This window comes from Pezoporus flaviventris, unplaced genomic scaffold (assembly GCF_033815535.1).
Source record: "Pezoporus flaviventris isolate CSIRO_AGI_PZ_B2104156 unplaced genomic scaffold, CSIRO_AGI_Pfla_v1 ptg000085l, whole genome shotgun sequence".
Lineage (NCBI taxonomy): Eukaryota > Metazoa > Chordata > Aves > Psittaciformes > Psittacidae > Pezoporus > Pezoporus flaviventris.
In genome coordinates, this window is record NW_026892633.1 from 7,624 (window position 1) to 295,981 (window position 288,358).

Below are 288,358 nucleotides of genomic sequence, written 5' to 3' on the forward strand. Positions count from 1 at the left end.
CCCAGAGGGATGGAGAGGAGAATCGAAAAGAATGCAACAACTCCCACGGGTTAAGAACAGTTTAGTAACTAAGGTATAACACAAATCACTACTGCTACCACCAATGATAATAATGATAAAGGAAATAACAAGGGAAGAGAATACAACACCTCTCCACCAGCCAACCGATAACTCACCCCCTCAAGCCCGACCAAGCTCTGACCCATACCTCCTCCAACCCCGCAGTCTCCCAGCCCTTCCGGCTAACTCCCAGTTACAACCTGGGCATGACGTGCTGTGGTATGGAATACCTCTTTGGTCAGTTTGGGTCAGGTGTCCTGTCTCTGCTTCCTCCTGGCTTCCCCTCCTCCCTGGCAGAGCATGAGGCTCGCAAAGTCCTTGGCCAAACCAAAACATCACTTTCAGCTCTATTCCCAGGCCGAAAGTCAAAACACTGCACTGCACCAGCTACCACGAAGGAGAAACATGACTGCTACTGCTGAACCCAGGACAAGAGTAAACATTACTTAGCAACAACTAAAAACATCGGTGTTATCAGCGCTGTTCTCAGGCTAAAGTCAAAAACACAGCACTGCACCAGCTACTAAGAAGGAGAAAAATAATTGCTACAGCTGAACCCAGGACAAGTACTGATATTTAAAGGGGTTTTATGATGTTGCAACAATAGGGGAAAACATTTGCTTGTTCAAGAGTAAGCAGCAGGCCACAATTTAACATCTGGATAACACTTTCATCACAAGGAATTTGTTGGAGTCTTCCCTTGATGCCATTTCATTTATGTTACCTGGATGTCAATGACTCTATAGACTAATGATAAGATACCTAATGAATGTTTCATTGTACTGATAACAGAGTTATACTTAGGATCTTGGGAAATTGCCACAAGGCATATATTTTTTAATCTCAGTATCAGTCTTGGAAGCAGACTGGTTTTGTACTACACTGTCATGGGTTCAGCTATAGCAGTCATTTTTGTCCTTCTTAGTAGCTGGTGCAGTACTATGTCTTTCAACTTCAGCCTGAGAACGATACTGATAACACACTGATGTTTTCAGTTGTTGCTGAGTAATGTTTACTCCGATCAAGGACTTCTTCAGCCTCACTCTGCCAGGGAGGAGGGGCATGGGAAACCGGGAGAAAGCAGAGACAGGACACCTGACCCAAACTAGCCAAAGGGGTATTCCATACCACAGCATGTCATGCCCAGTATATAAAATGGGGGGAGTTACCCAGAAGGCCCAGATTGCTGCTTAGGTCAGGCTGGGTATCGGTTGGTGGGTGGTGAGAAATTGTATTCTCTCCCCTTGTTATTTCCCTTACCATTATTATCATTGGTGGTAGAAGTAGTGGTTTTGTATTATACCTTAGTTACTGGACTGTTCTTACCTCAGCCCATGGGAGTTACATTCTTTCGATTCTCCTCCCCATCCCTCCAGGATTGGGGGGAGGAAGAAAGGGGGTGAGTGAGCTAGCGGCTGTGTGGTTTTGAGTTGCCGGTTGGGCTTAAACCATGACACACCCACAAATCCATGGGCCGTGATGGGATACACCCACAGGTGCTGAGGGAGCTGGCAGATGTTGTTGCCCTGACACTCTCCATCACCTTTGAAAAATCATAGAGAACGGGAGAGGTGCCCGATGACTGGAGGAAGGCCAATGTTACTCCCGTGTACAAAAAGGGCAAGAAGGAGGACCTGGGAAACTGGAGGACAGTCAGCCTCACCTCCATCCCTGGAAAGGTGATGGAACAGGTCATTCTGGAGGTCATCACCAAGCATGTAGAAGAGAAGAAGGTCATCAGGAGGAGTCAGCATGGATTCATGAAGGGGAAATCATGCTTGACCAATGCGATAGCATTTTATGATGACATGGCAAGATGGGTTGACAAGGGAAGAACAGTAGCTGTAACCTACCTCGACTTCAGCAAGGCTTTTGACACTGTCTCCCATAACATCCTCATAGGTAAACTTAGGAAATGTGGGTTAGGTGAGTGGACAGAGAGGTGGATTGAAAACTGACTTAATGGCAGAGCTCAGAGGGTCGTGATGAGCAGAGCAGAATCCAGTTGGAGGCTTGTAGTCGGTGGTGTTCCCCAGGGACCAATGCTGGGTCTGGTCTTATTCAACTTGCTTAGCAGTAACCTGGATGAAGGGCTAGAGTGCACCCTCAGCACGTTTGCTGATGATATGAAGCTGGGAGCAGTGGCTGATACACCCGAAGGCTGTGCTCCCATTCAGCAGGACCTTGATAGGCTGGAGAATTGGGCAGAGAGAAACCTGATGAGGTTCAACAAGGGCAAGTGTAGGGTACTGCACCTGGGGAGGAAGAACCCCAAGTATCAGTGCAGAACTCCAGTTCTGTTCATAAAAGTGTTCAGAATAAACTGTCAACAGCACCACATTGTGGTCAAGTTGTTTTATTTTGTTTTCTTTTTAATACTATGCTAATCCAGTTATTAGGTAGGAATGCATACAATGGTATTTAGTGAAATCTGGAACAGCATCAAATCAACTCAGCAACTCTCTTTGGCATAGCAGTAACAGTGCCCAAAATGGATAAAAGTTTGATTGCCTTGATTCCTTTGTGGAATAATGATTGTCTTTATATTTGTGATGACTTTTGGCACAGTTCGGATTGTTGTGACTTTGTACAAATTAGAAGTGATTGCCTGACTTGAGGCAAATTCAACACATTTAAGATAACTTGATATAGAATCGCCGTGGTAACATACTTGAGAATATCAACACTGTGCAGAAAAATAACCTTGCAGAAGTAATAAAAATGGTATTTTGATGTGTAACCCATCTTATTCTGCTGTCTTCTTACAATACCTTGCATTTCCCTGAATCTCCACCATTTCTGCCATATTGTATGCTATGGGGCCTATATTACAGCATTGTGGGGAGGTTGAACTACAGTTCCATTTATTATTTAAATGATTAAGCTATTTTAATTAATACTAACAATAACAGAGGCTGAATCCTGAATATTATATTTTTCTCTGAAAAAGAATCTAATATGACCAAATACTGTCAGTCAGGATAAAGGATGTTTTTTACAGCTCCTTCTCTACCAAGTGTGTGCTGGAACTAAACCCACTCAGTCTCAACAAAAGCACCAGGTAGGACAGGAAGTCTCAGTCTTCAAACCAATTAGGAGGATTTTGTAAACATAAATCTGGCTCGTCATCAGGGTATAAAGATTTATAGTCTTGTCTTCTAGGATTCATTGCAGGAGCCAGTACTGTATTGGTAATAAGCTTTTGGACCTTAGTTGAAATAAACTTTATGAGATAGGCAACTGTGGGATTACAATGCTCATAAACTGAACTTCCCAAACAAAATAAATTCAAGCTCTGGAAGGCAGCTTTACTATCTTTTTTTTTCCAAGCTTTATATGAAATACCTCTTTTGATCCTGATATTACAAGCTCACTTTCATGTTCTAGCATTCTGTTACTTGGTGGGTCTTCCCCAGTTAAAATAGCGTTCTACATTTTTAGATGCAAAACGCACTGTCTGGAACACACATTAGAAATCCATAGGAAATATCGCTTGATATGATAGAGACTTTATTCTTTGTTTTCAGATTAGGTATGCTAAAAGAATTTAATGCTGAAAATATTTTTACAATTTTACCAAAGCAAAATTTGCAGTGCTAGGCTTTGGTGGTCATACATTAACAGCAATGAAGTCCAGATGCCAAAGTCTTCTTGCTCTTAACAACCCTATTTTAGATAACTAAATTTAGAATGGAAAATTATCCTTAATATTTAAATTAACATATATTCTGCAGTAATCGGAAGCAGGAACAACTATTTAATCAAGTTGACACTTCAATTAATAGTCTCTTGCAGTCTGAGAAACACTCAGTTTTCTATTCCTAATACTGCTACATAAATATCAACTGTCTTATTTAAAAAGTAGATGTTGAAATAATTTTTCTTTCAAAATCAATAGCATTACAATCTGAAATATTTAATTAGCTAAACCCCAAAACAATTCAAATGTCAGATGTTTGTAACGAGAAAACAAATTTATTTATTTCAGAAGACAATACACAGTTTTGTTTTGAAAAACACAAGAAAACTAGCCTGAGTTCACGTCTGAAATATTCAGAAAAATCCTACTGTCTTTAGTATGTTCCAGTCCTTATTTTCAAACAACACACTAAATGTTAATATAGGGTTTTATAATTATAAAAGTTTCCTAGTTCATGTACAGGACACAATACAAATTGCCCACCAACTATTATTTAGGTTCTTCTAATTTTGAGAGGACATAAGATACTAAAAGATTTAGCACTTGTCACAAAAAAAAACCCCAAACCTCCCACATCAGGAAATACATATTTACAAAATCAAATACAACATACAAAAAACCTATCAAATTACTCTGTAAAGATGTTTTCCTTAAATAATTAAAAAGTGTGTTCAACTAATTTAAAACCCGCAAAACAGCATTGCATTTTCACATGTACAGTCTACAAAAGAGTTGCTTTCTTAATTTACATAATGTATGAAGTAAAGAGGAAAACAAAAGTTTAATTTCTCTTAGTATTATCACATTTCTTGCCTGTGGGACTGAGTAATGTAATCTGCCACTTACAAAGTGAAATTTAAATGATGGCACTTGAAAAAAAAACACAGTAGAAAATAAATGGAACCAAGTAAGTTTCCTAGAAGGTAAGAAAGCCCTGAGTGATGACAGAATTATTGATTGGCAAGCTTTAGAATTAACCTAATTACAGTTTACCACTTGAAGCAAAATTTCCCAAGTGTTTGAAAGGCACTCAAAGTTTATTCAATAGCCTCATTGGTTATTACTGTAAATCCAAATTTCCAGTTGAGAAACTTGCTTTGGTATGTAAAATTATATTTTTCTGACATTTTAAATTACTTTATTGGGTTACTTTAATATAATTAATGTATTTAATTTTTAAATGCAAAACAATCACTTCAACAATATATTTAGGAACCCTTTAGTATACTTTGTGTCAAAAAAAAACAAAAGCACCCCCCCAAAACTCAAACCCCATCCCCCCACCCCCCCCCCAAAAAAAAACAAACCAAAAAAACAACAAACAAACAACAAGCCAAAAGAAAAAAGGCCTCCTGTTGATATCAGCGAGTCAAAAGATACCGGGTTTGGTTCCTGGTAAACACCAATCAAGGTGACGTCGTCCATTTGCAGTCATAATTCTTTTAAAATATTTACCGTTTTAGAGTAAAGTTCACCCAGTGCTGAAAAGTCTTGCAAGACGTTTGCACCACAATTAAGGAGGCACTCGAAGAGCATTTCCCTGTTTTAAGTGAGGGTCATTTTGATGCTCATAGTCTTGTTATGGACTTTCTTCTCTACAATGAATTTCAGCCTTTATGATCAATTTACAGCAACAATTCTTACCAAAAGTTTAATTACTCAGGGCTTCCAATCCCAACATTTTAATTGCTGGGTTTATTTGATTTTTTCTTTTAAAAAAAAAAAAAAAAAAAGAAGACAAAATCAGAATAAACCAAAAGAGTTTAAACGATCAAACAAATGCCATATTTTCCTCAAACTAAAACTAGGCAGTCACTTTGTAAGTGGCTTTTATTATTTCTTAAGTGAAATGAATATATTAAACTCAGGTCTGCTAGCATATAAAATCACTAGCAGCAATGTCCAAGGCATGCAAACTGGGAAGCATTTACAATAAATTATGGATAAAAATGTTGTTAAATTAAAACCCTTTGAGTATTCCATTTTCATTATTCATGAACTTGCATTAATTGACTAAAAATCTTTACAACTTACTTGCAGTATACTATTGATGTAATTTCACTAACTAGCTAGGACAGTGACAGCAAAGTCCTCAGGTCGTAGGTTTTGTAAGAGTGTCCTTCTCTTAGTTGGAAGACCTTACAAGGCTAGACGAGCTCCATCTGCCTGGGTTTGAAAATAGAAGTTTTCCTTCTCCTATGAGGAAGGCTTGTCTTCACTAACGAAGATTCAGGAGGGGCTTTACCCACGTATTCTGAGCAAGACTGTCATCTCCTGGGTCAGTCTCGAGCAACCGATGACGCAAGAGCACAACATCAAACGTCTAGGCAGGATTCTGACTTAGAGGCGTTCAGTCATAATCCCGCAGCAGTTAAACCTCAGGTGTAAAGGGTGGGGCCAGTTCTGCGTACGCTGCGCCTCACCTAAAAAATCCACTGTGCAGGCTGGAAGGGCTTACTCTCACTTGTCTGTATGGACAGGCGAGGGTCAAAAAGGCAGGTAACAAGGTGCATTGGAAGCTGCAGATCCAACCTTGCATGCGGGCGGACCAGGGTATGGGTCGCTCCAGATTGCCCCAGGAGTTGACAGTCCTGGTTGGACACTTCCTGATTGCCTAAGCATCCTTTTAACCTAATTTGCTTATCCCACATGCCCTTGGTCATCGTGCTTGTAGTAAGCGTGGGTAAAGCCCTTCCCAAATCTTCGCTCAAGAAGCCAAGCCATCAATTTCACTAAACAGTGTAATGAGACTTTTTTTTTCACTCAAGTAGATTTGAATAACTACATCTGTACCTAGTATTGCTCATTGCTACTGCCAGGAACCAGTAGAAAAGCTCAGTATGGTGGTATTTATATCTATAATTTTCAACAACTTGCTTCTGAACTTGTTCCCTTGTTCTGGCAAGTGCTACTTGTAAGAACAAAGGACTTCTTCAACACAGCAGAAGGCATGTGCAATTTCTAGGTGTTTGGGGTTTGTTTTTTTCTTTCTAAATTCTGATAATAAGAGTCATCCGAAGTGCATCCTTGTAGAGGATGCACCTCTGTCGTTCCATTAGATCATATCACAATGACTGAATGTTAAAAGTAATATGAATACAGCAATGTCCTTTTTTTTTGTTGTTTATTTATCAGATAGACTGCAGAAAATTTGATTGCAAACATATCAAAGGTTCGGTAAAATTCATTCTCTTCTTAACTAAGCAGTTTTGGTTTTATTTATTTTTTTCATTTGCAGTATTAGAGTATTTTAATATTGCCCTGAAGAGATTTTCAAAATTGTGCATTTTTTTCCTAAACCTCCATCTTGTAAAGGCATCTAAAGTAAACAGCTTATGTCTGTCAAATATATGATTTCTCCAGATATTTATGCAATTATGAAAACAAAATAGCAGAAGTAGTGTTTTGCACCAGACAGCATGTTGATGGCATTGAGTAATTTAGCCTAAATCTGTTGAGCCTTCTGGAACAAAATATTTTTTCTAGTATGCAAGTATTTGATTTAGAAATTAAAAAAAAAACAAACATCTACAAGACAATCAGTTATTTAAATGTAGAGAATATTTTCAGTGGTCTAATTAAATTACCCAAGAAGTGTATCCTTACAGTGCTCAAAGGGTTGACGTAAGGTATTCCATTAAATTAATTTTCTAATGCTAAAACTAATAATTTTGTGTTTATGCTTCTACTCCTGGTTTGTTTGTTTTGTTTTTTTTTTTGTTTTTGCTTGTTTGTTTTTCTTTTTTGTCACCAAAGTAGCAAAGATACTAGAATAACATTAATTGACCTGTTTTTAAACCACGGACATGATAGTTTTCCAGTTCTACAGACAAGGATGCAATTTTCAGAAATTTACACTGATCTCTCAATTGAATTGTTTAAACTCTGAAATCACTGTTACATGAAGTACCAAAAATACTTACATTATTAAAAAAGTTAAATTTTTACCAATTATTTTTCATTACTATAAAAGGTAATTATTTTGCAAAACCACTCTATGAATGAAGTTAGATTGCAATGTAGCTCTAATATAAATGTTTTTCTAAACAATGCTGATATAATTTGGTGAGAACCACAAATATATCGGGTCAGGTCTTCCCTCATAGAAAATATTTTGAACAGAAGCAGTGTTTCAGACATTTAAAAATACTTCAGTTTAAATTAAAATGTTTTACAGACCTATACATTCCTCAGTGACATTACATCAGCACGTTTTTTTACACATTTGTGAACTAAAGGCAGAAATGCTGTACATCATCATTTTGCAAGTAAGCAATTTGAAGAATATTCTCCAAATATTTTAATGGAACATTAAAAAAAGGAGGTGCACAAAGCATGCTATAGTGCAATAATAAACCACAGAAATAGATAACTGAAAAGAGGTGGTTTGTTTGCTTGTTTTTTAACTGGCTTACAATGAGAAATATGAAAATGTACCAGCAACTTTTCATAACTATAAAACTTGAGAAAATTGGGCCCCGTGTTTTGAAAAAGTAATTCAACAATACCTATTCCGCCACTAATATGGGAATTGTCTCTAAAATAATTATTTTTAATTTCACATCAAGGTCATGTAAAATCCACAAATCATATGAGCCCTTATTATGTCTAGCCAGTAGACGCTTGCTACAGCTCTTTAGAGCTCTAAAAGAGTTAAGCGAGCTTCAGAATAGCAATTCAGCCACATACTACACACTACATAATTTAGACCGAGGTATCCATATTTTTGCTCTTAAATCATTAACAATAATTTACTGATAATATAAAAAGTGTGTAAATTTGTCTCATATGTGTACGTTTGATCAAAATTGCAGTAAATTTAAAAGCAAAGCACAAAAATCTCATACCTGTAAGTATACACATCAGCTTACAGCAACTTAAATTTTTCACATTTTTGCTAAAGTAGAGAAAATATTACTTAAAAATGTGAGAGAATAATTAGTTGATAAGTATAGAAATACAAACTCCAGTTATCTGAATCAGGGATAATTCCAATTTGTTTTGATAACTGCTATTAAAATACATGATATAGCTTCTATCTTTGTATGCGCATATTTTGTTTTCTTTTTGCACTACATGAACAGTGATCAACTATTCAAAATATCAATTGAAAGATATTCAGGTCTCACCTCTTCTTAGCAATCTAGATTTACATGTTACAACCATACTTTCCTCTTAGCAACAACAAATCCAACATTCTACCAAAAACTGGCAATGATAAGAAAGCATTTAAGGTTTGTCATCACAAAATTTGAAACCAGGCAATACAGACCATCAGTACAGCATAGAACACCCTATGTTTAAAATGAAAAATGCTGAATATTTAATTTTAATTTACTTGTTAAAATCTTATAATGCAAAATAAAAGGTAGTAAATATTTATCATAGGGATATTTTTAGGATTTTTGGTGATGGATGCTGATTTCTAAGGGAAAAAAAAGCAAGATGCAGTGATATTTGGGAGAACAAAATCTATGAGGATTCATTGCACAGGTGACTTTAGATATAAATGAGTATAAACCTCATTTGCACTTTTTGCCAAGACAACATCTGCTGACATCAGTAGTAATGTTGCCTACATAGAATGGAGCAGGATGGGTTGGCCTCCAAATTTTGCTAAGTAATTTACAAATAATTTTGTACCTCAAAAAATGTTAGGATGCCTTAGTTGACCTGTAGCCATTCTTGGAGCATCTGAAAGATGTAGCAACAAATTTCTTTGCTAAAAATGCACTTTTCATTTCACATGGTGTTCACCCATTTGGTATATATGACTTAAAAAAAAAAATAATAAATCAGTCCACAGTCGCACTACATAAAAAAAAGAAACTTCCTACATTTCTTTATACAGTCCTTTCTATAAAATCGATTTTTTTTATTCTCTCCTTCACTTTTTTGCTTTTAATTATTTATTTTCACTATTTTAGCTTAGCAAATCCATGTGTCTTCTTTAAAAATAATGAAAAAGCTTGAAAAAATCAGAGATGTTTAATATCAATTAATATGGACTGTGTGAACTACCACTATAAGATGCAATCATTAAAACATAGCGTCAGGCTGACACCCTACCACATACAGAAATTGAAAATATATGCTGCATTATGTACCTGCTCGTTTTAGTGAGACTTCTTAAAATTAAAAGCTGACAAGGGTTTAAAAATACATAGCCATGCTTATGACTAGGGTCCATTTACTTTGTTAACAGCATTTGAAGTTGGTATTAAAGCTAGTTTTGCTTTTCAAGTTCCCAAGCAAATTTTATTTGTAATAAAGTGAAATTCAGCTAGAAACAAAAAAAAAAAATAAATTTCATTATTAATTTTAAGAGGGATATTAAAATCACTTAATAATAAAACCCCTTTTATTTCTTTGAAGACTATGTAACCTGCCCTTAATACTTAGGAAATTTGAAAGTTACAGGCACACCTTGTTGAATAAACTTCAAGAGTTATTAAGAATAACAAAAAATACTAAATCTTAGCTTCAGTTCTATTTAAGGCACCATGTAATAGCCGAGGTACAATGATCCCTGATGTACATTCTTAAATGGCAATGGTCCATCTAGCCACCTATTCAAATTCAATGCAATTGGGAATCAGTACAAGTGAGGTGTGCCAGCTACACTACCTTATTATTTTTGTGTAAAAAAATTAAATTTACTTTAATAATCAGGAAATATATTTTGAAAAGAAAATGATGCAGGTTGCTACATTCCTTACATTCTATAAATTATCATTTATGAAAGCAGCAGATTGAACTAGTAGTAGGAAAAGACCTGGAATAGAAGAAATTCATCCAAAACGAGTTTTTCCTGCATGTCCAGCATAATCAATTCACTTCTTTTCTGGTTCAGTTTCTATCAACTACAGTACCACTCAACAACCAATAGCATCTGTGCAGCGGTCTCAAATATAGGATCAGTACTCTCAAAAAACAGGGGAACTGGCATGCAAATAAAATCTGGAGCTGTTGATTTTAAAGGAAGTTTGGATTGTTTATGTGGTGATCAAATAATTAGGTATGCCTGCAATGTAAAAATTACCACATTGTTACAGTACTATCACTCATTCTGCATTTGTAAATGCAGAGAAAACACTTCCTCCTTAGGGAAAGAAAACAGTAGATCTTCCCAACCCTCCAACAGTATGATAAAAATACCCCCTGGATGCTAACAATTTAATCAAAATAGTGTCTTCTAGTTCTGTTCAATGAAAAGCACCTTTTATAGCAAACTCGATACATCTGCTGTCAAATGAGTATGCCTCCAGTATAAGTCAAAGTATTTATTTTAATATTTCACAGAAGTGCATCTAATTAAAAACCTATGTATATTAAATCATTATGACAAATAGTTAACATCATTAAAATATTTTTAAATTATGAAAAAGAAGTTATTTGATTTTTAGGAGGACAAAAGCATTAACATTACAAGCTTTGCAAAAATCTTCCTTGACACTCAAAACTAGGAAAACTCAATACCAAGTAACCAATGCAGAATTATTTTGCTTAGAAATTTGTTTTAAACATCCGGCAAAATGCATGCACCCATTTCATTTCAGAACTCCAATAAAAGGTAATGTTCAGCACAGCTAAAATTTGATAAGTCAACTTGCAGACCTATTCCCCTCCCCCCTTTAAGTCCAGCATCAACAGTGCTAATGTAATTGGGCGGGCACGTCAATATCACACTGCAGTATATGCATTTCCAGTAGCACTGCACTGTCTGATAGTCTGAGAATTTGTAACAGTGTGCTCATTATGAAGTGGGTTCAGGAGGCTCTGCTCTACTCCACTCTCAAGCACTGGCTGCTGCATAGAGCCCACCTGAAATGCCTGGTTTAGTTCTGTTTTCTCCCTCTTGGCTTGTGGCTCTCCATTTTCATCCAGCTCTTCTTCTATTTCACTTTCAACTTCACTGCCATCATCTGCACAAAAAAAAAAACAAACCCAAACAACAACACCAAAAAGAAAATCAAACAAACAACAAAGCAAAACCAAAACAAGCAAGAAAAAATATCACAAAAGGAAAAATCTAAACACGAACGTCTTCATTTTTCAAATAAAATGAAATGTGAAAACACAAGGAAGTGTAGCAACCTCATAAAATACAAACTGAAAGATCAACTTTTTATTGGGAAAAGTCAATAAATACTACAGATAAATAGGATAATGAACCCTCTCTAATGTTATCCCATTTTACTGAAAATGAAATGAAAGTGAAATGAAGAGAGGTTGACTTGCTCCAAATCATACAACCAGCGTAAGAATGGAGAACAAACTAAGCCTTTAATCTACAAAGAGGACAAAACCTCATTTCTTACTATATCCTTCAGTAACAGTTAGCAAGCTATTTGGTGAGTGCTTGGACACAATTTCGCCATCTTCTCTTCTCAAACTCCTAATTCACTACAAATGTCAATATATGTATATTCTCATCATATCTTTCTTTTTCCAACTGTCCATCCCCTTCAACTCTCTCACCAGGATATACAGCTAAATTCTGGGTGAAATTTTGAAAATTTCTTGTGCAAACAATAAACATTTTAAAAAAGGTTTCCTATTAAGAACCTAGAGTATTTAGTCATTATTGTATGCTATATATCATGTATAGCATATTGTACCCATATAATAGTAATATGCACATAAATCGTGATACAGATTTAGATTCTGCTTTCCTATGTTTTCAAAAAATAAGAACTTATTTTGCTCCAAGAGACACATTAGTTCTACATAAAACTGTACATTTGAGAGATTTGACTGCTTACCTTTATCCATATTTCCAGGGGATATAGAATTTAAATCACCAAACTGCAAAATAAATAATAAAAAGTGTGGACACAGTCCTACACAAACACGACCTTAGATTATCTATGATGAAGCCAGTACTATGCTCCAATGTTTTGTGGCTAGTATGAAAGTACATGCATGTGACTGCAGTCACAACCATAGTATACCAGTTCATTTTCCATCCCATCATATTCATGTTCATATTAAGGAAATTAACATTAAAATAAAAATGCTCAGCAATTAAAACCATGGAATATAAACCTGAGCATATGATTTTGCTTTTTTGGGTGACTTATGTCAAGGCCTTTGTTGCTTTGAGTGAGATATTTCTTATGTAGAATGCTGGAAAATATGACTAGTGTCCATTTTTAAACTGCGATATTTTAATGGAAAGCTCCTTTAAAAGTTCCTCTGAGAAGGTGTCTCACTAAAGGCAGTTATAGTGTAGCAAAACTATATGCAAAGTAAATAAGTGGCACCACTGAAAATAGGGTTTATGGTTATTACAGTGCATTCTAGTTTATTTATACAAATAAAGTGAAAAAATGCTCGCAAGTAAATGCAACCTTCCTTTCTCCCTTTCCTTGTGTGAGTCATCTACTCTTCTCTTCAATGAGAAGCAGCAGAGCATAATTTGATGGGTGAATCTCATACAAAAGGAGTACAATATTTAGATAAATATATTTCTAACCATACTTGATTCAGTCCTTTTCATAAATATGGAAAGATAAAACCTCAGTGAACACTAAACCAGCATAAGTAGCCCTATCCTTCCAGGTTCCCTCACACATACTCCCTTCTCGCCTCCCCATACCCATCCTTTTGCCTTAAGTGTTCACATGGCCATGCAAAGAACCACATGACAGAACTGACCCAAGGAAAACCCCACCATTTTAATGGGGTTATTTTGCACAGGATGAATTCTCTGATCCAGTTAACCACAGGACTGCCTGAGTACTTGTGCCAGCATCAATGTCCAAAGCTAAGGGGACAGGAGAGGAGGAGACAGAGTGCTTTTCTCAGCTGCAAAGCCAGTTTATACTGGCTTCAAGTGTTTGTCAAACTAGCCTTAGTCTTTCCTATTATATTTCATCCACAGTCAGTAAATGCAGAGAAACACAAGAAGCCATGGATTTAATGAATATTTATGTCATCTTCCCTGTTATCCTCTCACCTCTCAAAGCTTTAGATTGCTCTAAGATCATATCCATCTTAAATTTGCCAAAACATTATAGGAAGTCCCACAGTGCACCAAAACCATTACATTTAACCTATACCATATCTGTCAAGAAAAAAAAATCATAGAGATACTACACTTTTGCAATACTTTGCTATAAATGTAATGGCAGTGTTTAATCAAATACCTAATCAGAAACAGTCATTTATTTTTTCTAAAGCATGCCATATCTAACTACAAATTAAGTCAAGACTCCCCATCTCTATGAAAAAGCACATAGAATCGTATGTTCACATCTATCCATTTTCTACCACTTTAAAAGCACTGATCCTTGAAGATAACTCCTAAGATAATGTGAATTCTTAAGCAACTCACACGAAATTACCAGTTAGGTGGGCTACTGTAAAAAAGAGGTCTGACATAAACTTCAGTTTGCAAATACAATGGGCTCATATAAGACACAGAGGTTCTGAATTGAGACTTTTGATCTGTTTATTGAAATATAAGCATGAAAATATGCAATGGCCAATCCTGCAAGTACTTCTGTGCTACTTTCATTTCATGCATGTCGTTGTCTGTTGGCCCTGATTAACACCAAGCACTCATCTAGCCATTCGCTTACTTCCCCACCCCCTGTCCAAAGGGATGGTGGAGCAAATAGGAAGAACTAGAGTGAGAAAGCTCATGGATGAAGATAAAGACAGGGAGATCACTTACCAATTGCTGTCACAGGCAAGAAAACAGGGGGAATTTAATTTATTGCCAATTAAAATAAATATTTAATTGCTGATTTGAGTAGTGGGAAGCAAAAAAGAACAAAACATTTAAACACTTCAGGAAAACATCTTTCTTCCCCCTTTCCCAGGCTCAACTTCACTCCAAGCACCTCTCTTCCCCCTGTGTTACTGTTGCAAGTTACACTCAATCCCTTCAGCGAGGCCTTGTGGTCAGTACATAGCATTTTTTCTCTGTCACTCCTTCCTTCTCACTTTTCCTCTGGTTCTCTACAGGCTGCAGTTCCTTTGGGAATATCCCTCTGTTCTGGAGGTTCTCCACAGGCTGCAGGGAATATCTGCTCCACCATGGATCATCTCCTACTGCTCTGACCTTGATGCTCCCTCTGCTGTTTCTTACTCTCTTTTTGTTCCCTCCTCCTGTGCCTGTCTGGTGTTTACTGCCCTTTCTCAAATGTTTTCACAGAGGTGCCCGAAAGTTTGCTGATTGGATCAGCTTTGGCCTGTGGTGGGTCCATTGCCAAGCTGGCAAGAACTGGCTGTGTCTGGCACAGGGCAGTCCCATACTTCTTCTCACAGAGTCCACCCCTGCAGCCCCTGCCCTGTCCCCACCTCCCCTCTCCACCCCCCAGCCTTGCCACGTACAAGCAATACATGTAAACAGTGCCACTGAAGCAAAAGCAAGTTTTGTATGATTCTATTCCTTTTTTGATTTCATATGAAATATTTAGTTTCCCAGAACTCAAAGAAGGTTTCTACCTAGTAGGTTGATCTAGAGTTTTTTTGTTTGGTTGGTTGGTTTTTGTTGTGTGTTTTTTTTGTTTTTGTTTTTTTTGTAAGAAGTAATTGTGGTTTTAGTACACTGAAAAACAATCAGCCAAGGAAACATGGATTAAGGTATATAACTCAGATTTGAAGATGCCAATGTCTTTGCAACTCAATCTGCAACAGTTACATTACAAAATATCCCATAACTCCACGTAAATGTTAAAAATGTAGATGCATATCCAAACTGATCACCAAATTCACCAATCCATTGTCTTACATATTATCTTACCTCTCCCATAACTGCGATTGGTGTCTCTCCTGTTGCCTGAGCAACACGGTGCTCTACTAAGTAAAACATGTACTCATCATAAAGCAAGCGGATCAGATGAAAAGAGCCAAAGCTAGCAGCACTGCGTAAGGTTAAATCTCGAATCACCATTGAGCTATTTAAACATGGGGGGGGGGGAAAAAAATCACAGTTCTTTATTAATTTATTCATATGGAATATGCACTTCAAGAATAATATTTTTTAAAGTAATGCTATCCACAAACAGCGGATTTATGGTGTCTTCAGAAAGAAATGTCCCGGGAAAACAATTATTTTCTGAAAGCATGGTTGGAGACCACATTATACAACTAGAAGCTAAATTTTCAAAAAAGACAGGAAAGGTTTTGTTTTGACATATTCACGATTACCAATATGTGAGCGCATGTAAAAACTGACCTTAGTGGAAGGAAGTTCTTTGCTAAAATTTTAAATAATAAAATTGTATTAATATTATTTAATTTTAAACAAAGCACTCTTTCAAAATATTGTGTCTGTTATGCTCACATTCCTAGTTCAAGGTTTTTAATTGATATGTTTTTTAAACTTATAAATTTAAATAAGTTTGTGTACACCTTCTAATAGAAAAATGCAAATAGTGGATGAAAACTCTATCCCAGCTGAAACCAGGACAGTATGAAACCCTCAGAAAGTAGGTGCTACTATGTACTATTTTGGAAAGAAAACACTAGCTTTACTATGATAACTGATACAGTAGCAGATGACATGGACTTTTTGTCTTTATGTTCTTTTTACACATTAAACATATTTTTTCCCTACGTAATGCAAATAGAAGCCATGCTATTTTAATAAATAGTATTAAGAGCATTGGCTTTACAACTGTATAGCTTTTCAATATGAAATGTTTCATTGCATGTTTCCAAATCAGGAATCAAATCAAATATACAAGGATCGTTTCATCCTCTGCTGAGTTGCGCATAGCCCTGTGTTTAACACTGACAACACTAATCTTTCGGGGGAAAGGGAGGCTCTTAATTTCTTGGGAACTATTGTCTGATATTAATTTTGTCAACATTATTGAAGCATACAGTTCAGCAACTAATAAAATAGCTAAAATAATTTAGAAGACTATTAAGAACTACCTGTAGAAAGACCATTTTAAAAGAAATTGCCGTGCTGCTTTAGGAAAGCTGGGTCTTCCTTCATACGGTTTCAATGCTTGCATCATTACATTATCAAGCCAGGCAGCCCACTGCTCCAGAGTGCTCTGCTGCTGAAGAGTCACCTTGAAATCTGTTTCTAGTCTTTGAACCATATTGTCATCACACTGACACACCCAGGAAGCCTGCTCCTGTTGCAACACATGGCAAACATGAAAGCAAACCACAAAATGTAAATTATTCTTAAAGACTGAACATTTAAATGAAAAGGATGAAATACACTTATTAGGCAAACTAATGAGTATTTTTATTTTCATGTCCCTTTCAATTTTGTTGGAAGAAAATGAAAGTAAGGAACCCAAAGTATAAAAATGGGCATCAAATAAAGTACATGCGCACAAAAATACAATGGGAAAAAACACAAATACATTGCAATGTTCCATATTAATTTTCATGACAGAATTTTCAAATTCTCTCATAATTTTTCTAGTAAAATTTTCAGGAATTGTCATGCTTGGGACTACAGGAACAAGGAATGGAAAGGGCAGTCAAATGCAAGTTGAGAGAATAAGAAATAGAGTAACCAAGAAGCCAAAGTACCATGGTTCCTATTTATTTGAAAGAGTTAAGACCAAGTACAATTTCTGTGATATTTTTTAATTGCCTTGATTAAAAAGAGCTTTGTTTTCTATGCAAAAAATTATTGTTTTGTTTATCCATAGACTGCAATATATTGCACATTGCTCAATGAGTAATATAAATAGCACATAACTGGACAAACACAGTCCATGTACAATAATCAACAATTCACACTATTAACATCAAATGTAATTATATTAAATTTTAAAGTTTAAATAAGACCAATAGGACACGTCTGTTAAATGGAACTTAGAGAAAACCAATATTGGTTTAATATAGGCCATATTCTTAAACTTCAGCTGTCACATGCCAAGTTAACATCTCAACTTTTATAGACCCTGCATCTTACCACAGAACAGCATTTAATATACCATATATTTGTCACATACTAATCTTAGGTAAATATGCACACCATTATGCTATATAACTATATCTGTGTTAAATTTTATTTATTCAAAGGTCTTTCTCAATAAGCAAAAAGAGCTTAACTGTTGCTAGTGAACTCCTGAACTTCTGTTAAGATAAAATGTGCTAAAAAGTTTGTTCATGAAAGAAGACAAATGTATGACTGCCAGTAATCTGGGCAATGTCAGTTAGCTGAGCAACAGGAGAAAAAAAAATGCTGTTTCTTCTAAGGAGAAGAAAGAGGTAAAGGGCAAATCTTTTTTCTAAACCTAATGAAAAAATACTAAAACTGATGTTTTACAGATAACTGGAAACTACTTCTGACCACTTACTTAGGAAAGGCTGGAAATGTAAACACAAACAATTAAGGAAAGTATACCAATGATATTATCTTTGAAATAAAAATAAATGTAATGAAACAATCTATACTAGAAACAGTACTGTATGATCAATATTTTTTTTAGGGAAGATCAGAAGCTATGCTATTATCGAAGATTTCTTCTTCAGGCATTATTCATGCTGTTCATTCTAAGAACACATGTACTCTTTGCTTTCATCTTCATTAAATAAAAAATGGAAGAATGAATGATGTGAAAGATAAGCCTTCAGAGAAAATGGAAATAGATAATGGTTCAGAGGTTTTATTTTCCTTACAGCCAAAGTGCAAGCTCAAAAGTTTCAACTGAATCACTGCACATATAAAAATCAGCAAAAAGTTCCCACTTTCTTGATGGAATAATAAAAACTAACAACAAAAATCAAAGTTTCTGAGGGGAATATTTTTTTAAAAGTCTGTTTTTTAAAGCCACAGGTACCTGTACGTTGGCAAAATCAACACGGTTGAGATCACTGAGCATCTGGTTGATCTGAGAAGTGTTTTGAAGCACAGCCCGAGCTGCCTGAGCCAGGTGATTAAGAGATGTGTATCTTCTCAAAGTCTGGGCAAAGGCACTTACAGCAGCAACCTATGAAGAAATCCATTCATCCTAACACGTTGTATTATCAGCAGGTCTTCTATTTAATCTATTTTAATATTAAAATTATTCTATTAGTTTATGATCCCTCAGACACTGCAATTCACGTATACTGGAACAAATACAGTTTTTCCTGGTTTTTTCTTGGTTTGTTTTTTTTTTTTTTGCAAACAAAGTTATTTCTAATCCCATGATTCATGTTCGAAGTTCAACCTAAATATGACATTTAGCATAAAAGTTAAAATGCTGCTACTTTTAGATCTTAAATGACATCTAGTGTACAATTACATAAAGTGAAGACTGCAGTAAACTGAAGTAAACTTTGTTTACCTTGGTTTGTATCATTCTCTGTGGAATATTGCTCATGGCACTGGAAAGCCAACCTTCAAGGCTTTTTGCAAAATTGCGAATGGCTTGAGTCAAGGCACCTAAATGTTAAAGAATAAAAATAAAATGAAAAAGATGGCAAGGTATCTCTCTTGAAACCTTTTGCATCCTCAGCATTTAAATATTCTGCATTGAGATCTACTGTATTTATTGGCGAAGAGATGTATCCAGTCCAGGTTTGGATCCCTCTCAATACAAGAAGGATGTTTGTTGATAAACTGGAGCAAGTTCAGTAGAGGACCACGGACATGGTCGGGGGCTGGAGCAAATACCTTATGAGGAGAGGCTGAGGGAACTAGGTGTGTTCAGCCTGGAAAAGAGAAAGTTTAGGGGAGAACTAATAGAAGCCTCTCAATATCTACAAGGTTTCAAGAAGACAGAGTCAGAGTCTTCACAATGATGCATGGCAGGAAGGTAATAGATGCTGGTTATGAACTTGAAAAAGAGAGGTCCTAACTTGATAAATTATTTTCACCTTGAGGACAGTCAAGCAGTGCCAATCATGGCCCCTCATTGGACTCTACAGTGTATCCGTGCCTCTAGGGAACCCAGAACTGGACACAGGACTCTAGGTACACAGTACACAACTGGCGCTGAATAAAGGGGAAGGGTTTACCTACCTGGATCTACTGGCAATGCTTTGCCTAATGCAGCCCAGAATAGCATTAGCCCTCTGTGGCACAGGCACACTGCTGGCTCATGTTAAATTGGTGTCTACCAGGACCCTCAGGTTCTTTTCTGCAAAGCTGTTTTCCAGCTGGCTCACGTCGTCCCTCCCCCCCCGTCCCCCCCCCCCCCGGGCATGTACCGGTGCATGGGATTGTTTGTCCCCAGGGGCATGGCTTGGCACTCCTCCTTGTTGACGTACATGAGGATCCTGTCAGCCCGTTTCTCCATCTTGTCAAGGTCCCTCTGGATGGCAGCGCAACCCTGTGATGTATCAGCCACTCTTCACAGTTTTGTGTCATCAGCCAACTTGCTGAGGATACACTCTGCCCCATCATCCAGATCACTAATGAAGACATTGAACAGTATTGGATCCAGTATTGACCCCTGGGGTACACTGCTATTTACTGGCCTCCGTCTAGATGTTCTGCCACTATGCCCATGGGATCTTCTTTGAGGATGGAGGACTGCTAGGGAGAGACAGGATCCACATGACCTACTGGGGCACAAACAGCTTTGCCAACAGGCTGGATAACCTGGTAAGGAGAGCTTTATGCTAGGAATGATGGGGAAGTGATGAACAACAGTCAAGTGAGAAAGCCATAGACCAAATGGGCAAGCGAAGGATGTGGCATAAGCAGGAGGGTCCTTGTAATCAACAAAACTTCAAGCATATGCATAGGAAGTGTCAGGAGATCAGCATTATAGTAAAGCTTTCATGCCCTTTTGGAGAAATTGGCACGATTGGGTGCTTCTTTGAAGTGTCTGCACACCTATACCCACAACTCGGGGAAAAACAAGAGGAATTAGACATCTGTGAGCATTTGCAGGGCTACGATCTCGGGGATCGGAGAGATATTGTGGGATGTCTCATACAATTGGAGTGCTGCAATGGATGGATACGGAATCTTTAGGGAAAACAAGACAAGAAGATGCTCTATATGAAAGAGGACCTGGAATGCATGGAGCTTTGCCTAGGGATAGATGATAAGCCAGTTGAGAGCTTAAGGGTCCGGGTTAGATGACATACCAACGTGGGGGATGGTGTGAGTATCTGATAGAGACTGGCTGATCAGGAAGAAGTAGATGAAGTCTTGAAGTGGGTTGACCTTGGCTGGCTGCCAGGTGCCCGACAAACTACTCTATCACTCCCCTTTCTCAACAGAACAGGGGAGAAAAACGTGATTAAAAGCTTGCGGGTTGAGATAAGGGAGAACATTCAACAGTTACTGTCGCAGGGAAAACAGACTCGGCTTGGGGAAAATAATTTAATGTATTGCCAAATACAGGATAATGAGGAATAGAAACAAATTTGGAAACACTCTCCCCTCCCCCTCCGACCCCCCCCCCCCCCGCTTCCCTTCTTCCCAGGCTCAAGTTCACTCCCAACTCTTCTACCTCCTCCCTCTGAGTGGTGCAAGGGGACGAGGAATGGGGGTTGCAGTCAGTTCATCACATGTTGTCTTTGCCTCTCCTTCCTCCTCAGGCTCTTCCCCTGCTCTAGTATGAGGCCTCATCCATGCGAGAGTCCTCCACAGACTTCTCCAACGTGGGTCCTTCCCACAGGCTGTACTTCTTCACAAACTGCTCCAGCATAGGTCCTTTCCACAGGGTGCAGTCCTTCAGAACAGACTGCTCCAGTGTGGGTCTCCCCACTGGGTCATAGGTCCTGTCAGAAAACCTGCTCCAGCGTGGGCTCCTCTCCACAGGGCCACGGTTCACGGTTCCTGCCAGGAGCCTACTCTACCATGGTCTCTCCATGGGCTGCAGCTTCCTTCAGGGCACACCCACCTGCTCTCGCAAGAGGTCCTCCATGGGCTGCAGGGCGACAATGTGCTTCGCCATGGGCTGCGCCATCTCTGCTCGGGCACCTGGAGCACATCCTCCCCCTTCTCCTTCCATGACCTTGATGTCTGCATAGGTATCGCTCTCAAATATTCTCACACTTCTCTCAGCGCTGCTTTTTTGCAGCAGTTGTTATCCTTTCCTAAGTATGTTATCACAGAGGCGCTACCAATGTCTCCGATTGACTCAGACTTTGGCCAGCGGCAGGTCCATCTTGGAGCCAGCTGAAACCGGCTCTTTCCAGCATGAGGGCAGCTTCTGGTATCTTCTCATAGAAGCCAGCCCTGCACCCCCCACCTATACCAAAACCTTGCCGTGTAAACCCAATGCAGGTCTTCTTCAGGCAACTGGAATAAACCTCATGTTCACAGGCTCTGATTCTCATGGAAGACTTGAACAGCCCCAATATCTGCTAGATGGACAACAAAGCAGAGCACAAGCAGCCCAGGAGGGCAGTCAAGCAGTGCAACTGGTTGCCCAGAGAGGTTTGTGTAGTTTCTGTCCTTAGATGTTTCCAAGACCCGACTGGGAAAAGCCCTGATCAAACTGTCTGAATTCAGCATCGACCATGCTTTGAGCAGGAGGTTGGACTCGAGACCTCCTGAGGTCCCTTCCAACCCGAATTGTTCTTGGAATTCTATATTACGTAGCAACTATTTAGTTTCTGATTTAACAAACAGATCTGACCACCTATGACCTTTTCAAGAAACTTATGATCAGCAGTGAAAATTCATTTTGGCATTCCTACAGGTACATCAGTAATCTCCTGAAAACTGCCATCATGAATTTTCCACCTTCAATGTAAATGCTTCTGCTTTTAAAGAGCAAAACGCTGCAGGGAATGGCAGTTATCGCAATACCACAGTTTCCTCAAGTAAGCTCAAAGTACCCTGAACCATTGCCAACATGCTGTTTATTTTAGTTCTGAAGAACAAAATGCAATGTGCAGTGTTCAATAAGCAATATATAAGAATGCGTTTAACTAACAGAAGGTAGGACTGCTCTCTGTGCTGCAAAATCCCGGTGGTGGAGATAGAATGCTGCTACAGTAACGAAGGAAGAAAAAACTAGAAAAGAGAAATCATATTATCTTAAAGTGTGGGTTTGTTTTTTTTTAACCTATACCATGTCTGTCAAGAAAAAAAGATCATAGAGATACTACATTTTTGCAATACTTTGCTATAAATGTAATGGAAATGCTTAATCAAATATCTAATAAGTGTGTTTTATTTTTCACAGCATCCTTTTCTTCAAATTTGTAGTGATGCCTAGTTTATGTAACTGCCCCCTAATGCAGATGATCATCTGAAAATTGATTTGGATTTCTAAAACTTCTGTATTAGCTCTGTGGAACAGGCTTTTTTTTCCTTTTTTTTTTTCCTTTTTTTCTTTTTAATGAGGTTTCCAGTCAGAGAACAAACTCTCTTTTGCACTGTCAACCATCTAACCCACTTACCCTTCTACATAAACGTTTTTATATGCACTAACTGAGCATTCACTCATTTTAATTTTTTACCCGCAGAATAAGAAAAAGTCAAAGAATAAGGAATACTGTAAATAATGTGTCAACAATATTTAGTCTTTTGAAGAAAATAGCATATTTTTCTAAAGAAATAATATTCCCTCTTTCTATCTAAACACTGTACTATTAGTGGACAGTGATGTATATAGAGTGATCACAAATTTCTAATGAGCTCTGAAAATGATACATTAAACGAAAAAAAATTGTTGTCCTCTGTCCTGTCCTGTAAATAGTGGTTAACATACCCAGCCGTTACCAAAAGCCTAAGCACCTACATGCTCCAAACATTCTTCAAGTTGATCTGACTGTCACCAAAATTGCCAGAAACCTCTTCCAGAGAATCTTAAGAACAATCCGGTGAGAAAAAAAAAGGCCTAAGTTCATTCTGATAGTTTATAAAGTGCTACTAAACACACGTGAAATGATGTAGCCAAAAAAGTTACAAGGAGAACGTTTATCTTTGTATAAGCATTCAAAAAGCTTGGGTTCTCGTCTGAAATCTCTCTCCTACACAAATCTCACAAACAACAGGATTTTGCAGTCTTTCCAGTACTTGCAATTTCTGAAATACAATGTGAAAAAATATGTTGAACGTAACTTTTCTGCCTGGATTAGGAACTCCCTGGCAAGTTTGTTACTGTCTATCTTGTCACTTGTGAAGAGGTAGAAAGGCCATTCTCAGGGGAAAGGCTCTATTGCCACTAAAACACAGTGGCTCTGTTTTTTTTGCTAGAGTCATTAGATAATAATGAACTTTACTCCCAACTCAAGTATAGTGTTTAACTGCTTTTTAAACAAAGACATTTGGCTTTTTCCTACGCAGTACTTTGTCATTCATTCTGCGGGCACTAAAAAGCTTTCACAAAAATTTCAACTGACCAAATTTTACTTAGAGTTTGTTTTTTTCTGAAAGTTTTTCCTCACTGTTTATTTCTTTGACCTGAGTTCAGCTTTAGCAGTCATTTTTCTCCTTAGTAGCTGGTGCAGTGCTGTGGTTTTGACTTTAGCCTGAGAACAATGCTGATGTTAAACTAAAACACAAGAAGTTACACCTCAACATGAGGAAGAACTTTTTTACATTGAGGGTGGAAGTCAGGATCCTGCGTGGGGGAAGCACAACAGTAAGCAGGACTAGAGCCCTAAACTTCCGGAGAGCTGACTTCAGCCTCTTCAACCACCTACTTAGAGGAATCACTTTGGATAGGGCTCTAGAAGAGAAAGGAGTCCAAGAGAGCAATTTAAGCACCACTTCCTCCAAGCCCAAGACCAGTGTATCCCCACGATGAAGAAATCAGGCAAAGGGGGCAGGAGACCTGCATGGATGAGCAGGGAGCTCCTAGAAAATCTTAAGAAAGAAATTTAAAGGATGTGGAAAAAGGGACAGGCCAAGTGGGATGACTATAGGACTATCGTCAGGGTGTGTAAGGACGTGACAAGGAAGGCCAAGGCCCACCTGGCACTGAGTCTGGCAAAGGACATCAAGGAGAACAAGAAAGGCTTCCACAAGTATATCGGCACCAAAAGGAAGATTAGGGAAAATGTGGAGCCGCTGCTGAATCAGATGAGTGTCCTGGTAAGGGAAGGCACAGAGAAGGAGGAGCTTGAATGCCTTCTTTGCCTCAGTCTTTACTGATGAGGATGGCTCTCAGGAGTCCAAACCTCAGAGGTAAGAGAAGGCCGGAGAAAGGAAGACTTCTCCCTGGTTGTAGAGGGCTGGGCTAGGATAGGCTAGACAGGACATAACACCCACAAATCCATGGGCCGTGATGGGATACACCCACAGGTGCTGAGGGAGCTGGCAGATGTTGTTGCCCTGCCACTCTCACAGAATCACAGAATCCCAGGGGTTGGAAGGGACCTCAAAAGATCATCTAGTCCAAACCCCCTGCAAGAGCAGGGTAACCTAGAGTACATCACACAGGAACTTGTCCAGGCGGGCCTTGAATATCTCCAACGTAGGAGACTCCACAACCCCCCTGGGCAACCCGTTCCAGTGCTCTGTCATTCTCACAGTAAAGAAATTTTTCCTGATGTTCACATGGAACCTCCTATGCTCCAGTTTACACCCATTGCCCCTTGTCCTATCACTGGACATCACTGAAAAAAAACCTAGCTGCATCATCCTGACACTCACCCTTTACATATTTGTAAACACTGATGAGGTCACCCCTCAGTCTCCTCTTCTCCAAGCTAAAGAGACCCAGCTCCCTCAGCCTCTCCTCATAAGGGAGATGTTCCACTCCCTTAATCATCTTTGTGACTCTGCGCTGGACTCTTTCAAGCAATTCCCTGTCCTTCTTGAACTGTGGGGCCCAGAACTGGACACAGTAATCCAGATGCGGCCTCACCAAGTCAGAGTAGAGGGGGAGGAGAGCCTCTCTTGACCTACTAACCACACCCTTTCTAATGCACCCTAGGATGCCATTGGCCTTCTTGGCCACAAGGGCACACTGCTGGCTCATGGCCATCCTCCTATCAACCAAGACCCTCAGGTCCCTTTCCACTTCACTACTGTCCAGCAGGTCAACCCCCAACCTGTACTGGTACATGGGGTTGTTCTTCCCCAGATGCAAGACTCTACACTTGCCCTTGTTGAATTTCATCAAGTTTCTCCCTGCCCAACTCTCCAGCCTGTCCAGGTCTCGCTGAATGGCAACACAGCCTTCTGGTGTGTCAGCCACTCTGCCCAGTTTAGTATCATCAGTGAACTTGCTGAGGGTACACTCGGTTCCCTCATCCAGGTCGTTGATGAAAATATTAAACAGCACTGGTCCCAGCACCGACCCCTGAGGGACTCCACTAGTCACAGACCTCCAGCTAGATTCTGCCCCATTAACCACAACTCTCTGCCTTCTTCCTTTCAACCAGTTCTTGATCCACCTCACTACCTGATCATCAAGCCCACACTTCCTTAGCTTATCTATGAGGATGCTGTGGGAGACAGTATCAAATGCCTTACTGAAATCAAGAAAAACCACATCTACCGCTCTACCATCATCCATCCACCTAGTTACTTCCTCATAGAAGGCTATAAGGTTGATCAAACATGACTTCCCCTTGGTAAAACCATGTTGGCTGCTCTTAATGGCCCCCTCATCCTTGATATGTCTAGAGATGGTGTCAAGAATAAGTTGTTCCATCACCTTTCCAGGGATGGAGGTAAGGCTGACCGGTCTATAATTGCCCGGGTCCTCCTTCTTGCCCTTCTTATAGACTGGCATGACATTTGCCATCCTCCAATCCTCAGGCACCTCTCCTGTTTCCCACGACTTACCAAAGGTGATGGAGAGTGGCCCAGCAATGACCTCCGCCAGCTCCCTCAGCACCCGTGGGTGTATTCCATCCAGACCCATCGATTTATAGATGTCCAGACTGCTTAACTGATCCCTAACCCAATCCTCATCCACCAAAGCAAACTCCTCCTTTATCCTGACTCCTTCTGGGGCTATAGGAATCTGGGTCCCCCAGGGAGAGTCTGCAGGAGTAAAGACAGAGGCAAAGAAGGCATTCAGCACCTCTGCCTTCTTTATATCCTCTGTCTCCAGGGCACCCACCTCGTTCAGCAGTGGGCCTATATTGCCTCTTGTGTTAGTTTTATCCGCTACGTATTTGAAGAAGCCCTTTCTATTGTCCTTAACCAGACTTGCAAGATTAAGTTCCAAGGAGGCCTTAGCTGGCCTAATTGCCTCCCTACATCCTCTAACAACTGTCCTATATTCCTCCCAAGTGGCCAGCCCCTCCTTCCATAATCCATAGATTCTCTTTTTCCGCATGAGTTTGCCCAGCAGTTCCTTGTTTAACCACGCTGGTCTCCTGGCTCCCCCACTTGACTTCCTACCCATTGGGATACTCTGATCCTGATCTTGGAAGAAGTGGTCCTTGAATGCTGACCAACTATCTTGAGCCCCTTTACCACCTGGTCATCCTCCTATCCACCAGGACCCCCAGGTCCCTTTCCCCTTCACTACTGTCCAGCAGGTCAACCCCCAACCTGTACTGGTACATGGGGTTGTTCTTCCCCAGATGCAAGACTCTACACTTGCCCTTGTTGAATTTCATCAAGTCATTCTGGAGGTCATCACCAAGCATGTAGAAGAGAAGAAGGTCATCAGGAGGAGTCAGCATGGATTCATGAAGGGGTAATCATTCTTGACCAATGTGATAGCCTTCTATCATGACATGGCAGGAAAGACAAGGAGCTACTGGAGAGGGTCCAGCGGAGGGCCACAAGGATGATCAGGGGTCTGGAGTGTCTCTTTATGAGGAGAGATTGCGGGAGCTGGGCCTATTTAGTCTAGACAAGAGGAGACTGAGAAGGGATCTCATTAATACATATAAATATCTCAAAGGCGAGTGCCAGAACGATGGTGCCAGACTCTTTCCAGTGGTGTCCAGCGACAGGACAAGGAACAGTGGCCATGAACTAAAACACAAGAAGTTTCACCTCAACATGAGGAAGAACTTCTTTACGTTGAGGGTGGCAGAGCACTGGAATGGGCTTCCCAGGTGGGTTGTGGAGTCTCCATCTCTGGAGACATTCGGAACCCAGCTGGACACGTTCCTGTGTAAACTGTTCTAGGTGGCCCTTTCTGGGGGTGTCATTTACAGTATCAAAAGTACCTTTTTTAGCTATAAAGATAGCTGAGGCTCTATGTTTTAAAATATTCATGCAGCTTTATCAAGTGATTATTGTTTGGTCCACAGAAAGGATATAAATCTTAGTATTTACAAGGATTATACTGCTCATCCCACAGTTGGACAACTTGTCCATAAGGATGCTGTGAGGGGTAATATCAAAAGCCTCACTAAAATCCAGAAAGACCTCCTTTCCTTCATCTACTAGGTGGGTGACCTTATCATAGAAAGATATCAAATTAGTTAGACAGGAATTTCCCTTTGTGAACCCATGTCGACTGTGCCTAATGATTGCATTGTTCTTTAAATGCTTCAGTAGCACCCAGTATGATCTTCTCCGTAATTGTTCCAGGAGCTGAGGTTAGACTAGCTAAAAGGTCTGTAGTTTCCTGGGTCTTCCCTCACACACTTCTTGCAAATTGGAATAACATTGCCTAGCTTCCAGTGAGCAGGGACTTCCCCAGACTCCTTTGGTAGATGGTCAAGAAGGGTCCAGCCGTAACATCCTCTAGTCCTGGTCATAGGATTCTCCATTTACTTCTTGTAGAAGTTTCTTTCCATAGGATCAGGTGTAAGGTCACCCCTTCCACTCTGTCTGGGAAACTGCCCACTGGAGACTGGAGCAACAACTTTCCTGGAAGAAAGTTGTTGTTGGTTTTCCTTGCAATTCACATACCCATCCCTCTAGGGTCAAGGTAGATTTTCTATCCCGCTTCCTGATGTCCTCTCTGTAGTCTTGCAGGTAAAATCACAGGGTGGCCCATGGTGTATACCCACTATATTATCTCTCTTGAGCAAAGGAACGGTTACTCCTAATAGTTGAGATACCAGTCTGTACAAGTGGGGAGAATGACCTATCTTCTTTTTGTTGCCAGTTTCTCCACAGCTGAGACGAGGGCAGAACAGAGACTTTCTTTGTATTGCCGGAGTTGGCCAGTCAAATCACCCACCTTTTGTCCCTCTCCCTCTTTCCAGGCCATTATTGCCATTGAGTTGGCATACAAATTTCTGCCACATGGGTTGCGTGCACATGACTTCATCTGGATCTTTGGATAACTGCTTGTTGTCCAGGTCATCATAAATTACCTGTAGCATGGCTAATTCCCTCAGGTACCAGATACGTCTCTCCACTGCGGTCCATTTGCCCGGGTTACATACAAATTCTTCGTTGAAGGGATACCTTTCCTTCATGCCTGACAGGAGTCACCTTGAGAGGCTGAGGACTTGTGCCCCTTCTCCAGTCAGTTTCTCTATGCCCCCTTCCCTAGAAAGGGATCCCGTCTTTTTTTGCTTCCTTACCCTGTAATCACAGGGTACTGGCGCCATTATCCCAACATTGGAGCAGCCATGTGACAATATATTTTCCTGGACAACAGCTGAAATCTTTTAGCATATCCTGCAGCTCACTCAGGAGCAGGGATTGAGTGGTTAGCATCTCGTTTATGAGTTCTTCCTCTTTTCCTCCTGTTCTTGTGGTGGCCCTGCTTCAGTGTAGTCTGCCTTCTTCACATCTTCCTCCTGCTCTCTCTTAGCTCCCTCTGGATTCTGCACTTGTTCGGGGTGAAGTTCCAAAACATTGGAGGTGCCTACTGGACTAGGTGCCTGTACTATCCCAGACATCCTGCCACTCATAACTATCCGTCCTCAGGAAGATCTCTTGGTGGTATTCTTAAATAGTTGATTAACCATAAACAAGACCTCAAGCATTCAGAAGACATTGCAATAGGACCTTCCTGAGGATATTCAGAGTTCTCAAGAGCTATTCTAATTAGCTTAGAGAAAAGGAAGATGAAAGAAGCTATCTCCCCCATGGATTGGTTCTCAGAGGAGAAAAGGTTAAAGGTGTAATTACTCTGGGATTAATCCCATCAGGCCCCATGGATTTGTGAACGTTCAACTGATACAGCTGGTCCCTTGCAATTTCAGTGTCCCTAAATGGAAAGTCGCTGTTCCTGCACTCATGATCCTCCAACTCAGGGGACCGGGCAGCCCAAGGCCTATCCGTATTATTAAAGACTGATGCAAAAAAAGCATTGAATGCCTCTGCTTTTTCTTCATCAGTAGCTCTCTGAATAGATTAAAGTTTTCTCTCCTGAAGTCCAGCATTGCAACCCTGCTGTCCTTTTTTCTTATTACACTGAAAATTTTCAACTCAACCATTTCATGATCACTGTGGCCAAGACAGCTACCTACCATCACATCTCCCGCCAGTCCTTCTCTATTCACAAATGACAAGTCTAGGAGGGCATCTTTCCTAGTTGGCTCACTGAGTACCTGTGACGTTATCTCCCACAAGCCTCAAGAATTTCCAGGACCTGCTCGTCACAGCAGTATGATATTCCCAGTTGATGTCTGGGAAGTTGGAGTCTCTCATAAGGGCAAGGGCTACCGATTCAGAGATTTCTCCTAATTGCCGATAGACTAACTCATCGGTGCTTGCATTCTGGCTGGGTGCTTGGTAGTAGACACCCACTACAACATCGCCTTCGTTTTCCATCCCTGTAATCCTCACCCAGAGGCTCTCCACCACATCACCGCTAACTGTAAGGGCTGTACAATCAAACCTTTCCCTTAAGTATAGTGCCAGCACTCCAATTGTGGAACTCATTCCACCAAGTCTCACTAACAGCAATGATATAATAGTTCTGGGAACTAACCAGAGCTTCCAGTTCTTCCTGTTTGTTTCTCAGACTGTATGTGCTGGTGTACAAGCGTTTCAGGTATGCTCTGGAGCCCTAAATCTAAATCTGAATCTACCCTCTTTCAGTTTAAAACCGTTGCCCCTTGTCCTGTCACTACAGGCCCTGGTAAAAAGTTTCTCTCTGCCCCCTTTGTATATTGAAAGGCTGCAATAAGGTCTCCTCAGAGCCTTCTCTTCTCCAGGCTGAACAACCCCAACTCTCACAGCCTTTCTTCATAGGAGACGTGCTCCGGCCCTCCGATCGTTGTCATGGACCTTCTCTGGACCTGCTCTAAGAGAACTGGATGTGCCAGAGCTGGAGGCAGTACTCCAGGTGGGGGTCTCACAAGAGTGGAGTAGAGGAGCAGACTTGACCTGCTGGCCACGCTTCCTTCTGTGCAGCCCAGCATGCAATTGGCTTTCTGGGCTACAGGTGCACATTGACAGCTCGTGTCCAATTTTTTGTCCACCAGCAAGTAAGGATGCAAATGCTTCATCAACATCCTCCCCTTGATCAGGAGGCCTGTAGTAAACACCAACCACAAGGTTTCCTTTGTTGGCTGTTCCTTTATTTTTATCGACAAGTTCTCAATCTGTTCATTTTCAACGGCAGCTCTCTGCAGTCAATCCATCCTTTTACACAGATGCCCACCCCCACCCCCCCCAGGCTCTTTCATTGCCTGCCCCTTTTGAATGGTTTATAGTCATCAATTGCAGCACTCCTGGCGTGTGGTTTGTCCCACCACATTTCAGCAATAGCGATTAGATCATAGCTTTCCAGCTGCACAATGGTTTCCAAGCCCTCCTGTTTGTTACCCATGCTGCGTGCATTGTTATAGAGGCACTTTAGTGGGCCTATTGACCATGTAATCTTTTTAGAGGAAGACGCCCTAATTTCTTTGTGGCGTTTCTCAGGCATTTCCCGGTTGATTCCCAATCCATCAGCAGCCCTTGGCTCTTGTCTGGTGCTGAAAACTCCATCCCCTTTTCCCACTAAATCTAGTTTTAAGCCCTCCTTATAAGTCTGGCCAGCTTGTTGGCAAAGACACTCTTGCCCCACTTGGTCCGGTGAACCCCATCACCTCCCAACAGACCTGGCTTCTCAGACAATCACAGAATCGTAGAATCCCAGGTTGGGAGGGACCTCAAGGATCATCTGGTCCAACCATTCTAGGCAAAGCATGATCTAGACTAGATGTCCCAGCATGCTACCCAGCCGAATCTTAAAAGTGTCCCGTGTTGAGGAATCCACTGTTTCCTTGGGGATGCTATTCCAGTGGCTGATTGTTCTCATTGTGAAAAATTATCCTCTAGTGTCCAACCGGAATCTCCACAGGAGTAACTTGTACCCATTACCTCTTGTCTTTTCCATGTGATACCCTGTAAAGAGGGAATCTCTGTCTTCTGTTTATCCCCCTCATGCTGCGGGCTTCCCAGTCCTTTAGTCGTCTTTGTAGCCCTTCTCTGGACCCTCTCCAGCCTGTCCGCATCTTTTTTGCGTAGTGGTGACCCAAACTGAACACATTACTCCAGGTGCAGCGTGACAAGTGCTGAGTAGAGTTGGATAATGACATCTTTATCTCTGCTGGTGATGCCCTTGTTGATGTAACCCGGCATCCTGTTGGCTCTCTTTGCCACAGCAACAGCACACTGTTCACTCATATTGAGCTTGTTGTCCACCAGGACCCTCAGGTCCATTTCCACAGAGCTGCTGCCCAGCCGTGTAGATCCCAGCCTGTGCTGCACTCTTTTATTGTGTTTTCCCAGGTGCAAGACCTTACGCTTGTCTTTGTTGAACTTCATAAAGTTCGTGTTAGCCCACTCTTCCAGCCTCTCCAGGTCATCCTGCAGGGTGGCTCTCCCTTCCAAAGCATCTACTTCCCCACTCTGTGTGGTATCAACAGCAAACTTGGTCAGGATACATTTGAGCCCATCTTCCAGATCATTTATGAAGGTATTAAACAGCGTTGGGTCCAGCATTGATCCCCGGGGGGACCCCACTAGTGACAGGTCGCCAGTCTGAAAAGGAGCTATTTGCCACCACCCTCTGGATGCAGCCTGTCAGCCAGTTCCCCACCCACTGCAGAGACCACTTGTCTATACCATAACGTATCAGATTCTCTAGGAGGAGGCTGTGGGAAACTGGATTGAAAGCCTTAGAGAAATCCAGGTAGACAATGTCCACCACTCCCCCACATCAACCGAGCAGGTCACTTTATCATTGAAGGTGATCAGGTCTGTCAAGCATGATTTGCCCCTGGTGAATTCATGCTGGCTTCTCCCAGTCACATGCTTCATTTGACTTGAGATAGCCCCCAGGAGGATTCGTTCCATAAGCTTCCTGGGGAGTGAAGTAAGACTGATGAGCCTATAATTTTCTGGATCCTCCTCTGAGATCCAATTTCGAGATCCTCCTTCTTGTAGATGGGGGTGACATTAAGCCCTCTGGGACATCCCCCAATCTCCATGACTTCTCAAAGGTTATGGAGAGTGGCCTCGCAATGACATCAGCCAGCTCTCTTAACACCCTCAGGTGGATATTTTCAGGGCCCACCGATTTGTAGGGGTCAAGCTCCTGTAATGGTTCACATACCAACTCTTCCTCCACTGATGGTGGGTCTGTGTTTTCATTAACCTGGATTTTTGTTCCCAAGGCCTGGGGTTCAACAGTGCTGGTAATGACAGAGGTGAACCTGTCATTCATTGCCAACCTCTGCCTTTGCAGCATTGTTGGCGACTAATTTCACTCTCCCCTTAACAGCAGGACAGTATTTTCCTTCTGTTTCTGCTTGTTGTTTATGTACCTGAAGAACCCTTTCTTGTAGTTTTTGACATCTCTGGCCTCTTTCAATTAGAGATGAGCATTTGCTTTTCTAACTGTGCCTCTGTACCCCCTTGTAGCTCTCAATGGTTATCCGTCTGCTTCTCCATCTGTTACACTTCTCTTTTGGTTTTGAGTAGACTCAGAAGCTTGCAGTTAAGCCAAGGGGGTCTCTTGCTCTGCCTACTTCCCTTACCTTTTAAGGGGATGAACTGCTTTTGTGCTTCCAGGAGAGCGTTCTTGAAAATCTCCCAGCACTCACTAGCTCCTTTATCCTGTGTGGAAGCTTCCCACAGATTCCCTCACAACTGAGCTCTGAGTGAGCTGAAGTTTGTTCTTCTGAAATCTAGAACCTCTGTCTCGGTACTAACCTTCAGCATGCTCAGCCGGATCCCAAACTCCACAGTATTGTGATCACTGCAGCCAAGGCTACCACTAACCCAGATATTTACAAAGCAGGTTTTATTGGTTTGTGAGTAGCAAGTCCAGCGTTGCCTCATTCCTGCTTGGCACATCTGACATTTGTATGAGGAAGCAGTCTTCTACGCATTCCAGGAACTTGATGGATGACATAGAATAGAGTCATAGAATAGTTAGATTTGGAAAGGACCTTCAGATCATCACCAAGGTCGGTGATGAAGGAGGGGGAGGAGATTCCCCTGCAGCCTATGGTGAAGCAGGCAGTAACTCTGCAGATCATGAATGACAATGTCGGAGCAGATATCCACACTGCAGCCTTTGGAGGACCCCACATTGGAACATGCTTGTGGCAGGAATGGTGGCCTGTGGGGAACTCACGTTGGCACGGTCTGTTCCTTGTGGACCATACCCAGTGTAATTAACCCATGCTGGAACAGTTATTGAACTGCAGCTCTTGGGAAGGACCCATGCTGAAGCAGGGGAACAGTGTGAGGAGGGAGTAGAAACAGGGATGAAGTGTTATGAACTAACTGCAACCCCCATTCCCCAACCCATCTTCACTGCTCAGTAGTGGAGGAATTAGAAGAGTTGGGAGTGAAGTCTGACATTAATATACTCAGGCTCAGGGCCATAGTGCATTCACAGCTGTCTGGTAGAATAGAGACAGTATGTGAAGGAACCCATTTTTATCTTCAAATTAATAAAAACTTAGAATTTTCAGTGACAAAGGCATATTCCATAGAGAAATATATTCTTAAAACTTCTAGAGACTTTCCGAAATGAAGTGAAATATCCATTCCTCTTTACACACAATGCTTACATCAGCTCCAGCACACCTTCCTACTCAACAGGATTAAGGAAAGATGACACACACTATGTTTACATCCTTCCAAATCATTCCCAAAATGTTATGTGAGGTACAAAAAAAATTGCCACATAAAACAAAACAATAAAACAAAGCAAAACACAACACAGTCTTGTGAAATGATAACTATTTTTAACTTACTAGGAATAGGTCTAAGGACATCAGGAATGAGAATCTCCACCAAAGCCTGGTACATCACATGGTCACAGTTACCCATCCATTTCAGAATAGCCTCATATTTGCACAGAATAATCAGTTTTCCTTTTGGAAGTCGACTTTCTATTTCACTCAGATTGCTGGTGTGAATAAATGCAACAAATGAAAATGCATGATAAGAAAGGTACAATGGATTTTGAAATTGATTATTTAATAAAAACTTAAAAAATGTCTCTGCTACATCCAACTGAAACTCAAACTTCTTCATATGAATCCGGGGAAAAATAGCCTCCAAAGTTCTGCTCCAGTCCATAAATTACACAAAGGTATAATAAAAAAGGCCCTTGCAATTTAAATGAACTGGACAGTATCTTGTGAAAAGATATTTTGATTTTAGTTATCCAATCAAAGTAAAAAATAGATGTATTCACAATCTTTTCAAGGCCGCAGTTTGACATATACTGACAGGCTATATGTCAAATAGCAGACAACATAATTTAACCTGAAAAACTAATGATATCAAAAAAGGTTCTTAGCTTTCTTTGATTTGACTCCTGCTGTTTTATTATGATGGTGAACAGTAAACAAAAAGAGACATTTACTGACCTCAATTCAATAATAGCTGCGTCGCCAGCTGGAGCAGCAGGAGAATAGCGCCAGAAAGTTTGCCACAATTTTTCTATCAGGCTAAACTGAAGATTCACAACAACATCCACTATTGCCTAGAAAAATATAAAACAAGTGCAAATAATTTTCTATCTCACCCCCCCCCCCCCCCCCCCCCCCCCAACCCTTCCCAGGGATATAGCTCCCCCCTGGTCATTTTGCAGAAAAAATAGCAAAAGGTATGCTTATAAATTAACATATAACAACCTTTCCAATAACTTTTTATCAACAAATTTTCCAAACTGTCCATGCTAGTGTGTACAGAGACTCAGATCAGGACACGTGCAAATACAACGAAGCCTCCAAAAAAGAGCCTAAGCACATATATCGGGTGAATTCACCTAACCAGAACTTTCAACACTATTAAAAACACAAAGGAATCTTGCTTTTTCATGAATTTTGCTACTTCACTACATGTTTTAAAACACCTTCAGCAATAATTTAAAAACACTTTAGTCGCTATGAAATGTGTCCATAAGTAAGTACGCTTCTTTAAAACTTGAAGAAAAAAGTGAGCTTATTTTTAATATCATCATTAGAAACAATAATTTAATCTGATTTCAACTCCTATAAACAACTCTCTATATATTTTATCTAAAGTTCAATTTATCTAAAATTCTTAAGTATATTCCAGTATTGGTATTCTATTACATGTTATTTTCTTCTATAAAGAGAGAAATTCCAGAATGTCTTTTTGTAAACGTTCTTTCTGAGGGAATAAGCAAAATATTTGAGGAGCACATCAGATACAAGTGGAATAGCTGTAATGTGTTTTGTGTCAGTCATCCTGTTGTGCTTAATCTCAGTGGAAGACATGAATTTTCAAAGACTGATTTATGTGAAATGCCTCTTTCCTCTTACCTCACAGTGCTCTCTATAAAGACTTTGCAGTGATTTTATGTCCTCAAGGGTAGTACCATCCGGTAGAGAAGATATTTCAACTTCTCCAAACTCTGGAAGTACTCGAGATGCATCTGTTTCCATGAGAACATAACAGAAGAAAGCAATTGTGAATGGTGCCATCTACAGTTTGATTAGAAAACATTTAAGTATGATGTAAAAAAATAAAGTCTAGAAGGTCATAATGCCCAGAGGAATGTCTTTTATACATAATATATTTTAAAGTTGAAACAAAATTGTGAACAAACCAGATAGATAGCTACTTTTTAAGCAATAGGAGATTTTCAGTTATTCTTGACAGCAGATAAAAACTGCTTCACATACATATTGTATCGGTATATAAAAAAAGCTAAGATGCATTTTCTGAATATGACAGGATGAAGAAGAATATTCATGTCAGCATGTCAGAGCCTCATATAATAGGTTTTGTTTTGATCGACTGAACAGTTTTTGCATTGTCATGAATGATAGGGTTTAGTAGATCCAGAAGCATTTTATTTGAAATTTACAAGACTTTCAACTGTAGCCAACATTTGCTTTAACTATTCCTCATAAATATTTCCAAGAAATACACTGTCAACCAGAGGGACAATAGAAGGGAAAATTCAAAAACATGTAAACTGTAGTCTAAGGTTCCCAATGATTTCTATAACAGCAAGTTTAGGCCAAAAGATGTGGTGCTTCAAAATCCTAATAGATGAAACTAAGTGTAAAATTATTGGAATAACACATTTAATAAGCTTTTTTTACATAAGTAAATTACTAAATTGCCACTTGCTTCTACATCTGAGAAATTACTATGCTTAGCTACATCAATGAATGTACAAAATGCACATTCTAAACACAAACCTTGGGTTTCTGTTTTAAACTCTTTGTATCTTTCCATTTATAATGTTGCAGCACAAACTCAATACACCTTGACAATGGTCAACACAACTGCAGAGCAGAAATATAATCCAAATTTATGTGCATATTCAAAAAAAAAAAAAGGGAAGCCAGTGGAAATTGATGAACTCCTAGGGAAAGATTTTCACTATGCATTTCTGTATAAAATGCTTCACTGCAATTGCATTGCAATATATTTTAAATCTACCATGCAAGTAGATTTTTCACAGTTTTTCTTTTATGTCTCTATGATGCATATTAAACAACAATCTAAGACAGCTCTTGAACCTTATTGGACAAATGAGAGTTTAAATACTCATGTTATCATTGCCACCAATTTTGATGATCTGATTGAGGATTTTTATCAAACTATCATAGGTTTAGAGAGCTTCCGCTACTGCAGGGAGGTAAGTCCTGTGGGAACTGAGATCGCCCCTGAGGATATTATTGTAATTAGAAGTGAAGCAGAGGACTTAGAACTAGATGGTCTATTTGATGAACACATTAATCCCTTTGCAAGGTATATTTACATAAGATGTTTACATCTGGGATCCTGTAGAGACGGGAGTCAAAGCACAGAGTGTCATTTTGCGGTACACCTTACACTTGAGAAGTGGAAAACCATTACAGAAGTGGAAGATCATTACAGAAGTGTTACAATACAGAAGATATAGCTTCTATGAGTATCATTTTCTTTTGCTATCATTGAGAGTTTTGAACAGGGCAACATAACTAAAATAATTATTGTATTTATATGACTTGATGTTCAAGGCAATAATGGAGTTTATTTTATTTTTACAACAGTATAAAACATCATACCTAAAAACTGTTGATGATGTTGACTTTGGGCAATTAAAGTTTGCTCAGCAGATGCGCCTGCCTGTTGACCACTTCCTGTGAAACCATCTGTAACTCCATCCACTTTCTGCACAGGCTTGTATCTACAAAATTATCAAATATAAAATTATTCTTTATGTTCACTTTTTTGTAAGTGCGACATCACACTCTGTTCTGCCTGATTTCTATGTCTCGACATACAGTTATGCTAGTTCACAAAAAAGAAAAAAAAATCAGAATAACTGTAGTAAGGAAAGGTAGATCACTAGCAATCCACTGACTGTAGAATGGAAAATATAACTCTATTTTTAAAATGGGAAAAATGTGTCCTGGTTTCAGCTGTAGCAGTTATTTTTTTCCTTCCTAGTAGCTGGTGAAGTGCTGTGTTTCAGATTTAGCCTGAGAACAATGCTGATAACACACCAATGTTTTAGTTATTGCTAAGCAGTGCTTACCCTGATCAAGGACTTTTCATGCTCTCTTGCTCTGCCAGTGAGGAGGGGCACAAGAAGACAGGAGGGAGCAGAGAAAGGACACCTTACCCAAACTAGCCAAAGTTCCATACCACAGCACGTCATGCCCAGTATATAAAATCGGGGGAGTCACCCACAAGACCCAGTTCACTGCTCAGGTCGGGCTGAGTATCAGTCAGCGAGCGGCGAGCAGTTGTATCGTGCATCATAGAATCAGAATAGTTAGGGCTGGATAGGACCTTAAGATCAACTAGTTCCAACCCCCTTGCCATGGGCAGGGACACCACACACTAAACCATATCACCCAAGACTACATCCAAACTGGCCTTGAACACTGCCAGGGATGGAGCATTCACAACTTGCTTGGGCAACCCATTCCAGTGCCTCACCACCCTCACAGTAAAGAATGCCTTCCTTATACCTAACCTGAACTTCCCCGGTTTAAGTCTGACCCCATAACCCCTTGTCCTATCGCTCCAGTCCCTGATGAATAGTCCCTCCCCAGCATCCTTGTAGGCTCCCTTCAGATAATGGAAGGCTGCTATGAGGTCTCCATGCAGCCTTTACTTCTCCAGGCTGTACAGCCCCAACTTTCTCAGCCTGTCATCATACGGGAGGTGCTCCAGTCCCTGACCATCCTCGTGGCCCTCCTCTGGACTTATTCCAACAGTTCCATGTCCTTTTTATGTTGAGGACACCAGAACTGCACACAATACTCCAAGTGAGGTCTCATGAGAGCAGAGCAGAAGAGCAGGATCACCTCCTTTGACTTGCTGGTTATGATTCTTCTGAGGCGGCCCAGGATATGTTTGTCTTTCTGGGCTGCAAGCACAAGGTTTATTGTATTTTTTTTTCCCCTTTTCACTTTTAGTTTTATATTCTCTCCCCTTGTTGTTTCCCTTATCATTATTATTATTAGTAGTAGTAGTAGTTTTCTCTTGTACTTTAGTTATTGGACTGTTCTTATCTCAGTTCATGTGGTTTACATTCTTTAGATTCGCTTTCCCATCCTACCCAAGGGTGGGGAGGAAGGGGGAGTAGGGAGAAAGTGGCTGCGTAGTTCTGAGTTGCTGTCCGGGCTTAAACCACAACAGTCCTTTATGGTGCCCAACCTGGGGCCCAAATGGTTGAGATAATAACAGATCAGATCAGAGTGTGTCAAAACGTATTTCTGATAAGCATTCATTTTTATGGATTAATAGTCACTTGTCACAATGATGATACCCAGAGGATCATGAAGAAGACATGAGAAAGTGGGATGGAAAACCTACTTCAGTAGGTGCGTGAACTGCAAAGAAAAACAATGGTGAATGGGGATCCTCCCAAGAAAACTGCTGCTCCAGGCTCTCGTGGGCAATGAAAGAGCTAATTTTACTTCTACTCCTATGAAAAGGAATTCTACTCCTTTTGTACAAGAAGTAAGTGAAGAATCTTATGATCACTATTAGATGGGCCCTGCCTACAGCCAGGAAAATGGGGACAATCAGGTTTAATGGGCTGTGTGGATAAGATGGCATGGCACATGAGTCCCACAGGAGTATAAGGCTCTAATAGATACCGGTGCACAGTGTAGGCTAATGCCATCAAGTTATCAAGGGGTGGAATCCATTTGTATTTCTGGAGTGACAGGGGGATCTCAGCAGCTGACTGTATTGGAGGCTGAAATCATCCTGACTGGGAAGGAGTGGCAAAAGCACCCCACTGTGACTGGCCAGAGTTTCCGTGCATTCTTGGCATAGACCTTCTAAGGTATTTCAATAACCAAAAGGGTTCCTATGGACTTTTGGTATATCTGCCTTGGAGATGGAGGAAATGAAGCAACTGTCCACTTTGCCTGGTCTCTCAGAGGACCCTTCTGTTGTGAGGCTGCTGAAAGTAGAAGAACCTGTGCCTATGCAGGGGTTTGAGATGCTCCAGAAGTGATTGGCACTGAAGCACAGCTCCTCCTGGCACCCCGGTTGCCTGGGCTGGGCTGTTTAAAGGCAGGGCCTCCTCTTCACATCACGAAAACCAATGCTACATGGAGTAAGTGGGCTGCACTAATTACACAATGAGCTCAAATAGGAAATCCCAGTCATCCAGGAATTTTAGAAGTCATCATGGACTGGCCAAAGGGCAAAGATTTTGGAATGTCACCAGAGGAGGAGGTGATGCATGCTGAAGAGGCCCCATCATATAATAAACTGTCAGAAAGTAAAAATCAATATGCCTTGTTTACTGATGGGTCCTGCCATGTTGTGGAAAAACGTTGGAGATGGAAGGCAGCTGTATTGAGTCCCCTATGACAAGTTGCTGAAACTGCTGAAGGAGAAGTCAACTTGAGTCAGTTTGCAGATGTGAAAACCATTCAGCTGGCCTTGGACATTTCTGAATGAGAAAAATGGCCAGTACTTTATCTCTCTACTGACTCATGGATGGTGGCAAATGCCCTGTGGGGGTGGTTGCAGCAGTGGAAGCAGAGCAACTGGCAATGCAGAGGTACTGTAGAGGGTGATAGAGTTCCTGTGGTGCACATAAAGAATCTGCTGGGGAAGACAGTCTGGGTCATTACTACTTCAGGTAAAGGCAAGCCCACTCCTGGAATTGCTTTTGTTCAAAGACCTGGGTGTACTTGGTAACGCAGGAAGATGGGGAAGTCTGGTGTGTACTTCAACGGGATTTAATTCGGGCTGAAAACAGCCAATGAACTCAGTTATATGCTGTTGACTGCTCTATAACACTCCTATGACAGCTAAATGTCCATTTCCACCACTTTGGACTATGCTGTCATGATCATCATCAGAGAATAAAGTCATGCAGCAGTAGGAGTCTCCCAGGACTGTCTTCAGACCACCATGGACTGAACCCAGCTTCTCTTTGATCATCACACCAAGAAAGAATAAACTTTGATGAAACCAGATGAGCTGAGCAGTGACGTCAGCAGGCAATGATCCAACACCATACACTGAAGGACTGCTATGGTAGATGAAGCCTGAAACCATGGACTGAATGAACTAAGACTTTATAGGGATGGTCCACAGAACAAAGAATGATATCTCTGTGTGTGAGTGTGTATATATATATATATCAAAAGACCAAAAGGTGATGGCATATTGGAAATTGTGGGACCTGACCATGATGTAAATAGTATGGAATAAGGGGTGGATGCTGTCCTGGGTTCAGCTGTAAGTTATTTTTCTTCTTCATGGTGCAGTACTGTGTTTTGGCTTTAGCCTGAGAATAATGCTGATAACACACCAATGGTTTAGTTGCTGCTAAGTAGCACTGTCGTGGTTTAAGCCCAAATGGTAACTCAGAACCATGCAGCCGCTCGCTCACTCCCCCCCACTTCTTCCTCCCCCCACTCCTGGAGGGACTGGGAGGAGAACTGAAAGAATGTAACTCCCTCAGATTGTGATAAGAGCAGTCTGGTAACTAAGGTATAATACAAAACTACTACTACCACCAATAATAATAATGATAAGGGGAATAACAAGGGGAGATAATATAAAACTAAAAGGGGAAAAGGAAAAGAAAGCAGTAAACAGAAGTGATGCACAGTAAAATTGCTCACCACCTGCTGACCAATACCCAGACTGACCCAAGCAGCAATCTGGGCCTTCTGGGTAACTCCCCCCAGTTTATATACTGGGCATGCCATGCTGTGGTATGGAATAACCCTTTGGCTAGCTTGGATCAGGTGTCCTCTTCTCCGCTTCCTCCCAGCTTCCTGTGCCCCTCCTCACTGACAGAGCATGAGACTGAAAAGTCCTTGATTGGAGTAAGCATTACTTACCAACTAAAAACATCAGTGTGTTATCAGCATTGTTCTCAGACTAAAGTCAAAAACACAGCAATACACTGGCTACTAAGGAGGAGAAAAATAACTGCTACAGCTGAACCCAGGATGAGCAATTACCCTAATCAAGGACTTTTCAGTCTGGCATGCTCTGTCAATAAGGAGGGAAGGAGCTGGGAGGGAGCAGAGACAGGACACCTGACCTAAACTAGCCAAAGCAATATTCCATACCATAGCATGCCATGCCCGGTATATAAACTGGGGGGAATTACCCATAAGGGACCAATCGCTGTTTGGGTTGGGCTGGGTAACAGTCAGCCAGTGCTGAGCTGTATTGTGCATCACTTGTGTTTATTGTTTCTTCTCTCCTTCCCTTTCCCCTTTTAGTTTTACATTCTTGTCCTGGGTTCAGCAGTAGCAGTCATTTTTCTCCTTCTTAGTTGCTGGTGCCGTGCTGTGTTTTTGACTTTCAGCCTGGGAACAATGCTGATAACACCCATGTTTTTAGGAATTGCTAAGTAATGTTTACTCTGACCAAGGACTTTCTGAGTCTCATGCTCTGCCAGGGAAGAGGGGAAGTCAGGAGGAAGCAGAGACAGGACACCTGACCCAAACTAAACAAAGGGGTATTCCACACCACAGTGTATCATGCCCAGTATATAAACTGGGGGCAATTACCTGGAAGGGCTAGATTGCTGCTTGAGTTGAGCTGGGTATCGGTCAGCAGGTGGTGAGCAATTGCATTCATGACTGTGAAACATGTGCTGCAATTAAGCAAGCCAAACGGTTAAAGCCTCTTTGGCATGGAGATCAATGGCTGAAGTACAAATATGGGGAGGCCTGGCAGATTGACTACATCACAATCCCACCAAACTACCAAGGCAAGCACCATGTGCTTACCATGGTGGAAGCAACCACCAGATGGCTGGAAACATATGCTGTGCCCCACGCCACTGCCCGGAACACTATTCTGGGCCTTGAGAAACAGATTTTGTGGCGACAAGGCACCCCAGAAAGAACTGAGTCAGACATTGGGACTCATTTCCGGAACAAGCTTATAGACACTTGGGCCAAAGAGCATGGGTATATCACATTCCCTACCATGCACCAGCCTCTGGGAAAATCGAATGGTACAATGGGCTGTTAAAAACTGCACTGAGAGCAATGGGTGGTGGGACTTTCAAACATTGGGATACACATTTAGCAAAAGACACCTGGTTGGTCAACACCAGAGGATCTGCCAACAGGGCTGTCCCAGCCCAATCAGAACTTTTACATACTGTAGAAGAGGACAAAGTTCCTGTGGTGCACATAAAGAAATTGCTGTGGAAGACAGTCTGGGTTATTCCTGCTTCAGGTAAAGGCAAACCCACTCGTGGGATTGCTTTTGCTCAGGAACCCAGATATACTTGGTGGGTAATGCGGGAAGATGGGGAAGTCCAATGTGTACCTCAAGGGGATTTGATTTTAGGGGAAAACAGCCAATGAACTTAATTGTATGCTGTTGCCTGCTGTGTAATACTTTTATAGCCCATCAACTAGATGTCTTCAGGTCACCAGCGACTGGTCCTGCCATCCCCCCAACCATCATTCCAAGTGATTGGATGCAATATAAAGAAATACTTTACAATGAGAGTGCTGACACATTGGAACAGGTTGCCCAGAGAAGCTGTGGATGCCCCCTCCTTGGAAGTGCTCAAGACCAGGTTGTACGGAGCTTTGAGCAACCTGCTCTAGTGACAGTTGTCCCTGCCCATGGCAGGGGGGTTGGAACTAGGTGATCTTTAAGGTCCCTTCCAAACCATTCTATGATTTTATGATTATAAAATTCATAAAGCTGATATCACAGCATAACTACCAATTTCTTGTGAAATTTACTTGAAAAGCTATACCACTAAGGCCTAAAGCTCATTTACAAAAAAACAGAAACAGAGTCTTCTCTTTTCCAAAGGACTTGCTTTCCCAGAAATTAAGTAGCTCAAAAATAAAGTTTAATCACCTTAAGAAGGATCATACATCTGTTTGAAGACAATGTAATCTAAATAATTTAAAAATGTAACAAACTTCTTATGAGCTCAGAAGGTCCGAGAAGGCTTAGATTTAAACTAAGTAGCTGAACCAGGGGAGGTTCAGGCTTGGTATTCAAAGCATTTATTTACGGAGAGAGTGGTCAAACACTGGAATGGGCTTCCTAGAGAGGCAGATACAAATACAGATCTTGGTTTAGACAGTTAGATGTTAAGACCATCACACTGAATGGCTGAATATTCCGACTGTCATTTCCAACAACTGAAAATTAATTCTGCCCCAGCTCTGAAATAGCATTGTAGCCAGAAAAAAAAAAAAAAGAAACCTCAGTGTAGAATGCAATGCATGTGAACTGACATTCAGGACTGAAATTGCACTGTGCAGATTGTAAAGCTTTGTATTAACATTAGAAATGTTAACAAATTCCGCTATGAAAACACTCCTCTTAAGAAGCAGATGAGTAAGCTGTGAGCGTGTTCTCATTTTGACCTTATTAAATAGATAATAGGAATGTCCTATATAACTACTTAGATTTTAGTTTATGAGAAAGCTCCTGTAAGAAGCAAGCATTCAAGATTCTGGTCATTACAGACTTATATTTAACCACTATATAACTATTTTAACATAAGACATGGGATATACAAGAAGTATACTTTTCCAGAGAAGGCCTCTTGGCCCAATTAACATAAAGTATGATAATTTTAGGAATGTTAATACTTGGAAACAAAAACTTCTGTCATCATCTGAATCTCTAGGACTTTTATATGAGTTTGGCTATTGTAAAGTCCCAGAAGAAAAATCCCAGGCCTGCTGAAATCAACAGCACAACTGTAAACACCTTTAAGAAGACTAGAGTTTAAGTTCTAGTATCACAGTAGCATTGAACTCTTATGGGTAAACTTCTCATCACTTGATAGATCTATTAGCAATACAAAAGCCTTCATTCTCATTATAAAAAACTTTACTCTTATTATACTTTATTGTCAAAAATATCTGTCAGAAGATAAATTTCTATAAAAATTTCCAAATCAAAATCAGTATCTGCACATAGTTCTACTAATTTCTAAAAAATATATTATTTCACAAACTTTCCAGCTCTTGAAGTAGAATCCAAAGTGTCATGAATGTGTAAGAGTCTTTTGAGGGCTTTTCATAAAAAAAAAAAAAACACAACAAAACCAACCAACCAACCAAACACCACCACCACCACCACCCCCCCCCCCCCAACCTAATCTGCTGGTGCTATGAGTCAGAATTATCCTACCAATGTGCTTTATGTAAAAAATGTTGGGGAAAAGTCTCAATTCTGGCATTATTACAGGTGGCATCTATAGGAGTGTCGTGGTTTAAACCTGAAAAAAAAAGCTGAAAAAAAACTGAAAAAAAAAAAAACCTGAAAAAAAAAAGCTGAACCCAGGACAAGGAGTCAAACAGTTTCAACAGCATTAGAAAATAACATGCAAAATGCAACTGAGGAATGAAAAAAAGAAACTATTCTTTTTCAGGTATTTCAATAGAAACTTGAGCAGAGTTGTTAATGATTTTAGATTTCCTGTCTTTTATAGACAATAGAGGGTGATGTTTCTGCACCCTAGGTAATGATACACTTCTAGAATTCCTGGCAAAATCCTATTTATACCCAGGTTTCCCTTTGTGGTTTAATTTACAGACAGGGGAACATACAACTGATTTACACAACCGCTTAATGAAAGAATTTAGCTTTTCTAAAATTATCTGAGCCATTTCCTGTTTCAACTCTGATTTTTCTAATTCTTTTTTATTAACTGCTAGGAGAAAAGGCACTAAAAAATAAACAAACTTTCATAAATATAACATATTTTGAAAGATGCTTAGCTTTATGCAGGAAGAATAATTTTATATAGCAAATTGTAAGCACAATAAGAGTTTGGAGTCCTTAGATAACAACAGACAAATTTTTGAAAAGCTATTGATGTCCAACGGAATTTAACCACTGAAATAGGAAGATGAAATTAGTTAATTCAAAAAACAATGCAAAATTATTTGCCATTGATTCCCATAGTCTAACCCTACACACTAATTAAACTGAAAATTTTCCGTGTAAGGGTAAGTTGTTCGACTTCAGGAAGAGAAAACAAAAGAAGTAGTAATTACTTATATGGATTGTTTAAGTGAGGGAAACATCACTGTAGAAAAAAGCATATGGTTGCAGTAACCAAACTTAATAGGATTGGCAAATAAACCCTGCCTCCACACAAAATAACTTTTCATATGTTAAAGTACTGAGTAATTAACTTGGACTGACTGTTAAAATAAATATTCATTAAAAGTCACAGAAAGTGTTTTGATTCCCATCTGAAGAGGGGTAGAGAAAAGTATGACAAGAACTGAAGACATGAGAGGAAGATGACATTCATGTATTAATAAAGGAATTATACAGGAATTTCTAAAACAGTTGTAACTTTTAAAATCCTATGGTCAAAGCTGTATCTTTATTTAGATGCCATTTATTTTGCATACTGAGGTCCCAGTTTCAGTTGGGAGAGTTAATTTTCTTCCCAATAGCTGGTGCAGTGCTGTGTTTTATTTTTACGCTGAGAATAATGTTGATAACACACTGATGTTTTAGTTGTTGCTCAGTGTCACTTACCCTAATCAAGGACTTTTCAGTTTCTCATGCGCTGCCAGCAAGAAGGGTGGAGGGAAACAAGAAGCTGGGAGGGGGCACAGCCAGGACAGCTGACCTAAACTGGCCAAAACCATATTCCATACCACAAAGTTTCATGATCAATATATAAACTGAATTAGCCCAAAGGGATCAATTGCTGCTCGGAACAGGCTGGGTATCGGTCAGAGGGTGGTGAGCAGTTATATTGTGCATAACTTGTGCTTGTTTTCTGAATTCTCATTTCTCTCTTTTTTGTTGTTGTTCCCTATTACTATTACCACTATTTTTATTGTTGGTTTTTTTCTATTGTCATATTTTACTTGATTTCAATTATTAAAATTTTAATCTCAACTGGTGGGTTTTACATTCTTCCAATTCTCTTCCTCATCCCACCTGTGGAGTGTGGGAGGGTGTGGGGAATTGAGCAAGCAGCTGTGTGGTACTTAGTTGTTAGCTGGGTTTAAATCATGACAGCATGTTAAAACAAATTTCTTATAAGCATTAACTGTATTGATTTAATAGTTGCTGGTCACAATGTTATTTTACTGGTTCTCAGAATTGTGTTATGTAACACATTGCTGTATATACTCCCTGTGGTGCTGTTTATTACCTCTGTGAGTTGAATTAATATTATTGCTTTAGCATATTGCGTAGCACTGGCTTGTAGTATGATAAAATTATTGGTTGTGAGACCAGTCTGGGATTTGTACTCAGCATTGCCATCATCTCTATTCTTCAGGAGCCATCAAAAGGACTGGGAAGCCTGCAGCATGAGGAAAGGCTGAGAGAACAGTGTGTGTTCAGCCTGGAGAAAAGAAGGCCGAGGGGAGACGTTATCACTAGTATTTAAAGGGGGGATAAACAGAAGACAGAGATTCCCTTTTTACAGGGTATCACGTGGAAAAGACAAGAGGTAATAGGTACAAGTTACTCCTGTGGGTCTGAGGCCTGCCCTACTCCGGTTAATCTAGAGGGACTGCAGTGCAGTCTAATGAAAGCATTTTTTTTAAAAAGGGGTGGGTGGGGGAGAGGAGAATGTGTCCAGAACCAGTATGGTCATCTAGTAGCACTTTGTTTTCAGAGCTAGAATCAATCCATCTTCTACATTGCAATGTATACAGGCAAGATGGTTTGGAGAAATCTCCTTAGGTGTACCTGATGGATTTTATTAAACTGAGACAACAGTGAATGCCTCCAATGGATGCACAGTCAAGCATCTGCTACCAGACCAGATGTTATATCTTTCTTAGAATCAGGAAATTTAATAAACAGTCCTATTTAATAGAGTGTACTTAAGGAGAGCCTGATGATGGAAACTGAGGGGAAATAGTTCAACAAGTGTCTACCAGGGGGGTGGAACATGGGAATTTCCCCCAAAAGGGGAAAGACAAAAATAGATATTAGTAAGATGAGGAAAAGAAGAAAGGCATGAGATCACTGTTGACAGTAAAAATATCCCTGGCCAGAGGAAATGGTACAAATTATGTCTGCAAGACAAATCTCACTTGAAGAGGTGGAGTCCAAAAGTTAGGCCTTAGAAGCCCAAAGGATTGATGAAAATCCTAGAGAATGCCCTCATTTCTTCAGTTCATTTCTCCCTCTCTTCAGTAGGCTACAACTAACAATACTGAAAAGATTATTACTCTGTCCACCTCACCGGGAGTGCAGACTCCACTTAGATTCCTAACTTTTCCAAAAAGTTTCAAGTTTTAGTCATGTTTCCAAATATCATGATTTTTTCTTCAAAACACATTTTAATTTCATAAAATAGATTAGATGCTAAATTATCTTTTGTCTGATGATGATATGCAGGAAAGATGAAATCTTAGAACTTAATAACGTTTTTAAAAAAAATTCTCTACACATAAAAACTGACCTTGGTTTTTGTACTTGACCCAGGGGTCAGTACTGGGTTCAGTCATGATCAAGATCTTTATTAATGATCTGGATGATGGGGTAGAGTGTACCCTCAGCAACTTTGCAGACAGCACCAAAACTGGGAAGAGTGGCTGATAATCCAGAGGGTTGTGAACTGGGGGTCCTCACGGACAGCAAGTCGAACATGAACCAACAGTGTGCCCTTGCTGCAAAGAAGACCAATGGTATCCTTAGTTGCATTAGGCAAAGCATTGACAACAGGAGGAAAGACATGATCCTTCTGCTTCACTCAACACCAGTGAGGCTACACTTGGTGTACTGTGTCTAGTTCTGGGTCTGGGGTCCCCAGTATAAGAGAAACATGGACATAGAGGAGAGAGTCCAGCAGAGGGCCATGATGATGATTAAGGGATTGGAGCATCTCTCCTATAAAGACAGCCTGAGAGAGCTGGGACTGTTTAGCCTAGAGAAGAGAAAGCTCAGGGGGATTGCGTGATCTCACCATTCTGTGATTTTGTGATTCTGTCAATTCGATTATTTAAACATCCTGGAATTCCCTTCCCGTAAACTATTTAGCAGCAGTATGTCAAAGGCAAACCAGCCTTCCATTTGGAAGTCTGAGACATACAGCAGCTCCAGTTGAAAGGCAGGGCTATTACCTATGGTGGTGGGGTTGCACTGTATGTTAGGGAGCACATCGACTGCCTGGAACTCAGTGTTGTGAGTGAGAAGGTTGAATGTTTGTGGGTGAAGATCAGGGGGAAGGCAAACCAAGCAGATATCCTGGTTGGAGTCCATTATAGACCAAACAACCAGGATGAAGCTATGGATGAATCATTCTTCAAGCAACTGGGAGAAGTTTCATGATTGCTAGCCTTTGTTCTCATGGGGGACTTCAACCTATCAGATGTCTGCTGGAAGTACAATACATCAGAGAGGAAAGAGTCCAGGAGGTTCTTAGAGGGTGTGGAAGATAATTTCCTGACACAGCTGGTGAGTGAACCAACTAGGGGAGATGCCTGGCTAGATTTGCTGCTTGCAAACAGAAGAGGACTGGTGGCTGTCTTGGGCAAAGTGATCATGAAATGACAGAGGTCAGCAAAACCTCCACTTTAGACTTCCGGAGTGCTGACTTTGGCCTGTTTAGGACGCTGGCTGAGAGAATCCCTTGAGAAACAGTACTGAAGTACAAAGGGGTCCAGAAAGGCTGGACACTCTTCAAGAATGAAATCCTCAAGGCGCAGGAGCAGGTAGTCCCTATGTGCTGAAAATTGAACCAGTTGGGAAGAAGACCACCGTGGCTGAACAGGGAGATATTGCTTGAACTCGGGATAAAAAAGAGAATCTATCACCTGTGGAAGAAGGGACTGTCACCCCATGAGGAATACAAGGATGTTGTTAGGTTATGCAGGGAGAAAATTAGAAACGTGAAGGCGCAGCTGGAACTAATTCTCATCACTACCATAAAAGATAATAAAAAATGTTTTTACAGATATATTAACAATAAAAGGAGGGTCAAGGAGAACCTCCATTCTTTACTGGGTACTGGGTGAAACCTAGTGATCAAGGATGAGGAAAAGGGTGAGGTACTTAATGCAGCCTTTGCCTCACTCTTTAATAGTCACTCCAGCCATCCTCAGGGTATTCAGTCTCCTGAGCTGGATGACATAGATGGGGAGCTGATTGAAATATACTCCAGGAGGAAATGGTTAGTGACCTTCTGCTCCACTTGGACATATACAAGTCTATGGGGCTAGATGGGTTCCACCCAAGAGTGCTGAAGGAGCTGGCAGAGGAGATTGCCAAGCCATTCTCCATCATTTATCAGCAGTCCTGGTCTAGTGGGCAGGTCCCAGAGGATTGGAGGTTGGCCAACATGACACCTCTCTACAAAAAGGACAGGAAGGAGGACCCTGGAAATTACAGGCCTGTCAGCCTGACCTCAGTGCTGGGGAAGGTCATAGAGCAGATCATCCTGAGTGCTCTCACACAGCACATGTGGGTTCATGAAGGGCCCGTCCTGCTTGACCAACATGACCTACGACAAGGTGAGCTGCTTAGTGGATGAGGGAAAGGCTGTGAATGTTGTCTACCTGGACTTCAGTAAAGCATTTGACACTGTCTCCCACAGCATTCTACAGGAGAAACTGGCTTCTCATGGCCATTGTTGTATTCTTCGCTGGGTTAAAAACTGGCTGGATGGCAGAGCCCAGAGTGGTGGTAAATGGTGTCACACCTAGTTGGCGACTGGTCACTAGTAGTGTCCCTCAGGGCTCGGTGTTAGGGCCAGTGTTGTTTAATATCTTTATTGATGATCTGGATGAGGGGATTGAGTGCAGCCTCAGTAAATTTCCAGATGACACCAAGTTAGGTTTGAGTGTTGATCTGTTGGAGGATAGGAAGGCTCTGCAGAGGTATCTGAACAGGCTGGATCGATGGGCTGTGGCCAATGTTATTAGGTTCAACAAGTCCAAGTGCCAGGTCCTGTACTTGGGCCACAACAACCCCATGCAATGCTACAGGCTTAGGGGAAAGCAGCTGGAAAGCTGCTCAGCAGAAAAGGACCTGGGGTTGCTGAATGACAGGCAGCTGAACACGATCCAGCAGTGTGCCCCAGGCAGCCAAGAAGGCCAATGGCATCCTGGCCTGTATCAGCAGTAGTGTGGCCAGCAGAACAAGGGAAGTGATTGTGCCCCTGTACTGGGCACTGGTGAGGCTGCATCTCAAATACTGTGTTCAGTTCTGGGCCCCTCACTACAACAGACATATTCAGTTGCTTGAGCAGGTCCAGAGAAGGGCAACAAAGGTGGTGAAAGGTCTGGAGAACAAGTCTTATGAGGAATGGCTGAGGGAACTGGGGTTGTTTACTCTGGAAAACAGAAGGCTCAAGGGGGACCTTATTGCTCTCTACAACTACCTGAAAGGTGAGGTGGGCGTTGGTCTCTTCTCCCAAGTCACAAGTGATAGGACAAGAGGTAACAGCCTCAAGCTGTGCCAGGGGAGGTTTAGATTGGGTATTAGTAAAAATTTCTACACCAAAAAGGTGATCAGGTATTGGAACAGGCTTCCCAGGAAAGTGTTGGAATCACTGTCCCTGGAAGTATTCAGAAAATATGTAGATGATGCCTTTAGTGACATGGTTTAGTGGTGGACTTGGCAGTCTTGGGGTGAAAGTTGGACTTGATTATCTTAAAGGTCTTTTCCAACTTAATTGATTCTATGAGCCAAATCCCTACCTGTGTATTTCTTCAATTCCATTACAAAGGTGCTTTAAATCTCTTGATCAGTGTCTGCTGTGTCGAAACTACTATCTCAGCTGGGAGATTCTCACACTTCTCTGCTCGGCTGCAGTTCCTTCATGAAATATCCAACTGCTCCAGGATGGTCTGTTCCACAAACTGCTAAGTGAATACTCGTTCTTGTCTGACCTTGGTGTTTGTATGTCTGTTTCTCACTCTTTTTTTTCCCCTCCTCTGCATGTCTAGTGTTTTCTACCCTGTCTGAAGTATGTTTTCACAAAGACACCAACAACTTCGTTGACTGACACAGCTTTGGCCTACATTGGGTTGATTGACTAGCCAGCTGGAATCACCTGTGTCCAGCACAGTGTGGCCCCTTACCCCCTGCCAAAACATTGATACTTATAACCAATATAATGTGAAACAAGTAGGAAACTTGCATGACCTTTCAAATTATGAAAGTGATCTGTAGCATAAATTCAGCCTACACTATTTGTCAAGAAGTCGAGAAAAAGAAGTGTCTATCCAATTAGATATGATTGATGAGAAGGTGTAAAATTGATACCGCTGTACAGAAAAAGCTAACATAGTTGACAGCTGATTCTAAAGGATGGAAGATAAATAAAGTTTCCCAATTTGAGTAATCAGAAGGAAGAAGGAAATATTTGTGATTCTTAGTCTTTGCTGTGAATGTCTTCTTAGAAGAGAATTATTGCACAGATATTAAAACATTTTGTTTAGCTTTTAAAATTGATTAGAAAAACCGGAAAAAAAACAACAAAAACCCAACAAAAACCCAAACCTGGAAAAATCACAGAATCACAGAATTATTATGGTTGGAAGGGACCTTTGGAGATGATCTAGTCCAACCCCCCTGCCAAGAAAGGGCCACTGTTTGGCTGAAACCCTCTTGATCATCTACCAAAGGAGTCTAGGAAGGTCCCTGCTAACTGGAAGCTCACCAACGTTATTCCAACTTACAAGAAGTGTGTGAGGGAAGACCCAGTAAACTACAGATGTGTTAGCTAGTCTAACCTGAGCTCCTGGAAAAATGACAGAGAAGATGAACCATTTTCAACTTTACTTTGACTACAGGAAGCATCACACTTGCTGGCTCTGATCCTCCTGAGGCAAGTCAATCACCCTGACACTGGAAATCTCTCTTCCACATCTCTAAGGCCCCTGAACCTCAAGGCAGGGGGGACTGGGGGAATGGAGTCCCTCCCATCAGAGGAGAAGAGCAGGTTCGAGACCCCGGGGATCAACTTAGCTAAGTAGGACTTCACTAATTTGTTTCATGGAAAATTCAAATGGTATAACTTTTAAAAATTAAAGAAGTATAGTTACAACCCTGGGCTTGAGAAGAGTAGATTCTGGCCTGTTCAGGGCATTGCTTGGCAGGATCCCATGGGAAACTGGAGCCCAGAGAAGGGAAAAGGGGCCTAGAAGAACTAACTGATGTTTGAGGACACCCTCCTCAGAAAATAGGGACGGTCCAATCCAATGAGTAGAAAGGCAAGCATAGAATGAGTAGAAAGGCAAGCGTAGAATTATAGAATCATAGAAGAGCCCAGTTTGGAAGGGACCTCGAAAGATAATCTGGTCTAACCTTTTGTGAGAAAGGGAGTCTAGATGAGATTATCTAATATCCTGTCCAATCACAACTTGAAAACCTACAGCAATGAGGGTTCTACCATATCCCTGGGGAGGTTGTTATGGTGATTGATTGCTCTCACTGTAAAAATTGTCTTTCGTGTGTCAAGATAAAATTTCGCCACCTGGCACTTTTACCCATTGCCCATTCTTGTAGGCCTTGGAGACTATTTGACCACCTTTCCATAGCCAGTATGCTTCTTTTCCGCTTTTAAGCATACCCAAAAGCTTTTTGATAAGACAGGGTGGTCTCCTTTTCTGCATTCTTCCTTTCCCTTCATAGGGGATGGACTGTTCTCATGATTCCAGGAGGCGGTTCTTTGAATAACTCCCAGCACTCACAAGCTCCTATGCCCTTTATGGATGCTTCCCATGGGATCCCTCACAGCTGGGCTCTGAGCATGATCAGGTTGGCTCTTCTAAAATCCAGGGTCTTTGTCCTACTGCTGGTCTTCAGTGTGCTCTGCAGGATCTTAAATTCCAAAATGTTGTGATTGTTGTATCCAAGGCTACCATTGGTAGTTATGTTGTCAAGAAAGTCTTGTCAGTTTTTTAGCAGTAAATCCAGCAGTGGCTGTTCCTAGACAGCATGTCCAGCATCTGTACCAGAAAGAAGTCCTCAGTGCATTCCAGGAACATGATGGCCAGCATGAGTCCCCCACGGGCCACCATTCCTGCCACAAGCCTGTTCCAATGTGGGGTCCTCCAAAGGCTGCAGTGTGGATATCTGCTCCGACATTGTCTTTCATGATCTGCAGGGTTACTGCCTGCTTCACCATGGTCTTTACCATAGGCTGCAGGGGAATCTCCTCCCCCTCCTTCATCACCGACCTTGGTGTCTGCACAGTTGTTTCTCTCGCATACTCTCAATCTTCTCTCATATCTGCTGCAAAATGTTCTTACCCTTTCTTAAATATGTGCTAGCAGTGTCACGGATTGGCTCAGCTTTGGCCAGCGGTGGGTCTGTCTTGGGGCTGGCTGGAATTGACTCTGTCCGACGTGGGGGCAGCTCCTGATCTCTTCTCACAGAGGCCATCCCTGCAGCCCCACCACTACTAAAACCTTGCCACATAAACCCAATATAAAAGAATGGAGAGAGGAGAGAGAGACAAGAAAGAAATGAGAGATTAGAGGCAAGAAAAGAGGTGAGAGAGATGACAGAGACTACGGAGATGAAAGAGATATGAAGGAGGTGAGTGAGACATCAGAAACAGGTGAGAGAGATGAGAGAGGCTCAAGAGTTGAGATCACTGGCCTTCCTAGGCACTTCATGGGTCCCCTACTCACTGGCTAGTCCAGACTGACGCTCACTAGCAAACACGCATACTCTTGCCCCCCGGGCACTCCACATTTGCAAGTCCTCCTGGGCATACCAGCAGAGACCCTTGCCTGCCTGATACCCTGGCCCAGACCCGAGGTCCCTGCTACTTGCGATCTAGTCCAGCTTGAAATTTTGATAGTGAATGCACATGCACACCCCCATGTAATGTACACCAGGTTTGGGGAAGATACAGACGCTTGCCTTCCTCCAGCAGCCAGCACCAGCCACACAGACTGTGACCCACGATCCTCCTCCAGCTGCCTACACTGAGCCCCTTGCTCACCTCACTCACACCAGTCTGCCTGCCCAGTAACTGTTTTTTGGGACCCACACTGTTCCCACCACAGTGACTAGAGGTTAAAGACTCCCACTCGCTCCAGTAGCTGACACCACAGGCCAGGGATGTCAGCAACTCTGGTCTGACTCCAGTAGTTGGCACCAAATTCGGTCATGCCCCCAGTAGCTGGCAGTCTGGGCACAAAGTCTGTAGCACCCTCCCTAGATCCTAAAGATTATCATTTGCCCCTACTATTCCAAGTAGGTTCTAATGATACTGTAATGAGGCAATTTAGAACCATCAATAGAGACCATATGTCCCTTGAACCAATGTTAAAAGGATCAGGAGGAGCACAGGCTGGAATCTCCTCTGTCCTCCCAGTCAGAGGAAGCAGTCAAGGAAGGAGTAGGCGAATTGAACAGGTAAATGCCTGGTTCTGTAGCTGGTGCCATACTGAAGGGTTTGGTTTCTATGCTCATGGATCTACCTGAGAGGGGGCCACAACTTGTCAAGAGTAGAGTCTACTATCTATCTACTGCTACTCTTTCATGTGGGCATGAATGACATGGCATGCCAGAACCTGGTCAAAATCAAGGAAGACTAAAAAGCCCTGGGGATGCAAGTGAAAAATATTGCTGCCCAAGTTATCTTCTCCTCCATTTTAACAGTTAGAGGAAGGAGTGCAGCCAGAAATAGGCATATATTGCAAATCAACTACTGGCTTTGTGGCTGGTGCCATCATGAGGATTTTGGCTTTTATGACAGTGGGACATTCTTTGATGATGGTAGCCTGTTAGGGAGGCATGGTATCCACCTGTGTAGAAGAAGCAAGGGAATCCTTGGCAGCAGGCTGGCCAACTTAGTGAGGCAGGCTTTAAACTGGAGGACTTGGGGAGCAGGGTCCAAAGTGTCAATGCTCACGCCATGGCAACCAACTGGGAAATAAGCCAGGCCAACCAGAGCAGTGACAAATGTTCCTTAGCTGCTTCCAAGATGAGAACCAGAAGACCAACCACCTCAAGTGCATGTATGCCAATGCATGCAGCCTGGGAAACAAACAGGAGGAACTGGAGCTCTGTACCCAATCAGAAAGTTATCGGAGTAGCTGAAACATGGTCGGACAACTCACATGACTGGAGGATCACAATGGATGGCTATGGGCTGTTTTGTAAAGACAGGCAGGGTAGAAGAGGAGGAGGAGTCACGCTCTATGTTAAGGAGAACCTTGAATGAATAGAAGTCAACTAGGGCAATTGTGGAGGCCCTATCGAATGCCTCTGGGTCAAGGTCAGAGGGGTTGTCTCCAAGGGGGATCCTACAGTAGCCATCTGCTACGGACCTCCAAACCAAGACAATAAGGACAACAAGGCAATATTTGGGTCACTTAAGCAAGCTTCGGGTCAACAGAACGTGGTTCTTATGGGTGACTTCAACTACCCAGACATTTGCTGGAAGAACGATACAGAAGCTCACATGGGTTCAAACTTAAACAGGGGAGGTTTAGGTTAGATATAAAGAAGAAGTTCTTTACCGTGAGGGTGGTGAGGCACTGGAATGGGTTGCCCAAGGAAGTTGTGAATGCTCCATCCCTGGTAGTGTTCAAGGTCAAGTTGGATGGAGTCTTGGGTGACATGGTTTAGTGTGTGGTGTCCTTGCCCATGGGAGGGGGGTTGGTCCTTTCCAAACCTAACTATTCTATGACTCTATTCTATGTCATCCATCAAGTTCCTGGAATGCGTAGAAGACTGCTTCCTCATACAAATGTCAGATGCGCCAAGCAGGAATGAGGCAACGCTGGACTTGCTACTCACAAACCAATAAAACCTGCTTTGTAAATATCTGGGTTAGTGGTAGCCTTGGCTGCAGTGATCACAATACTGTGGAGTTTGGGATCCGGCTGAGCATGCTGAAGGTTAGTACCGAGACAGAGGTTCTAGATTTCAGAAGAACAAACTTCAGCTCACTCAGAGCTCAGTTGTGAGGGAATCTGTGGGAAGCTTCCACGCAGGATAAAGGAGCTAGTGAGTGCTGGGAGATTTTCAAGAACGCTCTCCTGGAAGCACAAAAGCAGTTCATCCCCTTAAAAGGTAAGGGAAGTAGGCAGAGCAAGAGACCCCCTTGGCTTAACTGCAAGCTTCTGAGTCTACTCAAAACCAAAAGAGAAGTGTAACAGATGGAGAAGCAAACGGATAACCATTGAGATCTACAAGGGGGTACAGAGGCACAGTTAGAAAAGCAAATGCTCATCTCTAATTGAAAGAGGCCAGAGATGTCAAAAACTACAAGAAAGGGTTCTTCAGGTACATAAACAACAAGCAGAAACAGAAGGAAAATACTGTCCTGCTGTTAAGGGGAGAGTGAAATTAGTCGCCAACAATGCTGCAAAGGCAGAGGTTCGCAATGAATGACAGGTTCACCTCTGTCATTACCAGCACTGTTGAACCCCAGGCCTTGGGAACAAAAATCCAGGTTAATGAAAACACAGACCCACCATCAGTGGAGGAAGAGTTGGTATGTGAACCATTACAGGAGCTTGACCCCTACAAATCGGTGGGCCCTGAAAATATCCACCTGAGGGTGTTAAGAGAGCTGGCTGATGTCATTGCGAGGCCACTCTCCATAACCTTTGAGAAGTCATGGAGATTGGGGGATGTCCCAGAGGGCTTAATGTCACCCCCATCTACAAGAAGGAGGATCTCGAAATTGGATCTCAGAGGAGGATCCAGAAAATTATAGGCTCATCAGTCTTACTTCACTCCCCAGGAAGCTTATGGAACGAATCCTCCTGGGGGCTATCTCAAGTCAAATGAAGCATGTGACTGGGAGAAGCCAGCATGAATTCACCAGGGGCAAATCATGCTTGACAGACCTGATCACCTTCTATGATAAAGTAACCTGCTCGGTTGATGTGGGGGAGTGGTGGACATTGTCTACCTGGATTTCTCTAAGGCTTTCAATCCAGTTTCCCACAGCCTCCTCCTAGAGAATCTGATACGTTATGGTATAGACAAGTGGTCTCTGCAGTGGGTGGGGAACTGGCTGACAGGCTGCATCCAGAGGGTGGTGGCAAATAGCTCCTTTTCAGACTGGCGACCTGTCACTAGTGGGGTCCCCCCGGGGATCAATGCTGGACCCAACGCTGTTTAATACCTTCATAAATGATCTGGAAGATGGGCTCAAATGTATCCTGACCAAGTTTGCTGTTGATACCACACAGAGTGGGGAAGTAGATGCTTTGGAAGGGAGAGCCACCCTGCAGGATGACCTGGAGAGGCTGGAAGAGTGGGCTAACACGAACTTTATGAAGTTCAACAAAGACAAGCGTAAGGTCTTGCACCTGGGAAAACACAATAAAAGAGTGCAGCACAGGCTGGGATCTACACGGCTGGGCAGCAGCTCTGTGGAAATGGACCTGAGGGTCCTGGTGGACAACAAGCTCAATATGAGTGAACAGTGTGCTGTTGCTGTGGCAAAGAGAGCCAACAGGATGCCGGGTTACATCAACAAGGGCATCACCAGCAGAGATAAAGATGTCATTATCCAACTCTACTCAGCACTTGTCACGCTGCACCTGGAGTAATGTGTTCAGTTTGGGTCACCACTACGCAAAAAAGATGCGGACAGGCTGGAGAGGGTCCAGAGAAGGGCTACAAAGACGACTAAAGGACTGGGAAGCCCGCAGCATGAGGGGGATAAACAGAAGACAGAGATTCCCTCTTTACAGGGTATCACATGGAAAAGACAAGAGGTAATGGGTACAAGTTACTCCTGTGGAGATTCCGGTTGGACACTAGAGGATAATTTTTCACAATGAGAACAATCAGCCACTGGAATAGCATCCCCAAGGAAACAGTGGATTCCTCAACACGGGACACTTTTAAGATTCGGCTGGGTAGCATGCTGGGACATCTAGTCTAGATCATGCTTTGCCTAGAATGGTTGGACCAGATGATCCTTGAGGTCCCTCCCAACCTGGGATTCTACGATTCTGTGATTGTCTGAGAAGCCAGGTCTGTTGGGAGGTGATGGGGTTCACCGGACCAAGTGGGGCAAGAGTGTCTTTGCCAACAAGCTGGCCAGACTTATAAGGAGGGCTTAAAACTAGATTTAGTGGGAAAAGGGGATGGAGTTTTCAGCACCAGACAAGAGCCAAGGGCTGCTGATGGATTGGGAATCAACCGGGAAATGCCTGAGAAACGCCACAAAGAAATTAGGGCGTCTTCCTCTAAAAAGATTACATGGTCAATAGGCCCACTAAAGTGCCTCTATAACAATGCACGCAGCATGGGTAACAAACAGGAGGGCTTGGAAACCATTGTGCAGCTGGAAAGCTATGATCTAATCGCTATTGCTGAAATGTGGTGGGACAAACCACACGCCAGGAGTGCTGCAATTGATGACTATAAACCATTCAAAAGGGGCAGGCAATGAAAGAGCCTGGGGGGGGTGGGGGTGGGCATCTGTGTAAAAGGATGGATTGACTGCAGAGAGCTGCCGTTGAAAATGAACAGATTGAGAACTTGTCGATAAAAATAAAGGAACAGCCAACAAAGGAAACCTTGTGGTTGGTGTTTACTACAGGCCTCCTGATCAAGGGGAGGATGTTGATGAAGCATTTGCATCCTTACTTGCTGGTGGACAAAAAATTGGACACGAGCTGTCAATGTGCACCTGTAGCCCAGAAAGCCAATTGCATGCTGGGCTGCACAGAAGGAAGCGTGGCCAGCAGGTCAAGTCTGCTCCTCTACTCCACTCTTGTGAGACCCCCACCTGGAGTACTGCCTCCAGCTCTGGCACATCCAGTTCTCTTAGAGCAGGTCCAGAGAAGGTCCATGACAACGATCGGAGGGCCGGAGCACGTCTCCTATGAAGAAAGGCTGTGAGAGTTGGGGTTGTTCAGCCTGGAGAAGAGAAGGCTCTGAGGAGACCTTATTGCAGCCTTTCAATATACAAAGGGGGCAGAGAGAAACTTTTTACCAGGGCCTGTAGTGACAGGACAAGGGGCAACGGTTTTAAACTGAAAGAGGGTAGATTCAGATTTAGATTTAGGGCTCCAGAGCATACCTGAAACGCTTGTACACCAGCACATACAGTCTGAGAAACAAACAGGAAGAACTGGAAGCTCTGGTTAGTTCCCAGAACTATTATATCATTGCTGTTAGTGAGACTTGGTGGAATGAGTTCCACAATTGGAGTGCTGGCACTATACTTAAGGGAAAGGTTTGATTGTACAGCCCTTACAGTTAGCGGTGATGTGGTGGAGAGCCTCTGGGTGAGGATTACAGGGATGGAAAACGAAGGCGATGTTGTAGTGGGTGTCTACTACCAAGCACCCAGCCAGAATGCAAGCACCGATGAGTTAGTCTATCGGCAATTAGGAGAAATCTCTGAATCGGTAGCCCTTGCCCTTATGAGAGACTCCAACTTCCCAGACATCAACTGGGAATATCATACTGCTGTGACGAGCAGGTCCTGGAAATTCTTGAGGCTTGTGGGAGATAACGTCACAGGTACTCAGTGAGCCAACTAGGAAAGATGCCCTCCTAGACTTGTCATTTGTGAATAGAGAAGGACTGGCGGGAGATGTGATGGTAGGTAGCTGTCTTGGCCACAGTGATCATGAAATGGTTGAGTTGAAAATTTTCAGTGTAATAAGAAAAAAGGACAGCAGGGTTGCAATGCTGGACTTCAGGAGAGAAAACTTTAATCTATTCAGAGAGCTACTGATGAAGAAAAAGCAGAGGCATTCAATGCTTTTTTTGCATCAGTCTTTAATAATACGGATAGGCCTTGGGCTGCCCGGTCCCCTGAGTTGGAGGATCATGAGTGCAGGAACAGCGACTTTCCATTTAGGGACACTGAAATTGCAAGGGACCAGCTGTATCAGTTGAACGTTCACAAATCCATGGGGCCTGATGGGATTAATCCCAGAGTAATTACACCTTTAACCTTTTCTCCTCTGAGAACCAATCCATGGGGGAGATAGCTTCTTTCATCTTCCTTTTCTCTAAGCTAATTAGAATAGCTCTTGAGAACTCTGAATATCCTCAGGAAGGTCCTATTGCAATGTCTTCTGAATGCTTGAGGTCTTGTTTATGGTTAATCAACTATTTAAGAATACCACCAAGAGATCTTCCTGAGGACGGATAGTTATGAGTGGCAGGATGTCTGGGATAGTACAGGCACCTAGTCCAGTAGGCACCTCCAATGTTTTGGAACTTCACCCCGAACAAGTGCAGAATCCAGAGGGAGCTAAGAGAGAGCAGGAGGAAGATGTGAAGAAGGCAGACTACACTGAAGCAGGGCCACCACAAGAACAGGAGGAAAAGAGGAAGAACTCATAAACGAGATGCTAACCACTCAATCCCTGCTCCTGAGTGAGCTGCAGGATATGCTAAAAGATTTCAGCTGTTGTCCAGGAAAATATATTGTCACATGGCTGCTCCAATGTTGGGATAATGGCGCCAGTACCCTGTGATTACAGGGTAAGGAAGCAAAAAAAGACGGGATCCCTTTCTAGGGAAGGGGGCATAGAGAAACTGACTGGAGAAGGGGCACAAGTCCTCAGCCTCTCAAGGTGACATAGAGAAACTGACTGGAGAAGGGGCACAAGTCCTCAGCCTCTCAAGGTGACTCCTGTCAGGCATGAAGGAAAGGTATCCCTTCAACGAAGAATTTGTATGTAACCCGGGCAAATGGACCGCAGTGGAGAGACGTATCTGGTACCTGAGGGAATTAGCCATGCTACTGGTAATTTATGATGACCTGGACAACAAGCAGTTATCCAAAGATCCAGATGAAGTCATGTGCACGCAACCCATGTGGCAGAAATTTGTATGCCAACTCAATGGCAATAATGGCCTGGAAAGAGGGAGAGGGACAAAAGGTGGGTGATTTGACTGGCCAACTCCGGCAATACAAAGAAAGTCTCTGTTCTGCCCTCGTCTCAGCTGTGGAGAAACTGGCAACAAAAAGAAGATAGGTCATTCTCCCCACTTGTACAGACTGGTATCTCAACTATTAGGAGTAACCGTTCCTTTGCTCAAGAAAGATAATATAGTGGGTAAAGATGATCTTAGGGTCCTTTCCAATCCTAACTATTCTATGATTCAATTTCTGAATGCTAGAGAACAGGAAAAATGCATTAAACATGCTTGAATAAGAAATACTGGTGTTTTATATTTGTATTAAATCTTGTTTAAAGTTACTTTTATGGTAAACTTATCCCAGTGTAATTAAAATATAAAAACATCTATTCTTGCTTTTAAACCAAGACAAATGTCTATTTTTCCATCAAAAAAAATGAAGTAAAAAACTTCAAAGTTGGCTGGTTTTGCATAGGTAACAGTTGTTTCATGATTTCCCATTTTTTCCAATGAAAATTTCCAAGTTTCCTGTTGGATGAACACCTATTTCCTGAAAAGTGTATTGGCATATCTGATTTTGCATAGAAAAGAGACAGTACTATGTTTTTCACCTTGTAAATATCACACAGTCAAGCTATCTCCCTGCTATCTACATTTAGTCTATTTAGAATCTCCGGTATTTGGAAATGTATTTTACTGAAATCTTTGCACACCTGAACTGATTTGGAGGATGAACAAAGAACTTCAAAACTATTTTATATAAATACTGTTGAGATTGAATAAATAAATCAGATCCACACTATTTTCATTAGTATACAGTGCAAGGCTAAAAGGCTGTGGTCACAAATTGAAATACAGGAAATTGCATTTAAACATAAGAAAATGTTTGGGGGGGTGGGGTGTGTTGTTTGTTTGTTTGTTTTTTGTTTAATATAGAGGTAGTTGAACATTGAATCAGTTTGCCCTGGAAGGTTGTGAAGTCTCCGTATTTAGAGATATTCAAAATGCAACTGTACAAGGTCTTGGGCAACCTGTTCTAGCTGATAATGCTTTGAGCTAGGGGGTTGGACTAGACAGTCTCCAGAGGTGCCTTTCAACTAAATGACATTTCTTGGTTTCCAATTTGTGCCCATTGCCCATCATCCTGCCACTGAGCATTGCTGAGAAGAGTCTGGCTCAGTCTTTTACTCCTTCCCATCAGGTACTTATACATATTGATAAGATCCCTATGTTGTAGGAGTACTGATCTCTAGCTCAGCAACAGCCGTGCCTGTGGCTGGTATGGATCCCACTGATCTGGTCCCCAAGCCATGGATTAGCTTTCTGGCTTGACCTGTCTTGACACTAGGGACCTGCCTAGTGATCAGTGGACTGTGTCTGACCCTCATTAGACCTCAGTCTGATTTGTGGACTGACTTCCTGGTTTGACCTTGGACCCACCTCATCACAAATAATTTGTCTGATGACCTGGACTCCTGTTTGAATCTCACTACCCTTTCCACGTCTGCCCTGCTCACCTCACTTGGATATTATGGGGACTCTGAAAGGGACAGAAGCACTCGTCTGTTGGCCTGACCCAGTCTCAAGGGAGATGCGTTGCCTACCAGGGGCATGGATCAGGGATGTTGCAGAGAGGCTGCCTGCTCTAGTAAGTCCCACGGACTATTACCCACTTCTAGTGATACATGTGGGTGCAAGGGATATAGATAGTAGCAGCCTGGGGAGCATAAAGAAAGACTACAGAGCCCTGGGAGAGGTGGTTAGGGGCTCTGGAGCTCAGATTTTCTTTTCGTCAATACCCCAGGATACAGGGGAGGACCTAAAAAAAGCTAGGAGGATTAGCCAGGTTAATAAATGGTTAAAAGGGTGGTGTCATAGTCAGGGGTTTGGGTGTCTTGAATACGGGACCCAAGTTTGTAGGCCAGGTCTACTGGGGGCTGGTGGAGCTGGTCTAACGAAGGGGAAGAGAAGTTTTGGTAGGAGGCTTGCCAGACTGGTCAAGGAGGCTTTAAACTAGATGTGTTGGGGAAGGGGGGCATCATTCCATACCAACACACCCAGTCAGTTGCCAGCGCCTATAATAAAGGCTCAGAGCAATGTAGATATATTCCAGCTGCTACAGCCAATGAGCCGGCTTCATTTGGAGCTCGGCTCAGATGCCTCTATACAAACGCCCCTAGCATGGGGAACAAACAAGAGGAATTAGAGATGTGTGCATATCTATGGGGGTATGATATAATAGGCATCGTAGAAACATGGTGGGATGGCTCCTATGACTGGAGTGTTGGAATGGAAGGTTACAGGCTTTTTAGAAAAGACAGGCCCGGGAGGCGGGGAGGGGGAGTTGCCCTTTATGTTAGGGATAGGCTTGAGAGTATGGAACTCTGTCTGGGGACAGGTGAGCAGTTAACAAAGAGTTTGTGGGTCAGGGTTAAAGGGAAAACAGCTATGGGAGACATTACTGTGGGGATCTGTTACAGACCGCCTGATCAAGGAGAACCTGCGGATGAAGCACTCTATAGACAGATAGGAAAAGTCTTACGCTCACAGGCCCTTGTTCTCATGGGTGACTTCAACCACCCTGATATCTGTTGGAAAGACGGTAAGACCTGGCACAAGCAATCCAGGAGGTTCCTTGAATGTGTGGAAGACAACTTCCTTCTGCAAGTAATAGAGGAGCCGACAAGGAGAGGTGCCATGCTTGACCTCGTGCTCACCAACGGAAGGGCTGGTTGGAAATGTGACGCTCCAGGGCAGCCTTGGATGCAGCGATCACGAGATGGTCGAATTTGAGATCCTCAGGACAGTGAGAAGGGCAAGCTGACTTCCCTGGATTTCAAAAGAGCAGACTTGGGCCCCCCTGCCCTCTAGGGCTATATCCCATGGAACCTTACTAAGCAGGCTCCTGAAGAGGCCAAAGACACTTGGTTGATATTCAAAGATCACCTGCTACAAGATCAGGAGTGTTGCATCCCAACTAGATGGAAGTGCAGCAGGAGGGCCAGGACACCTCCTTGGATGGATAAGGAGCTGCTGAGGAAAATTCAAAGGAAAAAAGAGGCTTATAAAAAGTGGAAGTAAGGACAGTTGGCCGGGGAAGAGTACAGGGATGTTGTCTGGGAATCTAGGGACCAGGTTAGGAAAGCTAAGGCCCAGTTAGAATTAAACTTGGCTAGGGATGTTCAGGATAACAGGAAGGGATTCTACAGGTACGTAGCAAATAAAAAACAGACTAGGGACAACGTAGGCCCCCTCAGGAAGCTCTCGGGAGAACTAGCTACACAGGATTTGGAGAAGGCTGAAGTTCTGAATAACTTCTTTACCTCGGTCTTCACTGGCAAATGCTCTGACTGCACCACCCAAGTCTTGGAAGGTAGATGCAGGGACTGTGAGAATGAAGACCTTGGGCCCACTGTAGGAGAGGAACTGGTTCAAGACCATCTTAAAAACCTGAATGTGCACAAGTCCATGGGCCCTGATGAAATCCATCTGCGGGTCCTGAAGGAGCTTGCAAATGAAGTTGCTAAGCCCCTGGCCATCATGTTTGAAAAATCATGGCAGTCAGGTGACTGGAAAAAAGAGAAATATAACCCCCATTTTCAAGAAGGGGAAATTATAGACCAGTCAGTCTCACTACAGACCAGAACCCAGGGAATTACAGACCAGTCAGTCTGAACTCTGGGCCTGGCAAAATCTTGGAGCAGATTCGCCTGGAAGGCATGCTAAGGCACATGAAAAAAAACAAGGTGCTTGGTGATAGCCAGCACGGCTTCACTAAGGGGAAATCCTGCCTGACCAATTTGGTGGTCTTCTACGATGAGGCTACAGAACTGATGGGCAGAGGTAGAGCAGCTGATGTCATCTACCCGGACTTGTGCAAAGCGCTCCACACTGTCCCACACAACATCCTTGTCTCTAAACTGGAGAGACATCAATTTGATGGGTGGACCACTCGGTGGATAAAGAACTGGCTGGATGGCCGCACACAGAGTTGTGGTCAATGGCTCAATGTCCAGCTAGAGACCAGTAACAAGTGGTGTCCCTCAGGGATCGGTGTTGGGACCGGTCTTGTTTAACATCTTCGTCGCTGACATGGACAGTGGGATTGAGTGCACCCTCAGCCAATTTGCCGATGGCACCAAGCCTTGTGGTTCAGTTGACACGCTGGAGGGAAGGAATGACATCCAGACGGACCTCAACATGCTTGTGAGGTGGGCTGATGGCCAACCTCATGAAGTTTAACCATGCCCAGTGCAATGTCCTACACCTGGGTGGGAGCAATCCCAGGCACAGCTACAGGTTGGGCAGAGAAGAGATTCAGAGCAGCCCCCCTGTAGAGAAGGACTTGGGGGTGCTGGTCGATGAGAAAATGAACATGAGCCGGCAGTGTGCGCTTGCAGCGCAGAAAGCCAACCATATCCTGGGCTGCATCAAAAGGAGCATGACCAGCAGGTCGAAGGAGGTGATCCTGCCCCTCTACTCTGCTCTTGTGAGACCTCACCTGGAGTATTGCGTACAGTTCTGGTGTCCTCAACATAAAAAGGACACGGAACTGTTGGAACAAGTTCAGAGGAGGGCCACGAGAATGATCAGGGGTCTGGAGCACCTCCCATATGAAGATAGGCTGAGAAATTTGGAGCTGTTCAGCCTGGAGAAGAGAAGGCTGCGTGGAGACCTCATAGCAGCCTTCAGTATCTGAAGGGGCCTATAGGGATGCTGGGGAGGGGCTCTTCATTAGGAACTGTAGTGACAGGACAAGGGGTAATGGGTTAAAACTTAAACAGAGGAAGTTTAGATTGGATATAAGGAGGAAATTCTTTCCTGTTAGGGTGGTGAAGCACTGGAATGGGTTGCCCAGGGAGGTTGTGAATGCTCCATCCCTGGCAGTGTTCAAGACCAGGTGGGACGAGGCCTTGGGTGAGATGGTTTAGTTTGAGGTGTCCCTGCCCACGGCAGGGGGGTTGGAACTAGATGATCTTAAGGTCCTTTCCAACCCTAACGATTCTATGATTCTATGATTCTATGGGACTGGGCACAGGCTGGTGAAGTCCCTGCTGTGCGTATCATGGTGCTTGACTCCCATTTCCTCCTCCCTTAAGGGAGAAGCAAGCCCTCGCTGCCCCCTGACAGGAAGACAGTGTCTACCTGCTGAAGTCAATATAGACAATATCCATTGCTGTCCCCTCACCAACTGAACCAGTCACCACATTGTAGAAGTCTATTGGGTTGTTCAAGCATGATTTCCCCTTTGTAAATCCATGCCAGCAATTCTCAAGCATCTTCTTGTCCTTCATAGGTGGGATGTAGGTTTCTTAACACCATCCCTGCATACTCAGTCTTTCTATATGCCTCCTGCATTTCCTGACGCTGCTTCCACATCTTATATACTTTCTTATGTTTGAGCTTTGTCAGGAGCTCCTTGTTCATCTGTGCAGGCTTCCTGCTATCTTTGCTTGACTTCCTGTATATTGGGATGGAACAATCCTTATCTTCAAGGAGCTGATCCTTGAAAATCCTACCAGCTCTCCTGGACCTCTTTGCCCAGTAGGACTATCTCATATGGGATTATTCCAAGCAGAGCCCAGAAGAGTCCCAAGTCCTGTCTCCTCAAGTCCAGTGTTTTGATACATCAGTTCTTGCCAGGAGTAGAAAATCAACACAAGGTGAACCTAATCACAAGCTCTTCTTTCCTTTTATGTATGTGCTGCTTAAAGTAATGAAAATGAACAACAGAATTTGAAATTCAAAGCTCCCATTGCTTTTTTTTTCCAGATTGTGGGGAAATAACACTGCCAAGAAGTATCTGTTCAGAACTGCATGATATTTTACTTTTATTATCACTTTTTAAAAATTTATGCATTTTTAGGTATATGCTCTCTCACATCTACTGATATCAGACTCCAGTGATCTTAACTGCAGATCTGACAAATCTTTCCTTTTCACAAGAGAAGTTAAAGAATTTACACTTGAGATTCAACTTTGACACATAAATGAGTACAGGTAAGTCTACAAGAACTAGAAATATGAAAAAATAGTTTAATTTAACACTCTACCTCTGTTTCTGCTGCATGGGTTGCTGTCTCATAGCCATATATTGCATGTCCTCTTGTAGCCTATTAAGGGGAGAATCTGGTTTGACACGAATCCCATAATAATGGTATTTGGAGTTCCCCCTTTATGAAAGAACAAAAATAACATTAATTTTATGCATATGCATCATACTTCACAATTCGCCTTGACTGGAAAACTTTGCATAAAAGTTAGGCTTTACTTTCCTCTTGCCCTAGTATAAAACTGGGTTATACCAGTTTCTGCACATCAGTTCACTTAAACTATATTTTCCAGTGCTTTACAGCTGGACTTCATTTAAATAGAATGAGGAAAGTTAAAAACAAATACATTACTTATGCAGTCATTGTGAATAAAACAATTCCATGCTTGTGAGTGAGTGTTTGTGTATGTTTCACTAGTCAACTTCAGTCCTGATAAGCTGGAGAGGAAGAACAGGATTGGGCTATCTGTGTTCATGTTTATGTGAGTGCTATTGGTGTCTATGTGGGTGCTGATAAAGTCACTGCTCTATGTTAACTTGTTTGGTTAGCTGTGTTAGTGCCATGCATGTGTTTATCTGCATCTTTGGAACACATGTTCAGTCTCACTTTCAGCTGGACCTGCAAATGGGAACAGCAGTAGATGCATTCATTGGTCTGAGATGAAAGATATCTGGGTCTTAAGGGTACACAGACTCTAGCTATAGCAGACCAGGTGTTCCTTGTGTCCTGAAGTCCACTGGATTTTGCAACTCCCTTACCAGTAGGGTTTTAAATAGTTTTTGTTTGCTTGCTTGCGTATAGCATACAAAATTCACATTCACAATTACTATCGATATTTTCATTAATGCAAACCTGGTTCCCAGTCTTCTGGTCCGTAATCCCATGAAGATTGACCGTATGAGTTTTCCAAAAGAGGCAGCATTGACTGGATCTAACTTGTGCTCCTGACAATGACGTAAATAATGGTTGTAAAGGGTACTTCTGGGGAGACTCACTCCTTCTGCAGTTTCGTAGTTGTCTAAAAGCCATTGGAGCTATATCAAATATGAAAGAGTGAACATATGTAAATTCAGTATTACTCTACTAAAAAAAAAATCTTAATTGTACAACACAGATCTCATATTTTTTATACCACTCTTAAGGCCTTTTTAATACAGTGACTTTGTTCTTCAATCAAATATAATCTCTGTAAGTCTCTTTCAGTGCTAGATATGCCATGATGTCTTAGTATATTTTAGAATTACAAGGAAATAGCAAAGCTAATTGCATTTGTGACCACAGATAGCTCCACTTATAAAAATTTTTCAGATTCAGTACCATAACAATAACATTTTATGAAGTTATTTGTGCTTTGGAGACAAATTGTTGGAACTCTAAGGAAGTAAAACAATCCATATAATATATACTGATTGCAGGAAAAAAACTAAAAGGGGTAAGTTAATACATTTTTAATTCTGGAATATTATACTATTTATCTTCACCTGAAATTAAAAAAAAAAAAAGCAAATGAAAAAACAAAACAGTACTTCATTTAATGGAATAGGGTTTATTTTCTTCCAAATACAATGACGAAACTAACAAATATAAGGCAACAAGCAATCTAGATGACATGAAAAATAACCATTGCATCTTTAAAATATTATGGGCCAAATCCCTTTGTGTTTTAGACTGTTTGCATTTGACTTCAAAGAGAAACAGAATTAGGTTATTGGGGGGGTTTAACCGTGTAATTTAATGTAGGATTTTCATGAGCAATTTTGAAGCATGTAGACAGTTTCTAATACCTCATTGTACCTTTGTGTGGAATAATTAGAAATTAAACTTATATTTAAAATGTAGCATTATTCAAGGGCTGGATGTTTCCCCCCCCCCCCCCCCCGATGCCTTTGGGTAAAACTTCCACTGTATTAAGTGCTTCCCCAGGTAAATCAAGGGTCTCTATATAGAGTTACTTTTCACTTTTAACTTTTATATTTTAAAGCCAGGCTGTGTTATTCATAACTTTATTGCGCATTTGTATAACTTATTATTTGCACGTGCTTTTGCAGACAGCGTATTTATCACCAGCAATCCATAAGAACCTGTATATGTTGATTTAATAAACTGCACTGTTTAAGTGGCTAATTGTAACAGATTTCTCATTGAATGCAACCAAATCCTTCAGTGTGTCCATGTTAGTTCATGAACACAATTAGACTGAAGGTGCAGTGAGCTATTAGTGCATCCGGAATAGTGATTGTTCAACATATAGAATGTGATCAGACTGAGAGTGGTAAATTGGGCATCACTCAGAATCTAAGACTAGCCTCACCCAGCCCCTCTAATATCTAAGGACCAGCTGGAATGCAAGGGGGCTTATCTTCTGCCAAATTGACTTGCCTTTTAATGCGACACTTTGTATAGAACAAATAGAAACTAAAATACACACAAACCCCAAGAAAAATTATCACTTAAATGACATTTAACAGTATAGAAAAACAACAGAATAAAATGGAAATATTTTTATAGTGGTCGTAAGTAAATTATAAGGTTTCAGATTTTTTTGGATGCTAACTTTTTACTTATCTTTCACCCCCCTGCCCCCATGGTTTCATATCCCTGGAATTTTCCTTTAATTTCAGCTTGAATAATTCCCAAATCTTGTTTTCTGTTTGATATTCATTTAAGTAGCTGGTGAAGGAAGTTGCTAAGCCACTGGCCATCATGTTTGAAAAATCATGGCAGTCAGGTGACTGGAAAAAGGGCAATATAAGCCCCATTTTCAAGAAGGGGAAAATGGATGACACAGGGAACTACAGACCAATCAGTCTCACCTCTGGGCCTGGCAAAATCTTGGAGCAGATTCTCTTGGAAGGCATGCTAAGGCACATGAAAAACAACAAGGTGTTTGGTGGCAGCCAGCATGGCTTCACTAAGGGGAAATCCTGCCTGACCAATTTGGTAGCCTTCTATGATGCGGCTACGGAACTGATGGATAGGGGTAGAGCGGATGACATTATCTACCTGGACTTGTACAAAAGCGTTCAACACTGTCCCCCATGACATCCTTGACTCTAAACTTGAGAGACATCAATTTGATGGATGGACCACTAGGTGGATAAAGAACTGGCTGGATGGCCGCATACAAAGAGTTGTGATCAATGGCTCAATGTCCAGCTAGAGACCAGTAACAAGTGGTGTCCCTCAGGGATCGGTGTTGGGACCAGTCTTGTTTAACATCTTCGTCGCTGACATGGACAGTGGGATTGAGTGCGCCCTCAGCCAGTTTGCCGATGACACCAAGCCTTGTGGTTCGGCTGATATGCTGGAGGGAAGGAATGCCATCCAGAGGGACCTCGACACACTTGTGAGGTGGGCTGATGGCCAACCTCATGAAGTTTAACCATGCCAAGTGCAATGTCCTACACCTGGGTGGGAGAAAACCCAGGCACAGCTACAGGTTGGGCAGAGAAGAGACTCAGAGCAGACCTGTGGAGAAGGACTTAGGGGTGTTGGTCGATGAGAAAATGAACATGAGCCAGCAGCGTGTGCTTGTGACCCTGAAAGCCCACCGTATCCTGGGCTGTATCAAAAGGAGCATGACCAGCAGGTCAAAGGAGGTGATCCTGTCCCTCTACTCTGCTCCTGTGAGACCTCACCTGGAGTATTGTGTACAGTTCTGGTGTCCTCAACATAAAAAGGACATGGAACTGTTGGAACAAGTCCAGAGGAGGGCCACGAGGATGACTGGGGGCTGGAGCATCTCCCATACAAAGTCAGGCTGAGAAAGTTGGGGCTGTTCATCTGGGAGAAGTGAAGGCTGCATGGAGACCTCATAGCAGCCTTCCAGTATCTGAAGGGCGCTATAGGGATGCTGGGGAGGAACTATTCATTATGGACTGTAGTGATAGGACAAGGGGTAACAAGTTAAACGGGGGAAGTTTAGATTAGATATAATTAGATATAGATATTATATAATTTAGATTAGATATAGTTTTTTACTGTGCGGGTGGTGAGGCACTGGAATGAGTTGCCCAAGGAAGTTGTGAATGCTCCATCCCTGGCAGCGTTCAAGGCCAGGTTGGACAGAGCCTTGGTTGACATGGTTTAGTGCGTGGTATCCCTGCCCATGGCAGGGGGGTTGGAACTAGATGATCTTAAGGTCCTTTCCAACCCTAACCTATGATTCTATTCTAAGTACATTTTACTAATGATTTGTATTTGACATATATTCTTTCAGCCGCAGCTTGGTATTAGCCTCAGGGGGAAAGCAAAACTCAATCTAAGTACAAAAATAAGGATTGTTTTCTAGAATGAAGATATTTAGTAATAAAAACTCAAAGTGATTGAATTGAGGTTACAGACTGAAGATTGCCAATAGCTTAATACCATATAAAAAGGTAAATAATATGCAGACATGATAAAGTTATTGCAAACAGCTTCAAATATATTTTTGTATTTGCAGAAATCTAATTCTAAAATTGGAATGTTCATAGTTTGTTTTCTGTCTTGTTTCTTGCTGGTGCAGTGCTGTGTTTTTTACTTTCATCTGGGAACAGTGCTGATAACACACCAATGTTTTAAGTTGTTGCTAAGTAATGCTTACTCTGATCAAGGATTTATTCAGTCTCATGCTCTGCTAGTGAGGAGGGGCACAGGAAGCCAGGAGGAAGCAGAGACAGGACACCTGACCCAAACTAGCCAAAGGGGTATTCCATACCACAGCATGTCATGCCCAGTATATAAACTGGAGAGAGTTACCTGGAAGGCCCAGATCGCTGCTCAGGTCAGGCTGGGTATTGGTCAGCAGGTGGTGAGCAATTGTATTCTCTCCCTTATTGTTATTTCCTTTATCATTATTATTATTATTGGTGGTAGTAGTAGTAGTTTTGTATTATACCTTAGTTACTGGACTGTTCTTATCTGAACCCATGGGATTTACATTCTTTTGATTCTCCTCCCTATCACTCTGGGAGTGGTGGGGGAATAAGGGGGGAGTGAGCGAGCGGCTGCTTTGTTCTGAGTTACCGTCTGGCCTTAAACCATGACATCCAGTTACTACAGGCCCTGGTAAAAATTCTCTCTCCATCTTTCTTAGTTTAAGTATTGTAGGGCCACAACAAGGTTTCCCTGGAGTCTTCTCTTCTCCAGGCTGAACCACCTCACCTCTCCCAACCTTTCTTCTTTCTAGCCCTCTGATCATTTTTTGTGACCCTCCTCTAACCAACTCTATACCACTATCTTCCCTTGTCCACCAGTGCAGTCCCTCCATCATAGAAGGCCACTAGATTAGTCAGGCATGATTTGCCCTTGCTGAAGCCATGTAGGCTGTCTCTAATCACCTCCCTGTCTCCCTTATTTTTTGACTTAGTTTCCAGGAGGATCTGTTTCATTGTCTTTTAACTAGATTATTACACAGGAAATAGGGGAATACAGTTTTCTGATGCAGAAAATCTTGTCCTTTAATTCTTATTGGTTTCAGCGTGAAGATTTTGGACTTCCTTGTAAGATTCAAGGCAGACATCAATTCTTTGTATATCTAAATTTTAAAACTTTTTTTTGGCATTTTGCAAAACAAAATTATCAACCATTTAATTATTATAATATAAATATTTTATCATATTTCTAGGTTGTTTTAACATCCAAACAATTATTTTAAAAACATCCAGAATTAATTTCTTCATATTTTACAGAATTCATCTAATTTTATCATTTTCTGAGAAAAATAAATTCTCTTCCAAGAAATTGTACTGGTTTCTGCTGTCTTTTTCTACCATGATGATAAACTGAGAAAAATTTTGGCTTTTGCTTCCATATTACCACATTCTTGGAGGGGTGGGAAGTGTGTGTCAACAAATCAAAATATACTTATACATTCATATCACAATCAACATTTACATTTCTGTGGTAAAAGAATACAAGAATCTGAAAAAAGTAAGCTTATGTTGTTTAGTAAGGCTGAGAATCAAAAAGGATGCAATAGGTATAGAAATTTAGCAGCATTAAAAAATGCAAAACTATTAATAGAAACCAAAGAAAAAAAAAGTCGTTTATATAACATTTCAAGAAAGACTAGCACTGCTTAAAAATAAACTGAAGATTAAACTTTGAGCCTTTCTCTTTTACCTAATGTTATATTTAATGGCTTTACATTAAAATCTGCAGAGCAGGCACATACGTTAAGCTGTGTTAACACACTACAGAACCTGGAAATGTACTCTACAATATTTCATGACAACATGACAAAATATAGTGACAGAAGATGTAGATTGCAAGCAACTAAAATGGAAAGATTAAAAGCAAAAAGTAGCACTAAATTAAAAGAAACATTTACAGGCAGGCTAAGTATGCAGAACAAGCTTTCATGAAAGTGACAACTTACATGACTGTTGAGAAGAGAGCTCCTGTGAGTGGAAAGACCATCAGACTTTTGTAGTGTCTCAATCGCCATTTCAATCTGATAATAGACGTCATTAAAAATGACTTAAGACAGTAAAAAAGGATGATCAGAAAAATTATAGATTGACTTAAAATCTACAGAAATATCTAGTTCAGTCATGGCTAAAGTATATTTTCTGCTTAAAGGCCTCATCCTGAAGTCTCCATAAGGGCAAACCTCACCAGTGAAGTCAGGGAGGCATTTTGATTGCATATATACTACACGATCCCACTTCCAAAGTCCAATTTAACTTCCTCCCTACTCATGAAATAAGAGAAGTGGATTTACCAGTAAGCTACATCGTAAACAGCAGCAATTACTGAATAATCATTCTTAATAGAAGAAAAAAATAAGTCAGAATAATATCCTAAAAAAGGTCTCAATGTTTCTTCCTCCAAGTATTTGAGAAAAACCTGTGCACACTCTTCAGAGAATGTGAATTAGAATAAAAATTTCTGGTCCCTGTAACCAGGGAGTAAAATCTCAATCATTCAGTAGTTTTCATTGGACAGGATATCACCCCTAAAGCCTGTCAGAGCATTCCTTGAATACCCAGAGCTCTCAAAGCAAATGAAAATTGAAGGTTTACACAGACAGCAAGATCCATCTGTAAAAAAAACCAACCCAACAAAATAAAACACACAACCAAAAAAAACACACAGATGGGTTTAGAATAATACTTTTAAAAGGAAAAGTATTATATACCACTAATATACAGCAGTAGTACTCCTATTACAAATGTGTAGAGACAACCATACCCATTCCCATTGTTTCCCTCCATATTAATGCATCTTTTGATTAATCCAATGACAGCATTAAAAATAAAATTGCAGTCTAACTGTAGTTTAGCTGCAGAGCTAGAATAGCAAAAAAATTGAAAGTGATAGAGACAATAGGATGTGCAGTAAAAGAAGGCACATTAAATGGAATAAAAAACCCAAACAAAACAAACCACAAAAGCAATGGAAAAACATCTGTACATTTTAAACCACATATTCCCACTGTAGACAGTTTTAAAATAAGTCTTCCATATCCTTCTTTAATTATTACAGTATTATCCAAAGTTTATGCTGGTAAATTACACTACTAAAATGAGTTCACTCAATATACAGCACAAAACTAGAAAATAATCCAGACTATATTTCAATTAGTCCAGAAACACAATTTGTTTTCCCTTTTTTATAAGCTAATAAAATAGTGCTTTACTCAGTAGTTCTCAATGAAAAAGGAAGTCTTTCTTACAACTGTCTAATGTTAGAAATATAAGCATTTTTTTTTAAAAGCATACAAGTATCTGATTGGTTTGTAAAAAAATATACTTCGATATTACAAAAATAATGTTTACATCCAGATTTGGATTAAATCCAAATGTCAGCCAGTCTTCAAAAAGGACAAGGAGGAGGACCCTGGGAACTACAGGTCAGTCAGCCTTACTGTAATGTCTTATCCTGGAGGCCATCTTTAAGCATGTGGAAGATGAGAAGGTGATCAGGAGTAGTCAGCATGGATTCACCAAAGGGAAATCATACTTAACCAACCTGATTGCCTTCTATGATGGGATAACTGGCTGGATAGATGAAGGAAGATCAGTTGATGTTATCTACCTGGACTTAACCAAGGCTTTCAATGCTGCCTCTATGACATTATCATAGGCAAGCTCAGGAAATGCAGGCTGAATGAGTGGATGGTGAGATGGATTAAGAACTGGCTGAATTGCAAGTCTCAGAGGGTCGCGATCAGTGGTACAGAGTCTAGTTGGAGACTGGTAACTAGCAGTGTCCTCCAAGGGTCAATACTGAGTCCAGTATTGCTTAATTTGTTCATCAGCAACTTGGATGAAGGGCTAAAGTGCCTCCTCAGCAAGTTTGCTGAAGATATAAAACTGGGAGGAGTGGCTGATACCCCAGAGTGCTGTGCTGTCAGTCAGAAGGATATAGACAGGATGAAGAGATGGGTAGAGACAAACCTTTTGAAATTCAGCAAAGTGCAGGATCCTGCCGCTGTGGAGGAATAACACGATGCACCAGTACAGGCTGGGGGCTCACCTGCTGGACAGTAGCTCTATGGAGAAGGACCTGGGGGCCCTTTGGAGAATCAATGTCTCGCTATGAGCTTTTATATGCTTTTTGCTACAGAAATATGTCAGCACACAGGAACATCACAGTGACTAAGAAACTATCTCCAAAAAAATTAACATAGTTCTGAAGTACTTACTGTAGCTGGGGAGGCCCGCGTTGTATGAGTCAATGAATGACCAGAATTTTCCATTGAATTGCCAATAAGATAGGTCCCTCCTGAGCTGCTAATGAACTGTCCTCCTGCAACACCCATCTGAATCCCTCCGGTGCCCACCATACTATGAGAGGAGACCACTGTAGTTGCCTGTGCAGAGCTTCCTTGAGTATCGAAGTAATTTCCCCCAGTGTTTTGGCTATACATCTGGGTTTCCGTGTAAGGGTAAGTTGTTCGACTTCAGGAAGAGAAAACAAAAGAAGTAGTAATTACTTATATGGATTGTTTAAGTGAGGGAAACATCACTGTAGAAAAAAGCATATGGTTGCAGTAACCAAACTTAATAGGATTGGCAAATAAACCCTGCCTCCACACAAAATAACTTTTCATATGTTAAAGTACTGAGTAATTAACTTGGACTGACTGTTAAAATAAATATTCATTAAAAGTCACAGAAAGTGTTTTGATTCCCATCTGAAGAGGGGTAGAGAAAAGTATGACAAGAACTGAAGACATGAGAGGAAGATGACATTCATGTATTAATAAAGGAATTATACAGGAATTTCTAAAACAGTTGTAACTTTTAAAATCCTATGGTCAAAGCTGTATCTTTATTTAGATGCCATTTATTTTGCATACTGAGGTCCCAGTTTCAGTTGGGAGAGTTAATTTTCTTCCCAATAGCTGGTGCAGTGCTGTGTTTTATTTTTACGCTGAGAATAATGTTGATAACACACTGATGTTTTAGTTGTTGCTCAGTGTCACTTACCCTAATCAAGGACTTTTCAGTTTCTCATGCGCTGCCAGCAAGAAGGGTGGAGGGAAACAAGAAGCTGGGAGGGGGCACAGCCAGGACAGCTGACCTAAACTGGCCAAAACCATATTCCATACCACAAAGTTTCATGATCAATATATAAACTGAATTAGCCCAAAGGGATCAATTGCTGCTCGGAACAGGCTGGGTATCGGTCAGAGGGTGGTGAGCAGTTATATTGTGCATAACTTGTGCTTGTTTTCTGAATTCTCATTTCTCTCTTTTTTGTTGTTGTTCCCTATTACTATTACCACTATTTTTATTGTTGGTTTTTTTCTATTGTCATATTTTACTTGATTTCAATTATTAAAATTTTAATCTCAACTGGTGGGTTTTACATTCTTCCAATTCTCTTCCTCATCCCACCTGTGGAGTGTGGGAGGGTGTGGGGAATTGAGCAAGCAGCTGTGTGGTACTTAGTTGTTAGCTGGGTTTAAATCATGACAGCATGTTAAAACAAATTTCTTATAAGCATTAACTGTATTGATTTAATAGTTGCTGGTCACAATGTTATTTTACTGGTTCTCAGAATTGTGTTATGTAACACATTGCTGTATATACTCCCTGTGGTGCTGTTTATTACCTCTGTGAGTTGAATTAATATTATTGCTTTAGCATATTGCGTAGCACTGGCTTGTAGTATGATAAAATTATTGGTTGTGAGACCAGTCTGGGATTTGTACTCAGCATTGCCATCATCTCTATTCTTCAGGAGCCATCAAAAGGACTGGGAAGCCTGCAGCATGAGGAAAGGCTGAGAGAACAGTGTGTGTTCAGCCTGGAGAAAAGAAGGCCGAGGGGAGACGTTATCACTAGTATTTAAAGGGGGGATAAACAGAAGACAGAGATTCCCTTTTTACAGGGTATCACGTGGAAAAGACAAGAGGTAATAGGTACAAGTTACTCCTGTGGGTCTGAGGCCTGCCCTACTCCGGTTAATCTAGAGGGACTGCAGTGCAGTCTAATGAAAGCATTTTTTTTAAAAAGGGGTGGGTGGGGGAGAGGAGAATGTGTCCAGAACCAGTATGGTCATCTAGTAGCACTTTGTTTTCAGAGCTAGAATCAATCCATCTTCTACATTGCAATGTATACAGGCAAGATGGTTTGGAGAAATCTCCTTAGGTGTACCTGATGGATTTTATTAAACTGAGACAACAGTGAATGCCTCCAATGGATGCACAGTCAAGCATCTGCTACCAGACCAGATGTTATATCTTTCTTAGAATCAGGAAATTTAATAAACAGTCCTATTTAATAGAGTGTACTTAAGGAGAGCCTGATGATGGAAACTGAGGGGAAATAGTTCAACAAGTGTCTACCAGGGGGGTGGAACATGGGAATTTCCCCCAAAAGGGGAAAGACAAAAATAGATATTAGTAAGATGAGGAAAAGAAGAAAGGCATGAGATCACTGTTGACAGTAAAAATATCCCTGGCCAGAGGAAATGGTACAAATTATGTCTGCAAGACAAATCTCACTTGAAGAGGTGGAGTCCAAAAGTTAGGCCTTAGAAGCCCAAAGGATTGATGAAAATCCTAGAGAATGCCCTCATTTCTTCAGTTCATTTCTCCCTCTCTTCAGTAGGCTACAACTAACAATACTGAAAAGATTATTACTCTGTCCACCTCACCGGGAGTGCAGACTCCACTTAGATTCCTAACTTTTCCAAAAAGTTTCAAGTTTTAGTCATGTTTCCAAATATCATGATTTTTTCTTCAAAACACATTTTAATTTCATAAAATAGATTAGATGCTAAATTATCTTTTGTCTGATGATGATATGCAGGAAAGATGAAATCTTAGAACTTAATAACGTTTTTAAAAAAAATTCTCTACACATAAAAACTGACCTTGGTTTTTGTACTTGACCCAGGGGTCAGTACTGGGTTCAGTCATGATCAAGATCTTTATTAATGATCTGGATGATGGGGTAGAGTGTACCCTCAGCAACTTTGCAGACAGCACCAAAACTGGGAAGAGTGGCTGATAATCCAGAGGGTTGTGAACTGGGGGTCCTCACGGACAGCAAGTCGAACATGAACCAACAGTGTGCCCTTGCTGCAAAGAAGACCAATGGTATCCTTAGTTGCATTAGGCAAAGCATTGACAACAGGAGGAAAGACATGATCCTTCTGCTTCACTCAACACCAGTGAGGCTACACTTGGTGTACTGTGTCTAGTTCTGGGTCTGGGGTCCCCAGTATAAGAGAAACATGGACATAGAGGAGAGAGTCCAGCAGAGGGCCATGATGATGATTAAGGGATTGGAGCATCTCTCCTATAAAGACAGCCTGAGAGAGCTGGGACTGTTTAGCCTAGAGAAGAGAAAGCTCAGGGGGATTGCGTGATCTCACCATTCTGTGATTTTGTGATTCTGTCAATTCGATTATTTAAACATCCTGGAATTCCCTTCCCGTAAACTATTTAGCAGCAGTATGTCAAAGGCAAACCAGCCTTCCATTTGGAAGTCTGAGACATACAGCAGCTCCAGTTGAAAGGCAGGGCTATTACCTATGGTGGTGGGGTTGCACTGTATGTTAGGGAGCACATCGACTGCCTGGAACTCAGTGTTGTGAGTGAGAAGGTTGAATGTTTGTGGGTGAAGATCAGGGGGAAGGCAAACCAAGCAGATATCCTGGTTGGAGTCCATTATAGACCAAACAACCAGGATGAAGCTATGGATGAATCATTCTTCAAGCAACTGGAAGAAGTTTCATGATTGCTAGCCTTTGTTCTCATGGGGGACTTCAACCTATCAGATGTCTGCTGGAAGTACAATACATCAGAGAGGAAAGAGTCCAGGAGGTTCTTAGAGGGTGTGGAAGATAATTTCCTGACACAGCTGGTGAGTGAACCAACTAGGGGAGATGCCTGGCTAGATTTGCTGCTTGCAAACAGAAGAGGACTGGTGGCTGTCTTGGGCAAAGTGATCATGAAATGACAGAGGTCAGCAAAACCTCCACTTTAGACTTCCGGAGTGCTGACTTTGGCCTGTTTAGGACGCTGGCTGAGAGAATCCCTTGAGAAACAGTACTGAAGGGCAAAGGGGTCCAGAAAGGCTGGACACTCTTCAAGAATGAAATCCTCAAGGCGCAGGAGCAGGTAGTCCCTATGTGCTGAAAATTGAACCAGTTGGGAAGAAGACCACCGTGGCTGAACAGGGAGATATTGCTTGAACTCGGGATAAAAAAGAGAATCTATCACCTGTGGAAGAAGGGACTGTCACCCCATGAGGAATACAAGGATGTTGTTAGGTTATGCAGGGAGAAAATTAGAAACGTGAAGGCGCAGCTGGAACTAATTCTCATCACTACCATAAAAGATAATAAAAAATGTTTTTACAGATATATTAACAATAAAAGGAGGGTCAAGGAGAACCTCCATTCTTTACTGGGTACTGGGTGAAACCTAGTGATCAAGGATGAGGAAAAGGGTGAGGTACTTAATGCAGCCTTTGCCTCACTCTTTAATAGTCACTCCAGCCATCCTCAGGGTATTCAGTCTCCTGAGCTGGATGACATAGATGGGGAGCTGATTGAAATATACTCCAGGAGGAAATGGTTAGTGACCTTCTGCTCCACTTGGACATATACAAGTCTATGGGGCTAGATGGGTTCCACCCAAGAGTGCTGAAGGAGCTGGCAGAGGAGATTGCCAAGCCATTCTCCATCATTTATCAGCAGTCCTGGTCTAGTGGGCAGGTCCCAGAGGATTGGAGGTTGGCCAACATGACACCTCTCTACAAAAAGGACAGGAAGGAGGACCCTGGAAATTACAGGCCTGTCAGCCTGACCTCAGTGCTGGGGAAGGTCATAGAGCAGATCATCCTGAGTGCTCTCACACAGCACATGTGGGTTCATGAAGGGCCCGTCCTGCTTGACCAACATGACCTACGACAAGGTGAGCTGCTTAGTGGATGAGGGAAAGGCTGTGAATGTTGTCTACCTGGACTTCAGTAAAGCATTTGACACTGTCTCCCACAGCATTCTACAGGAGAAACTGGCTTCTCATGGCCATTGTTGTATTCTTCGCTGGGTTAAAAACTGGCTGGATGGCAGAGCCCAGAGTGGTGGTAAATGGTGTCACACCTAGTTGGCGACTGGTCACTAGTAGTGTCCCTCAGGGCTCGGTGTTAGGGCCAGTGTTGTTTAATATCTTTATTGATGATCTGGATGAGGGGATTGAGTGCAGCCTCAGTAAATTTCCAGATGACACCAAGTTAGGTTTGAGTGTTGATCTGTTGGAGGATAGGAAGGCTCTGCAGAGGTATCTGAACAGGCTGGATCGATGGGCTGTGGCCAATGTTATTAGGTTCAACAAGTCCAAGTGCCAGGTCCTGTACTTGGGCCACAACAACCCCATGCAATGCTACAGGCTTAGGGGAAAGCGGCTGGAAAGCTGCTCAGCAGAAAAGGACCTGGGGTTGCTGAATGACAGGCAGCTGAACACGATCCAGCAGTGTGCCCCAGGCAGCCAAGAAGGCCAATGGCATCCTGGCCTGTATCAGCAGTAGTGTGGCCAGCAGAACAAGGGAAGTGATTGTGCCCCTGTACTGGGCACTGGTGAGGCTGCATCTCAAATACTGTGTTCAGTTCTGGGCCCCTCACTACAACAGACATATTCAGTTGCTTGAGCAGGTCCAGAGAAGGGCAACAAAGGTGGTGAAAGGTCTGGAGAACAAGTCTTATGAGGAATGGCTGAGGGAACTGGGGTTGTTTACTCTGGAAAACAGAAGGCTCAAGGGGGACCTTATTGCTCTCTACAACTACCTGAAAGGTGAGGTGGGCATTGGTCTCTTCTCCCAAGTCACAAGTGATAGGACAAGAGGTAACAGCCTCAAGCTGTGCCAGGGGAGGTTTAGATTGGGTATTAGTAAAAATTTCTACACCAAAAAGGTGATCAGGTATTGGAACAGGCTTCCCAGGAAAGTGTTGGAATCACTGTCCCTGGAAGTATTCAGAAAATATGTAGATGATGCCTTTAGTGACATGGTTTAGTGGTGGACTTGGCAGTCTTGGGGTGAAAGTTGGACTTGATTATCTTAAAGGTCTTTTCCAACTTAATTGATTCTATGAGCCAAATCCCTACCTGTGTATTTCTTCAATTCCATTACAAAGGTGCTTTAAATCTCTTGATCAGTGTCTGCTGTGTCGAAACTACTATCTCAGCTGGGAGATTCTCACACTTCTCTGCTCGGCTGCAGTTCCTTCATGAAATATCCAACTGCTCCAGGATGGTCTGTTCCACAAACTGCTAAGTGAATACTCGTTCTTGTCTGACCTTGGTGTTTGTATGTCTGTTTCTCACTCTTTTTTTTCCCCTCCTCTGCATGTCTAGTGTTTTCTACCCTGTCTGAAGTATGTTTTCACAAAGACACCAACAACTTCGTTGACTGACACAGCTTTGGCCTACATTGGGTTGATTGACTAGCCAGCTGGAATCACCTGTGTCCAGCACAGTGTGGCCCCTTACCCCCTGCCAAAACATTGATACTTATAACCAATATAATGTGAAACAAGTAGGAAACTTGCATGACCTTTCAAATTATGAAAGTGATCTGTAGCATAAATTCAGCCTACACTATTTGTCAAGAAGTCGAGAAAAAGAAGTGTCTATCCAATTAGATATGATTGATGAGAAGGTGTAAAATTGATACCGCTGTACAGAAAAAGCTAACATAGTTGACAGCTGATTCTAAAGGATGGAAGATAAATAAAGTTTCCCAATTTGAGTAATCAGAAGGAAGAAGGAAATATTTGTGATTCTTAGTCTTTGCTGTGAATGTCTTCTTAGAAGAGAATTATTGCACAGATATTAAAACATTTTGTTTAGCTTTTAAAATTGATTAGAAAAACCGGAAAAAAAACAACAAAAACCCAACAAAAACCCAAACCTGGAAAAATCACAGAATCACAGAATTATTATGGTTGGAAGGGACCTTTGGAGATGATCTAGTCCAACCCCCCTGCCAAGAAAGGGCCACTGTTTGGCTGAAACCCTCTTGATCATCTACCAAAGGAGTCTAGGAAGGTCCCTGCTAACTGGAAGCTCACCAACGTTATTCCAACTTACAAGAAGTGTGTGAGGGAAGACCCAGTAAACTACAGATGTGTTAGCTAGTCTAACCTGAGCTCCTGGAAAAATGACAGAGAAGATGAACCATTTTCAACTTTACTTTGACTACAGGAAGCATCACACTTGCTGGCTCTGATCCTCCTGAGGCAAGTCAATCACCCTGACACTGGAAATCTCTCTTCCACATCTCTAAGGCCCCTGAACCTCAAGGCAGGGGGGACTGGGGGAATGGAGTCCCTCCCATCAGAGGAGAAGAGCAGGTTCGAGACCCCGGGGATCAACTTAGCTAAGTAGGACTTCACTAATTTGTTTCATGGAAAATTCAAATGGTATAACTTTTAAAAATTAAAGAAGTATAGTTACAACCCTGGGCTTGAGAAGAGTAGATTCTGGCCTGTTCAGGGCATTGCTTGGCAGGATCCCATGGGAAACTGGAGCCCAGAGAAGGGAAAAGGGGCCTAGAAGAACTAACTGATGTTTGAGGACACCCTCCTCAGAAAATAGGGACGGTCCAATCCAATGAGTAGAAAGGCAAGCATAGAATGAGTAGAAAGGCAAGCGTAGAATTATAGAATCATAGAAGAGCCCAGTTTGGAAGGGACCTCGAAAGATAATCTGGTCTAACCTTTTGTGAGAAAGGGAGTCTAGATGAGATTATCTAATATCCTGTCCAATCACAACTTGAAAACCTACAGCAATGAGGGTTCTACCATATCCCTGGGGAGGTTGTTATGGTGATTGATTGCTCTCACTGTAAAAATTGTCTTTCGTGTGTCAAGATAAAATTTCGCCACCTGGCACTTTTACCCATTGCCCATTCTTGTAGGCCTTGGAGACTATTTGACCACCTTTCCATAGCCAGTATGCTTCTTTTCCGCTTTTAAGCATACCCAAAAGCTTTTTGATAAGACAGGGTGGTCTCCTTTTCTGCATTCTTCCTTTCCCTTCATAGGGGATGGACTGTTCTCATGATTCCAGGAGGCGGTTCTTTGAATAACTCCCAGCACTCACAAGCTCCTATGCCCTTTATGGATGCTTCCCATGGGATCCCTCACAGCTGGGCTCTGAGCATGATCAGGTTGGCTCTTCTAAAATCCAGGGTCTTTGTCCTACTGCTGGTCTTCAGTGTGCTCTGCAGGATCTTAAATTCCAAAATGTTGTGATTGTTGTATCCAAGGCTACCATTGGTAGTTATGTTGTCAAGAAAGTCTTGTCAGTTTTTTAGCAGTAAATCCAGCAGTGGCTGTTCCTAGACAGCATGTCCAGCATCTGTACCAGAAAGAAGTCCTCAGTGCATTCCAGGAACATGATGGCCAGCATGAGTCCCCCACGGGCCACCATTCCTGCCACAAGCCTGTTCCAATGTGGGGTCCTCCAAAGGCTGCAGTGTGGATATCTGCTCCGACATTGTCTTTCATGATCTGCAGGGTTACTGCCTGCTTCACCATGGTCTTTACCATAGGCTGCAGGGGAATCTCCTCCCCCTCCTTCATCACCGACCTTGGTGTCTGCACAGTTGTTTCTCTCGCATACTCTCAATCTTCTCTCATATCTGCTGCAAAATGTTCTTACCCTTTCTTAAATATGTGCTAGCAGTGTCACGGATTGGCTCAGCTTTGGCCAGCGGTGGGTCTGTCTTGGGGCTGGCTGGAATTGACTCTGTCCGACGTGGGGGCAGCTCCTGATCTCTTCTCACAGAGGCCATCCCTGCAGCCCCACCACTACTAAAACCTTGCCACATAAACCCAATATAAAAGAATGGAGAGAGGAGAGAGAGACAAGAAAGAAATGAGAGATTAGAGGCAAGAAAAGAGGTGAGAGAGATGACAGAGACTACGGAGATGAAAGAGATATGAAGGAGGTGAGTGAGACATCAGAAACAGGTGAGAGAGATGAGAGAGGCTCAAGAGTTGAGATCACTGGCCTTCCTAGGCACTTCATGGGTCCCCTACTCACTGGCTAGTCCAGACTGACGCTCACTAGCAAACACGCATACTCTTGCCCCCCGGGCACTCCACATTTGCAAGTCCTCCTGGGCATACCAGCAGAGACCCTTGCCTGCCTGATACCCTGGCCCAGACCCGAGGTCCCTGCTACTTGCGATCTAGTCCAGCTTGAAATTTTGATAGTGAATGCACATGCACACCCCCATGTAATGTACACCAGGTTTGGGGAAGATACAGACGCTTGCCTTCCTCCAGCAGCCAGCACCAGCCACACAGACTGTGACCCACGATCCTCCTCCAGCTGCCTACACTGAGCCCCTTGCTCACCTCACTCACACCAGTCTGCCTGCCCAGTAACTGTTTTTTGGGACCCACACTGTTCCCACCACAGTGACTAGAGGTTAAAGACTCCCACTCGCTCCAGTAGCTGACACCACAGGCCAGGGATGTCAGCAACTCTGGTCTGACTCCAGTAGTTGGCACCAAATTCGGTCATGCCCCCAGTAGCTGGCAGTCTGGGCACAAAGTCTGTAGCACCCTCCCTAGATCCTAAAGATTATCATTTGCCCCTACTATTCCAAGTAGGTTCTAATGATACTGTAATGAGGCAATTTAGAACCATCAATAGAGACCATATGTCCCTTGAACCAATGTTAAAAGGATCAGGAGGAGCACAGGCTGGAATCTCCTCTGTCCTCCCAGTCAGAGGAAGCAGTCAAGGAAGGAGTAGGCGAATTGAACAGGTAAATGCCTGGTTCTGTAGCTGGTGCCATACTGAAGGGTTTGGTTTCTATGCTCATGGATCTACCTGAGAGGGGGCCACAACTTGTCAAGAGTAGAGTCTACTATCTATCTACTGCTACTCTTTCATGTGGGCATGAATGACATGGCATGCCAGAACCTGGTCAAAATCAAGGAAGACTAAAAAGCCCTGGGGATGCAAGTGAAAAATATTGCTGCCCAAGTTATCTTCTCCTCCATTTTAACAGTTAGAGGAAGGAGTGCAGCCAGAAATAGGCATATATTGCAAATCAACTACTGGCTTTGTGGCTGGTGCCATCATGAGGATTTTGGCTTTTATGACAGTGGGACATTCTTTGATGATGGTAGCCTGTTAGGGAGGCATGGTATCCACCTGTGTAGAAGAAGCAAGGGAATCCTTGGCAGCAGGCTGGCCAACTTAGTGAGGCAGGCTTTAAACTGGAGGACTTGGGGAGCAGGGTCCAAAGTGTCAATGCTCACGCCATGGCAACCAACTGGGAAATAAGCCAGGCCAACCAGAGCAGTGACAAATGTTCCTTAGCTGCTTCCAAGATGAGAACCAGAAGACCAACCACCTCAAGTGCATGTATGCCAATGCATGCAGCCTGGGAAACAAACAGGAGGAACTGGAGCTCTGTACCCAATCAGAAAGTTATCGGAGTAGCTGAAACATGGTCGGACAACTCACATGACTGGAGGATCACAATGGATGGCTATGGGCTGTTTTGTAAAGACAGGCAGGGTAGAAGAGGAGGAGGAGTCACGCTCTATGTTAAGGAGAACCTTGAATGAATAGAAGTCAACTAGGGCAATTGTGGAGGCCCTATCGAATGCCTCTGGGTCAAGGTCAGAGGGGTTGTCTCCAAGGGGGATCCTACAGTAGCCATCTGCTACGGACCTCCAAACCAAGACAATAAGGACAACAAGGCAATATTTGGGTCACTTAAGCAAGCTTCGGGTCAACAGAACGTGGTTCTTATGGGTGACTTCAACTACCCAGACATTTGCTGGAAGAACGATACAGAAGCTCACATGGGTTCAAACTTAAACAGGGGAGGTTTAGGTTAGATATAAAGAAGAAGTTCTTTACCGTGAGGGTGGTGAGGCACTGGAATGGGTTGCCCAAGGAAGTTGTGAATGCTCCATCCCTGGTAGTGTTCAAGGTCAAGTTGGATGGAGTCTTGGGTGACATGGTTTAGTGTGTGGTGTCCTTGCCCATGGGAGGGGGGTTGGTCCTTTCCAAACCTAACTATTCTATGACTCTATTCTATGTCATCCATCAAGTTCCTGGAATGCGTAGAAGACTGCTTCCTCATACAAATGTCAGATGCGCCAAGCAGGAATGAGGCAACGCTGGACTTGCTACTCACAAACCAATAAAACCTGCTTTGTAAATATCTGGGTTAGTGGTAGCCTTGGCTGCAGTGATCACAATACTGTGGAGTTTGGGATCCGGCTGAGCATGCTGAAGGTTAGTACCGAGACAGAGGTTCTAGATTTCAGAAGAACAAACTTCAGCTCACTCAGAGCTCAGTTGTGAGGGAATCTGTGGGAAGCTTCCACGCAGGATAAAGGAGCTAGTGAGTGCTGGGAGATTTTCAAGAACGCTCTCCTGGAAGCACAAAAGCAGTTCATCCCCTTAAAAGGTAAGGGAAGTAGGCAGAGCAAGAGACCCCCTTGGCTTAACTGCAAGCTTCTGAGTCTACTCAAAACCAAAAGAGAAGTGTAACAGATGGAGAAGCAAACGGATAACCATTGAGATCTACAAGGGGGTACAGAGGCACAGTTAGAAAAGCAAATGCTCATCTCTAATTGAAAGAGGCCAGAGATGTCAAAAACTACAAGAAAGGGTTCTTCAGGTACATAAACAACAAGCAGAAACAGAAGGAAAATACTGTCCTGCTGTTAAGGGGGAGAGTGAAATTAGTCGCCAACAATGCTGCAAAGGCAGAGGTTCGCAATGAATGACAGGTTCACCTCTGTCATTACCAGCACTGTTGAACCCCAGGCCTTGGGAACAAAAATCCAGGTTAATGAAAACACAGACCCACCATCAGTGGAGGAAGAGTTGGTATGTGAACCATTACAGGAGCTTGACCCCTACAAATCGGTGGGCCCTGAAAATATCCACCTGAGGGTGTTAAGAGAGCTGGCTGATGTCATTGCGAGGCCACTCTCCATAACCTTTGAGAAGTCATGGAGATTGGGGGATGTCCCAGAGGGCTTAATGTCACCCCCATCTACAAGAAGGAGGATCTCGAAATTGGATCTCAGAGGAGGATCCAGAAAATTATAGGCTCATCAGTCTTACTTCACTCCCCAGGAAGCTTATGGAACGAATCCTCCTGGGGGCTATCTCAAGTCAAATGAAGCATGTGACTGGGAGAAGCCAGCATGAATTCACCAGGGGCAAATCATGCTTGACAGACCTGATCACCTTCTATGATAAAGTAACCTGCTCGGTTGATGTGGGGGAGTGGTGGACATTGTCTACCTGGATTTCTCTAAGGCTTTCAATCCAGTTTCCCACAGCCTCCTCCTAGAGAATCTGATACGTTATGGTATAGACAAGTGGTCTCTGCAGTGGGTGGGGAACTGGCTGACAGGCTGCATCCAGAGGGTGGTGGCAAATAGCTCCTTTTCAGACTGGCGACCTGTCACTAGTGGGGTCCCCCCGGGGATCAATGCTGGACCCAACGCTGTTTAATACCTTCATAAATGATCTGGAAGATGGGCTCAAATGTATCCTGACCAAGTTTGCTGTTGATACCACACAGAGTGGGGAAGTAGATGCTTTGGAAGGGAGAGCCACCCTGCAGGATGACCTGGAGAGGCTGGAAGAGTGGGCTAACACGAACTTTATGAAGTTCAACAAAGACAAGCGTAAGGTCTTGCACCTGGGAAAACACAATAAAAGAGTGCAGCACAGGCTGGGATCTACACGGCTGGGCAGCAGCTCTGTGGAAATGGACCTGAGGGTCCTGGTGGACAACGAGCTCAATATGAGTGAACAGTGTGCTGTTGCTGTGGCAAAGAGAGCCAACAGGATGCCGGGTTACATCAACAAGGGCATCACCAGCAGAGATAAAGATGTCATTATCCAACTCTACTCAGCACTTGTCACGCTGCACCTGGAGTAATGTGTTCAGTTTGGGTCACCACTACGCAAAAAAGATGTGGACAGGCTGGAGAGGGTCCAGAGAAGGGCTACAAAGACGACTAAAGGACTGGGAAGCCCGCAGCATGAGGGGGATAAACAGAAGACAGAGATTCCCTCTTTACAGGGTATCACATGGAAAAGACAAGAGGTAATGGGTACAAGTTACTCCTGTGGAGATTCCGGTTGGACACTAGAGGATAATTTTTCACAATGAGAACAATCAGCCACTGGAATAGCATCCCCAAGGAAACAGTGGATTCCTCAACACGGGACACTTTTAAGATTCGGCTGGGTAGCATGCTGGGACATCTAGTCTAGATCATGCTTTGCCTAGAATGGTTGGACCAGATGATCCTTGAGGTCCCTCCCAACCTGGGATTCTACGATTCTGTGATTGTCTGAGAAGCCAGGTCTGTTGGGAGGTGATGGGGTTCACCGGACCAAGTGGGGCAAGAGTGTCTTTGCCAACAAGCTGGCCAGACTTATAAGGAGGGCTTAAAACTAGATTTAGTGGGAAAAGGGGATGGAGTTTTCAGCACCAGACAAGAGCCAAGGGCTGCTGATGGATTGGGAATCAACCGGGAAATGCCTGAGAAACGCCACAAAGAAATTAGGGCGTCTTCCTCTAAAAAGATTACATGGTCAATAGGCCCACTAAAGTGCCTCTATAACAATGCACGCAGCATGGGTAACAAACAGGAGGGCTTGGAAACCATTGTGCAGCTGGAAAGCTATGATCTAATCGCTATTGCTGAAATGTGGTGGGACAAACCACACGCCAGGAGTGCTGCAATTGATGACTATAAACCATTCAAAAGGGGCAGGCAATGAAAGAGCCTGGGGGGGGTGGGGGTGGGCATCTGTGTAAAAGGATGGATTGACTGCAGAGAGCTGCCGTTGAAAATGAACAGATTGAGAACTTGTCGATAAAAATAAAGGAACAGCCAACAAAGGAAACCTTGTGGTTGGTGTTTACTACAGGCCTCCTGATCAAGGGGAGGATGTTGATGAAGCATTTGCATCCTTACTTGCTGGTGGACAAAAAATTGGACACGAGCTGTCAATGTGCACCTGTAGCCCAGAAAGCCAATTGCATGCTGGGCTGCACAGAAGGAAGCGTGGCCAGCAGGTCAAGTCTGCTCCTCTACTCCACTCTTGTGAGACCCCCACCTGGAGTACTGCCTCCAGCTCTGGCACATCCAGTTCTCTTAGAGCAGGTCCAGAGAAGGTCCATGACAACGATCGGAGGGCCGGAGCACGTCTCCTATGAAGAAAGGCTGTGAGAGTTGGGGTTGTTCAGCCTGGAGAAGAGAAGGCTCTGAGGAGACCTTATTGCAGCCTTTCAATATACAAAGGGGGCAGAGAGAAACTTTTTACCAGGGCCTGTAGTGACAGGACAAGGGGCAACGGTTTTAAACTGAAAGAGGGTAGATTCAGATTTAGATTTAGGGCTCCAGAGCATACCTGAAACGCTTGTACACCAGCACATACAGTCTGAGAAACAAACAGGAAGAACTGGAAGCTCTGGTTAGTTCCCAGAACTATTATATCATTGCTGTTAGTGAGACTTGGTGGAATGAGTTCCACAATTGGAGTGCTGGCACTATACTTAAGGGAAAGGTTTGATTGTACAGCCCTTACAGTTAGCGGTGATGTGGTGGAGAGCCTCTGGGTGAGGATTACAGGGATGGAAAACGAAGGCGATGTTGTAGTGGGTGTCTACTACCAAGCACCCAGCCAGAATGCAAGCACCGATGAGTTAGTCTATCGGCAATTAGGAGAAATCTCTGAATCGGTAGCCCTTGCCCTTATGAGAGACTCCAACTTCCCAGACATCAACTGGGAATATCATACTGCTGTGACGAGCAGGTCCTGGAAATTCTTGAGGCTTGTGGGAGATAACGTCACAGGTACTCAGTGAGCCAACTAGGAAAGATGCCCTCCTAGACTTGTCATTTGTGAATAGAGAAGGACTGGCGGGAGATGTGATGGTAGGTAGCTGTCTTGGCCACAGTGATCATGAAATGGTTGAGTTGAAAATTTTCAGTGTAATAAGAAAAAAGGACAGCAGGGTTGCAATGCTGGACTTCAGGAGAGAAAACTTTAATCTATTCAGAGAGCTACTGATGAAGAAAAAGCAGAGGCATTCAATGCTTTTTTTGCATCAGTCTTTAATAATACGGATAGGCCTTGGGCTGCCCGGTCCCCTGAGTTGGAGGATCATGAGTGCAGGAACAGCGACTTTCCATTTAGGGACACTGAAATTGCAAGGGACCAGCTGTATCAGTTGAACGTTCACAAATCCATGGGGCCTGATGGGATTAATCCCAGAGTAATTACACCTTTAACCTTTTCTCCTCTGAGAACCAATCCATGGGGGAGATAGCTTCTTTCATCTTCCTTTTCTCTAAGCTAATTAGAATAGCTCTTGAGAACTCTGAATATCCTCAGGAAGGTCCTATTGCAATGTCTTCTGAATGCTTGAGGTCTTGTTTATGGTTAATCAACTATTTAAGAATACCACCAAGAGATCTTCCTGAGGACGGATAGTTATGAGTGGCAGGATGTCTGGGATAGTACAGGCACCTAGTCCAGTAGGCACCTCCAATGTTTTGGAACTTCACCCCGAACAAGTGCAGAATCCAGAGGGAGCTAAGAGAGAGCAGGAGGAAGATGTGAAGAAGGCAGACTACACTGAAGCAGGGCCACCACAAGAACAGGAGGAAAAGAGGAAGAACTCATAAACGAGATGCTAACCACTCAATCCCTGCTCCTGAGTGAGCTGCAGGATATGCTAAAAGATTTCAGCTGTTGTCCAGGAAAATATATTGTCACATGGCTGCTCCAATGTTGGGATAATGGCGCCAGTACCCTGTGATTACAGGGTAAGGAAGCAAAAAAAGACGGGATCCCTTTCTAGGGAAGGGGGCATAGAGAAACTGACTGGAGAAGGGGCACAAGTCCTCAGCCTCTCAAGGTGACATAGAGAAACTGACTGGAGAAGGGGCACAAGTCCTCAGCCTCTCAAGGTGACTCCTGTCAGGCATGAAGGAAAGGTATCCCTTCAACGAAGAATTTGTATGTAACCCGGGCAAATGGACCGCAGTGGAGAGACGTATCTGGTACCTGAGGGAATTAGCCATGCTACTGGTAATTTATGATGACCTGGACAACAAGCAGTTATCCAAAGATCCAGATGAAGTCATGTGCACGCAACCCATGTGGCAGAAATTTGTATGCCAACTCAATGGCAATAATGGCCTGGAAAGAGGGAGAGGGACAAAAGGTGGGTGATTTGACTGGCCAACTCCGGCAATACAAAGAAAGTCTCTGTTCTGCCCTCGTCTCAGCTGTGGAGAAACTGGCAACAAAAAGAAGATAGGTCATTCTCCCCACTTGTACAGACTGGTATCTCAACTATTAGGAGTAACCGTTCCTTTGCTCAAGAAAGATAATATAGTGGGTAAAGATGATCTTAGGGTCCTTTCCAATCCTAACTATTCTATGATTCAATTTCTGAATGCTAGAGAACAGGAAAAATGCATTAAACATGCTTGAATAAGAAATACTGGTGTTTTATATTTGTATTAAATCTTGTTTAAAGTTACTTTTATGGTAAACTTATCCCAGTGTAATTAAAATATAAAAACATCTATTCTTGCTTTTAAACCAAGACAAATGTCTATTTTTCCATCAAAAAAAATGAAGTAAAAAACTTCAAAGTTGGCTGGTTTTGCATAGGTAACAGTTGTTTCATGATTTCCCATTTTTTCCAATGAAAATTTCCAAGTTTCCTGTTGGATGAACACCTATTTCCTGAAAAGTGTAATGGCATATCTGATTTTGCATAGAAAAGAGACAGTACTATGTTTTTCACCTTGTAAATATCACACAGTCAAGCTATCTCCCTGCTATCTACATTTAGTCTATTTAGAATCTCCGGTATTTGGAAATGTATTTTACTGAAATCTTTGCACACCTGAACTGATTTGGAGGATGAACAAAGAACTTCAAAACTATTTTATATAAATACTGTTGAGATTGAATAAATAAATCAGATCCACACTATTTTCATTAGTATACAGTGCAAGGCTAAAAGGCTGTGGTCACAAATTGAAATACAGGAAATTGCATTTAAACATAAGAAAATGTTTGGGGGGGTGGGGTGTGTTGTTTGTTTGTTTGTTTTTTGTTTAATATAGAGGTAGTTGAACATTGAATCAGTTTGCCCTGGAAGGTTGTGAAGTCTCCGTATTTAGAGATATTCAAAATGCAACTGTACAAGGTCTTGGGCAACCTGTTCTAGCTGATAATGCTTTGAGCTAGGGGGTTGGACTAGACAGTCTCCAGAGGTGCCTTTCAACTAAATGACATTTCTTGGTTTCCAATTTGTGCCCATTGCCCATCATCCTGCCACTGAGCACTGCTGAGAAGAGTCTGGCTCAGTCTTTTACTCCTTCCCATCAGGTACTTATACATATTGATAAGATCCCTATGTTGTAGGAGTACTGATCTCTAGCTCAGCAACAGCCGTGCCTGTGGCTGGTATGGATCCCACTGATCTGGTCCCCAAGCCATGGATTAGCTTTCTGGCTTGACCTGTCTTGACACTAGGGACCTGCCTAGTGATCAGTGGACTGTGTCTGACCCTCATTAGACCTCAGTCTGATTTGTGGACTGACTTCCTGGTTTGACCTTGGACCCACCTCATCACAAATAATTTGTCTGATGACCTGGACTCCTGTTTGAATCTCACTACCCTTTCCACGTCTGCCCTGCTCACCTCACTTGGATATTATGGGGACTCTGAAAGGGACAGAAGCACTCGTCTGTTGGCCTGACCCAGTCTCAAGGGAGATGCGTTGCCTACCAGGGGCATGGATCAGGGATGTTGCAGAGAGGCTGCCTGCTCTAGTAAGTCCCACGGACTATTACCCACTTCTAGTGATACATGTGGGTGCAAGGGATATAGATAGTAGCAGCCTGGGGAGCATAAAGAAAGACTACAGAGCCCTGGGAGAGGTGGTTAGGGGCTCTGGAGCTCAGATTTTCTTTTCGTCAATACCCCAGGATACAGGGGAGGACCTAAAAAAAGCTAGGAGGATTAGCCAGGTTAATAAATGGTTAAAAGGGTGGTGTCATAGTCAGGGGTTTGGGTGTCTTGAATACGGGACCCAAGTTTGTAGGCCAGGTCTACTGGGGGCTGGTGGAGCTGGTCTAACGAAGGGGAAGAGAAGTTTTGGTAGGAGGCTTGCCAGACTGGTCAAGGAGGCTTTAAACTAGATGTGTTGGGGAAGGGGGGCATCATTCCATACCAACACACCCAGTCAGTTGCCAGCGCCTATAATAAAGGCTCAGAGCAATGTAGATATATTCCAGCTGCTACAGCCAATGAGCCGGCTTCATTTGGAGCTCGGCTCAGATGCCTCTATACAAACGCCCCTAGCATGGGGAACAAACAAGAGGAATTAGAGATGTGTGCATATCTATGGGGGTATGATATAATAGGCATCGTAGAAACATGGTGGGATGGCTCCTATGACTGGAGTGTTGGAATGGAAGGTTACAGGCTTTTTAGAAAAGACAGGCCCGGGAGGCGGGGAGGGGGAGTTGCCCTTTATGTTAGGGATAGGCTTGAGAGTATGGAACTCTGTCTGGGGACAGGTGAGCAGTTAACAAAGAGTTTGTGGGTCAGGGTTAAAGGGAAAACAGCTATGGGAGACATTACTGTGGGGATCTGTTACAGACCGCCTGATCAAGGAGAACCTGCGGATGAAGCACTCTATAGACAGATAGGAAAAGTCTTACGCTCACAGGCCCTTGTTCTCATGGGTGACTTCAACCACCCTGATATCTGTTGGAAAGACGGTAAGACCTGGCACAAGCAATCCAGGAGGTTCCTTGAATGTGTGGAAGACAACTTCCTTCTGCAAGTAATAGAGGAGCCGACAAGGAGAGGTGCCATGCTTGACCTCGTGCTCACCAACGGAAGGGCTGGTTGGAAATGTGACGCTCCAGGGCAGCCTTGGATGCAGCGATCACGAGATGGTCGAATTTGAGATCCTCAGGACAGTGAGAAGGGCAAGCTGACTTCCCTGGATTTCAAAAGAGCAGACTTGGGCCCCCCTGCCCTCTAGGGCTATATCCCATGGAACCTTACTAAGCAGGCTCCTGAAGAGGCCAAAGACACTTGGTTGATATTCAAAGATCACCTGCTACAAGATCAGGAGTGTTGCATCCCAACTAGATGGAAGTGCAGCAGGAGGGCCAGGACACCTCCTTGGATGGATAAGGAGCTGCTGAGGAAAATTCAAAGGAAAAAAGAGGCTTATAAAAAGTGGAAGTAAGGACAGTTGGCCGGGGAAGAGTACAGGGATGTTGTCTGGGAATCTAGGGACCAGGTTAGGAAAGCTAAGGCCCAGTTAGAATTAAACTTGGCTAGGGATGTTCAGGATAACAGGAAGGGATTCTACAGGTACGTAGCAAATAAAAAACAGACTAGGGACAACGTAGGCCCCCTCAGGAAGCTCTCGGGAGAACTAGCTACACAGGATTTGGAGAAGGCTGAAGTTCTGAATAACTTCTTTACCTCGGTCTTCACTGGCAAATGCTCTGACTGCACCACCCAAGTCTTGGAAGGTAGATGCAGGGACTGTGAGAATGAAGACCTTGGGCCCACTGTAGGAGAGGAACTGGTTCAAGACCATCTTAAAAACCTGAATGTGCACAAGTCCATGGGCCCTGATGAAATCCATCTGCGGGTCCTGAAGGAGCTTGCAAATGAAGTTGCTAAGCCCCTGGCCATCATGTTTGAAAAATCATGGCAGTCAGGTGACTGGAAAAAAGAGAAATATAACCCCCATTTTCAAGAAGGGGAAATTATAGACCAGTCAGTCTCACTACAGACCAGAACCCAGGGAATTACAGACCAGTCAGTCTGAACTCTGGGCCTGGCAAAATCTTGGAGCAGATTCTCCTGGAAGGCATGCTAAGGCACATGAAAAAAAACAAGGTGCTTGGTGATAGCCAGCACGGCTTCACTAAGGGGAAATCCTGCCTGACCAATTTGGTGGTCTTCTACGATGAGGCTACAGAACTGATGGGCAGAGGTAGAGCAGCTGATGTCATCTACCCGGACTTGTGCAAAGCGCTCCACACTGTCCCACACAACATCCTTGTCTCTAAACTGGAGAGACATCAATTTGATGGGTGGACCACTCGGTGGATAAAGAACTGGCTGGATGGCCGCACACAGAGTTGTGGTCAATGGCTCAATGTCCAGCTAGAGACCAGTAACAAGTGGTGTCCCTCAGGGATCGGTGTTGGGACCGGTCTTGTTTAACATCTTCGTCGCTGACATGGACAGTGGGATTGAGTGCACCCTCAGCCAATTTGCCGATGGCACCAAGCCTTGTGGTTCAGTTGACACGCTGGAGGGAAGGAATGACATCCAGACGGACCTCAACATGCTTGTGAGGTGGGCTGATGGCCAACCTCATGAAGTTTAACCATGCCCAGTGCAATGTCCTACACCTGGGTGGGAGCAATCCCAGGCACAGCTACAGGTTGGGCAGAGAAGAGATTCAGAGCAGCCCCCCTGTAGAGAAGGACTTGGGGGTGCTGGTCGATGAGAAAATGAACATGAGCCGGCAGTGTGCGCTTGCAGCGCAGAAAGCCAACCATATCCTGGGCTGCATCAAAAGGAGCATGACCAGCAGGTCGAAGGAGGTGATCCTGCCCCTCTACTCTGCTCTTGTGAGACCTCACCTGGAGTATTGCGTACAGTTCTGGTGTCCTCAACATAAAAAGGACACGGAACTGTTGGAACAAGTTCAGAGGAGGGCCACGAGAATGATCAGGGGTCTGGAGCACCTCCCATATGAAGATAGGCTGAGAAATTTGGAGCTGTTCAGCCTGGAGAAGAGAAGGCTGCGTGGAGACCTCATAGCAGCCTTCAGTATCTGAAGGGGCCTATAGGGATGCTGGGGAGGGGCTCTTCATTAGGAACTGTAGTGACAGGACAAGGGGTAATGGGTTAAAACTTAAACAGAGGAAGTTTAGATTGGATATAAGGAGGAAATTCTTTCCTGTTAGGGTGGTGAAGCACTGGAATGGGTTGCCCAGGGAGGTTGTGAATGCTCCATCCCTGGCAGTGTTCAAGACCAGGTGGGACGAGGCCTTGGGTGAGATGGTTTAGTTTGAGGTGTCCCTGCCCACGGCAGGGGGGTTGGAACTAGATGATCTTAAGGTCCTTTCCAACCCTAACGATTCTATGATTCTATGATTCTATGGGACTGGGCACAGGCTGGTGAAGTCCCTGCTGTGCGTATCATGGTGCTTGACTCCCATTTCCTCCTCCCTTAAGGGAGAAGCAAGCCCTCGCTGCCCCCTGACAGGAAGACAGTGTCTACCTGCTGAAGTCAATATAGACAATATCCATTGCTGTCCCCTCACCAACTGAACCAGTCACCACATTGTAGAAGTCTATTGGGTTGTTCAAGCATGATTTCCCCTTGGAAAGGGGGCATAGAGAAACTGACTGGAGAAGGGGCACAAGTCCTCAGCCTCTCAAGGTGACTCCTGTCAGGCATGAAGGAAAGGTATCCCTTCAACGAAGATGCTGCATGTAACCCAGGCAAATGGACCACAGTGGAGAGACGTATCTGGTACCTGAGGGAATTAGCCATGCTACAGGTAATTTATGATGACCTGGACAACAAGCAGTTATCCAAAGATCCAGATGAAGTCATGTGCACGCAACCCATGTGGCAAAAATTTGTATGGAGTTCACCATCATTGTATGCCAACTCAATGGCAATAATGGCCTGGAAAGAGGGAGAGGGACAAAAGGTGGGTGATTTGACTGGCCAACTCCGGCAATACAAAGAAAGTCTCTGTTCTGCCCTCGTCTCAGCTGTGGAGAAACTGGCAACAAAAAGAAGATAGGTCATTCTCCCCACTTGTACTGACTGGTATCTTAACCATTAGGAGTAACCGTTCCTTTGCTCAAGAGAGATAATATAGTGGGTATACACCATGGGCCACCCTGTGATTTTACCTGCAAGACTACAGAGAGGACATCAGGAAGCGGGATAGAAAATCTACCTTGACCCTAGAGGGATGGGTATGTGAATTGCAAGGAAAACCAACAACAACTTTCTTCCAGGAAAGTTGTTGCTCCAGTCTCCAGTGGGCAGTTTCCCAGACAGAGTGGAAGGGGTGACCTTACACCTGATCCTATGGAAAGAAACTTCTACAAGAAGTAAATGGAGAATCCTATGACCAGGACTAGAGGGGCCCCGCCTCCAGCCAGATGGAAAAGAGGGACAATCGGGTTTAATGGACTGTGTGGGTCAGATGGCCTGGTACATCAGACCCACAGGAGTATAAGGCTCTAGCAGACACCGGTGCACAGTGTACCCTAATGCCATCAAGGTATGAAGAGGCCGAACCTATTTGTATTTCTGGAGTGACAAGGGCATCCCAACAGCTGACTTCACTGGAGGCTGAAATCAGCCTGACTGGGAATGTGTGGGAAAAGCACCCTATTGTGACTGGTCCAGAGGCTCTGTGCATCCTTGGCATAGACTATCTCAGGAGAGGGTATTTCAAAGACCCAAAAGAGTACCTATGGGCTTTTGGTATAACTGCCTTGGACATATGCGGCATCTGTAAAGAAAAAGGCTAAACACACACACTGCTTTCACAACTAGTTCTACTTTATTCACTCAAGCATGTTAATATATAGTATACAGATACAGGTCTGATCCATGCAGCCAAACAGCAACTACATCATTCTCAGTGACTTGCTTTCACACACTATAAATTCAATTCTATAAACAATCCCTCCCCAGGCTTTTTCCCAGCCTGACCTTGCACCCAAACACTCCCTGGCTTACTCAAGACCCAGGTGCACTATCAGCAATTATTCTTCTTCTTTAATTATCCACATAGAGGGAACAGGACGGCTTGCAGTTCCCACAGAGATGGAGGAAATTTAGCAGCTGTCTACCTTGCCTGGTCTCTCGGAGGATCCTTCTGTTGTGGGGTTGCTGAAGGCCAAAGAACTTGTGCCGATCACTACCACAACAGTGCATCAGGGGCAATATCGCACCCACCGAGACTCCCTGATTCCCACCCATAAGATCATCCATAGACTGGAGTGCCAAGGAGTGATCATCAGGACCTACTCACCCTTTAATAGCCACATATGGCCAGTGCAAAAGTAATGGAGAGTGGAGTCTAACAGTATACTATTGTGGCCTGAATGAAGTCACACCACCACTGAGTACTGCTGTGCCAGACATGCTGGAACTTCAATATGAACTGGAGGCAAAGGCAGCCAAGTGGAATGCCACAACTGATACTGCCAATGCATTTTTCTCAATCCTCCTAGCAACAGAGTGCAGGCCACAGTTTGCTTTTACTTGGCGGGGCATCCATTAGACTTGGAATTGACTGCCCAAGGGTGGAAACACAGCCCTACCATATGTCATGAACTGGTCCAGAGTGCTCTGGAAAAGGGGGAAACTCCTGCAATACATTTGTGACATCATTGTGTGAGGCAATACAGCAGTAGCAGAAGTTTTTGAGAAAGGGAAGCATCCTGGCATCGACTGGGATAGAGTCAATTTTCTTCCCAGTAGCTGGTGCAGTGCTGTGTTTTGGCTTTAGTCTGAGAACAATGCTGATAACACACTGATGTTTTAGTTGTTGCTCAGTGTCACTTACCCTGATCAAGGACTTTTCAGTCTCTCATGATCTGCCAGGGAGGAGGTTCAGAAGAACCTGGGAGGGAGCAGAGACAGGACACCTGACCCAAACTAGCCAAAGACATATTCAATACCTCAGCACATCCTGCTCAGTATATAAACTAGGGGGAGTTAGCTAGAAGGGGCCAATTGCTGCTCAAAGATGAGCTGGGCAACTGTCAGCAGGTGGTGAGCAATTGCATTGTGCATCACTGTGGGTCTTTTTTTTGTTTTGAGGGTTTTTTTTTGGGGGGGGTGTTATTATTTCTCTCTTCCTTTTATTATTATTATTACTGGTTTGTTTATTGTTATATTTTACTTTATTTAAATTATTAAACTCTTAAAGTTCTTTATCTTTTTCTGATTCTCTGCCTCATCCCACTGCGGGGGGGGGGGGGGGGGTGGGCGGGAGAAGCAAGTGGCTCTGCTGTAGATAGTTGCCAGCTGGGCTTAAATCATGACAGAAGAAAACACTCCAAATCCTTCTGAAGGCCATAAAACAAAGCAAAGTCAAGGGATCTGCACAGGAGATCCAGTTTTGGGGGATAAAATAGCAAGATGGATGTAGACAGATCCCCACAGATGTGATCAACAAGATAACAGCAATGTCTCCACCAACTAATAAGAAAGAAACAAAAGCTTTCTTAGGTGCTGTGAGGTTCTGGAGAATGCAGTAGCCCTTGGACCAGTCCGGACCGGGCCAGATATGAAAAATGTCCTCTCCACTGCAGCCAGGGAAAATGGTCCTATCTGGAGCATGTGGCAGATAGCTCCAGGGGAGACTCGAGGTCGACCCCTCAGCTTTTGGAGTCAGGGATGCAGAGGGTCTGAGGCCTGCCCTACTCCGGTTAATCTAGAGGGACTGCAGTGCAGTCTAATGAAAGCATTTTTTTTAAAAAGGGGTGGGTGGGGGAGAGGAGAATGTGTCCAGAACCAGTATGGTCATCTAGTAGCACTTTGTTTTCAGAGCTAGAATCAATCCATCTTCTACATTGCAATGTATACAGGCAAGATGGTTTGGAGAAATCTCCTTAGGTGTACCTGATGGATTTTATTAAACTGAGACAACAGTGAATGCCTCCAATGGATGCACAGTCAAGCATCTGCTACCAGACCAGATGTTATATCTTTCTTAGAATCAGGAAATTTAATAAACAGTCCTATTTAATAGAGTGTACTTAAGGAGAGCCTGATGATGGAAACTGAGGGGAAATAGTTCAACAAGTGTCTACCAGGGGGGTGGAACATGGGAATTTCCCCCAAAAGGGGAAAGACAAAAATAGATATTAGTAAGATGAGGAAAAGAAGAAAGGCATGAGATCACTGTTGACAGTAAAAATATCCCTGGCCAGAGGAAATGGTACAAATTATGTCTGCAAGACAAATCTCACTTGAAGAGGTGGAGTCCAAAAGTTAGGCCTTAGAAGCCCAAAGGATTGATGAAAATCCTAGAGAATGCCCTCATTTCTTCAGTTCATTTCTCCCTCTCTTCAGTAGGCTACAACTAACAATACTGAAAAGATTATTACTCTGTCCACCTCACCGGGAGTGCAGACTCCACTTAGATTCCTAACTTTTCCAAAAAGTTTCAAGTTTTAGTCATGTTTCCAAATATCATGATTTTTTCTTCAAAACACATTTTAATTTCATAAAATAGATTAGATGCTAAATTATCTTTTGTCTGATGATGATATGCAGGAAAGATGAAATCTTAGAACTTAATAACGTTTTTAAAAAAAATTCTCTACACATAAAAACTGACCTTGGTTTTTGTACTTGACCCAGGGGTCAGTACTGGGTTCAGTCATGATCAAGATCTTTATTAATGATCTGGATGATGGGGTAGAGTGTACCCTCAGCAACTTTGCAGACAGCACCAAAACTGGGAAGAGTGGCTGATAATCCAGAGGGTTGTGAACTGGGGGTCCTCACGGACAGCAAGTCGAACATGAACCAACAGTGTGCCCTTGCTGCAAAGAAGACCAATGGTATCCTTAGTTGCATTAGGCAAAGCATTGACAACAGGAGGAAAGACATGATCCTTCTGCTTCACTCAACACCAGTGAGGCTACACTTGGTGTACTGTGTCTAGTTCTGGGTCTGGGGTCCCCAGTATAAGAGAAACATGGACATAGAGGAGAGAGTCCAGCAGAGGGCCATGATGATGATTAAGGGATTGGAGCATCTCTCCTATAAAGACAGCCTGAGAGAGCTGGGACTGTTTAGCCTAGAGAAGAGAAAGCTCAGGGGGATTGCGTGATCTCACCATTCTGTGATTTTGTGATTCTGTCAATTCGATTATTTAAACATCCTGGAATTCCCTTCCCGTAAACTATTTAGCAGCAGTATGTCAAAGGCAAACCAGCCTTCCATTTGGAAGTCTGAGACATACAGCAGCTCCAGTTGAAAGGCAGGGCTATTACCTATGGTGGTGGGGTTGCACTGTATGTTAGGGAGCACATCGACTGCCTGGAACTCAGTGTTGTGAGTGAGAAGGTTGAATGTTTGTGGGTGAAGATCAGGGGGAAGGCAAACCAAGCAGATATCCTGGTTGGAGTCCATTATAGACCAAACAACCAGGATGAAGCTATGGATGAATCATTCTTCAAGCAACTGGGAGAAGTTTCATGATTGCTAGCCTTTGTTCTCATGGGGGACTTCAACCTATCAGATGTCTGCTGGAAGTACAATACATCAGAGAGGAAAGAGTCCAGGAGGTTCTTAGAGGGTGTGGAAGATAATTTCCTGACACAGCTGGTGAGTGAACCAACTAGGGGAGATGCCTGGCTAGATTTGCTGCTTGCAAACAGAAGAGGACTGGTGGCTGTCTTGGGCAAAGTGATCATGAAATGACAGAGGTCAGCAAAACCTCCACTTTAGACTTCCGGAGTGCTGACTTTGGCCTGTTTAGGACGCTGGCTGAGAGAATCCCTTGAGAAACAGTACTGAAGGACAAAGGGGTCCAGAAAGGCTGGACACTCTTCAAGAATGAAATCCTCAAGGCGCAGGAGCAGGTAGTCCCTATGTGCTGAAAATTGAACCAGTTGGGAAGAAGACCACCGTGGCTGAACAGGGAGATATTGCTTGAACTCGGGATAAAAAAGAGAATCTATCACCTGTGGAAGAAGGGACTGTCACCCCATGAGGAATACAAGGATGTTGTTAGGTTATGCAGGGAGAAAATTAGAAACGTGAAGGCGCAGCTGGAACTAATTCTCATCACTACCATAAAAGATAATAAAAAATGTTTTTACAGATATATTAACAATAAAAGGAGGGTCAAGGAGAACCTCCATTCTTTACTGGGTACTGGGTGAAACCTAGTGATCAAGGATGAGGAAAAGGGTGAGGTACTTAATGCAGCCTTTGCCTCACTCTTTAATAGTCACTCCAGCCATCCTCAGGGTATTCAGTCTCCTGAGCTGGATGACATAGATGGGGAGCTGATTGAAATATACTCCAGGAGGAAATGGTTAGTGACCTTCTGCTCCACTTGGACATATACAAGTCTATGGGGCTAGATGGGTTCCACCCAAGAGTGCTGAAGGAGCTGGCAGAGGAGATTGCCAAGCCATTCTCCATCATTTATCAGCAGTCCTGGTCTAGTGGGCAGGTCCCAGAGGATTGGAGGTTGGCCAACATGACACCTCTCTACAAAAAGGACAGGAAGGAGGACCCTGGAAATTACAGGCCTGTCAGCCTGACCTCAGTGCTGGGGAAGGTCATAGAGCAGATCATCCTGAGTGCTCTCACACAGCACATGTGGGTTCATGAAGGGCCCGTCCTGCTTGACCAACATGACCTACGACAAGGTGAGCTGCTTAGTGGATGAGGGAAAGGCTGTGAATGTTGTCTACCTGGACTTCAGTAAAGCATTTGACACTGTCTCCCACAGCATTCTACAGGAGAAACTGGCTTCTCATGGCCATTGTTGTATTCTTCGCTGGGTTAAAAACTGGCTGGATGGCAGAGCCCAGAGTGGTGGTAAATGGTGTCACACCTAGTTGGCGACTGGTCACTAGTAGTGTCCCTCAGGGCTCGGTGTTAGGGCCAGTGTTGTTTAATATCTTTATTGATGATCTGGATGAGGGGATTGAGTGCAGCCTCAGTAAATTTCCAGATGACACCAAGTTAGGTTTGAGTGTTGATCTGTTGGAGGATAGGAAGGCTCTGCAGAGGTATCTGAACAGGCTGGATCGATGGGCTGTGGCCAATGTTATTAGGTTCAACAAGTCCAAGTGCCAGGTCCTGTACTTGGGCCACAACAACCCCATGCAATGCTACAGGCTTAGGGGAAAGCGGCTGGAAAGCTGCTCAGCAGAAAAGGACCTGGGGTTGCTGAATGACAGGCAGCTGAACACGATCCAGCAGTGTGCCCCAGGCAGCCAAGAAGGCCAATGGCATCCTGGCCTGTATCAGCAGTAGTGTGGCCAGCAGAACAAGGGAAGTGATTGTGCCCCTGTACTGGGCACTGGTGAGGCTGCATCTCAAATACTGTGTTCAGTTCTGGGCCCCTCACTACAACAGACATATTCAGTTGCTTGAGCAGGTCCAGAGAAGGGCAACAAAGGTGGTGAAAGGTCTGGAGAACAAGTCTTATGAGGAATGGCTGAGGGAACTGGGGTTGTTTACTCTGGAAAACAGAAGGCTCAAGGGGGACCTTATTGCTCTCTACAACTACCTGAAAGGTGAGGTGGGCGTTGGTCTCTTCTCCCAAGTCACAAGTGATAGGACAAGAGGTAACAGCCTCAAGCTGTGCCAGGGGAGGTTTAGATTGGGTATTAGTAAAAATTTCTACACCAAAAAGGTGATCAGGTATTGGAACAGGCTTCCCAGGAAAGTGTTGGAATCACTGTCCCTGGAAGTATTCAGAAAATATGTAGATGATGCCTTTAGTGACATGGTTTAGTGGTGGACTTGGCAGTCTTGGGGTGAAAGTTGGACTTGATTATCTTAAAGGTCTTTTCCAACTTAATTGATTCTATGAGCCAAATCCCTACCTGTGTATTTCTTCAATTCCATTACAAAGGTGCTTTAAATCTCTTGATCAGTGTCTGCTGTGTCGAAACTACTATCTCAGCTGGGAGATTCTCACACTTCTCTGCTCGGCTGCAGTTCCTTCATGAAATATCCAACTGCTCCAGGATGGTCTGTTCCACAAACTGCTAAGTGAATACTCGTTCTTGTCTGACCTTGGTGTTTGTATGTCTGTTTCTCACTCTTTTTTTTCCCCTCCTCTGCATGTCTAGTGTTTTCTACCCTGTCTGAAGTATGTTTTCACAAAGACACCAACAACTTCGTTGACTGACACAGCTTTGGCCTACATTGGGTTGATTGACTAGCCAGCTGGAATCACCTGTGTCCAGCACAGTGTGGCCCCTTACCCCCTGCCAAAACATTGATACTTATAACCAATATAATGTGAAACAAGTAGGAAACTTGCATGACCTTTCAAATTATGAAAGTGATCTGTAGCATAAATTCAGCCTACACTATTTGTCAAGAAGTCGAGAAAAAGAAGTGTCTATCCAATTAGATATGATTGATGAGAAGGTGTAAAATTGATACCGCTGTACAGAAAAAGCTAACATAGTTGACAGCTGATTCTAAAGGATGGAAGATAAATAAAGTTTCCCAATTTGAGTAATCAGAAGGAAGAAGGAAATATTTGTGATTCTTAGTCTTTGCTGTGAATGTCTTCTTAGAAGAGAATTATTGCACAGATATTAAAACATTTTGTTTAGCTTTTAAAATTGATTAGAAAAACCGGAAAAAAAACAACAAAAACCCAACAAAAACCCAAACCTGGAAAAATCACAGAATCACAGAATTATTATGGTTGGAAGGGACCTTTGGAGATGATCTAGTCCAACCCCCCTGCCAAGAAAGGGCCACTGTTTGGCTGAAACCCTCTTGATCATCTACCAAAGGAGTCTAGGAAGGTCCCTGCTAACTGGAAGCTCACCAACGTTATTCCAACTTACAAGAAGTGTGTGAGGGAAGACCCAGTAAACTACAGATGTGTTAGCTAGTCTAACCTGAGCTCCTGGAAAAATGACAGAGAAGATGAACCATTTTCAACTTTACTTTGACTACAGGAAGCATCACACTTGCTGGCTCTGATCCTCCTGAGGCAAGTCAATCACCCTGACACTGGAAATCTCTCTTCCACATCTCTAAGGCCCCTGAACCTCAAGGCAGGGGGGACTGGGGGAATGGAGTCCCTCCCATCAGAGGAGAAGAGCAGGTTCGAGACCCCGGGGATCAACTTAGCTAAGTAGGACTTCACTAATTTGTTTCATGGAAAATTCAAATGGTATAACTTTTAAAAATTAAAGAAGTATAGTTACAACCCTGGGCTTGAGAAGAGTAGATTCTGGCCTGTTCAGGGCATTGCTTGGCAGGATCCCATGGGAAACTGGAGCCCAGAGAAGGGAAAAGGGGCCTAGAAGAACTAACTGATGTTTGAGGACACCCTCCTCAGAAAATAGGGACGGTCCAATCCAATGAGTAGAAAGGCAAGCATAGAATGAGTAGAAAGGCAAGCGTAGAATTATAGAATCATAGAAGAGCCCAGTTTGGAAGGGACCTCGAAAGATAATCTGGTCTAACCTTTTGTGAGAAAGGGAGTCTAGATGAGATTATCTAATATCCTGTCCAATCACAACTTGAAAACCTACAGCAATGAGGGTTCTACCATATCCCTGGGGAGGTTGTTATGGTGATTGATTGCTCTCACTGTAAAAATTGTCTTTCGTGTGTCAAGATAAAATTTCGCCACCTGGCACTTTTACCCATTGCCCATTCTTGTAGGCCTTGGAGACTATTTGACCACCTTTCCATAGCCAGTATGCTTCTTTTCCGCTTTTAAGCATACCCAAAAGCTTTTTGATAAGACAGGGTGGTCTCCTTTTCTGCATTCTTCCTTTCCCTTCATAGGGGATGGACTGTTCTCATGATTCCAGGAGGCGGTTCTTTGAATAACTCCCAGCACTCACAAGCTCCTATGCCCTTTATGGATGCTTCCCATGGGATCCCTCACAGCTGGGCTCTGAGCATGATCAGGTTGGCTCTTCTAAAATCCAGGGTCTTTGTCCTACTGCTGGTCTTCAGTGTGCTCTGCAGGATCTTAAATTCCAAAATGTTGTGATTGTTGTATCCAAGGCTACCATTGGTAGTTATGTTGTCAAGAAAGTCTTGTCAGTTTTTTAGCAGTAAATCCAGCAGTGGCTGTTCCTAGACAGCATGTCCAGCATCTGTACCAGAAAGAAGTCCTCAGTGCATTCCAGGAACATGATGGCCAGCATGAGTCCCCCACGGGCCACCATTCCTGCCACAAGCCTGTTCCAATGTGGGGTCCTCCAAAGGCTGCAGTGTGGATATCTGCTCCGACATTGTCTTTCATGATCTGCAGGGTTACTGCCTGCTTCACCATGGTCTTTACCATAGGCTGCAGGGGAATCTCCTCCCCCTCCTTCATCACCGACCTTGGTGTCTGCACAGTTGTTTCTCTCGCATACTCTCAATCTTCTCTCATATCTGCTGCAAAATGTTCTTACCCTTTCTTAAATATGTGCTAGCAGTGTCACGGATTGGCTCAGCTTTGGCCAGCGGTGGGTCTGTCTTGGGGCTGGCTGGAATTGACTCTGTCCGACGTGGGGGCAGCTCCTGATCTCTTCTCACAGAGGCCATCCCTGCAGCCCCACCACTACTAAAACCTTGCCACATAAACCCAATATAAAAGAATGGAGAGAGGAGAGAGAGACAAGAAAGAAATGAGAGATTAGAGGCAAGAAAAGAGGTGAGAGAGATGACAGAGACTACGGAGATGAAAGAGATATGAAGGAGGTGAGTGAGACATCAGAAACAGGTGAGAGAGATGAGAGAGGCTCAAGAGTTGAGATCACTGGCCTTCCTAGGCACTTCATGGGTCCCCTACTCACTGGCTAGTCCAGACTGACGCTCACTAGCAAACACGCATACTCTTGCCCCCCGGGCACTCCACATTTGCAAGTCCTCCTGGGCATACCAGCAGAGACCCTTGCCTGCCTGATACCCTGGCCCAGACCCGAGGTCCCTGCTACTTGCGATCTAGTCCAGCTTGAAATTTTGATAGTGAATGCACATGCACACCCCCATGTAATGTACACCAGGTTTGGGGAAGATACAGACGCTTGCCTTCCTCCAGCAGCCAGCACCAGCCACACAGACTGTGACCCACGATCCTCCTCCAGCTGCCTACACTGAGCCCCTTGCTCACCTCACTCACACCAGTCTGCCTGCCCAGTAACTGTTTTTTGGGACCCACACTGTTCCCACCACAGTGACTAGAGGTTAAAGACTCCCACTCGCTCCAGTAGCTGACACCACAGGCCAGGGATGTCAGCAACTCTGGTCTGACTCCAGTAGTTGGCACCAAATTCGGTCATGCCCCCAGTAGCTGGCAGTCTGGGCACAAAGTCTGTAGCACCCTCCCTAGATCCTAAAGATTATCATTTGCCCCTACTATTCCAAGTAGGTTCTAATGATACTGTAATGAGGCAATTTAGAACCATCAATAGAGACCATATGTCCCTTGAACCAATGTTAAAAGGATCAGGAGGAGCACAGGCTGGAATCTCCTCTGTCCTCCCAGTCAGAGGAAGCAGTCAAGGAAGGAGTAGGCGAATTGAACAGGTAAATGCCTGGTTCTGTAGCTGGTGCCATACTGAAGGGTTTGGTTTCTATGCTCATGGATCTACCTGAGAGGGGGCCACAACTTGTCAAGAGTAGAGTCTACTATCTATCTACTGCTACTCTTTCATGTGGGCATGAATGACATGGCATGCCAGAACCTGGTCAAAATCAAGGAAGACTAAAAAGCCCTGGGGATGCAAGTGAAAAATATTGCTGCCCAAGTTATCTTCTCCTCCATTTTAACAGTTAGAGGAAGGAGTGCAGCCAGAAATAGGCATATATTGCAAATCAACTACTGGCTTTGTGGCTGGTGCCATCATGAGGATTTTGGCTTTTATGACAGTGGGACATTCTTTGATGATGGTAGCCTGTTAGGGAGGCATGGTATCCACCTGTGTAGAAGAAGCAAGGGAATCCTTGGCAGCAGGCTGGCCAACTTAGTGAGGCAGGCTTTAAACTGGAGGACTTGGGGAGCAGGGTCCAAAGTGTCAATGCTCACGCCATGGCAACCAACTGGGAAATAAGCCAGGCCAACCAGAGCAGTGACAAATGTTCCTTAGCTGCTTCCAAGATGAGAACCAGAAGACCAACCACCTCAAGTGCATGTATGCCAATGCATGCAGCCTGGGAAACAAACAGGAGGAACTGGAGCTCTGTACCCAATCAGAAAGTTATCGGAGTAGCTGAAACATGGTCGGACAACTCACATGACTGGAGGATCACAATGGATGGCTATGGGCTGTTTTGTAAAGACAGGCAGGGTAGAAGAGGAGGAGGAGTCACGCTCTATGTTAAGGAGAACCTTGAATGAATAGAAGTCAACTAGGGCAATTGTGGAGGCCCTATCGAATGCCTCTGGGTCAAGGTCAGAGGGGTTGTCTCCAAGGGGGATCCTACAGTAGCCATCTGCTACGGACCTCCAAACCAAGACAATAAGGACAACAAGGCAATATTTGGGTCACTTAAGCAAGCTTCGGGTCAACAGAACGTGGTTCTTATGGGTGACTTCAACTACCCAGACATTTGCTGGAAGAACGATACAGAAGCTCACATGGGTTCAAACTTAAACAGGGGAGGTTTAGGTTAGATATAAAGAAGAAGTTCTTTACCGTGAGGGTGGTGAGGCACTGGAATGGGTTGCCCAAGGAAGTTGTGAATGCTCCATCCCTGGTAGTGTTCAAGGTCAAGTTGGATGGAGTCTTGGGTGACATGGTTTAGTGTGTGGTGTCCTTGCCCATGGGAGGGGGGTTGGTCCTTTCCAAACCTAACTATTCTATGACTCTATTCTATGTCATCCATCAAGTTCCTGGAATGCGTAGAAGACTGCTTCCTCATACAAATGTCAGATGCGCCAAGCAGGAATGAGGCAACGCTGGACTTGCTACTCACAAACCAATAAAACCTGCTTTGTAAATATCTGGGTTAGTGGTAGCCTTGGCTGCAGTGATCACAATACTGTGGAGTTTGGGATCCGGCTGAGCATGCTGAAGGTTAGTACCGAGACAGAGGTTCTAGATTTCAGAAGAACAAACTTCAGCTCACTCAGAGCTCAGTTGTGAGGGAATCTGTGGGAAGCTTCCACGCAGGATAAAGGAGCTAGTGAGTGCTGGGAGATTTTCAAGAACGCTCTCCTGGAAGCACAAAAGCAGTTCATCCCCTTAAAAGGTAAGGGAAGTAGGCAGAGCAAGAGACCCCCTTGGCTTAACTGCAAGCTTCTGAGTCTACTCAAAACCAAAAGAGAAGTGTAACAGATGGAGAAGCAAACGGATAACCATTGAGATCTACAAGGGGGTACAGAGGCACAGTTAGAAAAGCAAATGCTCATCTCTAATTGAAAGAGGCCAGAGATGTCAAAAACTACAAGAAAGGGTTCTTCAGGTACATAAACAACAAGCAGAAACAGAAGGAAAATACTGTCCTGCTGTTAAGGGGGAGAGTGAAATTAGTCGCCAACAATGCTGCAAAGGCAGAGGTTCGCAATGAATGACAGGTTCACCTCTGTCATTACCAGCACTGTTGAACCCCAGGCCTTGGGAACAAAAATCCAGGTTAATGAAAACACAGACCCACCATCAGTGGAGGAAGAGTTGGTATGTGAACCATTACAGGAGCTTGACCCCTACAAATCGGTGGGCCCTGAAAATATCCACCTGAGGGTGTTAAGAGAGCTGGCTGATGTCATTGCGAGGCCACTCTCCATAACCTTTGAGAAGTCATGGAGATTGGGGGATGTCCCAGAGGGCTTAATGTCACCCCCATCTACAAGAAGGAGGATCTCGAAATTGGATCTCAGAGGAGGATCCAGAAAATTATAGGCTCATCAGTCTTACTTCACTCCCCAGGAAGCTTATGGAACGAATCCTCCTGGGGGCTATCTCAAGTCAAATGAAGCATGTGACTGGGAGAAGCCAGCATGAATTCACCAGGGGCAAATCATGCTTGACAGACCTGATCACCTTCTATGATAAAGTAACCTGCTCGGTTGATGTGGGGGAGTGGTGGACATTGTCTACCTGGATTTCTCTAAGGCTTTCAATCCAGTTTCCCACAGCCTCCTCCTAGAGAATCTGATACGTTATGGTATAGACAAGTGGTCTCTGCAGTGGGTGGGGAACTGGCTGACAGGCTGCATCCAGAGGGTGGTGGCAAATAGCTCCTTTTCAGACTGGCGACCTGTCACTAGTGGGGTCCCCCCGGGGATCAATGCTGGACCCAACGCTGTTTAATACCTTCATAAATGATCTGGAAGATGGGCTCAAATGTATCCTGACCAAGTTTGCTGTTGATACCACACAGAGTGGGGAAGTAGATGCTTTGGAAGGGAGAGCCACCCTGCAGGATGACCTGGAGAGGCTGGAAGAGTGGGCTAACACGAACTTTATGAAGTTCAACAAAGACAAGCGTAAGGTCTTGCACCTGGGAAAACACAATAAAAGAGTGCAGCACAGGCTGGGATCTACACGGCTGGGCAGCAGCTCTGTGGAAATGGACCTGAGGGTCCTGGTGGACAACAAGCTCAATATGAGTGAACAGTGTGCTGTTGCTGTGGCAAAGAGAGCCAACAGGATGCCGGGTTACATCAACAAGGGCATCACCAGCAGAGATAAAGATGTCATTATCCAACTCTACTCAGCACTTGTCACGCTGCACCTGGAGTAATGTGTTCAGTTTGGGTCACCACTACGCAAAAAAGATGCGGACAGGCTGGAGAGGGTCCAGAGAAGGGCTACAAAGACGACTAAAGGACTGGGAAGCCCGCAGCATGAGGGGGATAAACAGAAGACAGAGATTCCCTCTTTACAGGGTATCACATGGAAAAGACAAGAGGTAATGGGTACAAGTTACTCCTGTGGAGATTCCGGTTGGACACTAGAGGATAATTTTTCACAATGAGAACAATCAGCCACTGGAATAGCATCCCCAAGGAAACAGTGGATTCCTCAACACGGGACACTTTTAAGATTCGGCTGGGTAGCATGCTGGGACATCTAGTCTAGATCATGCTTTGCCTAGAATGGTTGGACCAGATGATCCTTGAGGTCCCTCCCAACCTGGGATTCTACGATTCTGTGATTGTCTGAGAAGCCAGGTCTGTTGGGAGGTGATGGGGTTCACCGGACCAAGTGGGGCAAGAGTGTCTTTGCCAACAAGCTGGCCAGACTTATAAGGAGGGCTTAAAACTAGATTTAGTGGGAAAAGGGGATGGAGTTTTCAGCACCAGACAAGAGCCAAGGGCTGCTGATGGATTGGGAATCAACCGGGAAATGCCTGAGAAACGCCACAAAGAAATTAGGGCGTCTTCCTCTAAAAAGATTACATGGTCAATAGGCCCACTAAAGTGCCTCTATAACAATGCACGCAGCATGGGTAACAAACAGGAGGGCTTGGAAACCATTGTGCAGCTGGAAAGCTATGATCTAATCGCTATTGCTGAAATGTGGTGGGACAAACCACACGCCAGGAGTGCTGCAATTGATGACTATAAACCATTCAAAAGGGGCAGGCAATGAAAGAGCCTGGGGGGGGTGGGGGTGGGCATCTGTGTAAAAGGATGGATTGACTGCAGAGAGCTGCCGTTGAAAATGAACAGATTGAGAACTTGTCGATAAAAATAAAGGAACAGCCAACAAAGGAAACCTTGTGGTTGGTGTTTACTACAGGCCTCCTGATCAAGGGGAGGATGTTGATGAAGCATTTGCATCCTTACTTGCTGGTGGACAAAAAATTGGACACGAGCTGTCAATGTGCACCTGTAGCCCAGAAAGCCAATTGCATGCTGGGCTGCACAGAAGGAAGCGTGGCCAGCAGGTCAAGTCTGCTCCTCTACTCCACTCTTGTGAGACCCCCACCTGGAGTACTGCCTCCAGCTCTGGCACATCCAGTTCTCTTAGAGCAGGTCCAGAGAAGGTCCATGACAACGATCGGAGGGCCGGAGCACGTCTCCTATGAAGAAAGGCTGTGAGAGTTGGGGTTGTTCAGCCTGGAGAAGAGAAGGCTCTGAGGAGACCTTATTGCAGCCTTTCAATATACAAAGGGGGCAGAGAGAAACTTTTTACCAGGGCCTGTAGTGACAGGACAAGGGGCAACGGTTTTAAACTGAAAGAGGGTAGATTCAGATTTAGATTTAGGGCTCCAGAGCATACCTGAAACGCTTGTACACCAGCACATACAGTCTGAGAAACAAACAGGAAGAACTGGAAGCTCTGGTTAGTTCCCAGAACTATTATATCATTGCTGTTAGTGAGACTTGGTGGAATGAGTTCCACAATTGGAGTGCTGGCACTATACTTAAGGGAAAGGTTTGATTGTACAGCCCTTACAGTTAGCGGTGATGTGGTGGAGAGCCTCTGGGTGAGGATTACAGGGATGGAAAACGAAGGCGATGTTGTAGTGGGTGTCTACTACCAAGCACCCAGCCAGAATGCAAGCACCGATGAGTTAGTCTATCGGCAATTAGGAGAAATCTCTGAATCGGTAGCCCTTGCCCTTATGAGAGACTCCAACTTCCCAGACATCAACTGGGAATATCATACTGCTGTGACGAGCAGGTCCTGGAAATTCTTGAGGCTTGTGGGAGATAACGTCACAGGTACTCAGTGAGCCAACTAGGAAAGATGCCCTCCTAGACTTGTCATTTGTGAATAGAGAAGGACTGGCGGGAGATGTGATGGTAGGTAGCTGTCTTGGCCACAGTGATCATGAAATGGTTGAGTTGAAAATTTTCAGTGTAATAAGAAAAAAGGACAGCAGGGTTGCTATGCTGGACTTCAGGAGAGAAAACTTTAATCTATTCAGAGAGCTACTGATGAAGAAAAAGCAGAGGCATTCAATGCTTTTTTTGCATCAGTCTTTAATAATACGGATAGGCCTTGGGCTGCCCGGTCCCCTGAGTTGGAGGATCATGAGTGCAGGAACAGCGACTTTCCATTTAGGGACACTGAAATTGCAAGGGACCAGCTGTATCAGTTGAACGTTCACAAATCCATGGGGCCTGATGGGATTAATCCCAGAGTAATTACACCTTTAACCTTTTCTCCTCTGAGAACCAATCCATGGGGGAGATAGCTTCTTTCATCTTCCTTTTCTCTAAGCTAATTAGAATAGCTCTTGAGAACTCTGAATATCCTCAGGAAGGTCCTATTGCAATGTCTTCTGAATGCTTGAGGTCTTGTTTATGGTTAATCAACTATTTAAGAATACCACCAAGAGATCTTCCTGAGGACGGATAGTTATGAGTGGCAGGATGTCTGGGATAGTACAGGCACCTAGTCCAGTAGGCACCTCCAATGTTTTGGAACTTCACCCCGAACAAGTGCAGAATCCAGAGGGAGCTAAGAGAGAGCAGGAGGAAGATGTGAAGAAGGCAGACTACACTGAAGCAGGGCCACCACAAGAACAGGAGGAAAAGAGGAAGAACTCATAAACGAGATGCTAACCACTCAATCCCTGCTCCTGAGTGAGCTGCAGGATATGCTAAAAGATTTCAGCTGTTGTCCAGGAAAATATATTGTCACATGGCTGCTCCAATGTTGGGATAATGGCGCCAGTACCCTGTGATTACAGGGTAAGGAAGCAAAAAAAGACGGGATCCCTTTCTAGGGAAGGGGGCATAGAGAAACTGACTGGAGAAGGGGCACAAGTCCTCAGCCTCTCAAGGTGACTCCTGTCAGGCATGAAGGAAAGGTATCCCTTCAACGAAGAATTTGTATGTAACCCGGGCAAATGGACCGCAGTGGAGAGACGTATCTGGTACCTGAGGGAATTAGCCATGCTACAGGTAATTTATGATGACCTGGACAACAAGCAGTTATCCAAAGATCCAGATGAAGTCATGTGCACGCAACCCATGTGGCAGAAATTTGTATGCCAACTCAATGGCAATAATGGCCTGGAAAGAGGGAGAGGGACAAAAGGTGGGTGATTTGACTGGCCAACTCCGGCAATACAAAGAAAGTCTCTGTTCTGCCCTCGTCTCAGCTGTGGAGAAACTGGCAACAAAAAGAAGATAGGTCATTCTCCCCACTTGTACAGACTGGTATCTCAACTATTAGGAGTAACCGTTCCTTTGCTCAAGAGAGATAATATAGTGGGTATACACCATGGGCCACCCTGTGATTTTACCTGCAAGACTACAGAGAGGACATCAGGAAGCGGGATAGAAAATCTACCTTGACCCTAGAGGGATGGGTATGTGAATTGCAAGGAAAACCAACAACAACTTTCTTCCAGGAAAGTTGTTGCTCCAGTCTCCAGTGGGCAGTTTCCCAGACAGAGTGGAAGGGGTGACCTTACACCTGATCCTATGGAAAGAAACTTCTACAAGAAGTAAATGGAGAATCCTATGACCAGGACTAGAGGATGTTACGGCTGGACCCTTCTTGACCATCTACCAAAGGAGTCTGGGGAAGTCCCTGCTCACTGGAAGCTAGGCAATGTTATTCCAATTTGCAAGAAGTGTGTGAGGGAAGACCCAGGAAACTACAGACCTTTTAGCTAGTCTAACCTCAGCTCCTGGAACAATTACGGAGAAGATCATACTGGGTGCTACTGAAGCATTTAAAGAACAATGCAATCATTAGGCACAGTCGACATGGGTTCACAAAGGGAAATTCCTGTCTAACTAATTTGATATCTTTCTATGATAAGGTCACCCACCTAGTAGATGAAGGAAAGGAGGTCTTTCTGGATTTTAGTGAGGCTTTTGATATTACCCCTCACAGCATCCTTATGGACAAGTTGTCCAACTGTGGGATGAGCAGTATAATCCTTGTAAATACTAAGATTTATATCCTTTCTGTGGACCAAACAATAATCACTTGATAAAGCTGCATGAATATTTTAAAACATAGAGCCTCAGCTATCTTTATAGCTAAAAAAGGTACTTTTGATACTGTAAATGACACCCCCAGAAAGGGCCACCTAGAACAGTTTACACAGGAACGTGTCCAGCTGGGTTCCGAATGTCTCCAGAGATGGAGACTCCACAACCCACCTGGGAAGCCCATTCCAGTGCTCTGCCACCCTCAACGTAAAGAAGTTCTTCCTCATGTTGAGGTGAAACTTCTTGTGTTTTAGTTCATGGCCACTGTTCCTTGTCCTGTCGCTGGACACCACTGGAAAGAGTCTGGCACCATCGTTCTGGCACTCGCCTTTGAGATATTTATATGTATTAATGAGATCCCTTCTCAGTCTCCTCTTGTCTAGACTAAATAGGCCCAGCTCCCGCAATCTCTCCTCATAAAGAGACACTCCAGACCCCTGATCATCCTTGTGGCCCTCCGCTGGACCCTCTCCAGTAGCTCCTTGTCTTTCCTGCCATGTCATGATAGAAGGCTATCACATTGGTCAAGAATGATTACCCCTTCATGAATCCATGCTGACTCCTCCTGATGACCTTCTTCTCTTCTACATGCTTGGTGATGACCTCCAGAATGACTTGATGAAATTCAACAAGGGCAAGTGTAGAGTCTTGCATCTGGGGAAGAACAACCCCATGTACCAGTACAGGTTGGGGGTTGACCTGCTGGACAGTAGTGAAGGGGAAAGGGACCTGGGGGTCCTGGTGGATAGGAGGATGACCAGGTGGTAAAGGGGCTCAAGATAGTTGGTCAGCATTCAAGGACCACTTCTTCCAAGATCAGGATCAGAGTATCCCAATGGGTAGGAAGTCAAGTGGGGGAGCCAGGAGACCAGCGTGGTTAAACAAGGAACTGCTGGGCAAACTCATGCGGAAAAAGAGAATCTATGGATTATGGAAGGAGGGGCTGGCCACTTGGGAGGAATATAGGACAGTTGTTAGAGGATGTAGGGAGGCAATTAGGCCAGCTAAGGCCTCCTTGGAACTTAATCTTGCAAGTCTGGTTAAGGACAATAGAAAGGGCTTCTTCAAATACGTAGCGGATAAAACTAACACAAGAGGCAATATAGGCCCACTGCTGAACGAGGTGGGTGCCCTGGAGACAGAGGATATAAAGAAGGCAGAGGTGCTGAATGCCTTCTTTGCCTCTGTCTTTACTCCTGCAGACTCTCCCTGGGGGACCCAGATTCCTATAGCCCCAGAAGGAGTCAGGATAAAGGAGGAGTTTGCTTTGGTGGATGAGGATTGGGTTAGGGATCAGTTAAGCAGTCTGGACATCTATAAATCGATGGGTCTGGATGGAATACACCCACGGGTGCTGAGGGAGCTGGCGGAGGTCATTGCTGGGCCACTCTCCATCACCTTTGGTAAGTCGTGGGAAACAGGAGAGGTGCCTGAGGATTGGAGGATGGCAAATGTCATGCCAGTCTATAAGAAGGGCAAGAAGGAGGACCCGGGCAATTATAGACCGGTCAGCCTTACCTCCATCCCTGGAAAGGTGATGGAACAACTTATTCTTGACACCATCTCTAGACATATCAAGGATGAGGGGGCCATTAAGAGCAGCCAACATGGTTTTACCAAGGGGAAGTCATGTTTGATCAACCTTATAGCCTTCTATGAGGAAGTAACTAGGTGGATGGATGATGGTAGAGCGGTAGATGTGGTTTTTCTTGATTTCAGTAAGGCATTTGATACTGTCTCCCACAGCATCCTCATAGATAAGCTAAGGAAGTGTGGGCTTGATGATCAGGTAGTGAGGTGGATCAAGAACTGGTTGAAAGGAAGAAGGCAGAGAGTTGTGGTTAATGGGGCAGAATCTAGCTGGAGGTCTGTGACTAGTGGAGTCCCTCAGGGGTCGGTGCTGGGACCAGTGCTGTTTAATATTTTCATCAACGACCTGGATGAGGGAACCGAGTGTACCCTCAGCAAGTTCACTGATGATACTAAACTGGGCAGAGTGGCTGACACACCAGAAGGCTGTGTTGCCATTCAGCGAGACCTGGACAGGCTGGAGAGTTGGGCAGGGAGAAACTTGATGAAATTCAACAAGGGCAAGTGTAGAGTCTTGCATCTGGGGAAGAACAACCCCATGTACCAGTACAGGTTGGGGGTTGACCTGCTGGACAGTAGTGAAGTGGAAAGGGACCTGAGGGTCTTGGTTGATAGGAGGATGGCCATGAGCCAGCAGTGTGCCCTTGTGGCCAAGAAGGCCAATGGCATCCTAGGGTGCATTAGAAAGGGTGTGGTTAGTAGGTCAAGAGAGGCTCTCCTCCCCCTCTACTCTGACTTGGTGAGGCCGCATCTGGATTACTGTGTCCAGTTCTGGGCCCCTCAGTTCAAGAAGGACAGGGAATTGCTTGAAAGAGTCCAGCGCAGAGTCACAAAGATGATTAAGGGAGTGGAACATCTCCCTTATGAGGAGAGGCTGAGGGAGCTGGGTCTCTTTAGCTTGGAGAAGAGGAGACTGAGGGGTGACCTCATCAGTGTTTACAAATATGTAAAGGGTGAGTGTCAGGATGATGCAGCTAGGTTTTTTTTCAGTGATGTCCAGTGATAGGACAAGGGGCAATGGGTGTAAACTGGAGCATAGGAGGTTCCATGTGAACATCAGGAAAAATTTCTTTACTGTGAGAATGACAGAGCACTGGAACGGGTTGCCCAGGGGGGTTGTGGAGTCTCCTACGTTGGAGATATTCAAGGCCCGCCTGGACAAGTTCCTGTGTGATGTACTCTAGGTTACCCTGCTCTTGCAGGGGGTTTGGACTAGATGATCTTTTGAGGTCCCTTCCAACCCCTGGGATTCTGTGATTCTGTGAGAGTGGCAGGGCAACAACATCTGCCAGCTCCCTCAGCACCTGTGGGTGTATCCCATCACGGCCCATGGATTTGTGGGTGTTATGTCCTGTCTAGCCTATCCTAGCCCAGCCCTCTACAACCAGGGAGAAGTCTTCCTTTCTCCGGCCTTCTCTTACCTCTGAGGTTTGGACTCCTGAGAGCCATCCTCATCAGTAAAGACTGAGGCAAAGAAGGCATTCAAGCTCCTCCTTCTCTGTGCCTTCCCTTACCAGGACACTCATCTGATTCAGCAGCGGCTCCACATTTTCCCTAATCTTCCTTTTGGTGCCGATATACTTGTGGAAGCCTTTCTTGTTCTCCTTGATGTCCTTTGCCAGACTCAGTGCCAGGTGGGCCTTGGCCTTCCTTGTCACGTCCTTACACACCCTGACGATAGTCCTATAGTCATCCCACTTGGCCTGTCCCTTTTTCCACATCCTTTAAATTTCTTTCTTAAGATTTTCTAGGAGCTCCCTGCTCATCCATGCAGGTCTCCTGCCCCCTTTGCCTGATTTCTTCATCGTGGGGATACACTGGTCTTGGGCTTGGAGGAAGTGGTGCTTAAATTGCTCTCTTGGACTCCTTTCTCTTCTAGAGCCCTATCCAAAGTGATTCCTCTAAGTAGGTGGTTGAAGAGGCTGAAGTCAGCTCTCCGGAAGTTTAGGGCTCTAGTCCTGCTTACTGTTGTGCTTCCCCCACGCAGGATCCTGACTTCCACCCTCAATGTAAAAAAGTTCTTCCTCATGTTGAGGTGTAACTTCTTGTGTTTTAGTTTAACATCAGCATTGTTCTCAGGCTAAAGTCAAAACCACAGCACTGCACCAGCTACTAAGGAGAAAAATGACTGCTAAAGCTGAACTCAGGTCAAAGAAATAAACAGTGAGGAAAAACTTTCAGAAAAAAACAAACTCTAAGTAAAATTTGGTCAGTTGAAATTTTTGTGAAAGCTTTTTAGTGCCCGCAGAATGAATGACAAAGTACTGCGTAGGAAAAAGCCAAATGTCTTTGTTTAAAAAGCAGTTAAACACTATACTTGAGTTGGGAGTAAAGTTCATTATTATCTAATGACTCTAGCAAAAAAAACAGAGCCACTGTGTTTTAGTGGCAATAGAGCCTTTCCCCTGAGAATGGCCTTTCTACCTCTTCACAAGTGACAAGATAGACAGTAACAAACTTGCCAGGGAGTTCCTAATCCAGGCAGAAAAGTTACGTTCAACATATTTTTTCACATTGTATTTCAGAAATTGCAAGTACTGGAAAGACTGCAAAATCCTGTTGTTTGTGAGATTTGTGTAGGAGAGAGATTTCAGACGAGAACCCAAGCTTTTTGAATGCTTATACAAAGATAAACGTTCTCCTTGTAACTTTTTTGGCTACATCATTTCACGTGTGTTTAGTAGCACTTTATAAACTATCAGAATGAACTTAGGCCTTTTTTTTTCTCACCGGATTGTTCTTAAGATTCTCTGGAAGAGGTTTCTGGCAATTTTGGTGACAGTCAGATCAACTTGAAGAATGTTTGGAGCATGTAGGTGCTTAGGCTTTTGGTAACGGCTGGGTATGTTAACCACTATTTACAGGACAGGACAGAGGACAACAATTTTTTTTCGTTTAATGTATCATTTTCAGAGCTCATTAGAAATTTGTGATCACTCTATATACATCACTGTCCACTAATAGTACAGTGTTTAGATAGAAAGAGGGAATATTATTTCTTTAGAAAAATATGCTATTTTCTTCAAAAGACTAAATATTGTTGACACATTATTTACAGTATTCCTTATTCTTTGACTTTTTCTTATTCTGCGGGTAAAAAATTAAAATGAGTGAATGCTCAGTTAGTGCATATAAAAACGTTTATGTAGAAGGGTAAGTGGGTTAGATGGTTGACAGTGCAAAAGAGAGTTTGTTCTCTGACTGGAAACCTCATTAAAAAGAAAAAAAGGAAAAAAAAAAAGGAAAAAAAAGCCTGTTCCACAGAGCTAATACAGAAGTTTTAGAAATCCAAATCAATTTTCAGATGATCATCTGCATTAGGGGGCAGTTACATAAACTAGGCATCACTACAAATTTGAAGAAAAGGATGCTGTGAAAAATAAAACACACTTATTAGATATTTGATTAAGCATTTCCATTACATTTATAGCAAAGTATTGCAAAAATGTAGTATCTCTATGATCTTTTTTTCTTGACAGACATGGTATAGGTTAAAAAAAAACAAACCCACACTTTAAGATAATATGATTTCTCTTTTCTAGTTTTTTCTTCCTTCGTTACTGTAGCAGCATTCTATCTCCACCACCGGGATTTTGCAGCACAGAGAGCAGTCCTACCTTCTGTTAGTTAAACGCATTCTTATATATTGCTTATTGAACACTGCACATTGCATTTTGTTCTTCAGAACTAAAATAAACAGCATGTTGGCAATGGTTCAGGGTACTTTGAGCTTACTTGAGGAAACTGTGGTATTGCGATAACTGCCATTCCCTGCAGCGTTTTGCTCTTTAAAAGCAGAAGCATTTACATTGAAGGTGGAAAATTCATGATGGCAGTTTTCAGGAGATTACTGATGTACCTGTAGGAATGCCAAAATGAATTTTCACTGCTGATCATAAGTTTCTTGAAAAGGTCATAGGTGGTCAGATCTGTTTGTTAAATCAGAAACTAAATAGTTGCTACGTAATATAGAATTCCAAGAACAATTCGGGTTGGAAGGGACCTCAGGAGGTCTCGAGTCCAACCTCCTGCTCAAAGCATGGTCGATGCTGAATTCAGACAGTTTGATCAGGGCTTTTCCCAGTCGGGTCTTGGAAACATCTAAGGACAGAAACTACACAAACCTCTCTGGGCAACCAGTTGCACTGCTTGACTGCCCTCCTGGGCTGCTTGTGCTCTGCTTTGTTGTCCATCTAGCAGATATTGGGGCTGTTCAAGTCTTCCATGAGAATCAGAGCCTGTGAACATGAGGTTTATTCCAGTTGCCTGAAGAAGACCTGCATTGGGTTTACACGGCAAGGTTTTGGTATAGGTGGGGGGTGCAGGGCTGGCTTCTATGAGAAGATACCAGAAGCTGCCCTCATGCTGGAAAGAGCCGGTTTCAGCTGGCTCCAAGATGGACCTGCCGCTGGCCAAAGTCTGAGTCAATCGGAGACATTGGTAGCGCCTCTGTGATAACATACTTAGGAAAGGATAACAACTGCTGCAAAAAAGCAGCGCTGAGAGAAGTGTGAGAATATTTGAGAGCGATACCTATGCAGACATCAAGGTCATGGAAGGAGAAGGGGGAGGATGTGCTCCAGGTGCCCGAGCAGAGATGGCGCAGCCCATGGCGAAGCACATTGTCGCCCTGCAGCCCATGGAGGACCTCTTGCGAGAGCAGGTGGGTGTGCCCTGAAGGAAGCTGCAGCCCATGGAGAGACCATGGTAGAGTAGGCTCCTGGCAGGAACCGTGAACCGTGGCCCTGTGGAGAGGAGCCCACGCTGGAGCAGGTTTTCTGACAGGACCTATGACCCAGTGGGGAGACCCACACTGGAGCAGTCTGTTCTGAAGGACTGCACCCTGTGGAAAGGACCTATGCTGGAGCAGTTTGTGAAGAAGTACAGCCTGTGGGAAGGACCCACGTTGGAGAAGTCTGTGGAGGACTCTCGCATGGATGAGGCCTCATACTAGAGCAGGGGAAGAGCCTGAGGAGGAAGGAGAGGCAAAGACAACATGTGATGAACTGACTGCAACCCCCATTCCTCGTCCCCTTGCACCACTCAGAGGGAGGAGGTAGAAGAGTTGGGAGTGAACTTGAGCCTGGGAAGAAGGGAAGCGGGGGGGGGGGGGGTCGGAGGGGGAGGGGAGAGTGTTTCCAAATTTGTTTCTATTCCTCATTATCCTGTATTTGGCAATACATTAAATTATTTTCCCCAAGCCGAGTCTGTTTTCCCTGCGACAGTAACTGTTGAATGTTCTCCCTTATCTCAACCCGCAAGCTTTTAATCACGTTTTTCTCCCCTGTTCTGTTGAGAAAGGGGAGTGATAGAGTAGTTTGTCGGGCACCTGGCAGCCAGCCAAGGTCAACCCACTTCAAGACTTCATCTACTTCTTCCTGATCAGCCAGTCTCTATCAGATACTCACACCATCCCCCACGTTGGTATGTCATCTAACCCGGACCCTTAAGCTCTCAACTGGCTTATCATCTATCCCTAGGCAAAGCTCCATGCATTCCAGGTCCTCTTTCATATAGAGCATCTTCTTGTCTTGTTTTCCCTAAAGATTCCGTATCCATCCATTGCAGCACTCCAATTGTATGAGACATCCCACAATATCTCTCCGATCCCCGAGATCGTAGCCCTGCAAATGCTCACAGATGTCTAATTCCTCTTGTTTTTCCCCGAGTTGTGGGTATAGGTGTGCAGACACTTCAAAGAAGCACCCAATCGTGCCAATTTCTCCAAAAGGGCATGAAAGCTTTACTATAATGCTGATCTCCTGACACTTCCTATGCATATGCTTGAAGTTTTGTTGATTACAAGGACCCTCCTGCTTATGCCACATCCTTCGCTTGCCCATTTGGTCTATGGCTTTCTCACTTGACTGTTGTTCATCACTTCCCCATCATTCCTAGCATAAAGCTCTCCTTACCAGGTTATCCAGCCTGTTGGCAAAGCTGTTTGTGCCCCAGTAGGTCATGTGGATCCTGTCTCTCCCTAGCAGTCCTCCATCCTCAAAGAAGATCCCATGGGCATAGTGGCAGAACATCTAGACGGAGGCCAGTAAATAGCAGTGTACCCCAGGGGTCAATACTGGATCCAATACTGTTCAATGTCTTCATTAGTGATCTGGATGATGGGGCAGAGTGTATCCTCAGCAAGTTGGCTGATGACACAAAACTGTGAAGAGTGGCTGATACATCACAGGGTTGCGCTGCCATCCAGAGGGACCTTGACAAGATGGAGAAACGGGCTGACAGGATCCTCATGTACGTCAACAAGGAGGAGTGCCAAGCCATGCCCCTGGGGACAAACAATCCCATGCACCGGTACATGCCAGGTGGGCAGCCACCTAGAAAACAGCTTTTCAGAAAAGGATCTGGGGGTCCTTAAGAAAGGCATTTGACACAGCCTCCCATAATCTCCTTACCACCAAACTGTTGAGATATGGGCTAAATTAATGAATGATAAAGTGGGTGGAAAATTTCCTGGATTACTGGTTTCCAGGAGTTGTGATCTGTGGTGCAGAGTCCAGTACCTAGTGGGGTCTCTCAGGGATCAGTACTGGGACAAATGCTGTTTAAAGTCTTCATTAGTGACCTGGATGATGGGACCGAATACAGTCTCAGCAAGTTTGAAGATGACACCAAATGTTGGTGGGGGGTGTTGGTGCTCAAAATACTGGATGTCAAAGGGACCTGGAAAGGCTAGAGAAATGGATTGATGGCATCCTCATGGTTTAACACAGATAAATGGAAGCCTTGCATCTGAGATGGAATAACCCCATGCAACAATATAGACTGGAGGTCTGACAGTCTACAAAGAAACTTTGCAGAGAAAAACCTGAGGGTCCTGTTGGAAAGCAAGTTGAATATGAACCAGCATCATTTTGGCTCTTTTTTAGATTTGTGTGTCTACCACCGCACTTTCTTCTTTCCATCCACTGGTCCTTGCAGCAAAGAAAGACAAATGCATCCTGGGCTGTATTACCAAGAGTGTAGCCAGCAGGTTGAGGGTGAGTAGCTCGAGAGAGGACGCCTTCAACACCGGAGCGGGGGGGAGATCAGCGTCCAGGAGCCTCAACTCAGAGCGACAAGAGCCACCGAGGGAGCCTCAAGTCCTCGACAGAACCTGCCCAGGAGCCGGCAGCTCAGCTGACGGGAGCAGCTGACTCACGCGGGGCGGAGTCTGAAGCAGTGGCACCAGCCCTGACTTGTTAAAAACCTGCCCCAGGGAGCGCAGCGACCAGAGCGGGTGGAGGCAATTTGCGCGGCAGTTCCCGCGGGCAGGGGAGCGGGATGGTGAGCACTCGTCGTATGATCAGGGCCCGGTCTGGGAGCTCTGCTCTGCCTGCCCCGGCGGTGGCCAGCGTAGGCACCCAGACAGAGCCGATGAGAGGGGAGGCTGCAGTGCAGAGCTCGGGGTGTAGAGAGTGCCTGCGCTGGTCTTGTGAGGGAATGGTGCACAATGGGCAGGGCTGCGCTCGGTGCTCCCTGGTGGAGGTCCTCCTGCAGCAGGGGCTGAGCCGCGGGATGCTGTTAATAGACTGCGAGATGTCAGGGAAGCTGAGAGGAAGCAGGAATGCTTGCTCCCGGCCCAAACTGTGCAGGGGCCTCGAGCTTCACCTCTATCTCATGAAGGAAAGAAGGAGGCCGTTAACCTGGGAAGCTGGGAATTAGTGACAAAAAAAAAAAAAAACAACAACAAAAAGAAGGAAAAGGACAACCAAAAGCGAGGGGCTTCCCCCTAAATCCCCTGTCCCCACGCAGAACCGCTTTGCTGTCCTGCAGGGGGCTAATGAGGAAATGCACTCAAGCCAGAAAGAGCTGGCTGATGCCCTGGTAAAGAAGATCTCTACTGGTGCTGCTAGGAAAAAGAGGCGGGTCGTAGTAGTGAGGACTCTACACTGAAAGGGACAGAAGCACTTGTCTGTCGGCCTGACCCAGTCTCAAGGGAGGTGTGTTCCTTCCGGGGACACGGATCAGAGATGTGGCACAGAGGCTGCCTGCTCTAGTAAATCCCACGGACTATTACCCACTCCTGGTGATACATGTGGGTGCTAGGGATATAGATAGTAGCAGCCTGGGGAACATAAAGAAAGACTACAGAGCCCTGGGAGAGGTGGTTAGGGGCTCTGGAGCTCAGATTGTCTTTTCGTCAATACCCCAGGATACAGGGGAGGACCTAAAAAAAGCTAGGAGGATTGGCCAGGTTAATAAATGGTTAAAAGGGTGGTGTCATAGTCAGGGGTTTGGGTGTCTTGAACATGGGACCCAAGCTCATAGGCCAGGTCTAGTGGGGGCTGGTGGAGCTGGTCTGATAAAGAAGGGGAAGAGCAGTTTTGGTAGGAGGCTTGCCAGACTGGTCAAGGAGGCTTTAAACTAGATGTGTTTAGGGAGGGGGGCATCATTCCATCCCAACACACCCAGTCAGTTGCCAGCACCTATAATAAATGCTTGGAGCACTGTAGAGATATCCCAGCTGCTCCAGCCAATGAGCCGGCTTCATTTGGAGATCGGCTCAGATGCCTCTATACAAATGCCAGTAGCATGGGGAACAAACGAGAGGAATTAGAGATGTTTGCACGTCTAAGGGGGTTTGATATAATAGGCATCGCAGAAACATGGTGGGATGGCTCCTATGACTGGAGTGTTGGAATGGAAGGTTGCAGGCTCTTTAGGAAAGACAGGACTGGCAGGCAGGGAGGGGGAGTTGCCCTTTATGTTAGGGATAGGCTGGAGAGTATGAAACTCTGTCTGGGGACAGGTGAGCAGTCCACAGAGAGTTTGTGGGTCAGGGTTAAAGGGAATATAGCTATGGGAGACATTACTGTGGGCATCTGTTACAGACCACCTGATCAAGGAGAACCTGCAGATGAAGCACGCTATAGACACATAGGAAAAGCCTCACGCTCACAGGCCCTTGTTCTCATGGGTGACTTCAACCACCCTGACATCTGTTGGAAAGACGGTACGGCCCAGCACAAGCAATCCAGGAGGTTCCTCGATTGTGTGGAAGACAACTTCCTTCTGCAAGTAATAGAGGAGCCGACAAGGAGAGGTGCCATGCTTGACCTCGTGCTCACCAAAAGGGAAGGGCTGGTTGGAAATGTGACTCTCCAGGGCAGCCTTGGATGCAGCGATCATGAGATGGTCAAATTTGACATCCTCAGGACAGTGAGAAGAGCGTGCAGCAAGCTCACTACCCTGGACTTCAAAAGAGCAGACTTTGGCCTCTTCAGGAACCTTCTTTGGAAGGATCCATGGGATACAGCCCTAGAGGGCAGAGGGGCCCAAGACTGTTGGTTGATACTCAAGGATCACCTGCTATAAGCTCAGGAGTGTTGCATCCCAACCAGAAGGTAGTGCAGCAGGAGGGCCAGGAGACCTCCTTGGATGGATAAGGAGCTCCTGAGGAAAATTCAGATGAAAAAAAGAGGCTTATAAAAAGTGGAAGCAAGGACAGGCGGCATAGGAAGAGTACAGGGATGTTGTCTGGGAAGCTAGGGACCAGGTTAGGTTAGGAAAGCTAAGGCCCAGTTAGAATTAAACTTGGCAAGGGATATTAAGGATAACAGGAAGGGATTCTACAAGTACATAGCAAATAAAAAACAGACTAGGGAGAATGTAGGCCCCCTCAGGAAGCTCTCAGGAGAACTGGCTACACAGGATTTGGAGAAGGCTGAGGTTCTGAATGACTTCTTTGCCACGGTCTTCACTGGCAAATGCTCTGACTGCACCACCCAAGTCTTGGAAGGCAGATGCAGGGACTGTGAGAATGAAGACCTTGTGCCCACTGTAGGAGAGGAATTGGCTCGAGACCATGTTAAAAATCTGAACGTGCACAAGTCCATGGGTCCTGATGAGATCCATCCGCAGGTCCTGAAGGAGCTGGCAAATGAAGTTGCTAAGCTGCTGGCCATCATATTTGAAAAATCATGGCAGTCAGGTGAAGTTCCTGATGACTGGAAAAAGGGAAATATAAGCCCCATTTTCAAGAAGGGGAAAACAGATGCCCCGGGGAATTACAGACCAGTCAGTCTCACCTCTGTGCCTGGCAAAATCTTGGAGCAGATTCTCCTGGACGGCATGCTAAAGCACATGAAAATCAACAAGGCGGTTGGTCACAGCCAGCATGGCTTCACTAAGGGGAAATCCTGCCTGACCAATTTGGTGGCCTTCTATGATGGGGCTACAGAACTGATGGGCAGAGGTAGAGCACTTGATGTAATCTACCTGGACTGGTGTAAAGTGTTCAACACTGTCTCACACGACATCCTTGTCTCTAAACTGGAGAGACATCAATTTGATGGATGGACCACTTGGTGGATAAAGAACTGGCTGGATGGCCGCACACAAAGAGTTGTGGTCAATGGCTCAATGTCCGGCTGGAGACCAGTAACAAGTGGTGTCCCTCAGGGATCGGTGTTGGGACCGGTCTTGTTTAACTTCTTCGTTACTGACATGGACAGTGGGTTTGAGTGCACCCTCAGCAAGTTTGCCGATGACACCAAGCTGTGTGGTTTGGTTGATACCCTGGAGGGAAGGAATGCCATCCAGACGGACCTCAACACACTTGTGAGGTGGGCTGATGCCAACCTCATGAAGTTTAACCATGCCCAGTGCAATGTCCTACACCTGGGTTGGAGCAATCCCAGGCACAGCTACAGGTTGGGCAAAGAAGAGATTCAGAGCAGCCCCCCTGTAGAGAAGGACTTGGGGGTGCTGGTTGATGAGAAAATGAACATGGGCTGGCAGTGTGCACTTGCAGCCCAGAAAGCCAACCATATCCTGGGCTGCATCAAAAGGAGGGTGATCAGCAGGTCGAAGGAGGTGATCCTGCCCCTCTACTCTGCTCTTGTGAGACCTCACCTGGAGTATTGTGTGCAGTTCTGGTGTCCTCAACATAAAAAGGACATGGAACTGTTGGAACTAGTCCAAGGGAGGGCCACGAGGATGATCAGGGGACTGGAGCGCCTCCCGTATGAAGACAGGCTGAGGAAGTTGGGGCTGTTCAGCCTGGAGAAGAGAAGGCTGCGTGGAGACCTCATAGCAGCCTTCCAGTATCTGAAGGGGGCCTATAGGGATGCTGGAGATGGACTCTTCATTAGAGACTGTAGAGATAGGACAAGGGGTAAGGGGTTAAAACTTAAACAGGGGAAGTTTAGATTGGACATAAGAAGGAAATTCTTTCCTGTTAGGGTGGTGAGGCACTGGAATGGGTTGCCCAGGGAAGTTGTGAATGCTCCATCCCTGGCAGTGTTTAAGACCAGGTTGGATGAGGCCTTGGGTGATATGATTTAGCGCGAGGTGTCCCTGCCCATGGCAGGTGGGTTGGAACTAGATGATCTTAAGGTCCTTTCCAACCCTAACTATTCTATGATTCTAAGTGATCCTTATCCTCTGCTTAGCCCAGGGAAGACTGTATCTGGAGTCCTGTGCTCAGTTTGAGGCTCCCTGGTACAAGAGAGACATGGACATACTGAAGCGAGTCCAGCAGAGGGCAACGAAGATGGTCAGGGGGCTGGAGAACGTGACATAGGCTGAGAGATCTAGGACTGTTCAGCTTGGAGAAGAGGTTAAGGGGATACATTTTTGTTCTGTACAAACCATGGGAGGAGACAGAGAAGATAGAACCAGACACTTCTCAGAGGTGCACAGCAATAGGACAGGAGGCAATGAACACAAGCTGTAATATGGGAAGTTCTGATTAGATATTAGGAAAATACTTTTTTTTCTATGAGGGTGGTCAAATACAGGAATAGGTTGCCCAGAAAGGGTGTGGAACCTCTATCCTTGGAGGTAAACACAACTCAATGGGACATGTCCCTGAGCAACCTGTTCTAATTAGACCTGCTTTGAGCAGAGGGTTGGACTAGATCACCTCTGAGATCCCTTACAACCTAAATTTTTCTATGGTAAATTATTCATGATACTAAAATGAAGTTTACTGGTGGATGAAATAGCACTATAAGTTATACTGTGTCAGTCAGTTCCTCCTTCCATCTCCTTTTAAGGTACTCTCTACAAATGAAATAGTTAGCAGTTATATCAGGAAAATCCTATCATCTGTAAAATCATCATTTGCATGTAGACAACTTTTCTGAGATGTGTATCCATTCAGTGTTTTTATTTTGGTTTGTTTTTTAAAGTTCCTTTTCCAAGACAACCATGCATTTTGGGTCTTTGTTAGTATCATAGAATCATAGAGTGGTTAGGGTTGGAAAGGACCTTAAGATCATCTCGTTCCAACCCCCCTTGCCATGGGCAGGGACTCCTCACACTAGACCATGTTACCCAAGGCTCTGTCTAACCTGGCCTTGAACACTGCCAGGAATGGAGCATTTATCACTTCTTTGGGCAATCCATTCCAGTGCCTCACCACCCTCACAGTAAAGAACTTTTTCCTTTTATCTAACCTGATTTGTATGTCTGCCACCATTCTTTTTTTCACCCACTGGTTCTTGGCTCTTGTCTTTATAGTCACTTTCACCAGCTCTTTATCTAAGACGAGAACCCTTTCCTGCTTACTGGATCACAGTCCCAGTCTTCTTAACCAGCCACCTCATGTTTGCCTTTCCTCCTCACTGACTGGCCCTAATTACTATTTTCACGTGATCTTTTAGGAGGGCTTGAGGGTTGTGTTAGAATCAGGCTAACATATAGCCATAAAAGGAGAGTGTTAATAGTCATGAAACATTTTCCATTCCCACCACAGGTTTAGTACTTGATTCTTTCTCTGCTTTAATAAGATAGCTTTAACCATATATCCTAGGCCCTGTATATGGAATAGAATAGGGTTCTTTCTTTGTTCATAGGTTAGGTACCAGAACACAGAATTGATATAATTAATAACAGAAGCAGCAGCTGAAAGGAGATGCCCCATTTAGGATCATCTGGAGCACATCCACTGGTCTTTGGTGCATTTAACATATAGAGTAAACCAAACATAATTCTCTGTTTAATATATTTGAGCTATAAAGTCAGGCAAAATTTCATGAACTGCAATAAACCACACACTCCCAACATCACTGCTCACTTTCAAGTCCATAATTGAAAGAGTAAAAGTACTAGAGCTTTTAAAAGAAAATATTACACAAGAAAGAAGAAATTTGTTTTCTTTTGTCTCAACAGTTCAACGTCTTTAGCTGACATTTTCCGAAAACAAGTTAGCCTGATAATTTATTCTACATACAAGTTTTCAGTCTTTGATTACAGTTTAACAATGTTATGAGTGACTTTCAGTTTTTCAGTATCTTAAAAAAGGATGCATTGGTCATTCTTAATAATAACCATGTCTTAATAGACCTGTTTAGGACAAAAGATATTGATTAGATATTATAAGAGCAAAGAAAATCAGGCAACAAGAGAGTGTGTGGGAAAAGGTTAACTGAAGAATGAATTTGGCAAAATATACCAGTGAAGAGGATGCTGCAAGTGTTAACATCAGTCTGAACCCAATGGTGGTATTGACTTTTTTGTGTCAATGCCAGATTATCATCAATAAATACATGTTTGCTGGCACCAAACAAGTCTTCTATATGTTTTTCGCTTCTTCATTAACCTTATAACACATCAAAAGTGTCAAGGGGATATATTTAGAGGTACTGGAAAAAGAGAGAGGGAAGGTCCTACTCTGAGTATGTACATGTTATACCATATAACCTCCAGAGGTCTCTTTTGACCTAAATTATTCTATGATTTTAAGTTTTCACAAGGGAGAAAGGAACTTGATGGCAGAAAAATATGTTCATCAAAGCAAGAAAAGAAGAGTCTAAGAGAAAACTGAATTAACATATTTTTGTTTCTCTCCCTTCCTTTGGAAAAAAATTAAATATGCATCTCATTGCACTAAACACAATAAAAAAATTACTTTTTTTTTTTTTGTTGTAAGCAATGACTGCAGCTGCCTCAGTGATTTAAGAAATTGCCAGTAGAATTTTAACTAGAATAGGGGGCCCACATGAAGACTTATTACACAGATGATCATGTTATGACAAGTTTAGATAATCCTTTCTATCAGCATAAATTAAAACTTGCCCATAAGCAACAAAATGCTGCTTATATAGCTTCACACTATGTCCATCTAACAATTACCTGAATTCATTTTAGATTGTGATGTGAATTCAACTTGTTTTCACCCAAATAATGATTTAAAATGACAAAAAAATGTTTTTCTTCATTTTTCTTTGCTACTTAAAATACAGTAGCCCATATGATGTTATTAAAAGAATGCACATTTAACTTCATAATTTAGTAACCATTCTAATTTTGATCAATAACCAACTTACTTACATAGTTCCATTTGTGTAGACTGTGTCACTTCCCTCTACATACTGAACCTGGGCTGGATAGACATGCTGTACCTGTTGCACAGTCTGTACTTGCTGTACCTGTAAAGAAAACCACCAGAAATATAGGACAGTTTACCTTATAAAAAGAATGACTAGTGCTTCAGTGCATTTAATGGTTTCTAAACAATACTCCTAGTCATGGACATCCCTGTTCTCACAATTGCTAAATAACACAAAATGTAATATTGTGCTGTAAGTCTGTAATATGCTACATGGAGTAGTAACACTGGAGATGCATGCTCTTGAGAGTATGGGTATTTTCAATGCCAAAGACAGAACCATCTGGAAAGCACAAGAACTATATGCTTCATGCAAAGCTTAAGAACAATATTTAGTAAAGAAGAAAACTTCATTTAGTCATCTAAATGCTGCTTTTCTGTTTGTTGTTTTTTCCTTGGTGGTGGTGGTAGGTTTTGTTTATTTTTATTTTTTTTTACTTCAGTTTAACTCTATAGAACACAAGCATCTAAACCACAAGTTACATTTGCTGTTAACAGGCAAACTTTGACCTGTCAGAGTAGTTCATAAAAGAAATAATTCAGTTTAATCTTAGAAGAGTCTGGTTCTCATGCATGTAATGCATCATCTACAAGAGCTCTTTAAGAACATTTTAGTTAGAAAACCTTCATCATCCTCACTACACTCTATAAAATTCCTAATCGTCCTTTTCTACCATTAACTCATATAATTTAAAGCATTTAATTTTTGGATCAGTGCTGGAAACAGGGATGTTTTAGTTAGTACTGAGCGGTGCTTGCACAGTGTCAAGGGTTTTTCAGCTTCTCACACCGCCCTGCCAGCAAGTAGGCTAGGGATACACAAGAAGTTGGAAGGGGACACAGTTGGGACAGATGACCCCAACTGACCAAAGGGATATTTCATACCATATGACATCATGCCCAGCAATAAAACTCAGGGGGAGGTTGGCAGGGGGGATGCTCCTCAGGGACTAGCTGGGCAATGGTCAGTTGGGGTTTCATTTTTCTCTCTCTTGGGTGTTTGTTTGGGGTCTTTTCTTCTTTTCCTTACAATTCATTAAATATTATTACTTTTTTATTTATTAAATTGTTTTTATCTCAACTCATTATTTTTCTCACTTTTGCCCTTCTGAGTCTCTCCCCCATCCCATTGGGGGGGGGGGGGGGGGGGGGGGAGTAAGTGGCTGTGTGGTGCTTAGATGCCGGCTGGGGTTAAACCACAACACCTAAGTGAAAATTTATATGAAAGCCTTAATTCTGAAAAAAAAAAACAAAACCAAACAAACCCTAACAAACAAAAACCCACATTACTTTGAATAAGACTGCTCAGGTGTGACAGAAAACAGATGTTTCCATCAGTCAGCAGTAATCAGAAGTACTCTTTTTGATGGTTAAATAGAAAAAACAGCAGTTTTCTGATTTCCTATGTGAACCATTACATAAACTGACATTGGCCTACCATCCCTTAACAGTGTTCCTGAACTATAATTTCCCAAATTTAAAAAATAAATCTCATCATTAAGGCAAGATAAAACTATGTACAGAATTCTGATTTTAGATAAAAGTGCATTAAAAGTACTAATAAGGTCAAGAGAAAAATACCAGGGTAAAATAAATAAGGATTCATAAACCCCATTTAAAATTAAAAAAAAATATAATCAAATACAGTGCCTAAAAAAAAAAATAAATAAATGTTAATACATTAATTAGTCTGGAATATTTTTAGAAAGCAGCGCATGCTGCAATGTTGATATTTAGATAAATGACCAATATAAGTTCATGACTGTTTTTCATATGTTAAATCTGATTTTGCATTAAGCTCCAATTTTGATTGGCAAAAATATGTATGTCCATTCTAATGATACAATTATTTCTGAATGCTATGGTCATAGTCTATGATGAATAGGAAAATTTGATGCATGGATATACCTTCTAAAATTGATTAGACACTTGATTTTAATTTTCCTCTTCAAATTATTCTGTTTTGCATGAAGTAAACCATAAGATCATTGAGATGAATTTAAAATCTTTATAAGCTTGCTGCCTCATGCTTATGAGTGCATGTTAAAACAGGAATGATACATGAGTGTAAAATCATATTTGAGGAAACAAGACTAAGAAAAAAAATCCACAGGATGTTAAATGGCATTTAATTATGCTCCTCGCTTTTTGGCCTTAGTACTACTACTACAAGTACTTGTACATGTATAGGTTTCTCCCTTCATCATTGCCAAAACTGACAATTGCTGTGTTGCTTGAAAACACCTGTGAAGCTACTGCCACTACACTCAGAAGAAGATTTTAGTTTTTCATTAACAACATTCTTTCAAATTTTTAGATTGAAAACTAGCTGAACGGCTGGGCCCAGACAGTGGTGACCAGTGGCACAAAGTCTAGTTGGCCGATAAACTTGGGGCTGTTTAGCCCAGAGGCTAAGAGGAGGATCTCATGTGTACAAATACCCGAAGGGAAGGTGCAAAGAAGATGAAGCCAGGCTTTTTTCAGTGGTGACCAGTGACAGGTCAAGAGGCAATGGGCACAAACTGAAACACAGAAAGTTCTGTCTAAAAACCAGGAAACACTTTTTTACTGACAGTGACTGAGCACTGGAAGGGGCTGCCCAGAGGCGCTGTGTAGTCTCCTCCCTTGGAGATATTCAAAAGCCATCTGGACATGTTCCTGGGAAACCAGCTCTAGGTGACCCTGCTTGAGCAGGGGAGATGATCTCCAGTAGTTCTTTTCAACCTTAACCATTCTGTGCTTCTGTAATAAAGATTTAAGGTAGAGATCTATATAAAAGTTCTAATTCAGCAAAAGCTTTTCAGTGGCAAAAAAGTCTAGTTGGAGGCCAGTGACTAGTGGTGTACCCCAGGGGCCAATACTGGGTCCAGTCCTGTTCAACATCTTTATCAATGATCTGGATGATGGGGCAGAGTGCACCCCTAGCCATTTTCTGATGGCACCAAACTGGAAAGAGTGGCTGATACATCACAGGGTTGTGCTGCCATCCAGAGGGACCTCAAAAGGCTGTAGAAATGGGCTGACAGGAACCTCATGAAATTCAAAAAGGAGAAGTAACAAATCCTGCGCAGAGAAAGAACAACCCCATGCACCAGTACAGTCTGCCGACCAGCTAGAAAACAACTTTGCAGATAAGGACCTGGGGGTCGTGCTACCTGCAGTCTGGAGGAAAATCTTGTTTAAAGGCTAACAACATCACTCTAAATGCAGCAAACAGATAAAAGATCAATTTTGAGGCACTGAGGCATCTTGTGTTGGATTACAGCACAAATCCAGAAAGCAATGACCCTAGAAAGACTGTGACAGAGAAGTGCTCTATTGCCAGGGATAAACAGAAATGGGCAACAGAAACCAGGCCTCTGCAGAAGACACAGAAGGTGGTTTATGACAAAAAGGTACTGACTACAAATTTTAACAGACTCCCCTACGGCTTTTGATCATGGGCATGTGGTAGAAACACCCCTTTTCTGCTATTCTGGCGGGGCCTAGAAACTGACAGAAAAAGTATTCTATAAAAACTCTTTTGGAGAAAAACATTCAGAGAGATATCAAGCTATAGAAATGAGCTGGCAGGAACTTCATTTACTTCAACAAGGAAGAGTGCCAAGTACTGTGCCCAGGGAGGAGCAACCCCATGCACCGGTACATGCCAAGGGGAGCAGTCAGCTGGAAAGCAGCTTTGCAGAAAAGGACCTGGGGTTCCTGGTGGACACCAAGTTCAACATGAGACAGCAGTATGCCCTTGCCACAAAGAGGGATAATGGTATCCTGGGCTGCATTAGGCAAAGTATTGCCAGTAGGTCCAGGTAGGTGACCCTTCCCCTTTATTCAGTGCCAGTTGAGTACTGTGCACCTAGAGTCCTGTGTCCAGTTCTGGGTTCCCCAGTACAAGAGAGACATGGACACACTGGAGAGAGTTCAATGATGGGCCATAAAGATGGGATTGGAGCATCTGTCCTACAAGGAAAGGCTGAGAGAACTGGGACTGTTTAGCCTGGAGAAGCAAAGGCTTAGGGCAGGGGGGATCTCATCAATGTATATAAATACCTAAAGGGAAGGCACATAGAAGATGGATCCAGGCTCTTTTCAGTGGTGCCCAGTGACAGGACCAGAGGCAATGGGCACAAAACTGAAACACAGAAGGTTCCATCTGAAAATCAGAAAACATTTTTTTACTGTGACAGTGACTGAGCACTGGAAGGGGGTGCCCAGAGAGGTTGTGCAGTCTCCTCCTTTGTTAATATTCAAAAATCATCTGGACATGTTCCTGGACAACCAGCTCTGGCCCTGCTTGAACAGGGGGTTGGACAAGATGACCCCCAGAGGTCCCTTCCAACCTATGATTTTGTGATCCTGTGATTTCCACCAATTATTAACTTAGTAGGGATGAACTTTGAGCAAGTACCCAAAGATAAGCATTTAAATTCTTGTTAAGTGCCCAATGTTTAAATGTTTTGCTGAAACACTGGGGTGGGTTTCTTGGGGGTGAGCAGTTTGTTTAAAAAAAAAAAGGGCAAAAAAAAACCCAAATAAGTTCCAAGTTACATTATAACATAAGTTATATTAATGCAATTACGAGACATTATGAATTGAGTTTGTATACCAGGAAAAATTATTACTGAAATGTATGAGGCAGTAAAATAGCACTGCAAGTAACATTCAGGAAGAATCATCACCTTAAATTTTAAAACTAAACAAAATGCTAGAAATTATAGTTTAAGCAGCAGTGATTGACTAGCACAGAAACAGACTTACATAATTTAACAAGTTATTCTTAGTTTTAATATTGATTCTAAAACTGTAACACCAACTTATGTTGAAAAAGAACATCAGATTTCACCTAAAGAACCTAATAAACTGACAGCTGAAGGGAGGGGAAGTGGAGGGGAAAGTGCTGTTCTCTTCTCCCCGGTATCCTGTGATAGGATGAGTGGGAGACCTCAGGGGAGGTTCAGACTACGTATTAGGAAGCATTTCTTTACTGAGAGGGTGGTCAAGCTCTAGAACAGACTTCCTAGAGAGGTGGTCAGTGCCCCATTCCTGTCAGCGTTTAAGAGGTATTTGGACAATGCCCTGTCCTGGGTTTGGCTGAGATAGTGTTAATTTTCTTCCTAGTAGCTGGTGCAGTGCTGTGTTTTTTTTTAGTCTGAGAATAATGCTGATAACACACCAATGGATTAGGTGTTGCTAAGTAGCACTTACCCTGGTTAAGGAGTTACCTGGAAGGGACAGATCGCTGCTTGGGTTGGGCGGGTATCAGCGGGTAGTGAGCAATTGTATTGTGCATCATTTATGTTTATTGGTTTTTTTTTCCTTTCCCCTTTTAGTTTTATATTCTCTCCCCTTGTTATTTCCCTTATCATTATTATTACTAGTAGTAGGAGTATCATATTGTACTTTGGTTATTACACTGTTCTTATCTCAACCTGTGGGGTTCACAGTATTTCAATTCTCCTCCCCATCCTGCCTGGGGAGTGGGGAAAAGGGGGTGTAAACAAGCAGCTACATGGTGCTGAGTTACCAGCTGGGTTTAAACCATGACATGCCCTTAATAATATGCTTTAACTTTTGGTCAGCCCTGAAGTGGTCAGACAGTTGGAGTAATGATCGTTGTAGGTCCCTTCCAACTGGAACAAATAATTAAACAAAACCCAAAAAAACTAACCTAAATTATACATACTAAAGGAGTCTTGGACAAAAGTCATGGCTTTTCACATTCAGTTCCTGTTTTCCAACTCCACTTCCCTTCTCAATCTCCCCACACACCACTCCCTTTAATGCTGGTGGGGCTGCATAGGTGATTAATCATGTCACAGAAGTGTGTGCTGAGCTGTCTGCTTCAGAAGCCCCTTTAATTCTCTGGCAAATCCAAATTATGTGTTACATATGGTTTTATTTCAAATACCTTTCTCTAGTTGTGCAAGAACCTTCAGGAAGCCCAGCTTAGAAGTACAAAATGACACTGCTTCTGTATTTTACATCTATATGGTATTTATTTCAAAAAATTCCATATTCCTTATCAACCTTTCAAATGAATAATTATAAATATTCAATAAATTAAATGAATATATTTTTAATGAGCTATAGCACACATTCCATAGTAATCTACTTTTAGAATCATGAATATGTATTTCTGGTGATTGCCAGATATTCTAGTTCAAGAAATAAACTCTGAAAAATACATGTCTGCTTATGTAGCTTTTAGTTCCAGCAAAATAAAATTGAGTAAAACAGTGAAAAGGAGTTGCTTTTGCAGCCTTGTAAAAAATCAGTTTTTCAGTACACCTGTTGAAATGCATCATTCTGTCTTGCCAGGGTTTTTTTGTTTTCCCAGAATTAATAGACACCTACCTGTTGCTGAACCGGTACCTGCTGTACTACCTGTGTGGGCACTGCTGCCTGGCCAGCCACAGATGCCTGTAAAGTCACAGTCGAACCTGTGTCCGACCCAGCCTCTGATGTCTGCATCGTGGTCTCTGAATAAAATTAAAATATAAAATTAAAAGTTCAGCACAAACGTCTTTGTTTTTTTTTTTGGCACTTATCTTTATTCATATCTTAAAAGAAGAATGAATATTCACCCCAAATCCAATCTGGGGATTGGCTAAAGATTGTTTCACATACTAGTACATGGAGATTTATTTTTCCTTTCTTAAAATGTTGCTTTGGCCTAAAATATTAGAAAATTCATATTATATATTATTGCTTTGTCTAATCTAAGGTGTGCTTAGTGTTTGCAGCATTTCAAGAGAATACTATAAGCTTTGGACTTCATGAATTTTTTTCTAACAGTTACAGTATGCTTTGTAACAGCAAATATATTTATCAAGCTGGAAGAAAGGTGCACACAAACCTACTTACTGCTTTGAGGCAAAGAACTAGGAAAAAATCCATTTACAGGTCTGATTCTTCTCTAACTATACTTGCACACATTAGCTGCAACTGTCAAATTTTGGGAGAAGACTCAAAACCTTATACCATATTAAGACAACATACTTTAAGCTAGCTATATACACAAAAATAATTAATGTTAGAATCTGCACATATAAATATTTACTTCTTAATTAAGCATACCTTCAGAAAAAGACTTGCAATAATCAATGCAATTAAACTGAATGCTGGAAATGTTTCACACCAACTCATCACAATTCTAAAGAACTAAAAGACTAATTTCTATAGTAATCACAACACAAGTAAATTAAATTTCCTCCAATATTGTCAGCTTTCAGAAAGAACTAACATACACTGAATAAAGTGTACTGTAAGAACACAATGCGTAAAATATACAATACCAGAAAGAAATTTTCTTCCTGAGATGTTTCAAATCCTTATGTACTGAAATATTCAGTTTTCTCTTACCTTACTTGCACTCAAATTATCTTATTTACTAGTGTAAATAAACAGAAACTTTTCTTATTTATATGATTTCAGGAACAACTCATAAAAACCAGAAACAAGTAAAAGTCCTCCCATCAGCTTATAAATAACTACCCATTCTTCAAAGCTGTCCTTCCTCTGGTTTACTGAGTTGGACTATAAATTCATTTAGGTTGGAATGGACCTCCTGAGATCATCTCATCCAACCCCTCTGCTCAAGAGGGTCACCTAGAGGCAGGTTGCTCAGGGCCGTGGGTTCTTAATATCTACAAGGATAGAGACTCTACATCTTTGGACAACCTGGAACAGTCCTTGACTAACCTTCAAGGTAAAAAAGTGATTTCAAGCATTCAGATGGAAATTCCTTTTTTCTATTTGTGCCCACTGCCTCTAGTTCAGTTAATGAGCACCACTGAGTCTTGCTCCCTCATCTTCACTCTCCCATCAGGGAGAGGAGGGGAGGGGAGGGGCAAAACAAGAAATGAGACAAGACAAGATTAGAGTGAGTGAGCAGCTGTGTGTTGTTAAGATGCCTACTGGGATTAAACCACAACAGCCTGTTAGCCCTTTTCGGACCCCGTATCGGCTTTATGTGGCAAGGTTTTGGCAGTGGAGAGGCAGACTACAGAGCTGACTTCTGTGAGATCAGGAACTGCACTCATGTTAGACAGAGACAGCTTTACCCAACTCCAAAATGGACACATCACTTCCCAAGGCTGAACCAGTCAGAGAAGTTGGTGGTGCTTCTGTGATAACATGTTTAAGAAAGGGTAAAAAATGCTATGCAGCAGCTGTGAGTCTACTCCAACCTTGACGACATGCACTGCAAATACTCCAATCCCCACAACAGGCACTGCAGCTGAACCAGAGAACCAAACCGTGCTGTTATCAGTCTCCCCTGTACAGAAGAAATGGATGTGAATGATAGCTTGTATAGTGAAACAGGAAGAAGCAGGGCCAGCAGAAGAAACAGAGGAAGAGGCAGAACATGAGGTAACCTCTCGATACCTGTCTCTGAGTGAGCTGCAGGATAGATGAAAAGATTTCAGCCATCACCCAGGTGAGCATGTGATCACCTGGCTGCTCCGATGTTGACATAATGGAGCTAGTAGCCTGGAATTAGATGGTAGGAAAGCCAAGCAGCTGGGATCAGTTGCTAGGGAAGGGGGCATTGACAAGGTGATTGGGAGAGGGACATAAGCCCTCAGCCTCTGGAGGAGACTCCTGTCAAGGAAAGGTGTCCCTTCAAGGAAGATGACATACGTTACCCAGGCAGGCGTACTACAGAAGAGAGATGTATCCCAGTACCTGAAGGAATTAGTTTTGCTAGAGATGATTTATTATAACTTGAACCACACACAGTTACCCACAGATCCAGACAAAGTCCAATGTACATAAACCATACAACAATCCAATACCACACACCATTTTTCCTGTCCTAAAAGACTGCTAAAGCAGATGGAAACCAAAGCCTCAGGCAAAGGCAAAACCACCCATGGAATTTCTGTTGAGAAGGATCTGGGTGTACTTGGTGGGTAATGCTGAACGATGGGGAAGCCCAGTATGTACCTCAAGGGGATTCTTAACATGAGCCAGCAGTGTGCATTCGCAGCCCAGAAAGCCAGCTGTATCCTGGGCTGCATTGAAAGGACTGTGACCAGCAGGTCGAGGAAGGTGATCCTGCCCCTCTACTCTGGTGAGACCTCACCTGGAGTACTGTGTACAGTTCTGGTGTCCTCAACATAAAAAGGACATGGAACTGTTGGAACAAGTCCAGAGGAGGGCCACGAGGATGATCAGGGGACTGGAGCACCTCCCATATGAAGACAGCCTGAGAAAGTTGGGGCTGTTCAGCCTGGAGAAGGCTGAGTGGAGACCTCATGGCAGCCTTCCAGTATCTGAAGGGTGCCTACAAGAATGCTGGAGATGGGCTCTTCATTAGGGACTGTAGTGATAGGTCAAGGGATAACAGGTTAAAACTTAAACAGGGGAAGTTTAGATTGGATATAAGGAAGAAATTCTTTACTGTAAGGGTGGTGAGGCACTGGAATGGGTTGCCCAGGGAAGTTGTGAATGCTCCATCCTTGGCGGTGTTCAAGGCCAGGTTGGACAGAGCCTTGGATGACATGGTTTAGTGTGAGATGTCCCTCACTAAGACTTGATTTGGAGTTTTAGAAAGAAGGCAGTCCTTATTGCAGCACTGGGTGCACATACGAATCATTTTGCAAAAGTGAGCGCATCTGTAGTCTACAAGCAGCATCCATGTATCCAATGAACTTATGCATATTTACAACCTTTCTGGGAAAATTCTTTACAAATTCACTAGATTTCCTGGAGCTAATTGCAATATTTGCATTTTAATTATGCATGTGCTTTCTTGCTAAGTGGTGGTCTCAACGGGTCTCTGGTGGTCGCCAATAGTCATCCTCACTGTGTCTGTGCTTGCCCATGTGCAAGACTCTTGTGAATTACTTAACAACTGTGTCTGTGTTTTAGGTCAGTTTGTTCTGATTTGTTCCTTATCTTGAAGGAGTGGCCCCATCTGTCTTGGTTACTCCTTCCTTATCTTCAAAGGCTACCCTTGTTTTATACATACCCCAAGGCCACACCAGCCGATCTTACTCTCAATAAAGCAGTCCCAATTTACAACCTAACATCTTGTTTACAATTAACAGAGTGGTTTTAATTTACAACTTAGCATTTTAGCTTACAATTCCCCCCTGTGAGGGGGGATATATGTGTATCCTATAAGTCTCACTTCATATTATTTTCCTATATTTAATTCTGTAACACCATTGTGATCAGCAAATATAACACTGAATCATGATGCATGCTAGGGTACAAACACAAACTAGCATTATAATTATTATAAACAAATTCTTTAACCGTGTCAAATTTGGTAGCCAAGATGTAAGTTTGTACCATAACTCTTCAAAACCCCATGAGGTATTGTCTCTAGTGACTTGGTGCAAGACTTTTGTCTATTCCCAAATTTTTGCCAAATCTGTACAAATGCCTCCTTGGGAAGCTAATAGCAAGTCAAGGGCCATATGGTTTTGCAGTGTCACCTGGGATAGGCCGGATACCTCAACCAGTAATGCCTGTATTGCATCTATAATTTTATTTTCAGTGTTTTTAATTACTGCAGATATATTTACGATCATCTTTTCTAATTTACCTATTCCCAACCAAGGAAGAAACAGTCTAACAAAACTGAAATCTTGCAGGACTATCTGCAATAGCATTATGAGTTCTCTTGATCCATTTTAGGAAGGTTGTTATCCATCCTTCTTCTGGTTTTAGGGTTTTGATTATAATAATATTTGGGACTACAACACCCAACATACATGTTCCAGTCAATTTTTGGGGAAGGTCTTTTCTAGCAGTATTATTACACAGCCAATACCACCCTTTCCCTTCAGAAGCATTCCAAAAGCCAGTTTGGGGTCTCTTAGCCTGGAGTTGCATTGCTCAGCTGCAATTTGGGTAATGTCCTACTGATACATTACCAGGATTAAGGGCTTTGTTCACAGTCACACATATGGTATCTGAAATATCTGGGGTTTGAATTTTCAAAACCTGAAGATTTCTGTGGTATCGATCAGTATAACTGGGGTTTGTCCACAGCATATTCCAATTTGTTCTGAAAGGAATGGGGATTCCTATTAATGACATAGCCTCATCTGAGCGTTTTGAGAGGTATATACAAATCAAACAATCAGACATATTAAGTATTTGAGTGAGATTCTGGACTAACATATAGGCTAATATAAATTGATGATGAAGGGACTGGAGCACCTCCCGTATGAAGACAGGCTGAGAAAGTTGGGGCTGTTCAGCCTGGAGAAGAGAAGGCTGAGTGGAGACCTCATGGCAGCCTTCCAGTATCTGAAGGGGGCCTATAAGGATGCTGGGGAGGGACTCTTCATTAGGGACTCTAGTGACAGGTCAAGGGGTAATGGGTTAAAACTTAAACAGGAGAAGTTTAGATTGGATATAAGGAGGAAATATCTACTAGTACCAACCTGAGCCTCTTATGCCATGGCAATTCTGTAAAGTCCACTTGCCAACAGTCTCCTGGAGAACTGCCTTTGTTGTTCCAGGTTGGGGTCTCTTAGCATGGTAAGAATTATTTCCTAAACAATTCTTTACACACTTCTTTATAACAATTTTTATAATTACAGCCATTTGTATACTCAGAACTTGGAGTTTTAAAGCCTCAGTCATTGATTCTGTTCCCCATTGAGTTCCCCGGTGTTTTTCTTCAGCTGTTTTTCTCATAAGAGGCTGGGGAATTATTATCTGTCTGTTTCATCATTCTTCTTAGCTCCTAATAGACTAGGTAATCTCTCACCCTCACTTTGATAACTTGGAAGTTCATTATCCTAGCACTGATACTTATAAGGCAATACTAAAAAACGGTCCCTCCCGCAGCTTCTTTGGTTGCTTTGGCAGCAACGCAATTCACTGGAGTGTTATCAAATTGAGATGCCTTGCAATGCATTATTGCTACCTTCCAAGGTAGCTAGACTCTTTTTAACATTGCCTGTACTATTTCTCTATATTTTATAGGGGACCCTAGAGAGGTTACCAATCCCGTTTCTTTCATTTTGACCCCATGGGCATAAACAATTCCAAAAGCAAATTTTGAGTCCATCCATATGGTTATGGTTTTACTTTCTGACAATTCCAGAACTCTCAGTGTGATCAGCTTGTCTTTCTGTGCTGATGTGTTGGAGGGGCAGGGCTTTAGCCTTTATTGTATCATGTTTGATTACCACAGTGTATCCTGCTTTAGAGTTTCCATTTTTCACAAAGCTGCTACCATCCACAAACAGCTCCCAGTCCACATCCTTTAGGGATGTACCTTGTAAGTTGGAATGACTGGAATACACTAGCTCAATAGAATCATAGAACAGTTAGGGTTGGAAAGGATCTTAAGATCATCTAGTTCCAACCCCCTGCCATGGGCAGGGACATCTCACACTAAATCATGTCATCCAAGGCTCTGTCCAACCCTGCCTTGAACACCGCCAGGGATGGAGAATTCACAACTTCCTTGGGCAAACCATTCCAGTGCCTCATCACCCTAACAGGAAAGAATTTCTCCCTTATATCCAATCTAAACTTCCCCTGTTTAAGTTTTAACCTGTTACCTCTTGACCTATCACTACAGTCCCTAATGAAGAGTCCCTCCCCAGCATCTCTATAGGTCCCCTTCAGATACTGGAAGGCTGCCATGAGGTCTCCACTCAGCCTTCTCTTCTCCAGGCTGAACAGCCCCAACTTTCTCAGCCTGTCTTCATACGGGAGGTGCTCCAGTCCCCTGATCATCCTTGTGGCCCTCCCCTGGACTAGTTCCAACAGTTCCATGTCCTTTTTATGTTGAGGACACCAGAACTGTACGCAATACTCCAAGTGAGGTCTCACAAGCGCAGAGTAGAGGGGCAGGATCACCTTCCTCGACCTGCTAGTCATGCTCCTTTTGATGCAGCCCAGGATACGGTTGGCTTTCTGGGCTGCAAGTGCACACTGCCGGCTCATGTTAAGTTTCTCATCAACCAACACACCCAAGTCATTCTCTACAGGGGGGCTGCTCTGAATCTCTTCTTTGCCCAACCTGTAGCTGTGCCTGGGATTGCTCCGACCCAGGTGTAGGACCTTGTACTTCTCATGGTCAAACTTCATAAGGTTGGCATCAGCCCACCTCACAAGCGTGTCAAGGTCCCTCTGGATGTCATTCCTTCCCTCCAGGGTATCAACCAAACCACCCAGCTTGGTGTCATCGGCAAACTGGCTGAGGGTGCACTCAATCCCACTGTCCATGTCACTGACAAAGATATTGAACAAGACGGGTCCCAACACCGATCCCTGAGGGACACCACTCGTTACTGGTCTCCAGCCGGACACTGAGCCATTGACCACAACTCTTTGTGTGCGGCCATCCAGCCAGTTCTTTATCCACTGAGTCGTCCATCTATCAAATTGATGTCGCTCCAGTTTAGAGACAAGGATGTCCTGTGAGACAGTGTCGAACACTTTGCACAAGTCCAGGAAGATGACATCAACTGCTCTACACCTGCCCATCAGTTCTGTAGCCCCATCATAGAAGGCCACCAAATTGGAAAGGCAGGATTTCCCCTTAGTGAAGCCATGCTGGCTGTCACCCAGCACCTTGTTGCTTTTCATGTGCCTTAGCATGCCTTCCAGGAGAATCTGCTCCAAGATTTTGCCAGGCACAGAGGTGAGGCTGACTCGTCTGTAGTTCCCTGGGTCATCCATTTTCCCCTTCTTGAAAATAGGGGTTATATTTCCCTTTTTCCAGTCGTCGGGAACTTCACCTGACTGCCATAATTTTTCAAATATGATGGACAAATACAGACATTAGTCTGTAAATAGTTGTGAGTCAGCTCTCCTGCTTCTCGACTGGTTGTCAAAACCATTCCTGGGTTCAAAAGGTGTCCTGGGTTCAGCAGTAGCAGTCATGTTTTTTCCTTTGTGTTAGCTGGTGCAGTGCTGTGTTTTGACTTCTAGTTTTGAGAACAGCGTTGGTGAAGCCGATGTTTTCGGTTGTTGCTAAGTGATGTTTACCCTGACCAAGGACTCTGTGAGGCTCATGCTCTGCCAGGGAGGAGGGGAAGCTGTGGGGAAGCAGAGACGGGGCGCCTGATCCGGGCTAGCCGGGGAGGTATTCCATACCACAGCACGTCATGCCCGGGGTGGGGGGTAACTGGGAGTTACCCGGAAGGACAGGAGCTTCCGGGTGGAACTCGTTTTCTTGGCCGGTGGTATCGTATTCTCTTCCCTTGTTATTTTCCCTTATCATTGTTTTAGCTGATAGTAGCGGTGGTGATTTGTTGCTGGACTGTTCTTGTCTCAACCCGTAGGAGTTGCACTCTCTCGATCCTCCTCCCCGTTCCTCCGGGAGCGGGGAAGGGGAGAGCCCCGGTGCAGGGAGGGGGGGGGAGACGAACACGGACCTTGATTGTTGTCAGCTTGGCACCACTCACTGGGAGTGAGTGAACAAGTTACCTGACTGGGTTTAAACCACGACAGTTCTTTTTGGCGCCCAACGTGGGGCACGAGGGGTTGAGATAAGAACAGATCTGACTGGATTGATAGTCACTCGTCACAATGCTGATTTATTGGCTCTCAAGGTTTTTCCTCTTGATCTCACAGTTTCAGTATACCATATCTTACGTCCATCCGGTATTGGCTGTATTAGTGTTTTTCAAGTGTGGGGCTTGGGCTAAGGTTTTTATCCCATTGTACTTTATGGTAATGACTTGTAATACAATAGAATCATTGATCATGAAACTGATCTGGCTTATGTTCCCAGTGTGGTCACCACCTTTATACTTTGGGAGGTATATGATGGAGGTGCTTAGCAATTACACATCTTTTTTCTCCTTCTCAGGTGCTCAACCTGTGAAGGAGACATCCTTTTACCCTCCTAGTCGTCCCCCCAGACCATTTACATTTGAGAGTTTCGAATTTTTTAAATGGCCTTTTAATGCTCTTGAGACTTGTTTGCTGATGGTGATGGGAATCACCATGCTAACACGCATACAGAGTGTGTTTTGCCCACTACTGATTTCAAGAGTTAAGCAGATTCAGGTTTGGGTCTTGTCTGGGGTCAAACGACGATGTAGGAGGACCGAGAGATTTTCCCAGAGGCTGGACAGCCATGAGTGGCAGGGTGTGTGGGATAGTATGGGCAAGTATCTAGGTCAGTGGGCCCCCCCAGTATTTTGGAATTTCACTACCGAACAACTGCAAAATCCAGAAGAATTAGTAAAACACTTAAATGAGGTGTGTGGTCATTCTGGCCATACCAGAGATGGACAAATCACGGCAACGTGCTGGGGCTTGGCCTATGCTTACAGGGCCTTGTTCAACACTATCCAGCACCTTCAAAAGGAAAAGAATGTCGGCGGATTTGAGGGCAAAGCGACAGTCGCTACTCAAACTTTGGCTGCAATGAACTGCGCAGCTACCCCAGTGGCAAGTACAGCAGCTGCTCAAACTTCAACTGCAACAGACAGCGCGGTTACCCCAGCTCCAAGCACGGTAGCTACACCACCCCCAGCAACAAGTACAGTCGCTACTCAAACCACAGTGATAATCACTGCAGCCAAACCAGAGGACCAATTCGTACCAATATCGGTTGCCCCTGTACGCAAGAGAACAAGCAAAAAGGAGGCAAAAAGGGTGAAGCGAGATGAAGAACCAATGAATTCACCACCCGGTCCAGAATCTGATCAGGAGTCATCCTCACATGACGAAGAAGAAGAAGAAGAGGTAACTTCTCGACCTCGGACCTCAACCGAGCTGCGGAATATGCGAAAAGATTTTACCCGTCAACCAGGGGAGCACATCATCACCTGGTTACTCCGATGCTGGGACAATGGGGCCGATGGTCACGAACTAGAAGGTACAGAAGCCAAGCAGCTGGGATCACTTGCTAGAGAAGGGGGAATTGACAAAGCAATTGCAAGAGAGAAAAAGTCCCTCAGCCTTTGGAGGAGGCTCTTGGCAGCTGTGAAAGAAAGGTTTCCGTACAAGGACGATGTTACGAGTCGTTCGGCCAAGTGGACTACTATAGACAAAGGCATCCAGTCTCTGAGGGAATCGGCCATCGTAGAGATGATCTATCACATCAAGCCGAATAACGGGGATACACCTATAGATCCAGATGAAGTTGAATGTACACGACCCATGTGGCGAAAACTTACACGGAATGCACCGTCATCATATGCCCATTCATTGGCAACAGTGACCTGGAATGACATAGTACCACTAACAGTGGATGAAATGGTTCATAAACTCCGAGAGTTCGAAGACAATCTCACTCCTTCCATCATCTCAGCTGTGAAAAAACTGTCCCAGGACCTCGACAAATTGAGGGACGATGTATCTGATTTATCCAGCTCCTCACGTGTACCAACACGCGTCTCAGCTATTAACAAAAGACGTCCTATTGTTCAAGAGAGGAGATACAGAACGTATACGCCACGGGGTACCCTATGGTTTTACCTGCTGTATCACGGAGAAGACATGACAAAGTGGGATGGAAAACCTACTTCAGCTTTGGAGGAACGGGTGAGTGAACTGAAGAGGGGAGCAAGGGCCAAGACTGATCGTCCCATGAGAGCTATGGCTTCAGTTTCTGGTGAGCAGTTTCCCAGATGGAGTGGAAGAGCTGATTTTACTCCAACTCCTGTGATAACGAAGAATAATCCCTTTCAACACGACTTAAGTGTCCAATGCTGTGACGACCATTAGAGGGGCCCTGCCTCCAGCCAGGTGGAGGTAGGGGACAATCGGATTTACTGGACTGTGTGGATCAGATGGCCTGGCACATCAGTCCCACAGAAGTATAAGGCTCTAGTAGATACCGGTGCACAGTGTACCCTGATGCCATCAAGCTGTCAAGGGGTGGAACCCATCTATATTTCTGGAGTAACAGGAGGATCCCAAGAGTTGACTGTGCTGGAGGCTGAAATCAGCCTGACTGGGAGGGAGTGGCAAAAGCACCCTATTGTGACTGGTCCAGAGGCTCCATGCATCCTCGGCATAGACTACCTCAAGAGAGGGTACTTCAAAGACCCAAAAGGGTACCGGTGGGCTTTTGGTATTGCTGCTTTGGAGACTGAGGAAATTGAGCAGCTGTCCACCTTGCCTGGTCTCTCAGAAGATCCCTCTGCTGTGGGGTTGCTGAAAGTTGAAGAACAACAAGTGCCAATTGCGACCACAACAGTGCACCGGCGGCAATATCGCACCAACCGAGACTCCCTGATTCCCATCCATCAGCTGATCCGTAGACTGGAGAGTCAGGGGGTGATCAGCAGGACCCGCTCACCCTTCAATAGCCCCATATGGCCAGTGCGAAAGTCTAATGGAGAATGGAGACTAACAGTAGACTATCGTGGCCTGAATGAAGTCACACCACCATTGAGTGCTGCCGTACCGGACATGCTAGAACTTCAGTATGAGCTAGAGTCAAAAGCAGCCAAGTGGTATGCCACGATTGATATTGCCAATGCATTTTTCTCCATTCCTTTGGCAGCAGAGTGCAGGCCACAGTTTGCTTTTACTTGGAGGGGTGTCCAGTTCACTTGGAACCGACTGCCCCAGGGGTGGAAACACAGCCCTACCATTTGCCATGGACTGATCCAGACTGCACTGGAACAGGGGCAAGCTCCAGAACACCTGCAATACATTGATGACATTATTGTGTGGGGCGATACAGCGGAAGAAGTCTTTGAGAAAGGGAGGAAAATAATCCAAATTCTGCTGAAAGCCGGTTTTGCCATAAAACGGAGTAAGGTCAAGGGACCTGCACAGGAGATACAATTTTTGGGAATAAAATGGCAAGATGGACGTAGACAGATCCCCACAGATGTGATCAACAAGATAACAGCAATGTCTCCACCAACTAATAAGAAAGAAACGCAAGCTTTCTTGGGTGCAGTGGGGTTCTGGAGAATGCACATCCCAAATTACAGTTCGATTGTAAGCCCTCTCTATCATGTGACCCGGAAGAAGAATGATTTTAAATGGGGCCCTGAGCAGCAACAAGCCTTTGAGCAAATTAAACGCGAGATAGTTCATGCAGTAGCCCTTGGACCAGTCCGAACCGGACCAGATGTAAAAAATGTGCTGTACACTGCAGCTGGGGAGAACGGTCCTACCTGGAGCCTCTGGCAGAAAGCTCCAGGGGAGACTCGAGGTCGACCCCTCGGCTTTTGGAGTCGGGGATACAAAGGATCTGAGGCCAGCTATACCCCAACTGAGAAAGAGATACTGGCAGCCTATGAAGGGGTTCGAGCTGCTTCGGAAGTGATTGGCACTGAAGCACAGCTCCTCCTGGCACCCCGGCTGCCCGTGCTGGGCTGGATGTTCAAAGGCAGGGTCTCCTCTACACATCATGCAACTGATGCTACATGGAGTAAATGGGCTGCACTAATTACACAACGAACTCGAATAGGAAATCCCAGTTGTCCAGGCATTCTAGAAGTCATCATGGACTGGCCAGAGGGCAAAGATTTCGGAATGTCACCAGAGGAGGAGGTGGTGCGTGCTGAAGAGGCCCCACCATATAATAAACTGTCAGAAAGTGAAAAGCAGTATGCCTTGTTTACTGATGGCTCTTGCCGTATTGTGGGAAAGCATCGGAGATGGAAGGCAGCTGTATGGAGTCCTGGACGACAAGTTGCAGAAACTGCTGAAGGAGAGGGTGAATCGAGTCAATTTGCCGAGGTGAAAGCCATCCAGCTGGCCCTGGACATTGCTGAACGAGAAAAGTGGCCAGTACTTTATCTCTATACTGACTCATGGATGGTGGCAAATGCCCTGTGGGGGTGGTTGAAGCAATGGAAGCAGAGCAACTGGCAACGCAGAGGTAAACCCATCTGGGCTGCTGCACTGTGGAAAGATATTGCTGCCCGGGTGCAGAACCTGGTGGTGAAGGTACGTCATGTAGATGCCCATGTACCCAAGAGTCGGGCCACTGAGGAACACCAGAACAACCAACAAGTGGATAAAGCGGCTAAGATTGAAGTGGCTCAGATGGACTTAGATTGGCAACATAAAGGTGAATTATTTTTGGCCCGGTGGGCCCATGACACTTCAGGCCATCAAGGCAGAGATGCAACATATAGATGGGCCCGTGACCGAGGGGTGGACTTAACAATGGACACTATTGCCCAGGTTATTCATGAGTGTGAAACATGTGCTGCAATTAAACAAGCCAAGCGGTTAAAGCCTCTTTGGTATGGAGGACGATGGTTGAAGTATAAATATGGGGAGGCCTGGCAGATTGACTATATCACACTGCCACCAACCCGCCAAGGCAAGCGCCATGTGCTTACCATGGTGGAAGCAACCACCGGGTGGCTGGAAACATACGCTGTGCCCCATGCCACTGCCCGGAACACCATCCTGGGCCTTGAGAAACAGATTTTGTGGCGACACGGCACCCCAGAGAGAATTGAGTCAGACAATGGGACTCATTTCCGGAATAACCTTATAGATATTTGGGCCAAAGAGCATGGCATTGAGTGGGTATATCACATCCCCTACCATGCACCAGCCTCTGGGAAAATCGAACGGTACAATGGGCTGTTAAAAACTACACTGAGAGCGATGGGTGGGGGAACTTTCAAGCATTGGGATACACATTTACCAAAGGCCACCTGGTTGGTCAACACCAGAGGATCTGCCAACAGGGCCGGCCCAGCCCAGTCAGAACTTTTACATATTGTAGAGGGGGACAAAGTTCCCGTGGTGCATATGAAGAATTTGCTGGGGAAGACAGTCTGGGTTATTCCTGCTTCAGGTAAAGGCAAACCCACTCGTGGGATTGCTTTTGCTCAGGGACCTGGATATACTTGGTGGGTAATGCGGGAAGATGGGGAAGTCCGATGTATACCTCAAGGGGATTTGATTTTAGGGGAAAACAGCCAGTGAACTCAATTGTATGCTGTTGCCTGCTGTGTAATGCTTTTATAGCCCATCAACTAGATGTCTCCAGGTCACCAGCGACTGGCCCTGACTTCCCTCCAGCCATCATCCCAACAGAGAATGAACTTGGAACATCATGGACCGAATGGACTCGGCAGCATTATAGGGATTGGTCCATGCACTAAGAAAATGATTTTTTTTTTCCTCTTGGTCTGTATGTATATGGATGTATATATGTGGGAGAGCGATGGTGTATTGAAAATGTGGGATCTGAGCACGACGTGAATGGTATGGAATAAGGGGTGGATAATGTCCTGGGTTCAGCAGTAGCAGTCATGTTTTTTCCTTTGTGTTAGCTGGTGCAGTGCTGTGTTTTGACTTCTAGTTTTGAGAACAGCGTTGGTGAAGCCGATGTTTTCGGTTGTTGCTAAGTGATGTTTACCCTGACCAAGGACTCTGTGAGGCTCATGCTCTGCCAGGGAGGAGGGGAAGCTGTGGGGAAGCAGAGACGGGGCGCCTGATCCGGGCTAGCCGGGGAGGTATTCCATACCACAGCACGTCATGCCCGGGGTGGGGGGTAACTGGGAGTTACCCGGAAGGACAGGAGCTTCCGGGTGGAACTCGTTTTCTTGGCCGGTGGTATCGTATTCTCTTCCCTTGTTATTTTCCCTTATCATTGTTTTAGCTGATAGTAGCGGTGGTGATTTGTTGCTGGACTGTTCTTGTCTCAACCCGTAGGAGTTGCACTCTCTCGATCCTCCTCCCCGTTCCTCCGGGAGCGGGGAAGGGGAGAGCCCCGGTGCAGGGAGGGGGGGGGAGACGAACACGGACCTTGATTGTTGTCAGCTTGGCACCACTCACTGGGAGTGAGTGAACAAGTTACCTGACTGGGTTTAAACCACGACAAAAGGTTAGTCACTTTCAATTCTACATCCTCTTGTTCTAGAAGCACAGCCTGATATTTTCACAGCCTGCTTGGGGAAAGCCAATGACTGCTTTTCTGTTCCAGAATGGTTGTTACCATGTGAAGTAAAAATGCAGTCCATTTTTGTCCCAAAGTATTCAATAAAATTTTCTATTAGAGGCTCTAATCTTTTTCTTGATTCCGGTTTAATAGGATATTGTTTCTGTCTTACCAGTCTGACGTCTGGTTTCAGATGAATAGTTACTGGTTCTGCACTTCGTGATCGTCCTGGTATTCCAGCAGCCCATACTAGTGGTGTGACTGCATTCTCCACTTCCTCTGGTATGTCTGGCTCAGTGGCTGGTTTCTGTAACATAAAAACTTGGGCCTCCACAGCCTTTTCATCAGGAACATGTATCTGAATTTTTCTTTCTTTAAACATAATTTATGCATGTAATTTACTCCATATATCCCTATACAATATAGCACGGGGCACTCAGGCATGGAAAGAAATTGATGGGTCAACAATTTTAAAATTTAAAGGTTAAAAGAAAAGATGGGTTCCTGTCCACCCTGTGGCACCAATGACTGTTTCCTTAATTGCCCTTTACAAATATTTATAGCAGAATAGGTAGCTTCTGTTTTTACAAGAAATTTTATCTTAGCATTCCCCAATCTAACTTGTAACCAGGGGTTTTGTTGGTAAGGGTTTCAAATCTTCCCCCGGTCCTCCTCAATCTTCATCTAAAGTAATCATTTTTCTGCCTGTCCTGACATTCCACTAAATCTCCGGTGTTTCTTTTGATTATTAGGGCATTCTCTCTTCCAGTGCTCCCTCTGTTTACAAATTGCACACTGGTCATTCTCGAAGTGAACTCGTGGGGTCTGTTCACAAACCTTTCCATGTAATCCTTCTTTCTGACCCTTTCCTCCCAGGCCGCTCCCTCCTTTCCTGGTTTCCTGTGTGACAGCTACAGCCAACAATCCCCCCCCCCACACACATTCTTTTCCTTCTTTTCTCTCTCCCCTTCAACGTCTCTGTTATTGTACACTCTCCAGGCTGTTTCCAGCAATTTATTGAGTGACCGAGAATCTGTCCCTCACAGTTTATGCAGCTTGCATTTAATATCTGGATTTGACTGACCAATAAAAAAATATAACTGCGCTGCATCTTTTTCAGGGTCTATATCCGTATACTTCCTAGCCATCACCGCAAGTCTTTCATAAAAGGCAGACAGATTCTCCTTTCATCTGTATTACTTGATATAGTTTTAGGAATCACATGTTTCATTCCAAACAAAACCAACCGCTAACACTTGGTTAATAGATCCTGCTCAGCCAGAATATTTGGATCCCACTTAGGGTCTATGAAGGGAAAGTGGTCATACACTAAACTCCGCTGGCCCCCTGAGCGTGCATCTTTTCTTCCTCCTCCCTTGCTTTTGCCAGCACTATACTTATGTTACCAAAGTATACTTGTAAATTATTCCAATATGGATCTTGTGTTCTAATAATTGTCTCCATCATTTAAATACTTTCTCAGGATCTTCCCTATAGGGCCCAGCTAACTCTTTCCAGGCTCATAAATCTGACACAGGAAACAGCACCTTGATATTCACAGGTCCCTCTGCCCCTCCTTTTCCAATGCTAATACCATAGGGTCTTTATATATATGCATACACCCCATTCACAAGTCCAAATTATTCTGCAAATCAAAGAATAAATCAACATACCATAATTCAGCCCACTTTGCCTCCCTTCGGCAAAACAGCGTCAGTTGCAAAATCACATTATAATTAATCGTACAGTTCACAGGCCACTTCGCTCCAGACTCCAGCTTATACAATGCCCACCACTGATTACAACACCTTATCAAAGTCTCCCGAGTGACTGAGCCACCCAGAGTCCACCAATTTGTTTCCAATGTCATAAAATGCAACCCAATGGGGATTCTTCAAAATCCCCCTATGGAGGCAGTGGTACCCAGGATCATGACCTCCATCCAAATACAATGTCCGGACAACCAAACAAATCCTTACCCACTACACAGGCAGTCCCCTCTGACAATGTGGATAAGTTAACAAGTATAAAGAATGCCTTCTCAAAGAAATAAAATCAGGGGTCTTACCGAGGTCCCAAGTCGGTCCGGGGATCTGTGGTTCCTTTCAGGGAAGTCCCTAGTGCCAACATGAAAGTCCCAGAGATTCCCCGGATCCATGGGAAACATGGCAGAGTGTCCCTGTTCTGGTGCAAATTGTTACACAGAAGATGGTTGAAGAAACTCTCCAAGACTCGATTTGGAATTTTAGAAAGCAGGCAGTCCTTATTGCAGCATTGGGCGCACACATGCCTTAAATCTACAAGCAGCATCCATATATCCAATGAACTGATGCATATTTACAACCTTTCTGGGACATTCTTTACAAATTCACTAGATTTCCTGGAACTAATAGCAATATTTGCATTTTAATTATGCATGTCCTTTCTTGCTAAGTGGTGGTCTCAAGGGGTTTCTAGTGGTCACCAATAGTCTGCTGATTGACCTCTGTGTTTGTGCATGTGCAAAAGACTCTTGTAAATTACTTAACAATAGTGTCCATGTTTTAGGTCAGTTTGTTCTGATTTGTTCCTTATCTTGAAGGACTGGTCCCATCTGTCTTGCTCACACCTTTCTTATCTTCACATCAGGTTGACTACATAGGGGTGAACCAGGTGTTGGTTACTCCTTCCTTATCTTCCAAGGCTACCCTTGTTTTATACATACCCCAAGGCCACACTGGCCCATCTTGCCCTCAACAAAGTGGTCCCAATTTACAACCTAATATCTTGCTTGCAATTAACAGAGTGGTTTTAATTTACAACTTATTATTTCAGCTTACAACACTGTGTATTATAACTTACATGGTGTCTATATGCCTATCACCTCACTGAGTGCCTCATAGCACCCGTCTCCACCACTCCAGATTTGAGGATCTGAACCCGACTCCCTTCTGATCACCACATTAGTGAAGAATGAAATTTGATGAAACCAGATAAATGAAGGGGTGATGGAATCAGAACTGGCTTCAGCATGCAACAATCCAATGCCACACTTCATCTTCCCTGCTCTGAAAGTCTCTTATGACAGATGGAACACAAAGTCATGGACTAAATTAAATTAACTCAATGGACTTTTATAGGAATGGTCCACAGACTAAGGGAATAATAGATTCAGAGCAGCCCTGCAGAGGAGGACCTGGGGGTGCTGGTTGATGACAAACTTAACATGAGCAGGCAGTGTGCACTCACAGCCCAGAAAGCCAACCGTATCCTGGGCTGCATCAAAAGGAGCATGACCAGCAGGTCAAAGGAGGTGATCCTGCCCCTCTACTCTGCTCTTGTGAGACCTCACTTGGAGTACTGTGTACAGTTCTGGTGTCCTCAACATAAAAAGGACATGGAACAAGTCCAGAGGAGGGCCACGAGCATGATCAGGGATTGGAGCACCTCCCATATGAAAACATGCTGAGAAAGTTGGGACAGTTCAGCCTGGAGAAGAGAAGGGTGCATGGAGACCTCACAGAAGCCTTCCAGTATCTGAAGGGTGCCTACAAGAATGCTGGAGAGGGGCTCTTCATTAGGGACTGTAGTGGTAGGACAAGAGGTAACGGGTTCAAACTTAAACAAGGGAAGTTTAGATTAGATATAAGGAAGATTTTATTTACTGTGAGGGTGGTGAGGCACTGGAATTGGTTGCCCAAGGAAGTTGTGAATGCTCCATCCCTGGCAGTGTTCAAGGCCAGGTTGGACAGAGCCTTGGGTGACATGGTTTAGTGTGAGGTGTCCCTGCCCACGGCAGGAGGTTGGAACTAGATGACCTTAAGATCCTTTCCAACCCTATCTATTCTATGATTCCATGATATCTGTGTGTGTGTATATACATATTGGCTGGAATACTTATTTTTCTTCCTAGTAGCTTGGGAGGGGGGGGAGGGGGAGTAAGCAAGCAGCTGTGTTGTATTTAGTTACCAGCTGGGCTTAAACCAGGACACAAGACAAGAGCAGCCAGATGAGAGACATGGCAGATAAGGTGAGAGACCAGATGGGACCAGAGGAGGGAGACAGGAAGAAGGAGCTATATGAGAGAGACAGTAGGAGGGAGGGCAAGAGAGGAGGGATGAGGAGCGGGTGTAAGGGGAAAGAGGGAGGCACAAGAGAGTGAAGGTGGGGCAAGATGAAAGAGATGGGTGAGAGGGGGAGATGGAAGAGAGAAATGAGAGGAGAGGGAGAGACAAGGGGTGGGATGAGAGATGGGAAAGAGGATTGATGAAAGACACAAAGCAAGAGGTGGGAGGCGAGAAGAGAGAGAGGAGGCAGTGGGAGAGGGAGGGGTGGTGTTGTGGTTAAGCCCAGCTGGTAACTATGCAGCCACTCGCTCACTCTCCCCTATTAGTCTGGTGACCATATTCAAGAAGTAGCTGTCTAATGTTTTCCTTAGATCTCCTCTTGCTATTAATATGCTTAAAAAATAAGCCAGCCTAGGTAGCTAAGAGGGAGCCTAGAGGCCTAGAAAGGGGAGAGGGGAGCAAAGGGTGAGTGAGCTGACAAAGGGGGGCAAGACCCTACAGCTGTGTACTGGATTTGGCTGGAATATGGTGCTGTGCTTTGAATTTGTAAAGAAAGCAGTGTTGATAACACACCCATGTTTTAGCTATTGCTGCACAGTGCTTACACAACATCAAAGCCTTCTCTGTTTCTCATGCTACCCCCTGAGCAAGTAGGATGAGGGTGTCTAAGAAGTTGGAAGGTGTCCTGGTTTCGACTGAGTTAATTTTCTTCCTAGTAGCTGGCGCAGTGCTTTGTTTTGGCTGTATGCTGATACCAATGTTTCAGTTGTCAATAAGTAGTGCTTACCCTGATCAAGGACTTCTCACTCTCTCATGCTCTGCCAGTGAGGGGGGGCAAAGGAATCTGGGAGGGAGCAGAGACAGGACACCTGACCCATACTAGCCAAAGGGGTATTCCATACCACAGCAAGTCATGACCAGTATATAAACTGGGGGGAGTTACCCGTTACCTGGAAGTGTGGTCTGGATGATCAGGTACTGAGGTGGACTGTGAACTGGCTGAAGGAGATAAGCCAGAGAGTTGTAGTCTATGGGGCGGAGTCTAGTTGGAGGCCTGTAACTAGTGGAGTGCCTCAAGGGTCAGTACTGGGACCAGTATTATTTAATATATTCATCAATGATTTAGATGAGGGAATTAAGTGTACTATCAGCAAGTTTGCTGATGACACTAAGCTGGGAGGAGTGGCTGACACGTCAGAAGGCTGTGCTGCCATCCAGAGAGACCTGGACAGGCTGGAGAGTTGGGCAAGGAATAACTTGATGAAATATAACAAGGGAAAGTGTAGAGTCCTGCATCTGGGCAGGAACAACCCCAGGTTCCAGTATAGGTTGGGGAACGACCTGTTAGAGAGCAGTGTAGGGGAGAGGGACCTGGGGGTCCTAGTGGACAACAGGATGACCATGAGCCAACACTGTGCCCTTGTGGACAAGAAGGCCAATGGCATCCTGGGGTGTATTAGAAAGGGGGTGGTTAGTAGGTCGAGAGAGGTCCTCCTTCCCCTCTACTCTGCCCTGGTGAGACCGCATCTGGAATATTGTGTCCAGTTCTGGGCCCCTCAGTTCAAGAAGGACAGGGACCTGCTGGAGAGAGTCCAGCGCAGGGCAACTAAGATGATTAAGGGAGTGGAGCATCTCCCTTATGAGGAAAGACTGAGGGAGCTGGGTCTCTATAGTTTAGAGGAGACTGAGGGGTGACCTTATTAGTGTATATAAATATATAGAGGGGGAGTGTCATGAGGATGGAGCCAGGCTCTACTCAGTGGCAAGCAATGATAGGACAAGGGGTAATGGGTACAAACTGGAACACAAGAAGTTCCACTTAAACTTGAGAAGAAACTTCTTCTCAGTGAGGGTGAGGGAACACTGGAACAGGCTGCCCAGGGGGGTTGTGGAGTCTCCTTCCCTGGAGACATTCAAAACCCGCCTGGACACATTCCTGTGTAACCTTATCTAGGTGTTCCTGCTCCGGCAGGGGGACTGGACTAGATGATCTTTTGAGGTCCCTTCCAATCTCTAGCATACTGTGATACTGTGATACCTGGAAGGGACTGATTGCTGCTCGGGGACTGGCTGGGTATCAGTCAGTGGGTGGTGAGCAATTGTATTGTGCATCACTGTTGTTTGGGGTTTTTTTTCCTCCTTTTCCACTTTAGTTCTATTTCTCTCTCCTTGTTATTCCCCTTAGTAGTAGTAGTAGTATACTGCACTTCAGTTATTAAACTGTTCTTAACCCGTGGGGTTTACATTCTTTCAGTTCTCCTCCCCATCCCACCCAAGGAGGGGGAGGGGGGAGATGAGTGAATGGCTGAGTGTTGCTGAGTTACCAGCTGGGTTTAAACCACAACAGTAGGTAATAATGATAAACACAATTATTAAACTCCATGCTGTTGGTCCAAATCTGTTTAAATTGGAAGGACAAAGTATATAATTTGTTCCATGTTTTTTGTTCTATAGACCAGTGGTCTCCAAAGGGGGGTGCATGCACAAGACTGTAGTGAGAAGAAAATATTATAATTTATGTCTATATTTATTTAAAACAGATAAGAAAGATTAAGCTTTACTAATACTTAATATATGGGTTGACATTGGTGCCCTCACTCGATCCGTATGTCAGGGCATCATGTGTCACGTACACTGCGCAAAGTATCTTTGATGAGAACAGCCACAAAGACAACCTGGTTATAAGGGGAAAAATACTGAAAAGAACATGTCTGATGAAATACTGACAAAGTGTCTGCCAGCTTGGGAAATGCTAGCCTGGGAACTAGGCCTGGGAACCAGAAGCATCCTTGAGAAGTGCAACTGGCATTTTGAAGTGCAGCTGGGTACCTAGAAATGGGAGACATCCTGAGATACCATTGATAAGCATGAAATCAAGAAACTGTAACAGCAACTTATTGTCTGGAAAAATGAAAAATGGTCTGGAAAAGTGGGAAAACATCCTGAAAAAGAAGGAATCAGTAACTGCTGCTGTCTGCTGTAACTGAAAGAACAGGAAAACAGTCTAAAAAAATAAAAATTGGTCTGAGAGATTAGGACAACATCATTACTTATTGACTTTCCCAGGTGAAAAACGGAAATCAGCAAATTGTATTGGCTTCTCCAGGTGGCGGTTTCCTATGCCCCCTTATGTCTCTGTATTTGTGGTGAGTTAATTTGGGCTAGTTCTCACCAAGACATTCTATCACTCTCCCTATTCCACTAGGCAAGGGGAGAAAAAAAATCTAACGAAAAGCTCATGGTTGAGACAAGGACAGGGAGATGATCACTAATTACTGTCAAATAACTTTTGACTTTTCTATCTCCTCCCCCCAAGCAGTGCAGGAGGAGAGGGTTGCAGTCAGTTCATCATGTCTCTTCTGCTCCTTCCTCCTCACTTTTCCCCTGCTCCAGTGTGGGGTCCCACCCATGGGAAACAGTCCCTCACGACCTCCTCCAACATGGGTCCTTCCCACAGGCTGCGGTTCTTCAAGAACTGCTCTAGCATGGGTGCTTTTCACAGGGTGCAGTCCTTAAGGAATGGACTGCTCCAGCACCGGTCTGCCATGGGACCACAGGGTCTGCCATGGGACCACAGGTCCTGCCAGAAAACCTGCTCCAGTGTGGGCTCCTCTCCACGGGGCTGCAGATTCCTGCCAAATGCTTGCTCCAGTGCAGGCTCTCCACAGAGTCACAGCCTCTTCAGGGCACATCCACCTGCTCAAGTGTGGGGTCCTCCACAGGCTGCAGGTGGATATCTGCTACACTGTGGACCTCCATGGACTTCAGGGTCACAGCCTGCCTCACCATGGTCTTCACCCCAGGCTTCAGAGGAATCTTTGCTCCAGTGCCTGGAGCACTCCCTCCTTCCCTGACCTTGGTGTCTGCATAGTTGTTTTTCTCATATATTTTCACTCCTCTCTCCCAGCTGCTGTTGCACAGCAGTTTTTTCCCCTTCTTAAATACATTATCACAGATGTGGTACCAACGTTACTGACTGGCTCAGCTTTGGCCAGCAATGGGTCCATCTTGGAGCCAGCTGGAATTAGCTCTGTTGGACATGGTGGAAATTTCTAGCATCTTCTCACAGAAGAGACCCCTGTAGGCTCCCCAACTACCAAAACCTTGACATACAAACCCAACACAGCAATAGAAAAATAACTTGCTTTCTAAACAAAATGAAGCCTCTCTCTGAGAATTCCCCCTGCACAAACTACAAATCTGGAGAGGAACTCTTTTAAAGGATACGTAGTGTCAGGACAAGGGGCAACAGCTTTAAACTGACAGAGGAGATTTAGAATAGACATTAGGAAAAAATTCCTCACTGTGAGGGTGGTGAGACACTGGAACAGGTAGAACAGAGAAGCTGTGGCGCTGCTGTTGCAGATTATTTTAAGTTTTACTGAATCTTTCTGTTTTGTGTTTGTGAAATAGTTATATATAGGAACATCTTGATTTAAGATGTTAGCTTCTATGTTACCATGGGTTGCTGTGTTACTTGAAATCAGTCCCTGTTCTCTGTGACATGTTAGCCTTAGTCCTTACTCTCTAGAGCATAACCAAAGCACCTAGTGTATATAGAATGAGTTAGTTGACAACCTGGCAAGGCAGAAATCTAGCCAGCCAACTTGACAACAAAACTCACTTTTAAGGTGACCTGAAGTAAACTGCCTTCATTATAATACTAAAAAACACACCCAAAGATCAAGAAGACCCTTCCCCCCCGCAAGCATAATAACAGAAGAGAATGACACTGCAGATATAATTGTATGCAAATCACTAACCAACCATTGTAACTGGGAGTGTACTATCTTTTAATTTTTGTGTATAAATATAACAACAAAGTCAGCATTGTGTGTGCCTGATTTGTGGAAATTCTACCTAGCAGCCAGCGCTGCAATACAGAAGTGCCTGCTTCTTAATGCTACATTGATGTTAAGGAGTTTTATTCTCCAGACTTTCGGTGACACTGCCCCATCCCTGGCAGTGTTCAAGGGCAGGTTGGATGGGGCTTGGAGCAACCTGGTCTAATGGAAGGTGTCCCTGCCCATGGCAGGGGGAGTGGAACTAAATGAGATTTAATGTCCCTTCCAACCCAAACCATTCTATTATTCTATGCTCTCCTAGACAAGTCATTGGACTCTCGTGGGGAGCACCTGGCTGACTCTACTCCATGATGCAGACTGCCTTCAAAGTGAGACTTTGTCCCTTGTAGATTTCAAGGCCCCACTCCTGGGAGCTGGTTTGCTAAGCACCCTACTGATACTATTTTTAATTATGTTTATATATATATACATACGCATATATAGGTAATTAATGATAGGTGTATTTGCTGGTTATTACCTGCTTATGCAGATTTTTTTTTTTAAATAAATACACTTAATCTCTCCTTTCAAGGTAAAGGTGGTGTTTTAAAGAGTGAGAAAACAACTGCTTTTCAACAGAAACCTGTGCTATGCACAGATATTTGGAAATGTTTCCATCAGTATGTGATTTTGTTGAAGAAAACAATTCAAGTGTATCAACTATAGAAACTCTCATATGTGTGCACTTTAAAATTCTGGAAAAAGAATTTTCTAACCTGTTTAAAATACTTTCAAATGAAGAATTCCAGTAGGTTTTAAACCCTAGTTAAAGCAATAAAATTGTAACACCTTTTTAAGAAATTCCAAGAACAACTGATTGACATCAGGGAAGATGGAAGTTTGCTAGCCAAATGTACTGTTTTAGTCTGGGATAATTTTATTCATAGTAGCTGGTATGGGGCTATGTTTTGGATTTGTGACTTAGTGTTGATAACACACCAATGCTTTAACCATTACTGAAGCCAATGCTTACACAGCGTCAAGGCCTTTTCTCTGCTTCTCACACCACCACATCAGCGAGTAGGCTGGGGGTGCACAAGAAGTTGGGAGGGGACACAGCTGGGACAGCTGACCCAACTGACCAAAGAGATATTCCAGACCATACGATGTCCTACTCAGCAATAAAGGCTGTAGGGAAGAAGGAGGAAGAAAGGATGTTCAGAGTTATGACATTTGTCTTCCCAATGAACTGTTAAGCCTTAATGAAGCCTTGCTTTCCTGGAAAATTGCTAAACGTATGCCTGCCAATGGGAATTAGTGAATGAATTCCTTATTTTCCTTTGCTTGCATGCGCAGGTTTTGCTTTACCTATTAAACTGTCTTTATTTTAACTCATGAGTTTTCTCACCCTTCTGATTCTCTCCCTGTCCTGGTTTCAGCTGTGATAGTTATTTTTCTTCCTAGCAGCTGGTGCAGTGCTGTGTTTTGGCTTTAGTCTGAGAACAATGCTGATAACACACTGATGGTTGTCAATAAGTAGTGCTTAACCTGATCGAGGACTTTTTATTCTCTCATGCTCTGCAAGTGAGGAGGTGCACAGGAATCCAGGAGGGAGCAGAGACAGAACATCTGACACAAACTAGATGAAGGAATATTCCATACCACAGCACGTCAGCAGCTGCTCAGACTTCGACTGCAACAGACAGCGTGGTTACCCCAGCTCCAACCACAGCAGTTGCACCACCCCCAGCAACAAGTACAGTTGCTACTCGAACCACAGTGACAATCACTGCAGCCAAACCAGAGGACCAATTCGTACCAATATCGGTTGCCCCTGTACGCAAGAGAACAAGCAAAAAAGAGGCAAGAAGGGTGAAGCGAGATGAAGAAACAATGAATTCACCACCCGGTCCAGAATCTGATCAGGAGTCATCATCACATGACAAAGAAGAAGAAGAAGAGGTAACTTCTCGACCTCGGACCTCAACCGAGCTGCGGAATATGCGAAAAGATTTTACCTGTCAACCAGGGGAGCACATCATCACCTGGTTACTCCGATGCTGGGACAATGGGGCCGATGGTCACAAACTAGAAGGTACAGAAGCCAAGCAGCTGGGATCACTTGCTAGAGAAGGGGGAACTGACAAAGCAATTGCAAGAGAGAAAAAGTCCCTCAGCCTTTGGAGGTGGCTCTTGGCAGCTGTGAAAGAAATGTTTCCATACAAGGACAATGTTATGAGTCGTTCGGCCAAGTGGACTACTATAGACAAAGGCATCCAGTCTCTGAGGGAATCGGCCATCGCAGAGATGATCTATCACATCAAGCCGAATAACAGGGATGCACCCATAGATCCAGATGAAGTTGAATGTACACGACCCATGTGGCGAAAACTTACACAGAATGCACCGTCATCATATGCCCATTCATTGGCAACAGTAACCTGGAATGACATAGTACCACTAACAGTGGATGAAATGGTTCATAAACTCCGAGAGTTCAAAGACAATCTCACCCCTTCCATCATCTCCGCTGCGGAAAAACTGTCCCAGGACCTCAAACAATTGAGGGACGATCTGTCTGATTTATCCAGCTCCTCACGTGTACCAACACACGTCTCAGCTATTAAAAAAAGGTGTCCTATTGTTCAAGAGAGGAGATTCAGGAGGTATACGCCACGGGGTACCCTATGGTTTTAACTGCGGGATCACGGAGAAGACATGACAAAGTGGGATGGAACACCTACTTCAGCTTTGGAGGAACGGGTGAGTGAACTGAAGAGGGGAGCAAGGGCCAAGACTGATCGTCCCATGAGAGCTACGGCTTCAGTCTCTGGTGAGCAGTTTCCCAGATGGAATGGAAGAGCTGATTTTACTCCAGCTCCTGTGATAACGAAGAATAATCCCTTTTACCACGACTTAAGTGTCCAATGCTGTGACGACCATTAGAGGGGCCCTGCCTCCAGCCAGGTGGAGATAGGGGACAATCGGATTTACTGGACTGTGTGGATCAGATGGCCTGGCACATCAGTCCCGCAGAAGTCAAAGGCAGCCAAGTGGTATGCCACGATTGATATTGCCAATGCATTTTTCTCAATTCCTTTGGCAGCAGAGTGCAGGCCACAGTTTGCTTTTACTTGGAGGGGTGTCCAGTTCACTTGGAACCGACTGCCCCAGGGGTGGAAACACAGCCCTACCATTTGCCATGGACTGATCCAGACTGCACTGGAACAGGGGCAAGCTCCAGAACACCTGCAATACATTGATGACATTATTGTGTGGGGCGATACAGCGGAAGAAGTCTTTGAGAAAGGGAGGAAAATAATCCAAATCCTGCTGAAAGCCGGTTTTGCCATAAAACGGAGTAAGGTCAAGGGACCTGCACAGGAGATTTCAATTTTTGGGAATAAAATGGCAAGATGGATGTAGACAGATCCCCACAGATGTGATCAACAAGATAACAGCAATGTCTCCACCAACTAATAAGAAAGAAACGCAAGCTTTCTTGGGTGCTGTGGGGTTCTGGAGAATGCACATCCCAAATTACAGTTCGATTGTAAGCCCTCTCTATCATGTGACCCGGAAGAAGAATGATTTTAAATGGGGCCCTGAGCAACAACAAGCCTTTGAGCAAATTAAACGCGAGATAGTTCATGCAGTAGCCCTTGGACCAGTCCGGACCGGGCCAGGTGTAAAAAATGTACTGTACACTGCAGCTGGGGAGAACGGTCCTACCTGGAGCCTCTGGCAGAAAGCTCCAGGGGAGACTCGAGGTCAACCCCTCGGCTTTTGGAGTCGGGGATACAAAGGATCTGAGGCCATCTATACCCCAACTGAGAAAGAGATATTGGCAGCCTATGAAGGGGTTCGAGCTGCTTCGGAAGTGATTGGCACTGAAGCACAGCTCCTCCTGGCACCCCGGCTGCCCGTGCTGGGATGGATGTTCAAAGGCAGGGTCTCCTCTACACATCATGCAACTGATGCTACATGGAGTAAATGGGCTGCACTAATTACACAACAAACTCGAATAGGAAATCTCAGTCGTCCAGGCATTCTAGAAGTCATCATGGACTGGCCAGAGGGCAAAGATTTCGGAATGTCACCAGAGGAGGAGGCGGTGCGTGCTGAAGAGGCCCCACCATATAATAAACCGTCAGGAAGTGAAAAGCGGTATGCCTTGTTTACTGATGGGTCTTGCCGTACTGTAGGAAAGCATCGGAGATGGAAGGCAGCTGTATGGAGTCCTGGACGACAAGTTGCAGAAACTGCTGACAGAGAGGGTGAATCAAGTCAGTTTGCTGAGGTGAAAGCCATCCAGCTGGCCCTGGACATTGCTGAATGAGAAAAGTGGTCAGTACTTTACCTCTATACTGACTCATGGATGGTGGCAAATGCCCTGTGGGGGTGATTGCAGGAATGGAAGCAGAGCAACTGGCAACGCAGAGGTAAACCCATCTGGGCTGCTGCACTGTGGAAAGATATTGCTGCCCGGGTGCAGAACCTGGTGGTGAAGGTACGTCATGTAGATGCCCGTGTACCCAAGAGTCGGGCCACTGAGGAACACCAGAACAACCAACAAGTGGATAAAGCGGCTAAGATTGAAGTGGCTCAGATGGACTTAGATTGGCAACATAAAGGTGAATTATTTTTGGCCCGGTGGACCCATGACGCTTCAGGCCATCAGGGCAGAGATGCAACATATAGATGGGCTCGTGATCGAGGGGTGGACTTAACAATGGACACTATTGCCCAGGTTATTCATGAGTGTGAAACATGTGCTGCAATTAAACAAGCCAAACGGTTAAAGCCTCTTTGGTATGGAGGACGATGGTTGAAGTATAAATATGGGGAAGCCTGGCAGATTGACTATATCACACTCCCACCAACCCGCCAAGGCAAGCGCCATGTGCTTACCATGGTGGAAGCAACCACCGGGTGGCTGGAAACATACGCTGTGCCCCATGCCACTGCCCGGAACACTATCCTGGGCCTTGAGAAACAGATTTTGTGGCAACACGGCACCCTAGAGAGAAGTGAGTCAGACAATGGGACTCATTTCCGGAATAACCTTATAGATATTTGGGCCAAAGAGCATGGCACTGAGTGGGTATATCACATCCCCTACCATGCACCAGCCTCTGGGAAAATCGAACGGTACAATGGGCTGTTAAAAACTACACTGAGATCAATGGGTGGGGGGACTTTCAAGCATTGGGATACACACTTACCAAAGGCCACCTGGTTGGTCAACACCAGAGGATCTGCCAACAGGACCGGCCCAGCCCAGTCAGAACTTTTACATATTGTAGAGGGGGACAAAGTTCCCGTGGTGCATATGAAGAATTTGCTGGGGAAGACAGTCTGGGTTATTCCTGCTTCAGGTAAAGGCAAACCCACTCGTGGGATTGCTTTTGCTCAGGGACCCGGATATACTTGGTGGGTAATGCGGGAAGATGGGGAAGTGCGATGTATACCTCTAGGGGATTTGATTTTAGGGGAAAACAGCCAGTGAACTCAATTGTATGCTGTTGCCTGCTGTGTAATACTTTTATAGCCCATCAACTAGATGTCTTCAGGTCACCAGCGACTGGCCCTGACTTCCCTCCAACCATCATCCCAACAGAGAATGAACTTGGATAGAACCAGATGAGTTCCACAGTAAAGGAACGACCAGCATCAGCAGGCAACGATCCAATACTGCACACAGCCTTTCCTGCCCTGAAAGATTTTTACAAGAGATGGAACCTGACATCATGGACCGAATGGACTCGGCAGCATTATAGGGATTGGTCCATGCCCTAAGAAAATGATCTTTTTCTCTTGGTCTGTATGTATATGGATGTATATTTGTGGGAGAGCGATGGTGTATTGAAAATGTGGGATCTGAGCAGGACGTGGATGGTATGGAATAAGGGGTGGATAGTGTCCTGGGTTCAGCAGTAGCAGTCATGTTTCTCCTTCGTGGTAGCTGGTGCACTGCTGTGTTTTGACTTCCAGCCTGGGAACAATGTTGGTGAAACCGATGTTTTCGGTTGTTGCTAAGTGATGACCAAGGACTTTGTGAGGCTCATGCTCTGCCAGGGAGGAGGGGAAGCTGTGAGGAAGCAGAGACAGGGCGCCTGACCCAGGCTAGCCAAGGAGGTATTCCATACCACAGCACGTCATGCCCGGGGTGGGGGGTAACTGGGAATTACCCGGAAGGACACGGGCTTCCGGGTGGGACTTGTTTCTCGGCCGCTGGTATAGTATTCTCTTCCCTTGTTATTTTCTCTTATCATTGTTGTAGTTGGTAGTAGCGGTGGTGATTTGTGTTGTACTTTGGTTGCTGGACTGTTCTTGTCTCAACCCGTAGGAGTTGCACCCTTTCGATCCTCCTCCCCGTTCCTCCGGGAGCAGGGAAGGGGAAAGCCCTGGTGGGGGGGGGGCTCGATTGTTGTCAGCCCGGCAACACTCACTGGGAGTGAGTGAACAAGTTGCCTGACTGGGTTTAAACCATGACAATGCCCAATATATAAACTAGTGGGAGGTACCTGGAAGGGACTGATCTCTGCTCAGGTCAGGTTAGGTATCGGTCAGCAGGTGGTGAGCAATTGTACTAGGCATCACTTGGGTTTTTCTGAAATTTCATTTCTCTTTTTTTTTTTTTTAGTGCTCTCACAGCCCAGAAATCCAACTGTATACTTGGCTGCATCAAAAGGAGCATGTCCAGCAGGTTGAAGAAGCAGCCTTCCAATATCTGCAGGGGGCCTACAAGGATGCCAGAGAGGGACTCTTCATCAGGGATTGTCGTGTTACAACAAGGAATAATGGGTTTAAACTGAAACAGGGGAAGTTCAGGTTAGATACAAGGAAGTTCTTTACTGTGAGGGTGGAGAGGCACTGGAACAGGTTGCCCAAAGAAGTGGTAAATGCTCCATGCCTGGCAGCATTCAAGGCCAGGTTGGACAGAACCTTGGGCGACATGTGATCTAGTGTGCGGCATCCCTGCCCATGGCAGGGGGGTTGGAACTAGATGATACGAAGGTCCTTTCCAACCCTAACCATTCTATGATTATTATCAATATTGTTATTGCTGGTATTATTTCTATTATCATTATATTTTACATAAGAACAGCTTAATAGTTGAAATTATCTCAACCCATGGGTTTTACATTATTCCCACTCTCCTCATCCTGTCCAGAGTGGGGGGGAGGGGGAAGCAAGTGGTTGTGTGGTACTTAGTTACCAGTTGGGTTTAAACCGCGACAGACTTTTTTGGCACCCAGTGTGGAGCACGAAGAGCTGAGATAACGACAGATATGACCAGAGTGTATTAACACAATTTTGTTGTAAGCATTAGTTGTATTGTTTTAATAGTCACTGGTGACAATGTTACCTCACTCATTCTCAGAGTTCATGCACGTGTACTCACTGGTATGCTATATAGTACTGTTCTTGTCATATGTGCTCCCTGTGGTGATGTTTATCCATGGGGCTTGGGCTAAGGTTACCATTTTATTGCACTTTGCAGTGCTGTTACGATATGGTCATTAGTCTCATCACTGGTGATGAGACTAATCTGGTATATGCACTCACCTTTGTGTCTCAGGAGCCATCTGTTGGGAACTATTAACAATTACACCTTTGGCCTTTTCTCCTCAGAGAGCCAATCCATAACAGAAACAACATCTTACAGCTTCCATCCTTCCATTTTGCCTTCCTTCCTTCCTTTCCCCCTTCCCTCTTCCCAGTATTCTACTTCTCCTCCAGGATAATTACAGTAGCATCTGCTGGTGACAGGCACTGCAGCTACTTTAATCCCTGCAACAAGTAATGCAAACATTCATTCCCCAATGAAAAATCATGAAAACCACTCAGTCCCCAGCAATGGATGATACAACTGAACCAGAGAACCAACTCGTGTTGGTATCAGTTGCCCCTATACACAAAAAATGGAAACGAAAAAACAACCCGTTTAGTGGAGGAGGATGAAGCAGGTCCGCCATCAGTTGGTGAGGTGGCAGCAGCAGCGACTGAGGTAAATCAGGGGTTTGAGCTTGAGATCTGAGCTGTACAGGGAGTTTCCAAGCCCAGGGACACCCAAGCAACAACCCTGAGCCCAGTCCAACCCCAGCAGCTAATCAGGGGAGCAGGGGGCAGAGCCAGGAGCTTCAGAGGGAGATTTAAATGGCTCTAAAGAGTTTGGCTACCAGCATGTGGTGTGTCAGTTCACACGGGGAGGTCTCTGCAATCTGCAAGCAGGTCCATACCTTGGGGTGTGCACTAAGTGCTCTAAGTCTCTACCACGATGGTGTGCACTTAACTCGAAGCCAAAACCACCGTGTCTACTGAAGCAGCCCCTGAGAATTTGTATGCTTGTAGTCAAACAGAGCTGGCAAGGAAAGAGCTATCAGTATAGGTGGTAGCCTGGGATGGTCACCCAGATACTTCTTCTGGGGAAAAAGCTAGTACCTGCACAAAATGTGCACAGGTTGAGGACCTGTTGTGACAGGTAGCAGAGCTACAAGAGAGTGTACAGTACAAGAGGCTGTACAGTATTAGAGGAGCTGAGGCTGAGATATATACATGGCTTCACAACCAGTGGATACCACTGAGGCACCTTGGACCCTAGCGACCCACAAAAGCAGGGCTCACACTCAACATCTGCCCTCCAACATCCAGACCAATAACAGATACAATGCTTTGAAGGCTTTAGGTATCCACAAGCAAGGCCCACAAGGAGATCCTGCACCAGCAGTGCATGGTGGTTACCATAAAAATAAATGTTGAGTAATTGTAGCGGGCAACTCTCTGTTGAAGGGCACTGAGGCACCCATCTGACAGTCTGATAAGGAGTTATGAGAGGTATGCTGCCTACCAGGGGCTAGGATCTGTGATGTTGCTGAGAGGGTTCCCCAGCTTGTCAAGAGCACAGACTACTACACCGCTGTTACTTTTTCATGTGAGTACAAATGATACCGCAAGCCAAAAAAACAGGTAGGACAAAAGAAGACTATAGAGTCCTGGCGAGGCAGGTGAAAAAAATTGACACACAAGTTATCTTCTCATCTATCCTACTGATTAGGGAAATGGGGACAGCCAGAAACAGATGCATAGTGCAGAGCAATGACTGGCTCCACGGCTGGTGCCACTGAGAAGCTTTTGGCTTTTATGACAATGGGTCATGCTTCAATGATTGTAGACAGTTAGGGAAGGATTGGATCCATCTGTCTACAAGGGGCAAGAGAATCTTTTGCAGCAGGATGGGCAACTTGTTCAGATGGGCTTTAAACTGAATGACTGGGGGGGGGGGGGGGGGGGCATGACATTGCTTCCTCCTGAGGGGTAGTTCTTGCTAACCAGTTCAGTGACAGATGCTCCTTGACTGCCTCTCAAGATAAGGATCAAAGGACTAACCACATCAAGGGTGTTTATGGTAATAGTGAATCTTTCAGCCCTTCTAGGGAACCTAGCTGTAAAATTACCCCTCTGAAGTGCCTGTATACAAATGTGTGTAGCATAGGAAATAAACAGCAGGAACTGGAAATCTATGTGTGGTCGCAGGGCCATGATCTTATCGCAATTACTGAGACATGGTGGGATAGCTCACATGACTAGAATGTTGTCACAGATGGCTACGAGGCTTTTTAGAAAGGATAGGTTAGGGAGACGAGGTGCTGGAGTTGGTCTTTATGTGAGAGAGCAATTGGAACATATCAAGTGCTACCCAGGGACAGATGAATGAGTTGAGAGTCTATGGGTGAGAATTAAGGGACAGGCCAATATGGGCAACACAGTTGTGGGTGTTTACTATAGGCCACCTGATCAGGAGGAGGAAGTTGATGAGGCTTTCTATGGACAGCTGGAAATATCCTCATGGTCACAGGGTTCTCCTGGGGGACTTCAACCACCCTGATATTTGTTGGAGGGATAACGTGGCCCAGCACATACAGTCCAGGAAGTTTCTTCAGATCACTGAAGATAACCTTTTGTTAGAAGTGGTGGAGGAGCCAATGAGGAAAGGTGTGTTGTTGGACCTGAAAGGACTGGTTGAAGACTGAAAGCCTGGGGACAGCCTTGGCTATAGAGATCATGAGATGGTGGAACTCAGGATCCTGCATGGGGGAAGCACAGCAGTAAGCAGGACTAGAACCCTAAACTTCCAGAGAGCTAACTTCAGCCTCTTCAAACACCTACTTAAAGGAATTATGTTGGATAGGGCTCTAGAAGAGAAGGGAGTCCAAAAGAGCCAGTCAATATTTAATCACCACTCCTGGGGGACTTCAGCCACCCTGATAATCTGTTGGAGGGACAACACAGCAGGGCACAAGCAATCCAGGAGGTTCCTGGAATGCACTGATTATAACTTCCTTCTCCAAGTGATAGAGGAAACAATGAGGAGGAGGCTATGCTGGACCTTGTTCTCAACAAAAGGGAGGGGATGGTGGGGAACATGAAGCTGGAGGGCAGCCTTGGGTGCAGTGACCAAGAAATAGTGAAGTTTGAGATCCTTTGGGTGGCGAGGAGGGTGTGCAGCAAGCTTGCTACCCTAGACTTCAGGAGAGCAGGCTTTGGCCTCTTCAGGGATCTGCTTGGTGGAATGCCATGGGATAAAGCCCTGGAGGGAAGAGGGGCCCAAGAAAGCTGGTTAATAATCAAGAATCCCCTCCACCAAGCTCAGGCAAAAGACAAAGCTGGGCAAAGTCAGGCAAGAATGCCAGGAGACCTGCATGGGTGAACAAGGAGCTCCTGAACAAACTCCAGCATAAAAAGGAGGCCTACAGAGAGTGGAAGCAAGGATAGGGAGCTTGGGAAGAATACAGAGAAACAGAGCAGCCAGGGATCAGGTTAGGAAAGCTAAAGCCCTAACAGAACTCACTCTGGCCAGGGATATTAAGGGCAACAAGAAAAACTTCAAAAGGGACATTTGGGATAAAAGGAAAACAAGGGGAAACGTGGACCCCCTCTGGAGGGAAATGGGAGACCTGGTCACCCAGGACATGGAAAAGGCTGAGGAACTCAATGACTTTTTTGCCTCAGTCTTCTCAGGCAAGAGCTCCAGCCACACTGCCCAAGTCACAAAAGGCAAAGGCAGGGACTCAGAGAATGAAGAACCACCTGCTCTAGGAGATCGTCTTAGAGATAATCTGAGGAACCTGAACATGCACAAGTCCATGGGACTTGATGAGATGGATCTGTGGGTCCTCAGGGAAGTGGCAGCTATAGTTGCCAAGACACTATCCATTATATTTGAGAAGTTGTGGCACTGGTGAAGTTCCTGCTGTTGGAAAAAGGGTATATGTAACCCCCATTTTTAAAAAGGGAAAAAAAGAAGACCCAGTGACCTACAGGCTGGTCAGCCTCACCTCAGTGCTTGACAAGACCATGGAGCAGATCCTCCTGGATGCTATGCTAAGGCACATGGACAGTAAGGGGGTGATTGGTTACAGGCAACATGGCTTCACTAAGGGCAAATTGCATCTGACAAATTTCGTGACCTTCTATGATGGGGCTACAGCTTTGATGGATAATGGAAGAGCGACTGATGTCATCTACCTGGACCTGTGCAAGGCATTTGACACTGTCTGGCACAACATCCTCATCTCTAAATTGGACATGCATGGATTTGTCAGATAGACTACATAGAGGATAAGGAATGGGCTGAATGGTCTCACTGAAAGAACTGTGATCAATGTCTCAATGTCCAAGTGGAGACCAGTGATGAGTGGCATTCCTCAGGGGTCAATGTTGGGACTGGTGCTGTTCAACATCTTTCTTGGCAACATGGACAGTGGGACTGAGTACACCCTCAGCAAGTCTGCTGATGACACCAAGCTGTGTGTTGGTGTCAACACACTGGAGGGAAGGGATGCCATCCAGAGGGACCTTGACAGGATTGAGAGGTGGGTTGTTGGTTGTTGGTTGACAAAAAAGCTCAACATAAGCTGGCAGTGTGCACTCACAGCCTAGAAAGCCAACTGTATCCTGGGATGCATCAAAAGAAACGTAACCAGCAGGTCGAGGGAGGTGATTATCCCCCTCTACTCTGTTCTTGTGAGACCCCACCCGGAGTAAAGTGTTCAGCTTTAGGGTCCCCAATACAAGAGATACGTGAACCTTTTTTGGAGTGAGTCCAGGGGATGGCCATGAAGATGACCAAAAGACTGGAGCCCCTCAGCTATGGAGACAGGCTGAAAGCTGAGCTTGCTCAGCCTGGAGATGAGAAGGCTCCAGGGAGACCTTTCAGTACATCTAAAGGGGGCCTACAAAAATATCTGGAGAGGGACATGCCCCTAACAAGAGCATGTAGTGATAGCACAAGGGGGAATGGGTTTAAGAGAAAAGAGGGGAAATTTAGATTAGATATTAGGAAAAAAAAATCTTCCCTGTGAGGGTGCTGAGGCCCTGGCACAGGTTGCCTAGAGAAGCTGTGGCTGCCCCATCCCTGGCAATGTTCAAGGCCAGGTTGGATGGGGCTTTGAGCAACCTGGTCTAGTGGAAGGTGTCCCTGCCGATAGTAGGGGGGGAGGATTAGATGATCGTTGAAGGTCTCTTCCAACCCAAACCATTCTATGATTCTTTGATTTTGTATATAAATTCATAATAATTTTAAAAGCCTATACTAATTTACCTTTAACAATAACACCCATTCCATGTTTTATTTATACGAACAATGATATAATAGGATAACTTAGTAGTATTTACTAATATCTAAAATCACTGTGGTCTGTTTCAAGCAAAATTAAATAACAATTGTTTTTCATATATATATAATATTTTATACAGTATATATTATGTAATATATTCTATATAAATACATATATCATCATAGTACCTAAATGCTACAATTACAGAAGCACAGAGAAAGAAAAGCATGCATTTAAATAATTAACTTCTAAATATTTTTTGGTGTAAAACCTCAAAAATAAGTCTTAGAACTCTCTGAAACCCACCTCAATATCTATATATAGAGTGTAGTAAAAAGATAAAATGGGCTAACAGTGAGATTTTACTCAAGAAAAGGCTGCTACATCAAGCTTCCTATCTCTTTGGATTTAACATTACTAGCTGTTAACCACCTGTTACAATTTCAGATTTATGCCTGTAGGAAATCTGTTGAACACCTCATTACTGGCAGAGACAGAACAATACGTGTACAATATGATACCTATGCAAAACTTGAAGCCATATGATAAATGCATATTTAATTTGGATCACATCTTTCATTTTATTGTGGCAGTAAGCGGTGTTGGGAAATGTAGTTAAAAGATAAAAAATGACTAAGAAAATAATAAAATAGCTGAGATATTAGCCAAATATATTTCAGAATTAATTTGATCTTTTACTTATAAATAAATAGACTACACTGACAACTGCATGGCTACCAAATTTAAAAGATCAAAATTATTAAATCCGTTGTCTGTCCATAAAGAAAGATTTTATGTCTCCTTATAATAGCTGTTAGATCATTTAAAATTTGTTTCTTATAGTTATTGTACCTTGTCTAGGTGGGATCAAGTTTATTTTCTTCATAGTAGCCCATATGGGCTTTAAAACATATGAATTAGACCTAAATACACCAGGAATGCAGATAAACTGTAGATTTAAGTGTGTCTGGCAAGTCCTATTTCCACCTGTCTGCTTACTGACTTCATGTTAAGACAACTTCTGGCTTCAATATATTTGCTGGACCAGATGACTGAGGATCATTAATGTAGGGATGTTCTGTGGATATTTATTCTTTTTTATGTTCCAACTGACTTGTAAAGATTGAGATTAATTTAACCAGTTCCTTCAGAATGCAACTAATAGAATTAACAGTTTATTCATCTCTTTATAGAGCATCACTATATAGAACATCTCTCATATCACTTACTAGGGGATCAAATATTCAACTTGCAGTAGATAGAACTCCATTCTTTTTAGTGCTCATCTCCACTGTATAAACAATAACTACTGATATTCCTTTCCATATATTTTAACAGGTAATGTTATGAATTTCACTTTTTCTAAAGGAATTGCAAAACTCTATAGTAGATAAAACATTTTATTCCTTAATTGTAAGATTCCTTGTGTTAGGCAGACCAAAATCTTACTTTTGAGAGGAATGCTGGTCTATGCAGTGAAGACACTTGTCTAAGAATCTGGATACTTAAATTCAACACCCTAATTCCCCAGTCTTCCTTTCATGACCTTGATTAAGTTACTCTGCTTGCCCATGTTTCCCATCTATAAAATTCAGACAATTGTAATTCTCAGCACTGTAGGCATAAGAGGAACTACACTGAATTCTCTGAGCTGCTGAGATACAATGGTATAAGGATAATAGTACACAGTACATTAAATAGATTAGTGCTTCAATTTCTGTGCCTGAAAGCACTGATTGGAACAAATAAATTGTCAGAACTCATTACCTATCCACACATGCTCTGGTTAATAGTTAGTTTAAGCCCAGCCGGCAACTCAGAACCATGCAGCCACTCGCCCATTCCCCCTCTTCTTCCCCCCCCCCCCCCCCCGGAAGGATGGGATGGAGAATCTAAAGAATGTAAATCCCATGGGTTGAGATAAGAACAGACAAGTAACTAAGGTATAATACAAAACTACTACTACCACCACCAATAATAATAATAATGATAATGGAAATAACAAGGGGAGAGAATACAATTGCTCACCACTGTCCTGGGTTCAGCAGTAGCAGTCATGTTTTTTTTTTTCCTTTGTGTTAACTGGTGCAGTGCTGTGTTTTGACTTCTAGTTTGAGAGCAGCGTTGGTGAAGCCGATGTTTTCGGTTGTTGCTAAGTGATGTTTACCCTGACCAAGGACTCTGTGAGGCTCATGCTCTGCCAGGGAGGAGGGGAAGCTGTGAGGAGGCAGAGACGGGGCGCCTGACCCGGGCTAGCCGGGGAGGTATTCCATACCACAGCACGTCATGCCCGGGGTGGGGGGTAACTGGGAGTTACCCGGAAGGACAGGAGCTTCCGGGTGGAACTCGTTTTCTTGGCCGGTGGTATCGTATTCTCTTCCCTTGTTATTTTCCCTTATCATTGTTTTAGCTGATAGTAGCGGTGGTGATTTGTTGCTGGACTGTTCTTGTCTCAACCCGTAGGAGTTGCACTCTCTCGATCCTCCTCCCCGTTCCTCCGGGAGCGGGGAAGGGGAGAGCCCCGGTGCGGGGGGGGGGGGAGACGGACACGGACCTTGATTGTTGTCAGCTCGGCACCACTCACTGGGAGTGAGTGAACAAGTTACCTGACTGGGTTTAAACCACGACAACCACCCATGGACAGATACCCAGCCTGACCCAAGCAGCAATCTGGGGCTTCCAGGTAACTCCCCCCAGTTGGGCATGATGTGCTGTAGTATGGAATACCCCTTTGACTAGTTTGGTTCAGGTGTCCTGTCTCTGCTTCCTCCTGGCTTCTTGTGCCCCTCCTCATTGGCAGAGCACAAGAATGAAAAGTCCTTGATTGGAGCAAACATTACTTGGCAACAACTAAAAACACTGGTGTGTTATCAGCACTATTCTCAGACTAAAGTCGAAAACACAGCACTGCACCAGCTACTAAGGAGAAAAATGACTGCTACAGCTGACCCCAGGACAGAGTGATAAATCATACCCCGTATGTCTTGTCACTTAACCCTAAACAGCCTTATGTTGGATATGAAACACTAATAGAAATTATCTAAATTTACACTTAGGCATCCGATTTTTTTTTAGAATAACTCAGCACAAGATGATCATTATCAAACTGTAGATCATTTAGTAAAATAAACCATAAAAGGTAGTATTGATGCCAAAGACTGACTTTTCTCAGGGCTGAATAACAACCTTGACCCTCCTGGTGCCAAGGGACTCAGGCACCAGGATGAAGACTACATCAGAATAAATCTTGTAAGGAGTACCACAGTCTTGCTAGTAGTAGGTGTTTGTTCACTGCACTGTTATGTTTGTACCTTGAATAATCTTTATCAATAGCTCCCTAAGAAAGGATTTTTTCCACTTGTTAAGAAACATGGATTTACTTTTGTTGCTTTTAATAAAGAGGTATGAAGTCCAATTTCTGTTGCAGAAATTCTGATGCCCTACATCCTGACATCCTGCTCCTTGACTGATATTGGCAGCATAGGTGTAGGCCTAAATTAACTAACAATAGCATGTGTGAATTTAAACACACGGGATTGATAACAACTAAGGAGACAGTAAATAAGATCAAGGATGCTAGCCTTCAAGAGTGGTGCCCAATGTTGAGAGAGACTAGAACAGAACAGAAGCAAGGACACACCAACTGCTAACTCAGCACTAGGACCTTGTGAGCACTGAGGTCATTCAGTAAACAGTGAGGAAGACTATCTACAACCACCGGAGACCACACTCAGGAAGAAAGCACACGTGTAATTCGAATGCACATATTATAATTAGCTCCTGGAAGTCTCATTAATATATAAATAGCTTCCTGGGAAAGCTGTGAATATGCATGAGTATGCTAAATATATAGCCATTGCCGACAAGTAACAGGTACACTCACCTTTGCAAAACGATTCACGTGTGTGCCCAGCACTACAATAAGGAATGCTGCTTTCTAAAACCCCAAATTGAGTCTTACAGAGTTTCTCCAACTGACTTTTAGTGTAACATAGGCAGGATGCCACCCACATTATTCATGTAAAGTATGCTTCTCTCAAATCACACTACCATTGGTGGAGCCAAGGGGAGGCACAACTTTTATCCATGCTCAAAAGGCATTTACACAATTAGCAGTTGCTGCCAGATGACCAGGCCCCTTGCAGTCCACCAGAATCCTGTCATCACTTATGATCCTGTGTTTCCTAATAGTGACTGGATGACTCACCATATGGGCACATCATTGCTCATTTTTCTTAGTGCCTCAATAAAATTCTGTTTTATAACATGTTGTAAGACTCCATTAGCATTCAGACTACAGGTGGCTGAACAGGTCACAGGCAGCCTTTGTGAAGAAAGATCAGGGGCCTAAAAGCTTAACAGAAGTGTTTCCGGTAAGACTCACAACAGCCCCACCAGTGATCAAAGCTGAGCCAGTCAGCGAAGCTGCTAGTGCCTCTGTAATAACATATTTAAGAAAGTGTAAAAACATTGTGCAGTTGGGGGGGGGGGGATATGCTGTTGGCAGGAACTGCAGCCCATAATGAGGAACCCATTCAGAAGCAGGTTTTCAGGCAGGAACCATGGCCCAAGGGGGGGAATACTTGTACTGGTTTTGGCTGGGATGGTCTAGCTATTGCTGAACAGTGCTTACATAGCGTCAAGGCCTCCTCTGTTTCTCACACTGCTCTGCCAGCGAGTAAGCTGATCCAACAAGAAGTTGGGAGAGGACACAGCCAGGACAGCTGACCTCAGCTGACCAAAGGGATATTCCATGTATATGAATATGAAGACCCATGTTATAAAAGGTGATTTCTATAGTTTGTCTTCTTAAAATTTCTGCTTTTTACTTACTTTCCATTACTCAAAAAAATAAAACCCAGAACACACCTCCAAAAAAAACACCACAGATTTTAACCTCCAAATTGCAAACCTTCAATTTCTAAGTCTTAGATCTTCTCTCTTCCATCTTTACTTAATCAACTTTCCTCTAAACTCTCCAGTTTCAGTGGTAGTTGCTAGTTTACTACAGTAATACATCCTTTATTGCAAAAATATCTGAATTGATACTCTAATGTCATCATACTAATTCAGAAGGTTGTTCATAAAAGTGCTTAACTCCCACTTAACTAAATAGACAGACATAATTTATTGACAGACCTAAATACCTGCTTCAAATATGCTTTATAAATGCTCTTTAAGTCCCCAGTTTAGAAATATTTGCCACAAATATGATTATTCAGATATAAACAAACATTTCTTTTACTGAATATATCATCTTCACCTACTAATATGCTTTGCAGTGAGAATTCTAATGTTAGTAATATCACAGAACACCACATTCTGAAATGGACTATTTGAGCAGAAAGGTACTATTCACAATTTGACTGAAGCAACCCATTTAACAAAGACTTCTTCAGAATGCAACACAAAACATTCCAAGTCAAATGAGTAACATTATTTATATTTCCATACAATGTTCTTGTTCTATGTTCTTGTTCTATGTTCTTGTTCTATGCTATGAAGGTTATATTGCTTGCTATATATAAAGCTAATATTGCTTTTATTAACTGAAACTGTATGCTTTAAGCTGTTAGGGCAGTGTTCTGCTATTCAGAAAAAAATGGTACCATTTTACTGAATTATAATGTCACAAAGAATTAAATTTGGCTTTTTATTATAGTTTTTGGGCTTTAGCAGAACTATATTTTAACTGCTCTAAAAGCAGACACAAGAAATGAAGAAGGGTATTAATCTAATTTAGACTTAAGATTTTAACAGCATTAAAAAATAAAACAAACTTGAATGTAGTTGTACAAAGTAATGCATTTTACTATTTGCAAGAGAATTTCTGTATCTAATTCCACCTCCAAACCACCTACCTACCCACATTTTCTACCTTTTTCACACCTTTAACACAAAGGATTTGAGAGGTAAAACACTGATAGATTGGTACAATAGAGTAAATTTGTCCATCAGTCAGTTTTATACAAATCTTCACAAGAATTTCACAAACCTCTGTAAAAAGGTTAGAGTTTGATTTAAAACAGCCAATTTCCTCATGTTTAGCAGATTTTTTTTAAAGCAATATAGTACTTTATATCACCATTCGTCTCCAAAAAGTTATAAAAATTATAAAAATTATCTTGGAATATGTTAGCTGAACCAAGACAGAAAAAATAAAAACAATGAAACACTGACCATGTTTATTTTGGAACATAAAAAATGTCTACATGAGATTAGCTGATACTGCAAGCTTCACACAGACATAAGAACCCCTACAGGAGGCAATTATGGAATAACCTTTTCAGTGAAGGTCTTTTTCTAACTCCATTAGTTTGACTTGTATGCCAAAGTAAAAGAATTTAATTTCCTTCAAAACTGTTTGTTTGTTTACTTGTTTAGCAGGTGACTTTTAGGAAGCCCTACAATGGATTAATTTACAAGATAAATTGAAACTTACAAATCACCTTAAGCAAGCACTGTCGTAATGCTCCATTTAATGATTCATTATCTTCTGTTTTGTCTCATAATACTATGCCAAAAAAGAAAAAAAGGAAAAAAAAACCCACACAAGACTCCCCACCCCCAAAAATCCCAAAACAAAACAAAAAATAAAAAAAAAAAAAAAAAAAACAAAACTCCAACACACACACACAGAGCCCAAAACATGACAGCCACTCTCATTCTAAACAGCTTTATTAGTTTTGGTACCAGAAGCATTCTGAAGTACCTTTGTTTTACAAGGGGCTTCATATTTTTGAGGGACAAAAAGTTCCTTAAATTCAAACTACTTTATTATGAAAAGAAAACCATGACAACTGTTCATACTCTTCCTTTGTTATTACATCCAACACGGTTGCTTTTAGAAATTCAATCTACTACTGTTGCTAGGAGTCAGTTGCTGTGCAACCTAAAAGGTATGTGGTGCTTTCAGGTTAAGAAGCATTCATAAATCTGTAGGCCTACTTATACATTTCTGACCAACTAGTTTAGAGTTTAAAAATCTTCTCAAATAGTCACCACATACCTCCAGATATCTTTCTTTAAAAGGGTTATACTAACAGATCTTAACAATTGCACTGTTTTTTTGATGGCATAGAATTAATTTTCTTCATAGCAGCTTGTATGGTCCTGTATTTTGGATTTGTGACTAAAACAGTTTTGATAACACATCCATGTTCTAGCTGCTGTTTAAGAGTGCTTATGTGGCATCAAGGCCTTTGCTGTTTCTTACACTGACCTGCCAGCAAGTAGGCTGGAGGTACACAAGAATTTGGGAGGGGACAGAGCTGGGACAGTTGACCCCAACTGGCCAAGGGGATATTCCACACTATATGACATGACACTCAGCAATAAAAACTGGGGGGAAGGAGGAAGAAGGGGAGAATGTTCAAAGTTATGGCACTTGTCTTCCCAAGGAACCGTTACGCACAATGAAGCCCTGCTTTCCAGGGAACGGCTGAACATCTGCCTGCCAATGGGAAGTGGAATGAATTCCTTATTTTACTTTGCTGGCACACACAAGCAAATATTCAATATTAAAGCAGAAAAACTAAAGCAGTACATGTTATCTTCACTACATTCTAACTGAAAGCAAACAACAAAGTTTTCCTCTAATTTGTCATTTAGGAGGACAATTAAAAAAATTAAAACCCAAGAAACCTCAAAATTAATGTTTCAACAGCTAAAACAGCTGCACAACATGCTCTGTAGAAATACTTTATTTTATGCTCACAAAGAACAAGATAAAGCGCTATATTTTGGACCATAAATTAACAACCTAAAAAAACACCTTAAAAACAGCAGCATGATGCTTCATATTTACTTTTTATATTTATATATGCCAAATGAATCTTTAAGTTGACTCTAAGATGCTTCTGTCAAACTACATTCTATTGGGTTTGCTCATTAATTTCAATTATAAAATTCTGCAGGCCAAATTAGATATCTGCAAATGCCTCTACAGGATTAATATTTTAGCAAATCTACTAGAGAGGGGATAAGAAATGGCACACAGAAAAAGGGATCTATATGGATTTTTTCCTTTAAATTGGTCTATAGTAGCATGATTAATGACAACTGGCTTATAGCTTTTGCCATAAAATGTATCCATATGAAAAAAGATGAAGTATAGGGTGTGGACACTTGCTTATTGGCCAGAGGTCTATCACCAAATGGAATATATAAAACCTGGTAACTGACTGCCTTTTCTTCAATAGTAGCATAAATTTACTCTTACCTTTCCCCATATAATTATTCTGATGAAATCTGTGTTTTTGAAACCTCTACACCTCTTTCAAACAAGATGAAGGGCAGTATCACAGAAACTGTATAAAAAAGAATAAAAAGATGTCTCAAAAGTTATCAGAAAGGCTAAAATAACTAGTCTATACAATACCTAGTGTGTGCACCTCAAAACATTTCATACTACTAGTGGAGACCAGCGACGAGTGGCATTCCTCAGGGGTCAGTATTGGGACCAGCTCTGTTTAACATATTTGTCAAGATCCACCCTCAACAAGTTTGCTGACAAAAATCAAGTTATGTGGTGCGGTCGACACGCTGGAGGGAAGGGATGCCATACAGTGGAACCTTGACACACTTGAGAGGTGGGTCAGCACAAACCTCATGATGTTTAACATAGCCAAGTGCAAGGTCCTACACCTGGGTCAGAGCAATACAGGTTGGGCAGAGAAGTGATTCAGCCCTGAAGAGAAGGACTTGAGGGTGTTGGTCGATGAGAAACTGAACATGAGCCAGTACTGTGCACTCCCATCCCAGAAAGCCAACTGTGTACTGGGCTGCATCAAAAGGAGCATGACCAGCAGGTCCAAGGAGGTGATCCTGCCCCTCTAACTCTGCTCTCGTGAGATCCTACTTGGAATACTGTGTACAGTTCTGGGGCCCCCAACACAAGAGGAAGGGCCACAAAGATGACCAGAGGGCTGGAACATCCCTCCAATGGAGACAGGCTGAGAGAGTTGGGTTTGTTCAGCCTGGAAAAGCAAAGGCTCCAGGGAGACATTCTAGCAGCCTTCCCTTCCAGTACCTAAAGGGGGCCTACAACAAGTCTGGATAGGGACTTTTTACAAGGGCAGGTAATGACAGAAGAAGGGGGAATGCTTTTAAACTGGAAAAGGGGAGATTTAGATTAGTAAAAATTCTTTGTTATGAGCCTGGTGAGACACTGGAACAGGTTTCCCAAAGAAGCTGTGGCTGCCCCAACCCTGGAAGCGTTCAAGGACAGGTTGGATGGGGTTTTGAGCAACCTGGTCTAATGGAAGGTGTCACTGCGTAAGGCAGGGGGTGGAACTAGATGATCTTTATGGTCCCTTCCAACCCAAACCATTCTATGATTCTATGATCTCCTGCACTTTTAGGATTTAGCCTTGTAAAGAACACAGTAACAATTTGGAGTCCAGAATCAAGCACCCATTTCCATCAACACAGGCAAAGAGAGAACTATAGAGACTTAAAAAGTACAGTAATTGCTATATTTAATTACTTTCAAGGACAGATTGCTGCAACATTAAAAGCTAACCTATTGATTATGATCTCAAAAGTGATGGAAAACAGCTTGGAAAACTGTCTAAAAATATTATATCTACACAGCTACAGTTAAAGACAACTAGATATATTATACTGTAAAAATTGCTGCACTTACAAGCTAGCTATTGATTGTCTGAACTATATTTTACAGCCTTGGTATTTGCCAGATCTAGTTTCTACTGATAGCAAGTGTTTTCCTCTGTGTTGCTCAAGGATATACTACAGGCAGGAGGGACTTCAGCAAAGAGCAGTTGCCAGTGCTGTCCAACTTCAGTTGTTCCATAAGTAACCCTCTACTGGTACCATAAGATAGACCCTTGAATGTAACTAAAGTAAATGAGACTTCTGCAGACATACAGGGGCTTTTATATAAAATGGGACAGAGCCTTGATCTGTTTGGTGAGACAGCTTGGTTGACTAAGTTTTCCCCACATGAAGAAATTCAACCAGAACCAGACCCTACCAAGATTAAAACAGCACTCCCCCCTCATCTGGTAGACTAGCACGCCTGTACAGTACAAACTGTCCAAGTTCAATGCTCCCTTTAGTCTTTTCCACTCAAATCCCTTCTCCTTCCCTCACTCCTCAGCATCAAACTTTTAAGTACTTGATGCAAGTACATACAGCAGGGTTTGACACATACGCAGATTCTCACTCTATCTGAACAGCTGCTTCACATTTACACAATAAAGATGTACCCACAGTGAAATGGATATTGCCATCGACACGATTTTTGAACATTTTCCAGCATCGATATGTTTTAGTTTTGGTGTATCTTCACTAAATTTATTCTATTTCTAGCTAGACATAGTGTCAGTCACCCAGAACTTTCAGGAAAATTAACTTCTTTGCAATTCCAAGAACAGGGCATGTTAAAATAAAATAATAAATTAAATCACCTCAATCACCTGTATTTAAATGTATACGTATATACATATACATAAAATATATAACACATATATATTAACACAGATATTAAATAAAAAACACAAAACTCATACATAAATCAATCAGCTACACCAATATTAGGTTTTAGTAAATCCCTGATTTTTTTTAGTGGCAAAACAGGGATGTCAAACCAGGTACAGCAGCACTACTATATCAGAAAGGGGGCAGGCTTTAATATGCTCTGCAAAAATATAAGCAAATATCAACTAAACACACTTAGAGATAGTTACTAAATTATCTAAAATATAAGCTTACAACTCAGATTCTCCTACTTGACAGAAAGGCTAATTCCTCAACATTATTATTTTCACAATACATTTGAAGATGTTTTAACCAATCTTCAGGTTGCTGGTGTGAAAAATAGATCCTGAACTGCTGAATAAGCATTCTTCCTAATAATTTGCAATTGGCTGAAGAAGTCATATTAAAAATAAATTTTAAATGTCAATTTTGTCTATATTGAGATGAAGCAGATAATGTTTACACCCCAGAAGAAAACTGATTAACAAAAGAGTAACTGTAGGCTATCCCTGCAGCTCAGCTGGATATACTTCAGAGATGTCTGATATACAATGCTTCCCAGCCTTGCTATGTCCAACTACCCCCAAGTAAACTGTGACACATTAAATCGTGTGGAAGCAAAACACCTAAGAAGGAAAAGGAAAGTGGACAGGAAACAATTCAGCAAAAAGGAACCATATTGAGATTAATAAAGATTGAAAATGAGTGCCAGCAAATACAGAAAAAAAGAATTATAAAATATACACAGAGAGACAAAACTATCAGCAATAATAAAAAAGCAAAGTAGGTCTAAAACATAAATTGCAAAAGCAAAGAAAATATTGACACAAAAAAGATTTAAAGAGTGATATTTTAATTTATCTAAATAAGCAAAATGTTCCAAGGATGTTCTTTAGCTTCCCCCATTATCTGAATTCCAAATATCCCTTTAAAATTCTAGCATCTGCATGTTATTAAACAGTAATTCTAAAAAATGAATAATTCTTTTCCTAATACAACATTATAGTTAGTTCAAAATTAGGTTAAATTCAAAAGGACTGATAATGTAATAAAACAAAAAAGAATCAGCCAAGATTAAAATATGTTAGAAATGTTAGAAAGAGAAATGAGAGTAAATCCAAGTAAAGCAATTACACAGGAAATATATATAGGATTTATATTAAGAATCGGGGGGGGGGGGAGAACTAACCACTGACTGAAGAGTTGTGAAGAACTAGACAGTAACACCATTATCAGTGTTTTTCTTCTTTTAAGTTACTTTAAAAATAGGCTAAAACCCACATTAGATACATTCTGTCATTTTTCTAAAAAGCATTTATATTAGGTAGCAGAAAGAAACTATGTTCACAAGATAGCATGTACAAGAGGTTCACTTCTTAACACAGTATAAGCTAGGGTTAATAGACTATGAAACTATTTTAGAACATCTACTAGGATAATACAGCTTGATACAGAAACTAAATGACAACAGGAAACCACATGAATCAACAACATGCCATGGTTGGACCACCTTAATTAAGAAAACATACACAGGTAGTTCTTTTTCCTATATAACTATACATTAAAGACTTCTTTATTAGAAAAAAAAAATTGGTTGTGAAGAGCTAAAGTAAGACAAACATACAGCATTATGTGTTCTAAATATGCACAGTTCCTTTGAGTTTATTGAAAACTCAGTGGTTTCTATACTAGCAGGTTAAATTCTACAAGTAATATGAGCTGGAGTATTCAAAAAGGCTCTGAATCAGTGCATGGAAAATAATACAAACAAATATTCCATGTAGAACAATTATGTTTTTTAAATAAAATTAAAATGTTAGTTAATGAGAACATGAAGTTAGGTATTCAGAAGAACAGCACTGCAATTCTGAAATTAAATTACACTTGCAACCAAATAGCTTGGTTTATGGAAATAACAGCTAATTTCACTGAAGGATTTTATATAGTACCAATTAGCCCTTCAACCTCTACTATTAACTACTAATCACACTTTCAAGCCAGTTTTAAACGATCTTTAATCCCTCTGCTATGCTACCCACTGGCCTTTCCTATTGATATACAACATACTTTGGAACATTACAAGTACTGACTGCAGCATATCAGATAAAAACTGCGGGGGAAAAAAAAAATACCCTTCATAATAAACAACTACAGGGCAATTTACATCATTTCTTCCGCTTTGAAAATAATGTCTCTTCCCATATTATAACATGGCAAGGAAAAAAAGCTGAGAAAGATAAAGTGCTAGAGACTTCTCCCTCCCCCCTCCCCCCTCAATCAATACTGAAGCCTAATGGAGCAGTCCCAGCCAGGATGCTGCAAGGAGGGAGGAGGTAAAGGTTGGGGTGGAAGGAAAGGAGAATAAAGGGATAGAAAGGCGGGATTGCAAGCCTGTACAGAACAGTTACATTCACCTGAACCGTGGAAAGCTGTGTTGTTGTTCTTGTTGGTGATGGGTGTTTTAGATGACGATGAGGAAAGAGATGGAGGCCAGCGGAAGAGCGGTTGTTGTTGATGAGTAACAGTCACCAGGACTACGGTAACTGGTACTTGATTCACAAAGCAACTGTTGCTATAACACACAAAAGAGAGAGAGCAAGAGAGAGAGGAGGAGGCAGTGACCTAGCCGAAGAGACCCGGAAGAGGTAGGGCCTTCTGTATGACGGATAGCTGCTAGGGCTGGAGGGGAGGGGGGTGTGTTTCCTCAAGGGGGAGGGGGGGAAGGAAGGTTGGGAGGGACATTAACTCCACCTCGCTAAGGGCGTGCGAGGAAGTATTCTATCTCCAACAAGCAAAGTAGCAGTAGCATGACAATGGACTATCCATGGATGTAAGATCACACTACATCGGAGCAGGCAGGGGGAAGGAACCTATAATAGTGGCTGATTGTTCAAATGGATAGCAACCACCGGGCCAACTCCCGAGGGAGAAGGAAGGAGAGAAGAGGGGGTGTGGTCATATCAACATATCTGTCCCCTGCATAGATCATGCTCACTGCCATCCTGACATCACATCCGATTAGTGATTAAGATAAAGGGGGGTTTTGTGCAGGGATCTCCGTTCAGTGGCTTGCTTTGCTTTTCCACCTTGCTTGCATCCTGCTACTTGTGAGCAGTTTAGAGTGAACAGGAAGTTCTGCTTTGTGCTCACTGCTTCTCACCATTTTCGACTACTTTTTCCATCAGAAAATGGCAGTGAAGAGCTTCTGATGGATGGGGTATTTGTTAAGTTAACGAATGCTGCCCTTTAAAGTAGGTGAGACTGTGGCTGCACCTGTACTGCCCTCATTGGCAAAGCTGAATGTTTTCTGTAACCGCTGTATACACTTAGCCTGGTGGACTTGCCACATATGCAACCAGAATGTGCATTATTACCAGCTGCCTTGTGCCAACCTTTCCCTCCATCGATGTTCCTCATAGACCCCCTACCTATCCCCACATATGCCTTTCCTTAGAATGCAACCTGATTCACTTCTATTCCTTCCCTGAACACACTTCAATCTGGATGCTGCCACCAGCACAATGCTCTTTAATTTCCTTTCTTCATCCTGTTTTCCCCTAATCTCCCATATCAGCAGTGATTCTCTGCTCTTCTAGGGTCATGGGGCTACAAGGTGTTACTTGCTTGTTTTAGGGTGTGGTGGGTTGACCCAGGCCAGACTCCAAGTGCCCACTGAGCTGCTCTATCACTCCACCTCCTCAACTGGACAGGGGAGAGAAAATATAATGAAAGGCTTGTGGGTTGAGATAAGGACAGGAAGAGATCATTCACCAGTTACCATCACAGGCAAAACAGACTCAACTTGGAGAAATTAGTTTAATTTATTGCCAATCAAATCAAAGTAGGATAATGAGAAATAAAACCAAATCATACAAACACATTCCTCCCACCCCTCCCTTCTTCCCAGACTTAACTTTACTTGCAAATTCTCTACCTCCTCCCCCCAAGTGGCACAGGGGAACAGGGAATGGGGGTTGCAATCACTTCAACTGACACATTCAGAGACTCCTGAAGGGCAGGACTCCTCACAGTCTTCCCCTGCTCCAGCGTGGGGTCCCTCCCATGGAAGAGAGTCCTCCAGGAACTTCTCTGATTTACGGAACAGAACTTCATAACTCACAAAGAGTTATAAAGCAGGTATGTTTATTGCAACGCCAGGTGCAAAGGGGATCGCTCCTCTTAACTCACACACCGAGAGCTCAACAAGCTGGATATTTATTATACACAAACATACATATTCATTAGGTTCCCGAGAGTTCGGTGGGGATGTTATAATTAGTTTAGGTGCTTATTATCATAAATCTCCTCCCTTTTAGCGCTTGCTCACTGCCCTCCGATGGTCGTGGGCAGGGGTCTTCAAGAAGAAGTAAGCAGTCTTCCTCAGGGTGCACTTTTCACCCTTGGTACAGTTTCCCCAGCTGGCAACCTCAAGTCTTATAGAAACTAGTTGAAACAAATTCCTGTCAGACATTCATCTTCTTGAGGGAAAAGGGTCTCTGATTTTAAACAATGTGCTTTGGCTACCTATTCTATTCTGGGTTATAGCTTAACTGGCAAGAACAAAAGCATACCTGTTCCCTATTCTAAGTTAAGACAATGTATAGTTTGAAGAAAACTCTTAACTCTTTCCTTAGTCCGCTACTATTCCTCACACCAAGTCCTCACTTTTCTATAAACTTTGCAAATTCACTCCCCCCCTTTTCTTCCCTTCCCCACTGCTCCCAGAGAAATGGGGAGGAAAATCGAAAGAATGTAACTCCCACGGGTTGAGATAAGAACAGTCCAGTAACTAAGGTATAACACAAAACCACTGCTACCACCAATAATAATAATGATAAAGGAAATAACAAGGGAAGAGAATACAACACCTCACCACCTGCTGACCGATAACTCACCCCCACCCCCCCCACCCCACCCCCCGCCTGACCGAGCACTGACCAATACCTAGTCCAACCCCGCAGTGAACTAGCCCTTCCGGGTAACAATCAGTTACATCCTGGGCATGACGTGCTGTGGTATGGAATTCCTCTTTGGCTAGTTTGGGTCAGGTGTCCTGTCTCTGCTTCCTCCCGGTTTCCCCTCCTCCCTGGCAGAGCATGATGCTCAGAAAGTCCTTGGCCAGACTAAACATTTGAGCAGTAACTAAAAACATTGGTGTTATCAGCGCTGTTCCCAGGCTGAAAGTCAAAAACACAGCACTGCGCCAGCTACTAAGAAGGAGAAAAAATGACTCCTACTGCTGAACCCAGGACGGGGGCACAAAGAAGGGGGCGAGTGAGCAAGCAGCTGCATGGTTCTGAGTCACCAGCTGGGCTTAAACCACAACAGTTTTGTTGTCTAGTTCTTTGAGACACTGGAGTATGAACTACTACTTCTATCTCATCCCCCATTCCACTACTATCTGGTTCTGCTTCAACACTTCTTTCCCTTATGCGTGAAGGAGTGAAATTCTGTCCCTCCTGTGGGGATTCTAATTCTAATTCCATTTCATCCTCTCTTGGTACTACACAGTTAATACATATCTTTCCAATATCACAAGCTGAACAACAACTCTTTGTTTTCTTATTTTCCAAAGTTAAAGTCATCACCAAATTATCTCGACTGATTAACTTACATTCATTCTGCCAATCCATTTGTTGTCTCAAATAAAAGAACAAATCTACATATGTCACGTCATTCCATTTGTCTTCTTTTCTACAGAACAACATTAACTGCAAAATAGTATTATAACTCAAAAATCATTTTTTTGGCCATTTTCCTGATACTTCAAAACATACAAAGGCCACCAATGGTTACAATATTCAATCATCTGGCTTTTGCGTAAATCATCATGCAAATTTCACCAATGTGCTAACAAGCACCCCAATGGCAATGTTTTTGGTATCAAATTTGGAAATTTAATCGGTCATCAAATTTCCAGGACTTTTACACAATTTTACAAATCCTGTTGCCATTACGACAAAATACTCAAAAGGTAATTACAAAACCAAATCAAAGTCCAACCCAGCAACAGCTTTCGCTTATGACTTACAAGCAGACACCTAGGCTTCTGAATGCAAACAAGTACCCTCTTAGCCCCAACCCTGCATAGCTTTCACTGTGTCTTACAGGCAGGCTTTCCAAACCAAATTCTGAAAGAAATACCTTACCCCTTTCTCCAGGTAATGCTACGAGGAGTTTTATGAGTCAAGGGTGATGTTCCTCCTCGAGAATTCCTCTGCAATGGCCGGAGTTTGATCAGCACTTGATCTCCTCCAGTCTCTCTCGCAAGGTCCCATCTGGGGAATGAAGAACTCATCTGCAAGAAGCAGATAAACAGGCACTTCTTTATTACAGTGCTAGGTGCTAAGTGGAATTTCCACAAATCAAACCCCATGCCGATTTCGTCATTACATTTATATACAAAAATTACAAGGTAGTACAGTCCCAGTTACAATGATTGGTTAGTGATTTGCATATAATAATATCTGCTGTGTCATTCTCTTCTGTTATTATGCTTGTGTGGAGGAAGGGTCTTCACCTGAGCATGGGTCTTCTTGACCTGTGGGTGTGTTTTTTAGTATTATAATGAAGGCAGTTCACTTTAAGACACCTTAAAAGTGAGTTTTGTTGCCAAGTTGGCCAGCTACATATCTATCTTGCCAGGTTGTCAAATAACTCATCCCATATACAATAGACCCTAGGTGCAGCTGCTCACTCGCTATCCCCCCCCCCCCCCCCCCCTTCTTCCTCCCCCTGCTCCCGGAGGGATGGGGAGGAGAATCGAAAGAATGTAACTCCCACAGGTTGAGATAAGAACAGTAACTAAGGTATAACACAAACCACTACTGCTACCACCAATAATAATAATGATAAGGGAAATAACAAGGGGAGAGAATACAATTGCTCACCAGACACTGACTGATACCGAGGCTGACCCAGGCAGCAATTTGAGCCTTCCAGGTAACACCCCCCAGTTTATATACAGGGCATGACATGCTGTGGTATGGAATACCCCTTTGGATAGTTTGGGTCAGGTGTCCTGTCTCTGCTTCCTCCTGACTTCCCCTCCTCCCTGGCAGAGCATGAGACTCAGAAAAATCTGCTTCCGTAGTATGTGCATACTGCAGTTGTGGAGATCCCTTGGGGTTTTACCTTTGGTTTTCTTTCTAACATAAGTTCCAGTCTTCAAAAAAACAACTAAAAATCTTACTGGTTCTTCTGGACTAGAGAAGACAATGAAAACCAAGATGGCAAAACGGATCAGTTGTATTTTAGATTGGAACTTCTGCTACAACCTTCAGAGCATGTAGTTGGAGTTCAGCTAATTCTACTCATTTCCTACCAGCTTTATGTGAGCATTTTTAGTTTTATTTGTTGTAACATTTAGACCCAATGTAATATTCCAGTAGTGGTTATTCAAAGCATGGAAGAACCTTTTCATATTTGAAATTACTATCTGAAAGATTTATTAACAAATATTTAATTTTCTCCTCCTCTGCTGGGTTATTCCTAGTCTAGCTCCGTTGCATCTTTGGATATGTTTTGTGTGTCTTGGGTTTGGTTTGGTTTCATTTTGGATTTTGGTGTGTGGTGTAGAAAACATTCTTAAACCCACAAGGCCCAGAGTAAAGGCATGACAGTCCTAAATTTGTGCTGGAGTATCAGGTCAGTGATTAGTATCACAGTTCCAATATTCATAGCACCTTTGTTTTACAGGAAATAAGAAAATTTTCCTTCAGATTGAGTGGTTGATAAGGGCGAAGGAACTTTCTTGTTTGGTCTTTACTGTTTGAGTATTTTAAAATGTGTCTCCAATGAATGTGTTTAGTTATCTTGCTGCTTTTCACATGTCAAGTCAAATCTTTGTCATTGGCCACAGATTGTTGGACTTCACTGAATTTCTGTGGGACTGATTGGTTTATAAAGTTAGGTAACTCCCAACTAAGGTAGCTAATTTAAAAAAAATAAAATAAAATTTCTTATTTGGTATTCCCTTGTTGTGATGTGACAGTCTGAAACTGGGAGTCATGAAAAAAATAAAATCAATGCAGAAAATCTGTAAAAAACAAAGAAGTAGAAAAGTGTGTTGTGTTGTGTCGTGTCCTGTTCCGTCCCCCTGTCCCCCCCCCCCCAAATTCTCTTTTCTCGTGTTCACCATTTCAGAGAATGTCGATGCTTGTGATGCAGAGCATGGCTCTTCAGTGTTTTTCTCCTGTGTCAGGGTTTCAACTCTATATGAATGGACACCTGAAACTGAACCATAGGCAATTACTTAACCATTGTGGATTGGATACCAGATACAATGTGAGGAAACTCTTTTTTCCTTGAAGAGTGGACAAATAATGCAAGTATCTCCTTGTTGTAACAGGTGTCTGTGGTCAATGGCACAAGTCTCTTTTCAAGTGACTATGATCTAACAAACATCATTGCAGCATATTGGGATAGATATGGTAAGCCTGAATGTACAACTATGAATTACAGTCATTATCATACTGGCAGCTGTTCCTTTCCCTATTTTAGTTGCAACAGTCTTTTCAGATCCCAACCCTGTGTGGATGGCTGGAAGAGCAAAAGATACACCATTTATCATTAAAGCCACTATTCATTACCTAGTGGAAGTTATCTTGTATCCTTTGAAAACTGCATATACTGTGACATAACTGGGTTGCATTATTTAGGCTTTCACACATAGGCCAAATAAAAACTGTTTTCTTCTAGACTTGTTGCTGAACCTTTTCTTTCTTAGCTAAGCAAATGCTATAGTTCTGAAGCTAACTGAATACCTACTTGCCCATTCTTCTGGATGGTTCTGCTTGTATAACCATTTCTTGTCTGTTGTGGTTTAAGCCCAGCCGGTAACTCAGAACCACACAGCTTCTCGCTCACTCCCCCCTCCCCTCCCTTCCTCCACCCGCTCCTGGAGGGGCAGGGAGGAGAATCAGAAGAATGTAACTCCCACAGGTTGAGATAAGAACAGTCCAGTAACTAAGGTATAACACAAACCCACTACTGCTACCACCAATAATAATAATGATAAAGGAAATAACAAGGGAAGAGAATACTACCGCTCACCACCTGCCGACTGATACCCAGCCTGACCCGAACAACGATCTAGCTCTTCTGGGTAACTGCCCCCAGTTTATATACTGGGCATGACGTGCTGTGGTATGGAATACCCCTTTGGATAGTTTGGGTCAGGTGTCCTGTCTCTGCTTCCTCCTGACTTCCCCTCCTCCCTGGCAGAGCATGAGACTCGCAAAGTCCTTGGTCAGAGTAAGCATTACTTAGCAATAACTAAAAACATCGTTGTTATCAGCATTGTTCCGAGGCTGAAAGTCAAAAACTCAGCACTGCACCAGCTACTAAGAAGGAGAAAAATGACTGCTACTGCTGAACCTAGGACTTTGTCTTTCTCTGCTGGGAACTCATATCAGCCTTTCTATACTGGCCTTTAAGGCAGTTTTTAGCCGTTCACAGTGAATATCCTTAGGAAGTCTTGCTTTGCTCCTGCAGCACCTGCTGCCCCAATGTGTCATGGATGCCACTAGCAAAACATGATACTGTATTCTCTGACTTAAAGCAAATCATTAGAAAACTGTATGCAAGGTAATCTCACACAAATAATAACCCCTGCAGTGGATGTGGCAAATCTGTTGCATGTGCAAACATAGCTGATTTTTTTTTCCCCTATAAAATAATTCTTCCTTCATTATGCTTTTTACTTATTTTCTCTAAGAACAAGCCTGTGTTTAAAAGAATTTGTATGGAGCACACTTTTTAGGAGGTTTGTTTACCTACCTTCTAGTTCATGACCATCGTCCCCATTGTCCCAGCATTGGAGCAACCAGGTGGCAATGTGCTCCCCTGGATGACGGGTGAAATCCTTTCGCATATTCCGTAGCTCGGTTGAGGTCTGGGGTCAACAAGTCACCTCTTCTTCTTCCTCTGATCCACGTAATAATAACTCCTGTTCAGATGCTGTCCCCTGTAGTAAGTGCATTGGTTCTTCATCTTTATTCACTGTACAGGTTGCTCTTTGTGCCTCTTGTATGCTTTTCCCCTTGCTTATAGGGGCAACTGATATTGGCACGAATTGGTCCTTTGGTTTAGCTGCAGTGACTATCACTGTGGTTGGAGTGGCTGCAGTGTCTGTTGTTGGGGTTGGTGAAGCTGCTGTGCTTGGAGGTTGAGTAGCACCAGCAGCTGCATTGTCTGTTGCTTTTGGGGTTTTAGTAGCTGCTGTACTTGTCACTGGGGTTGGTGTAGTTGCTGTGTTTGGAGTTGGAGTAGCTGCATTGTCTGTTGCTTTGCTATCAGATCCAGAGACATCTTTTTCCCTTTGAAGGTGCTGGATAGTGTTGAACAGGGCTCTGTAAGTGTAGGCCAAGCCCCAGCACGTTGCCATGATTTGTCCCTCTCTGGTATGACCAGAATGACAACACACCTCATTTAAGTGTTTTACTGTTTTTTCCAGATTTTGCACTTGTTCAGTGGTGAAGTTCCAAAGCCCTGGAGCGGCCCACTGGCCTAGATACTCGCCCATACTATCCCACACACCCTGCCTGCCTGTCGTTATCTCAGCCCTTCGTGCCCCACGTGAGTGAGCGGCTGCGGGGTTCAGAGTTAAGGGCTGTGCTTAAACCGCGACAACTAGTCACCCTGGACACTGCCCCACCTTCTGGATAGCCCGGGTAACGCAAACGGTCGTGGGTCTCGTACAGGAGTTGGGAGGTAGGTTCAGTGCAAGTGCAGCTTAGCACAGTTCCATGTACTGCTTCTTGCATATGGCCACTTTTGAACGGTGTCTAAAACCAGGCTTATAAACAGCAACTATAAAGTGTTTGTGATGTGTCTTACAGTTCTGCGGCACTCGCGAATGAAATGTTTTAATCTGTGCGCAGAAATTCCTTGGTTTCTCTACTGTTTTCTTGCTCCCATGTTTTGTTTTTTCTTGCGTAAATCCAAGGGTTTGGAGGTTTTCTTGTTCAGTTTATAGTTTAGAATTTCTTGTTGATATTTTCTCACTCAGGTGTTGTGGTCTTCTTGTTAATTTTGTGGGATTTGGTATTTATTAGTCAGGATTTATGGTTCACTGCTCAGGGCATAGGTTTTAAAACTAACCTCAGCTAGATTCTTGGGTGACATGGTCTACTGTGACGCGTCCCTGCCCATGGCAGGGGTGTTGGAACTAGATGATCTTAAGGTCCTTTCCAATCCAAACCATTCTGTGATTCTATGATACGTTGTAAAGCCCCAGCAATCATTTGGGTTCTGAGATTTGCAGTTTTTCAGCTAGAGTTTAGGGTTTATAGCTTATTGTTAAATAGACAGGTCTAAATCCTGAGATAATAAGCTTTGGATTATTGATCCCAGAAAGGCACTCACACTCCACAAGGTATTGATTAAAATTCCATTTATTGAATTTAACACTAGAAGGAAAAAGAGGTTAGGATGGATAGTTCTGTGTCCTTCAGATGCTTGGAACTCTGATTTGCACAGAACCAGAGGGACCTTCAGTCAAGTCACAGCATATCATGCAGATCCCCTCTGTAGGGAGGTTCCACTAGCATCTTGGTCTTTAGAGCTCTTACAGTAATTTTTAGAAGAAAAAAATCTATTTGTCATCTCTGTCATCAGAGGAAAGGATGTTCACATGGGAACCTGCTGCTTCACTTTAAAATCAAGACAGGCAGGCTTTTTACCAGACCTTTACCAAAGGTCAATACCATACATTTACTAAAAATCGGTACCGTAACCTAGATCAAAAGCACCTTTCTTACCGTATCAGAGGTCCGTCGTGAGCAGCGGAGGTCGGTCGCGGTCGATAGCTCCCCAAGAATCTCTCGGTGCCAGCTGGAGCAGGATCGAAACGCGATCCTCCTCAGCAATGCCCGCGAGGTCCCATCTGGGTCGCCAAAATGTTAGCGTCGAGACAAACACATAACCACCGGGATGGTTATATGAGGTGCTTTATTGAGGCGCCGGGAACCAGGGGTACGCACCCAAATCTGGTTCCGATTCCCGTCACATCGCGTTCGCAATTTATACACTAAAAATTTCGTAACTAATACATATTCAACACAGATTACATCATTGACTAATACATGTGCATCAAAGATTGCTACATCAATCTATTACGACATCAGCCTCTTCTGCGCTTGCGCAGCCCCCTCTGGTGGTCGCCCTGATGAAGTAAGGAGTCTTCCTCAGATGAAGTAAGAAGTCTTCCTCAGGTTGTCCTTTTCACCTTTCCTTTACTTGGCCAGGTCCCAATCGTCTTCCGGACATTAGCATTCTCTTATCTTCACCAGGATGCTTCTGGTATGCCGTTTTTGGCTATCTTAAACTTAGGTTCTGCTTGGGTAGAGTTTTACAATACATACACCTATACTCCCCTTACCATATGCAGTTATGTTAGCTCTTGCTACCAAGACTACCATTGTATCATGTAGTTACAGAGTAACTATGATACAAAACGGCAAAGTTACAACGTCTTCTATTATACAAAGCCTCACTATTGATGTATAAATTTCTCAAATATAATCACTTTACTATTTTATATGATTATTTTATTGTAAAAACTTCACCCTCTCTAACAATCAGAGGAAAGGATGTTCACATGGGAACCTGCTGCTTCACTTTAAAATCAAGACATGTAGGTGCTCTCTCTAATTACCAGTGCCAAGTGGGAGCTGCCTACAGGCTCCTTTTTTACTGTTAGCCAACTAAGTTTATTTTGTTAGCAAGGGATGTGCATAGCACAGCACAGGCTGGAAGGCAAAGCTATACGTGCAGCATAGCACAGCTCAGTCCTGCACCTTATCAGGTTAACTGTTATGTGGATCACTAGCTCCATGATCATACAATAGTCTTCTGGTTAGGATTACTAGAGTAACCTTCCAACCACCCTGCATTAAGCTCTGCACCCTGATCTGAGGTCTCAGTTCAGTATAATGCAGGCACAATGCACTGAGCCAGAATGTTGAGGTGGCGGGCAGCCTGAGAGCTGTGCAAGTTTCTTGCAGAGTCCTAGTCAAGGGGTAAGGCAGAGGAACGAGTGGGTGAGGTCAGGGATCCTCCTCTCAAATACCAGAGCTTAATCTTATCCCTGAAAGAAAAAGCAAGGAAGGAGGCTCACAGCTGCTCACTGACTTGACACACCATGGACTGCTGCAGTAGGAGCTGACTCTTCTGCATTACACTGATGAACGCTGCTCCAGTGATGACTCTTATGGGGTCAGAGGAGAAGGGGTAAGCATAGTGGAGCACGGAGCCCCATAGCAGACTCACTCCCAGGTGTTAGGTGCATTAATAAATAATTGCTTTACTTTTTACACTCATGGCTGTGGGTCCTGCAGTCCCTTTACATTCAGTAAGAAGTGCATGAGGACTGTACCCAAGGGAAGGAAGCCTCCTATTGCTTCTGAGGGAGTGGGAGCTGGTCCCAAGGTCTTTTAGACCATTTTTGGGTCACTGGGAGGCATCCCAAAGAACTCCATCACTGCTCACAGGGCTGCTGGGGATTTATAGACATTTGGGGCTGTTGTGGCATTTCCCATCATCCCAGGGGCAGCTACCCTCCCCTCCCCCCCGGGCTGCATGAGGTCCCCAGGCTGCTCCTGACTTTGCCTACAGCACCCCAAGGTGTCCTCAGTGTGTCTGGGGCAGAGGGCTGGGGTCTGTGGGGACAGTGCTGGGAGATAGGGGTGCTGTGTGCCACTGGGCCTTCTGCTTTTGGCTGGCTGTGACTCGTAGTCATCAGTTTGCTCTGTCATCCTGTGGTGGTTTTCTTCTTTTCATCCCGTAGCTCTTGATTTGTTCTTTTCCCCTTTTTCCTTTTTGTGCACCTCAGGGCTTCTCCCTTTTTCTTTTGTAAGCTGCTCTCAGGAGCCAGGGCCCACTTTGCTGCCCTGGTAGCCCTAGATGTCCCTGGTTGGGCTGATGGTGATGGTTCCTGTTCCTGTCCTATAGCTGTGGGTTGAGAGGCTGGGGATGGAAAGCCCTAGGTGCAGCCAGCGGGTCTGATGGCAATGGCCCCTCTACATCCAACATGTTACAGTTGAGCAGAGGGTATGAAGCTTGGGGGGGAGGGCTGTGCCAGGGCCTCTATGGGACAACAGAGCCACTTCCAAGTGTTGCCTGCTGGCACCGGAACTGTGACCACAACTGAAGAGAAGGTGAGCTGGGACCCCACAGCTGGGGTCCTCAAAACCCTGGAATATCCCAGGCAATGTGAAAGAAATGGTGGGGAGGCCAGCATGCTGGGACAGGGGGAGCTGTGCTGGGGCTAGGGGTGGTCTGGAGCCATGGAAAGGGGAAGGTGGTGTACTGGAGTGATGCGCTGTGGCTCACCTGTGAGCAGCCCTGGCTCAGCTCCTGCTCTACCCAGGCACCCCTTCCCTGAAGTTCTTTGGCACTGCCCTATACCTCCAGCATAGTCCCAGAGCTGCTCCAGACCTCCACCCCGTGGCCCTCTCCTAGGATTAGTAATTAGTACTAATAATTGACATCTAGTAGATAAAAAATAAATCTATCACACTGGGATTAATGAGAGCTAGTTAGGGATCTAGCAACTCTAAAACCTGTAGCACATCAAAGATGGCACAGTCTTAGTTAAACCATTCAAAATGTAAAATGGTTTAAAATTCCTGTGCTTCCATAAGAATAATATTTTTTACAATTGTATTTTCTTTGTATTAAATTACTTCCCCTTTAAAGTAATGATAATTTTCAAACAAAAACAGTGGGTGCCAAATAATAGGAAGGTACTTCAAATGAAAATGGGTAGATGTACAGCAGGTTTCAATTGAAAGTTTTCAGTACTTTACAATGTAAATTTTCAGAAACAGAGTAGATTGATAAGGAGAAAGAAACTATCTTGTTTTTAAAGGAAAACTAGTTAGCATATTTTACATTTTCTGACAAATCTTCCCAACCCTCATGTAATAATGTTTGAAACTCTTCTGCAACATCGAACAGTGTTGATGGTTTCAAAGGCATTACATTGATATGAATAGAAAAGACTCAGACTGAAAAAAATGAATCAATAAATGTGTTGAGCAAATGTTTAACCTTTAGGTTTGGTTTGCGTTCACATTCTGAACTAATAGTGTCATGGTTTAAGCCCAGCCAGTAACTCAGAACCACGCAGCCACTTGCTCACTCCCCCTGCTTCTTCCTCCTCCTGCTCCCAGAGGGATGGGGAGAGAGAACCAAACAAATGCAACTCCCATGGGTTGAGATAGGAACAGTCCAATAACTAAGGTATAACACAAAATCACTACTGCTACCACCATTAATAATAATGATGATAAGGGAAATAAGAAGGGGAGAGAATACAATTGCTCACCACCCGCCGAGCGATACCCGAGGAACCACTCGAGGAGGGAAAAAAGATGTGTAATTGCTAAACGCTTCCATTATATACCTCCCAAAGTATAGAGGTGATGACAACACTGAGAACGCAAGCCAGATCAGTTTCATGATCAATGAGTCTATTACCATAAAGTACAGTGAAACAAGAACCTTAGCCCAAGCCCCCCAGCCAATAAACACTAAACCGGCAAATACCGGCTGTAAGTAAGGCACGACATGCTGAAACTCTGAGATCAAGAAGAACAACTTTGAGAGCCAATAAATCAGCATCGTGACGAGTGACTATTAATCCAAAACAATGAATGCTTATCACAAATACGATTAGACACACTCTGGTCAGATCCGTCGTTATCTCAACTCTTTGTGCCCCATGTTGGGCGCCCACAAAGAACTGTCATGTTTCAAGCCCAGCCTGTAACTCAGAACCACGCAGACGCTTGCTCACTCCTCCTGGCTTCCCCTCCTCCATGGCAGAGCATGAGACTCAGAAAGTCCCTGGTCAGAGTAAACATTACTTAGCAACAACTAAAAACATTGGTGTTATCAGCACTGTTCCCAGGCTGAAAGTCAAAACCAGAGCACTGCACCAGCTACTAAGAAGGAGAAAAATGACTGCTACTGCTGAACCCAGTACACTACTGTGGGGTCTCGGGAATTAGGAGACGATGTGCTGCACAGGGTTGCACTCAGTCGGTTCTGCGGTCATGCTGAACTCATTTATTCTTACTGAAGCAACACTTCACATACCCAAAACATCTGGATGGAGCTCAGGGAGAGAGGTGAATAAGCCGGAGCAGCAGGATTTACTTGAAGTAAAAAGCCTCAGAAGTCTCAGACACTAAGGCAGAGCAGGTGATACTGCACATTTGGAAACATGCATTATAATGATTTTGTTTGAATATTTGCACTTCATTTTATATTCACATTTTACCTATCTCTCCTCATTTCTCTGAGCCTTCTCTTTCTTATCTACACACTGTCTTTGGCTATTCACTGGTGTCGTGGTTTAAGCCCAGCCGGTAACTCACTCCCCCCCCCTTCTTCCCCCCGCTCCCGGAGGGATGGGGAGGAGAATAGAAAGAATGTAACTGCCACAGGTTGAGATAAGAACAGTCCAGTAACTAAGGTATAACACAGAACCACTACTGCTACTACCAATAATAACAATGATAAGGGAAATAACAAGGGAAGAGAATGCAACTGCTCACCAACCGCCAACTGATACCCAGCCTGACCCCGACAACAATATAGCTCATCTGGGTAACTGCCCCCAGTTTATATACTGGGCATGACGTGCTGTGGTATGGAATACCCCTTTGGCTAGTTTGGGTCAGGTGTCCTGTCTCTGCTTCCTCCCGGCTTCCCCTCCTCCCTGGCAGAGCATGAGACTCAGAAAAGTCCTTGGTCAGAGTAAACATTACTTAGCAATAACTAAAAACATCAGTGTTATCAGCGCTGTTCCCAGGCTGAAAGTCAAAACCAGAGCACTGCACCAGCTACTAAGAAGGAGAAAAATGACTGCTACTGCTGAACCCAGGACAGTATCCACCCCTTATTCCATACCATTCACGTCATGCTCAGATCCCATATTTTTCAGTATACCATCACTCTTGTCTCATATATATATTTATATACACATACACACAAAGAGAGAGAGAGATCATTCCTTAGTGCATGGACAAATCCCTATAAAGCTGCTGAGTCCATCGAGTCCATGCTGTCGGGCTCCATCTCTTGTAACAGTGTTTCAGCGCAGGAGAGGCTGTGTGTAGTGCTGGATCGTTGCCTGCTGATGACACAGTGGAACTTGTCTGGTTTCATCAAAGTTCATTCTTTGTTGGGATGATGGTCGGAGAGGAGTCAGGGCCAGTTGCTGATGACCTGAAGACATCTAGTTGGTGGGCTATAAAAGTATTACATAGCAGGAAACAGCATACAATTGAGTTCATTGGCTGTTTTCCCCTAAAATCAAATCCCCTTGAGGTATACATCGCACTTCCCCATCTTCCCACATTACCCACCAAGTATATCCGGGTCCCTGAGCTAAAGCAATCCCACGAGTGGATTTGCCTTTACCTGAAGCAGGAATAACCCAGACTGTCTTCCACAGCAATTTCTTTATGTGCACCACAGGAACTTTGTCCCCTTCTACAGTATGTAAAAGTTCTCACTGGGCTGGGCCAGCCCTGTTGGCAGATCCTCTGGTGTTGACCAACCTGGTGGCTTTTGCTAAATGTGTATCCCAATGTTTGAAAGTCCCACCACCCATTGCTCTCAGTGTAGTTTTTAACAGCCCATTGTACCGTTCAATTTTCCCAGAGGCTGGTGCATGGTAGGGGATGTGATATACCCACTCAATGCCATGCTCTTTGGCCCAAGTCTCCATAGGGTTGTTCCAGAAATGAGTCCCATTGTCTGACTCGCTTCTCTCTGGGGTGCCGTGTTGCCACAAAATCTGTTTCTCAAGGCCCAGGATAGTGTTCCAGGCAGTGGCGTGGGGCACAGCGTATGTTTCCAGCCATCCGGTGGTTGCTTCCACCATGGTAAGCACATGGTGCTTGCCTTGGCAGGTTGGTGGGAGTGTGATACAGTCAATCTGCCAGGCCTCCCCATTTTTGTACTTCAGCCATCGTCCTCCATACCAAAGAGGCTTTAACCTCTTGGCTTGCTTAATTGCAGCACGTTTCACAGTCGTGAGTGACCTGGGCAGTAGTGTCCATTGCTAAGTCCACCCCCTGATCACAAGCCCATATATATGTTGCATCTCTGCCCTGATGGCCTGAAGTGTCGTGGGCTCACTGGGCCAAAAATAATTCACCCCAGATGGATTTCCCTCTGCATTGCCAGTTACTCTGCTTCCATTCCTGCAACCACCCCCACAGGGCATTTGCCACCATCCATGAGTCAGTATAAAGTAGTACTGCCCCCTTTTCTCGTTCAGCAATGTCCAAGGCCAGCTGGATGGCTTTCACCTCTGCAGACTCGATTCACCCTCTCCTTCAGCAGATTCTGCAACTTGTTGTTGGGGACTCCATGCATCTGCCTTCCATCTCCAATGCTTCCAAAGCACTGGAGGGGCCCAGTGAACTAGACACTTGCCCATACTGTCCCCCACACCCTGCCACTCACAACTGTCCAGCCTTGGGGAAAACCTCTTGATCCTTCTATATCGTCATCTAACCCTAGGCAAGTCCCAAACTGGACTCTGCTTAACTTTCGAGATCAGACTAAATGGTCCTGGGTAAAACACACTCTGTATGTGTGCCAACATGCTGATCCCCATCACAATCAGCAGGCAGGTCTTGAGGGTATCCAAAGGCCATTCAAAACCTTCAGAACTCTTAAATGATGCTGTAAATAATCTGGTGGGGCAGCTGGGAACATAAGGGAATGTCTCTTTCATAGGTTGACCACCCGAGGAGGAAGCGCAGCAGGAGGGCCAGGAGACCTCCTTGGATGGATAAGGAGCTGCTGAGGAAACTTTGAAGGAAAAAAAGAGGCTTATAAAAGGTGGAAACAAGGACAGGTGGCCTGGGAAGAACAAGGGATGTTCTCCGGGAAGCTAGGGACCAGGTTAGGAAAGTTAAGGCCCATTTAGAATTAAACTTGGCTAGGGATGTGAAAGATAACAGGAAGGGATTCTATAGGTACGTTACAAATAAAAGACAGACTAGGGACAACATGGGCCCTCTCCAGAAGCTCTCAGGAGAACTGGCTACCCTGGATTTGGAGAAGGCTGAGGTTCTTAATGACTGATTTGCCTCAGTCTTCACTGGCAAATTCTCTAACCACTGAGACAAGGGGGGGCACAAAATTACAAAAAGGAATATAGAAACCTTTATAATCAGTTCTAAGTAATGTTAAGTTTGATGGCTTTGTAATAGTAGCAATGGAAAATTACTGAGGTGCATGATACATAGAAAAAAAATAGAGTACAGCTAGAGAACATACTGAGAATTCTTGTACAAGATAAATTGTTACAGTTGACGTAGTTTTAAGAAAAACAGCCTAGAACAGGACACAGGGATAAGGAGTATCTGGGAATGGCAGGAGTCCAGGATGGGCTACAGTTAAACTAACTGATAAGTAGGAGGACAGGAGGATTATTATGTCTGTGATCCTAATGAACCAATTAAGCTGGTATAAACATTATCTACTGCGTGTGCTTCAAAGGCTGCCAGAAGTGACGAATATTGTTGGAAGAAGTAAACGACCCTCAGAGACCACCACCACAATTCTGTACACATGCAGGGAACTTCCTGGAAAGTAATGTAATCCATACGTAGCCTCATGAATATGTATGTATGCCTATTATATCATTGTTCGTATAAATAAAACATGGAATGGGTGTTATTGTTAAAGGTAAATTAGTATAGGCTTTTAAAATTATTATGAATTTATATACAAAATCAAAGAATCATAGAATGGTTTGGGTTGGAAGAGACCTTCAACGATCATCTAATCCTCCCCCCCTACTATCGGCAGGGACACCTTCCACTAGACCAGGTTGCTCAAAGCCCCATCCAACCTGGCCTTGAACATTGCCAGGGATGGGGCAGCCACAGCTTCTCTAGGCAACCTGTGCCAGGGCCTCAGCACCCTCACAGGGAAGATTTTTTTTTCCTAATATCTAATCTAAATTTCCCCTCTTTTCTCTTAAACCCATTCCCCCTTGTGCTATCACTACATGCTCTTGTTAGGGGCATGTCCCTCTCCAGATATTTTTGTAGGCCCCCTTTAGATGTACTGAAAGGTCTCCCTGGAGCCTTCTCATCTCCAGGCTGAGCAAGCTCAGCTTTCAGCCTGTCTCCATAGCTGAGGGGCTCCAGTCTTTTGGTCATCTTCATGGCCATCCCCTGGACTCACTCCAAAAAAGGTTCACGTATCTCTTGTATTGGGGACCCTAAAGCTGAACACTTTACTCCGGGTGGGGTCTCACAAGAACAGAGTAGAGGGGGATAATCACCTCCCTCGACCTGCTGGTTACGTTTCTTTTGATGCATCCCAGGATACAGTTGGCTTTCTAGGCTGTGAGTGCACACTGCCAGCTTATGTTGAGCTTTTTTGTCAACCAACAACCAACAACCCACCTCTCAATCCTGTCAAGGTCCCTCTGGATGGCATCCCTTCCCTCCAGTGTGTTGACACCAACACACAGCTTGGTGTCATCAGCAGACTTGCTGAGGGTGTACTCAGTCCCACTGTCCATGTTGCCAAGAAAGATGTTGAACAGCACCAGTCCCAACATTGACCCCTGAGGAATGCCACTCATCACTGGTCTCCACTTGGACATTGAGACATTGATCACAGTTCTTTCAGTGAGACCATTCAGCCCATTCCTTATCCTCTATGTAGTCTATCTGACAAATCCATGCATGTCCAATTTAGAGATGAGGATGTTGTGCCAGACAGTGTCAAATGCCTTGCACAGGTCCAGGTAGATGACATCAGTCGCTCTTCCATTATCCATCAAAGCTGTAGCCCCATCATAGAAGGTCACGAAATTTGTCAGATGCAATTTGCCCTTAGTGAAGCCATGTTGCCTGTAACCAATCACCCCCTTACTGTCCATGTGCCTTAGCATAGCATCCAGGAGGATCTGCTCCATGGTCTTGTCAAGCACTGAGGTGAGGCTGACCAGCCTGTAGGTCACTGGGTCTTCTTTTTTTCCCTTTTTAAAAATGGGGGTTACATATACCCTTTTTCCAACAGCAGGAACTTCACCAGTGCCACAACTTCTCAAATATAATGGATAGTGTCTTGGCAACTATAGCTGCCACTTCCCTGAGGACCCACAGATCCATCTCATCAAGTCCCATGGACTTGTGCATGTTCAGGTTCCTCAGATTATCTCTAAGACGATCTCCTAGAGCAGGTGGTTCTTCATTCTCTGAGTCCCTGCCTTTGCCTTTTGTGACTTGGGCAGTGTGGCTGGAGCTCTTGCCTGAGAAGACTGAGGCAAAAAAGTCATTGAGTTCCTCAGCCTTTTCCATGTCCTGGGTGACCAGGTCTCCCATTTCCCTCCAGAGGGGGTCCACGTTTCCCCTTGTTTTCCTTTTATCCCAAATGTCCCTTTTGAAGTTTTTCTTGTTGCCCTTAATATCCCTGGCCAGAGTGAGTTCTGTTAGGGCTTTAGCTTTCCTAACCTGATCCCTGGCTGCTCTGTTTCTCTGTATTCTTCCCAAGCTCCCTATCCTTGCTTCCACTCTCTGTAGGCCTCCTTTTTATGCTGGAGTTTGTTCAGGAGCTCCTTGTTCACCCATGCAGGTCTCCTGGCATTCTTGCCTGACTTTGCCCAGCTTTGTCTTTTGCCTGAGCTTGGTGGAGGGGATTCTTGATTATTAACCAGCTTTCTTGGGCCCCTCTTCCCTCCAGGGCTTTATCCCATGGCATTCCACCAAGCAGATCCCTGAAGAGGCCAAAGCCTGCTCTCCTGAAGTCTAGGGTAGCAAGCTTGCTGCACACCCTCCTCGCCACCCAAAGGATCTCAAACTTCACTATTTCTTGGTCACTGCACCCAAGGCTGCCCTCCAGCTTCATGTTCCCCACCATCCCCTCCCTTTTGTTGAGAACAAGGTCCAGCATAGCCTCCTCCTCATTGTTTCCTCTATCACTTGGAGAAGGAAGTTATAATCAGTGCATTCCAGGAACCTCCTGGATTGCTTGTGCCCTGCTGTGTTGTCCCTCCAACAGATTATCAGGGTGGCTGAAGTCCCCCAGGAGTGGTGATTAAATATTGACTGGCTCTTTTGGACTCCCTTCTCTTCTAGAGCCCTATCCAACATAATTCCTTTAAGTAGGTGTTTGAAGAGGCTGAAGTTAGCTCTCTGGAAGTTTAGGGTTCTAGTCCTGCTTACTGCTGTGCTTCCCCCATGCAGGATCCTGAGTTCCACCATCTCATGATCTCTATAGCCAAGGCTGTCCCCAGGCTTTCAGTCTTCAACCAGTCCTTTCAGGTCCAACAACACACCTTTCCTCATTGGCTCCTCCACCACTTCTAACAAAAGGTTATCTTCAGTGATCTGAAGAAACTTCCTGGACTGTATGTGCTGGGCCACGTTATCCCTCCAACAAATATCAGGGTGGTTGAAGTCCCCCAGGAGAACCCTGTGACCATGAGGATATTTCCAGCTGTCCATAGAAAGCCTCATCAACTTCCTCCTCCTGATCAGGTGGCCTATAGTAAACACCCACAACTGTGTTGCCCATATTGGCCTGTCCCTTAATTCTCACCCATAGACTCTCAACTCATTCATCTGTCCCTGGGTAGCACTTGATATGTTCCAATTGCTCTCTCACATAAAGACCAACTCCAGCACCTCGTCTCCCTAACCTATCCTTTCTAAAAAGCCTCGTAGCCATCTGTGACAACATTCTAGTCATGTGAGCTATCCCACCATGTCTCAGTAATTGCGATAAGATCATGGCCCTGCGACCACACATAGATTTCCAGTTCCTGCTGTTTATTTCCTATGCTACACACATTTGTATACAGGCACTTCAGAGGGGTAATTTTACAGCTAGGTTCCCTAGAAGGGCTGAAAGATTCACTATTACCATAAACACCCTTGATGTGGTTAGTCCTTTGATCCTTATCTTGAGAGGCAGTCAAGGAGCATCTGTCACTGAACTGGTTAGCAAGAACTACCCCTCAGGAGGAAGCAATGTCATGCCCCCCCCCCCCCCCCCAGTCATTCAGTTTAAAGCCCATCTGAACAAGTTGCCCATCCTGCTGCAAAAGATTCTCTTGCCCCTTGTAGACAGATGGATCCAATCCTTCCCTAACTGTCTACAATCATTGAAGCATGACCCATTGTCATAAAAGCCAAAAGCTTCTCAGTGGCACCAGCCGTGGAGCCAGTCATTGCTCTGCACTATGCATCTGTTTCTGGCTGTCCCCATTTCCCTAATCAGTAGGATAGATGAGAAGATAACTTGTGTGTCAATTTTTTTCACCTGCCTCGCCAGGACTCTATAGTCTTCTTTTGTCCTACCTGTTTTTTTGGCTTGCGGTATCATTTGTACTCACATGAAAAAGTAACAGCGGTGTAGTAGTCTGTGCTCTTGACAAGCTGGGGAACCCTCTCAGCAACATCACAGATCCTAGCCCCTGGTAGGCAGCATACCTCTCATAACTCCTTATCAGACTGTCAGATGGGTGCCTCAGTGCCCTTCAACAGAGAGTTGCCCGCTACAATTACTCAACATTTATTTTTATGGTAACCACCATGCACTGCTGGTGCAGGATCTCCTTGTGGGCCTTGCTTGTGGATACCTAAAGCCTTCAAAGCATTGTATCTGTTATTGGTCTGGATGTTGGAGGGCAGATGTTGAGTGTGAGCCCTGCTTTTGTGGGTCGCTAGGGTCCAAGGTGCCTCAGTGGTATCCACTGGTTGTGAAGCCATGTATATATCTCAGCCTCAGCTCCTCTAATACTGTACAGCCTCTTGTACTGTACACTCTCTTGTAGCTCTGCTACCTGTCACAACAGGTCCTCAACCTGTGCACATTTTGTGCAGGTACTAGCTTTTTCCCCAGAAGAAGTATCTGGGTGACCATCCCAGGCTACCACCTATACTGATAGCTCTTTCCTTGCCAGCTCTGTTTGACTACAAGCATACAAATTCTCAGGGGCTGCTTCAGTAGACACGGTGGTTTTGGCTTCGAGTTAAGTGCACACCATCGTGGTAGAGACTTAGAGCACTTAGTGCACACCCCAAGGTATGGACCTGCTTGCAGATTGCAGAGACCTCCCCGTGTGAACTGACACACCACATGCTGGTAGCCAAACTCTTTAGAGCCATTTAAATCTCCCTCTGAAGCTCCTGGCTCTGCCCCCTGCTCCCCTGATTAGCTGCTGGGGTTGGACTGGGCTCAGGGTTGCTGCTTGGGTGTCCCTGGGCTTGGAAACTCCCTGTACAGCTCAGATCTCAAGCTCAAACCCCTGATTTACCTCAGTCGCTGCTGCTGCCACCTCACCAACTGATGGCGGACCTGCTTCATCCTCCTCCACTAAACGGGTTGTTTTTTCGTTTCCATTTTTTGTGTATAGGGGCAACTGATACCAACACGAGTTGGTTCTCTGGTTCAGTTGTATCATCCATTGCTGGGGACTGAGTGGTTTTCATGATTTTTCATTGGGGAATAAATGTTTGCATTACTTGTTGCAGGGATTAAAGTAGCTGCAGTGCCTGTCACCAGCAGATGCTACTGTAATTATCCTGGAGGAGAAGTAGAATACTGGGAAGAGGGAAGGGGGAAAGGAAGGAAGGAAGGCAAAATGGAAGGATGGAAGCTGTAAGATGTTGTTTCTGTTATGGATTGGCTCTCTGAGGAGAAAAGGCCAAAGGTGTAATTGTTAATAGTTCCCAACAGATGGCTCCTGAGACACAAAGGTGAGTGCATATACCAGATTAGTCTCATCACCAGTGATGAGACTAATGACCATATCGTAACAGCACTGCAAAGTGCAATAAAATGGTAACCTTAGCCCAAGCCCCATGGATAAACATCACCACAGGGAGCACATATGACAAGAACAGTACTATATAGCATACCAGTGAGTACACGTGCATGAACTCTGAGAATGAGTGAGGTAACATTGTCACCAGTGACTATTAAAACAATACAACTAATGCTTACAACAAAATTGTGTTAATACACTCTGGTCATATCTGTCGTTATCTCAGCTCTTCGTGCTCCACACTGGGTGCCAAAAAAGTCTGTCGCGGTTTAAACCCAACTGGTAACTAAGTACCACACAACCACTTGCTTCCCCCTCCCCCCCACTCTGGACAGGATGAGGAGAGTGGGAATAATGTAAAACCCATGGGTTGAGATAATTTCAACTATTAAGCTGTTCTTATGTAAAATATAATGATAATAGAAATAATACCAGCAATAACAATATTGATAATAATCATAGAATGGTTAGGGTTGGAAAGGACCTTCGTATCATCTAGTTCCAACCCCCCTGCCATGGGCAGGGATGCCGCACACTAGATCACATGTCGCCCAAGGTTCTGTCCAACCTGGCCTTGAATGCTGCCAGGCATGGAGCATTTACCACTTCTTTGGGCAACCTGTTCCAGTGCCTCTCCACCCTCACAGTAAAGAACTTCCTTGTATCTAACCTGAACTTCCCCTGTTTCAGTTTAAACCCATTATTCCTTGTTGTAACACGACAATCCCTGATGAAGAGTCCCTCTCTGGCATCCTTGTAGGCCCCCTGCAGATATTGGAAGGCTGCTTCTTCAACCTGCTGGACATGCTCCTTTTGATGCAGCCAAGTATACAGTTGGATTTCTGGGCTGTGAGAGCACTAAAAAAAAAAAAAAGAGAAATGAAATTTCAGAAAAACCCAAGTGATGCCTAGTACAATTGCTCACCACCTGCTGACCGATACCTAACCTGACCTGAGCAGAGATCAGTCCCTTCCAGGTACCTCCCACTAGTTTATATATTGGGCATTGTCATGGTTTAAACCCAGTCAGGCAACTTGTTCACTCACTCCCAGTGAGTGTTGCCGGGCTGACAACAATCGAGCCCCCCCCCCACCAGGGCTTTCCCCTTCCCTGCTCCCGGAGGAACGGGGAGGAGGATCGAAAGGGTGCAACTCCTACGGGTTGAGACAAGAACAGTCCAGCAACCAAAGTACAACACAAATCACCACCGCTACTACCAACTACAACAATGATAAGAGAAAATAACAAGGGAAGAGAATACTATACCAGCGGCCGAGAAACAAGTCCCACCCGGAAGCCCGTGTCCTTCCGGGTAATTCCCAGTTACCCCCCACCCCGGGCATGACGTGCTGTGGTATGGAATACCTCCTTGGCTAGCCTGGGTCAGGCGCCCTGTCTCTGCTTCCTCACAGCTTCCCCTCCTCCCTGGCAGAGCATGAGCCTCACAAAGTCCTTGGTCATCACTTAGCAACAACCGAAAACATCGGTTTCACCAACATTGTTCCCAGGCTGGAAGTCAAAACACAGCAGTGCACCAGCTACCACGAAGGAGAAACATGACTGCTACTGCTGAACCCAGGACACTATCCACCCCTTATTCCATACCATCCACGTCCTGCTCAGATCCCACATTTTCAATACACCATCGCTCTCCCACAAATATACATCCATATACATACAGACCAAGAGAAAAAGATCATTTTCTTAGGGCATGGACCAATCCCTATAATGCTGCCGAGTCCATTCGGTCCATGATGTCAGGTTCCATCTCTTGTAAAAATCTTTCAGGGCAGGAAAGGCTGTGTGCAGTATTGGATCGTTGCCTGCTGATGCTGGTCGTTCCTTTACTGTGGAACTCATCTGGTTCTATCCAAGTTCATTCTCTGTTGGGATGATGGTTGGAGGGAAGTCAGGGCCAGTCGCTGGTGACCTGAAGACATCTAGTTGATGGGCTATAAAAGTATTACACAGCAGGCAACAGCATACAATTGAGTTCACTGGCTGTTTTCCCCTAAAATCAAATCCCCTTGAGGTATACATCGCACTTCCCCATCTTCCCGCATTACCCACCAAGTATATCCGGGTCCCTGAGCAAAAGCAATCCCACGAGTGGGTTTGCCTTTACCTGAAGCAGGAATAACCCAGACTGTCTTCCCCAGCAAATTCTTCATATGCACCACGGGAACTTTGTCCCCCTCTACAATATGTAAAAGTTCTGACTGGGCTGGGCCGGTCCTGTTGGCAGATCCTCTGGTGTTGACCAACCAGGTGGCCTTTGGTAAGTGTGTATCCCAATGCTTGAAAGTCCCCCCACCCATTGATCTCAGTGTAGTTTTTAACAGCCCATTGTACCGTTCGATTTTCCCAGAGGCTGGTGCATGGTAGGGGATGTGATATACCCACTCAGTGCCATGCTCTTTGGCCCAAATATCTATAAGGTTATTCCGGAAATGAGTCCCATTGTCTGACTCACTTCTCTCTAGGGTGCCGTGTTGCCACAAAATCTGTTTCTCAAGGCCCAGGATAGTGTTCCGGGCAGTGGCATGGGGCACAGCGTATGTTTCCAGCCACCCGGTGGTTGCTTCCACCATGGTAAGCACATGGCGCTTGCCTTGGCGGGTTGGTGGGAGTGTGATATAGTCAATCTGCCAGGCTTCCCCATATTTATACTTCAACCATCGTCCTCCATACCAAAGAGGCTTTAACCGTTTGGCTTGTTTAATTGCAGCACATGTTTCACACTCATGAATAACCTGGGCAATAGTGTCCATTGTTAAGTCCACCCCTCGATCACGAGCCCATCTATATGTTGCATCTCTGCCCTGATGGCCTGAAGCGTCATGGGTCCACCGGGCCAAAAATAATTCACCTTTATGTTGCCAATCTAAGTCCATCTGAGCCACTTCAATCTTAGCCGCTTTATCCACTTGTTGGTTGTTCTGGTGTTCCTCAGTGGCCCGACTCTTGGGTACACGGGCATCTACATGACGTACCTTCACCACCAGGTTCTGCACCCGGGCAGCAATATCTTTCCACAGTGCAGCAGCCCAGATGGGTTTACCTCTGCGTTGCCAGTTGCTCTGCTTCCATTCCTGCAATCACCCCCACAGGGCATTTGCCACCATCCATGAGTCAGTATAGAGGTAAAGTACTGACCACTTTTCTCATTCAGCAATGTCCAGGGCCAGCTGGATGGCTTTCACCTCAGCAAACTGACTTGATTCACCCTCTCTGTCAGCAGTTTCTGCAACTTGTCGTCCAGGACTCCATACAGCTGCCTTCCATCTCCGATGCTTTCCTACAGTACGGCAAGACCCATCAGTAAACAAGGCATACCGCTTTTCACTTCCTGACGGTTTATTATATGGTGGGGCCTCTTCAGCACGCACCGCCTCCTCCTCTGGTGACATTCCGAAATCTTTGCCCTCTGGCCAGTCCATGATGACTTCTAGAATGCCTGGACGACTGAGATTTCCTATTCGAGTTTGTTGTGTAATTAGTGCAGCCCATTTACTCCATGTAGCATCAGTTGCATGATGTGTAGAGGAGACCCTGCCTTTGAACATCCATCCCAGCACGGGCAGCCGGGGTGCCAGGAGGAGCTGTGCTTCAGTGCCAATCACTTCCGAAGCAGCTCGAACCCCTTCATAGGCTGCCAATATCTCTTTCTCAGTTGGGGTATAGATGGCCTCAGATCCTTTGTATCCCCGACTCCAAAAGCCGAGGGGTTGACCTCGAGTCTCCCCTGGAGCTTTCTGCCAGAGGCTCCAGGTAGGACCGTTCTCCCCAGCTGCAGTGTACAGTACATTTTTTACACCTGGCCCGGTCCGGACTGGTCCAAGGGCTACTGCATGAACTATCTCGCGTTTAATTTGCTCAAAGGCTTGTTGTTGCTCAGGGCCCCATTTAAAATCATTCTTCTTCCGGGTCACATGATAGAGAGGGCTTACAATCGAACTGTAATTTGGGATGTGCATTCTCCAGAACCCCACAGCACCCAAGAAAGCTTGCGTTTCTTTCTTATTAGTTGGTGGAGACATTGCTGTTATCTTGTTGATCACATCTGTGGGGATCTGTCTACATCCATCTTGCCATTTTATTCCCAAAAATTGAAATCTCCTGTGCAGGTCCCTTGACCTTACTCCGTTTTATGGCAAAACCGGCTTTCAGCAGGATTTGGATTATTTTCCTCCCTTTCTCAAAGACTTCTTCCGCTGTATCGCCCCACACAATAATGTCATCAATGTATTGCAGGTGTTCTGGAGCTTGCCCCTGTTCCAGTGCAGTCTGGATCAGTCCATGGCAAATGGTAGGGCTGTGTTTCCACCCCTGGGGCAGTCGGTTCCAAGTGAACTGGACACCCCTCCAAGTAAAAGCAAACTGTGGCCTGCACTCTGCTGCCAAAGGAATTGAGAAAAATGCATTGGCAATATCAATCGTGGCATACCACTTGGCTGCCTTTGACTTCTGCGGGACTGATGTGCCAGGCCATCTGATCCACACAGTCCAGTAAATCCGATTGTCCCCTATCTCCACCTGGCTGGAGGCAGGGCCCCTCTAATGGTCGTCACAGCATTGGACACTTAAGTCGTGGTAAAAGGGATTATTCTTCGTTATCACAGGAGCTGGAGTAAAATCAGCTCTTCCATTCCATCTGGGAAACTGCTCACCAGAGACTGAAGCCGTAGCTCTCATGGGACGATCAGTCTTGGCCCTTGCTCCCCTCTTCAGTTCACTCACCCGTTCCTCCAAAGCTGAAGTAGGTGTTCCATCCCACTTTGTCATGTCTTCTCCGTGATCCCGCAGTTAAAACCATAGGGTACCCCGTGGCGTATACCTCCTGAATCTCCTCTCTTGAACAATAGGACACCTTTTTTTAATAGCTGAGACGTGTGTTGGTACACGTGAGGAGCTGGATAAATCAGACAGATCGTCCCTCAATTGTTTGAGGTCCTGGGACAGTTTTTCCGCAGCGGAGATGATGGAAGGGGTGAGATTGTCTTTGAACTCTCGGAGTTTATGAACCATTTCATCCACTGTTAGTGGTACTATGTCATTCCAGGTTACTGTTGCCAATGAATGGGCATATGATGACGGTGCATTCTGTGTAAGTTTTCGCCACATGGGTCGTGTACATTCAACTTCATCTGGATCTATGGGTGCATCCCTGTTATTCGGCTTGATGTGATAGATCATCTCTGCGATGGCCGATTCCCTCAGAGACTGGATGCCTTTGTCTATAGTAGTCCACTTGGCCGAACGACTCATAACATTGTCCTTGTATGGAAACATTTCTTTCACAGCTGCCAAGAGCCACCTCCAAAGGCTGAGGGACTTTTTCTCTCTTGCAATTGCTTTGTCAGTTCCCCCTTCTCTAGCAAGTGATCCCAGCTGCTTGGCTTCTGTACCTTCTAGTTTGTGACCATCGGCCCCATTGTCCCAGCATCGGAGTAACCAGGTGATGATGTGCTCCCCTGGTTGACAGGTAAAATCTTTTCGCATATTCCGCAGCTCGGTTGAGGTCCGAGGTCGAGAAGTTACCTCTTCTTCTTCTTCTTTGTCATGTGATGATGACTCCTGATCAGATTCTGGACCGGGTGGTGAATTCATTGTTTCTTCATCTCGCTTCACCCTTCTTGCCTCTTTTTTGCTTGTTCTCTTGCGTACAGGGGCAACCGATATTGGTACGAATTGGTCCTCTGGTTTGGCTGCAGTGATTGTCACTGTGGTTCGAGTAGCAACTGTACTTGTTGCTGGGGGTGGTGCAACTGCTGTGGTTGGAGCTGGGGTAACCACGCTGTCTGTTGCAGTCGAAGTCTGAGCAGCTGCTGACGTGCTGTGGTATGGAATATTCCTTCATCTAGTTTGTGTCAGATGTTCTGTCTCTGCTCCCTCCTGGATTCCTGTGCACCTCCTCACTTGCAGAGCATGAGAGAATAAAAAGTCCTCGATCAGGTTAAGCACTACTTATTGACAACCATCAGTGTGTTATCAGCATTGTTCTCAGACTAAAGCCAAAACACAGCACTGCACCAGCTGCTAGGAAGAAAAATAACTATCACAGCTGAAACCAGGACAGGGAGAGAATCAGAAGGGTGAGAAAACTCATGAGTTAAAATAAAGACAGTTTAATAGGTAAAGCAAAACCTGCGCATGCAAGCAAAGGAAAATAAGGAATTCATTCACTAATTCCCATTGGCAGGCATACGTTTAGCAATTTTCCAGGAAAGCAAGGCTTCATTAAGGCTTAACAGTTCATTGGGAAGACAAATGTCATAACTCTGAACATCCTTTCTTCCTCCTTCTTCCCTACAGCCTTTATTGCTGAGTAGGACATCGTATGGTCTGGAATATCTCTTTGGTCAGTTGGGTCAGCTGTCCCAGCTGTGTCCCCTCCCAACTTCTTGTGCACCCCCAGCTTACTCGCTGATGTGGTGGTGTGAGAAGCAGAAAAGGCCTTGACGCTGTGTAAGCATTGGCTTCAGTAATGGTTAAAGCATTGGTGTGTTATCAACACTAAGTCACAAATCCCATGTACCCAAGAGTCACCTAAAGGGGGCCTACAAAAATATCTGGAGAGGGACATGCCCCTAACAAGAGCATGTAGTGATAGCACAAGGGGGAATGGGTTTAAGAGAAAAGAGGGGAAATTTAGATTAGATATTAGGAAAAAAAAATCTTCCCTGTGAGGGTGCTGAGGCCCTGGCACAGGTTGCCTAGAGAAGCTGTGGCTGCCCCATCCCTGGCAGTGTTCTAGGCCAGGTTGGATGGGGCTTTGATCAACCTGTTCTAGTGGAAGGTGTCCCTGCCAATAGTAGGGGGGGAGGATTAGATGATCGTTGAAGGTCTCTTCCAACCCAAACCATTCTATGATTCTTTGATTTTGTATATAAATTCATAATAATTTTAAAAGCCTATACTAATTTACCTTTAACAATAACACCCATTCCATGTTTTATTTATACGAACAATGATATAATAGGCATACATACATATTCATGAGGCTACGTATGGATTACATTACTTTCCAGGAAGTTCCCTGCATGTGTACAGAATTGTGGTGGTGGTCTCTGAGGGTCGTTTACTTCTTCCAACAATATTCGTCACTTCTGGCAGCCTTTGAAGCACACGCAGTAGATAATGTTTATACCAGCTTAATTGGTTCATTAGGATCACAGACATAATAATCCTCCTGTCCTCCTACTTATCAGTTAGTTTAACTGTAGCCCATCCTGGACTCCTGCCATTCCCAGATACTCCTTATCCCTGTGTCCTGTTCTAGGCTGTTTTTCTTAAAACTACGTCAACTGTAACAATTTATCTTGTACAAGAATTCTCAGTATGTTCTCTAGCTGTACTCTATTTTTTTTCTATGTATCATGCACCTCAGTAATTTTCCATTGCTACTATTACAAAGCCATCAAACTTAACATTACTTAGAACTGATTATAAAGGTTTCTATATTCCTTTTTGTAATTTTGTGCCCCCCCTTGTCTCAGTGGTTAGAGAATTTGCCAGTGAAGACTGAGGCAAATCAGTCATTAAGAACCTCAGCCTTCTCCAAATCCAGGGTAGCCAGTTCTCCTGAGAGCTTCTGGAGAGGGCCCATGTTGTCCCTAGTCTGTCTTTTATTTGTAACGTACCTATAGAATCCCTTCCTGTTATCTTTCACATCCCTAGCCAAGTTTAATTCTAAATGGGCCTTAACTTTCCTAACCTGGTCCCTAGCTTCCCGGAGAACATCCCTTGTTCTTCCCAGGCCACCTGTCCTTGTTTCCACCTTTTATAAGCCTCTTTTTTTCCTTCAAAGTTTCCTCAGCAGCTCCTTATCCATCCAAGGAGGTCTCCTGGCCCTCCTGCTGCGCTTCCTCCTCGGGTGGTCAACCTATGAAAGAGACATTCCCTTATGTTCCCAGCTGCCCCACCAGATTATTTACAGCATCATTTAAGAGTTCTGAAGGTTTTGAATGGCCTTTGGATACCCTCAAGACCTGCCTGCTGATTGTGATGGGGATCAGCATGTTGGCACACATACAGAGTGTGTTTTACCCAGGACCATTTAGTCTGATCTCGAAAGTTAAGCAGAGTCCAGTTTGGGACTTGCCTAGGGTTAGATGACGATATAGAAGGATCAAGAGGTTTTCCCCAAGGCTGGACAGTTGTGAGTGGCAGGGTGTGGGGGACAGTATGGGCAAGTGTCTAGTTCACTGGGCCCCTCCAGTGCTTTGGAAGCATTGGAGATGGAAGGCAGATGCATGGAGTCCCCAACAACAAGTTGCAGAATCTGCTGAAGGAGAGGGTGAATCGAGTCTGCAGAGGTGAAAGCCATCCAGCTGGCCTTGGACATTGCTGAACGAGAAAAGGGGGCAGTACTACTTTATACTGACTCATGGATGGTGGCAAATGCCCTGTGGGGGTGGTTGCAGGAATGGAAGCAGAGTAACTGGCAATGCAGAGGGAAATCCATCTGGGGTGAATTATTTTTGGCCCAGTGAGCCCACGACACTTCAGGCCATCAGGGCAGAGATGCAACATATATATGGGCTTGTGATCAGGGGGTGGACTTAGCAATGGACACTACTGCCCAGGTCACTCACGACTGTGAAACGTGCTGCAATTAAGCAAGCCAAGAGGTTAAAGCCTCTTTGGTATGGAGGACGATGGCTGAAGTACAAAAATGGGGAGGCCTGGCAGATTGACTGTATCACACTCCCACCAACCTACCAAGGCAAGCACCATGTGCTTACCATGGTGGAAGCAACCACCGGATGGCTGGAAACATACGCTGTGCCCCACGCCACTGCCTGGAACACTATCCTGGGCCTTGAGAAACAGATTTTGTGGCAACACGGCACCCCAGAGAGAAGCGAGTCAGACAATGGGACTCATTTCTGGAACAACCCTATGGAGACTTGGGCCAAAGAGCATGGCATTGAGTGGGTATATCACATCCCCTACCATGCACCAGCCTCTGGGAAAATTGAACGGTACAATGGGCTGTTAAAAACTACACTGAGAGCAATGGGTGGTGGGACTTTCAAACATTGGGATACACATTTAGCAAAAGCCACCAGGTTGGTCAACACCAGAGGATCTGCCAACAGGGCTGGCCCAGCCCAGTGAGAACTTTTACATACTGTAGAAGGGGACAAAGTTCCTGTGGTGCACATAAAGAAATTGCTGTGGAAGACAGTCTGGGTTATTCCTGCTTCAGGTAAAGGCAAATCCACTCGTGGGATTGCTTTAGCTCAGGGACCCGGATATACTTGGTGGGTAATGTGGGAAGATGGGGAAGTGCGATGTATACCTCAAGGGGATTTGATTTTAGGGGAAAACAGCCAATGAACTCAATTGTATGCTGTTTCCTGCTATGTAATACTTTTATAGCCCACCAACTAGATGTCTTCAGGTCATCAGCAACTGGCCCTGACTCCTCTCCGACCATCATCCCAACAAAGAATGAACTTTGATGAAACCAGACAAGTTCCACTGTGTCATCAGCAGGCAACGATCCAGCACTACACACAGCCTCTCCTGCGCTGAAACACTGTTACAAGAGATGGAGCCCGACAGCATGGACTCGATGGACTCAGCAGCTTTATAGGGATTTGTCCATGCACTAAGGAATGATCTCTCTCTCTCTTTGTGTGTATGTGTATATAAATATATATATGAGACAAGAGTGATGGTATACTGAAAAATATGGGATCTGAGCATGACGTGAATGGTATGGAATAAGGGGTGGATACTGTCCTGGGTTCAGCAGTAGCAGTCATTTTTCTCCTTCTTAGTAGCTGGTGCAGTGCTCTGGTTTTGACTTTCAGCCTGGGAACAGCGCTGATAACACTGATGTTTTTAGTTATTGCTAAGTAATGTTTACTCTGACCAAGGACTTTTCTGAGTCTCATGCTCTGCCAGGGAGGAGGGGAAGCCGGGAGGAAGCAGAGACAGGACACCTGACCCAAACTAGCCAAAGGGGTATTCCATACCACAGCACGTCATGCCCAGTATATAAACTGGGGGCAGTTACCCAGATGAGCTATATTGTTGTCGGGGTCAGGCTGGGTATCAGTTGGCGGTTGGTGAGCAGTTGCATTCTCTTCCCTTGTTATTTCCCTTATCATTGTTATTATTGGTAGTAGCAGTAGTGGTTCTGTGTTATACCTTAGTTACTGGACTGTTCTTATCTCAACCTGTGGCAGTTACATTCTTTCTATTCTCCTCCCCATCCCTCCGGGAGCGGGGGGAAGAAGGGGGGGGGAGTGAGTTACCGGCTGGGCTTAAACCACGACACCAGTGAATAGCCAAAGACAGTGTGTAGATAAGAAAGAGAAGGCTCAGAGAAATGAGGAGAGATAGGTAAAATGTGAATATAAAATGAAGTGCAAATATTCAAACAAAATCATTATAATGCATGTTTCCAAATGTGCAGTATCACCTGCTCTGCCTTAGTGTCTGAGACTTCTGAGGCTTTTTACTTCAAGTAAATCCTGCTGCTCCGGCTTATTCACCTCTCTCCCTGAGCTCCATCCAGATGTTTTGGGTATGTGAAGTGTTGCTTCAGTAAGAATAAATGAGTTCAGCATGACCGCAGAACCGACTGAGTGCAACCCTGTGCAGCACATCGTCTCCTAATTCCCGAGACCCCACAGTAGTGTACTGGGTTCAGCAGTAGCAGTCATTTTTCTCCTTCTTAGTAGCTGGTGCAGTGCTCTGGTTTTGACTTTCAGCCTGGGAACAGTGCTGATAACACCAATGTTTTTAGTTGTTGCTAAGTAATGTTTACTCTGACCAGGGACTTTCTGAGTCTCATGCTCTGCCATGGAGGAGGGGAAGCCAGGAGGAGTGAGCAAGCGTCTGCGTGGTTCTGAGTTACAGGCTGGGCTTGAAACATGACAGTTCTTTGTGGGCGCCCAACATGGGGCACAAAGAGTTGAGATAACGACGGATCTGACCAGAGTGTGTCTAATCGTATTTGTGATAAGCATTCATTGTTTTGGATTAATAGTCACTCGTCACGATGCTGATTTATTGGCTCTCAAAGTTGTTCTTCTTGATCTCAGAGTTTCAGCATGTCGTGCCTTACTTACAGCCGGTATTTGCCGGTTTAGTGTTTATTGGCTGGGGGGCTTGGGCTAAGGTTCTTGTTTCACTGTACTTTATGGTAATAGACTCATTGATCATGAAACTGATCTGGCTTGCGTTCTCAGTGTTGTCATCACCTCTATACTTTGGGAGGTATATAATGGAAGCGTTTAGCAATTACACATCTTTTTTCCCTCCTCGAGTGGTTCCTCGGGTATCGCTCGGCGGGTGGTGAGCAATTGTATTCTCTCCCCTTCTTATTTCCCTTATCATCATTATTATTAATGGTGGTAGCAGTAGTGATTTTGTGTTATACCTTAGTTATTGGACTGTTCCTATCTCAACCCATGGGAGTTGCATTTGTTTGGTTCTCTCTCCCCATCCCTCTGGGAGCAGGAGGAGGAAGAAGCAGGGGGAGTGAGCAAGTGGCTGCGTGGTTCTGAGTTACTGGCTGGGCTTAAACCATGACACTATTAGTTCAGAATGTGAACGCAAACCAAACCTAAAGGTTAAACATTTGCTCAACACATTTATTGATTCATTTTTTTCAGTCTGAGTCTTTTCTATTCATATCAATGTAATGCCTTTGAAACCATCAACACTGTTCGATGTTGCAGAAGAGTTTCAAACATTATTACATGAGGGTTGGGAAGATTTGTCAGAAAATGTAAAATATGCTAACTAGTTTTCCTTTAAAAACAAGATAGTTTCTTTCTCCTTATCAATCTACTCTGTTTCTGAAAATTTACATTGTAAAGTACTGAAAACTTTCAATTGAAACCTGCTGTACATCTACCCATTTTCATTTGAAGTACCTTCCTATTATTTGGCACCCACTGTTTTTGTTTGAAAATTATCATTACTTTAAAGGGGAAGTAATTTAATACAAAGAAAATACAATTGTAAAAAATATTATTCTTATGGAAGCACAGGAATTTTAAACCATTTTACATTTTGAATGGTTTAACTAAGACTGTGCCATCTTTGATGTGCTACAGGTTTTAGAGTTGCTAGATCCCTAACTAGCTCTCATTAATCCCAGTGTGATAGATTTATTTTTTATCTACTAGATGTCAATTATTAGTACTAATTACTAATCCTAGGAGAGGGCCACGGGGTGGAGGTCTGGAGCAGCTCTGGGACTATGCTGGAGGTATAGGGCAGTGCCAAAGAACTTCAGGGAAGGGGTGCCTGGGTAGAGCAGGAGCTGAGCCAGGGCTGCTCACAGGTGAGCCACAGCGCATCACTCCAGTACACCACCTTCCCCTTTCCATGGCTCCAGACCACCCCTAGCCCCAGCACAGCTCCCCCTGTCCCAGCATGCTGGCCTCCCCACCATTTCTTTCACATTGCCTGGGATATTCCAGGGTTTTGAGGACCCCAGCTGTGGGGTCCCAGCTCACCTTCTCTTCAGTTGTGGTCACAGTTCCGGTGCCAGCAGGCAACACTTGGAAGTGGCTCTGTTGTCCCATAGAGGCCCTGGCACAGCCCTCCCCCCCAAGCTTCATACCCTCTGCTCAACTGTAACATGTTGGATGTAGAGGGGCCATTGCCATCAGACCCGCTGGCTGCACCTAGGGCTTTCCATCCCCAGCCTCTCAACCCACAGCTATAGGACAGGAACAGGAACCATCACCATCAGCCCAACCAGGGACATCTAGGGCTACCAGGGCAGCAAAGTGGGCCCTGGCTCCTGAGAGCAGCTTACAAAAGAAAAAGGGAGAAGCCCTGAGGTGCACAAAAAGGAAAAAGGGGAAAAGAACAAATCAAGAGCTACGGGATGAAAAGAAGAAAACCACCACAGGATGACAGAGCAAACTGATGACTACGAGTCACAGCCAGCCAAAAGCAGAAGGCCCAGTGGCACACAGCACCCCTATCTCCCAGCACTGTCCCCACAGACCCCAGCCCTCTGCCCCAGACACACTGAGGACACCTTGGGGTGCTGTAGGCAAAGTCAGGAGCAGCCTGGGGACCTCATGCAGCCCGGGGGGGAGGGGAGGGTAGCTGCCCCTGGGATGATGGGAAATGCCACAACAGCCCCAAATGTCTATAAATCCCCAGCAGCCCTGTGAGCAGTGATGGAGTTCTTTGGGATGCCTCCCAGTGACCCAAAAATGGTCTAAAAGACCTTGGGACCAGCTCCCACTCCCTCAGAAGCAATAGGAGGCTTCCTTCCCTTGGGTACAGTCCTCATGCACTTCTTACTGAATGTAAAGGGACTGCAGGACCCACAGCCATGAGTGTAAAAAGTAAAGCAATTATTTATTAATGCACCTAACACCTGGGAGTGAGTCTGCTATGGGGCTCCGTGCTCCACTATGCTTACCCCTTCTCCTCTGACCCCATAAGAGTCATCACTGGAGCAGCGTTCATCAGTGTAATGCAGAAGAGTCAGCTCCTACTGCAGCAGTCCATGGTGTGTCAAGTCAGTGAGCAGCTGTGAGCCTCCTTCCTTGCTTTTTCTTTCAGGGATAAGATTAAGCTCTGGTATTTGAGAGGAGGATCCCTGACCTCACCCACTCGTTCCTCTGCCTTACCCCTTGACTAGGACTCTGCAAGAAACTTGCACAGCTCTCAGGCTGCCCGCCACCTCAACATTCTGGCTCAGTGCATTGTGCCTGCATTATACTGAACTGAGACCTCAGATCAGGGTGCAGAGCTTAATGCAGGGTGGTTGGAAGGTTACTCTAGTAATCCTAACCAGAAGACTATTGTATGATCATGGAGCTAGTGATCCACATAACAGTTAACCTGATAAGGTGCAGGACTGAGCTGTGCTATGCTGCACGTATAGCTTTGCCTTCCAGCCTGTGCTGTGCTATGCACATCCCTTGCTAACAAAATAAACTTAGTTGGCTAACAGTAAAAAAGGAGCCTGTAGGCAGCTCCCACTTGGCACTGGTAATTAGAGAGAGCACCTACATGTCTTGATTTTAAAGTGAAGCAGCAGGTTCCCATGTGAACACCCTTTCCTCTGATTGTTAGAGAGGGTGAAGTTTTTACAATAAAATAATCATATAAAATAGTAAAGTGATTATATTTGAGAAATTTATACATCAATAGTGAGGCTTTGTATAATAGAAGACGTTGTAACTTTGCCGTTTTGTATCATAGTTACTCTGTAACTACATGATACAATGGTAGTCTTGGTAGCAAGAGCTAACATAACTGCATATGGTGAGGGGAGTATAGGTGTATGTATTGTAAAACTCTACCCAAGCAGAACCTAAGTTTAAGAAAGCCAAAAACGGCATACCAGAAGCATCCTGGTGAAGATAAGAGAATGCTAACGTCCGGAAGACGATTGGGACCTGGCCAAGTAAAGGAAAGGTGAAAAGGACAACCTGAGGAAGACTTCTTACTTCATCTGAGGAAGACTCCTTACTTCATCAGGGCGACCACCAGAGGGGGCTGCGCAAGCGCAGAAGAGGCTGATGTCGTAATAGATTGATGTAGCAATCTTTGATGCACATGTATTAGTCAATGATGTAATCTGTGTTGAATATGTATTAGTTACGAAATTTTTAGTGTATAAATTGCGAACGCGATGTGACGGGAATCGGAACCAGATTTGGGTGCGTACCCCTGGTTCCCGGCGCCTCAATAAAGCACCTCATATAACCATCCCGGTGGTTATGTGTTTGTCTCGACGCTAACATTTTGGCGACCCAGATGGGACCTCGCGGGCATTGCTGAGGAGGATCGCGTTTCGATCCTGCTCCAGCTGGCACCGAGAGATTCTTGGGGAGCTATCGACCGCGACCGACCTCCGCTGCTCACGACGGACCTCTGATACGGTAAGAAAGGTGCTTTTGATCTAGGTTACGGTACCGATTTTTAGTAAATGTATGGTATTGACCTTTGGTAAAGGTCTGGTAAAAAGCCTGCCTGTCTTGATTTTAAAGTGAAGCAGCAGGTTCCCATGTGAACATCCTTTCCTCTGATGACAGAGATGACAAATAGATTTTTTTCTTCTAAAAATTACTGTAAGAGCTCTAAAGACCAAGATGCTAGTGGAACCTCCCTACAGAGGGGATCTGCATGATATGCTGTGACTTGACTGAAGGTCCCTCTGGTTCTGTGCAAATCAGAGTTCCAAGCATCTGAAGGACACAGAACTATCCATCCTAACCTCTTTTTCCTTCTAGTGTTAAATTCAATAAATGGAATTTTAATCAATACCTTGTGGAGTGTGAGTGCCTTTCTGGGATCAATAATCCAAAGCTTATTATCTCAGGATTTAGACCTGTCTATTTAACAATAAGCTATAAACCCTAAACTCTAGCTGAAAAACTGCAAATCTCAGAACCCAAATGATTGCTGGGGCTTTACAACGTATCATAGAATCACAGAATGGTTTGGATTGGAAAGGACCTTAAGATCATCTAGTTCCAACACCCCTGCCATGGGCAGGGACGCGTCACAGTAGACCATGTCACCCAAGAATCTAGCTGAGGTTAGTTTTAAAACCTATGCCCTGAGCAGTGAACCATAAATCCTGACTAATAAATACCAAATCCCACAAAATTAACAAGAAGACCACAACACCTGAGTGAGAAAATATCAACAAGAAATTCTAAACTATAAACTGAACAAGAAAACCTCCAAACCCTTGGATTTACGCAAGAAAAAACAAAACATGGGAGCAAGAAAACAGTAGAGAAACCAAGGAATTTCTGCGCACAGATTAAAACATTTCATTCGCGAGTGCCGCAGAACTGTAAGACACATCACAAACACTTTATAGTTGCTGTTTATAAGCCTGGTTTTAGACACCGTTCAAAAGTGGCCATATGCAAGAAGCAGTACATGGAACTGTGCTAAGCTGCACTTGCACTGAACCTACCTCCCAACTCCTGTACGAGACCCACGACCGTTTGCGTTACCCGGGCTATCCAGAAGGTGGGGCAGTGTCCAGGGTGACTAGTTGTCGCGGTTTAAGCACAGCCCTTAACTCTGAACCCCGCAGCCGCTCACTCACGTGGGGCACGAAGGGCTGAGATAACGACAGGCAGGCAGGGTGTGTGGGATAGTATGGGCGAGTATCTAGGCCAGTGGGCCGCTCCAGGGCTTTGGAACTTCACCACTGAACAAGTGCAAAATCTGGAAAAAACAGTAAAACACTTAAATGAGGTGTGTTGTCATTCTGGTCATACCAGAGAGGGACAAATCATGGCAACGTGCTGGGGCTTGGCCTACACTTACAGAGCCCTGTTCAACACTATCCAGCACCTTCAAAGGGAAAAAGATGTCTCTGGATCTGATAGCAAAGCAACAGACAATGCAGCTACTCCAACTCCAAACACAGCAACTACACCAACCCCAGTGACAAGTACAGCAGCTACTAAAACCCCAAAAGCAACAGACAATGCAGCTGCTGGTGCTACTCAACCTCCAAGCACAGCAGCTTCACCAACCCCAACAACAGACACTGCAGCCACTCCAACCACAGTGATAGTCACTGCAGCTAAACCAAAGGACCAATTCGTGCCAATATCAGTTGCCCCTATAAGCAAGGGGAAAAGCATACAAGAGGCACAAAGAGCAACCTGTACAGTGAATAAAGATGAAGAACCAATGCACTTACTACAGGGGACAGCATCTGAACAGGAGTTATTATTACGTGGATCAGAGGAAGAAGAAGAGGTGACTTGTTGACCCCAGACCTCAACCGAGCTACGGAATATGCGAAAGGATTTCACCCGTCATCCAGGGGAGCACATTGCCACCTGGTTGCTCCAATGCTGGGACAATGGGGACGATGGTCATGAACTAGAAGGTAGGTAAACAAACCTCCTAAAAAGTGTGCTCCATACAAATTCTTTTAAACACAGGCTTGTTCTTAGAGAAAATAAGTAAAAAGCATAATGAAGGAAGAATTATTTTATAGGGGAAAAAAAAATCAGCTATGTTTGCACATGCAACAGATTTGCCACATCCACTGCAGGGGTTATTATTTGTGTGAGATTACCTTGCATACAGTTTTCTAATGATTTGCTTTAAGTCAGAGAATACAGTATCATGTTTTGCTAGTGGCATCCATGACACATTGGGGCAGCAGGTGCTGCAGGAGCAAAGCAAGACTTCCTAAGGATATTCACTGTGAACGGCTAAAAACTGCCTTAAAGGCCAGTATAGAAAGGCTGATATGAGTTCCCAGCAGAGAAAGACAAAGTCCTAGGTTCAGCAGTAGCAGTCATTTTTCTCCTTCTTAGTAGCTGGTGCAGTGCTGAGTTTTTGACTTTCAGCCTCGGAACAATGCTGATAACAACGATGTTTTTAGTTATTGCTAAGTAATGCTTACTCTGACCAAGGACTTTGCGAGTCTCATGCTCTGCCAGGGAGGAGGGGAAGTCAGGAGGAAGCAGAGACAGGACACCTGACCCAAACTATCCAAAGGGGTATTCCATACCACAGCACGTCATGCCCAGTATATAAACTGGGGGCAGTTACCCAGAAGAGCTAGATCGTTGTTCGGGTCAGGCTGGGTATCAGTCGGCAGGTGGTGAGCGGTAGTATTCTCTTCCCTTGTTATTTCCTTTATCATTATTATTATTGGTGGTAGCAGTAGTGGGTTTGTGTTATACCTTAGTTACTGGACTGTTCTTATCTCAACCTGTGGGAGTTACATTCTTCTGATTCTCCTCCCTGCCCCTCCAGGAGCGGGTGGAGGAAGGGAGGGGAGGGGGGAGTGAGCGAGAAGCTGTGTGGTTCTGAGTTACCGGCTGGGCTTAAACCACAACAGACAAGAAATGGTTATACAAGCAGAACCATCCAGAAGAATGGGCAAGTAGGTATTCAGTTAGCTTCAGAACTATAGCATTTGCTTAGCTAAGAAAGAAAAGGTTCAGCAACAAGTCTAGAAGAAAACAGTTTTTATTTGGCCTATGTGTGAAAGCCTAAATAATGCAACCCAGTTATGTCACAGTATATGCAGTTTTCAAAGGATACAAGATAACTTCCACTAGGTAATGAATAGTGGCTTTAATGATAAATGGTGTATCTTTTGCTCTTCCAGCCATCCACACAGGGTTGGGATCTGAAAAGACTGTTGCAACTAAAATAGGGAAAGGAACAGCTGCCAGTATGATAATGACTGTAATTCATAGTTGTACATTCAGGCTTACCATATCTATCCCAATATGCTGCAATGATGTTTGTTAGATCATAGTCACTTGAAAAGAGACTTGTGCCATTGACCACAGACACCTGTTACAACAAGGAGATACTTGCATTATTTGTCCACTCTTCAAGGAAAAAAGAGTTTCCTCACATTGTATCTGGTATCCAATCCACAATGGTTAAGTAATTGCCTATGGTTCAGTTTCAGGTGTCCATTCATATAGAGTTGAAACCCTGACACAGGAGAAAAACACTGAAGAGCCATGCTCTGCATCACAAGCATCGACATTCTCTGAAATGGTGAACACGAGAAAAGAGAATTTGGGGGGGGGGGGACAGGGGGACGGAACAGGACACGACACAACACAACACACTTTTCTACTTCTTTGTTTTTTACAGATTTTCTGCATTGATTTTATTTTTTTCATGACTCCCAGTTTCAGACTGTCACATCACAACAAGGGAATACCAAATAAGAAATTTTATTTTATTTTTTTTAAATTAGCTACCTTAGTTGGGAGTTACCTAACTTTATAAACCAATCAGTCCCACAGAAATTCAGTGAAGTCCAACAATCTGTGGCCAATGACAAAGATTTGACTTGACATGTGAAAAGCAGCAAGATAACTAAACACATTCATTGGAGACACATTTTAAAATACTCAAACAGTAAAGACCAAACAAGAAAGTTCCTTCGCCCTTATCAACCACTCAATCTGAAGGAAAATTTTCTTATTTCCTGTAAAACAAAGGTGCTATGAATATTGGAACTGTGATACTAATCACTGACCTGATACTCCAGCACAAATTTAGGACTGTCATGCCTTTACTCTGGGCCTTGTGGGTTTAAGAATGTTTTCTACACCACACACCAAAATCCAAAATGAAACCAAACCAAACCCAAGACACACAAAACATATCCAAAGATGCAACGGAGCTAGACTAGGAATAACCCAGCAGAGGAGGAGAAAATTAAATATTTGTTAATAAATCTTTCAGATAGTAATTTCAAATATGAAAAGGTTCTTCCATGCTTTGAATAACCACTACTGGAATATTACATTGGGTCTAAATGTTACAACAAATAAAACTAAAAATGCTCACATAAAGCTGGTAGGAAATGAGTAGAATTAGCTGAACTCCAACTACATGCTCTGAAGGTTGTAGCAGAAGTTCCAATCTAAAATACAACTGATCCGTTTTGCCATCTTGGTTTTCATTGTCTTCTCTAGTCCAGAAGAACCAGTAAGATTTTTAGTTGTTTTTTTGAAGACTGGAACTTATGTTAGAAAGAAAACCAAAGGTAAAACCCCAAGGGATCTCCACAACTGCAGTATGCACATACTACGGAAGCAGATTTTTCTGAGTCTCATGCTCTGCCAGGGAGGAGGGGAAGTCAGGAGGAAGCAGAGACAGGACACCTGACCCAAACTATCCAAAGGGGTATTCCATACCACAGCATGTCATGCCCTGTATATAAACTGGGGGGTGTTACCTGGAAGGCTCAAATTGCTGCCTGGGTCAGCCTCGGTATCAGTCAGTGTCTGGTGAGCAATTGTATTCTCTCCCCTTGTTATTTCCCTTATCATTATTATTATTGGTGGTAGCAGTAGTGGTTTGTGTTATACCTTAGTTACTGTTCTTATCTCAACCTGTGGGAGTTACATTCTTTCGATTCTCCTCCCCATCCCTCCGGGAGCAGGGGGAGGAAGAAGGGGGGGGGGGGGGGGGATAGCGAGTGAGCAGCTGCACCTAGGGTCTATTGTATATGGGATGAGTTATTTGACAACCTGGCAAGATAGATATGTAGCTGGCCAACTTGGCAACAAAACTCACTTTTAAGGTGTCTTAAAGTGAACTGCCTTCATTATAATACTAAAAAACACACCCACAGGTCAAGAAGACCCATGCTCAGGTGAAGACCCTTCCTCCACACAAGCATAATAACAGAAGAGAATGACACAGCAGATATTATTATATGCAAATCACTAACCAATCATTGTAACTGGGACTGTACTACCTTGTAATTTTTGTATATAAATGTAATGACGAAATCGGCATGGGGTTTGATTTGTGGAAATTCCACTTAGCACCTAGCACTGTAATAAAGAAGTGCCTGTTTATCTGCTTCTTGCAGATGAGTTCTTCATTCCCCAGATGGGACCTTGCGAGAGAGACTGGAGGAGATCAAGTGCTGATCAAACTCCGGCCATTGCAGAGGAATTCTCGAGGAGGAACATCACCCTTGACTCATAAAACTCCTCGTAGCATTACCTGGAGAAAGGGGTAAGGTATTTCTTTCAGAATTTGGTTTGGAAAGCCTGCCTGTAAGACACAGTGAAAGCTATGCAGGGTTGGGGCTAAGAGGGTACTTGTTTGCATTCAGAAGCCTAGGTGTCTGCTTGTAAGTCATAAGCGAAAGCTGTTGCTGGGTTGGACTTTGATTTGGTTTTGTAATTACCTTTTGAGTATTTTGTCGTAATGGCAACAGGATTTGTAAAATTGTGTAAAAGTCCTGGAAATTTGATGACCGATTAAATTTCCAAATTTGATACCAAAAACATTGCCATTGGGGTGCTTGTTAGCACATTGGTGAAATTTGCATGATGATTTACGCAAAAGCCAGATGATTGAATATTGTAACCATTGGTGGCCTTTGTATGTTTTGAAGTATCAGGAAAATGGCCAAAAAAATGATTTTTGAGTTATAATACTATTTTGCAGTTAATGTTGTTCTGTAGAAAAGAAGACAAATGGAATGACGTGACATATGTAGATTTGTTCTTTTATTTGAGACAACAAATGGATTGGCAGAATGAATGTAAGTTAATCAGTCGAGATAATTTGGTGATGACTTTAACTTTGGAAAATAAGAAAACAAAGAGTTGTTGTTCAGCTTGTGATATTGGAAAGATATGTATTAACTGTGTAGTACCAAGAGAGGATGAAATGGAATTAGAATTAGAATCCCCACAGGAGGGACAGAATTTCACTCCTTCACGCATAAGGGAAAGAAGTGTTGAAGCAGAACCAGATAGTAGTGGAATGGGGGATGAGATAGAAGTAGTAGTTCATACTCCAGTGTCTCAAAGAACTAGACAACAAAACTGTTGTGGTTTAAGCCCAGCTGGTGACTCAGAACCATGCAGCTGCTTGCTCACTCGCCCCCTTCTTTGTGCCCCCGTCCTGGGTTCAGCAGTAGGAGTCATTTTTTCTCCTTCTTAGTAGCTGGCGCAGTGCTGTGTTTTTGACTTTCAGCCTGGGAACAGCGCTGATAACACCAATGTTTTTAGTTACTGCTCAAATGTTTAGTCTGGCCAAGGACTTTCTGAGCATCATGCTCTGCCAGGGAGGAGGGGAAACCGGGAGGAAGCAGAGACAGGACACCTGACCCAAACTAGCCAAAGAGGAATTCCATACCACAGCACGTCATGCCCAGGATGTAACTGATTGTTACCCGGAAGGGCTAGTTCACTGCGGGGTTGGACTAGGTATTGGTCAGTGCTCGGTCAGGCGGGGGGTGGGGTGGGGGGGGTGGGGGTGAGTTATCGGTCAGCAGGTGGTGAGGTGTTGTATTCTCTTCCCTTGTTATTTCCTTTATCATTATTATTATTGGTGGTAGCAGTGGTTTTGTGTTATACCTTAGTTACTGGACTGTTCTTATCTCAACCCGTGGGAGTTACATTCTTTCGATTTTCCTCCCCATTTCTCTGGGAGCAGTGGGGAAGGGAAGAAAAGGGGGGGAGTGAATTTGCAAAGTTTATAGAAAAGTGAGGACTTGGTGTGAGGAATAGTAGCGGACTAAGGAAAGAGTTAAGAGTTTTCTTCAAACTATACATTGTCTTAACTTAGAATAGGGAACAGGTATGCTTTTGTTCTTGCCAGTTAAGCTATAACCCAGAATAGAATAGGTAGCCAAAGCACATTGTTTAAAATCAGAGACCCTTTTCCCTCAAGAAGATGAATGTCTGACAGGAATTTGTTTCAACTAGTTTCTATAAGACTTGAGGTTGCCAGCTGGGGAAACTGTACCAAGGGTGAAAAGTGCACCCTGAGGAAGACTGCTTACTTCTTCTTGAAGACCCCTGCCCACGACCATCGGAGGGCAGTGAGCAAGCGCTAAAAGGGAGGAGATTTATGATAATAAGCACCTAAACTAATTATAACATCCCCACCGAACTCTCGGGAACCTAATGAATATGTATGTTTGTGTATAATAAATATCCAGCTTGTTGAGCTCTCGGTGTGTGAGTTAAGAGGAGCGATCCCCTTTGCACCTGGCGTTGCAATAAACATACCTGCTTTATAACTCTTTGTGAGTTATGAAGTTCTGTTCCGTAAATCAGAGAAGTTCCTGGAGGACTCTCTTCCATGGGAGGGACCCCACGCTGGAGCAGGGGAAGACTGTGAGGAGTCCTGCCCTTCAGGAGTCTCTGAATGTGTCAGTTGAAGTGATTGCAACCCCCATTCCCTGTTCCCCTGTGCCACTTGGGGGGAGGAGGTAGAGAATTTGCAAGTAAAGTTAAGTCTGGGAAGAAGGGAGGGGTGGGAGGAATGTGTTTGTATGATTTGGTTTTATTTCTCATTATCCTACTTTGATTTGATTGGCAATAAATTAAACTAATTTCTCCAAGTTGAGTCTGTTTTGCCTGTGATGGTAACTGGTGAATGATCTCTTCCTGTCCTTATCTCAACCCACAAGCCTTTCATTATATTTTCTCTCCCCTGTCCAGTTGAGGAGGTGGAGTGATAGAGCAGCTCAGTGGGCACTTGGAGTCTGGCCTGGGTCAACCCACCACACCCTAAAACAAGCAAGTAACACCTTGTAGCCCCATGACCCTAGAAGAGCAGAGAATCACTGCTGATATGGGAGATTAGGGGAAAACAGGATGAAGAAAGGAAATTAAAGAGCATTGTGCTGGTGGCAGCATCCAGATTGAAGTGTGTTCAGGGAAGGAATAGAAGTGAATCAGGTTGCATTCTAAGGAAAGGCATATGTGGGGATAGGTAGGGGGTCTATGAGGAACATCGATGGAGGGAAAGGTTGGCACAAGGCAGCTGGTAATAATGCACATTCTGGTTGCATATGTGGCAAGTCCACCAGGCTAAGTGTATACAGCGGTTACAGAAAACATTCAGCTTTGCCAATGAGGGCAGTACAGGTGCAGCCACAGTCTCACCTACTTTAAAGGGCAGCATTCGTTAACTTAACAAATACCCCATCCATCAGAAGCTCTTCACTGCCATTTTCTGATGGAAAAAGTAGTCGAAAATGGTGAGAAGCAGTGAGCACAAAGCAGAACTTCCTGTTCACTCTAAACTGCTCACAAGTAGCAGGATGCAAGCAAGGTGGAAAAGCAAAGCAAGCCACTGAACGGAGATCCCTGCACAAAACCCCCCTTTATCTTAATCACTAATCGGATGTGATGTCAGGATGGCAGTGAGCATGATCTATGCAGGGGACAGATATGTTGATATGACCACACCCCCTCTTCTCTCCTTCCTTCTCCCTCGGGAGTTGGCCCGGTGGTTGCTATCCATTTGAACAATCAGCCACTATTATAGGTTCCTTCCCCCTGCCTGCTCCGATGTAGTGTGATCTTACATCCATGGATAGTCCATTGTCATGCTACTGCTACTTTGCTTGTTGGAGATAGAATACTTCCTCGCACGCCCTTAGCGAGGTGGAGTTAATGTCCCTCCCAACCTTCCTTCCCCCCCTCCCCCTTGAGGAAACACACCCCCCTCCCCTCCAGCCCTAGCAGCTATCCGTCATACAGAAGGCCCTACCTCTTCCGGGTCTCTTCGGCTAGGTCACTGCCTCCTCCTCTCTCTCTTGCTCTCTCTCTTTTGTGTGTTATAGCAACAGTTGCTTTGTGAATCAAGTACCAGTTACCGTAGTCCTGGTGACTGTTACTCATCAACAACAACCGCTCTTCCGCTGGCCTCCATCTCTTTCCTCATCGTCATCTAAAACACCCATCACCAACAAGAACAACAACACAGCTTTCCACGGTTCAGGTGAATGTAACTGTTCTGTACAGGCTTGCAATCCCGCCTTTCTATCCCTTTATTCTCCTTTCCTTCCACCCCAACCTTTACCTTCCTACGGAAGCAGATAAACCATAAGACACAGGACTACAAGCAAGCAAGAAGCCTGCAATTTTGTCTGTTATACGTCTCACATGCCCCCAGGGAGGGAAAGCATATCAGACTCTTCAAGGTCTCTTCTGCCCTATACCATTCCAACCACCTCCCCTGCATGCTACAAAGCACACCTTAGTACTGGATCTTGTGTTACATCCTGTGCAAGTGTGTGACCGATAGTCAGGCTTTTACCTCTTGCCATTTGTGATAAACACACAAATGTATTGGCTTTTGCAAATCATAGTCCAGGTTATGTGGATATAACTGTATGAGTTCACAATAACAGAAACAAAGCTCGCTAAAGACACAAGATTAGACAACAACTTAAAAAGGGCAGGACTCTTGAGCAAAACAGAGTCACACAGCAAAAGAATTTGTAAAATTAAAAGGGGGGGGGGACGGGGGGGACTTGATATAAGAAAAGCTAGTGCCTGGAAAACAGAGTTAAAGTACTTTTTAGCTTAACTTAGGTTGTAGAAAGAGAACAATGTTTATGTTGTAAGTCTGGAATTTAGTGGCCCCACTAAACATGAGTTAATTGTTTCACACTAGTCTTCTAAAGTATCTTTAGCTTTAAAGAACAATGTTTGGGTTGTAAGTCTGTGGTGAGATAACAGGATTTAGTCGCCCCACTAAACATGAATGGGTTATTTCACACCATCCTTCTACTTATCAGTTAGTTTAGAGACAGAGCCTCCCAAACATCTGCTAGCTTGGGATACTCCTTGTCTGCCCATCCTGCAAGAAATTTTGCAGGAAGGTCACACTGTTTAAAATCTTTGCCAGCTATCAGAAGAATTACAGATATGGCTGGTTTCAGCTAGTTTTGTGATTACTGGGGCATCCAGCTGCGCCAAAGGTGAAAAGTACACTGTGAGGAAGACTGCTTACTTCATCTCAAAGACCCCTACTCACATGAGGAAGACTGCTTACTTCATCCTCAAAACCCCTGCCCACAATCACCGCAGAGCAGTGCGCAGATGCCAAGAGGACACTTATGATAATAAGTTCCTGAAGCTAGTTATAATATTCCCTGCTTATAAGCAGGAATTATGAATATGTATGTGACTAATGCAATAGTGAAAGTATATAAACCTGTAACAAATGCTAATCAGTGCGCCTCTCGCTATGGTCCTGCACCCAGCGCTGTTGCTTTTGCTTCATTGACTTTGTCCCTCAATAAAACCCCGTTATCTTGTTTAGAGGAGTGAGTTCATACTTGACACATTGCAGCCTGCCTCTTAATAGCCTTTGAATGACAATTTCTGGTTATAAACCAAGGCTTGCTACGCTTCTGTGCCACAAATGCCCAGCACTTCAGCTATTTGCAAGCATAACAGGACCCATAACAGTTGTAATGCCGAAAACCAACTACCACTGTTGAACCCCAGGAAGAACAACATTCAGTTTAGAAAGCACATACCTGCTTTCAAAACCAGGGGCTACCAAGCAACCCCTGCAAACTTCAGACCATGATAAGCCATATGGAGGATGGATAGGAGTAACTAATTTGAGTAAACTGATGTCTTCATGCAAACTACCAGTAGTGTTTAGGGACATGACCTAGAGGTGGACTTGGTAGTGTTAAATTAATAGACTTCTTGATCTTAAGGGTCTTTTCCAACCAAAATGATTCTACAACACTGAGAGGGAGTTGATGTGAGGAATAGTAACAGACTAAGGAAAGGGTTAAGAGATTTTTTTGAAACTATGTCTTGATTGTCTTAACTTAGTATAGGGAACAGGTATGTTCTTGTTCTTGCTAGTCTTGTGGTTAAACTATAACCCAGAATAAATAAGTAGCCGAAACACATTGTTTAAAATCAGAGACCCTTTTCCGTCAAGATGAATGTCTGACAACAACCTGTTTCAACTAGTCTCTATAAAACTTGCGGTTGCTAGCTGGGGAAACTGTGCCAAGGGTGAAAAGTGCATAGCGAGGAAGACCTGTTACTTCATTCAGAAGACACTGGCGCGAGACCAGTAGATGGCTCCGCTGCATTCCGCGACTGACGGCTGCGGTGAGGTGGGAGCGCGCCCGGTACCGATAGTGGGATGGAGGTGGCGGCACCCACGATGCGGTTTGGAGCAGCCCGGGCAGAGCCGAGCGGACGCATGGCCTCGCGTTCGGCAGATGGTGGCACTGTCGGCTGCCACAGCCCCGCTCACGGGGCCGCCGGAAGCGCCGAGTTCAGGTGGTTGCTAGGGAACCGATGAACCGGAAGTTCCGCCCGTCGAGCCGCGGTGTTGTTGTGACAGGCACCGTGACACCGCCAGGCCCGGCACGAGTCCCCGCCGCCGCACCATGAAGTGGACGTTCAAGGAGGACCACGCGCTGGGTAAGGATGGGCTCGGGCCGGGCACTGCCCGCAGCCTCCCGTGTCGCTGTGTGTTCCGGTTGGTTCCCTGGGCCGGACGGCTTGTCTCTGGGCGGACAGTCGCCCGACGCGATGCCCGAGGAGGCCTCCCTGAACAGCCAGAGATCCCTCTCGGCGGAGGCAAGGCTACTGCGAATCCCCCAGGCTGCCGTCCCTGCGGGCCTGGGACACCGTCAGTTTCGTTACCGTGCAGTGACTAATTGCGAGTTTTGTCCACAGAGCACAGATGTGTCGAGTCGGCAAAAATTCGAGCCAAATACCCTGATCGTGTCCCGGTGAGTAACCAAGCCAGCTTCATCTGACTGCTGGGAAGCAAAGGTGGATATACTGTTTCCATCCATCCCTCTCATTTGATCAGATCCTACTGTGAAATACAAACTCACTCCTCTAAACAAGATAACAGGGTTTTATTGAGGGACAGAGTCAATAAAGCAAAAGCAACAGCACTGGGCACGTGACCGTAGCCAGAGGTGCGCTGATTAGCATTTGTTACAGGTTTATATACTTTCACTATTGCATTAGCCATATACATATTCATAATTCCTGCTTATAAGCAGGGAATATTATAACTAGCTCCAGGAACTTGTTATCATAAGTCTCCTCCTCTTGGTGTCTGCGCACTGCTCTGTGGTGATTGTGGGCAGGGGTTTTGAGGATGAAGTAAGCAGTCTTCCTCATGTGAGTAGGGGTCTTCGAGATGAAGTAAGCAGTCTTCCTCACAGTGTACTTTTCACCTCTGGCACAGGTGGATGCCCCAGGAATCACAAAACTAGCTGAAACCAGCCATATCTGTAATTCTTCTGATAGCTGGCAAAGATTTTAAACAGTGTGACCTTCCTGCAAAATTTCTTGCAGGATGGGCAGACAAGGAGTATCCCAAGCTAGCAGATGTTTGGGAGGCTCTGTCTCTAAACTAACTGATAAGTAGAAGGATGGTGTGAAATAACCCATTCATGTTTAGTGGGGCGACTAAATCCTGTTATCTCACCACAGACTTACAACTCAAACATTGTTCTTTAAAGCTAAAGATACTTTAGAAGACTAGTGTGAAACAATTAACTCATGTTTAGTGGGGCCACTAAATTCCACAGACTTACAACATAAACATTGTTCTCTTTCTACAACCTAAGTTAAGCTAAAAAGTACTTTAACTCTGTTTTCCAGGCACTAGCTTTTCTTATACCAAGCCCCCCCCCTTCTTTTACCTTTACAAATTCTTTTGCTGTGTGACTGTTTTGCTCAAGAGTCCTGCCCTTTTTAAGTTGTTGTCTAATCTTGTGTCTTTAGCGAGCTTTGTTTCTGTTATTGTGAACTCATAGTTATATCCACATAGCCACACCTATGATTTGTGAAAGCCAATACATTTGTGTGTTTATCACTGTACTAGGGGAATTCATCTTTCCTTGTGTGTTCTTAGGTGTTTTAAAGAGGCCCCAAACAGTCTAACTAATCCAACATTCCCTCTTCTGCCCCAGTGCATATTGACAAGTAAGCAAGAGTGCCTGATCGAAACACTTTCCAGGCATATTTATGCTTTATCAGTATCCTGATTTCTTCTAATGGCAATTATATCCCAGCAAATACCTTCAGTGTCCTGAGGATTCATTCTGTGCCTGATCCCAAGAACAGTAAGTTCTTTAAACCTTGACAGTCTTCCATCCTGGCTCTATGAGGAAGGTGATTTTCCCTCATGTATCCATGTCTATAACCAGTCTTAGTGTGGTGAATTTCCCCATGCAAATCCTGCTGCTTAAAGAGCCAGTGCAAGTGGTGAACTTTCCTTTTTGTATTAATAACTCCATACCTGCTAAATAGTGAATAACCTTTCCTTTTCACACCACAATTCCTTTTATAATCATTCAGTCAGATGACCACACTTCACATCTTTGTTACAGCTAGCATCATGTCCGTGTTCTTGACTTACCTGCTTGTGAGTAAAATTTCCCACATCTAGTCTGATCACATGCCAGTTGGTGCCACTTCTGTCTGGCCTTTTGGTAAATAGCATCCATTAGGTAGTGCAGCCCAGAGAGGAACTTCTAATCCCATCGACTTTCTCTGCTGCTGAGCTGCACCTAGTCACAGCATCTTCTCCAGCTGCAGTCTGGCAGGCTGAGATGATCCTTGCCATTCCCTTCTTCGCTAACTACCCACTCATGTACAGACTGCAGTGCGCTATTGATCATCCATCGCCACAGATACCCATTTGTCCATTTCAAGAATATCCCTCATAATCCTCGGGGAAGAAGAGAAATTTAAATTCAGTGTGAGTCAGAATTACATGATGCTGTATCAGGAATGGACTGCAGTGTGTGGATGGATACAGGAATTAAATCTCAAATTGCAGTGTGATGCTTTGTCTGAGCCCATACATGTTTTATGCTTGATGATTGTCCTGGGTTCAGCAGTAGCAGTCATTTTTTCTCCTTCTTAGTAGCTGGTGCAGTGCTGTGTTTTTGACTTTCGGCCTGGGAACAGCGCTGATAATACCGATGTTTTATTTACTGCTCAAATGCCTGGGAGGAGTGGAAGCTGAGAGGAAGCAGAGACAGGACACCTGACCCAAACTAGCCAAAGAGGTATTCCATACCACAGCACGTCATGCCCAGTATGTAAACTGGGAGTTACCCAGAAGGGCTAGATCACTGCTCGCTCGGGCTGGGTATTGACGAGTGGTGTTGTATTCTCTTCCCTTGTTATTTTCCTTATCATTATTATTAATGGTGGTAGCAGTAGTGGTTTTGTGTTATACCTTAGTTACTGGACTGTTCTTATCTCAACCTGTGGGAGTTACATTCTTTCGATTCTCCTCCTCATCCCTCCAGGAGCAGGGTGGGGGGAGTGGGATAAAGTAGGGGAGTGAGCGAGCGGGCTGCGTGGGTTACTGACTGCACTTAAACAACAACGATTCAGATTGAGCCATGTACCTTTCACAAAATATTTATTTAATATATTTTTGCATTTAATAGTCAGAAGTGTTTTTCAGACTTGCTGTGTGTTTCCTGCTTTCTAGGTTATAGCTTGCATCCAGAGTGAGAGAGGTCAAAGTGACTTCTCAGCTGCTCTATCTGTCTACATGGATTTAGAGATGTTTCAGTGGTTCAAACCTATTAAGTTAATATGTGAGCAGCCTGACTCTGTCCTAGGAGAGACCTTTTAGGAATAAAATGGGAGGTGAAAGAAATTCATGCTTGCTAAGCACTGCAATCTTAAATTTGCCTGGGTAATCAAGTGGTTTGAGGGTTAAAGGTATAAGTTTTACTAGAAGCAGTTCACCAACAGCCTCAACTTCGATTTATGACAGTTTCTGCATTATGCAGCTAAAATGCCTAGTGTGTTATTGTAATCTTAAAAATACAAAAGTATCAGTTGTTAAGGGTTCAGTATGCCTTTCAGGTTGTTCTTGTTCTGCTTTACAGTTCCCTCAAACTAAATTGTGGGGGCAGGTCCTATGCCCTCCTTTTATTTCTGTAGGCAGATCTGAAGAAATTGTAAGGAAAACCCTCTCCACATCATAAGATAGCATATTTTGTAAATTTACTTGGGCATTACCTGGATGATGTAGCAATGGGGAATGCAGAGCTAAGGAATGGAGACACTGGAACCACTTGTAAGCCTTATTTCCTCACATGATAGATTTTTCCTTTAAGAACTAGCTTGTGTAGAGGAATAAGTGTTAAGTCCTATTCAAAAATAATACTTAATTCTCTTTCTTCCTGTATCTGTTTGTCCTGGGTTCAGCAGTAGCAGTCATTTTTCTCCTTCTTGGTAGTTGGTGCAGTGCTGTGTTTTGACTTTTGGCCTGGGAACAGAGCTGATAGCGATGTTTTGGTTTGGCCAAGGACTTTGTGAGCCTCATGCTCTGCCAGGGAGGAGGGAAGCCGAGAGGAAGCAGAGACAGGACACCTGACCCAAGCTGACCAAAGAGGTATTCCATACCACAGCACCTCATGCCCAGGATGTAACTTAGAGTTACCCGGAAGGGCTAAGACTGCAGGGTTGGAGGAGGTATCGGTCGGTGCTTGGTCGGGCTAGGGGGGTGAGTTATTGGTCGGCTGGTGGTGAGGTCTTGTATTCTCTTCCCTTGTTATTTCCTTTATCATTATTATTATTGGTGGTAGCAGTAGTGATTTGTGTTATACCTTAGTTACTAAACTGTTCTTATCTCAACCTGTGGGAGTTGCATTCTTTTCAATTCTCCTCTCCGTCCCTCTGGGAGTAGGGGGAGGGAAAGAATGGGGGGAGTGAGTGAACGAGCCCTCTGACTGGTTTTAAACCACGACACTGTTGCTTTCTGTTTTATTTGTTTGTGGCCATCTTTCCTTCCTGTAGTAAATTTCTAATTTCCTAACATGAAGTAAGATACTGTAATGTCAGTCCAGCATAATACAAAGCAGAGAATAGCATCAGTGAGTCCTACCTTGGCAACAGTAACACAGTGGAACAGACACTGTGCCTTAGAGTGCAAGTATATACGGAATAACACATGTGAAGATTTAAAAAAAAATTTGGTTTTTAGTGCTAATATCAGTATGTTATTGCAGACCTGAGTCTACAGACATCCTGAAATAGTGGTTAACACAGGAAGCAGTTTTTTCAGAGTTGCAAGCAAATGTTTTTTGCTAGCTGTTAACAGGAGCAAGAAATGTAAATTACAACTGCTAGATAAAGCTAATGATATGCGAACACATAGATATATCCAAGCAAAACAAGGGAAGATGAAGTTTTATTCCCAATGTTATGATTGAGGTGACTTTTGGAATACGCTTCATAAGCCTCTCAAAAACCCCATGTGATAAATATCTCTGTAATGATGAGTTTAGATTTAGGAGACCAGGTGCATGAATAATTCCAGAGAAAGCAAGGATACCTGTGTTAAGTAGTAACTTTACTTTTCATCTACAGATGCCCTTAAAATGGTGATAAAACATCAAGAGGTTTCCTTTTGAAATGCAGAGAGAAAATGCATCCCTTTAGATAGCACAGTCACTATTGTATAATTATGAAAAGCATTTGGGTCCCATGTGATCCTCACTTTCTGCTAACCCTTCAGGCCTGGGAAAGCATTTAAATTTATACACTGACCAGAAAACAAAAATACCTCACAGTTTCTACAGCAACCCTTCTACACCACCTTTGTTCAAGTCAGATGAAATGTAATCTCCAATATAACTAAACCAGTACTAGATGAATTTAGATGGTCTTTCCTCAAAAATTTATCTTGCTTCTACCTGTAAACTGCTGCTGCAACCCTCTTATAATGACATTATTAGATGCTTGGGGTGGTTGTGCTTTGAGAGAAAGAACTGCTGCTCATAGCCCCTCAACTATGGCTCCCAATTTTACTCCAACGCCTTTCTTTCCTCCCTACCAACAGTAGCTTCCCAGAAGTAACTCACACTTAATTTCCATGCTTGTGCCTCAAGCATTTTCTCCTGGTCTGGTTTCATAACCAGTTAATGGTTTGTAACAGTAACAAGTAAAAGGAAACAGCATCACAGCTCTAGCTCGTCCTTTTCCCTAATGCTTCTGGGCTTATGGCAAAGCTGATTTAACTCCTAGTGAAAAGCTACACTGGGTTTTGGGCTCATTGCTTGTTTTTCTATGAAGACAGTAATTCAATTTACTCTGAAGATACTGAGATCAGTAAGTGCTCCAGCCTGCCTAAGGTGAGCAGTGGAAGCACCCTGCGAAAATCAAAACCTTGCTTTTTCAAAGGTACTGGGATGTTAGCATGTTGTCTCATGAACTGCAGCCTTCCGCTCAAGCAGACTGTTTACTTCTACACTTGGACAAAAACACTTGTTTCCATGCTCTGGTTTTGACTTCCTTAAAGATAAGAAGGTGGCTCTGCCTTGTTACTGTGATTAAAACAATGGTGTCTCCAACAGTAAAGCTGTTAAAGGCATCCCACTCAGAACAACGATTACAGTTTCTTTGTTCTGGCAAATCGGGACCATTGGTCCCCGTACTAGTTTGGGAAAGTCAGGGACCTATCCAGTAATACAAATATGCTCATTTTACACCTGCCTTGGGAATCTCGGTGCCCTCATATGCTCTGCTGCTACCCTCACCAACTGTGGTTGTCCTCACTAACCGTCAACTGTGGGCGCTTAGTTTCCCCTACTTACCCCTCCCCACAACTCTGTTTCCCTGTGTGTCCTGGGTTCAGCAGTAGCAGTCATATTTTCTCCTTCTTAGTAACTGGTGCAGCACTGTGTTTTTGACTTTCAGCCTGGGAACAGCGCTGATAACACCAATATTTTTAGTTATTGCTCAAATATTTAGTCTGACCAAGGACTTTGTGAGTCTCATGCTCTGCCCGGGAGGAGGGGAAGCCGGGAGGAAGCAGAGACAGGACACCTGACCCAAAATAGCCAAAGAGGTATTCCGTACAACAGCACATCATGCCCAGGATGTAAACTGAGAGTTACCCAGAAGGGCTAGATCACTGCTCGGTCAGGCTGGGTATCAACGAGTGGTATTGTATTCTCTTCCCTTGTTATTTTCCTTATCATTATTATTATTGATGGTAGCAGTAGTGGTTTTGTGTTATACCTTAGTTACTGGACTGTTCTAATCTCAACCTGTGGGAGTTCCATTCTTTCAATTCTCCTCCCCATCCCTCCGGGAGTGGGGAGAAGAAAGTGGGGGAGTGAGCGAGAGGGCTGCGTGCCTGACTTACAGCCTGGGTTTAAACCACAACAGTTCTTTTTGGTGCCCAATGTGGGGCATGGAGGGTTGAGATAACGACAGACCTGATCGGATTGTGTCTAATTGTATTTGTGATAAGCATTCATTGTTTCGGATTAAAAGTCACTCATCACAATGCTGATTTATTGGCTCTCAAAGTTTTTGTTCCTGATCTCACAGTTTCAGTATTTTGTACCTTACGTACAGCCGGTATTTGCTGTGTTAGTGTTTATCAAGGGGGGAGGGGGGCTTGGGCTAAGGTTCTTGTCTCATTGTACTTTATGGTCATGACTTGTAAATACAATAGAATCATTGATCATGAAACTGATCTAGCTTATGTTCCAGTGTGGTCACCACCTTTATACTTTGGGAGGTATATAATAAAAGTGCTTAGCAATTACACATCTTTTTTCTCCTTCTCAGGTGGTCAACCTGAGAGTTTTGAATGGCTTTTTAATACTGTTGAGACCTGTGTGCTGATTGTGATGGGGATCCCCATGTTGGCAGCATACAGTGTGTTTTGCCCAAGACTATTTCATCTGGTCCCAAGAGTAAAGCAGAGTTGTGTTTAGGCCTTGTCTGGGCTTAGACAATGATATAGGAGGACCAAGAGATTTTCCCCGAGGCTGGACAGCCATGAGTGGCAGGGTGTGTGGGATAATATGGGCAAGTATCTAGGTCAGTGGGCCCCTCCAGTACTTTGGAATTTCACCACCAAACAACTGCAAAATCCAGAAAAAATAGTAAAACACTTAAATGAGGTGTGTGGTCATTCTGGCCATACCAGAGACGGACAAATCATGTCAATGTGCTGGGGCTTGGCCTATGCTTACAGGGCCTTGTTCAACACTATCCAGCACCTTCAAAAGGAAAAGAATGTCCCTGGATCTGGGGGCAAAGCAACAGACAGTACAGCTACACCAGCCCCAGCGACAAGTACAGTAGCTACCCAAACTTCGACCGCAACAGGCAGTGCAGGTACTCCAGCTCCAAGCACAGCAGCTACACCAGCCCCAGCGACAAGTACAGTTGCTACTCAAACTTTGGCTGCAACAGACAGCGCGACTATGTCAACGACAAATACAGCAGCTACACCACCCCCAGCGTAAAGTACAGTCGCTACTCAAACCACAGTGATAATTACTGCAGCTAAACCAGAGGACCAATTTGTACCAATAACGGTTGCCCCTCTACGCAAGAGGAAAAGAAAAAAAGAGACAAGATGAAGCAAGATGAAGAGACAATATACTCACCACCCGGGCCCAGCACCTGATCAGGTGATCACCATCTGATCAGGAGTCATTCATCACATGACAAGAAGAAGAAGAGGTGGCTTCTCGACCTCAGACCTCAACCGAGCTACGGAATGTGTGAAAAGATTTTACCTGTCAACCAGGGGAGAACATCATCACCTGGTTGCTCCAAAGCTGGGACAATGGGGCCAATGGTCACAAACTAGAAGGTACAGAAGCCAAGCAGCTGGGATCACTTGTTAGAGAAGGGGGAAATGACAAAGCAATTGCAAGAGAGAAAAAGTCCGTGAGCCTTTGGAGCTGGCTCTTGGCAGCTTTGAAAGAAAGGTTTCCATACAAGGACGATGTTATGAGTCTTTTGGCCAAGTGGACTACTTTAGACAAAGGCATCCAGTCTCTGAGGGAATCAGCCGTTGTAGAGATGATCTATCACATCAAGCCAGGTAACGGGGATGTACACATAGATCCACATGAAGTCGAATGTACACGACCCATGTGGCGAAAACTTACACGGAATGCACTGTCATCATATGCCCATTCATTGGCAACAGTAACCTGGAATGACATAGTACCACTAACAGTAGCTGCGTGGAGACCTCATAGCAGCCTTCCAGTATCTGAAGGGGGCCTATATGGATGCTGGGGAGGAACTGTTCATTAGGGACTGTAGTGATAAGACAAGGGGTAATGGGTTAAAACTTAAACAGGCGAAGTTTAGATTGAATATAAGGAGGAAATTCTTTTCTGTTAGGGTGGTGAGGCACTGGAATAGGTTGCCCAGGGAGGTTGTGAATGTTCCATCCCTGGCTGTGTTCAAGACCAGGTTGGACGAGGCCTTGGGTGAGATGGTTTAGTGTGAGGTGTCCCTGCCCATGGCAGGGGGGTTGGAACTAGATGATCTTAAGGTCCTTTCCAACCCTAACTATTCTATGATTCTATGAAATGATTCATAAACTTCGAGAGTTCGAAGGCAATCTCACCCCTTCCATCATCTCAGCTGTGGAAAAAACTGTCCCAGGATCTCAAACAGTTGAGGGACAATCTATCTGATTTATCCAAATACCCAAAAGGTTACTGATCGGCTTTTGGTATTGCTGCTTGGGAGACAGGAAATTGAGCAGCTGTCCACCTTGCCTGGTCTCTCAGAGGATCCTTCTGTTGTGGGGTTGCTGAAGGTTGAAGAAAAACAAATGCCAATCGTGACCAAAACAGTGCACCGGTGGCAATATAGCACCAGCCAAGACTCCCTGATTCCCATCCATAAGCTGATCCGTAGACTGGAGAGCCAAGGAGTGATCAGCAGGACCCGCTCACCCTTTAATAGCCCCATATGGCCAGTGTGAAAGTCTAATGGAGAGTGGAAACTAACAGTAGACTATCGTGGCTTGAATGAAGTCACACCACCATTGAGTGCTGCTGTACCGGACATGCTAGAACTTCAGTATGAACTAGAGTCGAAGGCAGACAAGTGGTATGCCACGATTGATATTGCCAATGCATTTTTCTCAACTCCTTCGGCAGCAGAGTGCAAGCCACAGTTTGCTTTTACTTGGAGGAGTGTCCAGTTCACTTGGAACCGACTACCCCAGGGGTGGAAACACAGCCCTACCATTTGCCATGGACTGATCCAGACTGCACTGGAACAGGGGCAAGCTCCAGAATACCTGCAATACATTGATGACATTATTGTGTGGGGCGATACAGCGGAAGAAGTCTTTGAGAAAGGGAGGAAAATAATCCAAATCCTGCTGAAAGCTGGTTTTGCCATAAAATGGAGTAAGGTCAAGGGACCTGCACAGGAGACTCGGTTTTTGGGAATAAAATGGCAAGATGGATGTAGACAGATCCCCACAGATGTGATCAACAAGATAACAGCAATGTCTCCACCAACTAATAAGAAAGAAACGCAAGCTTTCTTGGGTGCTGTGGGGTTCTGGAGAAAGCACATCCCAAATAACACTCTCATTGTAAGCCCTCTCTATCATGTGACCTGGAAGAAGAATGATTTTAAATGGGGCCCTGAGCAACAACAAGCCTTTGAGCAAATTAAACGCGAGATAGTTCATGCAGTAGCCCTTGGACCAGTCCGGACCGGGCCAGATGTAAAAAATGTACTGTACACTGCAGCTGGGGAGAACGGTCCTACCTGGAGCCTCTGGCAGAAAGCTCCATGGGAGACTCGAGGTCGACCCCTCGGCTTTTGGAGTCGGGGATACAAAGGATCTGAGGCCAGCTATACCCCAACTGAGAAAGAGATACTGGCAGCCTATGAAGGGGTTCGAGCTGCTTCGGAAGTGATTGGCACTGAAGCACAGCTCCTCCTGGCATCTTGGTTGCCCGCGCTGGGATGGATGTTCAAAGGGTCTCCTCTACACGTCATGCAAACAATGCTACATGGAGTAATTGGGCTGGACTAATTACACAACAAGCTCAAATAGGAAATCCCAGTCGTCCAGGCATTCTAGAATTCATCATGGACTTGCCAGAGGGCAAAGATTTTGGAATGTCACCAGAGGAGGAGGTGATGCATGCTGAAGAGGCCCCACCCTATAATAAACTGTCAGAAAGTGAAAAGCAATATGCCTTGTTTACTGATGGGTCCTGACATATTGTAGGAAAGCATCGGAGATGGAAGGCAGCTGTATGGAGTCCTGGACGACAAGTTGCAGAAACTGCTGAAGGAGAGTCAGTTTGCAGAGGTGAGAGCCATCCATCTGGCCCTGGACATTGCTGAACGAGAAAAGTGGCCATTACTTTATCTCTATACTGACTCATGGATGGTGGCAAATGCCCTGTGGGGGTGGTTGCAGCAATGGAAGCAGAGCAACTGGCAACACAGAGGGAAACCCATATGGGCTGCTGCACTGTGGAAAGATATTGCTGCCCGGGTGCAGAACCTGGTGGTGAAGGTACACCATGTAGATGCCCATGTACCCAAGAGTCAGGTCATTGAGGAACACCAGAACAACCAACAAGTGGATAAAGCGGCTAAGATTGAAGTGGCTCAGATGGACTTAGATTGGCAACATAAGGGTGAATTATTTTTGGCCCAGTGGGCCCATAGCACTTCAGGCCATCAGAGCAGAGATGCAACATAGAGATGGACCCATGATCGAGGGGTGGACTTAGCAATGGACACTATTGCCCAGGTTATTCACGAGTGTGAACACTGCACGCAGCCTCCCCTGCTCTGAAAGACTGTTACAAGAGATGGAGCCCAACATCATGGACCGAATGGACTCAGCAGGTTTATAGGCATTGGTCCATGGACTAAGGAATGATCTTTTTCTCTCTGTCTGTGTATGTGGATGTATATATATGTAAGAGCAATGGTGTATTGAAAATGTGTGATCTGAGCGTGACGTGAATGGTATGGAAGAAGGGGTGGATACTGTCCTGGGTTCAGCAGTAGCAGTCATTTTTCTCCATCTTAGTAGCTGGTGCAGTGCTGTGTTTTGACTTTCGGCCTGGGAACAGAGCTGATAACAGTGATGTTTTGGTTTGGCCAAGGGCTTTGTGAGCCTCATGCTCTGCCAGGGAGGAGGGGAAGCCGGGAGGAAGCAGAGACAGGACACCTGACCCAAACTGACCAAGGAAGTATTCCATACCACAGCATGTCATGCCTAGGATGTAATGGAGAGTTACCCGGAAGGGCTGGGGGACTGCAGGGTTGGAGGAGGTATCAGTCGGTGCTTGGTCGGGCTGTGGGTCAAGTTTTCAGTCGGCTGGTGCTGAGATGTTGTATTCTCTTCCCTTGTTATTTCCTTTATCATTATTATAATTGGTGGTAGCAGTAGTGATTTGTGTTATACCTTAGTTACTAAACTGTTCTTATCTCAACCCGTGGGAGTTGCATTCTTTTCGATTCTCCTCTCCGTCCCTCCGGAAGTAGGGGGAGGGAAAGAATGGGGGGAGTGAGTGAACAAGCTGCCTGACTGGTTTTAAACCACGACACTCGCTCTAGGCTTAAATATGTCTTCAACTCCATCCAAAAGTGAGGTTAATATTACTGTTCAGCACCTCTAAAACTACTTTTAAACCTGACAAGTAGCAGAAAGCAGCAGTCTACCGGTCCCAAGTATTTTGCAATTGCCTAGGAAAATCCAGGAACAACCTCTCCCAACAGCCAGGCTCAAATTTTAGGAAAGAGGGTTTTTTTAGATCATATAACTGCTCATCTGAAAACTAATCAGTTGCAAAGACAGAACTAACCTTATGTAACCCATTTTAATATTGCAGCTGAGTGGGAAATGGGAACTTTCCTTTCTGCTCAGCGGATTCCCTACAAACCTTCTTGATTAACAGAGGGTAACTAGGTATGTTAAGGTACAGTTTCTGCAATATTTCAGGGAAGGACAAAGGTAAATTTCAGGAGCCTGGGAATGTACTGCTTATCACTTTAGGTACACTACAGGACTCTGCCCTTGCAATGCTATTTCCTAAATTACAATTTCTCTTATCAGTTCACCCTGTAGCCCATCTGCAGTGGCATCTAGCCATTTTTCATCCTCCAATGACTAATGCAAGTTACCATTCTCCGTAATCCCCTGCCTTCTACAGACACATGCAATGACTCCCTCCCTCACCAATGCAACTGGTCTTTCTGCTGGACTTGAGAGGACAGGCTCATACACACGGAATTCAATTTTTGTTAGTTCTTCAACAAGTAAGAAAGAACTATTCTTATTTGACAAGTCAATCCAAGTGTGAAGTAAAAGGATTTGCCGTAATCAATTCTCAGACTGTGATGTGATATGCACTGAACAGTCCTTTATGTAGCTCAGCAGATTGACTGTACATGCTTTTTGGAGAACTGCTGTGCCCATTTTTCAAATCTAAAACTATAGCAAGATACCAAAGAACAGAAACCTCAAATCACTAAAGAATTCTTAAGTTCTGATTTCCAGTGGTAAAATCATTATGTTATTGCAGACCTGAGTCTACAGGCATCCTAAAATAGTGATTAACACAGGCAGCCTTTTTTTCAGAGTTTCAAGAAAAGCCTGTTGATGCTGCAAGCATCATCTTACCCAGGCATTTCTGCTTGAGTCCCTACCTGCTTTCTACTACCAAACACTGTGGTATAAGCAGAGAATAGCCCTGTTCCTGAGGAGCTGGCCGAGCAACATAAGCAAAGCTTGTGGTTTGTTGTTTTTTTTTTGTTGTTGTTTTGTGGGTTTTTTTTTCCTTAATTACTTCATTTGTTTCCTTACAGCCTACATACCTCATCTGGCTCTCATTCATATAGAGCTAAAACCTACCCCTTATTAGTATGGCTTCACTGTTGTCCTGTAACTTTAGCTGAAGCTGTAATTAACATCAGCTGCATACATTGCTGGATTAGCTGGCACTGTAAGTCTGGTATAACAGAGGCACGCAGACATAATCGCATCACAGCACCTTTTTAGTGATTTAGTGGAGGGCTCAACTGGCATCCTTGGCAGGCCAACTGGCATTCCGGAGCATCCTGCAGCCATGCTTTATTTCTCCTCCTTGAGGCATTGTTTAAGTGCTTGGTGGCTAGCTGTGGGAAGTCAGTAATCATTGCTGGATTAATTATAGAAATGCAGAGAGCATAGATATCAGTTAAAAAGCAGTACTGCAAAGCACTGTAAGAAATGAACATGTGGTCTATGGCCAACTAGAACCTTGCATTATACCACAACTCACACCACAATATCAGCTTGACTATTTAGATACAACGTGGCTTCTTCAGCTCTGCACCGAGTTCCCTGAAGGATGCCTATGCCTCTATTTAGCATGACAGTTTCTGATGTAAGGGTACTTGCTGTGTAATGGCACAGTATGTTGCACAGGTTAATACAAAAGACTTCAGGGAGGAAAACAACTAATGAATACTCTAATGCTCTAGATGGAAGCCTGAGAGGCATTTTGGCATCTCTGGTTTATGCACAGAAGGTGAAATGGCAGATCAGATAATAAACTAGGCTGGTGCTTCTCCCTCCCATTTACCTAAATTCTGATTTTGTAGCTTCAGTGTTACTGAAATTTATTTCTAATATTTCTTCCTGTTTGGGGATTTTTTTCTTTTGTTGTATGCTACATGCAGGTTCTGTCATCTGTTGGGAACAGCTTGGGGCATTGTTTAAAGAAGACAGTTAAGTTGGAAGGGTGGAAGTGCTGTGTATATTAAACCTGTATTTCTTTGTTTTGTGGGATTTTATTTAGCCCTATGACGATTTAAATGAGGATAGGCCATGCTTGTTGCAAACTAGAATTGTGTGTAACAAGATTGCAAGCAATGATGGTCACACTTGCATGTCCTATGAGGAGTGGTTAAGGACTCTGGGTTTGTCTAGTTTGGAGAGGAGGCTGAGGGGTGTGACCTCATTGCTCTGCAGCTTCCTGAGTAATGTGGAGAGGGGGGTGTTGATCTCTGCTCCCTGGGATCCAGGGACAGGACACATGGGAATGGTTCAAAGCTGCATCAGGGGAGATTCAGACTTGACATTAGAAAGCATTACTTTACCATGAGGGTGGTCAAACACTGGAACAGACTTCCTAGAGGTGGTTGATGCCCCAGGCCTGTCAGTGTTCAAGGCATTTGGACAATGCCCTGAATAACATGCTTTAATTTTTGGTCAGTCCTGAACTGGTCAGGCATTTAGACTAGATGATTGTTGTAGGGCCCTTCCAACTGAACTAATTCTGTTCTATTCTACTTTCTTTTTACATTGTGACAGTGACAAAACAAAGTAAGCAGCATCTGTACAATGCATCTGTACACTTCCTCAAATCACCTGCAATTGCTCAGGTACTAGCGCTGCAGCCTAGTTAAACTTTTCATGACTCCATTACAGCTGAATGGGGCAAGGAGGGAATATGGTTAAATGGATTCTTCAGTTTCTTACTATTAACTAGAGTAAGTGAAAAGACAGGAGTCCTGGACTCCTTCTTTCAATCACCAGTTAAAGGGAAGTAGTGCAGACAAGCCACTCTTAAACCTGAAGCTCTCGAGCTGCTCATGCTTCAAACATCTCAGTAGATGCCAATTCCTCTCCTGCTCCTGCCCCCAAGCTTTTGTCACAGAATACACTATTTTGGGCTATTGCACATGGAGAACTTTAAAATAATTAGCCATATTTAAACACAATAGGACATTAGTGTCCTGGTATGAATAAATCACAGAATCACAGAAGGGTTGAGGTGGGAAGGGACCTCCAGAGGTCATCCGGTCCAACCCCTCCCCACTCAAGCAGGGCTACCTGCAGCCAGGTGCCCAGGACAGATGACTTTGGAGTATCTCCAAGCTGTGAGACTTCACACCTTCCCTAGGCAGCCTCTGCCAGTGCTCTGTCACCTGCACAGTAAAAAAAAAAGTTTACTGATGTTCAGAGGAAACCTCCTTTGTGCCCATCACCTCCTGTCCTGTCACTGGACATCACTGAAAACAACCTGGCTCCATTTTCTTTACACTCTCCCTTCAGGTATTTATAAACACTGATAAGATCCCCCTGAGCATTCTCTTCTCCAGGCTAAACAGTCCCAGCTTTTAGCCTTCCCTCATACAAGAGATGGTCCAATCCCTTAAACATCTTGGAGGCTTTTTGTTTGACTCTCTCCAGTATGTCCATGTCTCTCCTGTACTTGTTACTGTAAAAGTCAGTTGGAGAAACTCTCTTAGTGTTAGTAAGTTAGAACAGTTTGGTCTATTCTACTATGTTAAAGACACACATACTGTTGTTAGTTTTTTAAGCCCACATACTGAGGAGCCCAGAACTGGACCGAGCACTCAGGTGTGGCTTCACCAGTGCCAGTTCAGGGGAAGGATCACTGCCCTGGACCTGCTGGCAATACTTGCAGCCTGAGATGCCATCAGCCTTCTTTGCTGCCAGGGTACACTGCTGGCTCGTTCTCAACTTGGGGTCCACATCACAGTAATTTCATATCTTCAGTGTACAAAAAGTTAAATGATGTGCATGCTTTCCTATCACAGGTTTTTCTTTTAGACATATTGCATCTTTTCACCCCATGACTTCAACAGGCAGAGGAAGTTTTGTGTCATTGTGTATATGAATATTAGTTTCAGTGCAGTTTAAGATCAGGGTTTACAGTGCTGAACCAGTCTTACCTCTCATTTGGCTGTGGTCAAGAAACCTTTTTGTTCCTCCCCTCTGCTTACTGTTGTAAGTCTGCACCAGCAAGTGGTTTCCAAAAGCTGTCTGTTCATAGCAGTCCAGAAAAGCCTGACCTTCACACCTGTGCTTTACAGGTCATAGTGGAGAAGGTCTCAGGATCTCAGATTGTTGACATTGACAAGAGGAAGTACTTAGTTCCATCTGACATCACCGTGGCCCAGTTCATGTGGATCATCAGGAAGAGGATTCAACTGCCGTCTGAGAAAGCAATATTCCTCTTTATAGACAAGACTGTCCCACAATCCAGGTGAGAGGCTATTCACTTGGTATTCAGAACCATGTCTGCAAGCCTGTGCACACCAGAGGGACAGGAACTCCCCTGTTTGAGGCTTATCTGCTGATTTTAGGAGGGGTTTGGTTACATCTTAATCTAACCGTGATAGTTTTTTCTCATGAGTTTGATAAACATCTTATTTCTTGAGCTAGGCTGAAAAGAAAGGTGACTGAAAAAATATATTATGATTTACTTCCATGGCAAGAGGGTGAACTCTGGAGGTATTATGATATCTTTGTTTGAGTGTAAGAATATTTACATCATCAATAAAAAAAAATCCTTCTCAAAAAAGTTGCATGTTGAAAACTCAAAAGCAAACACCATAAATTTTACTGAAAAAAAACATTAACCTGTCAGCTCACAAAGAAATGATGCTGTTACTTGTTTTTAAAATTACTTATTTTCTTCTATAAGCACAAAATTACTATAGAAAGATTTTTCACATTGCTTTTATATAGGAATATGTTTCATTGTTGTCTGCTACATACAGAGTAATGTAAAGCAAAAGCAGCTACTACAGCTGCTTTTGATACAAGACACTTTAATAGTATTTGAGGAAATAGTATGTCATGGTGTTATGTGGCTTAGGTAGAATATTATTCTTATTAACCCTTACCTGTGTAAGAGTTCCTCCAGGTAACCTGTCCACACTGTTAGCAATATTTTTATTTACTTTGTGATACACAGTAGGTACCTGTGAGAACCATCTTTCACAGAATCATTAGGTTTGGAAGGAACCTCTGGAAATCATCCAAGGCAGGGCCACCTAGAGCAGTTTACACAGGAACGTGTCCAGGTGGGTTTTGAATGCCTCCAGAGAGGGAGACTCCACAACCCCTCTGTGCAGCCTGTTCCAGTGCTCTGCCACCCTCAGTGTAAAGAAGTTCTTCCTCATGTTGAGGTGAAACTTCTTGTGTTTTAGTTTATGGCCACTGCTCCTCATCCTGTTGCTGGGCACCACTGAAAAGAGTCTGGTGCCATCCTCCTGGTACCTGCCTTTGAGATATTTATATGTGTTAATGAGGTCTCCTCTCAGACTCCTTCAGACTAAACAGGCCCAGCTCCTGCAGTCTCTCATCATAAGAGAGATGCTCCAGGCCTCTGATCATCCTTGTGTCCCTCCACTGGACCCTTTCCACTAGCTCCTTGTCTTTCTTGTACTGAGGTACCCAGAACTTGACACAGTACTCCTGATGTGGACTCACTAGGGTCTAGTAGAGGGGGAGGATCACCTCCCTGGACCCACTGGCCACACTCGATGCACGGCTCTCAGCCCCAGGTTGTCCCCAAAACTCACTGAAGTTTTCAGACCATACCTGAGACACCATTTTTTGGTGCCTTTCTGCACCCCTTGGCTCACTTCCATTCCTCCTTCCCTCTCAACCACTCTTTCAGTCCCCATGAGCTACTAAACTGACTGCTCTTACCCATATAACTGCCTTGTTACGGCCCCAAAGGCACTCTATGCTCCTTCACACATCACCTCAGTGACAGGTCTCCACAATCACTCTCAGGCAATGAGCGCAGCCCGCCAAACATCCTGCACAGCTTCCAATGCAACCCCACAGAGGCCAAGGTTACCCCCTACCACAGCAGGCAGCCTTGTGCCCGCTCCTGCTGCTTTTGCTCCACACCCCAGGGGGTTGGGCACTGCCTGCCCACCCTGTGCGCAGCAGAGGTGCTCCTGGTAGCCTGGCAGCTCCAGCTTCAGCTCTCACCTCTCCACATAGCTGGAGGCCGTAGGGCCTGGGTGAGGAGCATGGTGCTGGACCAGGCTCCTCTTGTGGCAGCATTAGCCCAACACTTCCTGCTTGTTTTCTTCTGAGAGTATTAGGAATGCCTGTATGTCATCATCTTAACAGTGCTGTAGAACTGCTAGGAACAGGAAAGAAAGGACACATCTTGTAGGCTGAGTTCATTACATAGACCACTAAACTCTTGATATGCTTCTTATCCAGAAGTTTATCTGGTACTCACCAATTCCCTTCCATTTCAAGTACTGCTGCAACTCCTCCCAGCTCCTCTCTCAGGTAAAAAGCCATGTTCGTTTCCCCATCATCTCAGGTGAGCTGAGGAGGTGTCACTTGTGCAACTGCCTGATGTTGACTGCCTGTTTCATCTGCAGATAGATGGTTGGAGCCGTTGTACTGGCCAAGTAATTGCTTGGGCTTCTTTTTGTTTTCAAAATGCAGTCTTTGCCCTAAAGACTACTACTACTTACACTGTGAAAGGACACATGCCTGTTCAGTTACAAAAATTTTCATTTGATCAAATGTTCAAAACCTCATCCCCTGAAAAAGCACTAGTTCCTGGCTAACTTGTCATTTACTGCCCACACATTTTGGTACTAGCATTACTTGAAGTCATCACTTTTAAACAGTACAGAAAACAAAGCTTTTGCTCCCCAGAATAACCCAGAGCTCAAAGAAGCAGTCCAAAAAGCACAAGTTTGATAGACTCGAGACCAGCTGAATGTTCACAACTACACCAGGTGGAGGGAGAAATCAAGTTGCTCACACAAGAAGCAAGAGGTTAATGCAGTTGCATTCAAGGAAGGTGCCACCAGGCTCTTGAGCCTGGTGTTAGTCACAGCACTGTAAGAGTGGTGAGGCACTGGAATGGTTTGCCCAGGGTAGTTGTGAATGCTCCATCCCTGGTGGTGTTCGAGGCCAGGTTGGACAGAGCCTTGGGTGACATGGTTTAGTGGGAAGTGTTCCTGCCCATGGCAGGGGGGTTGGAACTAGATGATCTTAAGGTCCTTTCCAACCCTAACTATTCTATGATTCAGAACCTGAAATATGTTCAGGTTATGGTTATGACTAATTTCCAGTAAAATAAGGAAGCATTCTGGCACATGCATTTGTGAAGAATAACAAAACCCTAGACACTGCAGAGAGCCCAGTATCATTTTGCTAACTCAGGAATCAACCGCTTTCATATATCTTCATTTTTGTATTTTAATTTATGTACTGATTCGCAAGTTTTAGCTTTTATTAATCCTTGCCTATGTCAGGTTCTAACTGCTACCATTTGCAGTTGTCACGATCCAAGCAAACCATTTCTCCTTGTTGTTTTTTTTTTCTCCCTTCAAGCTTAACTATGGGACAACTTTATGAGAAGGAAAAGGATGAGGATGGATTCTTGTATGTTGCCTACAGTGGAGAGAACACATTTGGTTTCTGAATGGTGGGTCCTGGCTACCGTACCATCTTGCTGTGTATCTTGTAAATAGCTGATTATTTTCTGTTCTGACATCCAGAGAATTTCCTTCTATATACACGCATTTGTAACTGGATTAATTTCTTAATATATTGATAGGTCTTGCTTTATTAGACTGTTAAATTATAATGAAGAAGTTTTGTTGGTTTTGTGTTTTGTTTTTTTTTTCTCATGGCTATGAATTCCCAGAGCCTCACTCCTTTGGGGGATACACCCAATGACGTGGATTAAATAATAAAGCAAAGTAGTTGGGCTACTAAAACATGAAAAGAAGAATACATTTATTCTGTTTTGAGGTGTTAGTTTAAGAGATAAAAACATTGAATTAGTATTGGGAACACTGGATTTGCTAGCTTATCCTAAGCAGGAGCACAATGTGATTATAATCAATTGAGCTAATATGTTCCTCTTTCTCAATTAACAAACAAGTACAATAAAAATTCCTGTCACAAACAGGCAGTGCTGTCATTTCTTTACCTTAATTTTGGCCAGAACGTTATACACCACATTTACTAGATGCTATACAGCTGCTTATATTATTTACTAGACACTGTACAGCTTCTCAACCTTTAGTATGTGGATGATGATACAAGGAAGAAACAAGGAACTATCTGTAGGTTCCAAAACAAGTAGCTTCATTGCTACTAGATCTCATCAGAAGAGCAGTTATGCCTGCCCACAAGTCTGAAGGAGTAAAAGCCTCAGTGGAGGAGTAAATACCATGGGCTTTGGAAAGCAGGACCTAGGTGACAAAAGCATAGCATCTAAGGCAGGACACCTAGGAGAAGGAATGATACAAGTAAGAGACAAGAGAGCTGGACAACTGGAAGGTATAGTTTGTACATGAATTATTGCAGAGAGAAATCATTGGTAAGGAGTTCAGATGAAAACAGTTGCATGAGTAGCTTAAAAAAAAAGAAAGCAGTAGTTGTGTTAGAGGTAGTTATATAAATATACATGTCTTTTCCAAGTAAAAATTCTGTAGGTATTGTAAGGACATTATGGAAGAGGTTGCCCAGCGAGGTTGTAAATGCCCCATCTCTGGCAGTGTTCAAGGCCAAGTTGGACAGGGCTTGGAGCAACCTGGTCTAGTGGAAGGTGTCCCTGTCCATGGCAGGGGGGTTTGATTCAGAGAAAACTCCAGGAACAAACTCGCCACAAAGTTTTAAGATGACAAGCAGGTATTCTTTAGGCACCGGGAGACACGGGGGATAGCTCCACCTGGTGTGTGTCTCCCTAATTGCCACACAACCCATACTTTTATAGCACTGGGCATACATACATATTCATGTGGCTACGTATGGATTACATCATTTTCCAGAAAGCTCCCCGCATGAGTACAGAATTGTGGTGGTGGTCTCTGAGGGTCGTTTACTTCTTCCAACAATCTTCATCACTTCTGGCAGCCTTTGAAGCACATGCAGTAGATTCTCATACCAGTTTAATTGGTTCGTTAGCACCAGAGACATAATAATCCTCCTGTCCTCCCACTTATCAGTTAGTTTAACTGTAGCCCATCCTGGACACCTGCTGTTCCCAGATACTCCTTATCCCTGTGTCCTGTTCTTCTAGACTGTTTTTCTTAAAACTATGTCAAATATAACTGTTGCAGAATGGCTCTATGAGCAAGGCCATGGAGCCTTAGAGGCCTGTGCAAGCAAGGCAAGGGGTAGGCCCCACAGGTAACCGGAAACCGGATGTGGGAGGAGAATGTGGAGGAAGCTGTGTGGGTCTAACCAATACTGTTGTGCCTAGGAGGCGTGGCTAAATACCACGCCTATATATGTGAACTGCATCACAAATAAAGTAGAAGTTTGCTTATCACCCATATTGGGTTGGCGTGTCTTGCTTCTCCTCGCCGCTTACAAATGGCGCCCGAACAGGGACTATGGACTAAAGGGCCCCGGTTAACGGGGACCTGGAATACAGGGCCCCGGTTGACGGGGACCCGGAATACAGGGCCCTGAGTATCAGGGACCTGGAACGGCGAGTGAGTGGCACCGGCGGCAGCGGCCGGGGAGCGTGGGCAATGCTGCTGCGGTGGCGTGACGGACCCGGGTGCTTGGACTAACCGAAAGGAGTCCGCCGCTGGGGCGAACCAGACACTGCTGCGTCGGGAGGCCGATCTGGAGACCGAGGTTACAGGACGACCCAGAAGAAGACGATCCAGAAAAGGCCGGCCATGAAAATGGACCGAGAGGTAGCCCTGGACTTATTACAGTGCTTTTTATAAAAGCGGGGAATTGAGCCTGAGACTCTAAAGCAGCTAGCAGGTCTAGTGGCTGTAGGGAAGGCTAAGGGATTTTTTGTAGATCCTAATACAGTTTTTGAGGAGAGTGAGTGGCGAAAGTTTGGTGATGAACTATTTGACTCAATGCTTAATGATGATAAAACAGCAAAGAAACTCGATAAATCACGGGGAGAAGTAATAAACTGTATAAAAAGATACAAGGCGGAAAAGAAAACTGCCGCGGTAGCAACGGAGAAACTAGGAACAGACGTCCCCGGTCACTTGAAACCAGGGGAAGATTACAACTCGTTTCCCCCAACTCGCGGGAGCACAGGGTTCCCCCCCCCCCTTCCTTTTCTCCCCCTCCATCAGAGTTTGATGGAATGTGTTGTATGAATCTTTCTGGTCATTTTAATTCGATACATGCACAGCTGAAAACCCTGGCTCAGCTTACCCAGCAACTGCAAGTGAGCAGTGACCTAGGGATAACTAAATGGTTGTCCTCATGGGGCATTACAGGTTGACTTAAAACACTGCTATTTGAAGTACTGTGCTTATGTATCATTGTTAGGTTAATCATTGTAGCTGTTAGACTTGCTTATAGTTGTGTGATAAAACAGGTGAACAGAATAACCCACAATGTCTTGCTCGCACAGGCCTCTAAGGCTCCATGGCCTTGCTCTTAGAGCCATTCTGCAACATATAACGATTTATCTTGTGTGAGAATTCTCAGTATGTTCTGTAGCTGTACTCTATTTTTTTTCTATGTATCATGCACCTCAGTAATTTTCCATTGCTACTGTTACAAAACCATCAAACTTAACATTACTTAAATCTAATTCTAAAGGTTTCTATATTCCATTTTGTCATTTTGTGCACCCCTTGTCTCAGGTTGGAGTAGATGACCTTTGAAGGTCCCTTCCAACCTAAACCATTCTATGATTTGCCGCAGAAAATATATGGACTCAGTCAGAGATCAATATGATCAGACAAAAGCCATTTATTACAAAGCCTTAACCCCTTAAATACTATTTCTTACAGTGATTTGGCATATTATGATTGGATACATGTCCTGAAGACCCTTTGCAACTAGCATATAATTGGTTAAGCACAGGTGTGGGAACTTGACCTCGAAAGCTTGCCAACAGTCCACAGTTCTCATTACATCAGTGAATTCCAGCTGCTTCTTATCTTGCTTGCTTAAGCTTCCTTGAGCCTCTCACAGCCTTGCTGTATCTTTCAGGATTATTCAGAGTTTATGTACCAATTATCCATTCTCCTGTGAGAACACTGTCTCCACAATGATTCTACCACACTGAGGCAGAAAACTACAATTAGAAATGCTGTATTCAAGACCAGTACCTCCAGTTGATGAGCACTACTGCCAAAGCAGGTACTCAGCACAGCAGAAATAGAGGCTTTGCCACAAACCAAGAAAACTATTTTATTCATGAGGGTCTCAACTTCTCTTCAAACAGGCTTACCACAGTTACACAGCTGACTCTATGTACAGGCAAAGAGGCAAAGTTGTGGCTCTGAACCATAGGGGCCTGGAAAGAAAACACCTGATTGACCTAATTGCACAATTCTGGAGTTCACACTTTGATATTAAAGGATAGTACTGCATTAGAAAAGTAGCATCACTTTGAACTTCATAAGCCATCAAGGAAACACTAATTACAGTTTAGATTCCTGATAACTGTTTTGCTTCATTTTCATACTACATTGTGTGGAAGAGCTTAGTTGTAAGCGGCAAGGAGAAGCAGACAGGACAACCCAATATGGGTGATAAGCAAACTTCTACTTTATTTGTGACGCAGTTCACATATATAGGAGTGGTATTCAGCCACTCCTCCTAGGCACAACAGTATTGGTTAGCCCCACATTCTCCTCCCATGTCCGGTTTCCGGTTACCTGTGGGGGCCACCCCCTGCCTTGCTCTCACAGGCCTCCAGGGCTCTATGGCCCTGCTCTTAGAGTCATTCTGCAACACTTAGTTTTTAAAATGTTTCCAGCCACAGTGGAAATATATCATTTTCCAGGCTTAAATCAAATTCTTGCTAACTCAAACTCCCATTAAATCACCTTATGCCTAGAATTACATCTGGCTCTACAGTTAGTCACAAGTACTAGCAGAAGGACTCCAAAATGAAAAGGTAGGTGCCTGTGAAACATTGGCACCGTAATCAAGACTTGTCACAGTAACAGTGATGCATGTGCTTATTGCATCTGAAAATGTACTATTGATTTCAGTAAGCCTTTCACTGTTCAGAATAGCACTGCATTGTATAGCACTGCTTTAGTAAACATTCCATCACTCCTTCCATCCTGAATTCCTTCCACTATTACCCTTTCCACAAATGTAGTATTAATGTTTACTCTTTGCAGAATTTTTGATTCAGAATGAAAAGCGGTTTTATCTGTGATTTTTTCATAACCTTTTATTACTGGAAAATATTCTATTTCCTTTAAGCTGAAACTCCACAGTTTCACTATGGTTTTCAGTGCTTTTTGCTAGCTGTTAACAGGAGCAAGAAATGTAATTTACAACTGCTAGATAAAGCTAATGATGTGCTAACACATAGATAGATATATCCAAACAAAACAAGGGAAGATGAAGTTTTATTCCCAATGTTATGATTGAGGTAACTTTTGGAATACCCTGCATAAGCCTCTCAAACCCCATGTAATTAACATCTCTGTAAAGATGAGTTTAAATTTAGGAGACCAGGTACATGAGTAATTCCAGAGAATGCAAAGATACCTGTGTTAAGTAGTAACTTTACTTTTCATCTACAGATGCACTTAAAATGGCAATAAAACATCAAGAGGTTCAAAGTGCTTCAGTTTCAGTTGACATTACTTCCACTGCAATGGACTATGAGGATCATATCCTCAGGTAACAGGGGATAACACGTCACTGCTTCCTTTCTTTTGGAGGCATGTGTTTCATGCAGCTCAGAACTTCAAGTCTGCAATGATCCTTTTCTATAATTCAATAAAAAGGGGCTTCAACTCAACCAAAATAAAGATTTCTCTAAATTGCTATCCTTTTCACTCCTGTCTCCTTACAGCACATGAACTAGAAGATGTCTTTTCCTGGCCCTTGAATTGCAGAGCTATCTGCTGTGCACCAGAGCTCATTGCTGTATTTTCATGTGAAGTTCAGGTATTCTTTGGCATTCTTGACCAAACCCAGCAGGGCTTGGCTATGAATCACTTTCCAGGCTTCCTTGTAGTCCTAGTTGGTTTCTAGAGTCTTCATCCTGACAGGAAATACAGAACACTGTAAACATTTCTATTATCCTATTTAATGTCATGCCACAAAAATGAAAAAAAAAAGCAAACACACAAGAACATGATACCATTTGAGCTATTTCATGCTACTAAGTGAAATTCTCTTGTACTTCTAGACAGACTTGGAGAGGTTCAGGCCCTGAAGCTAGTGTATCTTGACACTGTCATAGGTCTTACAAAAAGAAGCAAACCAGCTCCTCTATCATGCTTCATACACATTCTTCAGCAGTAGAAGTGTCAGTGTTTGTGACCATAGATTATAGAAAACTTCCATGATAGCAAAGAAATGTTGAAGCAAAGCAGAAGAGGTGGCTAGAGGTAGGTGCTCTGGATTGAGTGGAAGTAGCCTTGTTCTGAAGGGAACAAAGATGACGAGGACAGTTTTTCTTTTCCAACACAAAATAATGGGGAAGAGTGAGAAAAAGGAGAAAACAAATTTTTATCTTCTCCCTAAAGCAAAAGAGACTGCAGTTTTGGTGCTCTCTTCCCCTTCCTCATGTAGCACCTACTCCCCACAACTTCAGCAGAACCACTGGTCACTGCTGAGTGCATTATACCATTGATTTCAAAATAGGGAAAGTCAGGCCTGGAGTAGCTGAACACAAGTGCCTCCAAGACAATTTCATCATGACATTTTTTCTTTCCTTACATTCCTTTCCCAGCCTTTTGCCAAACAGTCTGTCAGCCGCACGTGGCATGTAATGTTTATATACTTGACCCAATATGAAGGGAAGACCATAGGCAACATGATCTTCATCAAGAAAGAGGAAGAGCCAATCTACTACAAGAACTGTGATCTAAAAAGTCTGAGAACCGCTGCACTAATTTCCAGAACCTCTGAGCTGCTCTGGAAAGTTCTATGGAGGGCCAACTGCAATTCTTCCACTTGGCCAGTGGAACAGTCACAGAACCCCATTATCAAGGGTGGATCATGATTTAGGAGCACCACTGAACAGGCAAAAGACCAGCAACTATCTGCATTAGCAGCATCCAGGAAACAGGTCCAAGAAGGGCCAAGGTCAATTCACCACAACCACCTTAAAATCCCTAACATAGGCAAACTGTTTCTCTCCCAGATACACCCCACATGTACCTCAGACATGATACTGTGATAAACACATAAATGTATTGGTTTTCACAAATCATAGGTGTTGCTATGTGGATATAACTGTATGAGTTTGCAATAACAGAAACAGCTTTCTAAAGACACAAGATTAGACAACAAGTTGAAAATGGCCAGAACTCTTGAGCAAAATGGAGTCACATAGCAAAAGAATTTGTAAAGGTAAAAGAAAAGGGGGGGGGGGGGGCTTGATATGAGGAAAGGCAGTGCCTGGAAAACATAGGGTTAAAGCACTTTTAGCTTAACTTAGGTTGAAGATAAAGAACAATGTTTGTGTTGCAAGTCTGTGGTGTGATAACAGGATTTAGTCGCCCCACTAAACATGAATGGGTTATTTCACACCATCCTTCTACTTATCAGTTAGTTTAGAGACAGAGCCTCCCAAACATCTGCTAGCTTGGGATACTCCTTGTCTGCCCGTCCTGTTTTGCTTGCAATAAATTTTGCAGGAAGGTCACACTGTTCTAAAACTTTGCCAGCTATCAGAAACTTACAGATATGGCTGGTTTCAACTAGTTGTGTGATTACTGGGGCGTCCAGCTGTGCCGAAGGTGAAAAGTACACCATGAGGAAGACTGCTTACTTCATGTTGACGACCCCTACTCACATGAGGAAGACTGCTTACTTCATCCTCAAGACTCCTGCCCACGATCACCGGAGAGCAGTGCGCAGGTGCCAAGAAAAGGAGACATGATAATAAGTTCCTGGAGCTAGTTATAATATTCTCCACCTATACGCAGGAATTATGAATATGTAAGTGACTAATGCAACAGTGAAAGTATATAAACCTGTAACAAATGCTAATCAGTGCGCCTCTGGCTGTTGCTTTTGCTTTATTGACTTTCTCCCTCAATAAACCCTGTTATCTTGATTAGAGGAGTGAGCTCCTATTTCACAATACAAACGACCTGCACCTTATCCTTCACCTCAAAACCATACTCTGGGGAGAAAGATGAATGCTTACACTCAAGGATAATGACCAAATCTTTCTTTGGGAAAAAACTATTTTATGCTAGCATGCTTCTTGCACTTAAAATACATCTGACATATTTGTTTAAGATCTTTGACTCTGCCCTTCACTATAAAAACATCTAATGACTTATATTTATTCTTTATCATAGAATCATAGAATAGATAGGGTTGGAAAGGATCTGAAGATCATCTAGTTCCAACCCCCCTGCCATGGGCAGGGACACCTCACACTAAACCATCTCACCCAAGGCTCTGTCCAACCTGGCCTTGAACACCGCCAGGGGTGGAGCATTCACAACCTTCCTGGGCAACCTATTCCAGTGCCTCACCACCCTCACTGTAAATAAAATCTTCCTTATATCTAATCTAAACTTCCCCTGTTTAAGTTTGAACCCATTACCTCTTGACCTACCACTACAGTCCCTAATGAAGAGCCCCTCTCCAACATCCTTGTAGGCCCCCTTCAGATATTGGAAGGCTGCTATGAGGTCTCCATGCAGCATTTACTTCTCCAGGCTGAACAGCCCCAACTTTCTCAGCCTGTCTTCATACGGGAGGTGCTCCAATCCCTGATCATGCTCGTGGCCCTCCTCTGGACTTGTTCCAACAGTTCCATGTCCTTTTTATGTTGAGGACACCAGAACTGTACACAATACTTCAAGTGAGGTCTCACGAGAGCAGAGTAGAGGAGCAGGATCACCTCCTTCGACCTGCTGGTCACAGTCCTTTTGATGCAGCCCAGGATATGGTTGGCTTTCTGGGATGTGAGCGCACACTGCCAGCTCATGTTAAGTTTCTCACCAACCAGTACCCCCAAGTCCTTCTCCACTGGGGGGCTGCTCTGAATCTCTTATCTGTCCAAGCTGTAGCTGTGCCTGGGATTGCTCCGACCCAGGTGTAGGACCTTGCACTTGGCATGGTTAAACTTCATGAGGTTAGCATCAGCCCACTTCACAAGTGTGTCAAGGTCCCTCTGGATAGCATTCCTTCCCTCCAGTGTATCAACTGAACCACACAGCTTGGTGTCATCAGCAAACTTGCTGAGAGTGCACTCAATCCCGAGGCCCATGTCAGTGACAAAGATGTTGAAACAAGGGGGCAAAAAAATCACAAAATGGAATATAGAAACCTTTAGAATTAGATTTAAGTAATGTTAAGTTTGATGGCTTTGTAACAGTAGCAATGGAAAATTACTGAGGTGCATGATACATAGAGAAAAAAGTAGAGTACAGCTAGAGAACATACTGAGAATTCTCACAAGATAAATCGTTATAGTTGTGACATAGTTTAAGAAAAACAGTCTAGAAGAACAGGACACAGGGATAAGGAGTATCTGGGAAGCACAGGTGTCCAGCATGGGCTACAGTTAAATTAACTGATAAGTGGGAGGATAGGAGGATTATTATGTCTCTGGTGCTAACGAACCAATTAAACTGGTATGAGCATCTACTGCATGCACTTCAAAGGCTGCCAGAAGTGATGAAGATTGTTGGAAGAAGTAAACGACCCTCAGAGACCACCACCACAATTCTGTACGCATGCGGGGAACTTTCTGGAAAATTATGTAATCCATACGTAGCCACATGAATATGTATGCATGCCCAGTGGCTATAAAAGGCCAGCTTGTGTGGCAATGGGGGGACACGCGTTAGGAGGAGCTATCCCCCGTGTCTCCCGGCGCCGCAATAAAGAATACCTGCTTGTCAGCTTGAAAACTTTGCTGGCAAGATTCTTCCTGGAGCTTTCTCCAAATCAATGTTGAACAAGTTTGGTCCCAACACCGATCCCTGAGGGACACCACTCGCTACTGGTCTCCATCCAGACATTGAGCCATTGACCACAACTCTTTGTGTGCGGCCATCCTGCCAGTTCTTTATCCACCAAGTGGTCCATTTATCAAATTGATGTCTCTCTAAATTAAGGACAAGGATGTAGTGTGGAACAGTGTCGAGCGCTTTGCACAAGTCCAGGTAGATGACATCAACTGCTCTACCCCTGTCCATCAGTTCCATAGCCTCATCATAGAAGGCCACCAAATTGGTCAGGCAGGATTTCCCCTTTGTGAAGCCATGCTGGCTGTCACCAAGCACCTTGCTGTTTTGCATGTGCCTTAGCATGCCTTCCAGGAGAATCTGCTCCAAGATTTTGCCAGGCACAGAGGTGAGACTGACTGGTCTGTAGTTCCCCGGGTCATCCATTTTCCCCTCCTTGAAAATGGGGGGTTTATATTTCCCTTTTTCCAGTTATCGGGAACTTCACCTGACCACCATGATTTTTCAAATATGATGGACAGTGGCTTAGCAACGTCATTCGCCAGCTCCTTCAGGAGCCATCGATGGATTTCATCAGGTCCCATGGACTTGTGCACGTTCAGGTTTTTAAGATGGTCTTGAACCCGATCCTCTCCTACAGTGGGCCCAAGGTCTTCCTTGTCACAGTCCCTGCATCTGCCTTCCAAGACTTGGGTGTTGTGCTGAGAGCCTTTGCCATTGAAGACTGAGGCAAAGAAGTCATTCAGAACCTCAGCCTTCTCCAAATCCTGTGTATCTAGTTCTCCCGAGAGCTTCCTGAGGGGGCCTACGTTGTCCCTAGTCTGTTTCTTATTTGGTCCATACCTATAGAATCCCTTCCTGTTATCCTGAACATCCCTAGCCAAGTTTAATTCTAACTGGGCCTTAGCTTTCCTAACCTGGTCCCTAGTTTCCCAGACAACATCCCTGTATTCTTCCCAGGCCGCCTGTCCTTGCTTCCACCTTTTATAAGCCTCTTTTTTCCTTTGAAATTTTCTCAGCAGCTCCTTATCGATCCATGGAGGTCTCCTGGCCCTCCTGCTGCACTTCCTTTAGTTGAGATGCAACACTCCTCAGCTTGTAGCAGGTGATCCTTGAATATCGACCAACAGTCTTGGCCCCCCTAGGGCTATATCCCATGGAACTTTACCAAGCAGGTTCCTGAGGAGTCCAAAGTCTGCTCAGTGACTTAGAATAGGTAATATTAGATGCTGTTTACATCTTCAAAACGCAGCTACTTCTACTTATGAGGTCACATTTAGGATGGTTAAAGATCAAAAAAGAATTCTACAACACAGATATTTTGACTGACTCAACAAACAGCTGTTTTCCTTGCATATGCTGGGCATGCGCCTATGTAGATATAGGTCCAGACAGATAGACATGTAGGCTTAATTTTTAAACTAACAATAGTGTGTGTGCCTTTAACATAGTAGAATAGACAAAGCTGTTCTAACTTACTAACACGTATAGAAAAGGAATGTTCAGCTGACGGGGGAAGGAACATCATGGGACTGATAACAACTAAGGAGACAGTAAATAAGACCAAGGGTGCCAGCCTTCAAGATAGCAGAGTGGTGTTCAGCATGGAGCAAGACTGGAACAGAATAGAAGCAAGGACATCCCCACTGATAACTTGGCACTAGGACCTTGTGAGCATACACAAGCACTGAGGTCATTCAGTAAACACAGTGAGGAAGACTATCGGTGACCACCAGAGACCCCCACTCAGTAAGAAAATGCATGCTTAATTAGCACACAAATATTATAATTAGTTCCTGGGAAAGCTATGAATATGCTAAATATAGTGCTGCTTTCAGCAACTAACAGTGTTCTCACTTTTGAGAAACAATTCATGTGTGCACACAGCACTGCAATAAAGGATGCTGCTTTCCAAAACTCCAAATTGAGTCTTAGAGAGTTTCTCTGACCAACTTTTACGGTAATTGAAAGATAGATAGATTCCACCTGCCACTAAGCCAAGAGAAGTATTCCAACGCTCTTCATTTCTTCCTTGCTAAATGTTGCTCTTTTTCCTGAATCTGCTAGAAAATCAATGGCTCTTCAACTCATACCTGGCAGTGTGAGCAATTTAACTAAAACACATGAGAGATTCTTCTAACCTAGATCATTACAACAGACCTTTGTTTGGAAACTGTTAGAGGAGACAGTAAGGAACAACACAGCACAAAAGCAGATAGAGAGTAACTATCTGAGACCAGCTCAGTATTTTGAAAAATCATGGCAGTCAGGTAAAGCTCCTGATGACTAGAAAAAGAGAAATATAACACCGTTTTTCAAGGAGGGGAATATGGAAGACCCGGGAAACTACAGACCAGTCAGTCACCTCTGTGCCTGGACAGATCCTGGAGCAGATTCTCCTAGAAAGCATGCTAAGGCACATGAAAAACAATGAGGTGGATGGTGACAGCCAACATGGCTTCACTAAGGGGAAATCCTGCCTGACCAATTTGGTGGCCTTCTATGATGGGGCTACGGAACTGATGGACAGGGGAAGAGTGGTTGACGTCACCTACCTACACTTGTGCAAAGAGTTTGACACTGTCCCGCACAACATCCTTGTTTCTAAAATGGAGAGACATAAATCTGGTGGTCGGACCACTCGGTGGATAAAGAATTGGCTGGATGGCCACACACAGAGAGTTGAGGTCAACGGCTCAATGTCTGTCTGGAGACGGGCAATGAGTGGTGTTCCTCAGGGGTCTGTGTGGGGACCCACCTTGTTCAACATCTTTGTCATCAACACGGACAGTAGAATTGAGTTTGCTGATGACACCAAGCTCTGTGGTTCGGTAGATACGCTGGAGGGAAGGGATGCCAACCAGAGGGACAGCTACAGGTTGGGCAGAGAAGAGATGCAGAGCAGCCCTCCGGAGAAGGACTTGGGGGTGTTGGTTGATGAGAAACTGAAAAAGAGCTGGCTGCAGTGTGCGCTCGCAGCCCAAAAAGCCAACCATATCCTGGGCTGCATCAAAAGGAGCATGACTCCACTTGGAGTACTGCGTACATTTCTGTTGTCCTCAACATATAAAGGACATGGAGCTGTTGGAGCATTATCTGACCATCATTCCAACAAAGAATAAACTCTGACAAAACCAGACGATCTCAGCAGTGACCAGACAAGTTCTGCTGTGACACAGTAGGCAACAATCCAGCACTGCACACAGCCTTTCCTGCTCTGAAGGACTGTTAAAAGAGATGGAGCCTGACATCATGGACAGGATGAACTCAGCAGCTTTGGTCCATGCACTAAGGAATGATCTCTCTCTCTCTTTGTGTGTGTGTGGATCTACATATATATATATGAGACAAGAGTGATGGTATATTGAAAAATGTGGGATCTGAGCATGAAGTGATGCCAAAGTGGTATTCCATACCACAGCATGTCATGCCCAGTATATAAATGGGGGCAGTTACCCTGAAGGTTTAGATCACTGCTTGGGTCAGGCTGGGTATCGGTCAGCGGGTGGTGAGCGGTTGTATTCTCTTCCCTTGTTATTTCCCTTATCATTATTATTGGTGGTATCAGTAGTATTTTTGTGTTATACCTTAGTTGCTGGACTGTTATCTCAACCTGTGGGATTTACATACTTTCAATTATCCTCCCCATCCCTCTGGGAGGGGGGAGAGTGAGCGAGCAGCTGCGTGTTTCTGGGTTGCCGTCTGGGCTTAAACAATGATACTATTTCCTCTTTAACTCCTCTCATCTTATATAGTGACTGTCACAGGACCAAGGTTCTTGACTGAATGTGAAAATGTTCTTTCTGAACTTTCATATATCCATTTAAGCTCAGTGCAATAAGAGAAATACAATTTAAAGTGGCTTCTTCTGAAACAAATTTGATGTTAAAGCAAGAGGTAGTCTAGGCACAGGTTCCCAGCAGGTGCTTCTGAACAAGGTGTTTGTTACTGAACTCTCACCTTGAGCTCTGTGTGTGTGAGGTGTGGGTCTGCATAGACTGGCAGGTTCTGACCATGTGGATTAGTACAGGAGCTTTAAACATAGTGAATGGCTTTAAATGCACTGGGGTATTTATTGTAAGCTGTATTGATAGTGGTGGTTGAGTGCAGATCTTCCAATAGGCCATTTTTACCAAGTTTGAATCAATCACTGGCTAAGATGTCAGTGACTTCATATGGTTCTGTAGGACAATGAACTGAGTAAAATCACTACCTATTATCTTCAACACAAATCTGTCTCCTCTATCTTGAAGCTTAATCCAGCTTTGTTATGAGGCTAAGATGATGTGTTAAGGCAGTGTCATTTTAAAATGAATAAAGTCAACAGACTTGGTGTAGGATGTCGTGCTGTTTGACTATTGAAACAGTGGCTGCTGTTAGGAGAAGCACTGTTACCTGTTTGTACAGCAGTGCTAAAAACCTACGCCAGCTAGAAAACACCAAACTAAATGTTACTTTCTTGCTTGTAGGGATGGCTTGTTGGAACAAAATGTTCAACTCCAAACCTTGAAATAAACCTATGGAAATCATGGATTTGAGATTTTCCTGGTGTTTTCTATATTCTCCCATTCCTACCCCTTTGGAAGGAAGGAGTGGGAGAAGTCTTAGGACTTCCAAAAACTTTGCTCTTGCTCTGAAGTATTTTCTTCAAAAAAAACAAAACACCCATGTTGCATAAATAAACTGTTGAGTCCTGTTTCAGATCAAAGCATTGAGGAGAGTTCAAAATTCTGAATTGGCACTTGGGTTTGTGTTCCCTTTCCTACAGTAAGAACTTTCTATCTCTTTATTTAAAGATGTTTTTTCTAATATTTTTGCATTCCTTATCCTGCATGTGCAAGGTAGTTATTTTGTGAGAACAGGATTAGGATGGCAGATAGCTGTAACCCTTTCCCAATGGTTTGCGTGTATCTGTATAGAAAAGAAGGAAAACCCTGTGGATCTGGAAGGAGGCAAGCAATCCTCTGCTGTTCCTGTTGTTAGTTCTGTGGTGATGTGCAGAAGGAATTTCTGTCCTTCCCTCTCTTCCTTACCCACTGTGGGAAAACAAAAGGAAGCACAAACCTTCCAGAGCAGTTGCTCAGTGCCACAGGCGTATATATCCTGAAAACCTAGTAACGGTGCTGTAGAGTGTGGGCATGTGCTCACATGTGGCTTTCCTCCTGCATGAGCAAGGGATAAATAACTGCACAGCATATTTCTGATCCAGTCCTGGTTCAGTGATCTTCAGGAAACTGCTGCCAGGGTAGAATATGGGTTTGAGGGAAATGGCGTCTTTCTCAGCCGCCCTCTTGTTCTAGAAGAAAAAATAATAGGTGGTGGAGGAAAGACCTGTTACTGTGGCTGCCCGATGAGACCTCAGCTCTCTTCTGCCAAGACTACTCAGTAGAAGAAAAGGATATGAGTGCACAGAGATGGGGTTGGAGAGGGGAACTGTACAAAGAACCTTCCGCTCTTGGGAGCATGGTGGGGTTCCTTGTGCATATTGAACCTTAAGCCCAGCCTTGATTACTCTCCCCTCCACATACACCCACCCCTCTGGGCAGGATGGGGAGGAGAATTGAAGGAATGTAAATCCCATGGGTTGAGATAAAAAGGGTTCGATAAATAAGAACAATAGAAAACTACCACTACTACGATCAATGAAAGTAATGATAGGGGAAATAACAAGAGAAAAGGATAGAAAATTAAAAATGGAAGGGGAAAAAAACGTAAATCAACACAAGTGATGGACAATAAAATTGCTCAACACAAGCCAATGCAGAAAGGAAGGAAGGAATGAAGGTCTGGTAGGGCAGGCTGGCAGTCGGAAGGAAGAAAGGAAGGAGGAAAGGAAGGAAGGAAGGAAGGAAGGAGGAAAAGAGGAAGGAATGCTTGGGAGGGCAGGCTGTCAATCAGACAAGAAAGGAAGGAAGGAAGGAAAACAAAGGAAGGAAAAGGAAGGAAGGAAGGAAGGAAGGAAGGAAGGAAGGAAGGAAGGAAGGAAAAGGAAGAATGGAAAGAAAAGGAAGGAAGGAAGGAAAAGGAAGGAAGGAGGGAAGGAAGGAAGGAAGGAAGGAAGGAAGGAAGGAAGGAAGGAAGGAAGGAAGGAAAACGAAGAAAACGAAGAAAAGGAAGGAAGGAAGGAAGGAAGGAAGGAAGGAAGGAAGGAAGGAAGGAAGGAAGGAAGGAAGGAAAACGAAGAAAACGAAGAAAAGGAAGGAAGGAAGGAAGGAAGGAAAAGGAAGAATGGAAGGAAAAGGAAGAATGGAAGGAAAAGGAAGGAAGGAAGGAAGGAAGGAAGGAAAGAAGGAAGGAAGGAAGGAAAACGAAGAAAAGGAAGGAAGGAAGGAAGGAAGGAAAAGGAAGAATGGAAGGAAAAGGAAGAATGGAAGGAAAAGGAAGGAAGGAAGGAAGGAAGGAAGGAAAGAAGGAAGGAAGGAAGGAAAACGAAGAAAAGGAAGGAAGGAAGGAAGGAAGGAAGGAAGGAAGGAAGGAAGGAAGGAAGGAAAAAAGGAAAAAAGAAAAAAGGAAAAAAGAAAAAAGGAACAGGAAGGAAGGAGGGAAGGAAGGATTGAAGGAAGGGAGTGCCCTCTAGGGCGGGCTGCAGACAGACAAGGAACGAGGGAACGAAGGAAAGAAAGAAAGAAGGAAGGAAGGAAGGAAAAAAGGAAGGAAGGAAGGAAAAGGAAGGAAGGAAGGAAGGAAGGAAAACGAAGAAAACGAAGGAAGGAAGGAAGGAAGGAAGGAAGGATGGAAGGAAGGAAGGAGGGAAAATGAAGAAGGAAGGAAGGAAGGAAGGAAGGATGGAAGGAAGGAAGGAGGGAAAATGAAGGAAGGAAGGAAGGAAGGAAGGAAGGAAGGAAGGAAGGAAGGAAGGAAGGAAGGAAGGAAGGAAGGAAGGAAAACGAAGAAAACGAAGGAAGGAAGAAAAGGAAGGAAGGAGGGAAAAGGAAGGAAGGAAGGAAGGAAGGAAGGAAGGAAAACGAAGAAAAGGAAGGAAGGAAGGAAGGAAGGAAGGAAGGAAGGAAGGAAGGAAGGAAGGAAGGAAGGAAGGAAAAGGAAGGAAGGAAAAGGAAGGTAGTTACAAAGGAAGGAAGGAAGGAAAAGGAAGGAAAAGGAAGGAAGTTACAAAGGAAGGAAGGAAGGAAGGAAAAGGAAAAAAGGAAGGAAAGAAGGAAGGAAGGAAAAAAGGAAAGAAGAAAAAAAGGAACAGGAAGGAAGGAAGGACGGAAGGAAGGAGGGAAGGGAGGATTGAAGGAAGGGAGTGCCCTCTAGGGCTGGCTGCAGACTGACAAGGAACGACGGAACGAAGGAAAGAAAGAATGACGGAAGGAAGGAAGGAAAAAAGGAAGGAAGGATGGAAAAGGAAGGAAGGAAAAGGAAGGATAGAAGGAAAAGGAAGGAAGGAAGGAATAAGGAAAGAAGGAGGGATGGAGGGAAGGAGTGAAGGAAGGAAGGAAGGAGGTAATCTAGGGCATGTTGGCAGTCAGGGAAGGAAGGAATGTAAGAAGGAAAGAAGGAAGGATGGATAGAAGGAAGGAGGGAAGGAGGGAAAGAAGGAAGGAGGGAAGGAAGGAAGGAAGGAAGGAAGGAAGGAAGGAAGGAAGGAAGGAAGGAAGGAATGCCCTGTAAGGCAGGCTAACAGACTGACAAAGAAGGAAGGAAGGAAAGAAAGAAGGATGGATGCAAGAAAAGAAGTAAGGTAGGAAGGATGGAAGGAAGGAAAGAAAAAAAGAAAAAATGAAGGAGGGGAGGAAGTTATGAAGGAAGGAAGGAAGGAGGAAGGTCCAGAAGTGCAGTCAGGCAGACAAACAAGGAAGGATGACAAGAAGGATGGGAGGAAAGAAAAAAGAAGGTACTTTAGGCCATGCTGGCAGTCAGGGAAGGAAGGAAGAAAAGAAGGATGAAGGATGGAAGGACGAAAGGATGGAAGGAAGGAAGGAAGTAAAGAAGGAAGGAAGGAATTAGGAAAGAAGGAGGGATGGAGGGAAGGAAGGAAGGAAGGAAGGAGGTAATTTACGGCATGTTGGAAGTCAGGGAAGGAAGGAATGAAAGAAGGAAGGATGGATAGAAGGAAGGAAGGAAGGAAGGAATGCCCCGTAAGGCAGGCTAACAGATTGACAAAGAAGGAAGAAAGAAAAGAAGGAATGACGGATGTAAGAAAGGAAGGAAGGATAGAAGGAAGGAAAGAAAAAAAGAAAGAAGGAAGGAGGGAAGGAAGGAAGTTGCAAAGGAAGGAAGGAAGGAAGGAAAAAAGGAGGAAGAAAGGAAAGTCAAGAAGTGCAGGATGGCAGACAGACAAGGAAGGAAGGAAGACAGGAAGGAATATAGGAAGATAGGAAGGCAGGAAGGAGGAAGGATGGAAGAAAGGAGGAAGGACGGAAGGAAGGTAAGAAGGAAGGAAGGAAGAGAGGAAGGAGGAGGATGAAGGAAGGAAAGAAGGAAGGAAGGAAAAAGGAAGGAAGAAGGAAGGAAGGATAGAAGGAAGGAAGGAAGAAATGGTCCATAGGGCAGGCTTACAGACTGACAAAGAAGGAAGGAAGGAAGGAAGGAAGGAAGGAAGGAAGGAAGGAAGGAAGGAAGGAAGGAAGGAAGGAATGTTTGGTATGGCAGGCTGGCAGTCCGAGAAGGAAGGAAAGAAAGATGGAATAAAGGAATATAAGAAGGGAGGGAGGAAGGAAGGAAAAAAGGAAGGAAGGAGGAAGGTCCAGAAGTGCAGACTGGCAGACAGACAAGGAAGGAAGGCAGGAAGGAAAGAATGTCGAAAGGAAAGAAAAAAGAAGGCACTTTAAGCCATGCTGGAAATCAGGGAAGGAAGTAAAGAAGGATGAAGGACTGAAGGATGGAAGGTGTAATGGTTTAAACCCAGTCAGGTAACTCGTTCACTCACTCCGCCCCTTCTTTCCCTCCCCCTACTCCCGGAGGGACGGAGAGGTGAATCGAAAAGAATGCAACTCCCACGGGTTGAGATAAGAACAGTTTAGTAACTAAGGTATAACACAGATCACTACTGCTACCACCAATAATAACAGTGATAAAGGAAATAGCAAGGGAAGAGAATACACCAACTCACCACCAGCCGACCGATAACTCGCCCCCCCCAGCCCGACCAAGCTCTGACCGACACCTCCTCCAACCCCGCAGTCTCCCAGCCCTTCCGGCTAACTCTCCGTTACATCCCGGGCATGACGTGCTGTGGTATGGAATACCTCTTTGGTCAGTTTGGGTCAGGTGCCCTGTCTCTGCTTCCTCCAGGCTTCCCCTCCTCCCTGACAGAGCATAAGGCTCACAAAGTCCTTGGCCAAACCAAAACATCACTATCAGCTCTGTTCCCGAGCCGAAAGTCAAAACACTGCACTGCAACATCTACTAAGAAGGAGAAAAATGACTGCTACTGCTGAACCCAGGACAGAAGGAAGGAAGGAAGTAAAGTAGGAAGGAGGGAAGGAAGTAAAGTAGGATGGAAGAAAGGATGTAAGGAACAAAGGAATAAGGAAAGAAGGAGGGATGGAGGGAAGGGGGGGGGAAGGAAGTAATTAATGAAGGAAGGAAGGAAGGAGCTAATATAGGGCATGTTAGTAGTCAGGGAAGGAAGGAATGAAAGAAGGAAGGAAGGAAGGAAGGAAGGAAGGAAGGAAGGAAGGAAGGAAGGAAGGAAGGAAGGAAGGAAGGAAGGAAGGAAGGAATGCCCCGTAAGGCAGGCTAACAGACTGACAAAGAAGGAAGGAAAGAAGGAAGGAGGGATGCCAGAAAGGAATGAAGGGAGCAAGATAGGAAGAATGGAAGGAAGGAAGGAAAGAAAAAAAGAAAGAACAAAGGAGGGGAGGAAGTTACGAAGGAAGGAAGGAAGGGAGGAAGGAAGGGAGGAAGGAAGAATGGAAGGAAAGCAGGAAGAAAGGAAGGAAGGAGGAAGGTCCAGAAGTGCAGACTGGCAGACAAACAAGGAAGTAAGTAAGGAAGGAAAGAAGGACAAGAGGAAAGAAAAAAGAAGGTACTTTAGGCCATGCTGGCAGTCAGGGAAGGAAGGAAGTAAAGAAAGATGAAGTACAGAAGGACGTACGGAAGGAAATAAGTAAAGAAGGAAGGAAGGAAGGAATTAGGAAAGAAGGAGGAATGGAGGGAAGGAGGGAAGGAAGGAAGACATTAGGAAAGAAGGAGGGATGGAGGTCGTTTAGGGCATGTTGGCAGTCAGGGAAGGAAGGAATGAAAGGAAGGAAGGAAGGATGGATAGAAGGAAGGAAGGAATGAAAGGAAGGAAGGAAGAATGGATAGAAGGAAGGAAGGAAGGAAGGAAGGAAGGAAGGAAGGAAGGAAGGCCCCGTAAGGCAGGCTAACAGATTGACAAAGAAGGAAGGAAGGAAAGAAGGAATGACGGATGCAAGGAAGGAAGGAGGGAAGGATAGAAGGAAGGAAAGTAAAAAAGAAAGAAGGAAGGAGGGCAGGAAGGAAGGAAGGAAGGAAGGAAGGAAAAAAGGAGGAAGAAAGGAAAAAAGGAGGAAGAAAGGAAGGTCGAGAAGTGCAGGATGGCAGAGGCCGACAGACAAGGAAGGAAGGAAGACAAGAAGGAAGATAAGAAGATCGGAAGTCAGGAAGGAGAAAGGAAGGAAGGAAGGAAGGAAGGAAGGAAGGAAGGAAGGAAGGAAGGAAGGAAGGAAGGAAGGAATGCCCCGTAAGGCAGGCTAACAGACTGACAAAGAAGGTAGGAAAAAAGTAATGACGGATGTAAGAAAAAAAAGGAAGGAAAGAAATTAGGAAGGATAGAAGGAAGGAAGGAAAGAAAAAAATAAAGAAGGAAGGAGGGAAGGAAGTTACGAAGGAAGGAAGGAAGGAAGGAGGGGAGGAAAAAAGGAGGAAGAAAGGATGGTCGAGAAGTGCAGGATGGCAGACAGACAAGGAAGGAAGGAAGATAGGAAGGCAGGAAGGAAGGAAGGAAGGAAGGAGGAAAAGAGGAAGGAATGCTTGGGAGGGCAGGCTGTCAATCAGACAAGGAAGGAAGAAAGACAGGAAGAAAAAAAAGGAAAGAAGGAAGAAAGGAAGGAAGGAAAAGAGGAAGGAACGCTTGGTAGGGCAGGCTGTCAATCAGACAAGAAAGGAAGGAAGGAAGGAAGGAAAAGGAAGGAAGGAAAAGGAAGGAAAAGGAAGGAAGGAAGGAAGGAAGGAAGGAAGGAAGGAAGGAAAAGGGAGAATGGAAAGAAAAGGAAGGAAGGAAGGAAAAGGAAGGAAGGAAGGAAGGAGGGAAGAAAGGAAGGAAGGAAGGAAGGAAGGAAGGAAGGAAGGAAGGAAGGAAGGAAAGAAGGAAAACAAAGAAAAGGAAGGAAGGAAGGAAGGAAGGAAGGAAGGAAGGAAGGAAGGAAAAGGGAGAATGGAAAGAAAAGGAAGGAAGGAAGGAAGGAAGGAAGGAAGGAAGGAAGGAAGGAAGGAAAAGGGAGAATGGAAAGAAAAGGAAGGAAGGAAGGAAAAGGAAGGAAGGAAGGAAGGAGGGAAGAAAGGAAGGAAGGAAGGAAGGAAGGAAGGAAGGAAGGAAGGAAAGAAGGAAAACAAAGAAAAGGAAGGAAGGAAGGAAGGAAGGAAGGAAGGAAGGAAGGAAGGAAGGAAGGAAAAGGGAGAATGGAAAGAAAAGGAAGGAAGGAAGGAAGGAAGGAAGGAAGGAAGGAAGGAAGGAAGGAAGGAAGGAAAAGGGAGAATGGAAAGAAAAGGAAGGAAGGAAGGAAAAGGAAGGAAGGAAGGAAAAGGAAGGAAGGAAGAAAGGAAAACAAAGAAAAGGAAGGAAGGAAGGAAGGAAAAGGAAGAATGGAAGGAAAAGGAAGAATGGAAGGAAAAGGAAGGAAGGAAGGAAGGAAGGAAAGAAGGAAGGAAGGAAGAGAGGAAGAAGGAGGACGAAGGAAGGAAGAGAGGAAGGAGGAGGACGAAGGAAGGAAAGAAGGAAGGAAGAAAAAAAAGGAGGAAGAAGGAAAGAAGGAAAGCAGGAAAAAAGGAAGGAAGGGATGCTCCGTAGGGCAGGCTAACAGGCTTACAAAGAAGGAAAGAATGAAAGAAGGAAGGACGGATGAGAGAAAGGAAGGAAGGTATGAAGGATGGAAGGAAGGAAAGAAAAAAAGAAAGAAGGAAGGAGGGAAGGAAGTTACCAAGGAAGGAAGGACGGAAGGAAAAAAGAAAGAAGAAAGGAATGTTTGGTATGGAAGGCTGGCAGCCCGAGAAGGAAGGAAAGAAAGAAGGAAGGAGGGAATATAGGAAGGAAGGAAGGAAGGAAGGAAGGAAGGAGGAAGAAAGGAATGTTTGGTATGGCAGGCTGGCAGTCCGAGAAGGAAGGAAATGAAGAAGGAAGGAATATAGGAAGGGAGGAAGGACGGAAGGAAGGAAGTAGAGAAGAAGGATGGAAGGGAGGGAGGGAGGGAGGGAGGAAGGAAGGAAGGAAGGGAGGGAGGGAGGGAGGGAGGGAGGGAGGAAGGAAGGAAGGAAGGAAGGAAGGAAGGAAGGAAGGAAGGAAGGAAGGAAGGAAGGAAGGAAGGAAGGAAAAAGGAAGGTAGGAAGAACAAACAAAGGAAGGAAGGAAAAAAGGAAGGAAGGAAGGATGGAAGGAAGGAAAGAAGGATGGACGGAAGGAAGGAAGAAATGAAGGGAGGAAGGAAGAAGGACGAAGAAAGGAAGGAAGGAAGGAGGAAGGTCCAGAAGTCCAGGCTGGCAGACAGACAAGGAAGGAAGGCAGGAAGGAAAGAAAAAAGAAGGCACTTTAGGACATGCTGGAAGTCTGGGAAGGACGTAAAGAAGGATGGAAGGATGGAAGGATGGAAGGATGGAAGGAAGGAAGGAAGTAAAGTAGGAAGGAGGGAAGGAAGTAAAGAAGGATGGAAGAAAGGAAGTATGGAAGGAATAAGGAAAGAAGAAGGGATGGAGTGAAGGAGGGAAGGAGAGTGGGAAAAAAGAAAGTAATGAAGGAAGGAAGTAGGTAATTTAGGGCATGTTGGCAGTCAGGGAAGGAAGGAATGAAAGAAGGATGGAAGGATGGATAGAAGGAAGGAAGGAAGGAAGGAAGGAGGGAAGGAAGGAAGGAGGGAAGGAAGGAAGGAAGGGAAGGAAGGAAGGAAGGAAGGAAGGAAGGAAGGAAGGAAGGATACCAGAAAAGAATGAAGGAAGTAAGGTAGGAAGGATGGAAGGAAGGAAAAAAAATAGAAAGAACAAAGGAGGGGAGGAAGTTAGGAAGTTAGGAAGGAAGTTAGGAAGGAAGGAAGGAAGGAAGGAAGGAAGGAAGGAAGAAAAAAAGGAGGAAGAAAGGAATGTTTGGTATGGCAGTCTGGCAGTCCGAGAAGGAAGGAAATGAAGAAGGAAGGAAGGAATATAGGAAGGGAGGAAGGACGGAAGGAAAGAAGGAGGGGAGAAGGATGGAAGGGAGGGAGGGAGGGAGGGAGGAAGGAAGGAAGGAAGGAAGGATAGAAGGAAGGAAGGAAGGAAGAATAAAGGAAGGTAGGAAGAACGAACGAAGGAAGGATAGAAGGAAGGAAGGAAAGAAGGAAGGAAGGAAGGAAGGAAGGAAGGAAGGAAGGAAGGAAGGAAGGAAGGGAGGAAGGAAGGAAGGAAGGAAGGATAAAAGGAAGGAATGCCCTGTAAGGCAGGAAGGAAGGAAGGAAGGCAGGAATGCCCTGTAAGGCAGGAAGGAAAGAAGGACAGAAGGAAAGAAAAAAGAAGGCACTTTAGGCCATGCTGGAAGTCAGGGATGGAAGTAAAGAAGGATGAAGGACAGAAGGTTGGAAGGAAGGAAGGAAGTAAAGTAGGAAGGAGGGAAGGAAGTGAAGCAGGATGGAAGAAAGGAAGTAAGGAAGGAAGGAATAAGGAAAGAAGGCGGGATGGAGGTAATTTAGGGCATGTTGGCAGTCAGGGAAGGAAGGAATGAAAGAAGGAAGGAAGGAAGGAAGGAAGGAAGGAAGGAAGGAATGCCCCGTAAGGCAGACTAAAAGACTGACAAAGAAGGAGGGAATGAAAGAAGGAATGACGGATTCAAGGAAGGAAGGAAGGATAGAAGGAAGGAAAGAAAAAACGAAAGAAGGAAGGAGAGAAGGAAGTTGCGAAGGAAGGAAGGAAGGAAAGAAGGAAGGAAGTAATGTAGGAAGGAAGAATAAGGAAAGAAGAAGGAATGGTGGTAGTTTAGGGCATGTTGGAAGCCAGGGTAGGAAGGAATGAAAGAAGGAAGGAAGGATGGATAGAAGGAAGGAAGGAGGGAAGGAAGGAAGGAAGGAAGGAAGGAAGGAAGGAAGGAAGGGAGGAAGGAAGGAAGGAAGGAAGGAAGGAAGGAAGGAAGGAAGGAAGGAAAGAAGGAAGGAAGGAAAAGGAAGGAAGGAAGGAAGGAAGGCAGTCAGGAATGCCCTGTAAGGCAGGAAGGAAAGAAGGACAGAAGGAAAGAAAAAAGAAGGCACTTTAGGCCATGCTGGAAGTCGGGGAAGGAAGTAAAGACGGATGAAGGACAGAAGGTTGGAAGGAAGGAAGGAAGTAATGTAGGAAGGAGGGAAGGAAGTAAAGTAGGATGGAAGAAAGGAAGTAAGGAAGGAAGGAATAAGGAAAGAAGGAGGGATGGAGGTAGTTTAGGGCATGTTGGCAGTCAGGGAAGGAAGGAATGAAAGAAGGAAGGAAGGAAGGATGGAAGGAAGGAAGGAAGGAAGGAAGGAAGGAAGGAAGGAAGGAAAGAAGGAAGGAAGGAATGCCCCGTAAGGCAGGCTAAAAGACTGACAAAGAAGGAGGGAAGGAAAGAAGGAATGACGGATGCAAGGAAGGAAGGAAGGATAGAAGGAAGGAAAGTAAAAAAGAAAGAAGGAAGGAGGGAAGGAAGTTGCGAAGGAAGGAAGGAAGGAAAGAAGGAAGGAAGGAGGAATAAGGAAAGAAGGAGGGATGGAGGTAGTTTAGGGCATGTTGGCAGTGAGGGAGGAAGGAATGAAAGAAGGAAGGAAGGATGGATAGAAGGAAGGAAGGAGGGAAGGAAGGAAGGAAGGAAGGAAGGAAGGAAGGAAGGAAAAGGAAGGAAGGAAGGAAGGAAGGAAGGAAGGACGGAAGGAAGGAAGGAAAAGGAAGGAAGGAAAAGGAAGAAAGGAAGGAAAAGGAAGGAAGGAAAAAAAGGAAGGAAAAGGAAGGAAGGAAGGAAGGAAGGAAGGAAGGAAGGAAGGAAGGAAGGAAGGAAGGAAGGAAGGAAGGAAAAGGAAGGAAGGAAAAAAAGGAAAGAAAAAAAGGAAGGAAAAGGAAGGAAGGAAGGAAGGAAGGAAGGAAAGAAGGAAGGAAAGAAGGAAGGAAGGACGGAAGGAACTAAGGATAGAAGGAAGGAAGGATGGATAGAAGGAAGTAAGGAAGGACGGGAGGAAAGAAAAAAAGAGGTACTTTAGGCCATGCTGGCAGTAAGGGAAGGAAAGAAGGAAGTAAAGAAGGATGAAGGATGGAAGGAAGGAAGGAAGGAAGAAAGGAAGGAAGGAAGGAAGGAAAAGGAAGGAAGGAAGGAAGTATAGTAGGAAGGAAGGAAAAGGAAGGAAGGAAGGAAGGAAGGAAGGAAGGAAGGAAGGAAGGAAGGAAGGAAAAGGAAGGAAGGAAGGAAAAGGAAGGAAGGAAGGAAAAGGAAGGAAGGAAAAGGAAGGAAGGAAAAGGAAGGAAGGAAAAGGAAGGAAGGAAAGAACAGGAAGGAAGGAAAAGGAAGGAAGGAATGAAAAGGAAGGAAGGAAAAGGAAGGAAGGTAGGAAAGAAGGAAGGAAGGACGGAAGGAGCTAAGGATAGAAGGAAGGAAGGATGGATAGAAGGAAGGAAGGAAGGAAGGAAGGAATATCAGGTAGGGCAGGCTGACAGTCAGAAAAGGATGGAAGGAAGGAAGGAAAGAAGGAAGGAAGGAAGGAAGGTACGTAGTTAGGACTGGTGTAGCAGTCTGGCAGTCAGAGAAGGAAGGAAGGAGGGAGGGAAGAGAGGAAGGAAGTAGGAAGGAAGGTAGGTAGTTAGGACCGGTATAGCAGTCTGCCAGAGAAGGACGGAAGGAAAAGAGGAAGGAAAAGAGGAAGTGAGGAAGGAAGGAAGGAAGGAAGGAAGGAAAAGAAAGGAAGGAAGGAAAAGGAAGGAAGGAAGGAAGAAAGGAAGGAAGGAAAAGGAAGGAAGGAAGGAAGGAAGGAAGGAAGGAAGGAAGGAAGGAAGGAAGGAAGGAAAGAAGGAGGAAGAAAGCAAGGAAGGAAGGAACGAGAGAAGCAAGGAAAGACGGGGGAAATGTCTGGTAGGGCTGACTGGCTGTCAGAGCTTTAAGGAAGGAAGGAAGGAATGCCCCGTAAGGCAGGCTAACAGACTGACAAAGAAGGAAGGAAGGAAAGAAGGAAGGAAGGAAGGAAGGAGGTACTTTAGGGCATGCTGTCAGTCAGGGATGGAAGGAAGGAAAGAAGGAAGGAAGGAAGGGAGGAAGGGAGGGAGGGAGGAAGTAAGGTGCTTTAGGGCATGCTGGCAGTCAGGGAAGAAAGGAAGGAAGGAAGGTTCATTAAGGCATGCTGGAAGTCAGACAAGGAAAGAAGGAAAGAAGGAAGGACAGAGGGAAGGAAGGAAGGAAGGGAGGAAGGAAGGAAGGATAGAATGTCTGGTAGGGCAGGCTAGCAGTCAGACAAGGAAGAAACTAAGGAAGAAGGAAGGAAAGAAGGAGGAAGGAAGGAAAGAAGGAAGGAAAGAAGGAAGGAAGGAAGGAAGGAAGGAAGGAAGGAAGGATGGATGAGGGAAGGAAGGTCCAGAAGTGCAGGGTCTCAGTCAGACAAGGAAGGAAGGAAGGAAGGATGATAAGAAGGAAGGAAGGAAGGAAGGTCCAGTATGGCAGGCTGGCATTCCTATAAGGAAGGAATGAAGGAAGGAAGGAACCTCTTTTCATTGATTCATCTACTGCAAACCTGGGAGTTTATTATGAATGGGTGAGTATACGGTCTGAAACTCCGGAATGTCATTGTGCCCTCGGAAGCAAAATATATTTACTGGCTGGGGTATTGCAATTACCTAACACTACACCCATCCTAGAAAATACACTCTTTTTCTCACAAAAGTGTGTTGTCATGGTTTCAGGGTTCATTTGTGTCCTGGGTTCAGCAGTGGCAGTCGGTTTTTCTCTTTCTTAGTAGCTGGTGCAGCCCCGTGTTTTGTCTTCAGGCCTGGGAGCAGCGCAGATATCACCAATGTTTTTAGTTACCTCTCAGATGTTTTAGTCTTACCAAGTATTTGGCGCGTCTCATGCTCTGACAGGGAGGAGGGGAACCCGGGAGGAAGCAGAGAGAGTACACCTTACCCAAACTATCCAAACAGGTGTTCCATACCACAGCACGTCATGCCCAGGATGCAATGGGGAGTGACCCGGAAGGGCTAGTGGTCTGAGGGGTTGGAGTAGGTATCGGTCAGTGCTCTGTTGGGCTGGGTTGGCAAGTTATCAGTCAGTGGGTGGTGAGGTATTTTATTCTCTTCCCTTGTTATTTCCTTTATCATTATTATTATTGGTGGTAGCAGTAGTGATTTGTGTTATACCTTAGTTACTAAACTGTTCTTATCTCAACCTGTGGGAGTTGCATTCTTTTGATTCTCCTCCTCATCCCTCCAGTAGCAGGCGGAGGGCAAAAAGGGGGGGAGTGAGAGAATGACTGCGTGATTTATGGCTGACTGTGTTTAAACCACAACAATTTGCAAAAACTTTATCGTATCGGAATTATCATCTAGTGGCAATTAATGTCTTGTCAGAACAACCAGGAAGGTATAAAAGAAAAATACGAGATGAGTCACGTTCATCTGGAAATCTATGTTCGTTGGAGTAGATGGAGGCAGCAGGGAGAAGTCCTGCCTTCCTGAATATAAACCAACATACTGCTGGACAAAGACCCCTATTAATTTGTCTGTGATGTTTTGAGTGAAAACAATATAAAAGTTCAATTATTTTTGAAAAAAAATAATAATTCAGAGAACACATCGCGTTATAAAACGCTTGAGCATATTTTTTCCCTTTTTTTCCTAGCTACATACTCATTCATTCACTCAGTCTTTGTGTTTCTAGAATTACTCTCATGATGAGAATAATTAAAGATAGACAGTGATGCTCAGGGAGACTCCACAACTCATTAAAGTTGTAAAGTAGGTATGCTTTTATTCAGCACTGAGGCACATGGGGAATAGCTCCTCCAAAGGCATGCGCACCTCAGTATTGTTCTTCATATTTTTCCTCTAAACTATTACATATTCATGAGGTTACACAACATGCCTATACATATTCATGATCTATCCCCACTTCATATTGTAATGAGGTAAAAGGTCCTTGCTTGCGTAGGGTCTCCTGGTGGTCATGGGTGGGGATCTCAAGATGAAGTAAACGAGTCTTCCCTGAACTTTTCATCTCTAGTCATTGAGCATGTTCCCTGGTGATTTAGTCACTGTCCAAACAGCAAAGCTGATTTCAGTCGGTTTAGAGGTCCAGAGAACAGGAGTTATTGTTCCTTCCTCCAATCAATAAACTTGGTCCTCCCACTCTGTTCTGGCAAGCATGATAAGTGTTGAGCACGTATTTGTTGAGTAAGCATGAGTAAGCAGTAACGTTGTTAAACAAATGCCCTAACCCTAACCCCCCTGTCGGTTAACCCTTCACATCAGTCAGCGTATTACTTGGACGTATTACTGGCGCAGTGGTCTCACTGACTCTTCTGTGGCCCCATGCAGAATAAAGATCTCTGGTATGCCATAATTTTTAAGCTGTGTTTTCATTTGGAAGTTGGGGTACAATACATAGCAAGAACTTATATCTCTGTAACAGTGTGTGGCCAGTATAAAGCAAAGTAGATCCTGCATGTGGAAAATCAACAACTGGCACAGGAACCTACCTCTGTCTTTCTTTCTGAAGGACTGGATTTGCACAAGTGATATTTGTGTTCCAAAAGAGGCATAACTAATGAGAAATTTAGGGCACTTTTTTTTAACTGACATGGTAACATGTTCTCCTGGATTCAGCAGTAGCAGTCAGTTTTCCCCTTCTTAGTAGCTGGAGCAGTGCTGTGGTTTTGACTTTCGGCCTGGAAACAGCACTGATAACACTGATGTTTTTAGTTGTTGCTAAGTCATGTTTACTCTGACCAAGGACTTTGTGAGTCTCATGCTGTGCCAGGGAGAAAGGGAAGCTGGGAGGAAGCAGAGACAGGACACCTGACCCAAATTGACCAAAGAGGTATTCCATAAAACAGCATGTCATGCCCAGTATATAAACTGGGGGCAGTTACCCGGAAGGGCTAGATCACTGCTCAGGTCAGGCTGGGTATCAGTCGGCGGGTGGTAAGCAGTTGTATTTTCTTCCCTTGTTTTTTTCCCTTATCATTATTACTCTTGGTGGCAGCAGTAGTGGTTTGTGTTATACCTTAGTTACTGGACTGTTCTTATCTCAACCCGTGGGAGTTCCATTCTTTCTATTATCCTCCCCATCCCTCTGGAAGCAGGGGGAAGAAGGGGGGGGGGGGAGTGAGAAAGAGACTGCGTAGTTCTGATTTATGGCCGGGCTTAAACCACAACACATGTTTTTGGTTTAATAATGCTACAATGGAAATGGTACAGAAGTGTATATCTTGCTTCTAGTGTGATCAACTGTGATAATTGTGCTAGTTGTGATCAACAGTGTGCAATCAACTTGCTTCTAGTGTGATCAGCTATTTCCCAGAACAGGATAAAAAGTCTGAGATGAACTGATAGGTCATTCCCTATCTGGATTTCTGTGTCATCTTTTCAAAAGGTTGGGTTACATTGGAAGTATGGAGTAATCAAGAGAGAGATGGAGAAAAACTCCTACAACTCCACACCAAACTGAAACCTCAGACTTTAAGCATTAGTGAGGCATCAAGTTTCCTTCTGATAACAAAAATAGCTGTAATAAGATTACATAATCCTGCATGGTAAGCCCTTTCCTTTCCCCTCTTCCTTCACCTGGCTCTTTAGATGTCTCTAAGATAAATAGAGGTATCTAAAATTCCAAATTTTTTAGTTTTTCTTCAGCATGCCTCATTACACAACTATGGCTGCAAAATAATTTATTTTTCACTTCAGTGAAAGAACTGAAAAACTGGGGAGAATAATTCTTCCAGGGCATCATGAAACGTATTTTTTTATTACTTAAAAAAAAAAAAAAGTTTCTTTTTTCTTTCAGATATAATGATCTATTTTACTCTATTTTAAATGAAAACAAACTCAGCTGTAAAAGGAACAGTAACTCTGAAATAAACCATTTAACCATTTTGCTAGGAAAATGTCAAGTTGAAATATTTCAAGTATTTGCCTCAAAACTGCATTTTTAAGCAATATGTTTTTATATGAATGCTTTTTCTTTGCTCTTTAGAACTTCCTTTTGCTAGACATTGCACATTTTTCTGCTTTTCCTGATTGCCCAGATTTTTTCTTCATTGTACCTTAGCTTTTTTGGTAGTTTTTTAAAACTCCTTAAAATGAAAAAAAAAAACTTGTTCTTGATATTTTAAAAATATAATTATTATTTATCTTGCTTCTAAATTTGTGTTAATTTCCTGCACCTTTATTTTTTTCAGCGCACCAGCCACATGACCATTTTCTGCAGTACCACCCTTACAGTAAAGAACTTCTTCCTTATATCCAATCTAAACTTCCCCTGTTTAATTTTTAACCCATTACCCATTGTCCTATCACTACAGTCCCTAGTGAAGAGTCCCTCTCCAGCATCCTTGTAGGCTCCCTTCAGATACTGGAAGGCTTCTATGAGGTCTTCATGCAGCCTTCTCTTCTCCAGGCTGAACAGCCCCAACTTTCTCAGCCTATCTCCATACAGGAGGTGCTCCGGTCCCCTGATCATCCTCGTGGCCCTCCTCTGGACTTGTTCCAACAGTTCCATGTCTTTTTTTATGTTGAGGACACCAGAACTGTACACAATACTCCAAGGGAGGTCTCACAAGAGCAGAGTAGAGGGGCAGGATCACCTCCTTGGACCTGCTGGTCACGTTCCTCTTGATGCAGCCCAGGATATGGTTGTCTTTCTGGGCTGCGAGCACGCACTGAAGCCGGCTCATAAGTTTCTCATCAACCAACACCCCCAAGTCCTTCTCTACAGGGGGGCTGCTCTGAACCTCTTCTCTGCCTAACCTGTAGCTGTGCCTGGGATTGCTCTGACCCAGGTGTAGGACCTTGCACTTGGCACAGCTAAACTTCATAAGGTCGGCATCAGCCCACCTCACAAGTGTGTCAAGGTCCCTCTGGATGGCATTCCTTCCCTCCAGCATATCAACCGAACCACACAGCTTGGTGTCATCAGCAAACTTGCTGAGGGCACACTCAATCCCACTGTCCATGTCATCGACAAAGATGTTGAACAAGACCCTCTTTCCATCTATCCCTCTTTCTCTCTTAGCTCTAACCTCCATTTTTACAGTTCCTCCTCCAAGAACTCCACTGCAGCAGGTATTCATAAAGCCAGATTCAGGTCCCAATAGGACCCTTGGTCTTCTTCATAACCCTAGACAAGGTTCTCAGCCTTTCTGTATTTTGGATCATGTTTTCTGCACCACTGTCGTGGTTTAAACCCAGCTGGTAAGTATCACACAGCCACCTGCTCACCCCACGCATACACTTTCCCTCACCCTGGGCAGGATGGAGAGGAGAATCAAAGGTATGCAAAACCCATGGGTTGAAATAAGAAGAGTTTAATAACTAAAGTACAATATACTACTACTTTTTTCAAGAAGACCAAGTCTGGGACTAAGTCTGGGACTAAGTCTGGATCTAGCCGCACCTCGACTCCTCTTTGAGAAGGAGTTTAGAAAGCAAGGGGGTTCTTTATGAACCTCATGACTCAACAGGAGGATCTCCCTGAGAGTTTCGTCTGACCCTGTCCTCTATGCAGTAAATACTCAAGTGTACTTTGCCATCAAATATTGTTAAATCACTGCCACATTTACTATTAAACTTTATTAAATTGCTATTTTATATTAAGAAACATTGCTACTCCTCTCTTACGAGCAAAGTGCATCACTCCATGCATGTCTAATAAATCCTTTACCTTTCTGATCAAGTTTTCCATTCAGCTGAGGCACTGTTTATGTTGGAAAGGACAGACAATAATGTAAGGTCCAGACCCCTTTTATGATTTAATTGTTTACCACGTGTATCTTTAGTTAGCCGTAGGTGTCCAGGCTATAGGAAACCTAATGAACACTTCAGGAAAAAAGAGTGTTAAAAGTTTAGAAACTGTAAATAGTATTTCAGTTTTCTTCTCCAAATAGACTTAAAAAATAATAGAAAGCAGCTTCTGTCAAACTTGATTAATGCAAAAACAACAGTACTTGGAAGGAGCATCTATGTTATAAGAGGATTTCAGTCTACTTTAACTGTCCAGTACATTTAATCAGTTACATATCAGCTTTCTTAGGTTTAACTGAATACTCAGCTCTACAGTAAACAGCTTCAGTTTTGTTCTGCAAGGCAGTATTTGGATATACACAATTTGAAAAGATACTCTATGTAAGTTTCTTGCCAGTAAATCATCATCATAACAGCATCATATGATGTTATACCTGAGTTTTGCAGAACAGATGTTCAAAATTATTGGAGGTTTGCCATTAGTTAGATAGTTAAATACCTTTATCTTCCTGAAAATGTACCAAAAAATCATAGTTCTTTTTCCTTATAGTTCATGAGCATCCCACACCACATCAGAGTACAAATTCAGTGAGTTGGAAAAACAAGAACTGTTACTGATGCTGTCTTTTTCTGTCATTCTCCAGAATGCCTTCTTTCATGTATTCTTTGATATATTGATGTATAATCTAGTGTCTTGTTTTCTA

General features: G+C 44.0%; 2 protein-coding genes and 2 long non-coding RNA genes across 6 annotated transcripts; 2 read left to right on the forward strand and 2 right to left on the reverse strand.

Moving 5' to 3' along the window:
* Positions 1-9,584: 9,584 nt before the first annotated feature.
* LOC133280691 (transcription factor RFX3-like) lies at positions 9,585-187,666 on the reverse strand. Of its 2 annotated transcripts, XM_061475606.1 has the most exons (18): positions 187,441-187,666; positions 182,748-182,835; positions 138,619-138,743; positions 132,210-132,307; positions 76,821-77,076; positions 74,550-74,624; positions 69,041-69,222; positions 68,189-68,308; positions 37,958-38,079; positions 36,215-36,327; positions 35,294-35,409; positions 34,673-34,827; positions 19,021-19,118; positions 18,532-18,681; positions 16,655-16,863; positions 15,516-15,669; positions 12,526-12,568; positions 9,585-11,685 (listed from the first exon to the last, which is right to left on the reverse strand). In XM_061475606.1, exons 2-18 carry the CDS (start codon positions 182,755-182,757, stop codon positions 11,444-11,446), a joined length of 2,268 nt encoding a protein of 755 aa, XP_061331590.1. In that variant the 5' UTR covers positions 182,758-182,835; positions 187,441-187,666; the 3' UTR covers positions 9,585-11,443. The 2 variants fall into 2 exon arrangements, with proteins under 2 accessions (XP_061331590.1, XP_061331591.1); XM_061475607.1 differs by lacking the exon at positions 182,748-182,835.
* Positions 187,667-193,205: 5,539 nt separating this feature from the next.
* Positions 193,206-193,835, forward strand: LOC133280696 (uncharacterized). The gene is made up of 3 exons (XR_009747267.1): positions 193,206-193,312; positions 193,377-193,458; positions 193,529-193,835. It is a non-coding gene; the product is annotated as an uncharacterized LOC133280696 (long non-coding RNA).
* Positions 193,836-227,685: 33,850 nt separating this feature from the next.
* LOC133280700 (uncharacterized) lies at positions 227,686-228,315 on the reverse strand. The gene is made up of 3 exons (XR_009747270.1): positions 228,209-228,315; positions 228,063-228,144; positions 227,686-227,992 (listed from the first exon to the last, which is right to left on the reverse strand). It is a non-coding gene; the product is annotated as an uncharacterized LOC133280700 (long non-coding RNA).
* Positions 228,316-236,494: 8,179 nt separating this feature from the next.
* On the forward strand, positions 236,495-261,228 carry LOC133280695 (gamma-aminobutyric acid receptor-associated protein-like 2). 2 transcript variants are annotated; one of them, XM_061475615.1, is made up of 5 exons: positions 236,495-236,543; positions 236,802-236,857; positions 252,762-252,934; positions 256,054-256,147; positions 261,210-261,228. In XM_061475615.1, the coding sequence occupies exons 1-4, from the start codon at positions 236,510-236,512 to the stop codon at positions 256,142-256,144; spliced, it is 354 nt and encodes a 117-aa protein (XP_061331599.1). In that variant the 5' UTR covers positions 236,495-236,509; the 3' UTR covers positions 256,145-256,147; positions 261,210-261,228. The 2 variants fall into 2 exon arrangements, with proteins under 2 accessions (XP_061331599.1, XP_061331598.1); XM_061475614.1 differs by lacking the exon at positions 261,210-261,228 and having other exon boundaries at positions 256,054-256,633.
* The last annotated feature ends 27,130 nt before the right edge of the window (positions 261,229-288,358 follow it).

Excerpts from the sequence above, each read along its gene's own strand:
- LOC133280691 (XM_061475606.1), bottom strand. Across the intron at positions 36,328-37,957 it reads ACATCATCAACAGTTTTTAG|ATGCATCTCGAGTACTTCCA; the intron begins GTATGATGTTTT and ends TCATGGAAACAG. Across the intron at positions 11,686-12,525 it reads CCCTGGAAATATGGATAAAG|ATGATGGCAGTGAAGTTGAA; the intron begins GTAAGCAGTCAA and ends TTTTTTGTGCAG.
- LOC133280695 (XM_061475615.1), top strand. The coding sequence starts at position 236,510 with ATGAAGTGGACGTTCAAGGAGGACCACGCGCTGG. Across the intron at positions 236,544-236,801 it reads CAAGGAGGACCACGCGCTGG|AGCACAGATGTGTCGAGTCG; the intron begins GTAAGGATGGGC and ends TTTTGTCCACAG. Across the intron at positions 236,858-252,761 it reads AATACCCTGATCGTGTCCCG|GTCATAGTGGAGAAGGTCTC; the intron begins GTGAGTAACCAA and ends TGTGCTTTACAG.